This window comes from Haliotis rubra, unplaced genomic scaffold, assembly GCF_003918875.1.
Source record: "Haliotis rubra isolate DU_JTF1 unplaced genomic scaffold, ASM391887v1 Scf119, whole genome shotgun sequence".
Lineage (NCBI taxonomy): Eukaryota > Metazoa > Mollusca > Gastropoda > Lepetellida > Haliotidae > Haliotis > Haliotis rubra.
Window position 1 is genome coordinate 1,198,926 of NW_025765103.1, and position 288,358 is coordinate 1,487,283.

A 288,358-nucleotide genomic window follows, 5' to 3' on the forward strand; every position below is an offset into this window, starting at 1 on the left:
AAATTGCAATTACCAACTAACCCCAAGAGTTCACTCAAGAAACTTTCACAGTTTCGGGAACAGACTGGATGAACTACAGACTTACGCCTCAAAGTAGAAGGAAAGCTACAGTTCTGTGTTCCAAGGGACATAGGAAGCTACAGTTCCATGCTCCAAGGGAGATAGGAAGCTACAGTTCTGTGCTCCAAGGGACATAGGAAGATACAGTTCTATACTCCAAGGGAGATAGGAAGCTACTGTTCCATGCTCCAAGTTCCATGCTCCAATAGGAAGCTACAGTTCTATGCTCCAAGGGAGATAGGAAGCTACAGTTCCATGCTCCAAGGGACATAGGAAGCTACAGTTCTATGCTCCAAGGGACATAGGAAGCTACAGTTCCATGCTCCAAGGGAGATAGGAAGCTACAGTTCTATACTCCAAGGGAGATAGGAAGCTACAGCTTTATGCTCCAAGGGAGATAGGAAGCTACAGTTCTATGCTCCAAATGAGATAGGAAGCTACAGTTCTATACTCCAAAGGAGATAGGAAGCTAAAGTCTGATGTTCAAAGGTAGATTGGAAGCTACAGTCCTATGCTCCAAATGGGACATTCTATGCTCCAAATGAGAAGGGACAGTTCTAGGAGATAGGAAGCTAAAGTCTGATGTTCAAAGGTAGATTGGAAGCTACAGTTCTATGCTCCAAATGAGATAGGGAAGCTACATTCTATACTCCAAAGGAGATAGGAAGCTACAGTTGTTCCAAAGGTAGATTGAAGCTACAGTTCTATGCTCCAAATGAGATAGGAAGCTACAGTTCTATACTCCAAAGGAGATAGGAAGCTTAAGTCTGATGTTCAAAGGTAGATAGGAAGCTACAGTTCTATGCTCCAAATGAGATAGGAAGCTACACTTCTATACTCCAAAGGAGATAGGAAGCTAAAGTCTGATGTTCAAAGGTAGATTGGAAGCTACAGTTCTATGCTCCAAATGAGATAGGAAGCTACACTTCTACACTCCAAAGGAGATAGGAAGCTAAAGTCTGATGTTCAAAGGTAGATTGGAAGCTACAGTTCTATGGAAGGGAGATAAAATTGTACATTAGGAAGCTAAAGTCTGATGTTCAAAGGTAGATTAAGCTTTCTTAAAATTGTAGAAGGTATTAGTTCTTTTTTGAAGACCAAGTTTATATTCCAAAGGAATACAAATTCGTAATAGAATCCAATGGTATGATGAAGGGGAGAAACCTACTAATTCCTTTTGCCATCTGGAGAATAGAAACTACACAAACAAACTTATTAATTCTCTTATTACTGATAATGGTCACGAAATAACAGATGGATAAGCAATAATAAATATACAGAAGATTTTTTATGTAAATTTGTAATAATCAATTAATGTAATCGATGACGAGAGTAAAGCTGTATTCCAAACTATTGCCACTCCTTCCTTAAACAACAACCAGTCAGATGAATAAGAACGTGAAATAAGTCTCGAGGAACTTTCGCTTGCTGTTAAATCAATGAAAAACAATAAAATCCCTGGCCTAGATGGTTTCCTATAGAATTCTTTTAGTTTTGTTTTTTTTAAAGACCTTAAAATATGGGTTCAGCAGTATGTTAAGGACACTTTTAACCGGAACTCTCTGACCATGACGATGAATAGAGGAGTGATCACATGTATCCCTAAACCAGGCAAAGATAGGAGATTCCTAAACCATTGGCGCCCCTATCCCCCTCCTTTATGTTTTGTGTCAGATTATAAGTACTTGTATCAGTAACAGGATTAAGAAGACACTTGATTATCTCATTAACGAAATTCAAACGGGTTTCATCCCAGGAAGATGCATAACAGAAAATATCTGCTTCCTCTACGACATCAGTAAGACTTTATCCCATGATCTAAAGCAAGATTGGCATAGTGAAAATTTTGATGTTCTGGGAATAAAACTAAATGCAGACTTACAAAACCTTTTGGTGATCAGAACTAAAAAGAGGCTTGAAAATATTAAAAGAATTCTTTTTTGAACTGGAAGAAACGAAATTTAACCCTGATAGGAAAAATAACTGTTATAAAAAACTTTGGCTTTATCTACTCTTGTTCATATCCTCTCTTCTCTCCCAAATCCACCAAACGAGTTATTAACAAACTTGAATAAGCTATTTTCTTACTTCATATGGAATGTTAAGAGACAAGATGAAACAAATCAATTAAATGCGAAAGTACAAGGAAGGTGGTCTCAAGATGGTTGATGTTAAAACTTTATTGATTCATTGAAATTTCTTGTTTAAAGAGATATGTTTTAAAATCAAACTGCTATAGACTAGACAGTTTTCCAATAGAACACATCCTTCGGTTAGGAATGAATATTAATATTAAAAAAATATACAAATCCACACTGGAAAGATGCACGTGATGCCTGGCATAGATATATAAAGGGATATGTAGTGAATGATATCAACATAAACGAAATTCTTATGCAACATCTCTGGTTAAATCACCAGTTTCGCAACCCATATTTGATAATCAATCACTGGTTCAAACAAAGAATTGTTCATATTTAAGACATATTTAAGACAAAATTTGATATTAAAGGCACAGTACTTGACCTAAATCGTGTCATCCTCAGTATTCTGAAAAATGGAAAGAAGTCATTCAAACAGCTAAACACCCAAGTATAACAAAAGTACTGATATGTTCCCCTTGGAATGATCTTATTAAACCAACGGAAGGATCAAGATCATTTTACGACAGTCTCATATCTAAATGCAATTTTCCTAACATATGCAATAAATGGGAAAGTGAATTAAACGATTGGAAGACCATATTTTTGCAATATAGACAAACCATTAAAGACACAAAGCTTTTGTATTTTCAATACAAATTTATACATAGAGTTATTTATACAAAACGAGAGCTATTGAAAATGAAAGTAGCTGATAATGACTTATGTACATAATGTGGTTCTGTAAGTGAGATTATTTATCATGTATACATGTCCAACCATTAGATTAGATTCTGGAAAGAATTCACCAATTTTGTTTACGGTGTTTGCACAGAACATTCATACTCTCAGCTCAAGATATACTATTTTATGCCAATAGCGACCCCTTGCTCAACCACATGATCATACTAGTCAAGCGCCACATTTTTGTCATGAATATGAAGGGTGTGAAACCAAGTTTCACCACATATAAAGGGTCATTAAAAGATGTATATGACATTGAGAAATACATGGCTAAAAAAAATTTCAATGTGAATTTATTTGAGAGAAAATGGATTATTCTCCAAATGTTCTGTGATTGTGACATTGAATTATTTCTACTCGTGTGTATCTGCGTTTATACCAGTTTTACATACCATTTTTCCCCAGTGGAAATTGTAACAAAGTGCCATGTTATTTCTTATGTTATATCATTACAAAACAATGTCTACGGATTGTTTCAAACAAAGTGTATCCAAGTGAAGTGATTAAAAAGAATTTGAAATAAGAAAATATTTTGTCCAGGGACACGGATGGAAGAGTTCCCTACACTGAGTGTGCTCTGGTGATTAATTTCTACTAAATAAATATCATGGTTGATTATAAAATAAATATATCCAAAGTGTCTATAAAAGACATAGGTAAGCTAAATGAGTTTTGTGCAGTGGTTTTTGAGGAGAAGTTGATTAAGTACACCTCCTGTTGTATGGGACAAACAGGATGAATAGAACCAAATTCAACTAAGTTCAAACATCTGTAGAAGTGACAAAATTAAGAAATTGGATGAACAAGGTATGAGATGCATGCCTTTAGAGTCCCAATGAAACACATGTAGAAGCTAAATCAATTCTGTTGAGCAGCTTTTGTGGAGAAGTGGATAGACTTCATCCCCTATAACACTATATTCAGAGAGAAATTCAACAAAATGTATGCAAGTTCAAACGGCAATTTAAATTGGAAACATAAATAAAATACAAAATCAAAATATGAGATGCACGCCTTTAGAGTCCCTATAAAGAACATGTGTAATCTAAATGAATTCCATAAAGTAGTTTTTGAGGAGAAGTGGATAACGTACACCCCCCTGTTGGATGGAACGAACAGGCTGAATAGAACAAAATTCAACTAAGTTCAAACATCTGTAAAAGTGACAAAATTCAGTAATTGCATAAAAAATTATGAAATGCACACCTTTAGAGTCTATACGAAAGACATGTAGAAGTTCATTAAATTCTGTTGAGTAGTTTTTGTGAAGAAGTGGATAGACTTCATCCCCTATTACACTATCATCATAGAGAAATTCAGCGAAATGTACCCAAGTTCAAATGTCTCTAAACTTACAAAAAAAACAATAAAATACAAAAACAAAATATGATTTGCACACCATTAGAGTCCCAAGAAAGCCCATGTATAAGTTCACTGAATTCCACAGAGTGGATAGAGTACATTCCCTGTTTCGTACAGACTGATGGACACGGAGGGTAACCCTATTTGCCCCCAACCATATATGGCGGGGGCATAAAAAGAGAAGTTTATATTCCAAAGTGTCAAATCCTGGCAGCCATTTGCTGGTCCGGTGGGCAGGATGCCTCAGTCTACAAGGAGTATGCCTCAGTCTACAAACTGTCCTATGACAAGATAAGATTATGAAATGACCATCCCCACTTCTATACCAGTCTTGACCTCGTTCTCTCTGACTTAGTTCAGAGATAGACTGATATCTTCATCACAAAACTTGAGGCAGCAAATTCACAGATGTGACTCAACCCCCAAATGAACTAGAATCTGTACTTCACTGAGAAACGTAATCCCAAATATAACATGTTACACCCCATTTGTTCTTTAACCTTATATCAAGAACAAGCTGTCACTGTACTGTTATAATACCCAGGAAAGCATGGCCCTGGAGTTGCATACCTTCGTATGCCAGGATCCAGTGACCCTATTCTATTCTTCACTTTTTAGCAAAGTTTTGATTGAGGGAGAGGGAGTGACGGTGTGTTGGTTTGTGGGGGTAACAAAAAGATATGATAAATAAATGTTCTCATGTTCAGAAGTGTAAAATATGTCACTGATTGGCATCTCTTGAGAGAATGTGTAGCATTCATAAGAGTGAGTTGGGTTTTACACAGATTTTAGCGATATTCCAGCAATATCACGGCTGGGGATCACCAGAAATGGCCTTCACATATTGCACCCATGTGGGGAATCGAACCTGGACCTTTAGTGTGACAAGTAAATGCTTTAACCACTGGGCTACCCCACTGCTGGTATCATTCATGAAGAATGACTAGAGAACATTTCAGTCAGTGAGTACCCCATCTATACAGAATGACTAACAGCGGTGTCAGTAATCTGCCAATGGAATGTTGCAGTTGTCCTCACTCACCGTCCAATCTGTGTTATTGCCAGGAATGTGGTCACGCTCGCTGTGCACTGCTTGCACGTGCAGCATACTCAAAACGTCACAAGTAAGTTGATTGGAATGTGTTAATTCAACAACCACTTTGCACTCGGGTAATTACATACCTACCTTGCTTCATACATCGGCGTAAACGATTCTGACTGTTTAGCTGCCGACTTCTTGAAGGCGTATTTTACGTTTCTTCTCAGCTACTCTGCCTGACATGTTCATTGCCCACTTCCAGACAAACACGGTCGAACAGTTTCCGCGTCCAAGGCATGCTTGTCATCAAGCTAACGAAGGCAGACCGAACTCTCCACATAAAAAACGCATGAAACACGTTTGTATGCGAAAAGGTATTCCATGCAACTATTTCTTAGTGAATTCCTCACCACACCTTCCGCGACATGGCTGGTACATTGCCGACTTGACTTGACTTGTTTAACTCACTCATTCACTACAATGGGAATCACTCTGTCAATGAATGCACTTTCAAGTTGGCCTTTCCTCCATGAATATAAGAGGGTAAAATTGATAATGGAATAAAGTCCATTCTAACCTTATCCAATTTTATTCCCAAAATCGAAGTTTGCGATCTTTTACGAATGTAGTTAAAAAATTCAGCAAACCGGATGACACTGCAGATTACTTTTTAAATATGAAATATATTTACAAGGGTGTTTTTCATCAAAGTTCTAGCATGGGTTAGATTGACCGTGGTTGGTGGGTTGGTTGGTTGTTTAACGCATCGTTTTACGCAATCGACTTTGATTTTCAAAACTTCCTGGGCCTGTGTTGAATGTATTGGACACACGTGTGAATGTCCGATGATTACAAAGCAGAGAGGACTACAAAAGGTTGTGTCCGCGAGTTCCTAAATACCACAGTCAAAGGAGGACCAGATGACATCAATTCATCCGAAAAGAGGGGTCAGGTTATCGTTTCCCAACCACCTTGGTTGTGCGTCTGTTCGGAGAGCGCGAGGTCGGCTGTGGTTTGATCCACGGTCTAGTCATACCGAGATGTTATACTTAGTGTTACTTCGTCTGTACCCAGACCCTCTAAAATAGGTTAGGAAAGGAACCATTCCGTGCTCCCTGTTTTATGGCACGGACTTGATAATGATCAAATCCTAACAATTACTATCTCTACCATGAAGCGACATCATGTCTGACCATGGTCTGTGACTTAAATCAAATCACATTCACAGGTAGGTTAACACATGTCCGGTAAATAACGTATCACAGACACAGGTTGGTTAACACATGTCCGGTAAATAACGTATCACAGACACAGGTTGGTTAACACATGTCCGGTAAATAACGTATCACAGACACAGGTTGGTTAACACATGCCAGGTAAATAACGTGTCATCACAGGTAAATAACGTATCACAGACACAGGTTGGTTAACACATGCCAGGTAAATAACGTGTCACAGTCCCAGGTTGGTTAACACATGTCCGGTAAATAACGTATCACAGACACAGGTAGGTTAACACATGCCCTGTAAATAACGTGTCACAGACACAGGTTGGTTAACACATGCCAGGTAAATAACGTATCACAGAGACAGGTTGGTTAACACATGCCAGGTAAATAACGTGTCACAGTCCCAGGTTGGTTAACACATGCCAGGTAAATAACGTGTCACAGTCCCAGGTTGGTTAACACATGTCCGGTAAATAACGTACCACAGACACAGGTTGGTTAACACATGCCAGGTAAATAACGTGTCACAGTCCCAGGTTGGTTAACACATGTCAGGTAAATAACGTGTCACAGTCCCAGGTTGGTTAACACATGTCCGGTAAATAACGTATCACATTCACAGGTAGGTTAACACATGTCAGGTAAATAACGTATCACAGACACAGGTTGGTTAACACATGCCAGGTAAATAACGTGTCACAGTCCCAGGTTGGTTAACACATGTCCGGTAAATAACGTATCACAGACACAGGTAGGTTAACACATGCCCTGTAAATAACGTGTCACAGACACAGGTTGGTTAACACATGCCAGGTAAATAACGTATCACAGACACAGGTTGGTTAACACATGTCAGGTAAATAACGTGTCACAGTCCCAGGTTGGTTAACACATGCCCTGTAAATAACGTGTCACAGTCCCAGGTTGGTTAACACATGTCCGGTAAATAACGTGTCACAGACACAGGTAGGTTAACACATGCCCTGTAAATAACGTATCACAGACACAGGTTGGTTAACACATGCCCAGTAAATAACGTATCACAGACACAGGTTGCTTAACACATGCCCAGTAAATAACGTATCACAGTCACAGGTAGGTTAACACATGCCCGGTAAATAACGTATCACAGTCACAGGTTGGTTAAGACATGCCCAGTAAATAACGTATCACAGTCACAGGTAGGTTAACACATGCCCAGTAAATAACGTATCACAGTCACAGGTAGGTTAAGACATGCCCAGTAAATAACGTATCACAGTCACAGGTAGGTTAACACATGCCCAGTATATAACGTATCACAGTCACAGGTTGGTTAACACATGCCAGGTAAATAACGTACCACAGACACAGGTTGGTTAACACATGCCCAGTAAATAACGTATCACAGACACAGGTTGGTTAACACATGCCAAGTAAATAACGTATCACAGTCACAGGTAGGTTAACACATGCCCGGTATATAACGTATCACAGTCACAGGTTGGTTAACACATGCCAGGTAAATAACGTATCACAGTCACAGGTAGGTTAACACATGCCCGGTATATAACGTATCACAGTCACAAGTAGGTTAATACATGCCCGGTAAATAACATATCACAGTCACAGTTTGGTTAACACATGCCTAGTAAATAACGTACCACAGTCACAAGTAGGTTAAGACATGCCCAGTAAATAACGTATCACAGTCACAAGTAGGTTAACACATGCCCGGTAAATAACGTATCACAGTCACAAGTAGGTTAACACATGCCCAGTAAACAACGTATCACAGTTTCAGGTAGGTTAACACATGCCCGGTATATGACGTATCATAATTTGTAGTTTAGCAATGCAATTCTGGATAACTGACCTGGACCCGAAAATCTAGTGGGTGATATTATGAGCAATTACCCACACCACTGGTGCACGTTGACATGTCATTGACTAAATCACCCAGTCTACCCACCACAACCACAAAGTAGCCTCTTCCAACCAGAGAGGTTGTAGTATGGTAGTTTTAAACCCACCCCTTCAGACCAGGAGTGATTGCAGTGTGGAAGTTCTAATTCCATCCCTTACGACCAGAAGTTGCAGTATGGTGTTTCTAGTCCCACCCCTTCCAATAAGGAGAGGTTGTAGAGTGGTAGTTCTAATCCCATCCCTTCCGACCAGAAGTTGCAGTGTGGTAGTTCTAATCCCACCCCTTCCAACCAGGAGAGGTTGTAGAGTAGTAGTTCTAATCCAACCCCTTCCAACCAGGAGTGGTTGCAGTAGGGTAGTTCTAATCCTGCCCCTTCCAACCAGGAGCGGTTGCAGTGTGGAAGTTCTAATCCTGTCCCTTCCGAGATCCAGAGGTTGCAGTGTGGAAGTTCTAATCCTGCCCCTTCCAACCAGGAGTGGTTGCAGTTTGGAAGTTCTAATCCTGTCCCTTCCAACCAGGAGTGGTTGCAGTGTGGAAGTTCTAATCCCACCCCTTCCGACCAGAGTGGTTGCAGTTTGGAAGTTCTAATCCCGTCCCTTCCGACCAGGAGTGGTTGGAGTGTGGAAGTTCTAATCCCGTCCCTTCCGACCAGGGAAGGTTGCAGTGTGGAAGTTCTAATCCTGTCCCTTCCAACCAGGAGTGGTTGCAGTGTGGAAGTTCTAATCCCGCCCTTCCGACCAGGGAAGGTTGCAGTGTGGAAGTTCTAATCCCGTCCCTTCCGACCAGGAGTTGCAGTGTGGAAGTTCTAATCCCGTCCCTTCCGACCAGGAGAGTGGTTGCAGTGTGGAAGTTCTAATCCCCCTTCCAACCAGGGAAGGTTGCCTAATCCCTTCCAACCAGGAGTGGTTGCAGTGTGGTAAGTTCTAATCCTGTCCCTTCCAACCAGGGGAAGTGGTTGCAGAGTAGTAGTTCTAATCCCGTCCCTTCCAACCAGGGAGGTTGTAGTGGGTTGCAGTGTGGTAGTTCTAATCCTGCCCTTCCAACCAGGAGTGGTTGCAGTGTGGAAGTTCTAATCCCAACCCTTCCGACCAGAAGTTTGCAGTATGGAAGTTCTAATCCTGCTCCTTCCGACCAGGAGTCGTTGCAGTTTGGAAGTTCTAATCCCCCCTTCCGACCAGGAAGTTGCAGTATGGTGGTTCTAATCCTGTCCCTTCCAACCAGGAGAGGTTGCAGTGTGGTAGTTCTAATCCCGTCCCTTCCAACCAGGAGTGGGTTGCAGTAGGGTAGTTCTAATCCACCCCTTCCGACCGAAGTGGTTGCAGTTTGGAAGTTCTAATTCCACCCTTCCGACCAGAGAGTTGCAGTATGGTGGTTCTCCCGTCCCTTCCGAATCCTGCCCCTTCCGACTAGAAGTGGTTGCAGTGTGGAAGTTCTTATCCTGTCTCTTCCGACCAGGAGTGGTTGCAGTGGTTGCAGTGTGGAAGTTCTAATCCTGTGGAAGTTCCCTTCCAACCAGGAGTGGTTGCAGTGTGGAAGTTCTAATCCTGCCCCTTCCAACCAGGGGGTGGGAAGTTGTAGTGTGTAGTAGTTCTAATCCCGTCCCTTCCGACCAGGAGTGGTTGCAGTGTGGATGTTCTAGTCCTGCCCTTCCGATCGGGAGTGGTTGCAGTGTGGAAGTTCTAATCCCATCCCTTACGACCAGAAGTTGCAGTATGTGTTCTAGTCCTGTCCCTTCCAATAAGGAGAGGTTGTAGAGTGGTAGTTCTAATCCCGTCCCTTCCGACCAGAGGTTGCAGTGTGGAAGTTCTAATCCCACCCCTTCCGACCAGGAGTGGTTGCAGTTTGGAAGTTCTAATCCCGTCCCTTCTGACCAGGAGTGGTTGCAGTGTGGAAGTTCTAATCCTGTCTCTTCCGACCAGGAGTGGTTGCAGTGTGGAAGTTCTAATCCTGCCCCTTCCAACCAGGGGAGGTTGTAGTGTGGTAGTTCTAATCCCGTCCCTTCCGACCAGGAGTGGTTGCAGTGTGGTAGTTCTAATCCTGCCCCTTCCAACCAGGGGGAGGTTGTAGAGTAGTAGTTCTAATCCCGTCCCTTCCGACCAGGAGTGGTTGCAGTGTGGATGTTCTAGTCCTGCCCTTCCGACCAGGAGTGGTTGCAGTGTGGAAGTTCTAATCCCATCCCTTCCGACCAGAAGTGTAGAGTGCAGTATGGTGTTTCTAGTCCCACCCTTCTTCTAATCCAACCCCTTCCAACCAGGAGTGGAGCAGTAGCCCCTTCCAACCAGGAGTGGTTGCAGTGTGGAAGTTTTAATCCTGTTCCGACCAGAGTGGTAGTTCTAATTCCATCCTGTCCCTTCCGACCAGAAGTTGCAGTGTGGAAGTTCTAGTCCCACCCCTTCCGACCAGGAGTGGTTGCAGTTTGGAAGTTTTAATTCCGTCCCTTCCGACCAGGAGTGGTTGCAGTGTGGAAGTTCTAATCCTGTCTCTTCCGACCAGGAGTGGTTGCAGTTTGGAAGTTCTAATCCTGCCCCTTCCAACCAGGGGAGGTTGTAGAGTAGTAGTTCTAATCCCACCCCTTCCAACCAGGAGTGGTTGCAGTATGGTGGTTCTAATCCTGCCCCTTCCAACCAGGAGTGGTTGCAGTGTGGAAGTTCTAATCCCACCCCTTCCGACCAGAAGTTGCAGTATGGTGGTTCTAATCCTGCCCCTTCCGACCAGGAGTGGTTGGAGTGTGGAAGTTCTAATCCCGTCCCTTCTGACCAGGAGTGGTTGCAGTAGGGTAGTTCTAATCAAGCCCCTTCCAACCACAAATGGTTGCAGTGTGGTGGTTCAAATCCCACCCCTTCCGAAGAGAATTTGCAGTAGGGCAGTACTATTCCTTTCCCTTCCGACCAGAAGTTGCAGTAGGGTAGTCCTAATCCGGTTAGTAGGGTAGTTCTAATCCCATCCCCTTCCGACGAGAAGTTGCAGTAGGGGAGTTCTAATCCTGCCCCTTCCAACCAGCAGAGGTTGCAGTGGGTTAGTTCTAATCCACAATTGACACTTGGTCAGGGAACAACAGCCAGATAAGCAGCAATCCTAAAAATAGTAAAACAATTCACACATATAAATTTTCTACTGTATTACACTGTCAAATGCTTTTTCATGAATAAACTTGGCGTTATTTCACACAATTACTGCCTTTACATCATGGATAGTTGTTCATGCATTCAGTTCTGTTGTCGGGATCCCAGAGTTAACATGGTCTCCTGCAAAGTATGCTTGTGGAGAGAATGTGTGTCACTGGGAACGAATTCGTGGTTGGTTGTTCATGCTTTTCTTGTCCTTTTGGTCACTGACCCGTGAACATCCGGGGTAGAATAGGTATTCAGCAACCAATGCTTTCCACAAAAGGCGACTATGCTTGTCGTAAGAGGCGACTAACCGGATCAGGTGGTCAGGCTCGCTGACTTGGTAGACACGTCATCGGTTCCCAATTGCGCAGGTCGATGCTCATGTTGATCACTGGATTGTCTGGTCCAGACTCGATTATTTACAGACTGCTGCCATATAACTGGAATATTGCTGAGTGCGTTGCAAAACTAAACTCACTCACTCACTCCTTTTGGTCACTAAGCAGAGGCGTAGCTACCATAATAAAACAAAGCCTGGGCTTACACGATTGTTGCTAATAAGGCTGGACAAGCCCTCAATTCTCAATTCTAAATATGAAGCTTTGCAACCTATCGGACTTACACGGAAAGAATGGCTTGCTACGCGCATGCTAGGGGTTGTGGGGTAGGCTAGCGGTTAAAGCATTGGCTTGTCATGCCGAAGGCCTGCGTTCGTTTTCCCACATGGGTACAATATGTGAAGCCCATTTCTGGTGTCCCCAACTCCCCGCCATGATATTGCTGGAATATTGCTGAAAGCGGCGAAACCATACTCACTCACTCACTGGTAAGGTTGGTCCATTGTGACAGCAAGCCACTTGACACGTTGGGTGCTTGGACTCGGACATGGTCAAATCCCCAGCCATCCTTCATTGATTTGACCAGGTTCCAGTATTTTCAGGCTGTGCTGATAAAGATGGTTCACAATCCGATTATACACCAAATGGTTAGTCCAGAGTGATAATTCATAATGGGATTGATATACATGTAGATCAAGTAACCTGCCACACAATATGGTCAAGGGAGATCTTCAAACATGTGTTTCAGTGTTGCTCTGAGGTTAATTGTATGGGGTTTCTCATTAGTTTCTTGTTGAAATGAAGTCGCTAGGTGGTGGTGTGTGGTGATGTCATGTAGTGTGTGGTGATCAGAAACTGGTTGTCTGCTCCTCATATTAACCTGTGAAGTTACCGCTTCTCTCGCATCCTTTCCCTATAACTAGTAAGATATTGTCCTGATAGTAACATGTACATATATATTTGCTTCATCTGTGTGTTTTCACCATATCTGACTATTTATCAGAAGTGGTTTTTCATCAGGCCATTAATAATAATATTTAACACAGTAGATTTGTTATGCGCCAAAACTCCAGGAACTTGGTGTCTGCTCATGGCGCTACACAAAATTATAATACACTGCAGTAGAGGTGCTATGTTTTCACTGGTATATCAATCTTTATAGAACTTTTGGAAGAGATGAGTCTTTATGAAACTTTTAAAGATTGTCAATGCTTTATTCCCAAGGGAAGATCGCTCCACAGAGTTGGGGCCATGTAAGCAAATGAGCTCTGTCCATACTCTTTCAGGCGGGATTTGGGTACTTTAGTGGAGTTTTTCAAGTGGGCCTGATCAATGTGCAATCTTGTGGACATTCTACCCAATGTAAGTCTTTGCTCGTGTTGGGGTGTGTGGTCAAGCTGGATGTCTTACCCAGTTGATTGTCGAAGTACCTGCCTGTGTTGCTCATGCAGTCAGTCAGTGGTTAAACTGGGCTATCTACAGGCATTTGATGGCAACCTGTAAATAATCAAGGGTCAGATAATCCTGTGATTGATATCATGAGCAGTGATCCATGTCATTTGGGTACACTGACACGCCATCATACCAGACACTGACCACCTGATGGATTTAGTCACCATTTACTGCCTTCACCTGTTGCTGCTGATGTTGGGCGTCAAGGTGAGGGGAGGAGAAATGGGGTTTAATGTCGTACTTGAGAATATTTCGCTCATATGACGATGTGTGTGTGTGTATGTGTGGCTGCTTGTACTAGCCCAGACTTAAGCTGTTTATTTAGTGCTAGCTCACTGAGATACCATGCCGCAGTTATAAGCAAGAATACCCCGCTCAGACACATTATACTGACTCCGAGCTGACCAGTCCTTGTACACATTAATGCTGAGCGCCAGGCAGGGACCAACAAGTACCATATTTTAACGCATTTTGGTATGATGCAGCTGGGGATCAAACCTGCAAACTTCCGCTCTCTGGGTGGATGCTCTAACCACTAAACCACGGAGGCTCTCCGTCATAATGCAACACAGCTATCGTAAGTCTGTGTTAAGGTATGGGGGGTATGGTCACCATAGTACTAAGGTCACCTTGTATAACCCACGATACCAGCAGAGGACAACACAATGTGTGTCTGGAGACGATAACTCTTCATCAGCCACTGATGGTCTTGTCAGTCAGAAAGGCAAAAACAGTTGGAACAAATTATTTATTCTCAAATCACTGTCATACAATATTTACACACACCATAATATTATACCACTTTCGTCACTTGGGTTGACAGTGTATTATGCAGACATGGCTTTCAATGAATTCAGACACTGTCCAACGTTCTAATTAGGTGGTACTTCACAAAAGCCCTGGCATAAGTATACTTGAATTGATCATTGCAGATGTGTACAGGTGCAGATGTGTACAGGTGCAGGGTTCGAACAACACATCATGCAGTTTCAGACTTGGGACATCTGTATGGGAAGTGACGATCTGACTCTGATGTGTTGCATGCTGGGATCTGTTCCATGGTAGTGGCCAGCACCATCATCTAAAAACATTAACATTTGCATCAATCCCAGTCTTGTTGCACAATGTCCCACCCTCCCTGTACAATGTTCCACTTTCCTGTACAATGTCCCATCCTTTCTGTACAATGTCCCATCCTTTCTGTACAATGTCTCATCCTTTCTGTACAATGTCCCATCCTTCCTGTACAATGTCCCATCTTCCTGTACAATGTTCCATCCTTCCTGTAGAATATCCCACCTTCATGTACAATGCCCCACCTTCCTGTAGAATATCCCACCTTTATGTACAATGTTCAATCCTTCCTGTAGAATATCCCACCTTTATGTACAATGCCCTACCTTCCTGTAGAATATCCCACCTTTATGTACAATGCCCTATATGTACAATGCCTTCCTGTAGAATATCCCACCTTTATGTACAATGCCCTACCTTCCTGTAGAATATCCCACCTTTATGTACAATGCCCTACCTTCCTGTAGAATATCCCACCTTTATGTACAATGTTCAATCCTTCCTGTAGAATGCCCTTTATGCCTTCCTTCCTGTAGAATATCCCACCTTTATGTACAATGCCCTACCTTCCTGTAGAATATCCCACCTTTATGTACAATGCCCTACCTTCCTGTAGAATATCCCACCTTTATGTACAATGTTCAATCCTTCCTGTAGAATATCCCATCTTTATGTACAATGCCCTACCTTCCTGTAGAATATCCCATCTTTATGTACAATGCCCTGCCTTCCTGCAGAATATCCTACCTTTATGTACAATGCCCTACCTTCTTGTACAATGTTCAATCCTTCCTGCAGAATATCCCACCTTTATGTACAATGCCCTGCCTTCCTGCAGAATATCCCACCTTTATGTACAATGCCCTACCTTCCTGTAGAATATCCCACCTTTATGTACAATGCCCTGCCTTCCTGCAGAATATCCCACCTTTATGTACAATGCCCTGCCTTCCTGCAGAATATCCCACCTTTATATGTCCTGCAATGTTCCCTACCTTCCTGTAGAATATCCCACCTTTATGTACAATGCCCCTTCCGTGCCTATCCTACCTTTATGTACAACAATGCCCTACCTTCCTTCTGTAGAATATCCCACCTTTATGTACAATGCCCTACCTTCCTTCCCGTAGAATATCCCACCTTTATGTACAATGCCCTACCTTCCTGTAGAATATCCCACCTTTATACACAATGCCCTACCTTCTCGTACAATGTTCTACCTTCCTGTAGAACATCCCACCTTTATGTACAATGCCCTACCTTCCTGTAGAATATCCCACCTTTATGTACAATGCCCTACCTTCCTGTAGAATATCCTACCTTTATGTACAATGCCCTGCCTTCCTGTAGAATATCCCACCTTTATGTACAATGCCCTACCTTCCTGTAGAATATTCCACCTTTTTTGTACAATGCCCTACCTTCTTGTAGAATATCCCACCTTGATGTACAATGCCCTACCTTCCTGTATAATATTCCGCCTTTTTTGTACAATGCCCTACCTTCCTGTAGAATATCCCACCTTTATGTACAATGCCCTACCTTCCTGTAGAATGTCCCACCTTTTTGTACAATGCCCTACCTTCCTGTACAATGCCCTACCTTCTTGTACAATGTTCCATCCTTCCTGTAGAATATCCCATCTTTATGTACAATGCCCTGCCTTCCTGCAGAATATCCCACCTTTATGTACAATGCCCTACCTTCCTGTAGAATATTCCACCTTTTTTGTACAATGCCCTACCTTCTTGTAGAATATCCCACCTTGATGTACAATGCCCTACCTTCCTGTATAATATTCCGCCTTTTGTACAATGCCCTACCTTCCTGTAGAATATCCCACCTTTATGTACAATGCCCTGCCCTTCCTGTAGAATGTCCCACCTTTTGTACAATGCCCTACCTTCCTGTACAATGCCCTACCTTCTTGTACAATGTTCCATCCTTCCTGTAGAATATCCCATCTTTATGTACAATGCCCTGCCTTCCTGCAGAATATCCTACCTTTATGTACAATGCCCTACCTTCCTGTAGAATATCCCACCTTTATGTACAATGTTCAATCCTTCCTGTAGAATATCCCACCTTTATGTACAATGCCCTACCTTCCTGTAGAATATCCCACCTTTATGTACAATGCCCTACCTTCTTGTACAATGTTCAATCCTTCCTGCAGAATATCCTTATTTTGTACAATGCCTTCCTTCCTGTAGAATATCCCACCTTTATGTACAATGCCCTACCTTCCTTGTACAATGTTCAATCCTTCCTGCAGAATATCCCACCTCATGCATACAATGCCCTGCCTTTTGTTTATGTACAATGCCCTACCTTCCTGTACAATAGAGAATATCCCACCTTATGTACAATCCCACCTTCCCGTGCAGAATGTACCTTATGTAATGCCCTACCTTCCTGCCAAGAATATCCCACCTTTATGTACAACGCCTTACCTTCCTGTAGAATATTCCACCTTTTTTGTACAATGCCCTACCTTCCTGTAGAATATCCCACCTTTATGTACAATGCCCTCTACCTTCCTGTAGAATGTTCCACCTTTTTGTACAATGCCCTACTGCAGTAGAATGTCCACCTATACCTTCAATGCCCTGCCTTCCTGTAGAATATCCCACCTTTTATGTACAATGCCCTACCTTCCTGTAGAGATATCCCACCTTTATGTACAATGCCCTTTTATGTAGAATATCCCACCTTTATGTACAATGTTCAATCCTTCCTGTAGAATATCCCACCTTTATGTACAATGCCCTACCTTCCTGTAGAATATCCCACCTTTATGTACAATGCCCTACCTTCCTGCAGAATATCCCACCTTTATGTACAATGCCCTACCTTCTTGTACAATGTTCAATCCTTCCTGTAGAATATCCCACCTTTATGTACAATGCCCTGCCTTCCTGTAGAATATCCCACCTTTATGTACAATGCCCTACCTTCCTGTAGAATATCCCACCTTTATGTACAATATCCTACCTTCCTGTAGAATATCCCACCTTTATGTACAATGTTCAATCCTTCCTGTAGAATATCCCACCTTTATGTACAATGCCCTACCTTCCTGTAGAATATCCCACCTTTATGTACAATGCCCTACCTTCCTGTAGAATATCCCACCTTTATGTACAATGCCCTACCTTCCTGTAGAATATCCCACCTTATGTACAGTAATATCCCACCTTTCCTGTAGAATATCCCACCTTTATGTACAATGTTCAATCCTTCCTGTAGAATATCCCACCTTTATGTATGTACAATGCTCCTACCTTCCTGTAGAATATCCCACCTTTATGTACAATGCCCTACCTTCCTGTAGAATATCCCACCTTTATGTACAATGCCCTACCTTCCTGTAGAATATCCCACCTTTATGTACAATGCCCTACCTTCCTGTAGAATATCCCACCTTTATGTACAATGCCCTACCTTCCTGTAGAATATTCCACCTTTTTTGTACAATGCCCTACCTTCCTGTAGAATATCCCACCTTTATGTACAATGCCCTACCTTCCTGTAGAATATTCCACCTTTTTGTACAATGCCCTACCTTCCTGTAGAATATCCCACCTTTATGTACAATGCCCTACCTTCCTGTAGAATATCCCACCTTTTTGTACAATGCCCTACCTTCCTGTAGAATATCCCACCTTTATGTACAAAGTTCCATCCTTCCTGTAGAATATCCCATCTTTATGTACAATGCCCTGCCTTCCTGTAGAATATCCCACCTTTATGTACAATGCCCTGCCTTCCTGCAGAATATCCTACCTTTATGTACAATGCCCTACCTTCTTGTACAATGTTCAATCCTTCCTGTAGAATATCCCACCTTTATGTACAATGCCCTACCTTCCTGTAGAATATCCCACCTTTATGTACAATGCCCTACCTTCTTGTACAATGTTCAATCCTTCCTGCAGAATATCCCACCTTTATGTACAATGCCCTACCTTCCTGTAGAATATCCCACCTTTATGTACAATGCCCTACCTTCCTGTAGAATATCCCACCTTTATGTACAATGCCTTACCTTCCTGTAGAATATTCCACCTTTTTTGTACAATGCCCTACCTTCTTGTAGAATATCCCACCTTTATGTACAATGCCCTACCTTCCTGTAGAATATCCCACCTTTTTGTACAATGCCCTACCTTCCTGTAGAATATCCCACCTTTATGTACAATGCCCTACCTTCCTGTAGAATATCCCACCTTTTTGTACAATGCCCTACCTTCCTGTACAATGCCCTGCTTCTGCACTGTGTAGGTGAAAGATGTGAAAGGTGCAACAGGTGACTTGGCTACCAGCACCTGCAACAAACACACAAGCTTCATTTGAATGGCATTTCTTAATTGTTATTTCTATGGATACATACAAACGTCAGGAAAAGCCTGATGATGACCTATGTAATCAGTCTGTTTACCTGTCTGCGGTCAGCTTCTAGGTACATCTGGGTAAGCCTGATGATGACCTATGTAATCAGTCTGTTTACCTGTCTCCGGTCAGCTTCCAGGTACATCAGGATAAGCCTGATGATGACCGATGTAATCAGTCTGTTTACCTGTCTGCGGTCAGCTTCTAGGTACATCTGGGTAAGCCTGATGATGACCGATGTAATCAGTCTGTTTACCTGTCTCCGGTCAGCTTCTAGGTACATCTGGGTAAGCCTGATGATGACCTATGTAATCAGTCTGTTTACCTGTCTGCGGTCAGCTTCTAGGTACATCTGGATAAGCCTGATGATGACCGATGTAATCAGTCTGTTTACCTGTCTCCGGTCAGCTTCTAGGTACATCTGGGTAAGCCTGATGATGACCGATGTAATCAGTCTGTTTACCTGTCTCCGGTCAGCTTCTAGGTACATCTGGGTAAGCCTGATGATGACCGATGTAATCAGTCTGTTTACCTGTCTCCGGTCAGCTTCTAGGTACATCTGGATAAGCCTGATGATGACCGATGTAATCAGTCTGTTTACCTGTCTCTCGTCAGCTTCTAGGTACATCTGGGTAAGCCTGATGATGACCTATGTAATCAGTCTGTTTACCTGTTCTCGGTCAGCTTCTGGTACATCTGGGTAAGCCTGATGATGACCTATGTAATCAGTCTGTTTACCTGTCTCCGGTCAGCTTCTAGGTACATCTGGGTAAGCCTGATGATGACCGATGTAATCAGTCTGTTTACCTGTCTCCGGTCAGCTTCTAGGTACATCTGGGTAAGCCTGATGATGACCTATGTAATCAGTCTGTTTACCTGTCTCCGGTCAGCTTCTAGGTACATCTGGGTAAGCCTGATGATGACCTATGTAATCAGTCTGTTTACCTGTCTGCGGTCAGCTTCCAGGTACTGCAGGATAAGCCTTGTGTTCACACTGTGACTCCACGTGTTGCCTAGTGCTGCCGTCACGAAGCCTGCGTCTCCCTCGGCTGTCACACTGCTGCTGCCATCTACAGGGGTTTAATTTATATAACACCATTATATTTTAATTTTTAGTCATTACAAACTTTACTAGATTGCTGATACAATTTGGTTATTTCAGCAACTAAATTAGTCGTGTTAAGCACAAAGGCCACTTTACGATAGAAGGGTGAGCATTGGGTGCAGGGGGAGAATTCTACCATGGAACCCTGCAAGGAGAGGCATGGTGTACGGGGGATCTATTATCCCCTATTCTGCTTGGGCCCTTGTTTAGAAACAATATTATTACATTACAGCTGAAATACATACCATGCTCACTGTCAAGCACTGCACCTGGTCTGCCATACCGTGTTGTAATTTGATTAGTGACCACCACCTGAAAGCAACGTCAGTTTACTTCATCGTGTTACGTGCCCCTGTATATTGCTTTACAGAACATCTGTGTTTAGTTTAACCTCACTTCTCCACAACCTGAAAACAGATTCAGAGGAACCTCCCTTGTACAGACCCTGTCAAACTGGCATGAACCACAATGCTAAAACATTTCTCTTCGGTATGACACTTCTTTCCTTTTGCATGAAACTGCTAAATGATGGGCACATGATTACCTAGACTAAGGCTTAGTCTCTGAATATATATAATTTGGATAGTAGCAAACAAGCCCATTTATATTGAAAAGGAGCCCTAGGGAGACCAGAGATTCAGAGGAAATCTAGACTTGCTTTATTTAGAGCTTTAGCACTGCAGAGAGGGCTTAGCAGTAGGGAAATTAATGTGGTTCAGGGACTGTGAGACAGTCCGATTACCGTTTGCCCCTACAAGAGTTTAATAGGGAATCCATTATGGCTGCCAAATAACATTCAAAGCAAATTCAAAGCAGTTACTATAAATATAATTAATCAAATATTAAGCTCTTGCTTCCTAATTCAAGGTATATATACTACTCAATACAAAGAACATCTCATATTGGAAGGTTACGAATGCAGTACCCAACAACCGGCACAGATAAACTCTAGTCTTCACTTGTATGTTCAGAAGCAGAGGATTTTGTCTGACTAAACAGAACCTGGCCAGATCTGTAACTTTCTCTTGACTGGATCATGACAAGAGACTCTAACATCACAAATTTCAAGCAAATGAGTTTGAATTTTAGGCAAGTATTTTGCACTTGTGTCCAGTAAACCATTTCAGAAGTCTGAAATCAGTTTCCAGAAATGATGATGGAAACATTCAAAATATGTAGAGGTTTTATCTGATTATGAAACAAGTGTTCCAAATGAGTTCCTTCACAGACGGACATATGTACCACATGAAAAATGGTACCACAAAAATAAATATATGTAAAACATTGCAAAACCTCCAGGAAGCTGTTGATGAAGCTGATGTGAAAACAATAAACATAGATCTTCACACAGCTCTAGCTATCTTGAAACAAACACCAGCCATAATTTTATCTCTGGCAATCCAAGATAATACATCCTTCAAGAGTTTCCGATTCCATCATGATTCCCACATAAACCATGCAATCACTATGAGATAATGTCCTTCAACAAACACACCAGAGAAAGTCCTAATGGGGGATTCTCTCAAGCCCTGACAAAATCTCCTGAGACTGTGAGTTCAATTAAAGATGCAATATGATGCTGGAAAAACTAACAAACGTCCTCCCCAGAGAGGTGATAAACATGGGATATAGTCATTGCAGAATCTTTTGTTTCTAATAAAAGAAGGAAAACTCCTAACCGAAATGCCAGTGATTGCCTTAACCAGAGATGACATAAATATTTATCTTACAGCTTTGAATTTCAGTGCTTTTATTTGAAGCAGATGGGGAGCTCAAATGCGACACAGACAAACATTCTTAATAAGTTTGAAATGTTTCTTTTATCTTTCTGTAGGCAATCGTCCAGACTTTTAGGTTTTTCTTATTTTTGTGTTTTTTCCTTTTAAAGAACTGTGTTTATCTAGATGGCCTTGAAGAATGTTTGTCACTCCTCTAATGCTGACCAACTCCATGGTGTAGTGGTTAGAGCGTCCACCTGGAGCGGAAGGTCGCGGGTTTGATCCCCGACCATGTCATACCAAAAGATGTTAAAATATGGTACTTGTTGGTCCCTGCCTGGGCTGGGCATTAATGGGTACAACAAGGACTGGTCGGTTCAGAGTCAGTATAATGTGTCTGAGTGGGGTATTCATGCTTCACTGCAGCATGGTATCTCAGTGAGCTAGCACTAGAAAACCAGCTTAAGTCTGGGCTAGTACAAGCAGCCGCACATACACATACACACATGCATGTAGTCATATGAGCGAAATATTCTCAAGCATGATGTTAAACCCAATTTCACCTCACCTCCTCCTCTAATGCCACCAATATTCCAGCTGTAATTATGACAGTCTGTGAACATTCGAGTCATGACCGCACAATCCAGTGATTGATGTCATGAGCATCAATATACTCGTAATGACAAGGATCAGCCGTCAGCGTGTCGGACCACCTGATACTCACGTAAGTCTCCTTGTATTCAATGATGCCGAACACTAGCCTGGAACTTCACAGGATTTGATAAATAGAACACCCACCGTATACTTAGAGTTATCAGTGGAATATATCCCAAACATAACACCACAGTGCCCATGCTGGCTTATACTTTATCTACCAGTTTACAGACATTTAGTATTTCTTCACTATTACAGCTTGCATGATTGACACAGACTGGAACAACTTCCTATTTCTAGATAATATATAAATAATTTATCAAATGACTGTAAACATAACAAATGTTACATTGCAACAAAACAACATTTTTGTTATAAATTGTTACTGGAGGCTTTCATGATTTTATAACACATGGGGAAAGAAAAATACATTGGGTTTTTAAAACAATTCTTTTAATTCATATGGGACATATGGGAAATAGAGACTGTTTCCTGCCAAGATTGTACTCAGATCACAACTGGTGGTTTAGATGGAGGTGTTGCAGAGTAAGGGGATGTAGACGGAGGCAACAACGATAATAATCAAATGATCATTGTCACTGGCATAACCTTTTCCTTTATTTTCAAAAGCAAATTTTGAAGCCCACTTGAACCTCCTGTTACAGGCTTGCAACAGTACTGGCAGTGACATGGTCCTCGAGCACCCTCCTCTCTGCAGCTTCCCACTTACAGTAACCGTGGATACACTACAAAGACAGCTCTGATGCTGAACATGTGGTTCTGTCTCCCACGCTATAAATGTGTTCACAAGCTACCACAGGTTCCTACTTGAAACCATTTGAAACTGAAGTCGTCTTCACAGAGCCAAGCCAAAGACTTCCAAAACACGGGAAATATGGACATACTTAATGTTTATTTAAAACCAACCTTTGAGATTGTATGTAACTATCTGTAAACAGAAGTATCCCATTCCGGAATCGGTAAGAGGTGTCAGGAAAAGGAGTTTAATGAAGGTGATGTTGACAGGCAATCTACAATACCACGCCCTTGTTTCCTTTGGATCTAAACATTTAACTGTTGGTTCTTTCATCATATGTAACAAGTGCCTTTGAGAAAAACACTATTGAATTTTGTTGGGTTTTATCTCCAAATTGCATGTCCTCACAAAAATGTGAAGAGGTCTTCCAATGATAAGAGGACCTTTGAAAGTATTAAATCTTACAATATCTTGTTTCTCGTATGTTATGATACAAGTAGTTTTCAAGAACATACTTTACATTTCAAGTCACCTCATAGGCATATAGATCAAACATAAAACCCCAACAGTTTCATTCAACTAAGAAAGCAATAATAGTTGTGCTTGTTTATGAAAAAAACAACACATTCACACAACTATAAGTAATAATAAGAAAATTATGCCCTTTTCACTACTGTGACCTAAAAACCCAGCTTCACCCATCAAGTACTGCCACCAATTACCTAGACTAAGGCTTAGTCTCTGAATATATATAATTTTGATAGTAACAAACAAGCCCATTTATATTGAAAAGGAGCCCTAGGGAGACCAGAGATTCAGGAAATCTAGACTTGCTTTATTTAGGGCTTTAGCACTGCAAAGAGGGCTTGGCAGTAGGGGAATTAATGTGGTTCAGGGACTGTGAGACAGACTACCAAATACCAAACACGTACTGCTACAAACATCTACCACCAAATATTTCAAACACGTACTGCCACAAACATCTACCACTAAATATTCCAAACACATACTGCCACAAAGGTCAACCATCAAATATACCAAACATGTACTGCCACAAACATCTACCACCAAATATTCCAAACACATACTGCCACAAAGGTCAACCATAAAATATACCAAACATGTACTGCCACAAACATCTACCACCAAATTCTCCAAACATCTACCACCAAATATACCAAACATCTACTGCTACAAACGTCTACCACCAAATATTCCAAACACGTACTGCTACAAACATCTACTACTACAAATGTCTACCACCAAATATTCCAAACACGTACTGCTACAAACATCTACTACTACAAATGTCTACCACCAAATATTCCAAACACGTACTGCTACAAACATCTACCACCAAATATTCCAAACATGTACTGCTACAAACATCTACTACTACAAATGTCTACCACCAAATATTCCAAACACATACTGCCACAAAGGTCAACCATAAAATATACCAAACATGTACTGCCACAAACATCTACCACCAAATTCTCCAAACATCTACTGCTACAAACGTCTACCACCAAATATACCAAACATGTACTGCCACAAACATCTACCACCAAATTTTCCAAACATCTACTGCTACAAGCATCCACCACCAAATATACCAAACATGTACTGCCATAAACATCCACCACCAAATATTCCAAACACGTACTGCTACAAACATCCACCACCAAATTCTCCAAACATGTACTGCTACAAGCATCTACCACCACATATTCCAAACATGTACTGCCACCAATGTGTAACACCAAATTCTCCAAACATGCAACTAACTTCCACCACCAAGAGCTGAGACCAATTTTTACCACCTGGTACTGCCACCAAATTCTCCAAATAAATATTGCCATCCACTAACACCATTCAGTACTGCCACCAACTTCAACCACCAAGAACACATCCATCACCATGGACAAACCAGGTACAAGTCAATAAAACATGTTTATTGCTAGTACTCCCTAGTCTGCAACTAGTTTTCCCCTACCTCTCACACATACAGTCACACTGTCCCCTGCTCCCCCTTCTGCCACTACAACACCATCCCACCCCACCCTCTGATACTGCAACACTACAACTGAAAGCTATCTCTCACAAGCTTGCCTTTGACACTGGATATGTTAAACATTCAGGTGTTGGCATTCAACATCAGTGGCTGGTGTGTGTCATGCCTTCCACCTTAGGGGAGTGTGATAGTTTGTTAGTAAACACACAGTCCTGGTCCCTTGTCCCACTCTAACACAACCTGTTTGGGCTCCCCAGGACTGAGACACATACTTATGGGAAGTCATTTGTGTGATGGTGGACAGCTGGCCTCAAATTAATCCACAGGCTAAACATATGTGTTGCCCACTTGAAGAATCTAAACATTCCTTCCACATTGTCAAATAGAAAAATGGACTTGAGATTAGATAATTAGTGTAGCACATCTTTCTCAAGCATTGAGAAACATTTTGAAGTAATTGTGTTTTGCTGGTATAATTATAACTGTTAAACTTTCAGTCAAATTTGACTAACAGGACAAAAATAACAGTTTGAAATAACTATATTAGTGAGTGGTTGATTCATTCGTGGAAAATATTTAGCTGTAACATACTCTAATTAAAAAGTAACAATATAAAACTAACAATAACACTTTGAACCTATCTTTCCACGTATGTACAATGTCAGTGTATGTATATTTGGCCAGATCCACAAGAATATATTTGACACCAGGACATGCTCAGGCATATATGAGGACTTTGTCTTAAACTTCTTCTGCATTTTGTACACATGTTGACCCTAGGCATAGGACACGCTATCTTTGAGGACCCTACATCTTTGACCCAGGACTGCTACTAAACTTCTTTGACCAGGACACGCTACATCTTTGACCCAGGACACCATCTTTGACCCAGGACATACATCTCTTGACCCAGGACACACATCTTTGACTACATCTTTGACCCAGGACACACTACATCTTTGACCCAGGACATGCTACATCTTTGACCCAGGACACGCTACATCTTTGACCCAGGACACGCTACATCTTTGACCCAGGACATGCTACATCTTTGACCCAGGACATGCTACATCTTTGACCCAGGACACGCTACATCTTTGACCCAGGACATCTTTGACCCAGGACACACTACATCTTTGACCCAGGACACATACATCTTTGACAGGACACTTCTTTGACCCAGGACATGCTACATCTTTGACCCAGGACATGCTACATCTTTGACCCAGGACATGCTACATCTTTGACCCAGGACATGCTACATCTTTGACCCAGGACATGCTACATCTTTGACCCAGGACACGCTACATCTTTGACCCAGGACACGCTGCTACATCTTTTGACCCAGGACATGCTATCTTTGACCCAGGACACATCTTTTGACCCAGGACACGCTACATCTTTGACCCAGGACATGCTACATCTTTGACCCAGGACACGCTCTTTGACCCAGGACACATCTTTGACATCTTTGACTCAGGACATGGACCCAGGACATGCTACATCTTTGACCCAGGACATGCTACATCTTTGACCCAGGACATGCTACATCTTTGACCCAGGACATGCTACATCTTTGACCCAGGACACGCTTTTGACATCTTTGACCCAGGTCACCCAGGACACATCTTTGACCCAGGACATGCTAAGCATCTTTGACCCAGGACATGCTACATCTTTGACCCAGGACATGCTACATCTTTGACCCAGGACACGCATCTTTGACCCAGGACACGCTACATCTTTGACCCAGGTCACACTACATCTTTGACCCAGGACATGCTGCATCTTTGACCCAGGACATGCTGCATCTTTGACCCAGGACATGCTACATCTTTGACCCAGGACATGCTGCATCTTTGACCCAGGACATGCTACATCTCTGACCCAGGACATGCTGCATCTTTGACCCAGGACCATGACCCAGGTCACATCATCTTTGACCCAGGACACGCCACATCTTTGACCCGCAGGACATGCTACATCTTTGACCCAGGACATGCTACATCTTCTTTGACCCAGGACATGCTGCTACATCTTTGACCCAGGACATGCTGCATCTTTGACCCAGGACATGCTGCATCTTTGACCCAGGACATGCTACATCTTTGACCCAGGACACTACATCTCTGACCCAGGACATGCTACATCTTTGACCCAGGACACGCTGCATCTTTGACCCAGGACATGCTACATCTTTGACCCAGGACATGCTACATCTTTGACCATTAGACCCAGGTCAACCATGCTACATCTTTGACCCAGGACATGCTGCTACATCTTTGACCCAGGACATGCTCTGCATCTTTGACCCAGGACATGCTGCATCTTTGACCACCCATCTTTGGACATCTTTGACCCAGGACATAGCTACATCTTTTGACCCAGGACATGCACTACATCTCTGACTCAGGACATGCTACATCTTTGACCCAGGATACACTACATCTCTGACTCAGGACATGCATCTTTGACCCAGGACATGCTCCATCTTTGACCCAGGACATGCTGCATCTTTGACCCAGGACATGCTGCATCTCTGACTCAGGACATGCTGCATCTTTGACCCAGGACATGCTGCATCTTTTGACCCAGGACATGCTACCATCTTTGACCCAGGACATGCTCCATCTCATGACTTTTGACCAGGACATGCTGCATCTTTGACTCAGGACATGCAACATTACATCTTTGACCCAGGACATACATCTTTGACCCAGGACATCTTTGACTAGGACATGCTTTGACATCTTTTGACCCAGGACATGCACTGCATCTTTGACCCAGGACACAGGACATGCTTACATCTTTGACCCATCTTTTTTGACCCAGGACATGCTGCATCTTTGACCCAGGACATGCTACATCTTTGACCCATGCCATCTTTGACATGGCCAGGACATGCTACCAGGACACGCTACATCTTTGACCCAGGACATGCTACATCTTTGACCCAGGACATGCTACATCTCTGACTCAGGACATGCTACATCTTTGACCCAGGACATGCTACATCTTTGACCCAGACATGCTACAGGACATGCTGCATCTTTGACCCAGGACATGACCCAGGACATGCTACATCTTTGACCCAGGACATGCTGCAGTATCTTGACTGGACATGCTGCATCTTTGACCCAGGACACACTACATCTTTGACCAGGGACACTACATCTCTTTGACCCAGGACATGCTACATCTTTGACCCAGGACATGCTGCATCTTTGACCCAGGACATGCTACATCTTTGACCCAGGTCACACTACATCTTTGACCCAGGACATGCTGCATCTTTGACCCAGGACATGCTGCATCTCTGACCCAGGACATGCTCTTTGATCTTTGACCCAGGACATGCTGCATCTTTGACCCAGGACACGCTACATCTTTGACTCAGGACATGCTTACATCTTTGACCCAGGACATGCTTCTTTGACCCAGGACATGCTGCATCTTTGACCCAGGACATGCTACATCTTTGACCCAGGACATACATCTTTGACCCAGGTCACACTACATCTTTGACCCAGGACATGCTACATCTTTGACCACTACATCTCATGGACATGCTACATCTTTGACCCAGGACATGCTGCATCTTTGACTTTGACCAGGACATCTTTGACCCAGGACATGCTACATCTTTGACCCAGGACATGCTACATCTTTTGACCCAGGGACATGCTGCATCTTTTGACCCAGGACATGCTGCATCTTTTGACCCAGGGACATCATCTTTGACCCAGGACATGCTGCATCTTTGACCCAGGACACGATCTTTGACTCCAGGACACGCTACATCTTTGACCCAGGACATGCTGCATCTTTGACATCTCTTGACCCAGGACATGCTGCATCTTTGACCCAGGACATCTTGGGCCAAGGTCTTCTCTTTGACCCAGGACATGCTCTTTGCATCTTTGACCCAGGACATGCTGCATCTTTGACCCAGGACATCTCTGCTGCATCTTTGACCCAGGACATGCTACATCTTTGACCCAGGACATGCTACATCTTTGACCCAGGACACGCTACATCTTTGACCCAGGACATGCTACATCTTTGACCCAGGACACGACCCAGGACACCCAGGACATGCTTACATCTTTGACCCAGGACACGCTACATCTTTTGACCCAGGACACGCTACATCTTTGACCCAGGACATAGGACATGCTTCTTTGACATCTTTCTTTGACCCAGGACATGCTACATCTTTGACCCAGGACATGCTGCATCTTTGACCCAGGACATCTTTTTTGACCCAGGACATGCTACATCTTTGACCCAGGACACTACATCTTTGACCCAGGACACGCTACATCTTTGACCCAGGTCACATCTACATCTTTGACCCAGGACATACATCTTTGACCCAGGACATGCTACATCTTTGACCCAGGACATGCTGCATCTTTTTGACCCAGGACATGCTCTTTGACATCTTTCTGACCCAGGACATGCTGCATCTTTGACCAGGTCAGGACATCTTTGACTACATCTTTGACTCCAGGACATGCTGCATCTTTGACCCAGGACATCTTTGCTGCCATCTTTGACCCAGGACACGCTGCATCTTTGACCCAGGACATGCTGCATCTTTGACCCAGGACATGCTGCATCTTTGACCCAGGACATGCTGCATCTTTGACCCAGGACATGCTGCATCTTTGACCCAGGACATGCTGCATCTTTGACCCAGGACATGCTGCATCTTTGACCCAGGACATGCTGCATCTTTGACCCAGGACATGCTGCATCTTTGACCCAGGACATGCTGCATCTTTGACCCAGGACACACTACATCTTCTGACCCAGGACACGCTACATCTTTGACCCAGGACACGCTACATCTTTGACTGAGGACACGCTACATCTTTGACTGAGGACACGCTACATCTTTGACCCAGGACACGCTACATCTTTGACCCAGGATACACTACATCTTTGACCCAGGACATGCTACATCTTTGACCCAGGACATGCTACATCTTTGACCCAGGACACGCTACATCTTTGACTGAGGACACGCTACATCTTTGACCCAGGACATGCTGCATGTTTGACCCAGGACATGCTACATGTTTGACCCAGGACATGCTACATCTTTGACCCAGGACACGCTACATCTTTGACCCAGGACATGCTACATCTTTGACCCAGGACATGCTACATCTTTGACCCAGGACATGCTACATCTTTGACCCAGGACACGCTACATCTTTGACCCAGGACATGCTACATCTCTGACTCAGGACATGCTGCATCTCTGACCCAGGACATGCTACGTCTTTGACCCAGGACATGCTGCATGTTTGACCCAGGTCACACTACATCTTTGACCCAGGACACGCTACATCTTTGACCCAGGACATGCTGCATGTTTGACCCAGGTCACACTACATCTTTGACCCAGGACACGCTACATCTTTGACCCAGGACATGCTACATCTTTGACCCGAACATGCTGCATGTTTGACCCAGGTCACACTACATCTTTGACCCAGGACATGCTGCATGTTTGACCCAGGACTTGCTACATCTTTGACCCAGGACACGCTACATCTTTATATCAGGTGAATTTGAGAATGGGGCAGTCCGTGTTGAAAATAACCCGTCCCGAGGGTCGGGCAGGCAGCTATTTTGAACGGTGATGTGTGATGCAGTTGGGTTGAACAGAACAGAATTCAGTTGTATCACATCATCTTTACACAAGCCACTAACTATTCACACTTCATTATTTTGTGACAGTTGGGCTCACTGAAAATAACTTATTGCAATGATGTAAATAGCCGTAATAATATTAAAAAGCACATGCATGTCAAACGTATATTCAAAGAAAACAAACATTTGACAAAAACAGCCTTCCTCACACAGCAGAATGATTAAAGATGTTTAATACTCAAGAACAGCAAAATGAGTTACAAAATTATCATGAGGCAAATATTTTCAGGACGAAAAGATAAAGAACACTCATCACTGACAAAAAGCTTAAAATCTTTCAAAAGCTCTTCAGCAAGACTTGTAATTAAGCGTGAATGATTATAAGATTGATGTATGTGCATCTGTAACGGGGTTCTACACAGGTGCTGAGGGTAATGATCCTATGTTTACATACAAGTCATAATTTATTTAGCATAAAATAAAGCTGCTTTTTCTATCTTCAAATAATCAACTACAGTCTGAATCTTTTTACACATTTTAAATTGTTAAAGAGCATATGTTGTGATGCTAATTGGTAATGCAACATACAGATCTTCCCTCAAGTAATTTATCATCTTGAAAACATTTTCTTCTGGTAACCAAACCCTTTGAATTACAAACCTTTTTTTTTCGTTAGTCATATCCAAAAAAACCCTCAAGATCCTAAGCTGGAATTGGTTTCCAGAAAAACCATGTGTTTTGTGAGAAATAGGTGGTCAGACACCATTACTTGGTTGAATGCATAGATTGTGACAATCACTGGAATTGCTCATATATATCAAGTACATATCGTCCAATAGCTAGAATACTGATAACTGCAGTGTCAAACAAAAATACCCAACAAAACAACAACAAAACCAAAAAGTTTTGTAAAGTGTATTTTGTGTCAAGACTAACTTCAATATCAAACAAAATGATGCATGAAGCAGGTCCAGACAGTGACCGCCACCCATTCCTAGTTTATGACTAGTTTCAGTCACTCAGGGCACAGGGCATGTGTGTACCGATTGCCAACAAGAAACTATTCAAGTTAGCTAATGGCAAATTAAGTAATGAAATAAACCCAAATATTCAAAACAGGTTAAGTATGGAAAAAGACGTAAGATCCTCAAATGGTCAATAAGAAAAATACGCTTTTCATTCGAGGTGTGATGATACAGAAATTTCACAATACGATATGTATCGCGATATCATGGAACGATATGATTCGATACGATGCATATCACGATATGCTATCGTTCGTTATTTTCTTTAAAAAAGTGTATTTTGATAACAAGAAAATTCACAATTTTAAGGTCAACGTTACATATCACGATATGGAAAAAAGTATCGATATATTTGTCAGAAAAAGTATCACGACTATCGATACTACGATATATATCGTCACAGCTCTACTTTTCATGTTCTTCCTTTAGTTCAACTACTTTACACTTCACCATTTTAAAACATGTTTTAAAATCGCCTTTTTACCAAGGATGGTTTGTATACGAAATACTTGGTAATTTAACCAAATGACCTAAATGTGATTGAATGTTGAATGAAAATCATGTCTTCCAAGTCCAACCTGCTTCCTATCACTAAATAATTCCATTTGTCAGCAAACAAATTTTGACAAACGTTTTACAGAAAAACATTTTGCTTGACTAATTTGTCAATATAACAAAGCGACTGGTGCCAGAACTCAAATAACTTCAAGATGGCAAAAACAGCTGTCACTCTCAATCTTCGCAGTATATCAGAGCAAGGAAATGATTGCTCACCAGCCCAATGACACATTGTAGCTCATTCAAGTGAATCTTTAATGCACTGATAGGCATCTTTGGCTAATCTTCCTTGCTAACAGTTGTCTTCGGGGATCATGTGACTTGTGAAAAAACTGCAATAACAAGCACGAACCGAGTCAACATCTGCTGACGTTACATTTAACATGTGACTTTGTTTTTCACTTCTACATTTAAAGATTGGTTGATAACATCAAAAACAAAGAGAAGACTTTGTTAAAAAAAATTAACTGTTAAAGTGACAAAATAGATTTGTTGAATTGGGACCCAACGGCTACAGACTAATGTTTTTTGAGGGAAACATGATTAATAGGGAGATCCAATGGCAGAAACTCTAGCATTCCACAATAATGAGAAGGATTGGAAATTTTCCTTCAAAAGCATATGAGGACAAAAGTTTAAGCATTCTTGATTGTAGGAAAAATATGTTAATTATTTGAGATTATGATCACAGTTTTTGAAAAATAAGAATCATTGATAATCATCAGGGGATACATCTCAGGTGTCATGTGGGAGGTTTCACCGGATTTATGATCGATTGTGGACCTTGAAATCGTGTCTTTTATGACAAGTTAGTTTTCTGTACCAGTGATAGTCATGACATTGACCATCAGTGGGAAATTATGTTTGATTAACCCTCATTCTGCACTATAAAACTTGTTCCATTGTCTTCACTGTCTGTCAAGTTCTGTTTACATCATACGAACTCATTGTGAAAACACAATGTCATTTAGAGAGGAATCCAAAATATAACATAAGTCACATACGAACCCATTAATACTATAAAATGACACCCTTCATTGCACATGGACTCAAGAAAGACAATTACATGTTAATGTCGTCATTCAACCAAAACATACTTATTTCAAGTTTCTGTCTGAGATCACAACATTTGCAATTTTCTCCATAAAGAAAAAACAAGCCAAAAAATAAAAAATATATACTTAACAGAATATATTTAATAGTCATAGTTTAGAAATAACAGAATTAATACACTCCAGACAGCTGATCTGAAATTACTTATAATTTCCTTCAAATACATTTAAAGTAATCAGATCTAATTGCAAAACAATTAATCCCCAAATTCATGACTGATTCCTTGGGTTGAAGCTTTAAGCAGCCCAACAACTGGAACGGTAGAAGTGTCAACACAAAGGTGGAGTTATTCCTGATTCCTGTCTGTCAAGAACCTTGTGTTCCGAAATCAGAAATGAAAGGCACTCGTAAGACTTCTTATTCCCAGTATGTGTCACAGATAACTGCATCACTCCACGGCCCCTTTCCCCACCCAGAAGTGCTGTTAACATATGGAAAGTGGCATAGATAATGTTCATGAACTTAATAAAATGCTGAAAGTTAATCAATTTTGTGCAAGGCAAGTGTTGGTGAAATGAGAGATTTAATTGGCACATCAAGTTCTTCATCAATGGTTACAATCAATATGTGTAAATCAGCTGTAATTTCTCCGGTAACACACTGGTGATTTGATACTTCTGGTTGACAAATTAGAATCAATAAGGCACATCTTGGGCGGTGGGGCAGTCTAGTGGTTAAAGCGTTCGCTCATCCCGCTGAAGACCCAGTTTCGATTCCCCACAAGGGTACAATGTGTGAAGCCCATTTCTGGTGTCCCCGTCGTGATATTGCTGGAATATAGCTAAAAGCGGCATAAAACTAAACTCACTCACTCACTAAGAGCACATCTCTTTTGGTAATAATTATTCCTTTCACACATTATGGCCATAACATTTTATTTCAGTTATTTTTGACACATTTGATTTTGTTTTTTATTTGTTTTTCATCTAAACAACCCAGTTATCCTCACAGAGGAAAGAAAAACATCCTCTAAAAACATAACCCTCGCACCAAATGCTGTCATTCTGGCTGTTGTTTGATACCTTCACATAGGTAGTAAGCTAACCTCAGCCATCCGGCTAATTGTGACTCTTGTTGCTAAACGTACACAGATACAAGTCACATATCTTCAGGAAGTTAAGTTTTCAAAGCAGCATGCTGTCTTGAAGCTGATAGCCCAGACCCACACCGGCCAATTCCACCATGGAACCTTCTCTTGAAACAATCCCTGGAATAACTAAGCTAATTACACTCCACTTACCACAATGTTTTTATCAGATAATGCAAAATGTAATTCTGTACCCTTGACATTTACAAAGCAAGGTGTTACACTCAACAATATCTAAGGTTACATCATATAAAATAAGAGTGTTTCTGATAAGAGCAAAGTAAACATTCAAATGGACAATTCCACAGAAAAGTGCTCGGAACATGAATGATGTCGGCTCTGATAGAAGCATCAGTACAGCATCGTTCCTTTTTCCTCATTTTATCTGCTGTTTATCTATTTACATTTTATTCGACTATATACAACAACACCCTCTAAGAAAATATAAATTGGAGAGCTGAAAAAATGAGGAATAGGATCCAAGGCCTACACCCTAGCACTTGATTTAAGATTGATAAGAACAGATTGAAGCTCTTATCACCAAAGAAGCGTTGGAATCGCATGGAAATAATAAACACTGCCATTATCCACTGTCCTGGGGTTATTTCCACAGAGATTGTTAACACACAGAAGACAATACATCAGCTCCTCATCCTCCTCAGAGCTATCTCACGTTAGATGGCTGTAGATTCGGACCCTACCCGCATATTTTGAACAATATTTGGCTAGATTAGCTCCTAGGTGGAGTGCCAAATTTCAACTTGTTGAGTGATTAACAGATATCTCCTTGAATGTTGGATGGGAAGGAATTATGCCCCGGTTTACAGTTACTCGACAGCACATTTGTGAAGATTGATTATGTTCCTCAGTAAACAAACACAGGCCATCTTATTACTTGATGATCCCGCTCATAATCAAGATCATTTGAGCTACTGACTCAACACAACGTCCTCTTGAAGGATTCCTGGAAATGTATACCACATTTGTCAACTTTCAATTCAAATTATTGACTATTTTCCTATAACAATGCCTACAGGTTAACTTTTCGCAGTTTTGTTTAAAACTGCTTTTACTTTTCAAGCAGGAAACAGTGAAGCATCATGATGATGTAGGATGTGACAGCCCTCCCCAAACAATGTGTATTCTATTTCCCTGGAGTGTGCCACAGCGTACATATGGGGTTTCTGGGACTGAACCCAATGACTACATCATGTTAACAAAGGCGCGCTAACAGCATCTAAAACATGTCACATTCTGTACCGGCAAACCATACACTGTTCCCTCTTCAGGATCAAAACCTGCACGCATGCTAAAATCCTCAACAAAACGCCTCATTTAGTCTAAATATCCCTCCTCTTTCAAGCAAGCCCTTGCCAAGTTCTTCCTTTCCTATCACCATCAGCACTAATTATCTCGTTAGCAGGCTGAGCTGGCCGAAGATGCTCCGACTGGTGTAGTCGGTAGACCTCTTGCCCTCAGAGGTGCTGGCATTTTTTCCCACACTTTGATGTGTTCGGCAAGAAAGATATTCACACTGTTGGTTCAAGGTAGTTTGCAAAGAAGCAGTAGAGTGGGAAGGGTGAGGAATAGCAGGAGGGCAAGGAGGAAGAGGAGAGAAGGGAGGAAAGAGTGAGAGATTGAGTGAGGAAAGCAGGATAAAGGACGGAGTGAGAAAAGATATACCTCTGGAAAGGGAGAAGAAGAAATGGACACAACAGGTCTTGTTTGTGTTGTACTACCACACTCAGCATTCCAGCTACATGGGAGTGGTTTGAAAATAATAGAGTAGGACTAGACAGTCTAGGGATCAACAGCATGAGCATCTATCAACACAATTGGGATACAATGACATGTGTCAACCAAGTCCGTAAGACTGACCACCTGATCCCGTTAGTCACTTCTTATGACAAGCATGGGTTGCTGAAGACCAATTCTACCTAAGGAGAGAATGGGAAGAAGAGAATGAAACAAACAAACCCACATCAGTCTTGGAGTAAAGACTCTAAACTATCAACCACAGCCTCTGGGCCTGACCACATTTAACTGTCAGCTGATGGTTTCAGTTTCAGAGCATCAAAAACCTTTTAGTTAAAAATATGCTCTTGACATTTATTAGGTTGAAACCTGCGATCGTTATCTCTGACGTTCATATTTGTGAAAAAAACGGAACATATTTTGATAAATTGGAAAGAGACAAAGAAACGTTTTTCTGATTAAACTCAATATAGGTGTCCTCCTGAATCTTGTGTTATGTCAACAAACATCTCCACACTTCTCTGCATAAGCCAGTTGGTGTCATAAAGAGGACCAAAAAACCCAACCCTATCCAACATCCAGCATATTTAAAGAATTTTGTTCGCCAATGCCAGATGACAAAGCAAGTGATACTGGCTAATTAAAGAGTCAAACCACCAATGCATCACGGTCAAATAATTGAAGTAAACAGTAATTTTTTCATTATGCTTGTTTCAAATATTTAGGAAGAATGTTGATGGAATGTAACGAACAAAGATTTGGGACAAAATGACATAAAATGATATTTCCCCAGCTTTTCAGACATGTTTTTGCCCTAATATCTCAAATTCATCAGCATTTTTTATTTCTCTTTCAAATTCTTTAACTCCCTAAATGAAAATTTCTTTATGCTATTGCTAACATTTTTTGGGTATCACCCACGGCAATAAATAATTTTTTAGTTTCTCTCAAATTCCTCTAATTTGAAGAGGAACATTTGACAGGCTGCACAGCTGCTACAGTAGTTGTATGGCAAGAAAGAAATAGGTAAGGGTTGGGGAGGGGGAGACGGTGGAATAAAGGTGGGTATTCTCACAACCTCCACAACTGTGGAATTCACCAGAAGGTTCCACCCTTTGATAGCAATTAACTACGCTCAATTTGTCTTCATATCAAAAGAAATATGCTGAAAATTTGTTTTTTACATCACATGTACATTTGACATTTTAACTTGACAATCACGACTGTGTTTGGGTAAACAAAGAACAAAGCTATCTTCATCAGGGACAAACTAGAACAATGACACCCAATGGTCCACGGACCTATAGAATTATCCTCCATCGTTTACCTAAAAGCCTGATACAGGACTTACAAAAATTGAGAATACTACTTGATAAATAATCTGCAATCATATATATACAACTTTAAACAAATCTAGATTTCTAGATAGTCCTAGGTCACACATTTGTATCAGTATATGCATTGTTACTCTGACGTATTATATTTCTCGTTTATGTAGTTTATAGAATATTGTCACTGTTTCTACATGGAACGTTTGCACAATAAAATGACAAAATAATGAACTGAAAAGATAATGTTCTCCAGAACAGATGACATTCTAGTGGAAACATGTCCTAAAGTCCACAGTTAACATTTCAGAGTGGGTGAGTGAGTGAGTGTAACTGTCAATGATGTTCACTCTCTAAATGATCAAGTCTGGGACAAGAGGACAAAAGCAGAGCAAGGATCCACTGTGATAGGATGACACACACCGCGACAGGCCTTAAAGTACTACAAGCATGGGTTACTTGTGAGGGACAGATATATACAAGGAACAGAAATTCTAAAGATGAACATTCACTTAATAATTGCCTTCATTTTCTAACATTCATGGAAGTATAAATGTAGAAAGTAGTGTGTACACTGTGTGGCCATGTGGCAGATTTACACAATTGTGAATAGCGTTTCATAAATTCATAACTTCCCAATGGCCAAAACATACTGAATCCAATTTTTATGAATAATTACATCAATAATAACTTATTTAATCAACACAAAACACACAATACACATCCACACAATATCATGTCAGGTCAATAATGACCCAACCATTACCCTATTTGTCAGTCAGGAACTGGGTACTAGTCTGTGAGTGGGTGTGAATCAAATTTTTTTTTAGTTAATGGGACTTTAAATGCTCAATCAACTTCTTGGTTAACCAAATAAATGCCATGGAATCACTTGCGATCCAGTCATATTCATGGGTCTCAAAATATATAAGAAATATATTCAAAATTACCCTCACCAAATGGAGCAACTAAAGTACAAGGAAGGGAGTAGCATTGAGCAAAGTGAATTCAGTCCGGAACACACAAATGAAATGTTCAATGTTTTAGCATGAAATATGAAACAATGACATTTACCTACACCAGTTTTCAGTTTGGAACTCACTGGAATCCAAATCGGCTGAGAAGTAAACACATAAATCTATCAAACACTGAGTAAAGTTTCCTATAAATCTAACGTCTGAAACAGCCATGTACACAATACATGTGGCAACATTTAGCTAATGTGGCCCTTCAACTATTGCCAATAAAAGATCCCTGTTTTCTACTCTCAGTAACCAACACCCCACCACTAGTAACACACCACTGGCAACAGCAGCGACAACAACACCCCACACCTACATGTGGGAGTACCGGCTCTGTTTTATGTCATACAGCAAGTGCACCAGACAGGAGTCTGGGGGTCCTCCTGGGGTAAACCCAACACCGGGAGGCACTCACATACACAAGAACTTTGGAAACCTAATCAGCAAGAGTGAAGAGCCTCCTGAGAATGAGAAAAGGGAATTATGAAAGATCAGATACAGTATCAGTCATGTTCTTTGTGGTGGGCTGGGGTGGGATGATGGAGGGTTGGACTGTTGGGGTGGGATGATGGAGGGTTGGACTGTTGGGGTGGGGTGATGGAGGGTTGGACTGTTGGGGGTGGGGTGATGGAGGGTTGGACTGTCGGGGTGGGGTGATGGAGGGTTGGACTGTCGGGGGTGGGGTGATGGAGGGTTGGACTGTTGGGGTGGGGTGATGGAGGGTTGGACTGTTGGGGGTGGGGTGATGGAGGGTTGGACTGTTGGGGGTGGGGTGATGGAGGGTTGGACTGTTGGGGGTGGGGTGATGGAGGGTTGGACTGTTGGGGGTGGGGTGATGGAGGGCTGGACTGTTATGGGTGGGGTGATAGAGGGTTGGACTGTTGGGATGGGTGATGGAGGGTTGGACTGTTGGGGTGGGGTGATGGAGGGTTGGACTGTCGGGGGTGGGAGTGATAGAGGGTTGGACTGTTGGGATGGGTGATGAAGGGTTGGACTGTCGGGGTGGGGTGATGGAGGGTTGGACTGGCCGGGGGTGGGGTGATGGAGGGTTGGACTGTTGGGGTGGGGTGATGGAGGGTTGGACTGTTGGGGGTGGGGTGATGGAGGGTTGGACTGTTGGGGTGGGGTGATGGAGGGTTGGACTGTTGGGGGTGGGGTGATGGAGGGTTCGACTGTCGGGAGTTGGGTGATGGAGGGTTGGACTGTTGGGGTGGGTGATAGAGGGTTGGACTGTTGGTGTGGGGCTGATGTAGGGCTTGGACTGTAGGGGTGGGGTGATGAAGGGTTGGACTGTTGGTGTGGGGTGATCGAGGGTTGGACTGTCGGGATGGGGTGATGGAGGGCTGGACTGTTGGGGTGGGGTGATGAATGGTTGGACTGTCGGGGTGGGGTGATGGAGGGTTGGACTGTTGGGGTGGGGTGATAAAAAGGGGTGGACAGCTCCGGGTGGGGTGATGGAGGGTTGGACTGTTGGGGCGGGGTGATGGAGGGCTGGACTGTTGGGGTGGGGTGATGAAGGGTTGGAGTGTTTGGGGTGGGGTGATGGAGGGTTGGACTGTTGGGGTGGGGTGATGGAGGCTTGGACTGTTGGGGTGGGGTGATGGAGGGTTGTACTGTTGGGGGTGTGATGGAGGGTTGGACTGTTGGGGATGGGGTGATGAAGGGTTTGACTGTTGGGGGTGGGTTGATGAAGGGTTTGACTGTTGGGGGTGTGATGGAGGGTTGCACTTTTAGGATGGGGTGATGGAGGGTTGGACTGTTGGGGTGGGGTGATGAAGGGTTTGACTGTTGGGGATGGGGTGATGGACGGTTGGACTGTTGGGGGTGGGGTGATGGAGGGTTGGACTGTTGGGGTGGGTGATGGAAGGTTGGAGGGTTGGGGTGGGGTGATGGAGGGTTGGGGTTGGATGATGGAGGGTGATGGGGTGATGGGGTTGGGGTGGGATGATGGAGGGTTGGGGTGGGGTGGTGGAGGGTTGGAGGGATATAAATCTATAGTTAACTTCAGAATAATTTCAATTTAACTTCAAGTTTGAAATGAAAATGTTATGAAAATAGTTGTGATTTTTAGAAACATACACACCAGCATTTTCTAAATGTACTGTGATACATGTTCACTGGTGTTTTAAAAGGTGGCATGCCAGAAATACTACATACCTCCAACAGATACACAGTATCCAAGTGTTAGAACATTCTCAAACAATGGTTCACAGATATATTTGGAACAGATTGTCTGTTTCATCTCAACAATTACTTTCAGCACTATCAGCCCCGAAAACAAACCCAACCATTACAATCAATACAAATTTACCTAATCCAAGCTTGAGAAATGTCACGCGTAAAACAATACAGGGAAATGGTGACCTTATCACTGAGAGATGTTATTACAGGGGAATAATGTCTTCCTGATAACAATACATATGTTAAACATGATGAGAACTGCTCTTAATTAGCAATCAAGAAAACTGTCTTTGTTGTAACACAGTAAATTTGTTTTCACATATCTTGTAGTCAACAGACACAGGTGGAGGGGTGGTGTCAACAATGGTTTGGTGTTATTTTGCTTGTGAATAAAGTTTCATTTACATTCAATTCAAATCCCATTGGCTTCCAGTTTCAGTTACAAGAGAGGGTTTGCTGTCGGTATTCTTTTAAAACTGTACTTGAAAAATATATATTAAACTTTCAATATTTATTGTTCAGTGATGTCTGATTATTGAGCCAACCTAAAAAATAATTATTTGAGTGAGATACTTATACATAACACAATCAGCAGTAGTACATCATGCAGTCTCACTGTACCTCCACAATCAACACAGCCATGCAGGTTTTTACACTTTACCTGTCCAATCTATTCAACCTTACAAATTGGGCTACTCTTGCCATTTAATGGAGTCATACACAAAACACACTCTTGCAAAATACAAGGAACCAAAATTACCTAAGATACAAAATGTTAGAATATTTTATTTTTCACAAATACTCTGTTCACAATTACACTGGAAACTTCCAGTCTATAGTTTACATTTACCAAACGAGATAAAGTTGCTGAGGAAATAACATTCAATTTATGACACATTCCCCTCACATATAAAATCAGTTTTTCTCCAAATATCAGCAGCTTGTGTCACCTTTATTTTCCACCGGTTTCTAATTAGAAGTCCTTATCATTTCCATGTTCACCTATCTGCAGCAGAAGGCTAGAGGGGAGATAACTCTGTACTGTCAATGCTTTGAAATCCACACCATCCCTGCTAAGCAGTCACAACTTCCACGTAATTGCCTTTCTCTCGCAGACAAACCAGTGATAACTGATTGTTAATGACTACAAGATCTGGAAGTAATCTTTTGTAAACCACTTGACTTTCACAAAAAAGATGGCGACAATTACTAAACCCGAAACTTGGATCTTCTTAATGATTGTGCCCCCAATTACAGGCTGTAAGAACATTCATTTGTGAGATTGATATATTTCAAATTGGCCATGAGATTTCATTTATCATTTTCTGATGACAGCCATATTGACTTACAGTTCCTATTAGATCTTTTTTACGGAGTATGTTTTCTTCTGCTTGAGTCTCATTTATGTTCTATTTTGTAAAATGTTTAGTGTGTCGACACTGAGAAATGTACGGCCGTGTTTCTGCCTCATAATATGTTAACGAGTTCCAACCAGTATCAGAAGCTGCTCTTTATTGAGTGACAAATACGCGGAAAGATAGACCTGATATAATCTTACAAAATCACAGAACAAATGGAGGATGCAGAACCTAATAACTGAAGTCAGCTTCCTACAAACCTTCACCGAGGCAAAATACATATGGCAGTACTTTGGACTCGAAATATAAAGAAGTATTTATGATTTTACACTGATTAAAGAATGCCACCAGTTTAAAGACAATAGTAGTTCAATAAATTTGTTGCTGGCTGTTTAGCATCAATAATTGGTCATAAACCATGTTATCAGTGTGTACAAAGTGAGCCATTATTGATGACGAATGTTCCTCTCTGACAAGAAATTACAAGAATCCTAGTCCAGTAACCAAAATAACTGGTTGCTTTGGGATTGATTATGAATATTTATATTTTTGAGTGCTGTTATGAGATTGTATCATTTGAGTGAGTGAGTGAGTTTAGCTTTACGCCGCACTCAGCAATATTCCAGCTATATGGCGGTGGTCTGTAAATAATCGAGTCTGGACCAGACAATCCAGTGATCAACAGCAGGAACATCGATCTGCGCAATTGGGAACCGATGACATGTGTCAACCAAGTCAGCGAGCCTGACCACCCGATCCCGTTAGTCGCCTCTTACGACAAGCATGGGTTACTGAAGATCAATATTCTAACCCGGACCTTCACGGGTTGTATCATTTGAGGGTTATCGGTCATTTACTGCATCAGTAGAAGACAGCATGTCAATCATAGCATCAGGTGGAGGAAACTGTCAAACACAGCATTAATGAGGGTTAACTTGCCAAGCAATAGAGAAAACTTGTCAAACAAAGCATCAATTGAGCTTAAGGGGTCGTTGTCAGCACAGGTCCCACAGATGTGTACCCCAGGTACGATTCTGAATACTGGGTACATTTCTGTATTTTGCCTTGTATAGGGTACATTTCTGTATACAAAAACGTACCTGGGGTACTTACCTGTAGTACCTGTGCTGACGACCCCTTTAGCATCAGTTGAGGGTAACTGGTCAAAGACTGCAAATTTTATTCTTGGGACTCTTGTTTGTGTTTATCATAACAAAAGGCCCTTTATTTCTAATGTCCATCACAGACATTCATGCAACAATCCTAACTTCACCTGGTCAACTGGTAGCGGCACTAATGATGGCCGACTACAAGCTCCCTGGTCTGATAACGGTCAGGAAACCAGCATCCATTGTGTGGTCAAAGGGACACAACTCTGTCTCAGACGAGCAGCTGAAGCTGATTCATTCACAAGCAGTAATAGACTGTAGACAATGTGAATGTCTTCAGGAACAATGTGATAGTGACACAAGAAGAAATATAGGCACATAGAGCTTAAGTTTAGATTATTTCACAAATATGACTACAAACATATAGATACTGTCCCTGATCAGGAGGATATATATCAAACTGCAGTTCAATTCTGCTTTGCTTTGGAGATGTGCTGTGATGATAATAGTATCATGACTCTTGTTTGTAATATCATTGTATTGTGAACATTTTGACTAACATACAATCAAGTATTATAAAAAACATAGGCAGATCCAGAAATTTTCAAGGGGGTGGTGGGGTGGGGTGGGGTTGTTCCATGGGGTTTGAACCCCCTGAACCCCACCTTGGCTATGCCATTGCAAAACATTAACTTCAATGTGGTTTTTAGTCATTTTCAAGGTGTGTGTGTGTGTGTGTGTAACTAGTAGTACTACACTGGGGTGTGTCCGTCAATAACATGTGAAGGTGTTCAGCCAGTCAGTGATCCCACCCCACCAAAACGGTTTGTCTAACATTAATGGCGTGAAAATACTTTCATTCTGTCTATGTTACACTCTGTTGCGCCTGTCAAGGAAGTCCTAAATATACACATAAAGTTTGCCCAATTTGGTGCTGCGCTGCCATTCTTGACACCAACAACGTTATGCAGTATCATCTATCATGGGATAACAGTAGACATTGCAAATGCAGTTTATATCTGATTATGAACCATCCACGCTCTCTAACACCTGTGGCTTTGTAAAGCTCATCTCAGATTTGAAAGGCACTTTGATGTTAAGAGCTTGTGCCGCAATGCTCTGTCTTGCTCCAACTTCGACCACGTACAATACCTGACACGACAGATGACACATGTAAGAAAACATCATGTTTAATTTTGAATTTTACCCCAACCACCTTCACGTGCACATTGAGCACAAAATTCATAATCCATGGTGAATATAATAATCATTTTCTAAATCAATATGTATAATCATACAACTTGGTTCCCAAATAATATCAGCCCAAAATGGAACATCCATGATTTTGTACAGTACTATATGTAATGCTGTAGGATTCTTTTACTTTAACACATATTATAATGAAAGTCTTTAACCCTTGTCCTTGCCCCAAGAATCTCATTACTGTTTCTTATCTCTTCTACGTCAATGATTATCAGCTTGGGCCGAGGACTTGTTCATGTTCATATTTCAGAAAAACAGCTAAAACACTTTTGGACATTTTTCATCCTTCCCTAGGGGTTTATATATATATAATATATATAATTAGTCACACACATGCAGTCACTCAGACACATCCGATAAGTTCCATTACGGTATCCAGTTTGCTCAATTACTACATGTATTGATGTATATTTCATTGTTACAGGAATTACTATGAGCTGAGCTGGGCGAAACAGAATGTTCCAAGGTGGATCTTTTGTACTCGTGGTAAAGTAGCACAGTGTGTAATGTACATCCTGTTCCCTGTAAGGGGCCTAAATCTGCGTCATCCTACGCCACTTTCATGACATCACCAAATGGCAAAACTTTAAAGACGAATATACTGCCCTATTTACAGTCCCCTCCACTATCACCATTATCTGTGTTATCTACCGGCTGGTTGATTATCTACCATTGTCTCGTCATGACGTGGTGAGATAACGGCTGATACTTCAACCACTTTGATAGGTCAGCCAGCAGACACTCTAGAATGTGGACATCACACCACACAATCACCCACCAACTGTTGGGAAATATACTCCGCCATCTCTCAGTCATATACAATGGATGAGACATAGGTCAGTGCAGGTGCGTTGCGTTGATGAACCAACTGGACACAGTTATTAAACATTCACTTCCATCATAATTAATCAATAACACCAGCCGTACAGATACAAAGCCATACAAAATTCACCACTTTAAACAGAATTTGTCATAGTAATGTTTTTCTAATTTTTAAATTTTCATATTGACAGTGTCAAAACAAACGGTTGTCTTTCGGGTCCTGAAGGTTTGTAGTTCTGAATCTTGGAACTACCAAAATAGAAGTGTTCTGAAGACCTACCTCTTCTATCAGCTTCCGACTGAACCTTTCTCCCCAGTCTTCGTTTTTATACTGTTCATGGAAAAGGGCAATAGAAAATTACTATTATTGTTCTTTTCACTTAATATTAACCAAGCGTCATCTAAGCTTTTTTCCATCAAATACATATTCTCCTCAGAGCCCACAGAAACAATGATGATATTTCTCCAGCTGTAACAAGACAAACAATACTTGGTCATTTTACATACAGTGGAATACAACTGAGTAAGTTAGTCAAGGGGTTCAACATATATATGTTTCACGTTTCAGGTGTATTTAAAATTTTCGATATTGTTTTCCTTATTTGATTTTCGATTATGGTAAAAATAAACCCCAAAAGTAATCGCAACAGGAACAACTCCAATATCAAGGGAACTTCACATGATCATTCTCACAAATCACATGACTGCAGCCAAATCCGTTAATGGCTATTACTCAGCAATGTTTGTCCAGAATGTAATGAAATTTGACATTTTATTTGTAAATTGTACAGATTGTAGTTTTTAGAAAATGTTAATTTTTTACCTTGTTGTACCATGTTCTTGTATTCTCTCAAAATTCATATTATGCTTTGCAAAACTTCTGAAACTGGGGAGTTGAACTTTGGCACGTATGTTTCTTCTTCTCATATCATTGGTAAATTTCATTAGATCTTAGCATCAAGTTATTACTTGTGTGTTTTTAACATCAATGCTGATTGCAACTGATCAAGTGGCTATCTCGCTGGCAGGTCGACCTGTTGACTCACATCCAGGAAAACTAACATCCATGCCATGTAACTATTGTTAACATCAGGCGTCACTGCAAGCACTGATTGACACTGTCATGAAACAGGCTGTCTGCATACACCTGAAGTACTCGGGTACTATTGGTAGTAATGGTACTAGTCTGGCAATGTAGATTTACTCCAGTTTGGTATGTGGTAATACTGGTAATTTACTATCACCAGGCAACATGTTTACATGCTCAAGACACCCATCCCTTTACAAAACATATATATTCATGGCATTAACTGCATTTTATTGTTATTCCCTGACAGTCTCTTCTATCATGTCATCCCTTATATCTGTATTATGAATTCAGGCATGAAACAGTACATGAGTTAGTGAGTGAGTTGGTTTTACACTGCTTTGAACAATATTTTGATTCAACATCACCTTCAATTGGGAAGAACATAAAGGGTCATACAGGAAATATTGATCTACAGCTCTCACCCTATCTGACGACCTGAATCATAATACCGGCAAATACTGGATAAAGCCCTGTCATCAGGAGTGAGTGAGTGAGTTTAGTTTTACGTTGCACTCAGCAATATTACAGCTATATGGCGGCGATCTGTAAATAATGGAGCCTGGACCAGGCATTCCAGTGATCAACAGCATGAGCATCGACCTGTGCAACTGGGAACCAACGACATGTGTCAACCAAGCCAGCAAGCCTGACCACCCGATCCCGTTAGTCGCCTCTTACGACAAGCATGGATTACTGAAGGTTCATTCTAACCCGGACCTTCACGGGTCTGTGATCAGGACTGGCTGACTGAGTTTGGTTTTACGCCGCTTTTAGCAATATTCCAGCAATACCACAGCGAGGGACACCAGAAATGGGCTTCGGTCATTGTACCCATGTGGGGATTCGAACCCGGGTCTTCGGCGTGACGAGCCAACGCTTTAACCACTAGACTACCCCACCGGCCCCTGTGATCAGGAGATCCTGGTACATATGACAACATGAATCATAATACTGGCAGACCGCCTCCATGGTGTAGTGGTTAGAGTGTCCGCCCGGAGAGCGGAAGGTCGCAGGTTCGATCCCCGCCGACCGCGTCATACCAAAAGACGTTAAAATATGGTACTTGTTGGTCCCTGCCTGGCGCTCGGCATTAATGGGTACAACAAGGACTGGTCGGCTCGGAGTCAGTATAATGTGTCTGAGTGGGGTATTCATGCTTCACTGTGGCATGGTATCTCAGTGGGCTAGCACTATAAAACCAGCTTCAGTCTGGGCTAGTACAAGCAGTCGCACATACACATACACACAGGCATGCACGTCGTCATATGAGCGAAATATTCTCAAACACGACGTTAAACCCAATTTCACCTCACCTCACCTAATACTGGCAAATGCTGGATAAAAAATGTGATCAGGAGATCCTGGTACATCTGACATGAATCATAATACAGGCAAATGCTGGATAAAACCCTGTGATCAGGACATCCTGGTACATCTGACAACATGAATCATAATACAGGCAAATGCTGGATAAAACCCTGTGATCAGGACATCCTGGTACATCTGACAACACGAATCATAATACAGGCAAATGCTGGATAAAACCCTGTGATCAGGACATCCTGGTACATCTGACAACACGAATCATAATACAGGCAAATACTGGATAAAACCCAGTGATCAGGAGATCCTGGTACAGCCAAGGGAAGCTACTCTGCACAGCATATAGACACACTTTTGACTGTTGGGCTCTCCAGGCCCAGAACAACATATGTTATAGACGTCGAGCATGCTTCTGGGAACACTACTGGACTATTTGAACCATATCAGTTCTAATAAAAAGGAAGGATGTCAATAAAATCTTCTAAATATTGCCCAAAAAAAGGTTTGTTTTATAAAGAATTTGGCACGGCAATGTAATTTTGATTATGATCATTTTGAAATACAGTAAAAATGAAATTCTCCTTGGTTTACCGAATAACATACAGAACATGGTCAGCGAATATCACATCCGCATGTTGGATACTTTGGAAGAGTTCCTTACACAGAGGACACAGGGGACACAGAGATCAACATCAAGACAAACGGAGGAGATACAACAAATACTCCAGAATATATTCACAAAAACTGCAAATATGTTTTGAGACAGCCCCTACGACGATGAATGGAGTACAATGGTTGCAAGTATTCGGTCACGTATCAGATACGCTGTGCACTTGAAACAGAATGGCCAGACGGACTGTATGAGGTGATTTCCTCTACTCAGACAGCATGTAAACATCGTATGTTGATTGCGGCCTGGAAGCAGGCCTGATTACTGTGGTATATAGATATATATGTAGGTAGGTCTGGGGCCGAGAGGTGCAGCACAGATAACACAACCATGTCTGTCACACCAGAATGCCGACATAATAATTATGTCTGCAGTACAAACATTATCGCTATGATTACACAATGCCATTTAGAAAGTGGTCAAATGCAACATATGTCATATTTGGGATTACACTTTCTTAGTAAAGTACAAATTCTAGTACTTTTGGGGTTAATTCCCATCCGGGATTCGAACCCACACCCTCAGAGTCAGGCACCTAATTGCCAGCACACAAAGTCAGCCGCCTAACCCGCTCAGCCACTGCAAATTCCGGCGAAGTAACATATGTTACAAACATTATTCTATAGAAGTAGAGATGTATTTTATGCCTCTCTTTAGGTGAATGAAGTTGTCTTCCGAAACTGGACTAAAACATTCCCAATACTTTAGCTTGTAAACTTGTAGTGATAACAGCACCAAAAAATGCCTTTATATAGTACTGCATTGCATGAAATGTTAAAATACCTCTGAATTATAGAATTATAAAATACAAAAACCCTGCTAGTTCAAACTCCAAGACTTCGGCCTCCTCATCATCATCATGAGATTCGATACATCCTGACATCCCACACTGTAGTCTACTTTGTGGTTACAGATACCAATGACCGATCCCAACATGTTGATCATACCCATCAACTTGAAGAATGTGTGTTTCCAATGTGAGGCCGAGCTGTGTACCATGATATCAAGCATAGCTGCCCATCAAGCACTACAGTGCTGCAGACAATGGTTTCAGCTAGAATATGTTGAATCACATAAACTCATCTTCACTTGGCATTTGTATTTTTGGGGGGGGTTTCAATATGTTTAACTGCCACTGGTCTATTTGGTATTTTAAACCAGTGTTAAACAAATAGTCAAAACTTCATGGCACACATGTATTTGAAGGTGATTTCAAATTTGCCTTGTTTTGTGATAGCAGGGTCACTGTGGTCTTGACATCAGTGACACACACATATCAGTATTTATCAACACCATGCAGACATACGTGTCAATAACACCCATGTAGATATACAATAATATCGCCCATGACAACTTGGTATCTCACAGACATTAGCATAAATGATAAAATCTTGATGGACATTGCCACTCATTTCTATGGGTGGAGTTAAGCTTGTGAATGACAGACTGTTATTACAGATATTCATGCAACATTTTAGATAGATTCTGTTGAAGGAAAATCTAATGGTGAGTTTTCGATTGTTCTTTATCAATATAAAGAATCATGTTTCCATGTTGCAATGCGAGTCGATTACACATGTGAGCATGTCAACTGTCAGGAGGATACACTTGAAACTCATCAAGCTGTAAACTACTGCAACACTGGCACTGAAGGTCCAGATGACAACAGTGATAACCACAGCATATCACCATCGAACAACACTTTCTGGGTTGATCTTTTATGCAACAGTAAGACCTGACAGTATACTTTCAAATGTATTCCTATTACAAGCCAGGAGATCGCAGGTTAAAAGATTTTAATATATTTTTTTTGTTTCTAAACATACCCTATATACCACCTATGACCTTGCCATTTGTACCACATATATAAGTACATGCAATTTCAGATTAACCTACCAGTTTGTTTCAAGTTTGACTTGTAGAACTATGCTTACTTTGATTTGGGATTGAAATATTCTAAACTACAAAACCCTTTTTATTTGTCAGATCCTTTGCTCCTCAAGCATGTGTGACAACAACTTCAACAGATTGAGATGACTCCTTCTACTCACTGGGATGGAGAAAACCTCTGCCACATATTTCAAGATGGCTGCCTCCTGTGACAGGAAGTTGGTGCGGTCTGTCAGATTCCGTCCAATGGATGTACTGAATTCCTTCCGCACAAGGGAGGCTATTGAGTCCACCACGATCAGTTTAACTTTCTTAGTGATAATGTCTTCCTCCAAACTTTTCAACCTGCAATAAGTTTGAACTTATTAATCATGGCAAAAATACAAATATCACAAATTGATATTAAATAAATATATCTGTATAAGTACATTCCCACGTCCTGGTCATATCACCGGGCTTGGATCAATCTTCTGGTTGGTGAGTGAGTGAGTGAGTGAGTGAGTGAGACAGAGTGAGAGTGAGTGAGTGAGTTAGTGAGTGAGGTAGTGAGGTAGGTAGGTAGGTAGGTAGGTAGGTTTGCTGTTTCTAGCAATATTCAAAGCTGGAAACACACAGATGGATTATGCAGTGAATCCAAGATGGTCGCTTTAAATCATTTCCTCAGCCACTGTGCATCACATGTTATCACCAGTAAGGTATTTACATTTTTCCATGTATATATATATTTACTCCCTTCACGAACAACCAGTTCTTCAGTTTCTTTCTTGTTTTGAATTAAATGCTGCTTCAGGTGACAATAAGGGCATTATTTACTACTTCCTGTTGTTGTTATACAACATCTAACAATCATTATACAGGGATACCACTTTCTCTGTATAGATTCCACTACTTTATATATCTGCCTCCCACTACCTGACCAGTGGCCTATTTGTTGATGCCGGGATAGAAATACATTTTTTTCTAAGTGTGCCTTAGGGCACCAGGACAGGATCTTAAATGTGCCTTTCAGAAATCAAGTGTTCCCACATTTTTCAGAATAAATGACTGTAGCAATGATGATGATCATTTGAACCTGTTTTCTGTTATCACTGATATGTCTTCTTCTGTTTAAGATGGCTTTCTTAAGCTTCATTTGTTCTACTTTCCCAACACCTTTAATGGCTAAGAATTTGGTGACAGGTTCACTTGTTCAATATATCAATCATACTCAATTACCTCTTTAATAACCAAACTATCAGTACTCCCATCACTCTAAATGGAAAAACAATTTTTTTTTACATCATCCATCATAATTCCAGTGATTTTCTGGGAGATAAAGTCAATAAATGTTTTTGCCTGTTTGTCATTTGTGTAAGTGTTTTGTTTTGGGGATTAAATGACTAGAAGTGTCTCTAAAACTTTAGGCGTGCCTTAAGAACCTTTTTTATCCATGCCATTTCAATATTTACTGTGCCATGGCATGCTAATATATGAGGTATTTCGAACCCTGTGATATCAGTCATGGTCTTCATCAGCTGCACACAATCGTGAAGACAAAATACAGCAAACATGCTGTAGTCATGACAACCAGTTGTTTATATTTTGTCTACTTAATAAAAACAACAAGACCAGCACCAACGTACACCAACAGGGTGGAAGGGGTTGCACACTTCTCTACATCTTCATTTACATTAAACCACATGGAGTATCTCATGGGGAAAGTTTATAAATCAGATTCAAACATGGCACAAATAAGGTAAATAGAGATATGAATGCTGTCTCAAGATGAGGGATCAGAGAACAGGTAATCAAAGTAGTCAGGGAAATCAGGTTCATAAGATCGGTTTTGCAAAGCTTCACTCATCATTCCATGGTGGTGGTCCGCCAGAAGCCGTTGGTGATACCTGTCTGATACAGATACCTGTGGAATACCACTCCTCTTCCACACTGGCCCCCTTGTGGTAGGGGCCAAAATAGCAGCTTATCAGGGGGCAGGTACACGCTAGGGCGTGGAGTGTAAACATAGGTAGGTAAGTGGTGGAGAGATGCTACTGTGGTGAGTCTTGGGTTATCATCCTGCAGATTGGAGAGACGGGGAATATAGACATTTATACACCTTCCTGATTAGGGGTGCTGTCAAAGAATAATCCTTTTTTCTCTGTGAGAAATTGGTATTTCATGAGTGGTTTATATTTGAAGTTGAACTTTTTGTACATTATGCTGGCTCACTTACTTTTCGGGATTATTTTCTAAAAATAAAATAATCAGCTGTAATGAACACAATTAGAAAACACATAATTAACTTTAATTCAAAAGTTTCACATAAACTGAGATTGTAAACACACTTATCATATGTAATAACAATAAATAATCTGTTCTAGAGAGTGAGCGAGTGAGTGAGCAATGAAGGCACACTAACCTGAGGGCAAGAATTAAAAAGCAATACGATGCTTAATCACTAAACCAACTCATAGCAACATATTTTCCGCAGTTTAGATTTTTCTTTAATTCAACGGCTACTTTACCCAGCAGTTTCACAAGCCAAATTTACTTGAAGCTCTATGGTAAAAATGTGGGTTAGATTGAGCTTATGATAAGAAAGCAAATCGGAGAATAAAATGCCTCATTTCAGAAATCTCATAACAAACCAAGTCCTGAGCTCATCGTGGAAGTTGAGAGTCAATCTTTCACATCAGGACACATAGCTTCAAGGATTCATCGAGTCTGACCATGTGTAGAAAGCGTCAACTCCTCTCTTAAAATTAATATGTATGAGTTTAACACATATTCATCACCGCTTATCAGTGAGAGGTGAGGTGGAAAATTAACAGTTTGTTCCGGATCGGTGGCGAGCGATTGCACCGTTATGGCAACTGTATCACCCCTCGTCAGAGACGGGCAATAATGCTGATGATTGTTTACACAACGTACATTTCTCTCAACCCACTGTTTGTACAACTGTCACAGAAAGTTGATATACATGTACTTTTCTTTAAAAGCATTTTTATATCTCACACGTCACATAATCCAGTTTTCCTAACAAACAACGTTTCCTCGTGAAATCATACAGAGCTTGTTGCCATAAGTTCTGATAAGTTGCTGAAGCCCAAACGTGCAACATGTTTACTTCTGGTCTGATTTAGAGAAGTAAGAAGTAAGTACATCAAATGATCCTGTCATAATGTTTAATTGACTTTCAGAACTTGCCTGGCCGCCCTGGTGGCCATATTGAATATCAGAACAAATTGGGGTCAAAGAAAGGTTACAATTACATTTATGTCCACTGCAAAATCACATACCAAATTTCAGTCAGGCAACCAAAAATCGATATATGCCAATAAGTTTTCTAAATGATTCAATGGCAGCTGACTGGAGTGATTATTAATACAGATCATAATTAATACAGATTGATCTATAAAGCCCTAATGGTATTTTAATACAGCTAGGACAATGGCCCGTGTGACTGAAGACATAATGTTTGTGGATAAGTCAACTCTGTGATGAAGCGCCTCTGAGCAGCACTGGTTTGACATTAGGCACTCTATATGTGCATTATTATTATTAATAATATTATTTGCTATCAAAGACACAACGGCAACATCCTCATCCCCAAATTATCAACCCAGTAATCATTATCTTTACAATAAGAAACTGGTGTCCAATAAGCTCTGAGCAACTTTATAAAACTGAATGAGATAGTTTGTGAGAACCAAGGGGGAAACAATCCCCCTCTTGTGCAGAGTAACACAGATGTGACCCAACTCTAACAGGGAGTTCCAAGACAGATATAAACAGGCAATTATCCAGTAAAACAAGTCCATAAATATCCAAACTGTGGTGGAAATGTGTCTGGTGTGGCAGTGTGTTTAACACTGTAAGCAGGAGGGGCACCTGCACAACACCTGCCACCGATGTATGATCTCTGATTCTCCTCCTCTGATGCTTCCATGGTCATACATATTCTTCCATACAATAATCAGAGGCTTTCAAGCACACAACATAACAACATTAAAACAATGCTTAATATTTTCTTGGAGAAAAAACAAGCAACAAAATTACCAAAGAATGTGTATGATATCATTGTCAAACATTCTGTGTTTGTTGGTGAAGTATATTGGAGTGCCGGACAGCATGGAGGAACAATGGTGTAAATACAGTGTTGTAGGGTGGAGCCAGAGTGACTGGGGTAGAACACAGGGAATCAGATAACAATACAGTGTTGTAGGGTGGAGCCAGAGTGACTGGGGTAGAACACAGGGAATCAGATAACAATACAGTGTTGTAGGGGGCAGCCAGAGTGACTGGGGTAGAAGACAGGGAATCAGATAACAATACAGTGTTGTAGGGTGGAGCCAGAGTGACTGGGGTAGAAGACAGGGAATCAGATAACAATACAGTGTTGTAGGGGGCAGCCAGAGTGACTGGGGTAGGAGACAGGGACACTGGGTACAGTGGGGCAGAGCAGGAGAGAGCAGAACACTGGGTACAGTTGGGCAGAGCAGGAGGAAGCAGAACACAGGATACAGTTGGGCAGAGCAGGAGAGAGAACACTGGGTACAGTTGGGCAGAGCAGGAGAGAGCAGAACACAGGGTACAGTGAGGCAGAGCAGGAGAGAGAACACTGGGTACAGTTGGGCAGAGCAGGAGAGAAAACACTGGGTACAGTTGGGCAGAGCAGGAGAGAGCAGAACACTGGGCACATCGGGGCAGAGCAGGAGAGAGAACACTGGGTACAGTTGGGCAGAGCAGGAGAGAGAGAACACTGGGTACAGTTGGGCAGAGCAGGAGAAAGCAGAACACTGGGTACAGTTGGGCAGAGCAGGAGGAAGCAGATCACTGGGTACGGTGGGGCAGAGCAGGAGAGAGAACACTGGGTACAGTTGGGCAGAGCAGGAGAGAGAACACTGGGTACAGTTGGGCAGAGCAGGAGAGAGCAGAACACTGGGTACAGTGGGGCAGAGCAGGAGGAAGCAGAACACTGGGTACAGTGGGGCAGAGCAGGAGAGAGAACACTGGGTACAGTTGGGCAGAGCAGGAGAAAGCAGAACACTGGGTACAGTTGGGCAGAGCAGGAGAGAGCAGAACACTGGGCACAGTGGGGCAGAGCAGGAGAGAGGGTACAGTTGGGCAGAGCAGGAGAGAGCAGAACACTGGGCACAGTGGGGCAGAGCAGGAGAGAGAACACTGGGTACAGTGGGGCAGAGCAGGAGAGAACACACTGGGTACAGTTGGGCAGAGCAGGAGGGAAGCAGAACACTGGTTACAGTGGGGCAGAGCAGGAGAACACACTGTGTACAGTTGGGCAGAGCAGGAGGAGCAGAGGCAGAGCAGGAGAGCAGAACACTGGGTACAGTTGGGCAGGAGAAGCAGGGTTAGTGGGGCAGAGCAGAACACACTGGTTACAGTGTGGGGGCAGAGCAGGAGAGTTGGGCAGGAACACTGAAGCAGTACACTGGGTACAGTTGGGCAGAGCAGGAGAGAGCAGAACACTGGGTACAGTGGGGCAGAGCAGGAGAGAGCAGAACACTGGGTACAGTAGAGCAGGAGTGGGGCAGTGGCAGAGCAGGAGAGAGCAGAACACTGGGTACAGTTGGGGCAGAGCAGGAGAGAGAGCAGAACACTGGGTACAGTGGGAAGCAGAGCAGAACACATTGGGTACAGTGGGGCAGGGCAGGAGAGAGAGCTGAACACTGGGTACAGTGGGGGCAGAAGGAGAGAGAACACTGGGTAGTTGGGCAGAGCAGAGAGAGAGCAGAACACAGGGTACAGTTGGGCAGAGCAGGAGGAAGCAGAACACTGGGTACAGTTCGGCAGAGCAGGAGGAAGCCGAACACAGGGTTCAGTGAGGCAGAGCAGGAAAGAGCAGAACACAGGGTACAGTGAGGCAGAGCAGGAGAGAGCACAACACTGGGTACAGTTCGGCAGAGCAGGAGAGAGCACTGGGTACAGTTGGGCAGAGGGGAGAAAGCAGAACACTGGGTACAGTGGGGCAGAGCAGGAGAGAGCAGAACACTGGGTACAGTGGGGCAGGCAGGAGGAGAGCAGAACACTGGGTACAGTGGGGCAGAGCAGGACAACACTGGGTACAGTTGGGCAGAGCAGGAGAGAGCAGAACACTGGGTACAGTGGGGCAGAGCAGGAGGAAGCAGAACACTGGGTACAGTTGGGCAGAGCAGGAGAGAGCAGAACACTGGGTACAGTTGGGCAGAGCAGGAGAGAGCAGAACACTGGGTACAGTGGGGCAGAGCAGGAGAGAGCAGAACACTGGGTACAGTTGGGCAGAGCAGGAGAGAGCAGAACACTGGGTACAGTGGGGCAGAGCAGGAGAAGCAGAACACTGGGTACAGTTGGGCAGAGCAGGAGAAAGCAGAACACTGGGTACAGTTGGGCAGAGCAGGAGGAAGCAGAACACTGGGTACAGTGGGGCAGAGCAGGAGAAAGCAGGACACTGGGTACACTTGGGCAGAGCAGGAGAGAGCACAACACTGGGTACAGTGGGGCAGAGCAGGAGAGAGAACACTGGGTACAGTTGGGCAGAGCAGGAGAAAGCAGAACACTGGGTACAGTTGGGCAGAGCAGGAGAGAGCAGAACACTGGGTACAGTGGGGCAGAGCAGGAGAGAGCAGAACACAGGGTACAGTGAGGCAGAGCAGGAGAGAGCAGAACACTGGGTACAGTTGGGCAGAGCAGGAGAGAGAACATTGGGTACAGTGGGGCAGAGCAGGAGAGAGCAGAACACTGGGTACAGTTGGGCAGAGCAGGAGAGAGAACACTGGGTACAGTTGGGCAGAGCAGGAGAGAGCAGAACACAGGGTACAGTTGGGCAGAGCAGGAGAGAGCAGAACACTGTGGCATATTCTTAAATCTTTACCCACCACAGAGCCTATCCAAATAGCCTTTGTTTTTTCAATATTCACTTTAAGGCCAGGTACGGTTTGTTTAATGCTGCTGTTTGCTTAACGTTTGTTTTATTCCAGCTATATCTGTAAATAATTGAGTCTGGACCAGACAATCCAGTGATCAACATCATGAGCATGGATATACATAATTGGCTTATGATGACATGTGTCAACCAAGTCAGTGAGCCTGGTCACCTGATCCCGTTAGTTGCCTCTTACGACAAGCATGAGTTACTGAAGACCAATTCTGTAGCTAACCTGGATCTTCAAGGGTCTTTTAAGACAAGACAAGTCATAAACTGTGCCTGCAGACTAGCATCAGAGCCATCAAGGAATATTTTGTTCATTCTGTGCAAATGCACAGCTTGTAGAGTTGACATATGTAATTCATATATTTTGTCATTTACATTTCAGTACAGTTGCCGGATAAAGGTACTTGGATTTATATCCAAATGTTGCTTTGAATGATTAAAAAACAATGTGAAATACATAAGTCAACTGGCTGTTCCAAACTTTAACGGTTTAGCATCCAGAACCCTCTTCATCAGTTTGTTCATTCCCGAAATACAGCATAATTTCAATACCTTTGGTAAAACATGGCAGCCATAAAACTGCCTGTTAAAATGTAAAATTTGTTTGCAAATGGAATAAGTGAACCAACCTTTTCATCAGGCTGGTGCATGACTGAATTGAGTCAACATGCACCCGACTTGCAACATCCACAATGTCATGCTCGCTTTGAAAATGTGAGGGAAATTTCGATCTTGCTACTTCTACCAGTCTGAAATGTCAACTATAGTTTGGCATGAAAGCGATATACTAAATTACCTTTCAATTTTTCTGCCTTACCTCTTATATGCAGAAATGTCAACTATAGTTTGGCATGAAATGCATGGGACCAATGACCTGTAACAGCGGTTCTTTGCTGCTGTTACAGGTCATTGGCTCCCTCCCTCTGCCAGCAGTCTTTGCGTTCTGCTGTTTATTTTGTTGGTTTATTTTTCACAATTTTTAGACAGTTACATAGACAGATTCTTTAATACAAATGCATAAAATCGGTGATTTACAATGTGATTAGGTTGTCTGACAAAACATCCACTTGCACAGTTTGAGATCGATTGGGTCATTGGATGAAGAGATATTTACAAAAAAGCGGGTCCACATGCATTTCATGCCAAACTATAGTTGTGCCTTGTGTTTGCAGACACCATGTTCTCTGGGAACTGGTTTACCTTCAGAGCTACGAACGAGCTACAGACTGTCATGACTTCAGTTCAATAACCACTGAAACATGTAAGTTAGACTGGGGGCATTCTGAACAATATGATTTCCAACACATTTGCAATCAGTTTCCCCGTCCTTAAATCAATTTGACTGCATACATCATGAACTATGGATCGTCGCAGTACACTAAACAGGTGTTCTTGACAGGACTGGATGGAGGTCTTGTGTAGACTTGTAAATCTTTGTGAACTGACATGACAAGAAACAAACCTCTCAGCGCTAAAAGCCCCTTCAGTGTCAATGTAGATGACTGATGTGTCTGTATCCCCTGACATGGCTGACAGAACGCTCAACATGATGCTGAACTGGGTCTTCCCACAGCCTGAAGGTCCAGCAATCTGAAAAACAGGAATCAGTCAGTAGATTGAGCCGACCTTCCACTTGACATGATGCTGAACTGGGTCTTCCCACAGCCTGAAGGTCCTGCGATCTGGAAAACAGGAATCAGTCAGTAGATTGAGCCGACCTTCCGCTCGACATGATGTTGAACTGGGTCTTCCCACAGCCTGAAGGTCCAGCAATCTCGAAAACAGGAATCAGTCAGTAGATTGAGCCGACCTTCCACTTGAAAAACAGGAATCAGTCAGTCAGAGATTGAGCCGACCTTCCACTTGACATGATGATGTTGAACTGGGTCTTCCCACATGAAGGAATCCAGTTCGAACTGGGTCTCAGTCCCACCTTCCACCTTGACATGATGCTGAACTGGGTCTTCCCACAGCCTGAAGGTCCAGCAATCTGAAAAACAGGAATCAGTCAGTAGATTGACATGATGCTGAACTGGAGGTCTTCCCACAGCCTGAAGGTCCAGCAACATGATGTTGAACTGGGCCTTCATACAGCCAGAAGCAGGGGTGGAAATAACTTTAATATTGCTAGTGTACTCCGGCACAGTGGCACATGTAAAATCACTTGCCCTGATAATTTTTCCACAATACCGTCCGATTTTGTTGTTGATTTTTTAAATAAGCAACTTAATTAACGTTGGAAAGTCAACTGGACACGGATACAGCTTCATACACAAATTTGCCAGCCCGACAGAAAAACACAGTGGACTAAACATCGGGCAATGGGTTATTTCCACACCTGCAGAAGGCCAAATGAATTGGAGTCACATGATATTCCATGTTTTTATCATGCCTGCAGAAATTGTGACATGGTGTCTAAGTGGGCTGGGACTAAAAACATCTACGTCAGGACAAGAATGACTAAACTGTCGATACCTACCGGGGTACTTACCCAGTTTCGATGACTAACGACAAATTTTATGATTAATGAACTTCATTACTATAATCTTTCAGATTTCAGTGTAGATTCTCATAAAATTTGAAAATTGTTGGTAATTCATACTATCTTGTCATCATACAAACATATCCAAACACTTTATGACACAAAAAGATCACGTTTTCAACTTGTTAACACTTTGCGGAATCTGTCATAATTCGGACTTCCATTTTCAAAGGTGTTCTTTAGTTTTAAATTGAATCTAATCAAATTCACACAACAAAACAAAATACTATTATCTCCAATAAAAACAACTGACCTCTGGAAAAGAGTTACCTCCCCTTGATCACCTCACCTCTGTGATAGTTCCTGCTGGCAGCCCCCCATGTAGAACCTTGTCCAGGTCGGCTAAAGTTGTGGGAAGAAAGGCAGATTTGCTCTCACTGCGGCCATGCAATAGTTGAAGCCCCTGTTAAACATCATCTAAAAAGTGTGATTAACATCATTTTGCTGTTTTTCAATGTTAAGTCCAGTAAAGCTATTTATGACACCTGACACAAAAATCAGGAGATGATATTTCCCCTTGGACTGTTGTACATAAAAATATGCTTAAAATTATGCATAGAAATTATGGGTAGGGAAGGGGGGGTAATTGATTTTGTACATGACATGCAGGGGGTCACTTATTTTGTACATAAATTTTAGGGGGGGTGTCGTTCACATTGTACAACCTTCTCCATAAAAATCATCAGCACCCCCATAGCCATATATTATGAACTGTCCCTAAAGTCCAACTTGTCATAATAACAAAATATTTTTTCCAAAAAACATAAATTGGAAACAGACAGCAGATTTTGAAATAGACCGATGGACTATCGATCACCATATCCCGCCATTACACAAATCTGTGGGATAAAAATTATTAAAACCCAAACGAAGTGACTTGTGTTTGAGGAGCCCTGTGTTTGAGGTGACTTGTGTTTGAGGAGCCCTGTTTGAGGTGACTTGTGTTTGAGGAGCCTTGTGTTTATGAAGCCCTGTTTGAGGAGCACTGTTTGGGGTGACATGTTTGAGATGACTTGTGTTTGAAGAGCCCTGTGTTTGAAGAGCCTTGTGTTTGAGGAGCCCTGTGTTTGAGGAGCCCTGTGTTTGAGGAGCCTTGTGTTTCAGGAGCCCTGTGTTTGAGGAGCTCTGTGTTTGAGGAGCTCTGTGTTTGAGGAGCTCTGTGTGAGGAGAGGTTTGAGCTCTGTGTTTGAGGAGCTGTGTGAGGAGCTTTGAGAGAGCTCTGTGTTTGAGATGACTTGTGTTTGAAGAGCCCTGTGTTTGAGGAGCCTTGTGTTTGAGGAGCCCTGTTTTGAGGAGCTCTGTGTTTGAAGAGCCCTGTGTTTGAGGAGCCTTGTGTTTGAAGAGCCTTGTGTTTGAGGAGCTCTGTGTTTGAGGAGCTGTGTGTTTGATGTGCCCTGTGTTTGAGATGACTTGTGTTTGAAGAGCCCTGTGTTTGAGGTGCATTGTGTTTGAGGAGCTCAGTGCTTGATGGACTGACCGTGACAGGTGGGGGTATGCAAGCCTGGCAGCACTGGTCGATGATGTCTGTAACTGTGAGGTAGCCACATCCCGTCAGTTTCAACAACTCCAGTGTCGATCGTGACAAGACGTCCTGAAAGATTTTAAAATCCTGAAAACTGTACAACCTTTACCAGCATCATTACTTCTAAAGCTTGCTCTGGTGGAAACTACCACAACTCTAATGTGGGTCTTGATTATCTGCTTCAGAACCAAGTTAACTGAGGTTCCTGAAAGGAAACCTGTTATGATTCACTTAAAATGATGGAAAGACTTCCGCCCGTATCCCCCCTTAAATTTCATTCTAGTCAAATAATATCACCTGAAAATATATTCCTCATCTGATAAGGATGAGTTTTAACATGTTTCTTTAATTGTATCTGAACATACTGAAAGACATAACTTCTGAAAATGCCACTCAAAAAAATCTTTCCTCATCGTTAAAATTTAGGGCGGATAAGGGCGGAAGTCTTACCAAAATGACACAATGAAATTACAATATGTGGTCAAAGGGACTTTTGTTATTTATGTTAAAGAAAATCAAAGAGTTTATCTTAAATATAGTTAAAGCACCATAAAATCCTTACGCCCCCTTTATTAATAATCTGCTCTCATTTTCTTTACGTGATACTGAACGCGTACTGACAGGTGCTTCACCTACACGACACGATCCAATATTATGCTGTGTAAGTTTTTCAAGTGCTTCCTTTGGTAGATTAAGTCGCTTCAATCGTTTAGAAGACATCGCTATCACAACATCTTCGAATCCATCCTGGTTCCCGGGCCTCTCATTGGTTTGTATAGACCAATGAGAGGCCCGGGAACCAGGATGCTTCAAATCTAGCGGGAAACTCTCCAAGGGAAGTAACTCAAATGCTCGTTTGTCATGACCTCTCACAGAAATAGCTTTAGTTCAGAGATGCTGAAATATGTTCGAACCCAACGTCCATCATATTATGAATGTTGATTGCCTTGTTGTTGTTTTTTATATTACATCTACTTTTCATAACAATTGGAAAGAATAAAATAATATAGATATACAAATTGTACAGGAAACAATTCAAATCCAACACTGTCAAGACATTGTGAGGCCAACAGTGTGAAACGACCCCAAATTTTGTTTTATCATCTCAAGTTGTTATATTTCGATTAGTTGTTGCATTAGTTGTGTGTGCTTAGGTTAATTACCCAAGCAGCTGGAACAGAGCCCACGCAAGTCTAGAAAATGTGACAAGTCTAGAGCTTCTGAAAATGAAGAAAGTCTCAGGGCTCCTTTTTATTATATTTTATTCTTTTTACTATGAGCTTTTTTTGTAAAATATGTTCATTTCAGAGACTAGTTGTTAGTCTAAGGAATGTGATAATCCCGAACTTTTCTGTGGGTTTCTAGACACGCTGCTGTGTCACCCACATTCTCTCTCCACATCATTTATCACTTCTTTCTGTATGTAATTATCTCCGTGTGATTCAGGTATCACACCTATGATCATATAAACTTTATGTATGTAATTATCTCCGTGTGATTCAGGTATCACACCTATGATCATATAAACTTTCTGTATGTAATTATCTCCGTGTGATTCAGGTATCACACCTATGATCATATAAACTTTCTGTATGTAATTATCTCCGTGTGATTCAGGTGTCACACCTATGATCATTTAGGTTGATCTTTATCATCCATATGATCAGTTGTACAAATAGGTATTAATAATAATAATAATAATAATAATAATAAGTAATAATTAAGGAACTAGTTATGTGTAGCTGTACGTGTTGCATGTATAGATTAATGTACATTATATTTACATATATTATGTTGTGTTATCAGTTTTATGACATGGTGATTGACTGATTTATTGAGTGATTGATACTGTGGACTAAATGTCACCTCTACACACACCAGCAGCCTGTCATTTGTTGACTCACCCATGAAACAATGCTATTGTAATATGCAGCAAGAGGAATATGGGAAATACACAATAATTTTCATTTTACTATGCTTGTCGTAAGAGGCGACTAACGGGATCGGGTGGTCAGGCTCGCTGACTTGGTTGACACATGTCATCGGTTCCCAATTGCGCAGATCGATGCTCATGCTGTTGATCCCCGGATTGTCTGGTCCAGACTCGATTATTTACAGACCGCCGCCATATAGCTGGAATATTGCTGAGTGCGGCGTAAAACTAAACACACTCACTCACTCACTAGTACACGACACAGACAATTTTTCCCAGATATTCTCACCACAAAGCATGCACTATTCCTCAATGTACGCATATATAACTGTTAATCCCTCAAAATACGAAAATGATTTGACATGAAACAGGAGAATGTTTGTGCTTGTTAACAATGATCATTTTGGGTTGAAGGAGTGACCGAGGCATGCAACTGTTATAAAATATTCAGTATTTGAGAATCAACAACAATGGATATGAATGTGAAGGTGCACAGAGGCGATGTGACAAGAGAGACGAGCGTCAGATGCTGCAGCTACAACACCCATACATTTAGTTCAAGGTGTCTGTATTTCTTTTACAAACTGTGTCAATTTCCCTATTTTAATAAAACACTCAGTATTTAAGGACACATCGAGACAATATTACATAAATGCTACATCCTCCTGACACTTATATATTTGAGGCAAGTTCTGAATGAGTGAGTTCAATTTTACGCCGCATTTAGCAATATTGCAGCAGTATAGCCTAGAAATGGGCTTCACACAATGTACCCATGTGGGTAAATTGAACCCAGGTCTTCAGCGTGACAAGCGAACGCTTCAACCCCTAGGTTACCCCACCGCCCCGCAAGTTATGACACAAGGACATACTGACAGGTAATGATACTCGTCAGCAATTTTGTTTTCATTATGGGGCGGTGGGGTAGCCTAGTGGTTCAAGCGTTCGCTCGTCACGCCGAAGACCCGGGCCTCAATTCCCCACATGGGCACAATGTGTGAAGTCTCCCGCCGTGATATTGCTGGAATATTGCTAAAAGCGGCGTAAAACTAAATAAACTCACTCACTACTTTCAGTGACATATTACAGCGACAATTAATTATGTGGCCTTTTTTGGTAACGTAAGGTTAGTTGATAATCAATATTGGAATGCAAAGTCTTAAAGGCAGTGAAAGCAGACGGCTTTCTAACTTCCATTTTCACCAGAACATTGCCTTGGGAGAGTTTGTCTGTTAACCTGTCAATATCTGGCTAATCTGATCAAAGAAAGGTTCATAAACAACGCATTATACAGTACAACCAGAAATTATTGAGAATTTAAAGATTGTAATTTTGTATATCTTTTTCACTTTTACTCACGTATTAATGTGAATATTAGCAGAACATAACTCCAGATTGAAAGACAGGTGAACAGTTAGTATTTTTGTCAAGTCACCATGGGCAGCAATGCGAGGCTTCAATGCGGCGGGGCATACTACTGCTCAAAGAAGTTAGAAAGTCGTGGTCCATGCTGTCCCAGTATCGGACCACCTCTTCTTTCATTTCAGCAATATTTGTCAGATTTTTCTTATTGACACTTTCCTTCATAAGTCCCCAAACATTTTCTATTGGATTTAGTTCAGGGCTATAGCTTGGCCAATCTAATAATGTCATATTTTGGGTCCGAAACCAGGCCTGTGAATGCTTTGAACGATGTTTTGGGTCGTTGTCCTGCTGGAAAATCAAAAATTTCCATAGAACACGTGAGCAGATAGAAGTAAATGTCCCTCGAGAATATCTGTGTACCGCTCACTGTTCATATTCCCTTCAAATACACAGAGGAGCGTTGCCCCCAACACAGATATGCCACCCAAGCGTTAAATTTCGGACTGTACTTTGGGCGCTGATACAAAGGGTTTTCAGTTTGTTTGGTCCAGAATTTCAGTGTATTAGGAAACAGCCACACAGAACTTTCATCTGAGAAAATCACATTGTCCCAGTTCAAATTTCTATGCTGTAAGCACCACTTCAACCTTCGCTCCTTTTGTTCAGGTTTCATGATCGGTGATGGAATTCCTCGACTTTTCTGCCGACCCACTGCATGCAGCTCAGGTCTAATTGTGTCCTTACATAAGCCACAGTTCCCCTATCAATCATATCCAGCCTTAAGTTTTCTAAACTCCTTTTTTTGTTTTTAGAAACAAGAATACCAAGCCGCCTCCTGTCACCGACAGTCAATTTTCTGGGCCTACCTGCGCCTCCCTGGTGCTCAATGCCATATCCATTTGCAATATTTTTCAAAACACGATAAACAGTGGACAAAGGGATGCCTGTTCTACTTGAAATCACTTTAGCTGATCTGATGTCCTTGTTATAATACTCTAAAATCAACTTCCTCTTCTCTAAATCATCCATACTGAGGATCACTGAAAATGTCGTCTGCTAGCAATTAAAAAAGGGGGATAACTCTTCACTAACTAATGAAAAAGGATTAACGGAGTTGTCTCTCTTGAATGAAACCAAGCACTTGATAGCTGGTCAAGGTTTGTTATACTAGAAATCCAATTAAACATATTCCTAAAATTCTCAATAATTTCTGGCCATACTTTACAAGGTTTTAGAATGGTGACAGCACAGGTTTAGCGATACTGTTCAACAGTGGCCAAGGAGAAAATGGAGCAGTTTCCATGCATGTTCTATGGGTTTAAGATCAGGGGAGCAGGGGTGGGTCTACTACAGGGGAGCAGGGGTGGTCACTACAATGGAACAGGGGTGGTCACTACATGGGAACGGGGTGGTCACTACATGGGAATGGGGTGGTCACTACAGGGGAACAGGGTGGTCACTACATTGGAACAGGGTGGTCACTACATGGGAGCAGGGTGGTCACTACAGGGGAGCGGGTTGTCACTACAGGGGGCAGGGTTGTCACTACAGGGGAACGGGGTTGTCACTACAGGGGAACGGGTGGTCACTACATGGGAGCAGGTGGTCACTACAGGGGAACAGGGTGGTCACTACAGGGGGAACAGGTGGTCACTACAGGGGAACAGGGTGGTCACTACAGGGGAACAGGGTGGTCACTACATGGGAACAGGGTGGTCACTACATGGAACGGGGTGGTCACTACAGGGGAACGGGGTGGTCACTACAGGGGAACAGGGTGGTCACTACAGGGGACAGGTTGGTCACTACATGGAACGTGGTGGTCACTACATGGGAACGGGTGGTCACTACAGGGGAACAGGTGGTCACTACATGGGAACAGGTGGTCACTACATGGAACAGGGTGGTCACTACAGGGGAATGGGGTGGTCACTACAGGGGAACAGGGTGGTCACTACAGGGGGACGGGGTGGTCACTACAGGGGAATGGGGTGGTCACTACAGGGAACGGGGTGGTCACTACAGGGGAATGGGGTGGTCACTACAGGGGAATGGGGTGGTCACTACATTGGAACGGGGTGGTCACTACAGGGGAATGGGGTGGTCACTACAGGGGAATGGGGTGGTCACTACATGGAACGGGGTGTCACTACAGGGGGATCGGGGTGGTCACTACATGTGCTCATTTGTTTGTGTTTGCGGATAGTGTTCCACGACCCTTGCACGATGTGGATGTGCCAAGTCGTCCATAAGGATGAAATCATCCCCGATAGTTCCTGCGTAAGGTCTGACATGAACGTCCAGGATCTCATCTCTGTTGCGAATCCCGGTCATAGTCCCATTTGCAAGAACATGCAGATCGGTTCTACCGTCCCAGCGGATTCCACCCCATGCCATGATGGCGCCACCTCCATATCTGTCACGTTTAACATGGTTAACATCTCCGAATGTTGACCCTGTCTTCTCCATGTTCTTTCATGCCCATGTCATGTCCAGGCAGTATCTGGACTCTCTTCGGGCTGTTTGTGTTGCCATGGTAACACTGCGGTTAATGGGGAGCCCAGATCTTAACCGTAACACTTTCCTGTCATTATGTTTGAGAGCTTGAATGTAAAGACACGTGGTCACCCGTGGCGTCATTGACCTTTCTCGACCTCCACTTTATCTGTTACGGAACCAGAAATGACAAAGGACAGTTTGAGCGGAGTTGCGAGCTCAGACACACACGAGGTGACTACAGCGCCAGGTGAACATCAGGGCGCTTTCTACATCCCGCTCATGGTCTTCCTTATGTTATAACAGGATTGGTGGAAGCAGCTCGCTTGGTAGAGGCAACAATTACACAACCAATCCACACAACAACACAAGACTTGAATGAATAAACAAAATAGGTTTATTAGACTGCCACAGCATGATCATACATAATTAGACTTCTATAGAATATATACAATCAGGTGTGATAGCAGTACACACATACCAGGAACAGTTATGGTATCAACGACTTACACAAGATACATTAGTTACGAAAAATACCAAAAAGGTACGTAGAGGAATTCGGCCGTTTACATATGATTGAACATAGCACATCCGTCACACTCTAGTTAATACATTACCCGAGTGGGCAGTCACAAAATATATGCAGTATACATAGCCATAATACATATTCATACGGAAGCGTAGTAGGGCCACGGTGAAATTGTCACTATCTCCTACGTAGAAGCTATTAAGTCCAACGTAGGACATATTATCTCCTACATAGGACATACTATCTCCTACGTAGTACTTAATATCTCCTACGTAGGACTTAGTATTTCCTACGTAGTACATACTATGAAATATGGTTATTAAGTTGAGAAATTTTTGGCTATGCAGGACGTTAGATAGTAGAAATGTGAGTCAGTGAATATTCATGACACTAACGCAGTGTTACTATACAGTGTTATTGTGTGTGTATTACGTTAGGGTGACGTGGACCCTGTTCTAATTGCAGTTATGGAGGTTTGGGTATGGTTATGTTTAATCTATCATACATACATCTATTCACACACACACAGAGAGAGAGAGAGAGAGAGAGAGAGAGAGAGAGAGAGAGAGGTGGATGGGATGGTTAGGGTGTGGTTCTGATATGAAACTCGGGTTATAACACGACCTCCCGCAAGGTGTTGCTTGTCTTCAGATGGAACCTAGGTGGATCGGATGCAACGCTCGTTTGCGGCTCGTTTTTAGTAATTGTTTACAGGTTGACTTGACTGGGGTGGAAAAGTGTTGAGTGTGGCGTAAAACAATACTAAATTCAAAATGGCAAAGAATTGTCATTATAGTTATTTGTATAATTATAAGGGGATACGTACACATAGATGAAACACATAACTGTAGACTCTAATAGTGACTGAAACGAATGACCGTGACAGGTGATTGTGTGCGTGTCTGGGGATTTAAGTCGACCATTTCGGATTAATGTATATAAACGTATATGGATCATCTCCTACAGGAGATACTAAGTCCTACGTAGGAGATAAAATCCTACGTAGGAGATATTAAGTCCTACGTAGGAGATATTAAGTACTACATAGGAAAGAGTGTGACCAAATTTTTTTTTACCGTGGCCCTACTACGCTTCCGTATATTCAAAAGTAAAGACTTTTTCAAAGTCTAGTTTAGAACAGTTGACTGAAGTAAGTGGCTAGATTTACACTAGTGAGTCTAAACTTTTGATGGGTAGTATATATGACTCTGTGTTTTACAAAAGTGAAATATATATAATATACATATGATGAATACAAAATGCATATCGAATACATACGAGCTCTTCAACAATATACATGTGAAAGATGAAGTAAACATTGTGACTCTACTTGGGATTAGTAGACACACCATAGAATAGATGGACCTTACAAGACGGACCACCTTCACTAACATCGTCTCCCGGGAACTCAGTTCCTGGAACCTACTACCTATGCTGTACCTGTAGAATATACTCTTCAGTTTGAAAGTAATCTCCCTGCAAAACCCTGGGCTGACTGAACCTTGCACAACAAATGTATTAAAGTATATTGTGTCTAATTTCAGATATGGGTCTGGTTTCTGTGAAATGTCTAAATATTAGTAATATTCATATCTGTGTACTCCCCATAACAGTAGAGGAAATAACGATCATTCATACATTCATCATATGTCAATTCTGTTTTTGTCATTTGATCTGAAGCATGATTTTAAATTCTCTAGAAAAGTGTTCCCGAATACGTAATAGAATATGAAGTTGGTTGAAGAATTGATAACAATCAAAAGCAGTACGATCATTGTGAAAATTTGACCTCTTCTCTGACGGAGGTCCACAGCTATTAATAGCAGACTTACTGCAGAGACGACATGGGTGAGCACAGACATGCTTGTAATGGCCATGACCAACACGGTCAACTGAACACTTCCTCTGTTACATGACTGTGGATTTCCACTGTTCATTCTTCGTCTTGAGATCATCAGAATTATGTTACACGTTACCAGTATTATCAAAGGAATTACACACCGAAACACCAACATCACAGGACCAATGTACACAGTATAACCATCTTCCGAGAGGGAAGTCAGCTAGATTTGTATAAAGCAGATGCATATTAAATTCCGTATTCCAGTACAGTTGCGGCCAATGCGCAAGCCACAGAGGAACATTGAATGCGACAGTGAGAACGGCGATGCACCCAAGGATCGTGTTGATGACTGACGCACGAAGAACTCAGACTTGAATGGTAAAGCTATCGCTATGCATCGTTGGATCGCTATATGAGTACCGTGAGGGTAAATTTCAAATGTATGAACGGCCATTGCAAGTAGGTATGCAAAGGGGTGAAAGATGAAGGAAATTAGTTCTGTAAAATACATGTTCACTCGTAATGATATTGGTCCCAAGAAGAGAAGAATAAGCAGGACGATATCAACAAGTGACAGATACTTCAGTAGCCGGACCCTGCTGTTTGTCTTCTGCATACGATGTAGAACAGCCGCTCCAAGAATATTCCCAAACACACCACAACCGGCTATAACTGTCGACATCCATGCGATAATTTCAGGTCCGATTTGCTGACTTAGATTTACGTCATGGTTGGCGATGTTGCTGATTTCTGTCAATGTAATGTTTGCTGTGGCTGTCTCGGGAGCGTCAGTAACATCACTGTTTGTGACAGTTGGTAATACGTCATAAACATTCATGACGACAGAGACCCTCCCTTCATCCGGTCTGTCAACTGACACAGATGGTGTAATATGATCTTATTCACAGTAGTTCACTATTTCAGGTCTTAGTCCTTGCAACGGTCAAACATCCAATTACACGTCAGACCAGAACCACCCGGCGTGGAAAGTCGGCAGGGCCATGTTGTATCAAGGCTTGCATTCATTTTGCAGGTCAAAATCACTACTGGTTGAACATTCAGCTCACCCCACATGGTGTATATACTCCAGTGATACATAGACACATGCCCAGCTTCAACCCCAGACATAGACAGCAACAACACGTTGTTCTCCGTTAGCTCTGTGAATACACATAACGTTTTGTGTCGAGGAATACAACTCCAAGGGCATAGCTTGTCCAGAAGACACATCTGTGCGCGCCAGCGGACTTGTGACCACTGAAAGCATCCACTGAAACTATACAATCAACATTATTAATGAAGATAATTAATTGTTTCTACATGATGATATTTCACATTGATCAATACTGTCACGTGTTGACAGACTGTCGTTCCCTGTGGACAAGGCATTACTTCATTTCAGGAGAGGTATTTACCAAGGGTATGCGCAACTTTGTAACTCTGAATCTGCCATTTCCATTCCCCGTTAAAGTTATTAACATTGTGCTGCCTCGGCGTCACCGTTCTGTCTATAAATATTTGTGGATTCGGTTGTCTGTTGTTATAAATAACCAAATATGTATCTTAAATTCAGTAAAATTCAGTAAAAAGCATTAAACTTAATGTAATATTAATCATTTGGAAAAGAGTAGTAGAACTCGTTTATGACATAAAAGGTAAGACTAAACAACATGTGATGAATGAACAGCTACATTTATATTTATATGTACAGTAAAAGTATTAGTCCTGAGCTCTGTATTTAGTCTTGATAAGCATGTCTTCACACACTGTATATGTATATTTATTTTCTCTGCAGACGAGTTCTAACATTTGGTACAGCACCGTCCCCAGGTCTGGAATAAACCCAGCCTTACACGCCTGGAAGGTTGATATGTCGTTTATACGTCACGCATTGTCTTTGTACTGCATGTGTTGATCATACCTAACAACAGAAAGACGTTTCTCAAGTATTTGCTAACTACTATTATATCGTAATAGTATGAGTTGTATATTTGTGCTTTTGTGTGGCATTTGTTATATAAAAGCCCTGATAGTTTCCCCGCTATCTCTAAATAAACCATTGGCCCTGGACGAACACAGCAGCGTCTCTTGTGTAGGGGCAGAGAACATCAAGATCTGAACTGCCAACATTTGTACAAGAAATAATTCGCATCAAAGAAAATCATGAATAATTTTTAAACGAGTTGGTTCAACACCCTTGAAACCTCTGAAACCTGTATCACGTCATGGTAGAACTTGAATACTGTTCAAAACGGAGTCAAAACCAGCTCACTCACTCACTCGAATAAGATTTAAAAGGGATGTTTGTTTGAAAATTGATTTCTTGAGTATGTGAATATGTAGCGAATTTCTATATCCGACACACCTCTATCATATTCCCTGGTATTATCAATTATATACTAGGGCCGGATATTGCCCTGATTTTCATATTGCGATATATTGCAATAATTTAAGATATATTGGAATACATATTGTGATATATTGACTGGAAGGTTTCTGTCCAAGTGCGTACATCATACATTCATAATAGCTCTCTGTGTGCGACATCATCCTCTTGTTGCTGTTACATCATACTTTCAGGCTTTCCGTCTCCATTGTGTATGGATGTATGCCATTGGTTTACAGATACATAAAATGATATAGAGACGTAATGTAGAATGTTTAATTGAAGTACTGTATTGCAACAAAGTTTTGCGAACATAATGATAAAGGTAATAGTATAACATGATTTTCATGGTCAGTGTTGTTTGCTTCAACAGAATGCACTTCAATGCAGTGTGAAATTATTGTTGCTGTATGTCAGTCATCCAGATTCAATTCCAATATAAACATGTGTTAAAATGAACTATTGCAAAATAAAACAAAAACATGATTTAGATGAACTACTTGAGCATAAAATATGTGACCTCCAATAACTGACATTCATGATAAGTTGATAACATATGTTCCATTATGAAGCAAACAAAAATAACAAAATAATGTGAATTGTGAAATCGCTACTCAGAGCAAGAGGCTCTACTAATAAGTCCACTTAATTAATTCCTCCAAAACGTCACATATGAAACCATTAAAACCCCCAAACTTAAAGCATTTGGTAGAATATTTGGCACTTTTGGAGCTACTTATAAAGACACTTCCACTTGTAAAATGTTATATGAAACCAACAGAAATAAAATTATATTTGGCAGTTTTAGAGGAAACGCGAGATACGGTACCGGTATTTACCCGTAAACCGGTACCGTATCTCGCGTAAACCGGTAAATACCGGTACCGTATCTCGCGATATGGCTCAGATTCTGCAATATATTGGGTCATATAAATTAGTTGCCTTTGATTTCCAAAGCAACAAAATGTCCTCTAAAAGTGCCAAGTATACTTTTATTTCTGTTGGTTTCATATGACATTTTTACAATATTAATAAGTCTACAGCATGCCATGTTAGTGTGGCTCATATGTAACACCTGGGGAATTACGACTGTTATGCAAGAATTAAAGGGGTGGAGTGCATGTGTAACACATGGGAATTACGACTGTTATGCAAGAATTAAAGGGTGGAGTGCATGTGTAACACCTGGGGAATTACGACGGTTATGCAAGAATTAAAGGGGTGGAGTGCATGTATAACACCTGGGGAATTACGACTGTTATGCAAGAATTAAAGGGTGGAGTGCATGTGTAACACCTGGGAATTACGACTGTTATGCAAGAATTAAAGGGTGGAGTGCATGTGTAACACCTGGGGAATTACGACTGTTATGCAAGAATTAAAGGGGTGGAGTGCATGTGTAACACCTGGGGAATTACGACTGTTATGCAAGAATTAAAGGGGTGGGGTGCATGTGTAACACCTGGGGAATTACGACTGTTATGCAAGAATTAAAGAGGTGGGAGTGCATATGTGTAACACCTGGAATTACGACTGTTATGCAAGAATTAAAGAGGTGGAGTGCATGTGTAACACCTGGGGAATTACGACTGTTATGCAAGAATTAAAGGGGTGGAGTGCATGTGTAACACCTGGGGAATTACGACTGTTATGCAAGAATTAAAGGGGTGGGGTGTATGTGTAGCACCTGGGGAATTACGACTGTTATGCAAGAATTAAAGGGGTGGAGTGCATGTGTAACACCTGGGGAATTACGACTGTTATGCAAGAATTAAAGAGGTGGAGTGCATGTGTAACACCTGGGGAATTACGACTGTTATGCAAGAATTAAATGGCTGACTGGAATTAAAGGGGTGGGGCATGTGTAACACCTGGGGAATTACGACTGTTATGCAAGAATTAAAGGGTGGAGTGCATGTGTAACACTTGGGGAATTACGACTGTTATGCAAGAATTAAATCTCACGGAAAAAGGATGAACAAGAGTGCCAACTGCACAAAGTCTTCCAGTCAAAGATGACACAACACAAAAAGACAGTTATAATTTATTGATATGAAAGTCTAGTTACAGGTTTGCTAGTCCCGACTGCACAGTCCAGATGACACCTAAACTACAATCCACACAGTTGAGATGGCTTGTTGTCAATTTGACGGTGCAAATGTAGCAGGGCGTGGAGTCATCCCACAGATGACAACCTTATCTTGTCAGCTTGCTGAAGGGGTTAACCTCTTTGGTCATGGCGTCCGACTTCGGATCAGAAGGTCCGTGTTTCGAATCCCAGCATGGGACTCGGACATTGTATGGCAAAAAGAGACCATTGTAAAATACAATCATGAAAATTATTGATAATCCGATTGATACACAGGAGGTGATGGTAATACGTATTGGAGAAAATGATGCAATTAAAGAATATGTCAACACAGTAATGGTGCTAAAAGGATAGCAGAGATGCCAACCCCAAAGTGTTGCAAATAGTAGTTTCAATGATCAAAATTAGTATTTTTACCATAAAATTAGTTGTCAACTAAATATTTATAATCATGATGGATTCTGAGAAAGATAATATGACACTTATCAAGAGTAAAGCTTTAATTTCACATACCGGTTTCGTATAATCGAAGAAAAGGAAGGGTCACGTGGTTAAATCATTCTGATAGGATCGTCATATTCCACCGGTACACAATAAGTGGGTCAAATCGCAAAGGTATTGAAATCAGCTTCAGATTTCTGATAGACAATTTCGCTAAAATTACGTTTGTTGCTTGCAATGATTCCAGTTCAAATACTAGTATGTCATTAAATTTGATGAATGGAAGGTAAGTGAAGTCCGAAAATGTATTTAATCGACGAAAATATTATGTTTTGGTCTATATATCCGAATGTTAATGAACTTTCTTTCAATTTCGAAGAATTTCTAGTGCAGTCGTATTAGCGTAGTTTGAGGCTAAATTCGTAGCGACTACGATAACATCGTAGAGGTAGGCATCTCTGGGATAGGTGTATACATAACCACACAATCCTAAGGAGTATATCCATAAAAAAATTTCACATAATCACCAAAACGAATCGTCACATCACTTCAATCAGAGGATACATATAGAATCCCACCTGAGGTGAGGTGAGCAGAAGAAGCCAATGGGGCCAATGGAAAAGATAAATTTACATATATAAACCCTAAGTAGGACAATATTTATACCAGTCCATATGGGGGTTGGCTCAAACAGTATGTCAATACACCCAGTAGGTAAACCACTTCGGGCTATCAGAATGAACATCTAATTATAGAAAATAAATTGATAAGATGTAATAAATGGATATTGTATCATTTATACTACTATAATATGTAAGTAAATTATTGGCTATATAGTATAATGCATCATTATTATTGAATAAACGGTGACTTCACTTTTACATCAAACATGCCTGAAAACATGCTAAACTATGATTTATATCACAACATGTAGAAATACTACATATTTGGCAAGGAATAACTGTGATTAATATTTCACAGAATTAATTAATACGCTTGCATGGTAGTCAATGGTAAGCCTGTTGTCAACGTTTGATTGTGTAACGCCAGGCGCGAAGAGAGCGCGAAAGTTATCTTTTTCGGAAAATAATCAAAAGTTTTAGATTGCAAAAACATTGAAATACCGAAATCTTATGCTATAAATATGCAGTGGTATCCAGGCATATGGGATAATTTGGCACCAGTTTACAGTAGCCTTTGCTATGTTAAGATAAACATAAAGCCTAGTCTTGCAGCCATTTCGTCATGCAACCGGAAGGGAGCCGAAGAATTGCCAGGATAGCCGAAGACAGCCAAAAGTTGTGTGCCACTGGGTGGAGAGGTCAGTAGTGGTCAGTGAGCGTGACTACCACTATTTGCTTCCAGATGACATCATAGTGCCCTGGCTGAGAAAAAGGATTAGAAACAGAGACAATGATAGAGCCACTTTTAAAATGGCAAGAGAGTTTTGTTATTTTGAAAGTTAGCAAAGAGGTAGAGACATGTTGACTTGCAGATCAAAATAGGAAATTATTTCTAAACACAAAGTACTTTACTAAAATTAATTTCCAGTAGGATATACATTACGATGAATATGTGTCATTTATTCTTGTCATTGAGGGTACTTTTGGTCAGTTGCAAATGAGTGACATTTCTCCAACAAGAATAATTGATGAAAGTGACCAAACATTCTTTTGAATGTTGACTTGTCTAATTAACAAAAACATTATAAAGCATAATACTATTACTTATCATGTTAATGAAATAACTATGCATTTGAAATGCATACAGAGAACCTAGCTGTCATCTGGACAAACTGGTGTTCTTAACTAAAAATGCAATCCATTGACTGAGACTGAGAAAGATTTTGGGAGATTTTGAGAGAGATTTTGAGGGAGAGAGAGAGAGAGAATAGAGAGAGAGAGAGAGAGAGAGAGAGAGAGAGAGAGAGAGAGAGAGAGAGAGAGAGAGAGAGAGAGAGAGAGAGAGAGAGAGAGAGAGAGAGAGAGAGAGAGAGAGAGAGAGAGAGAGAGAGGTGGATGGGATGGTTGGGGTGTGGTTCTGATATGAAACTCGGGTTTATAACACGACCTCCGCAAGATGTTGCTTGTCTTCAGATGGAGCTAGATTGGATCGGATGCAACGCTCGTTTGCGGCTCGTTTCTTTCGTAATTGTTTACAGGTTGACTTGACTGGGGTGGAAAAGTGTTGAGTGTGGCGCAAAACAATACGAAATTCAAAAGGCAAAGAATTGTCATTATAGTTATTTGTATAATATTTGGGATACATGCGCATAGACTGCATAGATTGTCTAAGACACGTCTGTACACGCAGATTATGATTCAGGTGCAACGACCTCTGAAATATCCAACGCATAATAGTAAAGTGCAACATATAACAGTGAACAGTCGGTCCAACACAGTAATGTGCAACAATTAGTTGAACACATGACTCTAACAGTGAAGGAAACAGTAGAATCTAATAGTAAATGAAACACATGATAGCAGACTCTAACAGTAAATGAAACACATAACTGTAGACTCTAATAGTGACTGAAACGAAGACTGTAGACACTAACAGTGACTGAAACAGTGAAACAGGTGGTTGTGTGCGTGTCTGGGGATTCAAGTCGACCATTTCAGATTAATGTATATAAACGTATATCGATCATCTCCTACAGGAGATGTTAAGTACTACGTAGGAGATACTATGTCCTACGTAGGAGATGTCCACTTACGAGATATTAAGTCCTACGTAGGAGATGATACTAAGTCCTACGTAGGAGATACTATGTCTTACGTAGGAGATGATACTAAGTCCTACGTAGGAGATACTATGCCCTACGTAGGAGATACCCACTTACGAGATATTAAGTCCTACGTAGGAGATACTAAGTCCTACGTAGGAGATATTAAGTACTACATAGGAGATAGTAAGACCAAATGTTTTTTCCCCGTGGCCCTACTACGCTTCCGTATATTCAAAAGTCTAGTTTAGAACAGTTGACTGAAGTAAGTGGCTACATTTACACTAGTGAGTCTAAACTTTTGATGGGTAGTATATATGACTCTGTGTTTTACGAAAGTGAAATATATATATACTCTCCCAAAACAGAAACGCATATAGGAATTTCAACTGTATTTTTATGTTTATTTTGAAACATCTTGTAGGCTTTATGAGTCAATGAAATATAGCGAAATTGCACACTAGGAATGCAGACTTATCCGTCTTTGGCACCAACTCGAGGAAAGTAAGTTTGAGTGTCACATGGAGCCGCTGAAGTCAATACCTCGTGTGACCACTGTGGGCATCCAGAACTGCACGGCATCGCCTCGGCATCGAACGAATAAGTCTCAGAATCTCGTGTTGCCCAATCGCAGCCCACTCTGCCTGTAGTCCCTGTGCGAGTTGCTGACGTGTCTGGGGCTGAGGGTTACGGCGTCGCACCCGTCTGTCCAGGGCATCCCACAGATGTTCGATCGGGTTTAAGTCCGGTGATCTTGAGGGCCAGGGGAGCACATTGATGTTGTGGTTCTGGAGGAAGTCTCTAGTGTGACGTACTGTGTGGCGCCTGGCATTGTCCTGTTCAAACAACTCCCTCTGGCGATCAATGATTGGAAGGAGGTGTGGGCGTAGGATTTCGTCACAGTACCGTTGAGCTGTCAGGTTGCCCTGGATCATCACCAAATCACTTTTCCTACGGCAGGTGATCGCTCCCCACATCATAACACTGTCCCGGCCGAATCTGTCAACCTGGGGAACGCAAGCGTCGGCGAAACGTTCACGTCGACGTCTGTACACCCGCATTCTTCCATCGCGTCATTCCAATAGAAATCACTGAACCAGATTCTACGATAATTCGGTAGGTTCCAGGCCTGAACGTGCACCATTGAACTCGATGTCGACGATGTTGTTGTCGAAGCACAGGGCCAAAATAAGGTCTTCTGGCACGTAAACCAGCCTCTCTCAACCTGTTCCTGACGGTCTGTGCAGAAAGCCTCCTCAATCCGGGTATTTGTCGAGCGGTACTTGTCGCCGTAGCTGTTCGATGACGCAGGTGATGTACCCGGATGTAGCGATCCTGCGCCGCAGTGGTCGCTCGAGGTCGCCCACTACGAGGGGCATCTGCTACCGAATTCTGCCGGCGATATCTCTCCCAGAGCCGTGAAATGGTGCTTTGGTGAACATTCATGCGTCGGGCAACTGCACGTTGAGACTGGCAAGCTTCAAGCAAACCAATGGCGATATGACGGTTGGCTTCACTTAGACGTTTTTTTGCGTTCGTCAACAATATTCCAAATACAGTGAATAATCGACAGACAGCGATCAACCTTTTATACCCATCATTGAGACTATCTGATCCCCAACTTTCACGTGCATTGCATGTGAATTGTGTATTCAGTGACACTACACGCCGAAATTGAAAATCATACTGTTAAATACGGGTATTTTACGGATGGTGCGTTTTGTTGTGATGTTTCAAAACATAAACACCATAGGACTCATAAACAGAGCAAAACCTTTTTGTAAAATGAATCACGTTTTAATTCATTGCTACATGAAATTGCTATTTCATGATGCGTTTCTTTTTTGGGAGAGTATACATATGATGAATACATAATGCATACTGAATACATACGAGCTCTTCAACTATATAGAACTATATAGAAGCTTCTGTAAATGGACCCCTATCCCTTAAAAACAACATCATGGAGGCAACTAGTTCTCCAGTCAGTGTCAAAATTTGAGCCAGCAAGGTGTTCTTACAATATGCGACTCAGTAGAGACTTAGCACGGCCTGTGGGCTTTGGAATGTGTGCAACTGATCTAACAAGCAGCAATCGATCTATGATGTTGTCAAGTTAATAATAGTAATAGTCTGCGTATATGGCGCTCACGGCGCTGCGTACATTACTATCCCTGGTCATTGGACACCATCGTAATTTCCGATACTTTTTCAACTCCCTGGGGACCATACATCCATGCTGCCTGTTGAACTGAACTAAACACTCACATTGCCAGCACATCCTCACGGGTACCCATTTTACAGCTGGGTGAACTGAGACAATGTGAATGTAAGTATCTTGTCCAAGGATACTACGCAAATGTACCCACCTCAGGACCCGAACCTAGGTGCCTCCACCGGGGATCGAACCCGGGCCTTCAGCGTGATAGGCACAGGCCTTACCACTCCACTATTGCGCTCCACTACTATTGCACTATTGCGCACTATTGGGCAGTTTACCATTAACATCGGGTTTGTGTCTACTGTGTCGCGATGGTGGCGGTTGTTTTTTTGTCAAGTCACAACACGATGGAAATACACTGCATGAACAATTATTGGATAAGTTCACACTTCGTCAAGATTATGTGAAAGATGAAGTAAAAATTGTGACTCTACTTGGGATTAGTAGACACACCATAGAATGGATGGACCTTACAAGACGGACCACCTTGACTAACATCGTCTCCCGGGAACTCAGTTCCTGGAACATACTACCTATGCTGTACCTGTAGAATATACTCTTCAGTTTGAAAGTAATCTCCCTGCAAAACCCTGGGCTGACTGAACCTTGCACAACAAATGTATTAAAGTATACTGTGTCTAATTTCAGATGTGTGTCTGGCTTCTGTGAAATGACATAATGTCTAAATATTAATAATATTCATATTTGTGTACTCCCCATAACAGTAGAGGAAATAACGATCATTCATACATTCATCATATGTCAATTCTGTTTTTGTCATTTGATCTGAAGCATGATTTTAAATTCTCTAGAAAAGTGTTCCCGAATACGTAATAGAATATGAAGTTGGTTGAAGAATTGATAACAACCAAAAGTAGTGAGATCATTGCGGTAATTTGAGAAATTGTCTCACCGACGTCCACAGCAAATAATAGCAGATCTACTGCAGAGAAAACATGGGTGAGCACAGACATGCTTGTAATGGCCATGACCAACACGGTCAACTGAACACTTCCTCTGTCAGATGACTGGGGATTTCCACTGTTCATTCTTCGTCTTGAGATCACCAGAATTATGTTACACGTTACCAGTATTATCAAAGGAATTACACACCGAAACACCAACATCACAGGACCAATGTACACAGTATAACCATCTTCTCCGAGAGGGGAAGTCGCTATAGGTGTATCAAACAGATGCATATTAAATTCCGTATACCAGTACAGTTGCGGCCACCATGCAAGCCACAGAGGAACATTGAATGCGACAGTGAACACGGCGATGCACCCAAGGATGGTGTTGATGACTGACGCACGCATGAAGGACTCAGACTTGAATGGTAAAGCTATCGCTATGCATCGTTGGATCGCTATGAGTACCGTGAGGTAAATTTCAAATGTATAGACGACCATTGCAAGTAGGTATGCAAAGGGGTAAAAGATGAGGTCTATTATGATTGGAAAATACCTTTTCAAGTGTGTTGATATTGTTCCCAAGAAGAGAAGAATAAGCAGGGTGATATCGACGAGTGACAGATACTTCAGAAGCCGTACATTGCTGTTTGTCTTCTGCATACGATGTAGAACAGCCTCTCCAAGAATATTCCCAAACACACCACATATGGCTATAACTATCGACATCCATGCGATAATTTCATGTCCGATTTGCTGACTTAGATTTACGTCATGGTTGGTGATGTTGCTGATTTCTGTCATGTTTGCTGTGGTTGTCTCGGGAGCGTCAGTAACATCACTGTTTGTGACAGTTGGTAATACGTCATAAACATTCATGACGTCAGAGACCTTCCCTTCATCCGGTCTGTTAACTGACACAGATGATGGAACATGATCCTATTCACAGTAGTTCACTATTTCAGGTCTTAGTCCTTGCAACGGTCAAACATCCAATTACACGTCAGACCAGAACCACCCGGCGTGGAAAGTCGGCAGGGCCATGTTGTATCAAGGCTTGCATTCATTTTGCAGGTCAAAATCACTACTGGTTGAACATTCAGCTCACCCCACATGGTGTATATACTCCAGTGATACATAGACACATGCCCAGCTTCAACCCCAGACACAGACAGCAACAACACGTTGTTCTCCGTTAACTCTGTGAATACACATAACGTTTTGTGTCGAGGAATACAACTCCAAGGGCATAGCTTGTCCAGAAGACACATCTGTGCGCACCAGCAGAGTAAGGACCACTGGGAGGATTGGCTGAAAATATATGGTCATCATTATTCATGAAGATAATTAATTGTTTCTAAATGATGATATTCCAAATTGATCAATACTACCACGTGTTGACAGTCTGTCGTTCCCGGTGGACAGGTCCCATTACATGTTTGGAGACGTATTCAACAAGGGTATTCAGAACTTTGTAACTCTTAGTCTGGCATTGCCAATCCCCGTTAAATGTAGTAACTTCCTGCTGCCCCGTTTATACATTTCAATCTCTATATGACCAGCTGCCTCAACCCAGCATACTCATATGGGATTTGAATCGACATAATCCTTTATGGGGAAAGAGTGGTATTAATGCCAAAGGTAAAATATTAGAGGATTTCATTTCTGACAATAGTCTATGTACTTTTAATGATGGTAGCAACCCATATTTAAACCGCATGAATTCTCGTGGTCACTTCATGATGATTTATGTGGACGTGACCACTTTCCTACATTTCTAACAGTCACTAACCCATCTGACCTTCCACCCTCATCAAAGTGAATCTTTCAAAGGCTTACTGTTCTCAATTCACACCACTGTGTACTGAGAAATAAAACTATGAAAAGTCCCAGAATATCGCTGATCCCATTCAGTTGTTTTCAGATGAACTATATGCTATAGCTACTGAAACCTTTCCTAAGTCCTCTGCAAGTCAACACATTTCCATTCGTAAGTCATGGTTTGATGGCAATTGCAAACAGGCTACAAAAAGAAGGAAGAAAGTGCAAGGAAAATATTTTCGCAAACATCCAACATAATGTGAATGGCATTGAGGTAACCTGAGCGAAAGCTCAACGTAACTACAAACAAAATAAACGTCAGTCATGAAGAACCTACGTCACCAAGATTAATTCCGGTACAACTATACTAGGCACATAAAGAAACTGTGCATACAAAAATTTAAAATCTAAATTTATCAAACCTGTGTAGACACATAAGGATTCAAACTCAGAGATTAGTGACATATATCCAACATGCATGCACGTGCCACGTTCCGTGACGTCAGTGGGTTCGTCCTTGAGACGTGCAATACGTTGTTGCATGTGCATTCCGGGAAAGAGAAACAGAGCAAATGAATGCCACACAATACTGTCACTTTGGAAAGCTCAACCCCTGCCCTTGCGATCGTTCAAAAAATTAAACGGCTATTGAAACGCATAGCATGCCAAGGCTCACGTCTGCACAACGTCATGAGGCCATTGGGATGGTCCGTGGGGGAATGTCTCAACGACAAGTGGCTGCACATTTCCACTGCCACCGGAACACCATTCCTGCACTGGTGAGACGCTACCAGAACACAAATGACGTCATCGATCGGTCACGTTCTGGACGTCCACGTGTAACAACGCCAAGACAGGACATATGAATAAGGGTGACTCATCTTCGCCACAGGTTTCAGACTGCAGTGATGACTGCCCGAACCATCCCAGGTCTTCGCCGTATCCAGCCCAACACAGTTCGACAACGTTTACGTCATCACGGGATCAGACCACGACGTCCCGCCATACGGCCTATCCTAACACAACGTCATCGACAAGCTCGCCGAATGTGGTGCCGAATGTGAGTCCAGGTTTAACATTTCCCATAGTGATGGACGTCAACGTGCATATAGACGCGTGGGAGAACGTTATGCACAGGCCTGTGGTGGTGGTGGTTCCTTGATGATTTGGGGTGGAATAACAGCACGCCAAAGAACTCCTTTGGTGATTGTTCAGGGCAACTTAACTGGTGTGGGCTACTGGGATCAGATTCTTCGACCTGTGGCAATTCCTTTTCTGCAACGTCATGGCCCTGGGTTAACATTCCAACAGGACAATGCCCGCCCTCATACGGCAAGCGTTGCTATGGATTTCTTGCAACACCACAACGTTGACTTACTGCCTTGGCCTGCGAATTCACCGGATCTCTCCTTGATAGAGCATGTTTGGGACGAGATGGATCGACGTCTACGCCGTCTTCCTCATCCGCCAGATAACGTCCTTGACCTTGCAGCAGAACTTGAGAGAATCTGGCGTGACATCCCACAAGCCTTCCTTGCACGTTTGATAGGCTCTATGCGTCGTCGATGCACTGCTGTTCTCAATGCCGATGGTGGACATACCCGTTATTGAGCTTGTGACATGGTCGTTTGACCCCTGCCCCGCCTGTGCACTCGTGACGTCATTGGGATTGACTTTTCAATTGAAATTCTCCCGACTTGTTATGGTCTCATGATCCCTCCATTAAAGTTTATATGTACCTTAGACATTGCTATCGTACTTATCAACTGGGATAATATTTTGACAATGCACAGTTTCTTTATGTGACTAGTATATATCAAAGGTGTGGAATAGGATCAAGGGCAACTCTTCAAAAGTGAGTATTAAACACCTTAAGGAAGGAGATCACTTTCTGGAAGATGCTTCAGATATTGCAATTAAACTTGGTGAAACATTGGCTTAACACTCATCTTCATCAAACTATCTTCCCGAATTTCAGAAATATCAGAATCTCGAGGAAAAGAAAAACATTAATTTCCACTCTGAAAAACGGCGAAGACTACAATGAAGTATTTTCACTATATGAGCTACAAACTGCCCTAGGGCAAGCTCATGAGACACTGTCAGGGGCTGATAATATTCACTATCAGTTCCTGAAACATCTACCTGAATCATGCCTTGAAGTACATTTAGACTCCTTTGATGAAATTTCGGACTTTAGGAAAATTCCCTCCTTCATGCAATTGTTGTTCCTATACCTAAGCCTGGCAAAGATCATTAAGATGCATGTAATTATCGACCTATATCTTTCAGTAGCACTGTTTGCAAAACTATGGAATGAATGGTTTATTTGGAAATCAATCATCTGATTCCTAACATGTAATGCAGTTTCCGTAAAAACAGAAGTACTATTTACCATTTGGTTCGATTGGAATCATTCATTAAAAATTCCACTGTAAATAACCAGCTATATCCATTTTCTCAACATAAAAAAGTTTTCGATAAAACATTGAAACATGGTATTTTAGAGATTTACATGAATTTGGTTTGAGAGGTCGTTTGCCTCATTATATATTACAGTTTTTAGCAGACAGACAGTTTCAAGTCCGAGTGGGATCCATCCTGTCTGATCATTACAATCAGGATCAGGGTGTTCAACAAGGGAAGTATTTTGTCTGTCACATTGTTCAGTATCAAGATCAACAGTTTATCAAAGGTTTTAAATGATTCAATCGATGGTTCACTTTTTGTTGATGATTTCAATATTTTTTGTCGTTGTAAAAATATGCATACTATTGAACGGCAACTGCAGTTGTGTTTAAACAAAATAGATAAATGGTGCCTCGAAAACGGCTTTCAATTTTCGAAATAAAAAACTAATTGTATACATTTTTGCCGAAATACAAACCGCATAAAGACCCTGAAATATTTCTAAATGGCACACCCATCAAAGTTGTAAGGAGGTCAAGTTCTTAGGCCTTATTTTCGACTCCCATTTAACGTTCTTGCCGTATATTAAATACCTTAAAACCAAATGCCTGAAGGCACTCGATTTGTTAAAAGTTGTTTCCAATTCAAAATTGGGAGGGAATCAAACTACCCTCCTTCACTTATGTAGATCAAAACTTGATTATGGCTTCATCATATATGGTGGAGCCTGTAAAATCAACCTAAAACTTCATGATTCTATTCATCACCAAGGTCTAAGACTTTGTCTTGAGTCCTTTAGAACTTCTCCTGTTGATAGCCTCTACGTCAAGGCCGAAGAGCCATCACTTAAACAACGCCGTATAAATTCATCTCTACAGTATCTCACTAAACTATATTCTAACCAGTGTAACCATTCATTTAACTGTGTCTTTAAACCCCTCTATGAGGATCTGTACAACAAAAAGTCTTCTCTTGTTCCGCCTCTAGGAATGAGAGTTAAACCTGTCCTTTTTGTTGCTGGCATTGAGCTGGATAATATATCTCCCTCCCGCATGTTCTCTTCTCCTCCTTGGCAGTTGGTGACCTAACACTGACAACATTTAACAAATTTGAAACTAATGAATATACAAGAATTTAATCAATTAAAAAAGTAAATATGATACATACAAAACCTTATTTACAGATGGATCCAAGGAAGGTGGCGCAGTTGCATGTGCCACTGTCATTGGGTCCAGAACAATATCTTTTAGATTACCAGATGATAGTTCAATGATCACAGCAGAAGCGAATGCCCTTTAAATAGCCCTAGAATATATTAATAAACACCCTAAATATAAACAATATATAATCTCAATATATGGAATCTCTGGTAACACAACGGACGATTTTGCTGCAAAGGCAGCCCTCAACAAATCTGTGACACCACTTCTTCTACTATGTTCAGATTATAAAGCGGCGATTAGATCTTAGATCCGTGATGTAATGCAGAAGACGTGGGACACCCAAGTAAGTAGTAATAAATTACATGCAATAAAATAATAAATAAGGTTGCTGATACAGCGCTTAATTCCAAACACATGTATGCTCATAGCACGACATTGGAAAGTACATGTCAAAGCAGCACAGGTGGAACACAAAGTGCTAGTTGAATAAGAACGTCTTGAGCTGACGTTTGAACTGGGTCACTGATGGTAAAGTCTTTAATTCTATTGGAAGAGCGTTCCAGAGTTAGAGAATGATCGACATCAGTTTTCAAATTTGTCAGCGGAATGACAAGGCTGTGTTGCGAACATGATCTGAGTCTTCTGGTTGGATGATACTCGCTGACCAATTCCCATAGATAGCTTGGCGCTGCTGGGTGGACACATTGGTAAGTGAGTACCAAGACTTTGAACTGGTATATGACCAGATGGTGGCCACATGAATACGTGCAAACACCTAGTTGCGGTTAAAGCAACGTGCAGTAAACTTGGACAAAATACTGTGACTATGTGTCCCAGTCCACCCAGCTGTGAATTGGTACCTCGTACGGATTGGAAAGACGCAATAACTCGGTGCGCCTAGTGGCTGCAAGAGTTGTATGCTCCCCAGGGAGTTGAGATTGATAATAAGATGTGCCGTTGAGATTGACATCCAATGATCGAGGGAAAAACTACCAGCGCCTTGAGCATGCACTAGTGCGTGGATATGTGCTCTATATAAATATCCAATAATAAAAATAATAATAATAATTGGAATGCAAGTTCGAGACAAGCTTCTGAATTCCCAGATTCAAGACAAACTTCGGGCCGAGTACAAATCTCGCTTAAAGAAAATTTGGAGCTCAGAGCTAAATGCTCGAAACAAGGTCAAAGCCACCAATACTTTTGCTGTGCCAGTCCTTTCCTAATCCTTTGGAGTAGTTGATTGGACAAAACAAGACATCCAGAGTCTTGACCGTCTGACCAGAAGGATCATGTCTGATAACAGAGCCCACCACCCTCGTTCCTCTCTTAACCGTTTATACATGACAATCAATTCTGGAGGTTGGGGTTTGATTAATGTGGAAGCTCTTCATGATAGAATTTTATTGTGTACTTTTGCACATATTTATTTATCGGATGATCCTCTAGTGATGCATGTGAAGACTCATGATGAAAGCAAGGAATTCCACAGCTATTTTAAGCGTGCCAAGGTTGTTAGACAGAATCTGAGATTTGAGGTTGATTTTGTTGATGGCGATGTACTGCTGGACGGTACAGTGATGGGAGTAAACCAGGTGAAGTCCTTCACCAAGTCTGCCCAGAGTCGGTCTTTTGTGGAGAAGCTTTCTGAGAAGCCATTGCATCGTGTGTACATGCAGTGTGTTGAACAGAATAGCAATCCCACCGACTCCTTCGCTTGGATGAAGTCGGCTGGTCTTAAATGTGAAACTGAGGGCTTCCTTTTTGCTGCTCAAGACCAATCACTTCCCACTTGTAATCGCCAAAATGTGATTCTTAAAGAAAATATCAATATGAAATGTCGACTATGTAATGAATTTACAGAGACTGTCCAACGCCTTGTCAGTGGATGCCCTTCCTTGGCACAAACATCATATCTTAAACGATATGACGGCATGGCTCGTTGCTTTTACTACCGTCTCCGACATGCCTGTGGCTTTGACTCCGAGGTCCATCCATGGTACGACCCTGAACATGTCCAGGGCGTCATGGAAAATGATACTTTCAAACTTCTGTGGAACAGGCCCATATACAGCCTCAGAAGAATTCCTACCAACAAACCTGATATTGTCCTTTTTGATAAAGCCAATGAATTTATTTATATCATTGAATTTTCTGTCCCTTTTGACAGGAATGTGATTGACAAGATCAAGGAAAAGCATGATAAATATGCGGACCTCGCCTTTGAAATGTCTCGCTTGCATCCCAAGTACACTGTCGTCAGGCTCCCCGTTGATCTCGCTGCCCTTGGTTTCGTACCTCCTGATCTCTTGGCGCAGATCAGGAGAGTGCCCGGGTTCTCCACCGGGAGCACAGCCCTTCTGACACTCTGGGTAATGCAGAAGGCTGCAGTGTTGGGGAGCCTGATAGGTGATAGGGGACTTTTAAAGATGAGATGGCATTACGGATTGGTCTTGTGTACATAATAAACAAAAGGGGTCCAAGTACAGAACCTTGGGGAACACCAAAGTTAAGTCCTTTTGAGTCTGAGTTGGAACCATTGATTGAAACGTATTGGAAACGATCGGTGAGGTAGGAGCGTTACTAGTTGCAAACCACAGTCACATTATAGGCGTGTGGTTAAAGTGTCATGGTCAATGGTGTCTAATATGCCGAGGACAGATCGAGAAGTACCAGCATTGCCAAGTCACCATTATCCACGGTGACCCGTAGATCGTTGACAACTCGAGGCCGATTCGGTACTGTGTGCTTCTCTATAAACCGACTGGAACTTGTCAAAGTGGCGGTGTGCATTGAGATAATCCAGGACCCTAGTTTTGACAGCCTGTTCGAACATTTTTGAAAGGAAAGGCAGGTTGGAGACCGGTCGGTAGTTTTTCAAAGTTTGAGGATCGAGAGAGATATTTTGATATGGGGTTTGACAATGGCAGTTTTAAATCTTTTAGGCACAATACCAGTTTCAAGACTCAAATTGATCCTCGTGATGACTGGCAGCAGACAATCAATCATTTCTAGAAGTAGTTTGGTGGGTACTGGATCTAGAGAACATGACGTTGGTTTTGAGATCTGGATAAATTTGAACCCTATGTTGATTATACCTACTTAGGTTGTCAGTCCAGATTTGAAGAAGTCATCAAGCGACGATGTCGTATTGGCCATACAAGACATACTCATAAATACCTATTGAAAGGTGAGGATCCTCCGTTTTGCATCCCTTGTGATGAAAGAATCACGGTCAAGCATGTCCTGCTTGACTGCATTGACTTTTCCATCGCAAGGGATAAATATTTCAATGTAAAAACAGTGAAGGGCCTTTTCAACGTTAATCATCATTTAATTATTGCTTTTTTTAAAAGAAACAGAATTGTTAGATAAATTTTGATAGATCATTTGTTAATAGATAAATATTTTACAATTGGAAGTTTAAATTAGTATCTCAGATTGTTATTGGCTGTATCCTCAAAGGGAGTTAAAGTACTGTAAAATTATTGTCCTCCCGAGAGGGTACGTAAGTCCCCAAACATGCAAAGTTTGCACTCTCCACTTTTTTTAATCGTAGGGTATGTTCACTTTTAAAGTATTGTAGATTTGTCTTAATTGCTAACAACTGACGGGATGGTGAAAGTCCATCTAGGATCCAAGAAGGCAGCACATGTACTGTTGGCAATGTGTGGCTTGTTTTTATATTGTCTGGTCATTTATAGTTAAAATGTTTTATATTTAATTCCTAGCTTTAAATTTATATCTGTGATAAACTAGTTGTTTTAATGTCCTTTGTTGACAGTTTTTTTTCTATAATTTACCTTTGATTAATATATTTCTATAACTTGATTTAGTCACAATATGGTTGGAATACTGCCGATATGACTTAAAATCGTAACTCACTCATTCTGTTTATAAATATTTGTTGATTCGGTCGTGTTATTGTTATAAATAACCAAATAAGTACCTTAAATTCATTAAAATGCGAACGGGCATTAAACTTGAAATGCAATATGTATCATTTAGATAAGAGTAGTAGAACTCTTTTATGAAGTAAGAGGTAAGACTAAGCAGCTTGTAATGAATGAAGTATGGATGAAATGAATGATGGTAAGCGTAAATGGGTGAATGAACACTAGTATCTCTGTAGACGAGATATAACACTTGGTGCAGCACCGTCACCAGGTATGGAATAAACCCAGCCTTACACGCCTGGAAGGTTGATATGTCGTTGATATGTCATGCATTGCTTTTGTACTGCATGTGTTGCTCATACATAACAACAGAAAGACATTCCTCAAGTATATGCTTAGTACTATCATCGTATCGTATTAGTATGAGTATGTTTGTGTTTTAATACGTTGTTTTGTATCTGTAATGTTGTAACTCTGATTGTTCGAGGGTTGTTTCACTGCCCCCACAATCTCTAAATAAGTCACTGGCCCTTTACGAATAACTAGCGTCTTTTCTGTAGGGGCAGCGAGCACTAAGATCTGAACTAATGAAAATTGTTAAAGAAATAATTCGAATCAAATAATATCACGTATAATCTCCGTCGTTTCAACTTTTCTACGCGAGTTGGTTCAACACCCTTGAAACGCTTGAGACCTGCATCACTTCGGGACTTCCTCCCACATTAAGCAGACACGCCGTGGTGTAACTGAAAACTGTTCAAGGCGGAGGTAAAATCAGCTCACTCACTCACTCAAATAAAATTCATATCTTCAATATGTGAATATGTAGCTTATTTCTATACCCGACAGTACCTCCATCATATTCACTGGTAGAACCCATTATCTACTGTCTGTTTCTACCGTGACTTCCTATTTTACATTTGTGATTTGTGTATTACTGGGGCGGTATTCATAAAAGTCGCAAAGCTTTTTTACCAATCCAGTCCGTGTACAAGTGACTGAAATAAAAATGTATACACATGAAATCTACTTTTTGTTTTGTTTTCTTCCATAGTGATATGCGATGATATACCCTGGTCGGATGTCTCGAAGTTTGGATAACTCTTCTTGGTGACATGAATATCGAGACAACGGTGCTCGGCTGTATGTCTAAACCACATGTCATACAGAGAACTGTCCGGCGTCTCGGAACAGATCGTATGTTTCCTGTTGCACTTGCATACAGGATGTATATTACCAATGTTGAATTCACTACCAAGGATGTTTGCCTTAAGTGTGTTACACGATCTAGCAGTTTCTCACATGCATCCGATATAATGTACATATTCCTTGTCTTGGAAGATGTCTTTCCGCTTTTTCTGGGCGTGCGATCCTACTTAATGATATTATACGGAAGATATTTTGAACATATATATCACAAGGAAATCTTGAAACCTTGAACCAGGAAGTACACCTACAAGAAAACCTTTTGCAACTTCACTGGTGAGAATTTCGAGGATGAAATAGGCATCAGTGATTAAAGACTTTCAGTTCGAACTGGAAATTGCTAAAACACGTGTTCAGTTGGTTGAATTCTGCCATGCTCAGAAGGCATGTACAACACACCTAACCAGTCTCTACGAATATACCGGAATATCATGGTGTCCAACGACGTTTAATGTTCTGACAAGCAGCAGTATGAAATACTAGAACCTCTAGGTTGAATAGTCTCACTCTTTAGTATTTAAACAACAGTTGAACACTGTTTTACTTTTTTTCTGAGGATAGTTGCGACAACTTTGAAAAGGGTTATGTGACCATTTCCCCCAAAGATGTTTTGCAACTGAATTTGACCAACATGGTCAACTGGGTTCTTCCATCAGTATTATGTGACACCTTACTAGAGAGACTAGAGACATTACTCATCGCATCGAAAAATCAACACGACAAGGCCAATATACCACCTGAACCCATCCGTTCAAGAGCTCAGCCTGTGTGCCAGTGTGAAGTTTCTGCATATCCACACGCATACCCAGAAGGGTAGCGGCCACATGCCAGCCACAGTGGAACACTGAATGCAACAGTGGACACGGGTGATGCACCTACGAGCCTTGCTGATGACAGACGCGTCCATGATGAACCCATACTTTAACGGTCAAGCTATTGTCATGCACTATTGGTTTGTGTGAAGAGTGTGAAACAATATCAAAAGGACGGGTTACATTACAGTGATAGAAGCACATTTCAGAAGAGCGAGTGACCATATTGTATTCTGACATTTGTAATCCTTGGTTTGGCTGACGTCAGGACACGTGTCTGTAGGCGCACAGGTAAACGTTACATCAGACCGTATGGTTAGGATGGGACAGTTTTGGGGGTAGGAGCGTTATGATCTGGGGTGGGATGGCAACTGCAGCAAGGATGTCAATGATTGAAACATGAATGGTCTGAGGTACCCAGACCAGATTATGCAAATGGCGGCTTCACTGTTTGTGCAGAAAACGCTCCTGGAGTAACGTTTGAACAAGTCACAGCCAGACCACACTTTGCTAGAGTTGTACAGCAGTATCTTACTCACAACAATGTTAATGTGTTTTACCGTGTTACTGTAGCCCACAGGATACCTTAGTTGTCATCCATTTAACTCGCCTCGGGTTTGCTGTTCCTATGGAGTCTTGATCGTTATCATATCTTGAAAAAATGGCCTTTCTACGAAGGAACATTTCATTCATTTAATTTTAACAATTTGTTTGTTGATTGTGTGTCACAATGACAGTCGGAATAACCAGACTATTTATATATCTACATGAAGCTGCATGTTTGACAATAATTTACAAAGTTACTTGTAGAAATTAGGAAGTATGGAAATACATCTTACATGTGCATATTGGTCATTGATGTCCCAATTATTTACACCCTTGATGAGACTATTGTCCGACCCCATTTCCGACAAAAGGACACTAGACCAAGCCCGCCCCTGGGGTAAAAAGTTGTTGAAAGCAACTCAGTCACGATGATCTTAGTTCACATTGAGTCACGTATGATGTACGGAAATTGCCTAGCTCTGGCACTCCTTACTGTGAGTCGATACCCGTGCATGAAACAGTTCAAAATTAACATTGAGGTGTTCGGTAAGATAAATACGTTGTCCACTGGTGCTTCGAGGTCCATGGGTTGGTGTACCCTCGATGTTTGAGCCCGAAGTACATCAACCCATGTCCCCCTCATGACCTGTGAACAAACTTGTATTGTTGCACACCGTTAAAATGTCAACTTGGTTGTCCCTATCATCTAAACTATAGTTAACGACTAGATCCTCGCATCATATAAATTTCACAACACAGTACATTAAAATCTGTGCTTGTTATCAACATGGATATGGGCACAATAACATTTAGCTTCCGATTCACAGATGCAGGAAAGCGACAAAGGGGCAAACTGTATGTCATGGCGTCATTTCTTGACCATGATCGGTATGACGAGGCAGTGTCCTGGGCTGTATCACCACAGCATTAATAAGTCTACAGCATGCCGTCTTAGTGTGGCTCATGTGTAACACTTGGGGAATTACGACTGTTATACAAGAATTAAAGGGGTGGAGTGCATGTGTAACATCTGGGGAATTACGACTGTTATGCAAAAATTAAAGGGGTGGAGTGCATGTGTAACACTTGGGGAATTACGACTGTTATGCAAGAATTAAAGGGGTGGAGTGCATGTGTAACACTTGGGGAATTACGACTGTTATACAAGAATTAAAGGGGTGGAGTGCATGTGTAACACTTGGGGAATTACAACTGTTATACAAGAATTAAAGGGATGGAGTGCATGTGTAACATCTGGGGAATTACGACTGTTATACAAGAATTAAAGGGGTGGAGTGCATGTGTAACATCTGGGGAATTACGACTGTTATACAAGAATTAAAGGGGTGGAGTGCATGTGTAACACCTGGGGAATTACGACTGTTATACAAGAATTAAAGGGGTGGAGTGCATGTGTAACACCTGGGGAATTACGACTGTTATACAAGAATTAAAGGGGTGGAGTGCATGTGTAACATCTGGGGAATTACGACTGTTATGCAAGAATTAAAGGGGTGGAGTGCATGTGTAACACCTGGGGAATTACGACTGTTATACAAGAATTAAAGGGGTGGAGTGCATGTGTAACATCTGGGGAATTACGACTGTTATACAAAAATTAAAGGGGTGGAGTGCATGTGTAACACCTGGGGAATTACGACTGTTATGCAAGAATTAAAGGGGTGGAGTGCATGTGTAACACCTGGGGAATTACGACTGTTATGCAAGAATTAAAGGGGTGGAGTGCATGTGTAACACATGGGGAATTACGACTGTTATGCAAAAATTAAAGGGGTGGAGTGCATGTGTAACATCTTGGGGAATTACGACTGTTATGCAAGAATTAAAGGGGTGGAGTGCATGTGTAACACTTGGGGAATTACGACTGTTATGCAAGAATTAAAGGGGTGGAGTGCATGTGTAACACTTGGGGAATTACAACTGTTATACAAGAATTAAAGGGGTGGAGGTGCATGTGTAACACCTGGGGAATTACGACTGTTATGCAAGAATTAAAGGGATGGAGTGCATGTGTAACACCTGGGGAATTACGACTGTTATGCAAGAATTAAAGGGGTGGAGTGCATGTGTAACACCTGGGGAATTACGACTGTTATGCAAGAATTAAAGGGGTGGAGTGCATGTGTAACACCTGGGGAATTACGACTGTTATGCAAGAATTAAAGGGGTGGAGTGCATGTGTAACACCTGGGGAATTACGACTGTTATGCAAGAATTAAAGGGGTGGAGTGCATGTGTAACACCTGGGGAATTACGACTGTTATGCAAGAATTAAAGGGGTGGAGTGCATGTGTAACACCTGGGGAATTACGACTGTTATGCAAGAATTAAAGGGGTGGAGTGCATGTGTAACACCTGGGGAATTACGACTGTTATGCAAGAATTAAATCTCACGGAAAAGGATGAACAAGAGTGCCAACTGCACAAAGTATTCCAGTCAAAGATGACACAACACAAAAAGACAGTAATAATTTATTGAAATGAAAGTCTAGTTACAGGTTTGCTAGTCCCGACTGCACAGTCCAGATGACACCTAAACTACAATCCACAGTTGAGATGGCTTGTTGTCAACTTGACCGTGCAAATGTAGCAGGGCGTGGAGTCATCCCACAGATGACATCCTTATCTTGTCAGCTTGCTGAAGGGGTTAACCTCTTTGGTCATGGCGTCCGACTTCGGATCAGAAGGTCCGTGTTCGAATCCCAGCACGGGACTCGGACATTTTATGGCAAAAAGAGCCATTGTAAAATACAATCATGAAAATTATTTATAATCCGATTGATACACAGGAGGTGATGGTAATATGTATTGGAGAAAATAATGTCATTAAAGAATATGTCAACACATTAATGGTGCTAAAAGGATAGCAGAGATGCCAACCCCAAAGTGTTGCAAATAGTAGTTTCAAGGATCAAAATTAGTATTTTTACCATAAAATTAGTAACTAACATTTCATGATGGATTCTGAGAAAGATAATATGACACTTTCAAGAGTATAATTTCACATACCGGTTTCGTATAATCGAACAAAGGAACGGTCACGTGGTTAAATCATTCTGATAGGATCGTCATATTCCACCGGTACACAATAAGTGGGTCAAATCGCAAAGGTATTGAAATCAGCTTCAGATTTCTGATAGACAATTTCGCTAAAATTACGTTTGTTACTTGCAATGATTCCAGTTCAAATATGTCATTAAATTTGATGAATGGAAGGTAAGTGAAGTCCGAAAATGTATTTAATCGACGAAAATATTATGTTTTGGTCTATATATCCGAATTTTATCGAATTTTCTTCAATTTTGTAGAATTTCTAGTGCAGTCGTATTAGCGTAGTTTGAGGATAAAATTCGTAGCGACTACGATAACATCGTAGAGGTTGATATCTTTGGGATAGGTGTATACATAACCACACAATCCTAGGGAGTATTTCCATAAATTATTTTCACATAATCACCAAAACGAATCGTCACATCACTTCAATCAGAGGATACATATAGAAACCCACCTGAGGTGAATAAATGTAGGTAGATTATTGTCCATATAAACAGTATAATGCACCCAGTAGGTAAATTATTATACCAGAATGAACATCTTGATAGTAAATAAATTGATAAGATGTAATAAATGGATATTGTATCATTTATACTTTTATATCGTAGGTAAATTATTGGCTATATAGGCATCATATTATTATTGAATAATCGGTGTACTTCAACCTATGCCCCCCTCGAGACATGCGTGAACAACTTATAATATGATTCATATCACAACATGTAGAAATACTACATATTTGGCAAGGAATAACTGTGATTAATAGTTCACAGAAGTAATTAACACGGTTGCATGGTAGTCAGTGATAAGCCTGTTGTCAACGTTTGATTGTGTAACGCCAGACGCGAAGAGAGCATGAAAGTTATCTTTTTTCGGAAAATAATCAAAGTTTGGAAATTGCAAAAACATTGAAATGCCGAAATCTTATGGTATAAATATGCAGTGGAATCCAGGCATATGGGATAAGTTGGCATCAGCTTACAGTAGGATTTGCTATGTTAAGATAAACATAAAGCCTAGTCTTGCAGCCATTTCGTCATGCAACCGGAAGAGTGCCGAAGAGATGACAAGGATAGCCGAAGACAGACAAAAGTTGTGTGCTACTGGGTGGAGAGGTTAGTAGTGGTCAGTGAGCGTGACTGTCACTATTTGCTTCTAGATGACACCATAGTGCCCTGACTGAGAAAAAGGTTTGGAAACAGAGACAATGATAGAGCCACTTGTAAAATGGCAACAGAGTTTTGTTATTTTGAAAGTTAGCAAAGAGGTAGAGACCAGTTTGACTTGCAAATCAATAGGAAGTTATTTCTAAAGACACAAAGTACTTTACTAAAATTAATTTCCAGTAGGATACACATTATGGTTAATATATGTCATTTATTCATTGAGTGTACTTTTGGTGAGTTGCAAATGAGTGACATTTCGCCACTTTGGCCAAGCAAGAATAATTGATGAAAGTGACAAAACATTCTTTTGAATGTTGACTTGTCTAATTAACCAAAACATTATAAAGCATGATTATTACTTATCGTGTTAATGATATAACTATGCATTTGAATTTCATACAGGGAACCTAGTTGCCATCTAGACAAACTGGTGCTCTTAACTAAATATGCAATCCATTGACTGAGACTCGGAACGAGGAAGATTTTAGGTTTGAGGATCCCAGGCTCACTCTTGTCCTTGTCATGTGACAACAAAGCCCCAGGGGATTGGCTGAAAGCTGTTGCTATGCCACCATGGTACCAGTGCCTTAAGTCCCAAACCGCTATTAGTATATTATAATATGATCAGTCCCGATTATCTGGTGTAAGAGATTCCACTGTCAAGTCTCTGTCGTGCCAGGTGCCTGCAACACCATTACCGTATCCTTTCCCACCGGTAGTTGAGTATCGATAAATTTGAAGATGAACCTCTTTGCCAAACTCCATATTGTCTATTTTGGCAACACGAGCAGACATTCTGAAATGGTTCATATGTAAAAAGAAACAAACAGGGACACATAAGGATATGTGTTTTGTCTAAATGCCATACCCACAAATTTAACACGTATGCGATAATCATTGGGAAAGAAAACAATATGTGAGATGTTGACCTCATCCAACCTCAGACAATGTTTGCTCTCATTTACTGACAAATTGTTCAGAAACTGTCACGGTAGAGAGCCGTATCCGCAGTCACCACCTACTGAAACAGGTGCCCCTTTGATCAAGGAATGATTTTTCATTAAGTTTGTCCTTTTGCATATTCGCCTACACAGGTTAACATATGTTGAAAAACATGGCTGGACTTGGTACTTTGTACGAATACAAGCAAAACCATTGAGTCTATGCCAATCCACTTGGTATTAATTTACCTTGTCTCAAATATAGATATAGTTCTTCCCATTTGATAATACTTTTGTTAATGTTTGAGCCAGAGTTTTGTTGGAACATTTAGCGAAGATCTTTGAAGGTGAATCTACGCCCATAGAGCAAAGTCATGTTTCTTCCCAATATTCCCCTGACCCAAAGCCACACAACATGCACTTGTACTCACTTCCTTCAACAGCGTGGACGCTGTTCTTAATTGTTTTGTCGGAAACATGATTTGAAATTCTGTCGAAAACCCTTCCCAAAAGAGTAATAAAATATGAAATTTGTCGAGCAGTTGATAACGATCAAAAGTATTGTGACGTCGCTCAAGAAATACAGGGTTGTTTTGGAGACTGTGTTTGTTAAGGACAGACTTACTGCAGAGACGACATGGGTGAGCACAGACATGCTTGTAATGGCCATGACCAACATGGTCAACTGGACACTTCCTCTGTTAGATGACTGGGGATTTCCACTGTTCATTCTTCGTCTTGAGATCATCAGGATTATGTTACACGTTACCAGTATTATCAAAGGAATTACACACCGAAACACCAACATCACAGGGCCAATGTACACTTTGTAACCATCTGCACCAAGAAGTCCAGCCCCTGGATCCTTCATAAACAGCTGCATGTTTAATTCCGTATTCCAGTAGGGTTGCGGCCACCATGCAAGCCACAGAGGAACATTGAATGCGACAGTGAACAGGGCGATGCACCCGAGTGCCGTGTTGATGACTGACGCACGCATGAAGGACTCAGACTTGAATGGTAAAGCTATCGCTATGCATCGTTGGATCGCTATGAGTACCGTGAGGTAAATTTCAAATGTATAGACGGCCATTGCAAGTAGGTATGCAAAAGGGTAAAAAATGAAGTATATTGTCCTTGCAGCACGATTGTATAGGTGATTTGATACTGACAAGACGACAAGAACAAGCAGGACGATATCGACGAGTGACAGATACTTGAGAAGCCGTACACTGCTGTTTGTCTTCTGCATACGATGTAGAACAGCCGCTCCAAGAATATTCCCAAACACACCACAAGTGGCTGTAACTGTCGACACCCATGGGGTGATTTTATATCCGATTTGTTGTATTAGATTAACGTCATGGTTGGCGATGTTTCTGATTTCTGTCAATGTCATGTTTGCTGTGGCTGTCTCGGGGTCGTCAGTAACATCACTGTTTGTGACAGTTAGTAATACGTCATACACATTCATGACGACAAAGGCCTTCACTTCATCCGGTCTATCAACCACGACTGACGCAGATGACACTATTCACGATAAGAATATTCACTTTCAGGTCTCTGCAACAGCCAAACATCCGATTACAGGTCAAACCAGAACGCCACGGTGTGGAAGGTCTGCAGGGCCATCTTGGCATACATTCATTCTGCAGGTCAAAATCACTACTGGTTGAACATTCAACTCAGAGCAGCAGGTATTCTGTATATACTCCAGCGATACATAGACACATGCCCAGCTTCAACCCCAGACACAGACAGCAACAACACGTTGTTCTCCGTTAACTCTGTGAATACACATAACGTTTTGTGTCGAGGAATACAACGCTAGTTTGTCCAGAAGACACATCTGTGCGCGCCAGAGGACTTGTGACTATTGAGAAGATCAGCTGAAAGTATATAGCCAGTTTTATCAATTAAGATGATTAATTGTTTCTAAATGATGGTATGTCACATTGATTAATGCTGCCACGTGTTGACAATCGTTCCCGGTGGACAGATCTCATTACATTTTAGGAGAGGTTTTCACCAAGGGTATTCAGAACTTTGTAACTCTTAGTCTGGCATTGCCAATCCCCATTAAAGGTATTAACTTCCTGCTGCATCGGCGTCACTGTTCTGGCAAACCTGGCCAGATACATAGGCAATGACATTGACTTATTGGTGTGATGACACACACGGACGAGGGAATAACCAGTGAAGGTTATACATGCCATGATATAAATAAAAGTAATAACAGGGAGAAAAGTGGCGCGGGTTGGCTGACAGTCAATATACAATGTAATGGTGGTGAGGAAAATGGAGATCAGTATCAAATATATAATTACAATGACGTTATACGTGTCCTGGCTACATGGCAACATAGTAGTTGGCCTTTGGAACTAACTTTGTATCCGCATTTGGCTGTCCTGAATAGGTCGCTGTGATTCTGATTCAGACCGGGAGACCCGGAAGCAGCTTCTAAACGTGACAGGATGCTCTGGGGGTACGTTGAAATGACGTGCCGCTATACCCCGAGATTCTCAAGCTTCACGATGTCCCATGGCGATGTTGCGAATGGCAGCATTCAATCTTGGCTTTTTCCTGCTTCTAATAAGTCGGCAAACGTGCTTATTCCTTTCCCATGACAGTATCGTGCAGTCTGAAACACTGCTGTATATAATATAACACGGTACGTTTATGCACTACGGCAGCTGGAAACGTGGTTCAATATCACTGAGTAAAACATACTGTATTATGGCCTATACCTTTGTTTATTTGATCAGTGTATCACTATACACGATTTAGTCATTCCTGTCAGCATCGCCATTTTGTCAACTGTTTCCACAAAACTTCCTCAACAAACACCGTTTTTTCCATACCTAAAGCCCTTTTTACATGCACGCATATACTTACGTAAGTATATTTGCTTACATAAGTAAATATACTTAGGGTAATTAAATATGTCATGTAAATGATTTTGCTCCCATGAGCATTTTTACTCCTGTAAGTAATTTACTTCTCCCCAAGAGGTGTGGTAAAAGTATATTACTCCTGGAGTATTTTACTCCACAAGTATATATTGTCATGTAAACGATCTCAAGGTTTACTCTCATAAGCAAACCTATTGCATCATGTCTACAAAAATCTTAGTACATCACCTAAAATGGCTAGACACTGGCAGACAGTCACATGACCTTTCTGGATTCAATGAAAGTGTGCTTGTCACATGACCTGTCTGGATTCAATGAAAGGGTGCTTGTCACATGACCTGTCTGAATTCAATGAAAGTGTGCTTGTCACATGACCTGTCTGAATTCAATGAAAGTGTGCTTGTCACATGACCTGTCTGAATTCAATGAAAGGGTGCTTGTCACATGACCTGTCTGGTTTAAATGAAAGGGTGCTTGGCTTGAGTCAGTTGCATTTAGTTTTTGTAACAATATGGCTGGAAAAGGGACAACTAAACGTGGCATATCGTGGACTGATGAGGAAACTGAGTACCTGGTGTCAAAGAAGAATGATGAAATGGTGGATGTCTCCAGCATCGCTGTCGACAGCACATTTGGCCCTCTAGATGACAGTGGAAATGATGAGCCAACCCAGACTATGGTACAACAGGACAAATGGAGACCTGTAACTTTGCTATTTTGGAGACAGACGTTATGAAACTTTTTCTCAGAGTTGATCTGATGTTTCCATTACATTCTGCGTTGAAATGAATGTTTGACCATGAAACCATTTGGGGTTAGATTGCGATTCATCGGTATCATTTTGACCCAAACAGACTGTAAATAATATCTGAGCTAGCTGTGGGGGTACCATTGTAAGGTTTCATTAGCCAGGTCTTCGAAGGCTGTGCGGCATCTCCCAGGAGAATGATGGGCATAATTATCACTTTATCCTGGCAGCAGAGTGTCTTTGGTTGAGAGGGAAAGAGATCGTTGGTTTCTCTTTCAAAGAATATAGACCTGGTCAACAACCGCTGATATCTGTGATTATGTATTTGTAGTCACCATGAGTGCAACGATTGGGATGTGGGTACCATCTATTGCTCCTCCACAATTTTGGAAGCCCCAAACTTGTTCAAATCGCTTAATTACATTTTCAAGTTCATCATCTTTTGGGAAAGTCACATATCTTGGTAGGAGGTTGTCTGTACACACCACATGCACACATTTCCACGCAGTAGTTGTTCCAACACCAAACACATTGCCAGCAGTACGTAGGGTACTCGGCATTGGACGCTAGCCAATATATGGCAATAGCAACTCTGTGGTGATGATCCGGAGGCTGTCTCACAGGTGCTACAGTGATAGGAAAATACGGACGAAGTTCATCACACAGGAAATTGAATTTTTCTTCTGTCATGCGAAGACCCGTGAAGGTCCGGGTTAGAGTGAGCCTTCAGTAGCCCATGCTTGTCGTAAGAGGCGACTAACGGAATTGGGTGGTCAGGCTCGCTGGCTTGGTTGATACATGTCATCGGTCCCCAATTGCGCAGATCGATGTTGATCACTGGATTGTCTGGTCCAGACTCCATTATTTACAGACCGATGCCATATAGCTGGAATATTGCTGAGTGCGGCGTAAAACCCAACTCACTCACTTACTCTGTCATGCGAAAATCTTCAATCCACTGTTCTTCCGTAAAATTGTCATCCCACCAAATACGTGAACGTTTCTTTGGTCCAGACTGACTTATCCTTCGTTAATCTGATAATGAGTCCAGTAGACATCCAATATTGATAATCTTGCCGCCTTTTCAGAATAAGGAGCCTACTCATTTTGATTTCTCCAAAGATAATGATCTTCTTGTGACCAGAACTGTCCTAGAAAGGTGTTGTCTTGATTGTATGCAAAACAAAATTTGCATGAAACATATTCCTATATCATAAATTAAATGTGAATGCAAAGTAAATATACTTTAACTCCTCTAAGCAAATTTACTCCACAAGTAAAATTACTCACATAAGTAAATCTGTGCATGTAAAATGGGCTTAAGACAACTGCCCAGAATTCAATATGCCTAACACAACACAGACAACGTTTTAGTCCAATATATTCACATAGACAACTGTCCATTTGATATTTTTAGCATGGTTATTGTCCGAGATTACAAATACACTGCTCGTCCCACTGTCTCGAATACTTTCTGTGAATATAAAAGAATACTTCCGATAAATTTGTTTGAGTGAGGATTTATTGTGGTCATTTACTGATGACAGCATTTTAACTCTCTTGAGCCCATCTCTCCCTACCAATTCCCTGACTAAACATGTGAGGTGAGGTGAGGTGAGGTGAACGTGGGTTTAACGTCGTGCTTGATAATATTTCGCCCATATGACGACGTGCATGCATGTGTATGTGTAAGTGTGGCTGCTTGTACTAACCCAGACTTAAGCTGGTTTTATAGTGCTAACCCACTGAGATACCATGCCGCAGAGAAGCATGAAAAACCCACTCAGACAAATTATACTGACTCCGAGCCGATCAGTCCTTGTTGTACCCATTAATGCCGAGCGCCAGGCAGGGACCAACAAGTACCATATTTTAACGTCTTTTGGTATGATGCGGTCGGGGATCGAACCCGCGACCTTCCGCTCTCCTTGCGGACGCTCTAACCACTACACCACGGAGGCGGTCACTAAACATGTACATTAAAGTAGTAACACGTGACATTGATCAATATCACTGCCATGTGTTGGCAGACAGTCATAGAAACACGCGTTGTAGATGTCATTCTCTGGCGCTTTCCGGTAGATTTTGAATTCACGTGACATTTGAATTTGACATTCATGGGATACATGATTGTGTGTGTACGTGCTGGGCATGTTGGGTGTCGAGAAAGAAAATGTGTTGTGCAATTAGATTAATTGGTTCTTTTTTTCGCGAAGCAAATGCGTTTTGAAGCATTGACCGAAAACAGACTATCCAGTTCAGAGAATAATTACACACCACACACAGTCGAATATTAAACCTGGGCCATTGATAGGGAGGGGACATCGGTTTACCTGGGCCATTAGAGGGACATCGGTTTACTTGGGCCATTGATAGGGAGGGGACATCGGTTTACCTGGGCCTTTGATAGGGAGGGGACATCGGTTTACGTGGGCCATTGATAGGGAGGGGACATCGGTTTACCTGGGCCTTTGATAGGGAGGGGACATCGGTTTATCGATTTCGATCACTTCGATAATGCGATACCGCGAGACGAGCAAGCGATAACACAAGAAGAGGAAGCGATATTCGCTGGGGAAAGACGAGGGTATCCTGTTTGAAACACCTAATCACACACCCAACTCACATGCGAATATTTAAAGGTGTGTCATTGTGTTAGAAACGAGTGAGTATATTTTTACGCCGCGTGCACTCAACAATATTCAAGCTATATGGCGACATTGTGTCATAACATGGAGCGGGTCAAACGTATGGCTCTTATCACTCGTCACAAGCAGCGAATGTTTATCTGACAGCGGACTGAAGATATTCGCGGTCTTGGTAAGTTGGTTGACTGTTCGTCATCGTGCCGCAACGTGTCGTTGCTCATGCTTTCAATCCCCGGTCTTCTGGCCCGGATCCTGCCAATACAGGTCATCGTGTGCTGTCAATACAGGTCACCGTGTGCTGTCAATGGCAGTAAATAATATTCACCCGCTCAGTAGATTTGTGTTTGGCCCCATTCCATGCCACCAGCATGTCATACACACGCATTGTGTGAAAGTGCGTAAAAGTTATAACAGGCCCAATGACGTTAAATTCACTCACTCATTTGAGTTGTGTCAACCTCAGTTCGAGTCAACCTGGATGTTTTCTAGTCATGTTCAGGCATTTTTATCGACTTGACAAGCGAACGTAAAATAAAGACATGAAACATATGAAACGTGTTTTCACTCGTCGTTACTTTATTTGCTTCATATATATTCATAATCGTACAACTACGATAATTACACCTAAACAGCATCTTTCTCACAAAGATGAATAAACTTGGAATGACCCTGTTCCATTACAGTCGCCCAGGAGAGGAACGGCGCCATTTTGTCCTGAGAATATCTGTATCGGTTGGCAAATCTTGAGGCAAGTTTCTCTCTTCTTTTCCTCATACAAGCTTCGCTGATCTTGGGGCGAGGAGGGGAGGTTTCCTCACACTCCTTATTGGAGTCTTCCTCGGGAACTAGGCTATAAGCCCCATATCCAACTACTTTACCATCCCTCATAATCGGACAATCAAGTCGTGTGTCAAATGGCTTCGATTCCCGCACCGAGGCTAGAATATCGTCTGCTGTCACTCCGAAAGGAAGTAGAAAAGGCAGTTTGTTGCGATCACCAATTTGGCAGCTGTCTTGGGGATCTCGGAGTTTATAGAGAGTTATCCATCTTGAAATTTGATCGAGCAGTGGCTGCTGGTTCTCAGAACCCCCGTGCTTCTCAAACTGTTTGAGCAGGAGCATCACGTCTCGCCTTACATCAGACCAGTATTCTCGGGACGAGAGTGGCAGCAGCTTTCCCGTGAGGCATGCTGGTAGTACCTCCTCAACCTGCTCGTCAGTAAGCAGAAACCAGCACTTCCGTTTAGTTGGTCGGTCGTGTGGATTATGAAGCTGTCGGATGATCAGTTTTGACGGCGAACCGCGACCTTCCTTTGCCCATTGTTTGCGTATGGTATCTATCGGAGGTAACGAACGCATCTTACGCCAATCGTATATCTTTCCGTTGCGAACGAAATATCTGGTTTTGCGCTTCATCACGTTGTACCTGTACAACAGTGGCAAAGTGAAGTTGATGGCTTCTTGCTTCGAATGGATCTCTGAAGCAGACGACTCTTTGGGGCCACTCTCTGGTTCCTCTTGTTGATCGCCTGACTGGGATGGATGGTCCTTCTCCTTTAGACGCAGATTGTTGCGAATGGCTGTGATTTTTAAAAGGTTGGCAGGATTCTGGATGTGAGTTGCGAACTTGAGCGGCTGCTCGGGAAAGCTCTGAGCCATTTTGGGAGTTATGCAACCCATACTGGAAACAGTGGAAAGATGTAGTCAGAAGAGTATCGGAGTGAATGTTATACACTTATTTCCCTTTGCTTTTTAGAAAACAGACAAAATTCGAAAGAGTTACCAATTTAAATTTTAATATCGAGCAAACATTCTAATGCGTTGGACGAAAAATTAACGCATTGAAACAATACAGAAAAAAATGCGGCGCGTGAACCTATAATATAAGGGAAAAATACTAATAAGCAGACACAAACTTTGCTTGGTGTCTGTGTTTGTCTGGTTGAATTCGATTAACTAACTACCTGGGGGCCAGAGCGCTATATATGTCCTTAGTCTTCAACCCTCACTTGAAGTCGAATATAACTTACAATGCATTACGCACACAAAAAAAATCTGTTTCTTGATACCACGCTGGCTTACAGGGGTTTAACACGAAAGTGAATATCAGAGTATAACTCAAATATCGAAAAATCGCTCGAAAATTAAAATGTCCCTAATGCTGCAACCTCATCAGTTACATGCTTTGGAGCCACATTTCAGCAAACGTATTTTTGATTAAGGTCTCTATACGTCACAGATTTGTGAGGACAACATTCTGTTTATTTAGCGACACGACTAACATTTGCGACAGAACAACAACTTAGAGTTGGAACTGAAGAAGGAATTGGCGCATTTCCCTTAAAACCCCCTCGATGCCATTTGGACAAATATCACAGTGCATATGTCCCTACACATGTCCCTATGTCCTGTACCAGGGGGACGTATATGTCCTTTTGTAACAATTTGAAAATATAGTAAATTTCCAACAACACCTTTGCCGACCTATTTCTTTCGCATAGTCAAGATAATGATATAAAATATTTACAGTCATTGAGGGAAATGAAAGAACTTTCACAGTGTGGATTTTGAACATTGTGAGTAACATCGTTGCTATTTGACGTACTTTTTAGACGAATGTATGCAGTTTTCACAACGTCTCCCTCAAATTAACTCGGCATGCACAGCGACAAGTTATTTCTATACGGTTGCCAGGGGGTTAACCAAAAAATATGGCGAAATGTATCCAGTTTTCTGCAATGTTGTCATCTACTTTGATAAAAATAGACATACACAATGTATATACCTATGTTATGTCAAGCCCACTAGTCACAAATAGAAACAAACAGTTTATCTAAAATGATTTACCATATAGGATGTGTTGTAGCGCTGTGTGGAAATAACGGACCTAGACTGCAAAAGCCCGATGAAATCCGCTGGAGACCAACTTTTCTAAAATGTGGACAACTGCAACATAGCAAACGAAAGGTACAGAGTCGGAAGTCTGCTATTACAAATATGGGGGGCTGAGTAGGATTTCGCTTTTTCTTCCTTGACATGTACCAATTGCGGGAAGCATATACCTTTTCGATGTGATAGTTTAGATGGTGAATTAGAAGAAAAGCATGTTTTTAATAAAGTGACAGTAGGGTGAAAACAGACAAAATTACCTTTTGTGAGATGTCCAACACAAAACGACGTTGAATGATGACGTCAAGACAAATACTTCTACATCGACGTCATAGTGGATATGACGTCATACACTGGTCATTTTAGCCGTGAAGAAACAGACAAGCTATGGTCACGAAATAAGTACAGAGTAACGCAGTTACAACACTGCAGTATACTTCGCATTACCACTGAAATATCCGTTCGGGTACACTTACAGAATACCGGATACCTAATTATATACATTCTATTGTGCGCGTGAGGCTCCTATATATAGAAGAAACAGAGAGCGCGAGCCTGCGAGCAATCCAATAAAAATACGAATTTAAGGTAAAAAATAAGGTTAAAATCGAATTCCTCACCTTACTTCCGGTTTAGGAAACCTAAACTGGGGATTTTAACAGCATTCACTGACGTAAACAGAGTAAAAAGTAATCGTGTGTTGAAATATTATTCAAATGCATGCTGGGAAAAGGAACTCTACAGTGTGGGAACACTCTGATGGTAAGTGATTTTTGATTGGTAAGGTAAGGTAGGTAAGGCTTTTAAATAAAGGGGGGTACCCCCTTTACCTTACCTTTTTTTAGCTTTAATATTGTTTAATATTTAATATTTAATATTTAATATTGAACGCTGCTTCAACACAGCCTTCATTCATCGCGTGCCGTTGCTAAGGAAACAAAATGGAAGTGCGCAAAAATAAATGCGCAATCAAAATAAAAATGGCGGATAGGTATCCGGTATTCTGTAATCTTGCCTCCGTTCGTATTAGAAAAAACAAAACACATGGTTTTCTTGGGTTTTAACCACTTATAATTGAAATTTACTCGAAATAGCTCACCAGCATATGTAGGATGAACGGCCGGTAGTATGAGGTAGTTATAGACATTACAAAGGGGGGTGGGAGAGAGAGAGGGAGGAAGTATAAGTGAGTGAGTGAGTTTAGTTACACGCTGCACTCAGCAATACTCAAGCTATATGGCCGCGGTCTGTAAATAATCGAGTCTGGACCAGACAATACAGTGATCAACAGCATGAACATCGATCTACGCATTTGGGATTCAATGATCAATTCTAACCCGGATCTACACAGGTTTTATCTAAAGGAGGTATGAACGTGACAGTAAACACCTTCTGGGGAAAATATATCAAAGGATAAATACAAACGCTTTAAAATATTCGGATGTGTCGTTCAATAAAGTGTGCAACCTACCTACAGTGTATATTACCAGCACGAACTGAACTAAACAAATACGAATATAGTATTAAATTATTTTAGTATGGACCAAGTTCGACACAAACATATGAACACTCTTGGTCTCCCGACTGTCGAGTTTTACTCTGATTGTAAATACCCGATAAAACACGCTCAGAGCTAAATACTTTCTCGACTTGTCACTTTTTGAAAGAAAAGAAAGGACAGAAAGTACATTTCAACACTGAACTATTGGCATCCACGCACTGCACGTTGGCATCTAAGATATCACATATCAGGGCTTGGCATCCCATGGACCAAATGGGGTGTGGCACCCTCAGTAATTTGGAGCTGTAGGGCAGCGGTCTGTAGATATTCTGAACCCGACAATCCAGTGATAGATTTGAGTACAGCAATACTGTTTGTCAAACACTATCTGCACAAAAATGTGTCCTATCATTTGTTGTTGGCGAGTGGCTAAGGCGAGATACGATGACGTTCCTGGGCCCCGTTTCACAAAGCTCTCGTAAGCCTAAGATCTCGTAACTTTTCTCGTAGCATTCGTACCTCCTATGTTACAGTATAGGAGGTACGAATATTACGAGAAAAGTTACGAGATCTTAGGCTTACGAGAGCTTTGTGAAACGGGCCCCTGGCCTGAGTTGACGTTAGGGGATTGTGTCCACACATGGCAACAATTTATAAGGAACACCTGGCTTTTTGAAGACCTCGCCCAAGAAATGGAAGCATGCATACATGACAGACATGACTCATCCACATTTAGTACTGACCACTGAATATTCTGGGTGTTGTTTTCAGAGACATGTTTCTTGTTTCAATGAAGGTCAAACAGTGAAAGGGTGAGCTGAACACAGCAGTGTACTATCTTTTCACATAGCATCATAAATTACGTTTTTTCTTTAGTTCTACTCACTTCAGTATTCCAAATTCACTGCTCTCAACTGATTTATCAGGTCAGTTGACATTTATTAAGAACATACACATAAAACCTGTCCTTTATTTCCTTAGCAGCCACCAGTCTTAATCACCAGTGATACCACCATCCTGGGATGCAGCCATAGTGTAGGTTAATCATCAATACAGTTCCTGATTTTGAATTTTCCTGCATTTCAGTGGGGAAAAAACAGTACCAGTGCATGTGCTGAAGCATGTTTGAGTATCCCTCTGAAACAAATATTGCCAGTTAAGAGCAAGGATAACCTTCCACTTCAAAAGAGAGAGAGAGAGAGAGTTATGCAATTCCGAAAGACAATTTCGGAAATAAGCATGAAAATCACAACCCTAATGTTAAACCTTGAAAATATTTGGGGTCCCTAGATTCAAACACAACATCTGAAGAGCCAACAGTGCTAAGTGACCAGGACTGGCAGGCACTAACAAGACACATAGCTGGAAAAACTCACAGAAGCAAACCATAATCAACTCAACAAGGCAATCTACTTCATCATGTACTGATATGTATTGTTTCAACGATTGTAATTATCATTTTCATTATGTTCAAATCAGCTGCATCATCAACTAATACGTCTCTGACCGATACCGAGAATAACGATAACCGAGATTCAAACTGATACGCCCTAACCTATACCAGTGTTTCCGCTGACTTCATTATTTATCGGACACCGAGTCTGGTGACCTAAAATTTTACCGGTCATTAATGAAATTTGCCAGTCATATCCTATTACAATACTGTAAGTACTCATTTTAAAGGTATTTTTAGCCTGGGTATTTCCAAAGCATAACAGTTTTTGTGAACATGAAAGCACAGCCAAGACTGTCATTTCGCTTACCCATGATGTTTTTATTTCAATACATGATTATTTACCGGACACGGTGTTTTGCTGGCTTTCAATTTACCGGCCCCGAACAAATTTTACCGGCGATTTTCAGGTATATACCGGAGAACGGAAACACTGCTATACTGAGAATAACAATAACCGAGATTCAAACTGATACGCCCTAACCGATACCGAGAATAACGATAACCGAGATTCAAACTGATACGCCCTAACCGATACTGAGAATAACGATAACCGAGATTCAAACTGATACGCCCTAACCTATACTGAGCATAACGATAACCGAGATTCAAACTGATACGCCCTAACCGATACTGAGAATAACGATAACCGAGATTCAAACTGATACGCCCTAACCGATACCGAGAATAACGATAAGCGCCCTAACCGATACCGAGAATAACGATAACCGAGATTCAAACTGATAACGCCCTTCAAACTGATACGCGAGAATACCGAATAACGATAACCGAGATTCAAACTGATATAACCGATACCGAATAACGATAACCGAGATTCAAACTGATACGCCCTAACCGATACCGAGAATAACGATAACCGAGATTCAAACTGATACGCCCTAACCGATACTGAGAATAACGATAACCGAGATTCAAACTGATACGCCCTAACCGATACTGAGAATAACAATAACCGAGATTCAAACTGATACGCCCTAACCAATACTGAGAATAACGATAAATGGTTGCCTAATGTGTCAAGCTAAGGTTGCTGGGACACTTATTCGTGCTGAAATCCCCACAGGGACATGTTGTATTGTGAGTTAAGAACAGCAATACACCTATAATCACAAAATAGAGGTTCAGGTGTATAGTGTTCAGTAAACCTTTCATACAGTTCAAAAGATCTATAGTTTCTCACAATATTAAATTTATTGAACATATATTACAAAAAGAGGAGCATTTTCCAGGCAACCAACTGATTCTCTGACACTAGTGGAAGTCTAACATGGCATGTCCAGGAGACTTATGTATTTATATACATGCCTTAGAGTGAGTTAATACTTAATGTCACTACAGCAATATATCAGCCATATTGTGACTACATGCCTTAGAACAAGCATAGGATGATACACATTGCCTATAATATATTCACATTACATAATTCAATACAACTTCCTGGTCTGACCAGGGGCAGGTTACCCCACACCACTTGCACATTACAGCTACTACACAGTACAAATATAGTCTTAGCATAACATGATACATGCGACTCCATAGACATGGGAGAACTCATAAATAGAAAACGACCTTGTGTTCTTACGGACTGACTGACTGAGTTTAGTTTTACACCTCTTTTAGCAATATTCCAGCTACATCACGGCGGGAGACACCAGAAATGGGCTTCACACATTGTACCCATGTGGGGATTCGAACCCGGGTCTTCGGCGTGACAAGCCAACGCTTTAACCACTAGACTACCCCACCGCCCTTGTTCTTATGGAATAAGCATGAAAACCAAATGAATATAATCTTGACCCCAGTACTTTCTGGATTTATCCAAACCTATTAGAGCAAGCATGTGGAGATACTTTATCCTGCCACCAACAATATTGCAGCCATATCATGGCAAGTATCACATGTGGGGTTCATCTTTGTACCCATATGGGGAATGGAGCCTGGGCCTTGGCACGACCAATGACTCAACCACTGTAAGGGAGCATCCACCTTATTTCTATTGGGCCAAATATTGTTTTAAACGAATGGTTTGTTCAGAAATAAACCAAAACATGAAGAGTTTACCAAATGTCAATTAATGTTTGGTTAGAAAGCAATTTTCCAACTGACTAAAAAACATTTTTTATTTATAAAATAGGAACACCTCGAAATGGGGCAAACCAGGTTGTTGACAATCCCCAATGTATCTGAAAGCCAGAAAGGGGGGGGGGAAGAAGAAGAAGAAGGGAAAGATGAAAATGGGCTTAATGTCACATGTAAATGTACAGCACTTATACATCAATGTAAGTGTTCACATGTGTGCATGCTCCCCCCCCCAGAGTTTAGCCAGGATATGTCGTTGTCTCAGTGAACCGATTCAAAACCAACAGGTCCTTGTTGTATCCCCATATTTCAGATTGCCAGGTAAAGTAACATCCAGTACCATCTCTTGGTGCTACAGGACCAGGGATCAAGCGTTGTCTCTCCCACAGATGCTCTATCCAATACGCCACAACGGTGGTGATCAGTAGAAAACTAATGCCTGGGCATCATCTTTTGATCATAACGTCATAAATGAAAAGGAACAAGCTTGATTCTTTGGTCATCCTCAGGATGTCGAAGCACTATCTGACATCGCAACAAAAGTTCAATGTATGGTGGCCAGAATCTGTTTGTAATTATCACATATGGATCGTGTGGTTCATCAATGCACTTATTCATCAGTTCTTGAAGCACGACTTTAAATGGGACAAGATTTTCCATGGAGATCTTCTTGTCACTTGACCGTAGTTTCTTCTTCCCAGCCTTAACCTCTTCAACACTAGGCAATGGGAAATGTTCGTTGACAAAATGCACCAATCTCTTCGTCAAACTTCTATTCATTGTCTCCCCTTTCCGAATCTTTATGTCAAGTTCAGTCATCACAGATGACATGGTAACCTCTTCCTCATCATTGTTGGCAATGCCCTCCAACTTAATCTCCAGGCAATTATGAACTGATTGCAGCTGTCTCTGTATTTCTTCCTCACGGGATATTTGCTGGGTCAGCTCCTTTTTCTGACTCTTTACCAAGGTAAACACTTCCTGCAGTTGTGATATACTCTTAGCAAGGTCTTTTCTCAACACTTCCCTGAGGATGTCAGGATTTTCAGGTAAAACACTAGGTTTTGACTTTTTGATGGTCTCAATCTCACCCTTCACTCGTTTCTCCTTTTCTTGCAAAATTGCTAATAGGGGAGAATGATCACCTACAGCTTTTGGATCACCGTTTTTTGTTATTAATTGATGGTTTGTCTTAACAACCTCCCACTTCTCTTGACAGACTTGCTTCAGTTCTGCTACAGCTTCATCTGTCCCAGGTGTGCTATCTTTATCAGGTGGAGTTTCCTCCTCTTGCAAACTTGCCATTTCCAGTGTCTCTGTAGGTCACATTCTGTTAAAAATGAGAAAAAAAACTGTTTTCAGAAAAAGAAGCAAAATCCCAACAAACAGAAGCTTGGAGCGCCTATTCGCTAAAGCAGTGTTAGAATTTGAAACCAGGTCGTCCCTGAAACAAGCAAATGCTTAACCACATGGCTACCCTGCTTTGCTCTACACATAACAATTAGATATACATTCATACCTATAAGATTTCCTACTTCCTATTTCCATAAGGACTTAGTGACCATGTTGAGTGAAATCTGCATTGTTGCCAAATACAATTGTACTGGTATACACTAAAATACTGAATTCCATTAGAAACACATCACCTGGATAAAACGTTTTAGCTCCCTGAAAATGAAGGAAACAACTTGTCCCTACTGACATTATAATTGTTAATCCAGATGGAAACATAAGGAAAAGCATATACAGTCATTCAACATCTAGTGCAAACATAAATTAACGATAACAATGATGGGGGTCAAACTGAAACTTGACACACACTCAAAGATTTTACACAGTCTATGTCAGTAACGGGTATTGCCCCCATTTGCTTTGAGCACAGCTACACATCTTTGACACATTGATAAGATGACCATCCTCATGAAAACTTGCGATATCTGAAGCCATATTCGCTGCAAAGCAAGTAATTTGGTTGTACATTATTCGGTTTAGCCCCAGCAATAGTTCTCTCCCCATCTCGTCCCACACATTTTCTATCAGCTCTAGATCTGGAGTTGCCATCAGGCCAGGAATGTTATTTTGGTGAAGAAAGTTCATGCTGTGTCTAGCAGCATATCTGGTTGTGCATTATTGCAAAATGTGAAGACGTTGAAATGTTGTCAGGTGGGGAACAACTATTGTTCTCAGTATTTCCGCTGTGTACATTTGAGCTGTAAATCATCCACGACAGATGAGGGGGGTGTGTGTGTGTGTGTGTTAGCAATTTTGTACATAAAAGTATGCTTAAAATTACGTTTAGAAATTATGATTCACATTGTGCATGCTTCTCAATAAAAATCATCATCACTCCCCCCTAGCTATAAATTATGAATGGTCCCTAATCCCTCCAAAAATCATAACTATTGTCTCCACGCCAGCGGTTCACCTGCTGAAGGCAACAATCAGCATTACTTTCTCCACGTTGTCACACATGGTTGCCCTGGGTGTGGTTGATAATGTGTTCTGCCAGTTTGGTGTAGGCGCTGTGGTAACCTGACGATTTTTTAATTGTGACGATTAGACCTTCTGGCCACTTGATCCGCAGACAAATCAGGCCCAAGATACCAATCTCTTTATCTCTCAACAGATGATAAAAGTGGGACTATGAAAAGGCAACAGCTTAATGCTCTTCAAAATTTAGGTGTGATTTTGGTACACTGTTGAATGATCTGTCAATGTGTTGAGGAACCATCACGTTTTCTGCATTTTCACACGATTACCAGGTGAAAACATGATTTTCAGCAAATGGTGGATCATGTGATCACAGGGATGGTTGTGCTTCTCGGTGTGTGCATCACATTTATCTGTCATAGTCATATTTTAAGCACAAATGGGGTTCAAAATTCCTTTTGCATATTCCAAGTTATAATACTAATACCCAGATAGCATTCGGACATTGGCCCAACGTTGTTGGCAAAACCATTGCCAACATTGGGCCAATGTCTGAATGCTATCTGGGTAGGGTGATGCGTTTCTAGTGGATTTCAGTATATATTAAAACATACCAAACATGAAGATACGATGAGCAGATATGGCTGAAGGGGTTGTTGTCGGCACGGGGTACTACAGGGGTGGGGTGGAGGTGCAGGGGTGCGCACTAACTCTTTTGTCCTGAAAGTTTATTAAAAGATCCGTGAAACGGGTGAAAATAAGTGTGCACCCCCACTTTCTCAAAAAGCTGTATCCGCCAGTGACACTGAGAGTGGGGAAAAAGTTCCTTCCGTTCCCCCCAACCCTAAACCTAACTGAAATTTGGGACTTTTAGTCATTTTGTGAGTTCTCTAGTAATTGTTGTGTTAATAATTTGGCTAGAATGCACTTTACCGTGTGCAGCCCTCGCTGCTCCCTTTACGATCCTTATGGTTAGGGTTTAGGGTAAGGGTATGCTACCCTTTACGATCCTGAGGGTTAGGGTTTAGGGTAAGGGTATGCCGCCCTTTACGATCCTTAGGGTTAGGGAACCCCAGCAGCGCTAATTAATCTGAAAAAGTGCGCCCGGTAAAGTGCAGTACTCCCTGTCAATCTGACACGAAGCATTTTATGTTAAAATTCTTCCAATATCTAGACACTATTCTAACTTAGCTTATTGAATCAATAAGAACATCATATTAAGCACGATTAAATATCGCCTTATTTGCAATATCAGGTATAATTACGGAATGAATGGTACCTTTATAAATTTTGGTGTAGAAGTACCCGAGCAAGCGACAAAACAGCTAACACCCAGACATAGTCAATGATTATCATCGTTCCCGCCACCGGAAACGACAACAATTTAACTACATTGCGGATTAATCGGACGTGAACTCCATTCATCGCTGTGTTGCGCCCTTTACATCTCCAGTTGAAAAGGTTTTACTACAAAAGCAATGTTCCGAGTTTACATCTTCTACTAAAACGAATCCGGAATATAATTGTACTCCCTGTGACCGGAGGCCTAAATGTGTTTGGATAACCTATTTAGAAAATAATGTTTATTTTAAAACGAAATAAGGGAAATCAGAAATACTGATAATTAGATCTAAATCTATGTCCAGAGGTGATTTTGTTTTTGGGGGTGTACTAATGTAAAATAATAACTTTTGTCAGGTAATTCAAGCGGATGAAAACGTTACTTCATCTTAAAGTACAAATTTTCATTAATATACCACGGAATCTGTTTCAAACGTCATTAGTTAAAAAAACAAAAATTGGTATAAACACTAAAGTTCTCATGAGAGTTATCTCCCTTCTACCGTATGCTAAAGTCCAACTCCGTGTCAAGTCAATTACATGTTGGTTCAATGCCTGGGGAGATGAATAAGAGGGTATATCTGAAGTCACGACCTGGTAATATATCACAAGTTGACGAATAATGTAAATGATATGTCACCAATCTCACCACAAATTTTGAACAGACAAAATACTCTTAAATCGTGAATCCAATGTATGTGTGTCAGGCTGGAATGAGAGAGACTTTCTTTCGAGATTGCAGTGGTGTGTCTGTGATGGTAAATTAGTGTAACTATGTAAATAACATGTTAAACCAAACACAAAAGACGTTTGTAAAGTTTTATGTTATGTTTTTAATGTGGCAGTGAGCTTATATCCCTTGATCTTTGGTCACATGTTCAAACTCATTCAGTTTGCAAACTTCCCTATAATTTGCAGATTAAACCAGAAACTAATACTATCTGGTCTGTTTCAGGGGTGAATGGGGAACCTACCGAAGATAATTTTTGTGTAGAAGACTGTGAAACACCTTCACCAGACCAGCTCCATGACGGAGAGGCACTGGTCCAAACCCTCTACCTCTCTGTCGACCCAGCATTTGTATGCATGTCATGTACACTACAAACTTTCAAAAAACCCATGCTGTCTCCATCAGGATATAATGGAGTGTACTGTCATTCACAAACAGTAACATCCAATTTCTATAATCATCACAGTATACAGATGATAAAATAGCTATGTTGAAAGTTTGGTGGTGACACTTGCAGAACTTCTTTTATTACTAGATAGTGTAACAACAGGATTTACCTGCATAATTCAGTATGAATTTGTTGCCACTCAATATCCACTGACTGATCACGATGAGAAGATGAACGAGGGTTGATGGGTCAGCTTATGTATGGAGCATACCATTTTGATAATGATTATGAGGGTCAAGCAGGGACCTCGGCTTATCTATGAGATTGGCTTAACTACAGTGTTTTACGGTAATTTCATGACACATTTTAAGCTACTGGGGCAACATCTGCATTAATTTTATGACACATTTTAAGCCACTGGGATGACACTTGCAGTCATATTTTTATGCATACATTTTACAATTTACAGTGATGTGTATAATTCCTGCCATGGGACATAAGTCGTAAGCCCATGTTTAACTCCCCTTCGCACTTGGCATCATCAGTGTGAACATATATAATGCATCTGTCTCTGTTGTCTCTTTTTAAAACTGATGAATATATCAATATCATTTTACCCACATGAAGAAAGCGTTTGTTTTTAAGCCGATTAAATGTCATATTTCTAAAATGATTCAGATTATCCACAACAACATTATGGCTTGGCTATATTTTTGGCCTGTCTGAATTTGCCAATTATATTTGTTTGCAAGGTAACAGAAAACACATATGCTTGTCTGAATGCTTCACTGACTGTTACTGAGAATTTAGAAGCTGTGGTGCTGATTTGCTGATGAGAAAAATCACCTGACAAAGATTATAATGCAATTGACGCCACACCCTCTTGACTTTTCAGAGATGTTGTTTAAATGAGGACTCTGGGGCGGAGTATTTGACTCCCCTGCAGATCGGTGACACTGTGCACTGGTTAGGTATTGGTGTTGTCACGGCAAGCAAGGACAAGGGACTCGACCATGGGGACTTTGTCACATCAAACTTTGACTGGCCATGGACAAAGGTCTTTGTCAAGGCGGCTAACCGGCTGAAAAAGGTACCTATGTTTAAATTCATTATCATATCATAATGAATGAATGAGATTTTGACATTTAATAAATGGCCTAATTTCTGTAATATTGTACACATTGACTGCAACACAACATATGATAAGCAGCACGCAGGTGAAACAGTTGTTTGTGTTCTAGTCACAAAAGTGAAAATCGCAGAAAACCAAACTAGTGCCCTATCAAAATTTTGTCACCATTACACAGCCCGTAGCCTTTTCGAATTCCAAGATAAAACATACTTCAATTTCATTCATCAATGTAATGATTCACACTTATGCTATCAATAAAAGCGACAAAGTGGAGATTTCAGGGACGTTGTCCAGTAACCCTACCCGTTGGGAAACAAAATACAAAAAAAGAAACAGGCTGTCCCAGTGAATTGTTGGAGATCAGTGCCCTTTTTAACAGTGCAAAACCCAATTCAAAATACACTGGTTCAAACATTCAAGAATCTCGGTCATAACCACAAATGCAATAAGTATCCTATCCTCACCATAACTGACCCACTTCGTTCCCCTTACATATCATCAGCTCTGTTTGATAAGACTGCCAGGGTAACACCCTTGCTTGACATTGATATAATATTTATACACAATTTTCAAGTTGCACTTTTTGTATTCATGTAAAATTGTAATGTTTATTGTGATGAAAATTGTTAAAATTGCTCATAAATTCAACAGCCAGCTGTTCAGATTGAAATGCAGAAATTGGAAGGCTTTCATTTGGAATGTAGTTACATGCTAATGCTATGCTGATTTCACAAGCAGCTGGGAGGGAGGTAGGGCGAGAATAGAGGTATTTTGGAAATTGGTCTTAGGAGTGTCATTTATTTAACCCTGTTTGGGTGATTATGTACTGAATTGTTATAAATGAGAAGAGAAGCATGTCACTTCCTTATCAAAGGTGGCACATTGGTCCAAGGTATATATCACACCTGAATGGGTGGGATACAATACCATGTGTCACATGATTCTTCAGGTCTTCCAGTTTTGTGATTTCTTAATGTATGACTTTCTTATTTCAAGCTGCCAAAAGAAAGTGTTCAAGAACGTCCATCTCTAGCTCTCAGTGCTCTTGGTGTGACTGGTCTCACAGCTTATCTTGGAATCAAGGTGAAAGGTCATGTGTCCCCGGCAGCCAATCAGACGATGGTTATCAGTGCTGCAGCAGGATCAACAGGGTCACTTGCTGGACAGGTTAGTATGGTCGATTGTGCAGGCCTGTATCCCCTTTGAAAGAGGTCACCAATAAATGGCGAGAGGGACTTTTCAGTGAAGACAAGGATAGGGAAGATGTTCTAGTGGGGGGTTATAGAGAGCTGTCACAGGTATTGAAGTTGGGTTACTGCTAGGATAGGGATAAGGGTTATGCAATCAGGGGACAGGGGGTGATTGGGCCAGAGCGTTGGATTCTAGGGACAGGGATCAGCAGTCCTGCAATGGTCTGGACAGGGGCTTGAGTACTGCAGTCAGGTGGCTGTCTGGTATAGGGGCTGGGGTACTGGAGTCAGGTGGTGGTCTGGGATAGGGGCTAGGGTACTGCAATCAGGTGGTGGTCTGGGATAGGGGCTGGGGTACTGCAGTCAGGTGGTGGTCTGGTATAGGGGTTGGGATACTGCAATCAGGTGGTGGTCTGGTATAGGGGCTGGGGTACTGCAATCAGGGGGTGGTCTGGGATAGGGGGTAGGGGTACTGCAATCAGGGGTGGTCTGGGATAGGGGCTGGGGTACTGCAATCAGGGGTGGTCTGGGATAGGGGCTGTGGTACTGCAATCAGGGGTGGTCTGGGATAGGGGCTGGGGTACTACTGCAATCAGGGGTGGTCTGGGATAGGGGCTGGGGTACTGCAGTCAGGTGGTGGTCTGTGATAGGGGCTGGGGTACTGCAGTCAGGGGTGGTCTGGGATAGGGGCTGGGGTACTGCAATCAGGGGTGGTCTGGGATAGGGGCTGGGGTACTGCAATCAGCTAGTGGTCTGGGATAGGGGTAGGGGTACTGCAATCAGGGGTGGTCTGGGATAGGGGCTGGGGTACTGCAGTCAGGGGTGGTCTGGGATAGGGGCTGTGGTACTGCAATCAGGGGTGGTCTGGGATAGGGGCTGGGGTACTGCAATCAGGGGTGGTCTGGGATAGGGGCTGGGGTACTGCAGTCAGGTGGTGGTCTGTGATAGGGACTGGGGTACTGCAGTCAGGGGTGGTCTGGGATAGGGGCTGGGGTACTGCAATCAGGGGTGGTCTGGGATAGGGCTGGGGTACTGCAATCAGCTAGTGGTCTAGGATAGGGGTAGGGGTACTGCAGTCAGGGAGTGGTCTGGGATAGGGGCTGGGGTACTGCAATCAGCTAGTGGTCTGGGATAGGGGTAGGGGTACTGCAATCAGGGGGTGGTCTTGGATAGGGGCTGGAGAACTGCAGTCCGGAGGTGTCCTGGGATAGGGGCTGGGGTACTGCAGTCAGGGGGTGGTCTGGGATAGGGGCTGGGGTACTGCAATCAGGGGGTGGTCTGGGATAGGGGCTGGGTTACTGCAATCAGGGGGTGGTCTGGGATAGGGTCTGGGTTACTGCAATCAGTGGATGGTCTGGGATAGGGGTAGGGTACTGGTCAGGCGGTGGCCTGGGATAGGGGCTGGGGTACTGCAATCAGGGGGTGGTCTGTGATAGGGGCTGTGGAACTGCAATCAGAGGGTGGTCTGGGATAGGGGTTGAGCTACTGCAATCAGGGATTTGTATGTATTTATGGTCCAGTCCAGTAGTGTAGATGTTCGTGTGTGCTGCAGATAGCCCGGGCCGAGGGCTGCAAGTGTGTGGTGGGCATCTGTGGCAGTGAGGAGAAGTGTGCATATCTCACATCCCAGCTGGGTTTTGATGCTGCCATTAATTACAAGGCAGAGGATGTCAGTAGTAGACTGAAGGAAACGTGTCCAGATGGAATAGACGTGTACTTTGACAACGTTGGTGGTGACATCAGCGACAAGGTCATACAACAGGTGAGCCAGAGACTTGGTTACTTCTTGAATATGGTGTACACGCCAACATACTCACTAGTGTTCAGATACCAGTACTTCAAGAGATGATGAGATGTTCAGTATTGCCCCACTGTGGTGTCCACTTCCAGATGAACCAGGACTCACATGTGATTCTGTGTGGTCAGATCGCAGTCTACAACAAGGATGTCCCCTATCCTCCTCCCATTCCAACATCCACTCAGCAAACTCTGGCGGAGAGGAACATCACCAGGTGGGTGTTAGAAGTAATGGCTGTGGTGAGGGAAGTCATGTCTGTGGTGAGGGAAGTCATGTCTGTGGCGTCAACAGCAATGTCTGTGGTGAGGGAAGTAATGTCTGTGGTGAGGGAAGTCATGTCTGTGGTGAGGGAAGTAATACCCATGTTGGAACACATGTCTGTGGTGTCAAAAGCAATGTTTGTGGCGTCTGAAGTTATGTCTGTGGCGTCTGAAGTTATGTCTGTGGTGTCAAAAGCAATGTTTGTGGCGTCGGGAGTTATGTCTGTGGCGTCGGAAGTTATGTCTGTGGTGTCAAAAGCAATGTTTGTGGCGTCGGAAGTTATGTCTGTGGCGTCGGAAGTTATGTCTGTGGTGTCAAAAGCAATGTTTGTAGCGTCGGAAGTTATGTCTGTGGCATCGGAAGTTATGTCTGTGGCGTCGGAAGTTATGTCTGTGGTGTCAAAAGCAATGTTTGTGGCGTCGGGAGTTATGTCTGTGGCGTCGGAAGTTATGTCTGTGGCGTCGGAAGTTATGTCTGTGGTGTCAACAGCAATGTTTGTAGCGTCGGAAATTATGTCTGTAGTGTCAACAGCAATGTTTGTGGCGTCGGAAATTATGTCTGTATTGTCAGATGTATGTTCCTAATGTTGAAGTGTCTGAAATATTGACAATCCTTCTAGTTGGGCATTCTCTTTGTGCAGTGGTGGGGTCTGGGGGGACAGTACTCAGTGACCTATCTGCGCTACACCCCAAGCACACACAGGACAGTGATTGGTAACTACCTTCCTCCTTTAGTCAACATCTCCAGTAGTCCGACAGGCATAGCAATCTCTGGTATTTGCATGAAGGGTTAAATCATGACATAGAGTTACCAGTGACAACTTATCCGTATCTGTGCTGAAATAAGTACAGGATAACTAGCAGTGAACAGCTGCTGAAAATCTAGACACTTTATAGTGATGACAGCCTAAATACATGACTGTGATAGTATTAGTGAGGACTTATTCTTGTCTTGAGGGATAAGCTGCAATATTGTTCTGAAGATTCAAACAGAGTTCAAACACAAACTATAAAAATATTGCAGCACAAGTTGTTTGTTTTGTATGGCAGAGATCGCTTCCTTGTGTTGAACTATGCAGACCAGTTTGATGAGGCTCTGCAGACTCTCGCTGGCATGTTGCACCAAGGCAAGCTGCAGGTGATGTAGCTTTAGTTTTTGTGTGAGAGATACTGACCTCATCCACCTGAAGAAGGGGCAAGAACTAGCCCAGAAACATTGTGAAAAATACATCAAGAAGTTGTCATCCATAAGATTTGTCTTGAATTACTCATGTATACTTTGCTATCAAAATTCTTAAGAAAACATAACTGTTTCCTGCAGAATTTTTCTGTCTCAGTCCTTAATAGTTTCCCTTTGGCAAAACGCTGCCTGTATTGCAAAGGCTCAGTGGGCTATTTTTCCATTAATTGGAGCTATTTGCTTCTCTCTGATTTATATATTTTCAGAGACTAAGTCTTAGTCTACTGTGGACCGTAATATAAAGGAAGGTCACCTTTATTATGAGAGAAAGAGACCCAGAGCTATATCTTACAGAGTATATGGCAGTAGTCTCAGGAAAGCAGACATGATGATCTTGTATGGAAGTGATTTATTGTTAAATATGATGATATTCGGTTTGACATACATTTGTGAGGTGACTTTGTAGGAGAGATTGAAACTTAGAACTTTCAGCTTACTCGGTCATGCTCTAATGTTTCAGGTTCGAGAAACTGTAATGGAGGGTGTTGAGAATGCAGGGAAAGCCTTCGTGTCTATGATGAAGGGTGGAAACATAGGGAAACAAGTGGTGAAAGTGGCAGACATGTGAACCGGCCAGCTTCCCCAGAATGACAGACGTGGGAAGAGGGCAGACATGAGAAGAGGACAGACATGAGAAGAGGGCAAACGTGAAGGGTCATATGTGTGAGAGAGCCAGACATCAGACAGGTGTGAAGGGGGTAAACATAAGAAGATGATCTTTGTGTGGACTGAGGAGACGTTGACACTCTGTACATCCCATACATGCAGGATGAAGAACCACATTCATTATAATCATCAACATCAACAATAAACCATATTTCCATTGACGTCAGCGATCTTGACCCGAGTTTGTTTTCTTTCATTTTCAAGTGTTTTTGTTTCTAATTAAAATGTACGTAACCTTTGCTTACACTCATGGTGTAAATTCGTCTTGGTAACAATCCATTACGTGACTGAAAACCACCATTTGATGAAGACTGAGCAAGACACCAGCTATCACCTCTCAGTTCTTTCCAGGCTCTTACTAACCTAATGCCTGTATGTTGGAAATGTCGGTTATTATTGAAATGATGATGCGACTCATTTTGGATAACTATTTTAAAAGTTTTTGCCAGTTGTTTTCAAATCAATTATTTGCATTTATCTAGCATCTGTTTGCTGTTAGAGTGCACCCTATATTTTGAAACCCCCTGTGAAAGAGTGAGTTGTAAGGCATCAGGACTCCTGCAGCTGTATTGTTTCACTATTGGTAACTGAATGATTGAACACAAATAACACAACACTAATAATCATAAAATGTTTTTACTGCATAGAACATTGTCAGCTGTATTTACATAAGCCAGTGACTACTAGTATATGTACACTTTGTACATGGAAATATAAGCTGTGAGATCGAGCTCATAACACAATACAGCGGACATCTCAAAAACATACATATCAAATATTTCATGCACCAAGTTGCAATTTTCTGAACATACATACTCTCATCCATTGTATTTTTGTGTTTAAATTATCTCCAACACCTGACTAGCTAAATAGAAAAATATTTGTATATGTATTCTCATTGAAATAAATTAATCCGTAATTATTCTTTTTTCATCTGGTATGATGATGAACATTTAACATTACTACTGTTTACATTTCAACCCTCACTCGAAGAAAAAATGGAAATACTATGTAAATAACTGCAGATTTACTTTTGAAATCCAGCCCTGTGGAACACCTGTCTGCATGTCAGTACCCTAAAGGACTCCTTCCCAAGAATGTTACTCACAGTACAGTTTGCATACAACCTAAATTCTACATTCGAAATGTCCAGCTACCAATGTTTAGTGACTTATTTCAGTTTGGTTTTTACTGTTTGAAAGAAGCTAGTACATCATTGAAATTAAGTTTTTGAAGGAAGTCTTCCCTCAATTTTACTCAAAATATTCACCTGTATGAGTGTGGATTACATCACATTCAACCATATCTCAGTTAAATCAAGATGGGTCATCAAACTAGAGTGGGAAAAACTCAAAGTGAGTTTGTAGATGATTTTTACTTTGGTAAAACCATTAGCTGTGTACGTTGTGGACAGTCCAAGCATTGGGATTTGAACCGGGACAGCATTACAGAAAATTGTAACTGTTCATGTTCATTCAAGCCTCACTTGTCCAGTTTATAGTTGATTTTTTCGATGTTGATGGCACACAGGAGATAAAAAAAAACTGAGTTCAATAGCTTTTTTCACCTTATTAGCCGATTGTGTCTTGATACTGTAAATAAATATTTGGAATAAATACTTTAATATGCAAGCCTATGGGCACTGGCTACGTATGTTTTTACTCATATTTACAATATGGAAACACAAAGGTGATAACCTGTACTGAAGTCATTCCAAAACTGTTTATGACATAATTTCACCGTGAATGAGAAATGTGAGAACTGGCCCATTATCAAACAGTGCCAACTGAACATGATTTGAAACTTGTATGAAACAACAGTTGATGGTGTATTGAGCAAGCAGACAATGCATTGATGTTTGGAGCTTAAAAATAGGTCCTCATGGTGATCTCTTTACAGTATTTATTGGCTCAAGCGCCAGGTTTCTGGCATTGGTTCATTGTTCTGATAACACTCTACATTCTGTGGTAATGACCTGGCTCTCAATAGGCAATGACTTTCAAACATTGTAGTGTGGACCTATGTAAATACTGTGATTTATCTGAGGTCGACTAAATGCAGAATGATAAGTACAATGTTCTTCCCTCAACACCACTAACATGAAGGACATTTGTGAATGAACGAGAGAGTGAGTGAGTGACAAGGGAACTAGCAACAACAATACCGCCATCTTGACTGACTGACTGACTGAGTTTGGTTTTACGCCGCTTTTAGCAATATTCCAGCAACATCACGGCGGGGGACACCAGAAATGGGCTTCACACATTGTACCCATGTGGGGATTCGAACCCGGGTCTTCAGTGTGACGAGCCAACGCTTTAACCACTAGGCTACCCCACCGTCTCTGGGCTACCCCACCGTCATCTCTGGATTTGGACACAGATCATTGCAATATTTCAACTCCTTTGCTGAAAACATTAAACAGTAGAGTGTTCCCTCTTCTGACGATAAGTTTTCAAACATTGAAACAAATAAATATTTGTCAAAACAAAATTCAAAGAGTACTTAATTATAATTGCTCAAGACCATTGATGCAATTCCAAATAAATGCAATTAAGCCTGAAAACACATATTTTGTAAATGAAAGTTCAAATTAAATTGTATTTCTAAAAACTTGTGCACAAATGCATTGCGAGGGCAGATAAAAACGATTTTGTGGAAGCAGGTGATTATTTCATTCATGTTATACTTGTGTCCGTGAGGCTGTTTGTATTATGATGAAGGTGTCCCTATTTCTGAAAGTTCAATATTTACGTGGTCCATGATTCTCTATTATGGAAGAAAATATCAAGAACCAGAGGATTCTGTAAGTTTTAATACTGAATAGATGCCAGGGTGAAGACTATTGCAATCTCCAGACAGTTTTGTGCTGCTTTGTGTTACGTCTTTAAGTGACATTTAGAAGCTGGCATGATGAAGAGGAACACTTCTTAATAGATAGACAACTTCTTTACTCCATCTGGTACAATCATTATGTGTAATCACAACAAGCGTCGGTAATATCAACATACCGTACATCAACCTCTTCAATTGTATAAACTCAAATACCCTTTATGTATATATTCTCCTTGTGCATAATGCTGTGTACTGTGCGAAGAATGCATTAAGTCGGAAAGCGCATGTTACATCTCCAAATCATCATCATCAATGTTGTGTATCACTTGATAACAGTGTCAGGATCTACACTGAAATGTCGCATCTATTGCAATAGAGAAGCTGTCTTCCATAAAACGTGCTCCTCTGCATTGTGATGTATTAGTCTTACTGTCTGATGCATGCTGTCAATCTTTGCACACGACAGCTTGAGAGAAAACATGTTGTCTTGATCATCTGAATATGCCGTAAAGGCATTTAACAATTCTCTTGTTGCTGAAGAATAAGGCAACAGACATATCACAATATCAAATCACAAAAACAGAAGTGTTGAAGACAAAATTGTTTGCCCCAAGACAACATTACTTCAGTGAAAGGGACCTGTATTTAACTATCTTAATTTCATATATCTCTAAGCAACAACAACTACCTGCATTAATGTGATATGTTGATGGAACAAAAAACATCAAATATTACAAAATAAGGCCTATAACTCCACGATCCTGTTTAACTATGCCGACACATACATGAAGTGGAAGAGTGGGAACTAATGCGTCTACAACACCATTTCAACTTGTCATGGCTTGCCAGCGTGGGGACTGTACTGGCACACCAAGGGTCATACTGCCTGTGAATCGGGGATCTGCACCTACGATAATAGCTTCCTGACATACAACTCTGAACAGACAGGTATACCTCAATATGGGTGTGATGTGGTTTTTAATAATGGCTTTTAGTTGTAAATTAAATTAAATTAATTCAGTTAGAAGCCAATTTCCTATCTGGACCTCTGCATAAACATTAGATATAAAGATCTATGTATTACCTCCTGGAGAAACTCAACAATGCAATTTAATTCCAGATTGTTGCATTTGTGAAACAGCTGTAACTTTATTGTTTTTAACATAAGACACCTTTTTCCCAAACAACTTAAAATTATCATGTCTCAATACTCCTCAGTATTCCATTATCATCTGCCTTGTCCAATAATGAACAGAAAATGGGAGACTCAATCTGAAAAATACAAAAACACATGGGCACTGAAGGAAGTGATCTGATGCATCATGGCATTGGTCAAAATTGTATACAATAACATTCACTCATAGTCACTCACACTTATATATGAATATACTAATGGTCACTCACACTTGAATGTAAATATACAAATGGTCACTCACACTTGAATGTAAATATACTAATGGTCACTCACACTTGAATGTAAATATACTAATGGTCACTCACACTTGAACGTAAATATACTAATGGTCACTCGCACTTGAACGTAAATATACTAATGGTCACTCGCACTTGAATGTAAACATACTAATGGTCACTCACACTTGAATGTAAATATACTAATGGTCACTCACACTTATATATGCATATACTAATGGTCACTCGCACTTGAATGTAAACATACTAATGGTCACTCACACTTGAATGTAAATATACTAATGGTCACTCACACTTATATATGCATATACTAATGGTCACTCACACTTGAATGTAAATATACTAATGGTCACTCACACTTGAATGTAAACATACTAATGGTCACTCACACTTGAATGTAAATATACTAATGGTCACTCACACTTATATATGCATATACTAATGGTCACTCACACTTGAATGTAAATATATTCATGGTCACTCACACTTGTATATAACAACACTCATGGTCACTCACACTTGTATATAACAACATTCATGGTCACTCACACTTGTATATAACAACACTCATGGAAACCAGAATAAAAGGCATTAGATGTTTATCACTTTAGTGAAACATACAAGCAGGATCCAGACAAACCGAGAAACAATAATGGAACTATGAGCATGGGTTTCTGGCAAATGTAAGGGAGATAACTGTGCAAAGCAAACAGGCACCTCAGACAACAGGGCCACTCATGTCTCCCAACAGCCACACTGTTCACACATAAACACAAAACGGGAATTATCAGACAAGACCTTCACATGGTCTGCATGTCATGACCAATCTCACACTGCACACATACAAATACAGAGCTGTGACAAGCTAGAGAGTTATTGTTCCCGAAGAATGTGTGAGAAGCAGTGTAAACCTACCCCCAGGATGTATGAACATGTGGAGGGCTCCATGAGATAGATGCCCACCGAGTGGGGGTGGTTGGTGTTCACCACACATCTGAAACACAACACATACACTAACACACAGCTACCTTCTGATTGGTACTAAGGCCATGATTCATCCTAGAATAGTGTACTAGCCAATATCTCCACTTAAAATGGAATCTACTCCCTAAGCTGGAATGTCACATGCCTATAGTCCGTTTGGCTCAAAAGCGGACCGATGAATTGCAATCTAACTCGAAAACTAATAAACATAAAATACCGGTACTCAATGAAACGCTGATCATAATCAAAACATCATACCCACTCTGTGAGGTTTTTGCAGAATTTTTGTCCTAAAAATAAAAAAGTTGTTTAACAATCTATCATTAAAATATTGACACAGTTCACTATTTGTTACGAGGGGGGAGTGCAGAGAAAGGGACAGCCAGGTGTTCGAGAACAGATGGAGATGGCACAGCACAGGTTAATGAATAAATAACTTTGTCTGTGAACGTGCTTCTCGAACACCTGGCTGTCCCTTTCTCTGCACTCCTCCCTCGTAACAAACAGTGAACTGTGTCAATATTTTAATGATAGTTTGTTAAACAACTTTTTTAAGGGACTATTAGTGATATGTAAGGGGTATGTAGCATGACAGTGACAAGGGGCATGCATCACCTAATTTCACTGGTGCCATATTGTTGCACAGCTTCAAAAGCATCTGTCTATGATAGATAGGAATTTCATTGACTTCTTTGACTGGCATTCTAGAAGTTGGGTAGATGGATAGATACAACTTCTTTATTCTGTATAGGCGACGTTTCGACATAGATTCTAATGTCTTGACACTTGCTTGCCAATGACATTAGAATCTATGTCTAGGCCTATACAGAATAAAGAAGTTGTATATCCATAAAAATAGTCGTCATTCTTCAGGAATGTCAATGTTTAACTAGAGAAAAACAACAATGGATACTCTGAACTTTACATGTACATCTTTCCTGAAGACGACATCTACACGATGTACACAGATAGTTCTTACACAGTAGCATCACTTCATTGTAAGATTGCTGCATAATATCACTGTATCATGACATCTATACAGTGTCACTACATTTTAGAAACTCAGGGAAACAAATGTGTTTTATCCCAAAACTAGACATCTTAAAACTGGGTTCAGGAACCTAAATATTGACAAACGACTGATTATCAAATATATTCATCAACACAACTGTCACATGTGCCAATAAAGTGAATACTTGAATAGACAGAACAAAGGGGTGATTGATATTATGAACAATTGGAGGGCTCTGGTCTGAGAACTGACCTCAGCTAGCATGTACTGCCCCTACTGACTAGTGGCCATGTTTTCAATAGTACTCACTTCAATTTGACTTCTACTGTCCTTGGTTTGCCTGTAATATCACATATATCTCCATCACTGTAGAACAGGGATATAAATCTGAAAAACATACAATGTGATATCAGGCATTATCTCTATCACTGCAGAACTGGAACATCTGGAAGAGAGACAACAGTGATATAACCCATATCTCTGTACAAGACGGAAATAAGTCTGAAACAGTGAACAAAGATATCACATACTCTCCACTACACAGTGTCGTAATGACACTAAGTGGCATAATGAAAATTGTAAAAATAGTAAAATACTGTTTCTAATCTGCAGACAAATCAATAATTTCAGCTGTAAAACCTCCGAATAATCTGACTATGCTATTAAAGCACACATCCAAAGCAGCTTAGAGACAACTGGATCTACTTACTTTCTCTTTCCTATTTCTCGTGGTCTTTTTTGAGTATTTTGCTGCAACCACTGTAAATGGGCTGCTTCCTTCCAGACACCTAAATTGATAACCGTTCTTCCCTGGGAATCCTGCATCAAAACACACAGGTATTAGAAATGATTTACTTAAACAACACAATGAGAACGTGATGACTTTCACATTTTGGGGGAAATCTCTACTGTGAACAATCTCTCACATTCCTGTTATTTCAGAAGTATTACAATCATCAAAAATACTTGAATAGTTCTTGTACTTACATCATGAAATTGTCTTGCATATATGCCATAACAAAACTCGTATTTCCACCATCCCTGTCCCTAGAACAAAAGTGTCAGTAATTAAATAATGACAACAAATATATACATTTGAACAATAACAGAGAGAGTGTCAAAGAAACATTCATTTTAGGCGTATAAACAAGTACTCAAAGATTTCAGGTTTATAAATGTGTTCTTCAAGATTTCAGGTTGTTATATATTTTCTCCAAGAATATTTATACTCACAATGGGTTCTTCAAGATTTTACACTTTTAGATGAGTTCCTCAAGATTATTAGGTATATCAGTGGGATGTTCAAGATTTCAGGGTTAAAACTGGGTTCTTCAAGATGTCATAACTTAATGATACTGTCATCATGACTGTTACATTTGTAGTTTACAAGACTTTAAAGTAGTACGGTTCTGGAGATAATGAGAATGTCATAATTCTACCACCTACATGCAATTCTACTTGCTACAGTATTCTTTACTTGCGTCAGTAACCCAGCTGTGGAGACAAACGTAACCACCCACTGAGATGATCTGATGTCACTGCCTTCTAACCATATGCTATCGACATACACTATTCTGGGGTAAATCAACCATCTATAACCCTAGGGAAACACCAAAACTTGACAACATGTAGGTGGTAGTCACTACCTGACTCTATTCAAGTGCCATTCCCCAAGTCATGACTGCCAAGGTATCCTCAAGACAATGGTTATCACCTTGCTCAAAGTAGACTTACCCCTTTAAGACAATAGTCTCCATTTGATAACATCCAAGGATGACCTTCCCCTTTAAGACAATAGTCTCCATTTGATAACCTCCAAGGTAAACCTACCCCTTTAAGACAGTAGTCTCGATTTGATAACCTCCAAGGATGACCTTCCCCTTTAAGACAATAGTCTCCATTTGATAACCTCCAAGGTAAACCTACCCCTTTAAGACAGTAGTCTCGATTTGATAACCTCCAAGGTAAACCTACCCCTTTAAGACAGTAGTCTCCATTTGATAACCTCCAAGGATGACCTTCCCCTTTAAGACAATAGTCTCCATTTGATAACCTCCAAGGTAAACCTACCCCTTTAAGACAGTAGTCTCGATTTGATAACCTCCAAGGATGACCTTCCCCTTTAAGACAATAGTCTCCATTTGATAACCTCCAAGGTAAACCTACCCCTTTAAGACAGTAGTCTCGATTTGATAACCTCCAAGGTAAACCTACCCCTTTAAGACAGTAGTCTCCATTTGATAACCTCCAAGGATGACCTTCCCCTTTAAGACAATAGTCTCCATTTGATAACCTCCAAGGTAAACCTACCCCTTTAAGACAGTAGTCTCGATTTGATAACCTCCAAGGATGACCTTCCCCTTTAAGACAATAGTCTCCATTTGATAACATCCAAGGATGACCTTCCCCTTTAAGACAGTAGTCTCCATTTGATAACATCCAAGGTAGACCTACCCCTTTAAGACAATAGTCTCCATTTGATAACATCCAAGGATGACCTTGTCTCCATTTGATAACCTCCAAGGTAAACCTACCCCTTTAAGACAGTAGTCTCCATTTGATAACATCCAAGGATGACCTTGTCTCCATTTGATAACCTCCAAGGTAAACCTACCCCTTTAAGACAGTAGTCTCCATTTGATAACCTCCAAGGATGACCTTGTCTCCATTTGATAACCTCCAAGGTAAACCTACCCCTTTAAGACAGTAGTCTCCATTTGATAACCTCCAAGGATGACCTTGTCTCCATTTGATAACCTCCAAGGTAAACCTACCCCTTTAAGACAGTAGTCTCCATTTGATAACCTCCAAGGATGACCTTGTCTCCATTTGATAACCTCCAAGGTAAACCTACCCCTTTAAGACAGTAGTCTCCATTTGATAACCTCCAAGGATGACCTTGTCTCCATTTGATAACCTCCAAGGTAAACCTACCTCTTTAAGACAGTAGTCTCCATTTGATAACCTCCAAGGATGACCTTGTCTCCATTTGATAACCTCCAAGGTAGACCTACCCCTTTAAGACAATATTCTCCAGTCAGGAACTCTCGCAGAAGCTGTTTGTCGGTGGTGGAGCCCAGGTTGTGCTGCTCTACATACTGTGGGGGTACCTTGGTGGCGACGTTGTCCGGCACTGCCTGTGGAGTTGGCTGAGGAGTGGGCTCCTGTCAAAACAGCATTCATTCAGCTCACACATTTGGCTTGGTTTTTTTTCTATTTATCGCGATAATCAGCAATTTCACAAACACAACTGGACTGACAAATTTATTCAATGAACAGATTGACCACAGCTGCTTACTGGAGAGGGTGTCCTGGTGTGGACTACAGTTTTCTCCATTCTCTTTAACTGTGTTGGCTTGGCAGGGGATCCATCAAGGGCATGGCACTGTATTTCCCCAACAGGCGCATTCTTGGGTCTGAAAATATGCAATCACATAAACACCAGTCAGATTAGAAATACAGTTGCACCATACAAGGGGTCAAGTCACCTGATGATACACACAAACAAGGAGGGGAACAGGTGGCCAAGTGGTCTCGTACCAGTTACTACTCTCTGACCTGCCAAGCTCAGCTGGTCATTGGTTCAAGTCGCAGCTCTGCCCTGATCCTACTCTAGGTCAGACACCACCATACTTCTGCCCTGATCCTACTCTAGGTTGGACACCACCATACCTCTGCCCTGATCCTACTCTAGGTCGGACACCACCATACCTCTGCCCTGATCCTACTCTAGGTTGGACACCACCATACCTCTACCCTGATCCTACTCTAGGTTGGACACCACCATACCTCTGCCCTGATCCTACTCTAGGTTGGACACCACCATACCTCTGCCCTAATCCTACTCTAGGTTGGACACCACCATACCTCTACCCTGATCCTACTCTAGGTTGGACACCACCATACCTCTGCCCTGATCCTTCTCTAGGTTGGACACCACCATACCTCTGCCCTGATCCTACTCTAGGTTGGACACCACCATACCTCTGCCCTGATCCTACTCTAGGCTGGACACCACCATACCTCTGCCCTGATCCTACTCTAGGTTGGACACTATCATACCTATGTTCATTAAGTACAAAAACAGTGGTACATATCTACAACTTACATCACCTTATGCTTTCATCCCACACCACTTCAAAAATATGCAAAAAGGCACAAGGCAAGGAGAAGAATATTACCATCTGTAAATGAATGGACTATCTGTATTCTGTGGGGCACCTGTGACACTCTTAATGCTGACCAAACATACTGCAATCTGACTATAAGTATAGTGAAGTGATTACCCAGCCAAGTGATCCCTACCTGAAGTCTGGGTGTCCACACAGGACGGATGTCAACACCATCATCTCATATTCACATGTTGACGTCTCCTTGAACTCGTAGATTTCCCCGTGGCCGTCTGGTTGACACACATACAAGATGCGTGTCCTCCGAGGCTCTTGTGTCAGATCACAAGCCGTTCCATCCGTCATGTTTACTTCATAATAGGGGAGAGAAATACCTTCTACTTTCCGGATTTTTATCTGGAAACAATTACTATTACACATACACATATTGTTAGCAGACTGTTATATGGGAATAGTTTACTACAAGCTCTAAAAATATCTGAAAACTTTCCTATAATTTTCTGTGATTTGAAATTTGGTCTGTGCTAGTCACAAGTCCAATGAACATGTAAACCTGAGTGAAATGTTTATGGTGAACTTACAATGCGATGATTCTACCATGACAAACTTCACTGAATAATCTGGAACTCACACATTAATCTTTAAGACTTTATTTTCTACAATTTGATCTTAATTATGAAAGAAAAAACCCATGAATTAGCTCCCGTCGATTGTGAAGCAACTTGTGGAAGCTATGTGCAAAAACTACCTGTTAATCACTGTGTCAATCTTGTGAAATAACAGAAGCTATAAAAACATACTACAACATATATATTCAGCGACATGTGTTACTGTCTCCAGTAATCACCAATAACGTCTGTCAGCAGCCCGTGGTGTAAGCATGATTATGGGACATCACTTTTACATTACTTCAGATTGGAATGAAATTACAGCCAACTGAGCCATTGGAGTGGTCTGTGCCTTTGTCTTTGCTTATTTTGAAATAATGTTTCCTCTTTAACCACATACTGAAGGCCATCTGAGGGATGTGTAATTAATACCCAGGAGAAAACATGTTCACCACTTTGATTTCATAACCTCATATTGAAAACCTGTTTACAGGACAACCTTGCTAATCTGGACACTGTCCATCCATTCCTAATGGATAATTTCACCCTGCTTGTAGCTACTGAACAAGAACACTTCATGACATTCTGATACTCACATTTGATGATTCTGAAACATGAGAAACAGACAATGATTTATATTTGTTTTCAAAACACACAGATTTTATTCATTTTTTCTACACTTTCGTGCTTTCTTGGACATATTTGTTTCAGGGTCTGTATGACAGACTAAAATCATTGTAGTACTTCAATTACTGTTTGCTGCTGGGCCTTGGACCCAATACCTTCTTCAACCATGCACCAGCTACTGTGTGCCTGCTACTGGGCCTTTTACCCAGTACATTATTCAACCACTCAGGGGTTCAAAAATCCCATTGCCCGACGCCCGGGACAAGTCAGTTTTCATTTCGGGCAATCAAATAATGGTATCTTATTTGTCCGTGGGCTACTAGATAATTTCCACTTATGGTTTCAAACTGCAAATAAACTTGGATTTAATTTCATATCTGCTCAAAATGTAGCTTTCAAACTTCGCAATGATGATAAAGTAGAGTTATCTTTCTTTGCTATTTATCACTTTTCAATAAATAGTCCAGTAAACATTAACATCAAATACCATGTTGATTTATTCTTTCATAATTACATCAACATGATTATGTCATAAAATCAGGGCAAGTGGAAAATTTGTCAGGACAAGTTACTTTCTTAAAGTCACTTGCACGGTGGCAAGTGGCTTTTTAAAATAATTTTGAACTCCTGCCACTCATAGTTACTGTGTGCTGCTGGGCCTTGGACCCAAATACAGTAATCAACCACTCACCTGAATCTTCATTTTTGTCTTGTTTTCCATAACCAAGAAAGTATTCTTGAACCTTTGGTTTCTGAAACATTGTTGACCAAAATGTAATTTTTCAAGTAAAATTGATATTTTTATACTTATCCTGACTCATGATCTTTTGCTTATCTTCCTTTCCTTTTCGAATGGTAGTGGAACACTTGAATCCCTTGAAGTTCCCGAAGCGGACATAAGAGTTACCTCCCTTTTGCCCTTATCCCGCGCAAACAGTCATGTGACCAGCCTTACTTGTCACTCTCTCCTGATTTTCTGCCCATGCACTTGGATCTGCTGTGAAATCCAAAGTGTCTTCAGCGGGGAGGTTGGGAGGGCTTCTCGTCATGAGTCAGGATAAGTATAAAAATATCAATTTTACTTGAAAATTACATTTTTTTTCTTATCCTGACTCATGATCTTTTGCTTATATAATCCGACGGATTGGTGGTGGGTCAAGCCACTTCGTGGATTCATCAGCTGTCCTTAGATACGTCCTGTATCCCCCCCATGGGAACTGCGAAACGGCATTTCCGTGATCCTATTCTTCCAACTTCCGTTATAACTCGGGGAGACCACTTTCTTGTCTTACTGCAGTCTCAGACAAGTTGAATCATGTTGATTCATGTGGCTACAGATAAACTAGTATCTTCTTATTACTAGATATCTTATAACAACCCATAGATTATGATAAGATCTTTATCATAAATGAGTTGCGATCCCTTCATGTGCAGGTAAGATCTTTACCCGTACAGGATCTTTAATCACTCATGCTAGCCTATACTAGACTGTGCGCATGGACTTTCAAACTAATACTTTTCCTAGTAAAAGTCATCTACAAGTCAGCGTGATAAAGGGTGAGATTTCCAACTCAGTGCCTTTGAGGAACCGTTAGTAGCTGTGCTACAACGAGAGGCCCAAATTGGTGAATGCCTGAGTTGTCTTCAGTGGCTATGTCTCGGAGGTAGTGGTTGGCAAACACCGTGTCCGACTTCCAAAAGCAGCCCTCCATAATTGCTGGTATAGAGCAATTTCTGTGCAGAGCCAGTGTTGACGCCAGTGCTCTGACTTCGTGTGGGTTGGAAGCTCTAGGAGGTTCTAGTCCTGCTGCTTTATAGGCTCTCAATATGACGGCTCTCATCCAGAACGATATCGTCGTTCTTGAGACTTCTGCTGATGTCTCTGTTGATAATGGGATGAACAGGTGCTTGAATTTTCGTCTCCTTGTCTCAGTCTTTTGAAGATATATCTTTAGGGCTCTGACTGGACACAAGGATAGGTCTTCTATATCCTCTGGGCCGAGAATTGCAGATAGCGCTTTTACGTTGAACTGTCTATCTGGCTGACCAGGTAGTTGGTTCTTGGCAATGAAGTCCCATCTAAGTCCTAGATGAACTGCAGCATGTTGCCCCTTGTTGAATCTGGTTTGACCAAAGTCCAGGGCATGTATCTCTGACATTCGAGCTGCCGTGGCTAGAGCAGGCAGGAACAGAGTCTTCTGTGTCAGCAGGTCGAAGGTAGTCTGGTCTAGAGGTTCGTAGGCATCACTCATAAGATGACGAAGAATTACATTCAGATCCCAGGCCGGAGCTCTGAACTTCTTTTGCTGGTCCTCCACTTTAAAAGATCTCAGCAGAGCAAGTAATTCTGGTACTTTCGTCAACTTGATGCCTGTTTTCAAAGTAATCACTGTACTGATGGCGGAGAGGTATGTAGATAATGTCGAACCTTCCAGATGTCTGGTCTGTCTAAGATGACACAGGTATTCCGCCACTTGAGGATGAGTAGCTTTCATCGCAGTGAAGCCTTTCCGCCTTGCATAAGTCTCAAACTTCAGCCACTTGTCATCATACAGGTTACAAGTAGATCTGCGTAGCGCTAGCGTTACTACCTTGGCTGACAACTTAAAAAGATTCATAACTTGGGCAAACTGGCTGTCCTATTGAGTGTTAATCAGTCAAGTTTGGCTGTCGACTAACTCAAATATTATGATGTATCTTAATCTAACAGGTAAGGATTCCCAAGTCACAAAGACCAAATATGGTCAACAGATCATGTAGCATCATGTTGAAATTGTTCAAACCTATATAATGGTAAATTTGTGTGGTAAATAAGGCTGCACAAATCATTGTAGACTAACAGTATCCTCTTTTCTTCAAACATGTTTTGATACGGTCCACACGTGTAGCTGGAACGCTGTCTGGTTCCCGTGGACTTGCTTGGTGTGCGGATGTATGAGTAGGTACGGCCAATCTGGGAACTTGATTGTTGGACTTCCGACATCTTCTATTAGGTCTAGGAACCATACTCTCGCTGGCTAGTATGGCGCGACCAAAGTCAGCTGTAGCGCCTGTGTCTGTTTGATCTTCAACAGTACTTCCGGTAGTAATATCAGGGGTGGAAACGCGTGAGCGTTTACCCGGTAGCGCTAGCGTTACTACCTTGGCTGACAACTTAAAAAGATTCATAACTTGGGCAAACTGGCTGTCCTATTGAGTGTTAATCAGTCAAGTTTGGCTGTCGACTAACTCAAATATTATGATGTATCTTAATCTAACAGGTAAGGATTCCCAAGTCACAAAGACCAAATATGGTCAACAGATCATGTAGCATCATGTTGAAATTGTTCAAACCTATATAATGGTAAATTTGTGTGGTAAATAAGGCTGCACAAATCATTGTAGACTAACAGTATCCTCTTTTCTTCAAACATGTTTTGATACGGTCCACACGTGTAGCTGGAACGCTGTCTGGTTCCCGTGGACTTGCTTGGTGTGCGGATGTATGAGTAGGTACGGCCAATCTGGGAACTTGATTGTTGGACTTCCGACATCTTCTATTAGGTCTAGGAACCATACTCTCGCTGGCTAGTATGGCGCGACCAAAGTCAGCTGTAGCGCCTGTGTCTGTTTGATCTTCAACAGTACTTCCGGTAGTAATATCAGGGGTGGAAACGCGTAAGCGTCTACCCGGTAGTCCTTCCCAAGATATGCTCAGTGCATCTGTTGCCCAGGCTTGAGGATCTGGAACTGGTGAGACAAAAGTCTGTAGTTGTTTGTTGAACCTCGTGGCAAACAGGTCTATGCAAGGGGATCCTATTTCCCGTATGATGGCCGGAACGCTTCTGGACGGAGCATCCATTCCGTAGGTGACGGGTGCAGTGGTCGGGATAGAGCGTCTGCAAGTACGTTCTTGGCTCTGGGTATGTGACACGCCTATATCCAGATGTTTGCTTCCTCCGTGATGTGGAACAACTGGAATGTGAGCTGTAGCAGGCTTGGAGACCTTGTGGATCCTTGCTGATTTATGGAGAATGCCACTGTAGAGTTGTCCGTGTGGACCATCAGTATTTTGTTGTTCAGCGAGCTCGACCATAGTTGTAAGGCGTTGATCACGGCTTTTATCACCAGCAGATTGATGTGAAGATGCTCCTCTATTTTGGACCATCTTCCTGATGCAACTTGATTGTTGAGATGCACACCCCAGCCTTGTATCGAAGCGTCTACGTAGTAGAGATGTGAGTCGGCTCTTGTAAACAGGTCCCTCCACAAACGTTCGACCTGTGCGTCCACCATAGTAGATACCTTTTGAGGTTGTCTGGCAGCAAGATAGGGTCGACGCTGTCTAGATGTTTTGTCTGGAACCGTTGCAGCGGTCTTAGTTGTAACCTTCCTGTGCGAGTCAAGTCCTGCACCGAGGTTAGTAGACCAAGTAGAACTTGCCATGATCGTAGTGTTAACGGAGAGATGACTGCTGGTGGAATCATGGCTTGTATCTTGACCCAACGATCTTCTGGGACGACAATACGATTCTGTGTTGTGAAAAAACCTTATCCCCAGAAATTGCAGATCTTGTTTTGGTTCCAACTCTGACTTCATAAGGTTCACCAGCCATCCTAGTTGAGTGAGCAACTTGATCGTGAAGTTCAGCTGTAGTCTGAGTTGACTGGCATCTTGGTGAACCTGAATTCCGTCGTCCAAGTAGAAGGCATTGCGTAGACCTCGATGATGTAGACATGCGACTATAGGCTTGGTTATTCGTGTGAATAGCCACGGAGCTGAAGATATTCCAAACGGTAGGACGTTCCATTGGAAGTGCTGCCCTCTGGATAGGAATCGTAGATACTTTCTTGATTCTGGATGTATGGGGATGTGTAGATACGCATCCTGTAGGTCTATGCTGGCCATGTAATCTGCTGGACGGACGAGTAGTCTGAGTTGAGGTAGGTGGATCATTCTGAACCTCTCTGGTTTCAGTAGATAGTCTTTATTGAATTTGCGCATGTTGTAAATCAGTCTGAACTTCTCCTTGGAGTTCTTCTTGGGTACTATAAAAACTGGGGGGTAGAAGCCAGGAGTGAGATGATGCTGATCTATTATCTCTACCGCCTCCTTCATAAGTAGTGAGTCGATGGCTTCTTGTAGTCTGTCTGCCTGTTCCTCTGCATAGTCGAAGACCATCGGGCTTAGGGTTAGCGGAGGTATGGCCTTGAGTTGTACTCTGTATCCTTCTCTTAGTACTTGGGAGACGTAGTCGTCCTCTAGTATTCCCCAATTTTTCCAGTACCTTTGTAGACGTCCACCCACTGTCAATGGTTTTACAGGAACGGCTGGGGGTGGAAGACTCCAGCCGTTCCGAACCTTGATATCAACATCTAGTTCCTCTGGATCCTCTGGGAGTGCGGCCTCTCCCTGAGTTTCCTCTGTAATTTCTGTATGGGCAACGAAAAGATCCTTTGCCGCCTCTGAAGCTGGAGTACTTCTTCTCCTTTGCCTTCTGTATGCTGGAATATTTGGACTTGCTGTTATACCTTTGCAAAGTATGTCGGATGACATTGGCCTAAGTATCTATGGATTTTATCATCATAACTTCTCTAGAGTCGTGCATAGCTTCCTTAGCTGCATCGTCTATTTGTCCTCCAAAGATAGTAGGCGCTTCCCATGGAGCTCTTAGTAGCGGTTGGGTGAATCTATCACTCCAAGAACAGGATGCAAATAGCCCTTGTCTGCGTAGTAAAGTGAGACCTGCAGATATAGATGCCAGATGGTCCGATAAAAAGTACTGGTCCTTCTTCTGTGTTATGAGGGCCGAATATATCATTCTATCCTCTTCCGAACTTGCATTCTGGAATTTATTGATCAATGCTTCATTGATGGCTCTGGACCTGGCCAACCCAAAGAAGGACCTCCTTGTAGCAGTATCCAGTTGAGATAAATATTTATCTTCCACTTTATACATCTTGTTTCGGGAGTTGTTGACTAGTTTATGTTGTCATCCCATTCAGGCGCCTTTGTAAATGGATCCATATGATGTAAGGGGAATCTCTTCACATTAAATGATGCGAGATGCTGACTCTGGTACTTGGATGCTTTCGCGAAAGCTGTGCGTAGGTTAGAGGGTACCTTGGATATAGGTTCAATCGGCGGGATAGTGATGGACTCGTTACGCATCATATAAGTGTAGATTTCATCTTTATCCTTAGAAGGAGACTCCAAGTTCAACCCATTGGCAATCCACGCTGTAACCTCTGAGTCTGGAAAGACGAAGTCTGCTTGCTGATCCAGAGTCTCCTGATTATTAGAGCTAGGCCTCTGCGACTCATCCATCTGCAAACCTGTATCCCTTTTCGAACCTTCATCATCCTTTCGCGAACCTCTATCTGAAGATTCCTCCTTATGCGAACGTCTATCTTGAGAGTGCTCTCTTCGCGAACCTCTATCTGTAGATTCATCTCTTCGCGAACCTCTGTGATGTGAGCTATCTCTTTGTGAACATCTGTTGCTAGATGTATCCCTTCGCGAACTTCTGTGATGTGAGCCTTCTCTCCGCGAACCTCTGTCTCGTGATGAGTGACTTCGCGAACGTCTGTGAGAGATATGAGATCTCGATCTAGAGCGGGCTAGGTGTAGGAGATGGGTCCTTCAATGTTCTCGAACATTGAGGGTTCGCGGATGTAGAGCTGTGAGCAGGCATCTCATCTCTTCTATCCTCCTATAAGATGACAGAGTTGTCCGATTGTGGAGACCTTCACAAAGGTGTACGTTCGCCAATGTAGTCTTGTGATGTAGTTCTATGAGGAGTAGGTTCGTGCAGGTCCGTAGGTCCGTAGGTCCGTATGTTGGCGCACGGTGTCGGTAGATGAAAGGCTTCGACGAGCCTTCGCTTCTTCCTCGAACCTACGTTCCATCATTGCCATCATCTGGTTGGTGAATTGTCTCATAAATTTGCCCGGGTCGAAGTTCTGTGTTGGTTGCAGCTGCTGCGGTGTAGATGAAGCGTTCGCGAACGCTGATGAGTTCTGCGCCTCAACTTCACTCCGTTGAGAAGTAGGTGGTAGTTCGTCAAACAGCTGGCCTGCTGTGACCGTTGCAGGGGACGATCTAGTAGTTGTAGAAGTCGATTGAGTCGCTGATCTCGTAGGTACTTCGGGTAGAAGGAACGGGGGGTCATCAAAAACGTCTACTTCATGTGGAGGTAATATCTCTTCGTTGAAGGATTTCTGCAGTGTTGACATACTAGCACGCATAGATTTACCCTCCGATCTGGTAACAGATGCTTTCTTCTGTGGTGTAGAAAAAGATGACGTATATTTCTTAGCATGAGTCGGAGTCAACTGCGTTGTAGCCGATCTCTTCTTGGCCCCCGTACCAGCAGACTGCCCCTGCCACGTACTAAACATAGCACCAGTATTATGAACTTCAGCAGTACCGTAGCAAGCAACATACGGTTTGTAGGCTGATCTCCTGTTTTATCAGCCGTGACGTGAGATGACTTCCTCACCCGATCCATGGCACATCTATAGATATAAGACAAATATTGATTAAATTGAAGATTTGATAAATCAACACAATAAGTACAGCGCAAGCTGGAAGAACATGGTTTTGTGCACGAAGGGCACTGGGGGTGAGGATCAGCCACAGATAACCTGTGCCTGCAAACACTGCGAGATTTCATGAAATGAAACAAGGTTACATTACGATGAATTTATGACATAAATACAAATACTTTTTACAAATAATACATAGTAGTTATTGCCAAATCCATATACAGCATAATTTTGAAGAATAGGACCTAAATAAAAAGGATATAAAGCCGTATAAGGGACTCCAGTGCTCGCCCAACAATCCGCTTGGTCGAAAAGGGAGAGAGTGACAAGTAAGGCTGGTCACATGACTGTTTGCGCGGGAAAAGGGCAAAAGGGAGGTAACTCGTGGGTGAGTGTATTTATACGTCCGCTTCGGGAACTTCAAGGGATTCAAGTGTTCCACTACCATTCGAAAAGAAAAGGGAGATAAGCGAAAGATCATGAGTCAGGATAAGAAAAAATTATTTCTTATCTACAGGAAATCAAGTTTCTTAAATCTCTCTCACATACACCACTGGATCATTTTTCTCACTAATAGCAATTTGAACATCATCTTGGAGATATCTCTTATAGGTCATATGTCCACATGTGATTGGACAAAGCCAGCGTGTCTTGTAAACATGTTGTATTACCCCCATCTTATTCTAGCTACATGATGTTACTGAAGCATCATGTATGTCAACAAGGATGAACTAGTCCTTAGGTAATTAAGTAAAGTGCATGGAAACCTTTAAGTTGGACTAAGCTCACCATATGTTCTAAGAGTTATCATAGTTTCTGTTTGCATATATTCATGTAGCTAACATGTGAAAGTGGAGAGAAGGATAGAGGAAGGGAGGGGGAAAGGAGGAGGGGGTTGATGGTGATTTGTAATGGGGGATCACGTATCATAATCGAGCTAGATTATACTTCAAGTCAGATTCCAATGACACTCTGCTATTCTTATCGGAACTAGCCTCCAACCCCCAACCACATCACCACCGATCTTCTTCCATGGCTACTTAACCACGTTACCATTTACAGTATATTCCTCGTTTACAATCAACCATCCTCGATAATCTCCAGGGTATACGTTACGATCACTCTCCACTATACCTTGGATGCAGTCGCAGTTGCAAAGGTTTGTTTGCAGTGCCACTCAGATTTTGGGGGAAATAATAAAGACAAATTCACAGATCTGAAACTTTAAAAAGAATATATAAAAGACTGACTGACTGAGTTTGGTTTTACCCCGCTTTTAGCAATATTCCAGCAATATCACGGCGGGGGACACCAGAAATGGGCTTCACTCATTGTACCCATGTGGGGATTCGAACCCGGGTCTTCGACGCGACGAGTCAACGCTTTAACCACTAGACTACCCCACCGCCCCCATATATAAAAGAACTCCTTCTACTTCTTTCAGAGTACCTCTGCATCAATTGTGTTGCCAAGTTTAAACGGTTAGATAATTTAAGACGTGAAAGTGAGTAGTGATTGGTACGCTCAACTTCCCAGCGTAGGCACCTGACTGGATAAAAAGCCAGCAAAGGGAGGTAATAAAATCATCGCCCCCAAGCCGTGGATGCATCCAGGGTATAGTGGAGAGTGATCGTAACGCATACCCTGGAGATTATCGAGGATGACATTCAACATGCTGTACTTCTCATTCCTATTTAGTCTCAGTTTTCACATTTGCAGTTGCATGTATATATAGTTTCCTGTGCCAATGTTTTCTTGTGTTCTATACCACCATGCAATGCTTGTCATGGTTTCTCATTGAGTTTGGCTTGTGACTGGGCAGGGGTACACCTTAAGGTAAAGGTCATAAGCTACACTGTTATCTGTAGATAGTTCATACCCGTTGGGGTATTGGTTGTCAGCTACATTGTGATCTGTAGCTTCTGACTTTCCAGTTGACTGAAGGCATAACAACAATTATTGAGAAGCACACCCTCAGCTATCGCGTATCACACTCTTAGCTTGCTTACCAGTTGGAGTAAGTTTATCTACTCTACACAACACATTCAGAAATACAAAACAATCAACTAACCTGCCCAACGTCTTTTGTTTCATGATATTGCCGCAGGTGTTTGCCATGGCACAGTTCGTATGTCCAGTAACTCTCAATCTGGAAACAAACAATAATGACTAGCAACTACTGAAAACTGGTGAGGAAAGTGTTGTGGAAGTGTGTAAGTACCATGACCTCATAATGTTTAAGTAATGTTACATCTGATTTTTCACATTTTGAGCAATATCAAGTACCGATGCTGAAAGTTTGGTACCAGCAAGGATCATACAATTATAGTCTGACACATTTCCATGTCTTTTCAGGTTATGCTGCTATTTTTCTATGATATCCTATCAAAGTGAGAAACTTAACTCATTTGCACGCACGTATGCGCGCACGCACGCACGCACGCACGCTTATATTTACGCACGCACACACACACGCACACACGTATAGCGCCGATATCCAGTCGCAACATAACCCACCACTAACATATGAACTCAACAAAAAGGACTGACATGAAAATAGCATTTTTCCATGACTTTATAAATCTTTTCTATTTTCCAAAACTATTCTCATCGTGGGAAACTGAGACCAATAAAGTTGTTTGATCATGTGATACTCATACCAAGGCTGTCTCCTTTTAAAGTGACATGTTTGTTTGAGAACATATTTTACCATTTCATATTTTTACTTCTGACCAAATCTCACCCTGTATGAACATGTGGTTTGAGTAAAAAGAATGTTCATCAGTTCATCTGCTGTCTGCCCTCCATAGTCTGCTTTGGAGCTCTGCAGAGAGAAGGAGCGAACATTGATGATCAGTTATTGTGACCTACACAGAAGTACACCCCACATCAGATGTAATTATTTAGGAGTCACTTGTTGATAAGAGATAAAACAACATTGTCAACTTCCAGGAGAGCAGTGCAGGTGCATTTTGAATGTTCCATTGACCGTTACTTGTCATGTATTAAACAACTGCAGATATCTACATAGGTACTGCCTGTAGTCTAATGCAATCTATCCCTCTTAAAAAGGCAAAAGTAAATCAGTTTATTTGCAGCAAATGTGTATCAGGTTCTTGTCCTGATAGTTCCCATGACTCACAAATACATAAACCTAGGTAATTCACCACTGTTATCAAGATTTCAATCATTCCCCAGAGCCAACCCAAATCGAAGGTTACCCACATCTCTCTTGTCATGTGACTCCGGCAGGATGCACTGATACCTCTCCTTGTTCGTGGTCATCACAACCACCCGGCTTTCATCAACTGTCTAAACACAAAACAAATGGAACTTGTATTATAAATATCTATATACTATTGTAGAAATAACTCACTCTTTCATGTGTTTTGATGTTTAGCAATAAGCATGATCACGAAAATATTATACTGGAGTACTTTGTTTTCACTTTCAAATTGTTGAATTTTTCTGTCTGGATCAAACATGTTTGCATTATGTGAGTAGACCTGCACCTGACGGTTAACATTGCGCCCTCATGTGAAACTTGATAGCACTTTGGACATTACAGAATTCATAATATAGTTAAATCTAACAACCTAATTCTCTCACAACTAATCCTTTCTCTTACAACTAATCTTAAGGATGGAAAGGAAATACACAGTCCTATAGAAATTAAAGGGTTGTTTGATAGTCTATCTGTGGACAGCCGTCACATGATGAAGACAAGTTTCATCAGAAATGGGATCCAAGGGCTAAGGACAGATGGATAGAAGTACATGAAGTATACTAATTGAGAACAACATCATCTTCAGTCATTGTTCCCTGCAATGTGAATTGCTCAACATCGAAACAACCAGAGATATACCTGGCCTCAAGTCAATTATTTAATTGCCACAATAATAGAGATGGAATATGTAGCCATGTGGCATAAAATAACATTTACAGACACTGGTTAGGGCAAAGGTTATATAAGTCCCGCAACACATCCTGCTGAGTTGCTGAAATAGGTAGGCAATTAGTAACAGCTTTGAATCACTTTGATGACAACTCGGTTTCTTGCCATCAAATTATTCAGAAAATGATGATCAGAGAAAACACCAATTTCCACTGGACAACTGGAGAAATATGTGCAGTGCACCTATCCCCTAAGATATCTACATTGTAAATAACCAGCTGGGCACCATGGCTGCTCTGTAGACCAAGTCCAATCTATAGCAGATTGGAATTCAGGTGAAATGTTTTTAATGCTAATTTGAGATATCCCCTACAGGCTTTGCATCAATGGTTTACATGTAGCATATATATATAATATAAGATAATCTGCACAAGTCTGAAAGCGAAGTGAAACCATAAAACGAGAAAGAAGGGCATGAGCATATTCAATATTTAACCATTATTACCTTTTCTATATCAATTTCCGATGAGCCTGGCCAGATAATCTTGAACAACTCGGCATCCATGAACGGGTCAAAATCACCTCCGACAGTGGTCGATATCGAAAAAAGAAACACAAAGGCATAGCGCGTATACAGATTCATATTGCACTTCAAACTGATTCATTTACAACAATAAGAAAATGGTTGCAATTTACTGATGACGCGTACTGTTATCATTTGAGTTTCGTGCAGACGCCATACTGTAGGGCAGCAGTTAATGATCGGCACGGGCTAAAGAAGATTATATACACTTCCGTAAAGATAACTTGAAGTACGATTATTGATACTGGGCCCTTAGTATTCTTAACAATGTTTTGTCGATAGGCTATGTACATACGTTTCTACATATAACATGAATCTTAATTATTGGTCAAACAAGTCACGTTCAACTTACAGGGGTCGTGTCATAACCAAATAGGCGTTAAAAGCCTTTAGCGCTGTACATTCTACCACTTGATTTGATTGTATCTCTGAACAGTTGCCTATTTTATTACAATTGATTCTTTATCTGACAACCAATAAATAATTTCGATGGCTAAACATTTCTTCGTTAAGACTATAACGACATCATTGATACATCACTCCTAAATAACAGCAGAAGGACATTAATTGTCTATAAAAAAAGTTGTCTCAAACTGTCTCAGTGCTAGAATATCGTATTACATTCCCACTTCTTACATATTGCATGTAGGTGAGGTTTTTCCTTCCTCGCACATTTGAATAAATATATTACCATATTACGTTATATTTGTGCAGAGACCGCGCACTGATTTGTGACGTGTGCAATGCATTTTACAGAAATGACTTACTTCTTCAACGTACTGGCCGCACGGCGTCTCTTAACCAGGCTGCCAGATTGTGGGTTCGAACCACGGTTCTCCCCGATTATGTTTCTCTCGCTTTGTCAGCACCAGACCCATGCAGGTTCCTTTGACGTCAACCTGCTGTAGTGTAAATGAAATGCCATTTAAATCCGCGTTGAAGCAAACTCACTCACTCAAGATATAGCATAAGCTCCAGAATCAATGACTGGTCCATTGTAAATATGAGCCACAATGTTTTCGATAACATATCTTTCGCGAAACACAAGTAAACGGCTTTCAACTAGATTTAACAACATTTAATCTCTTACACACATCAGAAACCATATCTATTGCATGGTCTCTGCACACATAAAACCAACATTTTTTAGATAATCCTCATAAATTATTAATAGATGCCAAATTGCAATAATTTAGCCTTGAGAACTATCAATGACTAAACTTGCATAGGCTGAATCGGTTATATTTGTTTCATGGTTTGTATTTTAGACCAGCTATCAGCAATCAACACATTGAATTTTCGTCGTTTGTTAAATAGTATTTAACTTTACGAGACGGTCCCTAAAAATAGACCCTGCATAGCTATCCGATGAAATGAAGTGTTAAGAGAATCTGTTGGTTGTTAGAACTTTTGACGCTTTTAGCTAACCAAAACTTTAATTTGAACTAAATACAAAAATTCATGATCATTTTCGACGTCAATATATTCACTGCGGTAATGAAAAATACAAGTTGTCCAAGCAAGATGGCGACTTGTCTTCACCTATGTTATTTGTTGGGACTATTTACAACTGTGGTCGGACTACCAGAGCTTGGTGTTTGGACGGTTCAGTATGACCAGGTTAATCTGAATTTCCAACTTTCTTTAAGACTGCCAAAAAATAACTCGTTCTGCCTGGTTTGGTTGAGATGTTTATGTCAACACGACCTTACATTTCTGCATTTTCATTTTACCAATGAGTTTCATTGACCGGTAATACTTCCTCGTGTTTGTGTGTTAATGATGCATCTGCATCGTTATTATAGTCGTATCCATCACAGCTAATTCATCGTTATCAACTGGATATCAGTGTGAGACATGTTAAGATATAACTGTCTCGGATAATGATTGCAGTCATATGTTTTTCAGAATGTGTGAGTCAAGGCCTTATGATCAATGATAATCGACACACACGTGGAGTAGATCTGCAGGCTTTCACTTGTTTCTCGGGGTGTCAAAATATGCAATTTACTTGGGAGATTTGCATCTCATGAACATGATGAAACCATTCAATATGGTCATGTAAACATGAGAAAGGGGGACACAAGATCTGTTGTCTTTTACTCATTTGCAGTCGGTCTATACTGGCCATGAACACTTGAGCATATTTGTCTTTAGTGTCATTTCTCAAGTATTGGGGAAGTAAAGTTTTAACTCTGGTTTTAACTGCTAAGTTTATGGACATTTCTTGATTATGTTCTTAATGAGACATTCTTGATTGATAGGGAGTACTGTATACTACCTTGTCAAGGCATATCACTGAGTGGACCTTATCATGCCTAGTATGTGCACTAAATAACGCCTCTGTTGATAGGCTGATGTCACTGACCATAGGTGTCCAAATTACATCTTGGTATTGTGTCATGTGTAAACATTCTGGTACTCAATGGTCAACCTGTTCTAGTCTTTCTACATACATCTACTCATGTTTTTTGAGTGGAAGGGTTTTTGACCATTCCGACTGTGTCATTAACATTTAGGTAGAAAATATTCAAGACAAATCAGTCAGTATCCTTGATGTCTAAACTTCTTGAATGTGCAAGTGACTGTGATGGATAAATATTGAAATACTAGGTGCAGTCAAATTATCATTATGATTATGGTCAAACAAATTTGAACTGTCAAACTGATAACAACATAATGTATTCCTTGCACTTCTATGACTGATGCATTAGACTTGAACACAAGTCCATTGATCATGAGATAGTGTTAAGCTGTAAGTTTTCTCCCCAAACTGGTTTATGTACTTAAAATTGATTCTTAGAATAATGACGTAAGGAGTCTCGGATACAATTTATCCCCGGGTGTGCTCTCCATATGTAAGATATATGATAAACTAGTTGTGTGTCAGTGTACCCTGACTGTGTGGATTGTTGTTTACTTATCAGTGGATTGTCCTTCTCAATAGTTTAAGGCTGTACGTAGCTGGAAGAGTAAAGAAAGATTTTTTGATTGAGTAAATTCTGTTTTAATACCATTGATGTCAGACTACTGCTACTTCTTATCTATATTGACTGGTAGGTTGCATATTGCTGACTGTGGCATAAAACAATATACACTCACTCACTCACTTTATCGCAGCAAGTGCTGGTCTTTGCTTTTATTGGCCATGATTGTGATAGCCATTGATTCTGAGGTAATTTAAGTCAGGTTTTGCTGTCAAGTGAAATTGAATATATTATGATCATTTTATTAGTAGTTTAGATCAGTTAATGAGATTGTTAGTGGCTGTACCCTCAATGGGGTTTGAAGTATTGTAAAATTATTGTGCTCCTGAGAGGGTACGTAAGTCAAAGTTAAATTTAAGCTTACAAAATTTTAAAACATATATTTGTTCTTTTAATATTCGGCTAGATTTTCCTGCCAACGGCTAAGGGGATGGTGTAAATCCAACTAGGGTCCATTCAGGTAGCAAAGGCACTGTAAGTCCCACGGTCCCTGGTATGGTGATCTACCTTCAGTTGTTGGCGATCTATAGCCCGAGTTTTATATTGTATTGTCTTCTTGGATTAAAATGTTTTAGTTTTACATACTAGTTTTAAATTAAGAGCTGTGATACTCTGGTATTTTAACTGCCATTTGATGACAGGTTCTTACGTTCTAGATTTTATTGTTTTAAAATGGACATAAATGAAATTGTTCTCGTCACAATATGGCTGAATTATTGCCGATGTGACGCTTAGAGAATAACCAACAAGGTACGAGTGATTATGGGAAATATGCCCAAGTTGAAATAATGTTCTCAGTGCTGAGCCTTGGCGAGGCACTGAACATTATTTTAATGAGGGCATATTTCCAGTATTCACTCGCACCGAGTTGGTTATTCTATTTATTACCCATAATGTAATTTAAAAAGAAAAACCACGAAGTAAAAACCACCAGGAGACACGACTTGTGACCTCAAACAGCTGATTCATATTCATGCGCATATTAAACCTAACTTCTCCAGATGTAATAACATAACTATGCTATGGAAAATAGTACCTCGTAAAATCGCTTTAAACTACAACCAAAATATTTTGTCTGGAATAATTAATTAACATTTGTTAATATGATAAAAATGATCTTTTAAATATATCATTAAACTTAATAACAGCTAAACTGTTATTTGATCAAGTCAGTGCGACGGAACATCGTTCATTCACGACTGACGTGTTTCTAGTGACGGGTGACGGTGTAGTGTTGAAACACACTTTGGCAAAAACCTGCCAATTTTTGGGAAAGCCAACAGTTAAAAGTTGGGAAATCTTAAAGACAACCATCCCACGAATACATCTAGAAAGGTTTTCTGTCAAGAAACTCAATGTTTGAAGATTAAACAACATTTTGTTCTGTGGAAGGCTTGTTACAGTCACGTCATATGGTCCCAGTATAGTACAGCAGTTCCAAGAAGGATAACTCTAGTCGGAATCCGAGTCAATGGGAAGAATACGCCTCTTTGGAGCAGATGGTCGACTGACAGAGGAGTCATTCGGAGATGTTGAAGTGGAATACACCACCATAAATTGGGCCTAAGAATAGTGTATGTACAGAATGAAGAATTACGGCATGCGACAAAGACTGTGACGTCATGGTGGCAGCCTGAGGCTGAGGATGAGTGGACAGAGCGGTGGAGTTACAAGGGTTTGACAACAATTTATTAATGGGCTGATGTTGTTTCTCATTAATTGAAGAGTAATTGTTTATTAATTGAATATTTTTGTGCCCCCGGAAATTTGTATGATTTGATGTGCTGGTACAACATTGTCAGAGAGGGACTGGATGAGACGTTTTCAGGCCTTGATCGAGGCTAGCCTAATGGTGGCCATGTTTGTTGTTTGGTGGTTTTTTTTAAGGTTATTTATTTTAAAAAGACTACTATTTATAACGCAATTTTATTGCAAAATAATAATATCTAATAAAAAGAGTATTCGTATTCTTTAACCTTTATGTTTTCTTTTTTTAATCTCGGAATACAGCACATTCTTATTATCAATGAAACGGTAAAAGTTGTCAATGAACTTTGATCATGAAAAGTAGTTCTGACAACCAATCATATTTCTTCTCTGTTTAGCTGACCAATCAACGTTGAGAATCCCTGAAAAGCACATGTGAGATTATCACAAAATAAATCACCTGTATATCCTAGCCCATATGGGTAATATAAATGTTAACTCACTCACTCACTCACTCACTCATTGTTTCCATAAAGGTCTATGTTGAGATACAGTCTCAAAGGATCATTTTCAGTGTTATCACTTTAGTACATTTCATCAACTGATCTTACAACACTGTACAGATTGTTGGGTGAAGTCACAGACTGATATCATGCATTGTTGAATATTTTGTGGCAGTTATGTTGGCACATGATTCATAATGTATCGATACAGCATTACAGTATTGTATCCATATACGAGACCCACCCATCAAGTGTAAACATGAATAATAACACACATTTTTCAATTAGTTTACATAGATTCTCCAGCATTTTCCACTTGGCAGTAAATATGGTGACACAGCTCCTCTTGCCTATATGTATTGGATTGAAAGGTCTGAAATGATTCAGGCTTGTGAGTCATCAAGTATTCCAGTTTCCAAATTAGACATGGGGAATGAAATGTATATGGATGCTTGATATGCTTTCGATGACGTCATCCACTAAGATCCTCAGTATATGAAAGTTAAATGTTTATGACAGTGACAAGCATGATGGTTCATGTAGGTGGAAGAGGAGCTTGATTTTCATGCCCCTCTGGAAAAGCTTTCATTTTTACCTCCAGTTTTGAAAAGCCTTAAAAAATCACCAAAATGGTTTATAAAACCATGAAATTTGTACTCTTATAGTGGTTATTGGTGGGAACTAACATGTTTAGTTCATTACATGTAGTCCTTATGATAATACATAGCAAAAAACCTTAGAAACGGCAAGTTTCAACTTGTCTTTGTGATACCTTACTACCTGAACTATCAGGCAGTTAGCTAAGGTCTCTTCAACCTACAATCTTACTAATAGTATATTGTATGCTAAAAAGATATTCTTAAACTGTGGCTAATAAACTAACTGAAAGAGCATTGAAAATAACAGTCAAAAGGCTTGAAAAGCCCATAAATTTTGGTGTTCCATGTCTGTGTGAACCGTGAGTTACATTTATGGCAAAAGAAACAGATCTTGATATTGCCATTTACCATAGTGCTTTTCTCAAACTTTAAGCAGTGTTAAACTGAGATGCAACATAAATACTGTGGAACCTTTCAGTTGTTCAGTCATTTTGAGGTTGTTAGAAGAGAAAAATTGTCTAATTCAATTTTTGAGGCTCTTCAAGAAAGGATACCTAATCTGGCAGGAAAGCTTGATTTCTTTCTATCTAGTTATGTTTACATGAACCACTAGACTGATCTTTCTTTTGTCTCAACTTAAAGAATAGGTACAAGTCCATGATATTAGCAGGTCCTAGGGTCCTTGATCATTTTGAAGTTTGCCCCTATGTTAAATTAATGCAGGGTCCCCTTAAATCTTTTAACTGTCCATAGTAGAGTTATGCCAAGGTACTTTACTGTTTAATTTCCACCCTGCAAACATTTTATCATGGTTACTATGGTTGATATTGAACAGGAAAGTTACAGGAAAACTGTAATGTTTTAGGGGGGTCCAAGATTTCCATATGTTGGGGAAACAAACTGTGATGACCTGTGGACACTGTGTTATGCTTTCATGACCTCTGTATGTATTTATCATGTACCTAGCAATTGTTCAAGGGTAGGAACAGCCACAAGTCTGTTGTCAGAGATACCGTAACTACAAATCACGTAGACTAGTAGCTTTATCCCTATATCTGGTTACATCATGCTTATTTTGCATAAGCAGGTCGCCCAACATGAGCTGTGACAAGTGTGATGTGACCAGTGGTCTGCTACCTGGTATTCACATGTGTTCACCTTGTGTTCACCTTGTGTTGATGTGTTCACCGGGTCGGTGGGGTAGCCTTGTGGTTAAAGCGTTGGCTTGTCACGCCAAAGACCTGGGTTCGATTCCCCACATGGGTACAATGTGTAAAGCCCACTTCTGGTGTCCCCCGCCCTGATATTGCTGGAATATTGCTAAAAGCGGTGTAAAACCATACTCACTCACTCATGTGTTCACCACAATGTTATTTTAACTTCAACTTATTTAGCAGTGCTACCAACACACTGTGTTCCCACTGCCATGGTGATACTGATGATGTGGACATCAACTGCTCCAGCCAACACAGTTTCCAGTTGGCATTTCCTGCAGACACTGACACTACTGTACGTCAGTCTTGTCAATACCTGCTGACAGAAACCAGTACTATATTGATGTATGTGAGTGGTGAGCCAGCTGTTGCCTCACAGATAAAACAGGGAAATACTGATTGTCACTTGTTGAACACATGAGTGATTTCATGTTGTGAACTGGACTGAAAGTATTAATAACTATGGTAATTCATGATATATTTAAGAACCCTGGATGATCAGTTATCAATCACAGACTGTTTCCCTCAGTCATACATGATCATCTAGATTTGAGCGAGATGGTCAGATCCACAGTTTTTCTGCAGAACTGACATGCAGCACTTGTCATGTGAGGCAGACAGACCACCGTCATACAGCAGGAATATTGGGTTCACTTGCTGATCATTAGACAGACCAGTCAGCTGTGACCAGTCAGCTGTGACCAGTGTAACTGTCTGGTCTTACCTACTTATTAATGAGCTGCTCCCAACTGTGGGAGGAGTCAGCTACCCAAACTTGTTAAGTGACAGATTAACCTGATTAGTATTGTGTGTATAAGCTGCATTTGTTTGATTAGCAAAGGAAGATCCCCATAGCTGGTTATGAAGAGCATCTGGGACTTTCCGCTCTTCCTGTTCTTTAGGTGCAAGAAGCCTGACTTGAGATGATGGATGTGACACCAGTAGTATTTGGAATCGGAAACCAAATCCACTATCGATTATCAGATAACTTTTGGTGAACGATTATTGATTATAATAAAAATATATACATTTTTAATGTAATCACCAATATTAAGGGTTTTTCCCCAGGTTTTTGGTAATTAGCAAGATATTTTCATGTCTAACTTTTAAAGTGCAGTAATATTACTTTCTACATACAAATTATTCTGTTTATTTATACAACAAATATTTATCAGTATATCTCATTACGTTCACGATAGATGTAAATGTATTCATAGACAGGCTACAGTACTATTACCGCAGTGATGAATACTAAATTATGAATACAATGCACATAGCTTTACGTTGTTGAGTGCATGTTTCTTCGTGAATATTCATCAATTCTATTGGTTAATTTATCTTATTCAAGTGTGTTGCACTAACTAAAACAACAAAATTGTGTTTAATCGAAAATATGTTTTTACAATCGATTATTTTCGATCATCGGAACACCATTAGACACCGGAAGTGGCAAAGTCCAAAGATATCAAAGATTACATGGTGATGACATCGGAACATGATGGGGACATTTCTGATTCCCTTTTGGAATCATTACCATACAGTGGGCCTGGGACTATCAACAACCTGGAAGGTTTTCATGTCGCATCAACTGCTGTCTTCCACATCAGCAACCCATCCTGCAGGGATGCGTTAAGGCCACAGGATTGCAGGATGTCCCCAAACTGAAAAGTCAGTGTGGCAAATTTCACACAAATAAAGCAGAGTTGGCTCACTTTGTTGACCTAGTGTAAGATATGATTCAAACAAAACTAATAATATGAACATCACTTCAGTAATATATCATGCCAATCATTTTCTGTGACTTGTATCTTGAGCAAAAACAATAAACAGCACTAATCATTTTAATTATGTCAAAGGTTGGGCTTGCTTTCTTGGAATTCGTAAGTGTGATCATGATGACTGCCTTCTGCAGATAGTGAGGTCATAAACTTGTTAAAAATCATAAAACATGTTGGCCCATGTTCAGTTTTGTGACAAGCTTAATGCATTCCTGAACCTGGTTTGTACACATGCTTCAAGGATTTGAGAAGTCTGACAGTACCAAGCTGACACAGCTAGACTGGTGCTGCTTCCCCACCCAGGAAGAAGGCCTACAGAGAGCCGCATGGAAGGGTGGTATGTCTGAGAGGGAGGACAGAAGACACCTGTTGAATTCTTGGATGCTGTTGGTCATTTGATAAAGCTTGACTGACAACTGACATTGTATTGTGTGATCAGTGTATTTAGCATCTTTTGCCCTGATGTAAAGAACAATTTCCTGTAAATAATTCAATATATGGCATATTCTGGTGATTTGATGATTAAATTAGCGTAATAAACCTCTCCTGTAAATGCCTTGCAACATGTGTTTTCTGGTCTGTTCCACTTCAGTGAAAGGTCAACAGGTAACTTTTGCTTGACCACCGAACCTTGACTACCCCTTGCTTGAACTGTCTGACAACTGGGTGTCTGACAATTTGTATATTTATCGAAAATTGTTCTGTGTGTGTTAAACAACAAACTGACCTTTAAATATGCTAATAGATTATAGAACTTGTAAAACATTTGGTTTACTTGTTAGTTTTTAAGTAATGTTTTTCTTTCTTTTTTTCAGGATAACATCATTCATGGATTTACCAAGAGTGCCTTTACGAAAACAAAGATATCACTTTCAAGTAAGTGCGGATGTGTTTTTAGCCTGACAGTGTTTTCTTCAGCCCATCATCAGCCCGTATGGCCATACAACATTGGCCATCTAATTGACATTCCATGTTCCTAATCAGACCAGTTTTACATTTCAGTGTTATGTTATTGATGTATTTACTTTCAGGACGTCAGGAAGATTTAATGTTAAGGTTAAAGTTGAAGATCATTAGCTTTGGAAGGCCAATTTTAAAAAAACGTCGAATGCATGGACAGTGATGAATCATTCATGGATTGTGTCATCTGTTAATGTTGACTTTGATCATTTTCTTCTCAACATGCTGAATGATTGCTTCTGTTTTTATGTTTCCAGTATCTTGCAGTAATGCCGAAGATGTTGAAGTAAGATGGCTGATACGATACTCTCCATGTGCCCAAGAGTATGATGGGGTTGAAGCTGATAAGGTCTGTCTTTGTGTAGTCTATTACTTATTGTGAAATTTGTAATATCAGTGTCTTCAGAGAAAGTTTTATGACTATGGAGTTCTTTTATCTTCCATGCTTTCATACAATATAAATTCCATTGTTTTATTGTACATGATATTACTTCTCAAGATGTAGAATCCTGATGGAGTCTGATGATGATTAGCTGCTATAGTATGACCAGAAATTATTGAGAATTTCAGGAATATGTTTAATTGGATTTCTAGTATAACAAACCTTGACCAGCTATCAAGTGCTTGGTTTCATTCAAGAGAGACAACTCCATTAATCCTTTTTCATTAGTTTTCGAAGAGTTATCCCCCTTTGTTTACTTGCTAGCACACAACATTTTCAGTGATCCTCAGTATGGATGATTAGAGAAGAGGAAGTTCATTGTATTATAGCAAGGACATCAGATCAGCTAAAGTGATTTCAAGTAGAACAGGCATCCCTTTGTCCACTGTTTATTGTGTTTTGAAAAATATTGCAAATGGATATGGCATTGAGCACCAGGGAGGCGCAGGTAGGTCCAGAAAATTGACTGTTGGTGACAGGAGGCGGCTTGGTATTCTTGTTTCTAAAAACAAACGAAAGAGTTTAGAAAAATTAAGGCTGGATATGATTGATAGAGGAACTCTGGCTGTCTGTAAGGAGACAATTAGAAGTGAGCTGCATGCAATGGGTTGGCAGAAAAGTCGAGGAATTCCATCACCGATCATGAAACCTGAACAAAAGGAGCTAAAGTTGAACTGGTGCTTACAGCATAGAAATTTTAACTGGTACAATGTGATTTTCTCAGATGAAAGTTTTGTGTGGCTGTTTCCTAATACACTGAAATTCTGGACCAAACAAACTGAAAAACCGTTGTATCAGCGCCCAAAGTTTACAATTTAACGTGTAGGGTGGCATATCTGTGTTGGGGGCAACGCCCCTCTGTCTATTTGAAGGGAATATGAACAGTGAGCGGTACACAGATATTCTCGAGGGACATTAACTTCCATCTGCTCACGTGTTCTATGGAAATTATTTGATTTTCCCGGAGGACAACGACCCAAAACATTGTTCAAAGCATTCACAGGCCTGGTTTGCGGACCCAAAATATGACATTATTAGATTGGCCAAGATATAGCCCTGACCTAAATCCAATAGAAAATATTTGGGGACTTATGATGGAAAGTGTCAATAAGAAAAATCTGACAAATATTGCTGAAATGAAAGAAGAGGTGGTCCGATATTGGGACAGCTTGGACTACGACTTTCTAACTTCTTTGATCAGTAGTATGCCCTGCCGCATTGAAGCCTGCATTGCTGCCCATGGTGACTTGACAAAATACTAACTGTTCACCTGTCTTTGAAACTGGAGTTTTGTTCTGCTAATATTCACATTTAATATGTGAGTAATGAGGGGAAAAAATAAAACTTACAATCTTTAAAATCTCAATAATTTCTGGTTGCACTGTATAAAGTTGATAACATGTCACCACACAAGGTTTAGGCTGGAGAAATTGTACTTCACTGTAATGAGTGCCCTAGGTGCTTTGAAATTTGAAAGGGGGGGACTTGTTGAGACCATTCACCATGAGTTAAGTTTGTTGTCAATGATTAAAGGATAGTGAACATAGTTTACTCAAATATAGGTGACACTGAACATTTTTGATAATACTTACCATGCACTTATATCCTGTTCTCTGAATAATCTGTGATACATGCCAACTATCATGTACCGGTACATTTCAGTATTAGTAGGTTCGTTGATAGAGGTGACTTACAGATTGGTTAGATGTTGGTCAGAGAGGTCTTGTATAACGAATACACTATTTGTTGAATAGGATATATATGTGATTATTTCGTAGTGAATGTGAATATTGGGTAATGAATACAATACCAACTCACCTGTTGATGTATTCATCTTCTTATTCAGTAAAACAATACCAACTCACCAGTTGATGTATTAATCTTCATATTCAGTAAAACAATACCAACTCACCTGTTGATGTATTCATCTTCTTATTCAGTAAAACAATACCAACTCACCAGTTGATGTATTCATCTTCATATTCAGTAAACAATACCAACTCACCTGTTGATGTATTCATCTTCATATTCAGTAAAACAATACCAACTCACCTGTTGATGTATTCATCTTCATATTCAGTAAAACAATACCAACTCACCAGTTGATGTATTAATCTTCATATTCAGTAAAACAATACCAACTCACCTGTTGATGTATTAATCTTCATATTCAGTAAAACAATACCAACTCACCTGTTGATGTATTAATCTTCATATTCAGTAAAACAATACCAACTCACCAGTTGATGTATTAATTTTAATATTTAGTGAAACCATAACAAAATAAATTCTTTGACATGTTTTAACCATGTTGACACAAATTTATTACCACAATGACCTGTGACCACAAAGTAAATATATATGAGTGTTAACTATTATCTAGCCAGGCTTACTTTTGTTTCATTTTGCATGTCTCTCTTTGATGAATATTACCCAAATTCAAGTAAAAGTACTCCTTTCTGAAAACTTGAAGGTCACATGCAACCAAAAAATCAAACATAATTAAAACACAATTATCACTTATTCATGACATATAATATACATTGCTCGTAATGAAAAAACATGAAAACAAAATTATAAGCGTACAATCGCAAATCAAAAGTGCAATATTTCGTACTTGGGTTTACTTCCCAAGAAACGAAGCAGCCGGGATACCGAACCCAGTCAGAGCGGGTGGGTGTGCACTCAAGTGTAACGGCAGGTTCGTTTTGCAGATGCCCTCACGGCTCATTGTGTGTGTATATATAGAGATGTTGGGTTTTGTAAATACATGCTCATTATTTGTGTATAAAATTTGCAATCAACAGACACCATAACATGTCATGTGTACAAGTATCACACCTGCCTGTCTGTGTAATTACATAATGTGACTGAGACCGAGCTCGGGCCATAAATCAATGCGTTTTGTTTATGGTGTATAGCCTGATAGGTGTTACATTGAAATTGCATGTGGTCAGTGATCGAAATTGTGTATTGAATATTGTCATTAGCAGACGGGCAGGCAGACACATACCGTAGGTGTCAATAAAACAGACATTGAGTTTTGTCTGTGAAAACAACATATCTATATCACAGTTAGAAATTCTGTCGACGCTAAATAGTGACATTGCTTTTAAGTATCGAACTGAGCAAGTGACTCGGTAAAAAGAACGTGTGGTGAAATAGACAAATGAAATTATATAAACAGTTAAATCGGTAATCTACTGTAATAACATATAAAAAGCTCGCGCCTGTGAAATATCAACAAAATATTAGAAAAATAGCTCACACCAAAGCCTTCACCGAATATTTACCGGACACCCCGCTTTCAAGCTCCGCAAACCTGTTTCACTGCGCATGTGCTATGAGCGCAGCCCAGCCGTTGAAACCACTTCAATTCTCCCAAGCTCTGGGGGAAAGTTGGTGAATCGTTTGAACTACGATTTCGCATGGGTTTTTTTCATCGCTTTATTTTTCAACTTTATAAGATGAATTTGCATTTTTGATGATTTGTTTCGGAAAGTCCATACCGAAAGGTATCAGAATCTGCAAAGTTGTGTTTTTCGTTGCATGTGACTTTTAATGAATATTTGATTCCAGTGAACGTGAATTGTGCTTGTTTTCATCAAGGGGTACAGTTTGATTCACCGTATATGAGAGTGAATCGTAACAACCTTAGTGTTTGGATGTTTGATGGGCATTTAGAAGTTGGGAGGTAACACAACAACGTATTGTATGGATTTACAACTTCTTTAATATTTACAACACGACATTTAGTGTTGTTAGAGGAGGGAGCTGAATGCCCTAAAAATGGCACTTTGTATTGCTAGATGTGTTGAGTAAACGTTGAATGAAGTAACCTATGCTTCCTTTCAGGATCGCCTATCGAGCTACTTGTTTGCCCCGTATATCCAGTATGTCGTGGAATTTGACTATGCTTCCATTGAAATGTTGGCCAACAGCACCCGGATCGACTGTAGCGACGGTCAAGTCAATCTACCGGTTTGTATCCTCCCTTTGCTTAATTGTTTCACCTTTTTGCAGATATAATGAAAAGACGTAGCGTCAGTTTTCTGTTGGTGGTCCAACATTGCTCCTGTAATTTGAAAGTTATCACCCCTTATGTATAACAGTGTGCAACTTTAGCCAAAAGTTGAAACTCTGTGTCTAATAATATTCTGTGTATTCTGTAGTCTGTAGGCTTGAGATGTGTACTGTGGGATCAACATTCGTGCGGGAGGGTTCAGTGGTCTGTAGGCTTGAGATGTGTACTGTGGGATCAACATTCGTGCGGGAGGGTACCGTGGTCTGTAGGCTTTAGATGTGTACTGTGGGATCAACATTCGTGCAGGAGGGTACCGTGGTCTGTAGGCCTGAGATGTGTACTGTGGGATTAACCATCATGCGGGAGGGTACCGTGGTCTGTAGGCTTGAGATGTGTACTGTGGGATCAACATTCATGCGGGAGGGTACGGTGGTCTGTAGGCTTGAGATGTGTACTGAGGGATCAACGATCATGCAGGAGGGTACCGTGGTCTGTAGGCTTGAGATGTGTACTGTGGGATTAACGATCATGCAGGAGGGTACCATGGTCTGTAGGCTTGAGATGTGTACTGTGGGATCAACATTCATGCAGGAGGGTACGGTGGTCTGTAGGCTTGAGATGTGTACTGTGGGATTAACGATCATGCAGGAGGGTACCATGGTCTGTAGGCTTGAGATGTGTACTGTTGGATCAACATTCATGCCGGAGGAGAATAATGGTGGTCTGTGGTCTGTGGAGGCTTGAGATGTGTACTGTGGGATTAACCATCATGCAGGAGGGTACCGTGGTCTGTAGGCTTGAGATGTGTACTGTGGGATTAACGATCATGCAGGAGGGTACCATGGTCTGTAGGCTGGAGATGTGTACTGTGGGATTAACGATCATGCAGGAGGGTACCATGGTCTGTAGGCTTGAGATATGTACAGTGGGATTAACATTCATGCAGGAGGGTACGGTGGTCTGTAGGCTTGAGATGTGTACTATGGGATCAACATTCATGCGGGAGGGTACGGTGGTCTGTAGGCTTGAGATGTGTACTGTGGGATTAACCATCATGCAGGAGGGTACGGTGGTCTGTAGGCTTGAGATATGTACAGTGGGATTAACCATCATGCAGGAGGGTACCGTGGTCTGTAGGCTTGAGATGTGTACTGTTGGATCAACATTCATGCCGGAGGGTACGGTGGTCTGTAGGCTTGAGATGTGTACTGTGGGATTAACCATCATGCAGGAGGGTACGGTGGTCTGTAGGCTTGAGATATGTACAGTGGGATTAACCATCATGCAGGAGGGTACGGTGGTCTGTAGGCTTGAGATGTGTACTGTGGGATTAACCATCATGCAGGAGGGTACGGTGGTCTGTAGGCTTGAGATGTGTACTATGGGATTAACGATCATGCAGGAGGGTACCATGGTCTGTAGGCTTGAGATATGTACAGTGGGATTAACCATCATGCAGGAGGGTACGGTGGTCTGTAGGCTTGAGATGTGTACTGTGGGATTAACCATCATGCAGGAGGGTACGGTGGTCTGTAGGCTTGAGATGTGTACTGAGGGATCAACGATCATGCCGGAGGGTACGGTGGTCTGTAGGTTTGAGATGTGTACTGTTGGATCAATAATCATGCAGTGATGTGAAATACACGGTTATAGTTTTGAGTGTTTGGCGTTGCTGCAAAGAGCAACTGTTCTGATATTTATATATATTTGATCAATGTTTTCTTACCAATTGTCAATCTTTATGGTCTTTATAGATAGCCAGCCCTGTAACGGGAAATACAGATATCATGCTAACTGCTACAGCCTTGTAAAATCCATGATTTTGTCAAAGGAAATGTGTTTATTTTGCAGGATTACTCTCATCTCGAGCCAAAGATAGTCCCAACTATTAAAGTGGTAAGTGTTGTGATATGTCATTGTACGAGTGTTTCAATCAGTTGCTGCCACTACTACCAGGGATAAACTCACAACTCAGTAATCATAGCTAATGGAGGAATAGTGTTTAATACCCATGTGGAATTGATGGGAAAACATTTTCTCTCTGTTCAAACGTTGGCTGCTTGCAGTCAAAGTGTCTGCACACAGTGGAAGGGGGAACAATCTGTTGTTGGTCTTCATGTGCTTACTACTCACTCTGACACGGCAACACTGACACGGCAACACTGACACAGTGTTGGCCCAGAATGGGGTTGAATGGTACTTTAGTAATATTGGTCTATAGTTTATTTAGTATTTTGCCATAGCAAAAGCACTGCATACTATATGATTTTATTGTAGATAAGAAAACGCTCTCTGATTTATGGGGGTGGTGGGGTAGCCTAGTGGTTAAGGCATTTGCTCATCACACCAAAGACCCGGGTTCAATTCCTTACATGGGTACAATGTGTGAAGCCCAATTCTGGAGTCCCCCCACCGTGATATTGCTGGAATATTGCTAAAAGAGGCGTAAAACCATATTCATTCACTCACTCACTCTGATTTATGTGTGTGTCTGTACAGATGTTAAACCTTAGTTCCCCAATCACTGACTAATGAATTAACTGTTGCAACCCTTATTTGTAACATTGCAGTCACAGCCTGGGTCGACCAAAGAAGCAACTACAGCAGCATCAGCAACGGCAGCACCTGCAGCAACAGCAGCACCAACAGCAGCACCACCAAACCCAGCAACAAGACGGCGTCGAGCTGCTGTCACAGACACGGTAAACTCTTGAATGTGCTGTACTTTTCTACTCAAACATCCAAAACTGGTTCAGTTTGCCTGATTTGGCCCTCCTACTACATACATTGTACACTGTAAGCAATCCAAATATAACTCGTACATTACCTTGATGGCCATTCTGATATTACTCTGACATTACACTGTTGGCCATTCAGATATAACTGTCATATTGCACTGTTGGCTGCTCTGACATTACTGTCATATTACGCTGTTGGCCAATATGATATAACTGTCACATTGCACTGTTTACCATTCTGATATAACTGTCATATTTCCTTGTTGGCCACCCTGATATAACTGTCATATTGCACTGTTGGCCATTCAGATATAACTGTCATATTGCACTGTTGGCTGCTCTGACATTACTGTCATATTTCACTGTTGGCGAATCTGATATAACTGTCACATTGCACTGTTTACCATTCTGATATAACTGTCATGTTACACTGTTGTCCAATCTGATATAACTCATATTTGCACTGTTGGCCAATCTGATATAACAGTCACATTGCACTGTTTACCATTCTGATATAACTGTCATATTACATTGTTGGCGAATCTGATATAACTGTCATATTACACTGTTGGCGAATCTGATATAACTGTCATATTACACTGTTGGCGAATCTGATATAACTGTCATATTGCACTGTTGGCCAATCTGATATAACTGTCATATTGCACTGTTGGCCAATCTGATATAACTGTCACATTGCACTGTTTACCATTCTGATATAACTGTCATATTTCACTGTTGGCCATTCTGATACAACTGTCATATTGCACTGTTGGCCATTCTCATATAACTGTCATATTACACTGTTGGCCATTCTGATATAACTGTCATGTTGCACTGTTGGCCATTCTGATGTAACCGTCATATTGCACTGTTGGCCATTCTGATATAACTGTCATATTGCACTGTTGGCCATTCTGATATAACTGTCATATTGCACTGTTGGCCATTCTCATATAACTGTCATATTACACTGTTTACCATTCTCATATAACTGTCATATTTCACTGTTGACCACCCTGTTGTAACTGTCATACTGCACTGTTGGCCATACTCATATAACTGTCATATTACACTGTTTACCATTCTGATATAACTGTCATATTTCACTGTTGGCCACCCTGTTGTAACTGTCGTATTGCACTGTTGGCCATTCTCATATAACTGTCATATTACACTGTTTACCATTCTGATATAACTGTCATATTACACTGTTTACCATTCTGATATAACTGTCATATTACACTGTTTACCATTCTGATATAACTGTCATATTGCACTGTTGGCCATTCTGTTGTAACTGTCATATTTCACTGTTGACCACCCTGTTGTAACTGTCATATTGCACTGTTGGCCATTCTCATATAACTGTCATATTACACTGTTTACCATTCTGATATAACTTTCATATTGCACTGTTTACCATTCTGATATAACTGTCATATTGCACTGTTTACCATTCTGATATAACTGTCATATTACACTGTTTACCATTCTGATATAACTGTCATATTGCACTGTTGGCCATTCTCATATAACTGTCATATTGCACTGTTGGCCATTCTCATATAACTGTCATATTGCACTGTTGGCCATTCTGTTGTAACTGTCATATTGCACTGTTGGCCATTCCGATATAACTGTCATATTACACTGTTGGCCATTCACATATAACTGTCATATTGTACTGTTGGCCATTCTCATATAACTGTCATATTGCACTGTTGGCCATTCTGATATAACTGTCATATTGCACTGTTGGCCATTCTCTTGTAACTGTCATATACTCAAAGCCATTAGAAACACATCACCCATTCTAATGATATAAGTTTTTCTGACGTGAAGTGTTCGAACCCAAACTGTTGTGTGAATCAACTAACCATGTCACCTGAAAAGCATGCAAAGTGAGAGCAGCACGCATGCAGGTGCAGTCACGTGACACATGATGATCACATAACCTTGATTATTGGCTGTTGATAGAGAGCGAGCAGTGGGTTTCCTTAATGCTTGATTATCCACAGTGGCAGTGGCCGGACAGTTCAACTGTCACGTCGACAATTGTTAAGACTCTTCCAGCGTCTTCAACAAATAGGCAGCACACGTGACCATCAATGTCCAGGACAACCACGCGTCACAACCCTATATCAAGACCACTACATTCAGGTCACCCATTTGAGGAACCGGTTCCAGCCAGCATCAAGGACAGCTTCAGCAATCCGTGGGAGAAGGGGGCGAATCAGTCCTCAAACTGTGAGATGTTGTTTACGTGAGAGAGGGCTTTGTGCACGTCGACCTCATGTTGGTCTAATTCTGACATGTAGACATCGTCAGGCACGTCTCACTAGGTGTAGACATCATCGCAGTTGGACACACAGAGAGTGGGCATGAGTCCTGTTTACCGACGAATCCAGATTCCACCTCAGTCACGCTGTTGGACGTTTGCGTGTGTGGCATAGACGCGGTGAGCATTACGTCAATTGCTGTGTTTTGGAGGCTAATCGTTGAGGTGGAGGAAGTTTGATGATTTGGGGCGGGATCAGTGTGTTTGACAGGACCCCCTTGCATGTCTTTCGAGGCCGTGTTACCGCTCTAACGTACACACAGGACGTTTTAAGGCCTATCGTTGTCCCTCACATGATGACCCATCAATGTCTGCACACTCTGCAACAAGATAACGCCAGACCCCATAGCGCAAGGCATACCATGGACTTCCTGCGACAGAACAACATCAATGTCTGCACACTCTGCAACAAGATAACGTCAGACCCCATATCGCAAGGCATACCATGGACTTCCTGCGACAGAACAACATCAATGTCTGCACACTCTGCAACAAGATAACGTCAGACCCCATAGCGCAAGGCACACCATGGACTTCCTTCGACAGAACAACGTCAATGTCTGCACACTCTGCAACAAGATAACGCCAGACCCCATATCGCAAGGCATACCATGGACTTCCTGCGACAGAACAACATCAATGTCTGCACACTCTGCAACAAGATAACGCCAGACCCCATATCGCAAGGCATACCATGGACTTCCTGCGACAGGACAACATCAATGTCTGCACACTCTGCAACAAGATAACGTCAGACCCCATATCGCAAGGCATATCATGGACTTCCTGCGACAGAACAACATCAATGTCTGCACACTCTGCAACAAGATAACGCCAGACCCCATATCGCAAGGCATACCATGGACTTCCTGCGACAGAACAACATCAATGTCATGCAATGGCCATCGCTGTCCCCTGATCATGTCTGGGATGAGATGGGGAGGAGAATTGCCAATATGGCGCTGCCTCTCAACTTGCAGCAGCTGGAAGCGTCTCTCTGCAGGATAAAGCAACAGATCCCTCAGGATTTCTTCAGGAGGGTCATCTTTTCTCTCAGGAGGAGTTTTGTGGCTGTTATTGATGCTGATGGTAGACACACGTGATACTGACGTTGTCTTCTTTCTTGTTTACCAGTGTGAACTTCAACCCCGTCTCTGTTTAACCCACGTTGCCTTGGTCAATAAATGCAGTGCAACTGCATAACACATTTCATTCTCTTCTTAAATGGTTACTTATCACATCGTTCTCTAAAAAATTATTGGATGCCAAAACGCACCTAAGAAATATGCTAATCTATCAGCGATGTGTTTCTAGTGGCTTTCAGTTCACTGTTGGCCATTCTTCTATATCTTTCACTTTACACTGTTGGCCATTCTTCTATATCTTTCACTTTACACTGTTGGCCATTTTTCTATATCTTAAACTTTACACTGTTGGCCATCCTGTTTTAATGGTCATATTTCATTGTTGACCATACTGATTTGTATTGTCTACCGGAGTAGCTTGGCCTACACTCTGTGTGAGTTCTGGACACCAACAGTTATAGCTGCTATTGCAAGAAATAACATTTGCTCTTTATATTTCTTGCTAATAGTAAGCAAAACATAAGAAAACTTTCGATACTTTTTTTGCCTTGAGTAATGTAGAATTTGTGTTCCTTTGATTTTCTCAAGTTTGTTGTTTCAGAATACAACAGCCCCTGTCGCCCCAGTAACTCAACACCCATCGGATGAGGTAAGTAGCCTGTCCTCTGTGTTGTTAAGCCTGTTATGTTTGTTCTTACAAAAATATGTTTTGCTGTGGAAAAGATAGTGGCTTGTTTCTTAAGGTCTTCTGATGAAAAGTAATATCTTGTGGTAATACAAGTTATATAATAGTTAATTTTTCCTTATCCTGACTCATGCTAAATGCTGGCTAAATGCTTGTCTCCTTCTTCTTGTGAATGATAGTGGAACACTTGAAATCCCTTGAAGTACCCTTCTAAAAAGCAGATGTAAAATCATCACTCACTCACGAGTAGTCTCCCTTGCCTCCTTTGGGGCCCTTATTGGTCACATGACCAGCTATGTTTGTCACTCTCTCCTTCTTCGCCCTTGAGGACGGTTGTGAGAGCACCTGGGTCTCTATACGGCACATATCCTTTTCTATTTTGGACCTTTTACATCTAAATGGCAGCTGTATACGTTTTTTGGATTGTATATTATCATATGTTTTGATATTATGTCTAAATTATACGTTGTTTGCCATCTTTTTCATCTGGTTTACAATTGATGAAAACTTGTATTCGTTGTAGGTACAGGCTGACCCGCATATAATATGTCCTGATTGCACCACTGCATGTTCTTCCAGCTCTCGCTGTAAACATTGTCAGAAACTAACTACTTTTCAATTTAATAGCTACCATTTTTCCTTATCCTGACTCATGTTCTCTCCTGCTTATCTCCCTTTCCTATTTGAATGGTAGTTAAACACTTGAATCCCTTGAAGTTCCCGAAGCGGACTTATAAATACACTCACCCATGAGTTACCTCCCTTTGCCCTTTCCCCTTTCCCCGCGCAAACCAGTCATGTGACGTGCCTAACTGGTCACTGTCTCCCTTTTTGCCCAAGCGGATGGTTGGGCGAGCACTGGAGTCCCGTATACGGCATCACATACTTTTTATTTAGACCTATTCTTCAAAATTACGCTGTATATGGATTTGGCTATAACTACTATGTAGTATTTGTAAAAGTTTGTAAAATATTTATTGACTTTGAGTCGTAAATTCATCGTCATGTAACGTTGTTTACATTTCATGAAATCCTGCATTGCTTGCAGGCACAGGTTATCCGTGGCGGATCCTCACCCCCAATGTCCTTCATGAAAAAATCCATGTTCCTCCAGCTTGCGCTGTAGTTATTGTATTGATTTTTCAAATCTTCAATTAATCAATATTTGTCTTATATATATAGACGTGCATGGATCGGGTGAGAAAGTCCCGATTGATAAAATCTGCAGATCAGCCTTCAAACTGTATATTGCATACAGGGGCAGTCTGCTGGTAAGGGGGTCAGGAAGAGATCGTCTACATCTCAGTCGACTCCGTCTGAGACTAAGAAAAAGACGTCATCCTCTTCTACAACGCAGAAGAAGTCAGCTGTTACCAGACGGAGGGCAAATCTACGTGTGCTAGTTCATCTACGCACCAGGAATCCTTCAATGAAGAGATTGTACCTCCTCACGTACTAGACGTTTTTGACGGACCCCCTTTACTTCTACCTGAAGTATCTATGAGATCAGCGACTCAGTCGACCTCTACTACTACGAGATCGTCCCCTACTACAGTCACAGCAGGAAGCTGTTGACGTACTACCTCTTACTTCTCGGAGTGAAGTTGAGGCACATAACTTATCAGCGTTCGCGAACACTTCATCTACACCATAGCAGCGTCAACCTATGCAGAACTTCGATGATGTCCATGATGGAACGTAGATTCCAGAAGGAATCGAAGGCTAAGAAAAACCTCATCTACTGAATCCGTGCGCAAACCTAAGGATAGGTGCGAACCCACGGGTCTGCGCGAATCTACTCTTGGATCTACACCTCAAGGCTGCGTTGGAAAACGTACACCTTTACGAAGGTCTCCACAGTGGGACGACTCTGTCATCTTGGAGGATGATAGAGATGACTTACCTACTCTATCTACATCTGCAAACCCTCAATGTTCGAGAACATTGAAGGATCCCGCTCCTACACCTAGCCTCTCTAGATCGCGGAGCTACTCACCTCAAGCCAGAGGTTCGCAAAACGTTTGCGAAGAGATAGCTCACCTCACAAGCTTCGCGAAGCGATGTATCCACAGATAGAGGTTCGCGGACGGAACACTCTCAAGACAGACGTTCGCATAGGGAGGAATCTTCAGATAGAGGTTCGCGAATCGAGGATGAAGGTTCGAGAAGGGAAACAGGTTCGCAGATGGATGAACTGTGAGACCTAGCTCTAATAATCAGGAGACTTCGGTCTTGCAAACGGACCTCGTCTTCCCAGACTCATAAGTTACAGCATGGATTGCTAACGCACAGCTTTGAGAAAGCTACAGGCATCTACAAGGTTCGAGAACTCTCAGATCTACAGGCAGATAACAGCAACGTAGACATCTACAAGTATACTTGAATGGACGTACATATGATCATATTAACACTCGTCACTCAGTGTGGGGATTAGGAATTATATCCTATCAACTAGATCCATACAGACATACGTCTCGACAGCCTCCTTCGTCATGCTCGGAATAAGTGATTCATATCACCAAAGATTTACACTTGGAGCAACCCTTAGTCAGGAGGCTTATATGAGCGGCGTAGGATTACTTGCGCTTTTACTCACAGATTTTATGGAGGCCAACTGGCTACAACACTGGTGACATCATGCTTGAAGCTGATTGGTCCACGTCAGACAATGCCTCCCACTGACAGAGCAGGCTCCAGCATGTTTTCTCATTGTAAACAAACCCGTGGTACGGGGAAATACTTCATCGGCAGCCTTGGAAACAGTATACAACTATGGCCTGTTATCATCATGGAAGTCTGATAGATGTCTAGCCTTGACAGCAGGATAAACGATGTTTATTTTGGAAGTTGTCACTGATAGAAGTCGGTATGAGTACCTGTCCCCTGCGATGCTACATGGGAGCCAGCCTTGCTATAAACAGACAATGCTTCGATGTCAACACAGATCGCCTGCTTATATAAGGGGAAGAATGATGTATCATCACTGCAATCAGAGGTTAGCACTTCCAATGGAACGTCCTATTGTTTGGAATATCGTAGGCTCTATGATTATTCATACGAATAACCAAGCCTATCGGCACCTATTTACAACATCGAAATGTACGCAGTGCCGGTTAACCGGAGGATGGCATACAGGTTCTTCAAAGTGCCAATCAACTCAGAGAGCAGATGAACTTCTCAATTAAGTTGCTCACGTAACTAGGATGGATAGTGAACCTGATGGAAATTGGATCTTCAATTGCTGTGAATAAGAATTATCACAATACAGGATTGAATTGTGATCCCAGAAGATCATTGGGTCAAGATATAAGCCATGATTCAACAAGCAGTCATCTCTCCGTTAACACTACGAACATGGCAAGTGCTACTCTGTCTGCTAACCTCGGCGCAGGACTTGACACGCACAGGAAGGTTACAACTAAGACTGCTGCAATGGTTCCTGATAAAACATTTAGACAGCGTCGACCCTATCTTGCTGCCGGAGAACCTCAGGAGATATGTACTGTGGTGGACACACAGGTCGTACGTTTGCGAAGGGACCTATTTACAAGAGCCGGCCTTCGACACGCATCTCTACGCAGATGCCTCGAAGTGGCCTAGGGGAAGTGGTCCAAAATAGAACAGAAACTGCACATCAATCTGCTAGAGCTGAAAGCAGTGATCAACGCCTTACAACTATGGTCGAGCTTGCTGAACAACAAAATGTTGATGATACAAACGGACAACTCTACAGTAGCGTTCTCCATAAACCGACAAGGAACCACAAGGTCTCCAAGCCTATTGCAGCTCACATTCCAGTTGTTCCAGATAACACAGGAAGCAAACGTCTGGATAAAGGCGTGTCACATACCTGGAGCCAAGAACGTACTGGCAGACGTTCTCTCAAGACCACTACACCTGTCACCTACGGAATGGATCCAGAAGCATTTCGGAACGTAAGGGAGATAGCATCCTCTTGCATAGACCTGTTTGCCACGAGGTTCAACAAACAACTAGAGACGTTTGTCTCGCCAGTTCCAGATCCTCAAGCTTGGGCAACAGATGCACTGAGCATGTCGTGGGAAGGAGTAAATCGCTTTTCCATCCCCGATACTACTGCCAAAAGTACTGTTCAAGACTCAGACGCTACAACTGACTTTGGTCACGCCCTATTGGCCAGTGAGAGCATGGTTCCCAGACCTAATAGAAGATCTCGGAAACCCAGTAATAGAATTACCAGATTGGCCGAACCTACTAATACTTCCGCACACCAAGCAAGTCCACGGAAACCCAACAGTGTTCCAGTTACACGAGTGGACCGTATCTAAACATGCTTGAAGAAAAGAGGATACTCCGCTAGTGCAGCCAAAGCAGTAACACTAGCGTTACGCAGATTGACTCGTAACCTATATGACGACAAATGGCTGAAGTTTGAGACTTATGCAAGGCGGAAAGGCTTCACAGCGATGATAGCCACTCATCCTCAAGTGGCGGAATATCTGTGTTATCTTAGACAGACCAGACATCTGAAGGGTTCGACACTATGTACATACCTCTCTGCAATCAGTACAGTGATTACTATGTAAATAGGCATCAAGTTGACGAAAGTACCAGAATTACTTGCTCTGCTGAGATCTTTTAAGCTGGAGGACCAGCAAAAGAAATTCAGAGCTTCAGCCTGGGATCTGAATGTAATTCTTGCGTCATCTTACCAGTGATGTCTACGAACCACTAGATCAGATTACACGCGAGCTGCTAACACAGAAGACGCTGTTCCTGCTTGCGTTAGCCACAGCAGCTCGCATATAGGAGATACATGCGCTGGACGTTGGTCGAACCACATTCGATAGAGGGCAACATAATGCAGTTCATCTAGGACTTAGACGGAACTTTATTGCCAAGAACCAGCTACCTGGTCAACCAGATAGCAGTTCCACGTACCAGCGCTGTCTACAGTCCTTGGTCCACAGGCTATAGAGGACTTATCCTTGTGTCCAGTCAGAGCCCTGAAGATATATCTTCAAAAGACTGAGACGAGGAGACAAAAATTCAAGCGCCTGTTCATCCCATTATCAACAGAGACTTCTGCTGAAACGACCATATCGTTTTGGATGAGAGCCGTTATATTGAGAGCCTATAAAGCAGCAGGACTAGAACCTCCCAGAGCTTCCAACCTTCACAAAGTCAGAGCACAAGCGTCAACACTAGCTCTGCATGGAAATTGCTCTATACCAACAATAAATGGAGGGCTGCTTTTGGAAGTCGGACACAGTGTTTGTCAACCACTACCTCCGAGACATAGCCACTGAAGACGTCTCAGGCATTCACCAATTTGGGCATCTCATTGTAGCACAGCAACTAACGGTACCGCAAAGGCGCTAAGTTGGAAAATCTCACCCTTTATCACGTTCACTTGTAGATAAGGTATTAGTTTGAAAGTCAATGCTACCTTATCTCAACCTTAGACGTCCCTGAAGGAGCCTCTAAGATTCTCCACACAGAAGCAGATTGAAGTGTTCTCCAGAACCCTACAGACGCCACAGATATGGATCGTCATCACCGTCGGACTTAAACTCACATCGGGAACCTGCGTGCAGGCACTCCACATCTCACAGAGGGGAGATTATGTCAATCAGCCTTCGTGAGAGATATCTCAAGACTCCAGGAGGAAAACATGGTCACACCGGGACCGTTCACCTGCATCCAGCTCTACATACAGATCTACATACAGAGACTCACGTCATTATGGATCTTCAGATAGGGAAATGTCCAACTTCTCCGTCTGAAGTTAGAAGTCTGGAGCTTCTTAGAACTCTACTAACGTCAGCTCAGCATAGCAGACCCCTCCGATGACAGTCACCCTGCGCGAAGGAATATTAGCTATGCAAGGTCTCTCGGATGAAGGCCTGCACGAACCGTTCCGTTTGTGAAGATCTTTACCGTCAGAAGTATCAGCAGTTCAGGGTTCGAAATCTCCCGGAGGACTACCAAAACATCCAACAGTACTAGTCCGCCGGGCTACCAGGCAGTAGTCGCATCAAAATGATATGTAACTTTAGGAACCTAACTAACATATGATTCATTAATTAAATCTATCACTTTTCACAATGTCTGAAAACACTTATTACATTTCAAATGACCATATATTATCGACAAACTTAAAATTAAAAGCTATTTTTCGCAATGTTATTGCACAATTCTCGGACACATGCTTCGGCAACGGGTCCACATCAAAGTTGTCAAAGAGCAAAGTAACGATGTTTCGAGATGATAATTAAACAAATTGAATAAATTGAAGAATATATTCAATAACGGTACTCATAAAAGTTGTCAAACCTACATTATAACTTACTATTCCCATCTTTATTGTGCGATCGTGTAATGTAATTCAAGTGACATCTCGGCTTTAAATTAAGCCTCGAACTTCGTTAACAGGACCACGATGTTTAATGCTAAAATATATGCAGGAAGCATTTTTGTCACAGGTCATAACCTAGCACGATACGTCCACTAAGGTCCAGACTATATGTATAGGTAGTGATCTTGTGCGTAACACGTTCAGAATAGCATGAATTTACCCAAAACTTTCGTCTGAATCTAAAACTTTTCGTTTACGAGGGTGGTATCCATTGATGTAATATGATTGGCTGCCTTAGGTCACGTGTGTGATTTTTAACCAATCACGATACTCTTAGCAGACTGTGACAGAAAAGCGTCATTAGAAACCAATCTTTAACCAATCAAATCGCTTCTTACAACTGTGAAAATACTCTTGGCAAGGGTATAGTGATATAGTTGATGTTCAGAGCTTTCGAACGATACCCGCCATCAAACGAATCGCCACATGTTTTTATCTGAAGCTTCAAAACGGAGGTATTTCTCACTGTTGTATCAATGCTAACGGAAAGCCAATTTTATCGGGAAATAGACGACCATACATATTATTTGAGAAATATCTTTATAATAGTTTTCCGATTGCGTAAACATGAAAAATAGAAAAGAAAAACGTAAGGGGATAATTATGACATGTTACAAATGGAAAACATTGCTGCATTGTTTGCTTCCTTCGTGGTTTATCTGGACATTATAAATGTATAAGCTTGCATTTTCATTAAATATTAACTTATTTACGTTGTAGTTGTGTTATTTGAATAATATGATCATATCCATCTGTCATGACTGAATTATACCATGCCTAAACATATTGTGTGTTTGTTTGTTATGATACCATACCTCTGCCAATACTGCTTGACTAAGTCAAATTAATTATTGGGTTTATTAAAGATTGAAATTTGAGGACTACCAAAATTGTGTGAGGACTAGTAGTTTGGTGAGAGTCACTAGTCCTCATGGCTAGTAGACTTTTCAAAGAGATTTCTAACCCTGCAGTTAGAAGCCTGGAGGATTCAACGAATGCCAGCTTAGCGTTAGCAGTCCACGATGGAGCCTCCACGCAGTTTCAGCGTCTCAGCAGGAAGGATTCTAACACAGAAGTAGATCCAGTCGTTCTCCAGGATTCTACAGACTGCGCAGATACGGATCTTCCAACTTGGACCTTCATCAACCTGCGCGCAGGCACTCACGGGGAGGATTACAATCAGAGTCGGCATGTCCCGCCGTTCAATGATAGCAGAGTTCCCCCTTCATCATATGGAACCCATCATGATACATCAGGTGTTGAGATTACAAGATCATCAGTGAATCCCGTAATAGATTTTCAAGATGAAAGATCAGAAGATAACGCAACTGGACACTATAACTAGATGTTGGCTATGTTTGATCAACGCATGGCTGAAGGAAGAGACGCACACCTGAACTAACGATGTCCGATAACATCCGATGAAACACTGAAGATGAATTTTCATCACATTGGCGTACAAGATATCAAGGGGACAGTTAACAGCATTTTCGCAGTTCCTCAGCGAGACATCGGTTACGGTCAACTTTACAGAACACCTGTATAAGATGATGACTGCAGTAAAGATTATAAAGTTGAGGAATATAGTCACAACAGACAGGGAACAGTCTGCTAACATCGGTACTACGCGGTGAGGTTTTTGCGCGCATCCACTCAGCCATCTATACACATGTTCACTCGTGTAACTCTGGCACAAGCCGGGCAGAGAGGTTACGGTCAAGGCCGAGTGTTGACGAAGAAATCAACGACTTCTGCACAAGATTCTATGAGGATCATTTACCTGCAACACCGGTGACGTCACATCTGAAATCTGATTGGTCCATGAGAGACAACGCCCTGCGCAGAACCGGTCATAGTCACGTGCCAGGAAGTCGTCTACAGTTGTAAACAACTCTTTCAACGTGGAAAAGGCTCCATTTACAGTCCAATTAGCAGGGTACAGCATGGTTCAACTATCGTCACGGGTCATCCTGTCAGCAGATTTAATAATGGTTATCTGGGGACTTGCAGCGACAAGCGTTAGACGGTTTCTGCTCGTGGCAGCCAGTCGACTGTAAATAGACTTCACATTGATGGCAGTCCCAGTACATCATAGATTTTTGCTGATCTAGAGACGACGTATTATGCATCATCGCTGCACATTGTTCGGATTCTGGTGACAGCATCTTCATTACATATTACCGGAAGATTGATGAGACAAGCTTCAAGCCATGATTCCAGAATCGATCATCTCTCCGCTTCCATGACGGACATGGCAAGGGTTCCTAAATCCACTTACCGTAGGACATGATCGCAGTAGATGGCTGGTAATCTCCAAATCGGAGTTGGAACCAAAACAGGATCTTGAATTTCTGGGAATATGGCTCATCACACCACAGAATCACACGGTCTTCCCAGAGGATCGTTGGGTCAAGATACAACATATGATATCTCAAGCAATGCTCTTTCCATTGACACTACGTGCTTGGCAAAGCATGCTCGGTCTACTCACCTCAGCTCAAGACATGACTCGCAGAGGGAGATTACAGCTGCGCCCACTACAAATATTTGTGAACGCCCATCTCGACAGTCTGGATCCGCTGATACTACCGGACAGCCTGAAACCATACCTCCTATGGTGGACTCAGAAGCCGAATGTTTGCGGAGGAACTTTTTTGTCAGAGCCGGTTTGCAACACTCATCTCTACGTGGATGCATCACAACAAGGATGGGGTGCTCACCTCGACAATGAAGTGGCAGCAGGGAAGTGGTCGAGTCAGGATCAGAGTCTGCTCATCAACCTGTTGGAGATGAAAGCAGTGATCAACGCTTTACAACACTGGTCCAGCATACTAAGGGACACAAGGCTCACGGTCCACACGGACAACTCCACAGTAGCGTTCTACATCAACAAAAAAGGATCAACATGTCTGCTAAAACTCAGCTTTCTCCTGGTCATCGTTGACGACCTGAACATCGAAGGGGGCGGGGGTAGCCTTAATGGTTAAAGCGACCTGAACATCTACATGAAGGCATGCCACATTCCAGGAGCAAAGAATGTCATAGCAGAGGCCCTATCTCGTCCACTACAACCATCCCCTACAACCATTCCGGTGGAGTGGATGTTACATCCAGAAGTGTTCCGGTTCGTCATACAGACAATAGGATCTCCACTGATAGACCTGTTTGCAGCAAAGTTCAACAACAACTACCAACATTCGTCTCACCGATTCCGGATCCTCAGGCATGGGTAACAGATACTTTAAGCATCTCATGGGAAGGACTAAACGCTTACAACGTTGCAACTGATTTTGGTTGCGCCCTATTGGCCAGCAAGGGTATGGTTTCCAGTCCTCATACAAGAACTTGGAAGTCCAACCCTGAAACTGCCAGAGTGGTCGAACCTGCTCGTCCATCCACACACCAAGCAAGCTCACAGGTATCCAGCATTGTTCCAGCTACACGCGTGCAGCGTATCAAAGCTTGCCTGAAGACAAGAGGGTAGAGCAGCGAAAGCAGTAACACTAGCTCTACACAGATCAACTCGCGACAAGTGGCAGAGATTTGAACAGTATGCAACGAGGAAAGGCTTTACGGCGGTGAAAGCAACCCATCCTCAAGTGGCGGAATACTTGTGTCGTTTGCAACAGACGGGACACTTAAAAGGTTCAACACTCTCAATGTACCTGGCTGCTCTCAGCACAGTTATCACCATGAAGACGGGTGTCAAGTTGACCAAAGAACCAGAGATACTGGCACTACTACGCTCGTTCAAGTTGGAAGACCAACAAAAGAAATTCAAGGCTCCTGCCTGGGATCTCAACGTAGTTCTACAACATCTCACCAGTGATACCTACGAGCCTCTAGAACGAACATTCTTTGAACTACTGACACAGAAAACGCTGTTTATGATCGCCCTAGCAACAGCAGCATGGATGTCAGAAATACATGCTGGGATGGGACTTTATTGCCAGGAACCAACTGCCCGGGCCAGCCTGACAGACAGTTCCACATCCCATCACTTTCTACAGTCCTTGGGCCACAGGATACACAGGATTTATCCTTATGCCCTGTCAGAGCATTGAAAGTCTACCTACAAAGGACAAAAATAAGGAGACGAAAATTCAAGCGCCTATTCATCCCCTTATCTACTGAGACGCCCACGGAAGTCTCAAGGAAAACTATATCAGTTTGGATGAGAGCTGTCATACTAAGGGCCTACAAAGCAGCAGGACTTGAGCCTCCACGAGCCTCCAATCCCCACGAAGTCAGAGCCTTGGCGTCTACACTTGCTCTGCATGGAAACTGCTTGATTACAACAATAATGGAGGGCTGCTTTTGGAAATCGGACACAGTGTTTGCCAACCACTACCTCAGAGACATTGCCACCGAAGACGTCTCAGGCATTCACCAGTTGGGCCACTTGTAGCACAACAACTAACGGTTCCACAAAGGAGCTGAGAAAAATCTCACTCTTTTATCATGTGACTTGTGAAAACGCTCTGGAGAGCAAATGGTTAAAGTCCATGCACACAGTCTAGGACAGACTAGCATGAGTGATAGACCCTGTACTTGTATAGGACTTACTCGCACATGAAGAAGGGTCGCATCTGCACTTGATGCACACATCAAGAGATGGAGTTGCAATAGATAACTAATGGAACATTAGTATATGTAAAATCCACACGAAAATGTCAGAAGTTTCGGAAGAAATCTGACAAGTTGTGGTTCCCGACTCATCAGATGGAAGTTGGAAGAACAGAATCATCAGCAGTGCCGTCATAAGTTCCCATGGGGGGTAATACAGGACGTAAAATAGCAGCCAGTGAATCCAGGAAGTGGCCTGACCCACCACCGATTCTGACGGATTCTACAAGCATTTAGCATGAGTCAGGATAAGGAATAATATGTTATTTTCTGACTAAAATTGATATTTTATACTTATCCTGACTCATGAGGTCAGCCCTCCCAACCTCCCCTCTCAGGGCACTCTGGATTTCCCTGTAAATCCGGGTGTCGGGTGTACAAACGGCGATAGTGACACACATAGCTGGTCATGTGACCAAAAAAGGGCGCCAAAGGAGGCAAGGGAGACTACTCGTGGGTGAGTGATGATTTTACGTCCGCTTATTAGAAGGGAACTTCAAGGGATTTCAAGTGTTCCACTATCATTCGCAAGAAGAAGGAGACAAGTATTTAGCAAGCATTTAGCATGAGTCAGGATAAGTATAAAATATAAATTTTAGTCAGAAAATTACATTTTGTGATATTTCAGGATTTGTTGTCTCAAGTGTTTAGTGTTTGTAATTATGAAAATGATGAGGTTATCTTTGTATATGTGGGGGAACCATAAATCCTTCAGCATGTTTATGTTTTTTGTGTTATAGATTGACCACCATGTGTTTACGCAGTTGTGGAAAGATGGCTACTATGTCTTTGTGCTGCAGCTGCGACCCCTTCCCATTAATGCTTCCAAGGATTTCAAAGCTGAAGGTAGATATTTGGGCTCTCCCTTAACCACTGTATCATTATATGTGTGCATTGCTTGTAATTAAGCATGGAAGTCAAGGGATCCTTGTCAAAACCTGTGTTAAAAGTTTAGGGATTCCACAGATGAAATTCATTCAAGTAGAACTCAATGACCCTTGGACCCACTTAATTTTGTTTTTTATGATTATAGTTTTCGAAATGAATGAAAATTTGATAGTATTTCTGAAGCACTGCTTTTATTCACTGACAGTGACTGTACGAATGCCTGGTCCTCATGGCTACATCTCGGCAGTCGAGTACCCGCTGGAAATTGTAAGTATATATATGTGTATTCTGATGAGGCTAAAATGTTACTCTACTCAGGATACTGTCATTGGATGAAAGATAAATCTGTTTAAAGCTTTTCAACTTGATAGATTTGCTCATAACTTAGAGATTAGGGATAAACCGTTACTTTTAGCAAAACATTCTTATATGCTTCTGTCATCAAATGACCCGTGAAGATTTGGGTTAGAATTGATTTTCAGTAATCCATGCTTGTCGTAAGAGGCGACTAACGGGATCGGGTTGTCAGGACTGCTGACTTGGTTGACACATGTCATTGTATCCCAATTGCGTAGATTGATGTTCATGCTGTTGATCCCTGGATTGTCTGCCCCAGACTTGATTATTTACAGACTGCCGCCATATAGCTGGGAAATTGCTGAGTGCGGCGTAAAACTAAACTCATACTCATCATATGGAATATATAAAGAACATGTTTCACTCACTCACTCACTCACTTCAGTTGTTGACAGAAGAAGCAGTAGCTTCTGGCAGATGGATCGGGACAGTCATGCAATGTCTGTCGATCCGGCACTGATGGTATTTCACGCTGATTGTGTCAATATTTGCCTCTAACTACTACTCTAAGATTGATCACACTTTCCATGTAAGGACTCCTATTGAGCATTATATAATTATCAACACATCTTATATTCTTACTTCTTGTTTTTTGTTCTTATACGTTTACAGAATTTCACTCATCCTCAGACCTTGTGTCTTTGGGTGTCTGTATTAATGCATCTATACCCCAAGGAAGACCTTCAGAAAAACAATTAGCCAAACCTGAAGGGGTTCACACTCCTTCGAAGGGAATCTCTGATTTTAATTGTCAAAAGAAGGAATGGTGATTTGTGAAAGTACTCCTGGCTACTCGGTTGGGGATGTGTAAAACAGATGAAAATGAGTTTTTATATTGTACAATATTTTCATTTAAACATTGTTTCAACTGTCACAGGACATTTATTTAAGAAAATGTGCATATGTACCCTAAGGAAGACTGAATTAATATTGAATGCTATTTAAGGCAGTTACTTTGAAGAAATTGTGAAAGCTGCCTTCATGGCAGGACACATTGAGATGTGTTAACCAATCCCTGTTGTGTTGTAGTTCTACGGCATCATGGGCCTTGTGTACATTGTGTATGGCCTTGTCTGGCTGGGGCTGCTCGCCTGCAATTGGCTCGATCTGCTTCGGGTACAGTTCTGGATCGAGGGTGTCATTGTTTTAGGTAGGTACTTGAGAATGCCTGACATAGAGCATGGAAATATTAGGCGGATGAAAGGTTTAGCATTTACAGGTCACAGGGGTGTAATTCCCAGATGGGACAAATGTATGGACGTTAGTGCTCTAAGGACACTTTGTCTGCAAGTTGTGTCATCTTGCTGCCAGGGTCTACTGATCCATTGGATAGTTAGTCAGGACCATTTATTTGTTTGTAGTTTTACAACCTGCAATATGTTGCTTGTAGTAAGAGGCAATTCAGTTGGATTGCCTGATCTGGCTTGATGACCAGCTTGTCCCTCATTGTACTCCATAGGGGATGCTATCATAGTATCAGCAGTTATCTGGTGCACTATGATACAGCTGTATTGCTGACTGTGTCGTTAGATCGCAGTCACTCGTGTGACACTTCCTGACTTTTACCTCTCGGTGGAACCGTTAATGGTGACCTTCTATGTCTGTGTTGTTTTGGGTACTGTTATCTGGGTGTTCTCTTGCTTGCAGGCATGTTGGAGAAAGCTGTCTTCTTCGCAGAGTATGAGAGCATAGCCAAGAGTGGGCTGTCAGGTGGGTAGGGCTTTGTCAGGGGGAATGTCATCCATGGCATACATCTCGACCTGCTTCAATGTAAATACTCATTCCCAAGTCTACAGCAAATAAATGGAATGGAATATACATTTCCCACTTCAGGTTGTAATTTAAAGCTTGGACTGTTGTTATGACTTTGTATTTCTCTGACAACAGGACCAAAATAGTGGACGTGGCATTCTGGTTTAATAATATTGCATTGAATGCATGGTATACTATCTACGCTCATACGCAGAGACTTTCTCCACAAAGTATGTTGGCTGTTTTCCCTCACAAGACACGCAACCCCCCATACATGGTAAACCACAAAGCCAGGCTGTCTCCATGTCTCCCCACTACACACAATCCAGACTGTCTCCCCATCACACATAATCCAGACTGTCCCCCCACCACTCACAATCCAGACGGTCTCCCCATCACACACAAGCCAGACTGTCTCCCCATCACACACAATCCAGACTGTCTCCCCACCACACTCAAGCCAGAATGTCTCCCCACCACACATAAGCCAGGCTGTCTCCCCACCACACACAAGCCAGGCTGTCTCCCCACCACACTCACACACACCAGACAAGCCAGACTGTCTCCCCACCACACCACTGTCTCCCCACACACTAAGCCAGACTGTCTCCCCACCACACAAGCAGCCAGTGTCTCCCCACCACACACAAGCCAGGCTGTCTCCCCACCACACACAAGACTCCCCAGGCTGTCAAGCCAGGCTGTCTCCCAAGCCAGGCTGTCTCCCCACCCACACAAGCCAGGCTGTCTCCCCACCACACACAAGCCAGGCTGTCTCCCCACCACACACACAAGCCAGACAAGCCAGACTGATTCCCCACAATCCACTGTTTCCCCATCACACACAATCCAGACTGTCTCCCCACAACACACAAGCCACTGTCTCCCCACCACACACAAGACAGGCTGTTTCCCCACCACACTCAAGCCAGGCTGTCTCCCCAACCCCCACAAGCCAGGCTGTCTCCCAACCACACACAAGCCAGAATGTCTTCCCATTACACTCAAGCCAGACTGTCTGCCTCCACCCCCCACAAGCCAGGCTGTCTCCCCAACCCCCACAAGCCAGGCTGTCTCCCCACCACACACAAGCCAGGATGTCTCCCCACCACACACAAGCCAGACTGTCTCCACATCACACTCAAGCCAGACTGTCTCCCCACCACACTCAAGCCAGACTGTCTCCCTTTCTTCCCACCACACATAAGCCAGACTGTCTTCCTGTCTCCCCACCACACACAAGCCAGAGTGTTTCCCATACCCCCACAAGCCAGGCAGTTTCCCTGTCTCCCCACCACACATAAGCCAGACTGCCTCCCTGTCTCTCCACCACACATAAGCAAGACTGTCTCCCTGTCTCCCCACCACACATAAGCCCGAGTGTCTCCCCACCACACATAAGCCTAAGTGTCTCCCCACCACACATAAGCCAGAGTATTTCCCCACCACACATAAGCCAGAGTATTTCCCCACCACACATAAGCCAGACTGTCTCCCTGTCTCCCCACCACACATAAGCCCGAGCGTCTCCCCACCACACACAAGCCAGAGTATTTCCCCACCACACACAAGCCAGAGAGTCTCCCCACCACACATAAGCCAGAGTGTCTCCCCTTGCAAATAATTCATGTTCAAGTTGTGTTTCTTTCACTTGTTCAGTTACTGGAGCTGTCATTGTTGCTGAGCTTGTGTCGTCCATGAAGAGAGCACTGGCCAGGATGTTGGTTATCGTCGTCAGCCTTGGTTTTGGCATTGTCAAGTGAGTCAGAGAGTTCACATAAATCTTATCAGGGCTTATTGTTATCATTCTATAACAGATTTGGATGTTTGTATCTTCAGTACAAGTTAGTTTGACCCATGAAAATCTGGGTTAGAATTGGTCTTCAATAACCCATTGTCGTAAGAGACGACTAACGGGATCGGTTGGTCAGGCTCGCTGACTTGGTTGACACATGTCATCATATTCCAATCGTGTAGAATGATGCTCATGATGTTGATCACTGGATTGTCTGGTGCAGACTTGATTATTTACAGACCCCCGCCATATAGCTGGAATATTGCTGAGTGTAGCATTAAACAACAAACTAATATATTAAACAATTTAGTTTTGTGACTCATCCATTATAAAACCTATCTGACTAATGTTTTTCCTCCCTGATCCTGACATCCACCAGTTTGCTCACTTAATAGGTTGTCAACCCACTCATCCCTAACTCACCAACACACTCAACCACCCCTGTCATTCAGTAGGAGTTACTTGGATACATTTAAAGAAGTAAAGATTAATTGTATCAAAAAAGAACTATGTGTCTATATTTGTTGCTGCTGCAGACCACGCCTGGGGGAGACTTTCCACAAGGTATTGTGTGTGGGCGTCATGTACTTCACCCTGGGCTCCATCGAAGGATGCATGAGAGCTCTGAAGGTAGGCCTCCCTTGTTGATGTATGCTAGTATCAGGGTTTGCGGAACTGCTCATGGTATATTGACGATGGGTTGATGGAAGGCTCATGATATGTTAATTGTAAGTCGATGACATACCAATCTGGGGTATGAAATGAAACATTACAGTACAGGGGGAAGCTGAAGTTATGCTAATTGTAAGCTGATGTTATGCTAATTGTAAGCTGATGTTATGCTAATTGTAAGCTGAAGTTATGCTAATTGTAAGCTGATGTTATGCTAATTGTAAGCTGATGTTATGCTAATTGTAAGCTGATGTTATGCTAATTGTAAGCTGATGTTATGCTAATTGTAAGCTGATGTTATGCTAATTGTAAGCTGATGTTATGCTAATTGTAAGCTGATGTTATGCTGATTGTAACCTGATGCTATGCTGATTGTACTTGCAGGCTAAGAGCGACCAGTCCAATGAGTTGATGCTGGCAGCTGTACCACTAGCTGTGTTAGATGCGGTCATCTGTTGGTGGATATCCTTTACCAGCTGAATTAAACTAATTCCATGTGCTCAGAATTGAATGCAGACAAGAAAGAATGGTGTTAATGGAACCCTGTTATCACATACTGACAGCCTGTTGTCTCACATGCCTGGGAGTTTCATTAGTTGTCCAAGGTCCACAGTATTGTTGCTTATCATGGTTTCACTATGTGTGTTGTGAAGGATGGTTTGTTCTCAAACTGCCAAGCTAGTAGTAGGTTATGATTACAGCATACACACGACTGTTTTACAACTGATCAGTTGGTTTCTAACCTGAGATTATCGTACAGTTCTATTGTGATGGTGTGGATGACTGTGTGGTGGTAAGATTTATTTCAGCACGGTTATAAACTTTGTGATGTGTGGAAGCTCGTTTCTCGTGCAGGACACCCCTGGGGTATGTTTGTTATTTCTGACATGTACAGGACTGAGCATTGTACCCTGCATCTGCAGCTTTCCCAGAACTTTGGTTCACTCTTGTCATGTCTTCTCAGCTATCTTGGTTTCCTTGACGACACATACATTTTCTCCAGTCTTGTCCAGACAACTAGGACGCTGAGACTGAGGCGGAACATTGTGAAACTCTCTCTCTACAGACACTTCACAAACACCCTCATATTCGCTGTGCTAGGTAAGAGTTCCTATTGTACGCACTCTATAGCCACTTCACAAACAATATCATACATGCTGTATTAGGTACAGATACACAAAGATGAAAAGCTGGCTGAAATCTTTACTCCAGTAAAGTGGACAGAATATCTTGTTTCCCTGGTTACCTATAGAGACATTATTTTTGTGTTTGCAGCCTCTATTGCCTACATGATCTGGTCCATCACACAGCACAAGATGAAGGCTTGCATCACGGTGAGTCCAGGTCTCTTGTTACTATGGCAACTGTGGTCTGGAGCAGTGGTGATCGATGCAAATGTGTTAACATTAATTGTTTCTGTTTGATGATCACATTAATGACAAATGATGTTAGTATGACCAGTTAGGATTGACAAATGATAATCCGTTATCACAATGAGGAAGAATATACCAGAGATCAAAGTTAGGACTGAGAATGATAATCGATGCTCACAACTGTGAAGAATGATGATCATGGTTGTCTTAAGAGGCGACTGTACAGGTTCGCATGGTCAGGCTGGTCGACTTGGTTGATGCAATGTTTCATCGTTTTCCTAATTGCGATGCTGATGCTGTCAACCACTAGATTGTATGGTCAAGACTTTCAGACTATTTTCAGACCACCTCATATAGCTCAAATATTGCTGATTGTGCCATTAGATAACAAACAAATGTAAATACTTAGAGAACTGAGCTCTTAATATAGAATTCATACCATTTGAAATTATCCCACATGTGTTTTTATGAGTTAAGTTGATTCATGTTATCACCCACAAGCTGGGAAGAAGAGGTGAACGGGGTGATGATTATCTGACAATGTTGTAGGACTGGCGTGAGCTGTGGGTGGACGAGGCATTCTGGCACCTGCTCTTTTCTGTGCTGCTTCTGATCATTATGATCCTGTGGAGGCCCACAGCCAACAACCAGAGGTACGTGGCTCATGTAGCTCTATTGTTTCTTCTTAACAGTTACTTGAAGTGATTGGTTCAGTTTTCTTCTGTGCTTGTTTTCAAATGAGTAGGAACTCTATTGTCATACACTTTTGTATGCATAGTTTTCTCCCTTCTACAAGCCAGGATGCTATGATTGTGGGGTCACCTGGTTGGTCTGAGTAATGTGTTTTATTATTCAACCAGGTATGCCTTCTCCCCACTGTTGGACGCTGCTGAGGATGAAGTAGACGATGACACTGTTATGAATGATGCTTTCGGTGAGTCATCTTACATTTTCCAATCACAGACTGTCATGACTGACTAGTATACATGTAGTACATACAGAAATAGAAACCATCAGTCACATTGCAGTATACCAATGGATGAAGAGCTTATGTCCATCTTGTGAACATATGGCGTTTGATGTGTACATAACTGTTTGTTTTAGACGGAATGAAGATGAGGTCCAAGACCTATTCGAATGGATCCCCCAAGCAGAAGGACACCAGGTCCAAATCAGTGGTCAGTATCCATTATGTCTATCACAGATGACTGTGCTTTGACTGAAATATTGCTGAAGATGACGTAATCTGTGTCACTCACTCACTCAAAGAGCACTATCATGCTATGAGTGGAATATAGTGTGGAAAGTTGCATTAAATTGTTTCAGCCTCTCACTCTTGTGTACTAACATGCTGTGGCTGAAATATTGCTGAAAGGTGTAACACTCACTCATTCATAAACGCCAGTGTTTCTGTTCTGGCATACTGTCCACATGGCCCCTGGGTGTGAAGCGACCCAATGACAACACACACGACACTCAAATCCTCATGTTAATTGAGTTGATATAAATCATTATTATAAACTGCCACTGTCTATAGCCCAGCCATGCACACCGATAAATGTCTATACACACAACGCTATGGCGTGCACAGGCTATTAACACCACTTCCAAGTGTCAGTAGGTTTTCAAGAAATGCAAGATGCCATAAACGAATCTGATAAAAGTTGATCGTTGATAAAGTACTTATTTCTTGTAAAGGTGCATAAAATTTGACAAACAATCCGAATCCTCACAACCATATATAGGCACTCACTCACTCACTCTGTGGCTACTGTTGCAGGATGATGACCTAAGATGGGTTGAGGAAAACATCCCATCATCACTGTCTGACAAGTAAGTACCTGTCCTCAAATATCAGCAATGGTAGACAAATTCACTTAAACCCAACAGTGTCCTCAGCCGTAATACAATGTTGCCTTTCTCCTGTAAAACACCAGTAAAAGACGCATGACAGAGTTGTTTTCTTTCTTCTCTGAAATGACCAGTGTACTGCATGAATTATTCTTTCTATCTGTCATTCAGCTGTTTGTGGTATGTGCTGTTGGTTTTCGACCATCACATTCCCTGTAAATTTAGTTAACTTTACCATTTCCTGACCCATACTATTTGCTTGTTTCTCCTTTAGCCCTGAGATACACATCCTCGATAATCTCCAGGGTATACGTTCCGATAAATCTCCACTATACCCTGTATGCATTCACGGCTCTGACCCATGATTTTATTACCTCCCTTGGCTGGCTTTTTATCCAATCAGGTGTCTACGTTGAGCGTACCAATCACAACTCACTTTTGCTTTTTGCTTTTCTAACAGATTGAACTTGGCAACACAATTGTTGCAGAGGTACTCTGAAAGGGGTAGAAAGCGTTCATGCATATATATTATAAGGTTTCAGACCTGTCAATTTGTCTGTATGATTTTGCCCCCAAATCTGAGTTGCACTGCGAACAAACCTTCCAAAGCTCAGTTGTAACGGCAGCTTAGCTGATTGGCTACTGTGAGAATGCGGAGCCAGCAAAGGGAGGTAATATAATTATCGGGCCGAGCCATAGATGCATCCAGGGTACTAGTGGAGATTTATCGGAATGTATACCCTGGAGATTACGAGGATGTGAGATACAGTGAAAAAAGTAAACACATCTCACCAAAACGGACCTGTCTACCGCGCATGTGCATCAGCCTCCCACTTGACCAGCTGGGTACTCATCACTCTCTCTATTTTAGCCCTACGAGATGGTTAGGGAAAACTTCAGTGTTTTCTAATCCAAGCCTTCATATCAAAATTATGAAGTTTCTGTGCCCCTCCGTAACGATTTTGCAGATTACCTGTTTGTTGTCGTCATTCAATGGAAATTCTTGATCTTTCCATTTATGAAGACCCTGTACTACTGTTGATGGTTTGCCAATATCTTTCTGATATCCATCTTTCAACCCAAAGACCTGAACTTGAAGGCTTTTTAGCAAAGCATCAGAGATTGATTAAGACTAAGAATCCTCAATTGGACCATGAAAGAATGTTTCTTTCGGCGTTGCCCAGAAGAGGAACCAAGACTTCATATCAGATCACAACTTCTGCAGGGCTTCTGTTGCTACGAAGACAAGAATTAATTTCTAATTCTCTGTGGTCAGGCCTCTACACAAAGCCTTTACTACATAAATCGTGGTGGGGATGGCAGGTTTTGATGGTTGCATTTGTCTTGTGAAGAAAGAAGTAGTTCAAGATTCCAAGGATCAAACACTGACTCTGAACAGGGCAATAATGCATGACGTCACTAGTTATGTGACATAGACAATAAACAGTAGTACTGCTTCACATGACTACTAGTACAAACGATGTACATATAGTCGAGTTCAGGAGTCGCTTCTTTGGTATCTCGAAACCTGAGGAAGGTGATTCTTACCGACCTAGTTGTCCAATTTTCGCATACCTCAGGAAAAGTCAAGCGAAGAGCCAAAGGTTGTCTTTTTTTGCTGCTGAAGGTCTGATTTTGAATGACATTCTGTCCCCAGCCATTCAAGTACAACCATCAACGATGGGTGGAAGACAGATGACTTAACAGGAAAACAGAGAGATTCTAGGAGAGCCATTCATTTTAAAGCTTCTCAAGAAGGGCTATCGACCAAAGAAGGACTAAAGACCAGATTTCCCTACAGAAGATGTTGCTGGTATTCATCAATTTGCTCATTTGGTTGTTGCATAACAATTGACATCTCCTTCAAGAAGAACATTCTAACCCAGAATCATGAGATTGATGCAAGTCAGTTCACTCACTGTCTCTTAACCAACAACTGAGTGTCCCTGCCCCCTGTAATTCAGAGTATGAGTGATTATTCATTTAGTTCAGTTTATGACCTATTCTTAACATATGGATCATCTTGACACAAGCAAGAATCATTTTCTATGCAAATCTTTCAAATCCAAGAAAGGATTTATGATTTACTCCTTTTGTTCCAAGATTCAAGAAGGTTGGAAGTTCCCAAGGGGTTATATGAACAGAACATGAATTCAAAATTAGATGGCTCCCCACCACCTACTAACAGATTTCAATTAAATAGTATGAGTCAGGATAAGGAAAAATATGAATTTGTTTAGAGTACAAATTATTATTTTATAATTATCCTGACTCAGAAGTTAAAGTATTCCACCCCCCACCAACCCACTGTTATCCACTGCTATATTTTATTTCGATTTGGAAATTATGAAACTGGTAAGATTGATGAGTCTCTGGCTGGTCACGTGGAAGAGATGTGCCCCACGTGGTGCGCATTTGGTTGAGATGTTTTCACTTTTCTTGGGGAACATAACACAGAATGTTTCCACTGTATCTTAGGGTAAGGGAGAGAGAACAAACTAGTATGAGTACAACAGTATTCAATAATATACATTTACTTTTATCTGTCCAGTCTGAAGCCACTGGTGTCTTAAAAGCTGCTCTTCTCTTATTGATGACTGTCATGTCTGACATACATACAAGTCCATATTACACATAACTTAGTTTTGCATGGACTGCTTCAGAAAGAAGTTTCAGGACTCTGTTATACTGATTTAAGGGGAAAGCCCATAGACTACATATACCACATTTTACCAACAATGCCACGTTTTCAGCTAGACAAGCAGTTATGATGCATAGTACTCACTCTATTTCTCCTATATGCAGAGCCTTACCAAGCCTTCTGGACTCGGATGAAGAGCTGCAGAACACCCACTTTGAGATTTCCAAGATGGAGTAGAGGGTTATCTAACCTTTTAAGTGTGAATTACACCAATCCTTGCAAGACATCAACTGTACATACTATAACACTTCCAGTTTGTCAATCATCTTCTTCAGGGGTTTGGGACGTGGCTGAAGTGAGGATTTATGCAGCAAGTTTGCAATAGGGCTTTAAGCATTACATTACACCATACTGAATGTCGGTAATCTTGGCCAGGGTAAGAATGATAGGCTAGTTTGAGCTGCAGATCTATTACCATGTGTTAAGTTGTACATGACAATAGGGCATTACAGCCACATCCTTAGATGCTTACGTTCACACTTCTGAAGTAGATCTTTGGCAAAACTTCAGTCAGTGATGGAAGACAAATAACAGCATTCAGTCACTACAACTTAATATTTATTGAGTGTCTGTTATTGTTTACACGGCATATACACTGTGTTATAAAACTTGCCCTGATCATCTGCACTGTCAGCAGTTTTGACCATGCTTGTCAGTTTCATCAGAATGGCCTGTGGTACAGTTGGTGTCTCCCCAGACTACCCTGTAACCTCATATACTGTCATCTCTCTATGGTAACATGCTCATAGGAATAGCTTTTTAAGATGACACAAGTATTTCAAAGTGTTGAAGATATTGTTTTTCAGTGAGATCAGCAAACCTGCCCAGTACAATGGTTAACATCCAGATGTCCAGGGTCCGTACAGGTGTACCATCTAATAGTTTAAGTACCATCTTGTATTGATTGTACCATCTAATAGTTGATGTACCATCTTGTATTGATTGTACCATCTAATAGTTGATGTACCATCTTGTATTGGATGTACCATCTAATTGTTGATGTACCATCTTGTATTGATTGTACCATCTAATAGTTGATGTACCATCTTGTATTGATTGTACCATCTAATAGTTCATGTACCAATCTTGTATTGGATGCACTGTCATAATAATGGATATCTGTAAACACAAATAGGTTATGGTGTTGTAGTATTTATGATGGGAATAAAGGGTACCTGATACAACAGTGCTCTCTGAACATGTGCAGGTACCTGATACAACAGTGCTCTCTGAACATGTGATATATACATGTTAGATTTTAAGAGCCCTCGTAGAATTTTATGCGCTCAAAATACAATCACCAGGGACCAAAGGTAATGCCGAATTACTGAACAGCTGTTCTGTACTGTAGCCATTATGGTCTATATATTGATTGCGTTGCATGTTTGTCTGAATCAGATTGGCTAAACTGTGGGTGAATGTACTCGATCTTGGTCTAATGTGGAGCCATTCATTGAATGGGTCTCCTTGATGGGAGTGAGTTTTTGTTGCCTCCAAATTTCAGCGGGACAAATACTCTTGGTATGCAGTTAATTAATTGGTCTGTGAAATATAACTGATTTGGTTACAGGGGAATGTATGTAATTCTAATCCAAATGCCATTAATGATGTATAATTGCTTGAAGTAATCCGTACAATCGATATCCATGTTGAAACAGATGAATGGTGCTTGGTGTAAGAGGTTGTAGTCCACTTGCTCTGTTGTCAGCTGTGTAACGTGTGGGATATGTAGTGGTTGTATGTCTGTGTGGGAGTCCTGTCAGTGTAAAGTAGCTCAAAGATGTAAAGCAGTACTTCAACCTGTCCATTATGTCAGCATACCTGTTCCAGTTTCCCCACAGCAGGTGCTTTCAGGCATTTGACACAGAGATGTAAACAATATTTAAATGCTCACTTTGTATTGGGATGTTTTCCATGTTCTAAATCTGTTCAAATTCTTGAGTCAGTTGCCTAGGTTTCTTTTTGAAGGTTGTTCGTAATATATAACATATATATGTTTAAATTGTTTTATATCTGTCGTTTAATTCACATTAGCATATATATTTTATAATGGTGTGTCCTACCATTTATATTGCCATGTTTGAGGCAGTTTTCTGGTGATAAGGTTTCCCACAAGGAGGAACAGGATTTAAAAGTATAGTCAACTTATTTTTGACAAAAGACTTATCCATAACCTGTTAATTATTTGATTTCCATCCCTGCCCATGTTACTACTATTTTTTTCCCAAGTGTCTACAGGCAAAGAAAATATATTTATTTCAAACACAATGTTCAAGCCATGTACATGGTGTAGATTAAATATCGCATGAATGTTTTGTCAATTGAAATAAGATCAGATCTTATTTAGTCTCGAAGTAGTGAGAACTGCGATCTTGTTTTAATGACAGTGATGTTTGGTAGGACTAGCGTGTATTTCATCTAAGTAGCAAACATAAACAATAAGATGTCACCTGTTTCACAGATTTCACAACAGTGAAAGAGGATATATTAATGAATCTCTTGTGGCCAGACTTGTCATCTGCTAAAACTTTCGTGAAAATCACATTCAACATAAAACCTATAACATGATTTTCCTTGTAAGAAGAACCAAAGAGGCCAAACATTTTGAAATCTGATTATCGAGTTCATCAGTGCGACTCCGAATGAAGCAGCATTATCATGTGGCTTGTGTAGTTGGTGAATATGATATACTATTGAAAATATATTGGACAATAAATCCTACCAAATATTATTCCTGTCCTGTTAAACTTGTGCCCAATTTTAGAAGTCTGTTCCATAATGTTTATGTTGTACATAACTTCTTATTTTGCCTTCTTCATTATTTCTCTTTGTTTGATGTGTGTATATATGTTTATTATGCTGCGGAAACTAGAAACAGCTGATCCAGCAGGATGACACGCCCCTGCTGATGTGGGGCAGGATGACACGCCCCTGCTGATGTGGTGCAGGATGACACGCCCCTGCTGATGTGGGGCAGGGTGACACGCCCCTGCTGATGTGGGGCAGGGTGACACGCCCCTACTGATGTGGGGCAGGAAATGCTTTTACACCTGCTTTACCAACATTAGAAGGGCATGGCAAGCCCACTGGTCTTTTGATTGTAATTGTGTTGTTGTCTTTGAATTATGATGTTTTGTACAATATTTGTGAAACTACTGGTACTCATACCACTGGCTTTCATATATCCTTCTTCCACCTGATGTATTTGTCATGGAGATGGCCTCTACACGTCATATGGTTTGGGTACTTGCGTACTATTTTTTCAATTGAATATCACCTGGGAATTAATATTCAGTTATATCATGAAGCAGAATTATATATTTGATGTACACTGCAGTAAGTCTCAGTGTCTGGATCTGTCAGTTTGACATTGCAAATACTTGAACCTTGACCTACATGGTTTTTTTCCAAAACACTTTGTTTTTAGTTTGTTCATTCATTTCAAATTGTACAATGCATTGGTAACTGGAGAAGTGTGACATGACATTAAGTGTTACACTGGTGCGTTGAGGACTGTATATATATACATGTACCAGTATATATAGGAGGCCGTCGGAGAGATTCCCTCTAGTCCTATGTGTCTTGTCTTTGTTGGGTTGTGTAAATATGTACAGTGTGCACCACACCTCCAGCTGATTGGATTGTCTGTATCATAATGTTGTGTTCAGTAAGCAGCGGTGACCATGTGGTCATCGTGTGATGGGATGATCTGCCAACATAGGTAGTGGGTGGAGCCCGGCATATGGCCGGAAGAATGCCGTGCTTGGCTGCTCTCAATCACTCACTCGTGCTCACGCTCTGCTTTCAGCTTCATGTGTAACCAAATAAGTTAAAGCCATGCTTTGCAATCATTCCTTGGTTTTGGTTGTTAAAATATGAGTACACTTTGCTTTGCAATTATTGCCTTCAATATATTGAACACTTCATTGATAAATCAACCCAGTAAACCATGCTTACTGCGGGGGTTTGACAACAGCAGTATATATGAGCAAGGGCATGGTGTGTTACAGTATATACAACTTGCCAAACTTTGTATGCTTTGGGATTATGTGATTTGTGAACGGATATTGTTTAAGTGATAATTATCACTGCTAAATTTTGTTGGTCAGCTCGACATATCAGAATTTGAACCCAATACTCCATTTTGGTGTCTGTATATTTGTTTCATTGTGTGACCATGCATAATATATTGTATACCTGATCTGTGGGATGTATGTATGTGACGAAGGGCTGCAGTACAACACGTGCAGCCAGGAGACCAGTTACTCCATCTACAACTATCTGTATAATATTGTGTGAGCCAGGTGTGTATGTAATTCTGGTTCTTATAATCAAATTGCTGCTCTCTGTTGCTGTGAATGTTGAATAACAGGCGTATCCACACAGGTTCCACAAAATGTAACTGAATTTGTTCATTTGTGGGGTACGTCAGCATGTAATTTGCTGTTTGTTGAACATCCACAAATGTAGTGTGCTGTTTGTTGAAAATCCACAGATTCTTTTACAGCGGGATGATATATCTAATACAGATGTGTTTATTTAATGTTTGATAAAAGATATGTAAGATTTGCAATGGACAATATGTGTTTCTTTCTTCTATTAGGTCATGTCACTTAATATTTAACTTTAAGATGACATTCTGGAAGGCAGAACTATATTTTGCTTTGGTGGTGTATTGATGTTACTAACTTTTGAAGGTTAAAATATGTTTACGTTTTCTGCATCTGAAAGTTTGTGACATTAGTCAGAATCAGTTTCTCTCTAAAACAGTGAAAGTAGATCAGAATGTAAAGGGGTATTCTGACTTTCACAGTCACAAATAGGTTTTCACTTCTTGTAGATACTTCCAGTTTCTTCTCGGCTTTGTTTTATCAGTAAATTGACAGTTGTAGCTTATTTTTTTAATTATAATTTTAAAGAAAGGTTTAAATCCTTTCTTGAAGAATTTGTGTGATTTTAATGATTATTTTTTTTTGCTTGTTAACCTGAAAAATATATAGTGGCACTGTCTGTAATTTTTTCAGTAGGAATGTCACTTTGTTTTACTGGGTTCATTGTATGTATATTCTCCTATACTGTCCCGACAGGTCTCATGACTGGCTGCTCAGGGTTGTTCCCAGCAGCTGGTGAGGGGGTGTCGGTCTGGGTGGATAGCATCTCTGTACATACTAGATGGTGCATGACAGCTTTCATATGTACATACTGTCACTGTGGGAACATGATGAAACTCTCATTAAATATTTCCGCTGAGACATGTTGTGTTGTTATTTTCTCAAGTAGTACCATTTACCATGTTCACATGCATTACATTTACTGGTGCTCAGCATAAATGAAAACAAAACAGTCCAGTGATCGATATTACTGGCACTGTTTAATGCTATCCTTACATTATCCAGGCTATGAAATCATAGAGCTTGGGAATAGGTTGTCCTGGACCAATTCTAACCCAATGACCAGAAATGTTGCCAGCTACTGCTGGTGCTAAACCAGAACAGAACTTAACAGAGCTGTATGTTCAGTATATGTTCAGTATATGTTCAGCTTTTGATGAAGTAAAATACTCAAAATAATGATAATGCCTGAGATTGTCATGTCCTTGAACATTTTGCTTGTGAACTTTCCCGAAAAGAAATGCAAAAGAACTACATTTAAGGTTTTGAATGTACATTTATTCTATTCACCCCCACTCACGCCCCTAATACATGGTAAATATGCCTCCCCTTGAGCGTGTTCATGACCATCCCTGCTTCCCTTGTTCCACAAAACCACAGAAATCCATTGTTAAATACACTGAAATTTAGAGGAAACCCTCCCACCATAGGCACTTCCTTTTGTGACAATGGGAAACATTCTTGTGAGAAGATACCACTCAAGAAATACCTCTCAAGATGGATACAGTGTTGCAAACGTCAGAAAGCCTGTGTGGCCCTGGGTGTTGACTGGGGGGTGCTCCTGTCTGGAAAACAAAGTCTTTCTCGGTAATTTTTCCTATCAAGTCACATTTGGGTACTTTCTTCCAAGGTCCAGCTACTTGTCCCTTGACATCAGATTCTTTGTCCATAGAGTTATCCACCTTTGAGATCTTGACCTTCGTTGGTACACATTCAGCAGGGTCTGGTGTCTCAAGCCCAGATTGGCCAAGATCAGCCAATGGGAGTTTGACAGTCCTGACATTGAAATTCCGCAAGAGGCACTCCAACGTTGTTAGATCCTTAAATCCATGTTGTGACAGAGCCTCACAGGCTTTCTGGACTTGTTCAATACATGGAGAAAAATTACACAGTCGTCCCCCTGGAAAATACAGAAAAAGTGGGACAGCTTCTAAAAAAGCACAATCTAATATTTTTTTATTTTCCTATACCGATCCTGAAACTTAAAACCTTTTGAAATGCAAGTCAAATCAGTTCCTTTTCCTGTGTTTGTCAACTTAACATAGCTGTCACAAGGCAAACTTAAGGCTGCCAATTTAAGTTAACAACCATCTTTGTGTCTCTGATGTTGTTGGTTTGTTGTTTAACGCCGCACTCAGAATCTGGACCAGACAATCCAGTGATCAACAGAATGAGCATCGACCTACGCAATTGGGATACGATGATGTGTCAACCAAGTCAGCGAACCTGACCACCTGAAACTGTTGGTCGCCTTTTACGACAAACATGGGTTACTGAAGATCAATTCTAACTCGGGGGTCTTCAGATTTGAACTCCATATTTGCAGGTAAATGACTACTCAGGGTTCTTGCAGTGTTAGTCAAACGATCTGTTAATGATACACAAAGTAAACATTACTAAATATGAGTGTTACATATCACGACAGGGTTAGTTGTGAACATGGTTAGTCACCTATTACGACAAGCATAGGTTGCTGAAGACCAATTTGAACCTGGATCTTCATGGGTCGTTTGTGTCCCTGAATCTTGGAGACTAATCACCTATTGGTGAGAAATAGTATCACTCGGTATTCTCAAACTATTTTGCCAACATCTTAGGGTTTTCAGATTACTGACTTGTCAGATATTTGTTGGCTGCTTTCAAGCAATTGGTTACTTAATACTTTTCACATGAGTTTACATGATCTGCAGCAAAATGCCATCCATCTGTTTGCAAACTTCTATTTTTGTGTGGTGCTTGGTAAATAATACAGACACACTAGCCACCAGAAGCACATTTCAGGTACTAGCATCTGGCTGTACTAACTCATGTCTGATAATATTATTAGAACCATATGCCCATAACATAACCAATTTATCCAAACAATACTTCAAGTGAATAAGTTTATCCCCTGTTTACTTTGATCTTTACAATACGCTCTTCTGTCTGTGGATTACCTTCTTTCTTCAAAGCCTGCTTTGCACTGGCAATACATTCCCAAGGTGAAGGAAGATCAAGAAAAAACCGCATCAGCCACCTGATCCAACTGAAAGCCGTCCCCACACACATCTCGGTGATTGGCTGTCACATAATCTGCGAGTCCATGGGACTTAAACTCTTCTGCAGCCTGCTCAGCTCTTTCCTTGTGGAACTCAAATGTGTGTAGGTGGCCGGTCGGCATCACTGCCTTGATCAGTGAGTGGGATAGTGACCCACTACCAGTGCCTGCAGAGTGGGAGGAACCGTCTTTGGTTAGGATTGCCACGGACATAACAATTAGAACCCTTCTGACAACACATCTACTGAGTGAGTGAGTTTAGTTTTACGCCGAGCTCAGCAATATTCCAGCTATATAGGGGCAGTCTGTAAAAAATCGAGCCTGGACCAGACAATCCAGTGATCAACAGCATGAGCATTGATCTGTGCAATTGGGAACCGATGACGTGTCAACCAAGCCAGTGACCCTGACCACTCAATCCCGTTGGTTGCCTCTTACGACAAGCATGGGTTACTGAAGGTACATTCTAACCCATACCTTCAAGGGTCATACATCTGTCAAAATTGTTCTTTTATCAAATTGAGGTTTAATCAAACATTATCATAGTTTCAAAAACTAGACTTATTTTCCCCAGCACTCACCCAAATGTGAAACTGTGTTTGGTGCCTTACACAAACATACCATTCTCAACTAATGTTGATTTTTGATTTTGGTTTTATGGAGCTGCAGCGACTCATCACAATGCAACTTTTAACTGTCAATAATTATGGTTATATTTTTTATCTCTACTAAATTATAAGTCCTCGTTGTATGTATGTTTTTAATATTCTGATGACACAAATCTAACCATCCTCATCTACGTAAAGGCAACAATGAATCAATACATTCCTTACCAGACTCCACAACAATACTGCCAGGTCGAAGATCAAGCTGTGTCAAGATCATACTGATGTCAGTGGTGTATAGGATTTGGGTGCGGTGTGGAACAGTCTGCGTCCATAGCTCCGAGGTTGGGTGCAGAACATACACATAGCCCTTCTTCAGGTTAATCTACAAACAACATTCGTGTACGATGTAGGTTTTGTGGAAGATTTTCAAATTTCCCTTCTTCATGTTGTTAACCTACACATTATTTATACACCGGATTCTACACCGTATGGAATTCTACACAGACGATACTAATTACAACACGAGTGAAATAAACAACCTGAAGTTAGGTTATGAATTTCTATGAAAAGCTAGGCTTCTGTGACCAGCATTTGTGAAACTGATCAAAGACAGACAATACGACAAGTTAGTGTAACCTGTCTTGTACCGTACTCTCGGTGTAGAGTTAAATTCCGGTAAATCCAAAACTGAAAACATTCGTTGTTTGTTTTTCAATTTTACCTTACTTCCGTAAGCAACACCGATCATGTCCGAATGCTTCAGAGCTCCATACTTGTTCTGGTGGGTTTGTCCGCTCGTGACCGTGATTGGGATCAAGTTATTGAAACTTAGGTATAGTATAACCGTGTCTCCCTCCTCAATCAGTTTCTTGTATTTCGCAAAACTCATGTTCACAGAGACTGTTCCCTTTTCACTGAAATTCGATGTATGGTGAAACTTGACGAAATAGTCAGGCAACGTGGTAAAGGGAGATAACTCTAACTTACTAGGCTGTTTGGAAGACCACTAAGACTATTTTTCACCCGATATTTTGGTTGAGGGTATTTTCCCAAAATCAAGTCCATCTTATTCATAAGGATGTAAACTGATAAAATTATATATACTAGCCACATAAAAAACTGTGCATTGTCAAAATATTATCCCAGTTGATAAGTACGATAACATTGTCAAAGGTACATATACACTTTAATGGAGGGATCATGAGAGAGACCATAACAAGAAGTGAGAATTTCAATTGAAAAGTCAATCACAATGACGTCACGAGTCCAAGAGAATGCAGGGGTCAAACGACCATGTCACAAGCTCAATAACGGGTATGTCCACCATCGGCATTGAGAACTGCAGTGCATCGACGACGCATAGAGCCTATCAAACGTGCAAGGAAGGCTTGTGGGATGTCATGCCAGATTCTCTCAAGTTCTGTTGCAAGGTCAAGGACGTTATCTGGCGGATGAGGAAGACGGCGTAGACGTCGATCCATCTCGTCCCAAACATGCTCTATCGGGGAGAGATCCGGTGAATTTGCAGGCCAAAGCAGTAAGTCAACGTTGTGGTGTTGCAAGAAATCCATAGCAACCCTTGCCGTGTGAGGGCGGGCATTGTCCTGTTGGAATGTTAACCCAGGGCCATGACGTTGCAGAAAAGGAATTGCCACAGGTCGAAGAATCTGATCCCTGTAGCCCACACCAGTTAAGTTGCCCTGAACAATCACCAAAGGAGTTTTCTGGCGTGCTGTTATTCCACCCCAAATCATCACGGAACCACCACCAAAGCGATTCCTCTCCAAGACACAGGCCTGTGCATAATGTTCTCCCACGCGTCTATAGGCACGTTGACGTCCATCACTATGGGAAATGTTAAACCTGGACTCATCTGTAAAAACAACATTTCTCCACCAAAACAAGGGTCTGCGGACATGATTTCGGCACCACATTCGGCGAGCTTGTCGATGACGTTGTGTCAGGATAGGCCGTATGGCGGGACGTCATGGTCTGATCCCGTGATGACGTAAACATTGTCATTTGCTCTGTTTCTCTTTCCCGGAATGCACGTGCAACAACGTATTGCACGTCTCAAGGACGAACCCACTGACGTCACGGAACGTGGCACGTGCATGCATGTTGGATACATGTCACTAATCTCTGAGTTTAAATCCTTATGTGTCTACACAGGTTTGATAAATTTAGATTTTAAATTTTTGTATGCACAGTTTCTTTATGTGCCTAGTATATCTTAAAAAGGATAATGACACAAAATGAACAAACAACAACACGACGACTAGAAGACATTTTATTCAAAGATTTGAAAAAACAGCACAATAAGCCTTTCAAGCCCGAATGCATATAAACGTTCTCATGAACTCTCCAAAAAAGGACATCTTGTAGTGAAAAAAGCCCAACAAGCACAGCATATACACACATATTGCATTTCCCTAGAATACTGCTTATTAACATAGCTAACAGGGCATATATTTTTCCCTTTTATGAAAAACAAATATATGGAAGCAATCATTAAAAATATTCCAACATGCCTGTTTTTCAAGAATCGTAATAGTTTCACTTTAACAATTTTTATTTATTCAACAAACACGTTTTAGGAATATGATTGCCTTTATAGCATTGCTATTTAAACAGAAATATTGACAAAGAAACCACACAGAGAAACAATTGAAAAACACGCAAACGAAAGTGGAATGAAATACTGATAGCACTTGAAATATCTTTAAAATGTAAGCAAAATAACAAAGACATTGACATGTAAATTTATACCTGCTCATTTGCATATGATGACTCACAACACTGACTTGTAATATATATGACATCTGCTTCTTCATGAATATGTGCCTAACTTAAGATGACAATCAGAAGCTTTCTAGGTATTTTCCTTGTAGCCTAAATTCTTCATAGCTGTAAGTCTTAACATTATAACACCATATTTGTCCACAATTTAGTACTATGATTTTTTAAATAGTATATTAAAGTTCTCATTTTAAAAAAACATGCGCAGTACTTTGAAGATGGTACAGTCTCAGATAATAAGCAAGCACTTGCGTAGTACATGTGGCATCTGTTTGGGATTTCAATACATTTTCTATCCATGTCATACTGGAAATGACATTCCTCATCAGGGCTGTTTACTGAAGCATTGCCCCAAATCTTGTAAAGTTTGGCACGATCATAAAGCAATGGATATACTGATGCCTCACAGAAATGACATAGAAAACCTGGGAATGTTATGGCTGCTTGAACAACTTTGGGTACATGCATGTAACATCTGTTCTGTAGGATATAGGCAAACCTCTTCTTGTGTCCTTTCTAAAACAATTATGGATTATTCTAATTTGAGCAAATTCAAACATTATATGGAAGGAACATGAAATGATATGATTAATTGATACAGATAATTTATTGACAAAAGTCATAGGCTTAAAGAGCAAGAATCATTCAGACTGGCTACTGAATCCACAGAAACTTTCTTCATCAGGAATCTTACTTTGTCTCCTTCAGGATGATCAGAAATAATACTGATAAAAGTCTTTGTCACGGTCACTTCAGGAGAATCAATTATTTTTATCCATCTAACATAGACGGGGCAGATTTGAGTGAGTGAGTTTAGTTTTACGCCACACTCAGCAATATTCCAGCTACTAGTATATGGCAGTGGTCTGTAAATAATTGAGTCTGGACCAGGCAATCCAGTGATCGACAGCATGAGCATTGATCTACGTAATTGGGATACGATGACATGTGTCAACCAAGTCAGCAAGCCTGACCACCCAATCCTGTTAGTTGCCTCTTACGAAAAGCATGGGTTACTGAAGATCAATTCTAACTCGGGGGGTCTTCAGATTTGAACTCCATATTTGCAGGTAAATTACTACTCAGGGTTCTTGCAGTGTTAGTCAAACGATCTGTTAATGATACACAAAGTAAACATTACTAAATATGAGTGTTACATATCACGACAGGGTTAGTTGTGAACATGGGTTTGATTGTACCCAATTCTGCACCACCCTAACATCACTCATCTCTCGAGAATATTATTTCAGTTGGAACATTTCATGATAGTATCTACAATTCAAAAGGAATCAAATGTTAATCGTGACTAGATTCAATAATGCTGCATTATCAAATACACATACATGTACAAACCTAAACAGTCTTCTTCCTGATACATTACACCATGCCTCAGTGAAAAACTCTTCTAGTTCTGCAGATCTGAAACCTACTGAAGTACATCGTTCATTATCAAGGGTATTTTATCTCCGTTATTTTGTCATACCCTGGCCCCTGATGACATCAGTCACATCACCATTACCATTTTTTATTTCAGTCCAAAATTTCTCTCCCTCATACCCTGGAAATCAACATTCAATCAGCTGATTGATTAGTATACATCTACATTCCAGACTGTAACATAAGCAAGCCCCTAATATGCATATAGTTGAATCCGAAGATTCATTACCTTCATATAGACAGGATATTTGCCTGAGTGTCAAGAAAGGGAGACAAATCCTTCTGCCACCATGAGTCTGTGACGCCACAACAAGGCGAGTCAAGCCCTGGTGACATTGCCTCTTGTTGGGATCACTGATGTAAAGAACAGCTTACCAAGCTGGTAATGTGACTGGAATTTGGTGCCAAATGAGACCCAGATATATATTCGGGTTTTGTGCTACGCACAAATGTCCGTCCAGTACACACTAATGTAGAGAATGGGGGCTGAAAACCCCAAACACCACATCCAGAGAGACGCACAAAGATACTAAGATTATACCTACAGCGCATCAAGAGAAGTTATCTGTGTCTGTTATATCAACCATCAGTCACGACCATTGTCCACATGATCACTGATTCATTCCAGTCTCTGAAGTAATTATCTGAACCATATCAATACTTTACTGGACCCTCATATTACCTACAAGACCCTGTCAAATTTATTGATGGGGATCGCCTGGACCTGCAGTTTTTTACCTCCAGGTAAAACCCTGATATATCTCATAACATGGAGGTTTGATACACTATAAATAAGGACATATGGAGACGTGTATTTCAGGCTCAATCTATAAACCATGAAGCAAGTGAGAAAATCACTTCCATACACTAACTCTGTGTTATTAATGTCATCACAAATGTCATCCCTCTTGAGAAAATCTTTTTACAATTCAGGGAAATAATGAGTATCATTTTCCATTTCTTTAGAAGATGATGCTGATGGACAGATGGGTTGGAATAATCCGAAGACTGAATTACAAGGGGATGTAATTCTAAAACTACACATAAACGTGTGTAGAGAAATCACAGAAATTATGACAGTTGTATATGGAATTCATATAAATATAGAATTACAAATCATCACAGGATAAAATGCTGAATGACTAAATATACACCCGATACTGATATGACAATTGTCCACACAAAGATCAAACACCGTCCCAGTTTTTAAGTCATTAAGAGTTAATGTCGTTAAGTCATTAAGAGTTAATGTCGTCAAGTCAGGAACTTATCGTCTCTAATATAGTGACTAATCTCTGCCACTGAAGTTGATTTGCTGCAATGTTTACACAAATTGTAGTTTTGTATGGAAGGGTTTAGGTTCATAGCTGAGAGGCAGCATGAGTGTATGGACTGTACTTGGGATAAACAATTTGGACATTTTAACTTGTATATATATTGTGCTTTACACAATGCCACTCCAGACAGCTCGCAGGTACCTCCAGAGACACTCCAATCTAACGACCCTTGACTTAGCTGCCTGGTCACAGAGAGCTGTTCAGTGTGTAGTGCCACAAGTTTCAAGTACTACACCATCCTGATCCATTTTCTTTTCTTACTGATTTTCAAGAAGTATAAAAAAACACCCCAAAAACATAAAAAAATTGAATCTGTAAAAGTTTAAACAAAAATGCAGAAAATGTTTTTCTTTCTCAAACAGCATTTTTACAGTAACATGTTTTCACTTTTAAAAGATTTAGGGTTGGTTTGTCTATAAGACATGTAAATACCTTGTTCTAGCCCAATATGAAAGGAAAATAGATAAAAGCCAACAGGCAATTTTATCCTCCATAAACTATTTCAATTACAGAAGAAGACATCTGAAGTATTTGTCAGTTTTGGTCTGCAACATGCACAGTACATGACATGTAACACAGATGGAATGTTGGGAGCCATCTTCAGAGCCATCATTGTTCACTGACTGGTCAACCCTGACTGTGGCCCTGTCTTCCTGTAACAGCTATTGGACCCTAGAGACATGACCCTCAATGTGGGGGAGATCAGACATCTACCAGTTTAGATCCACCTGTTGTGATGCTCTGATCTAGTTCTTTGTGAGGTTTTCTCATGTATGTTATTCACTATTCATAGTGAAATGAAATTCCTTATTTATATCACGGTGTATCAGCATGATGTTGGAGGGAATCCCTAATTAGGTCTCAGATATTTACCACTTTGGTAAAATTCACAAGAACAGGTACGATGTTGATAAACCCATAAACAGAATCAAACTGAATCTTGCACCATGTTTCTGGATCAATCAAGGGAGGCAACTCTGCACAGCAGATTGCAGCACCTTAGACGACTATTAAAGCACTCCCCTTTTCTCCAGTCAAGCACATTCTTTCACACCTTTTACAAAAATACAGACATAATTTTCATAACTTCATGGAATTGTAGCAAGTTTTTTCACAAAACTGGACATTTGTTGGCCAGATGGGGAGCACACAGAGTTTCTTTGAGAGGCACCTTGATGCGGTATGTTCCGATGATTCCATGGCGGATTGTTGTGTGGTGATAGTGGAAAACAGGTTGTTTACAATGGCTGCACTGCTTCCTGGTGTGCAGGAAATCTACAACAACAAACAAACAAGGCTCTGTAGCTCACCTCCATCTGGATTACTTGATGAATGACGTTCAGTTCAAATGGACAAATAAACCCATTCATCTCCTTTAAACATGCTATTCCCTTGACATTATGCCGGTTCTGCTTCATAGTTTATGATGTGTGGAGCCTATTTCTGGTGTCACCAGACGCAATATTGCAGGAATATTGCTAAAAGCAGCGTAAAACCATACTCACTCACTCAGAGTTTATGTATACCATATTGGATAACATGCTACAGGCATTCATAGAAATTAGTGATTTTCAAGACGCAAGCTAAGAATGTCCACATGAATTAACTTATTTGATTTCAGATCATCTGTCTTGGTACCATTGTTATACCATCATACAAAATAAGCCAGAGAAACACTTGTAACCTATGTCAGCAATCACCACACTGGCTGAGTGGGTTAGATGACTGTGTGCTGGTGATTGGCTGTCTAACTCTGAGAGTGAGGGGTTCTAATCCTGGATGGGACGAACCCAACAAAAGTACTAGAATCTGCACTTTACTGAAAAAGTGTCATCCCAAATATAACATATGGTTCATTTAACCACTTTCTGAAAAGGACCGTCTCCGTGGTGTAGCGGTTAGAGCGTCCGCCCGGAGAGCGGAAGGTCACGGGTTCGATCCCCGACCACATCATACCAAAAGACGTTAAAATATGGTACTTGTTGGTCCCTGCCTGGCGCTCGGCATTAATGGGTACAACAAGGACTGGTCGGCTTGGAGTCAGTACAATGTGTCTGAGTGGGGTATTCATGCTCAACTGCGGTATGGTATCTCAGTGGGTTAGCACTGTAAAACCAGCTTAAGTCTGGGCTAGTACAAGCAGCCGCACATACACATACACACGCATGCATGTCGTCATATGAGCGAAATATTCTCAAGCACGACGTTAAATCCAATTTCACCTCACCTCACCTTTCTGAAAAGTCTTTGAGAGGCATTTTAGAAGTTGTATAGTCATCACCTGCTTGATAAGAGTGTTAATATCTACACCGAAACGTTGCACTCATTGCTATGAAGAAGTTGACTATCCATACAACTTGGTTTTCCTTCACTTTCTGAAAGACATTGTGTGTATTCTGAGAAACACTTATTTACTTTCTTACATACTAATTTTCCACCAGGATTCTACCCTACCTACCGAAACACCAGCACACACCTGTCATGATGATGCCACTTTGTGGAAACAAACAGGTCAGTGTGGATTTGGTTTATTCTCAAAGAAATAATTCCAAGAAATCAATTGGTAATTAAGGATGGCCACTGACTATCTGCTTACCTTGCAAGAATTCAGGAAGAAGATGGCGGCGTCCTATTTTCTTTAATACTATTTGCCGGGCAACTATTTCAACGAGAGGAGGGAATGTTAAGACCCCTGTTGGTGTCGTTTCATTGGATGAAATAACAGCAGTATCCCCTGTGATTAGAGGGTTGCCTGAAACTGAGACACAATCCAGCCAATGTTAACAGAAACTGTCAATGAGCTCTTCATCAATATTCATTAACATGAACAAAATGAATGATTAATGTGACAAAGTTCCTTTTACCTTCAAACATTTTGATTGCCATGTTTTCCATGGCAGCTGGGAATGATGAAAGACGGTTGTCCGTCACATACAACTCTTGCAGCTGCTGCAGCTGAGCCAGCTGGTAGGGGAGGTAACTCAGTCTGAAATATCACTGCCATTATTAAACCATAACCCATAGCACATGACTAAGGAAGCTCAAACACAGTGAGTGCTTTAGTGTATGTAAGATAAAGTTTAATGTCATCAAAATGGTGCAAGATTTGATTTCCAGTTTTAAGTTATTTTCTTTTATAGATAATATCACTTCATCAGACAGACAGACAGACAGCCTGATTAACAAACTGGAGCAGATTGTTGTGAGGCTGTGTACCTGTTGTGACACAGCTTGAGTGTGTGCAGTGACATGCATCTCCCTAAGGTGGACGGCAGGCACGACAAATCACAGTCCTCTACGTCCAGCTGCTGGAGACAGATCAGCTGACCAATACTTTTGGGTAGACTGGTGGCCATCTTGTTATGGCGGACAGACAGCACCTGTTATATTATAAATGTGGCATAAGTTTTTCATTACAATTTCATATATTTATATATTTCTACAAGTAAGTAAATTTAAACACAAACAGCACACCTAAACACCTCTCCCTGTTCTTTTTCTAAGGCAAAACATGAAAACACACCTGGGCATTACTGGTAATGTCAGCAGAAATCACCTGACATGCAACATGTCAGCTAGTTTTCTGTATAAACAAAACACTAGAAAAGACTAAACTATACCATTCTTCACATCAGGTGAATTCTCTTCAACTGCAATTTGATGACGGAGTGAACATAGTTTAATGAAATAGTTTTCATACCTGTATATTAAATATAAAACATCCTTTAAAGATGAAAGCAGCAAGATATAGCACATTTAAGAACCAAACGCTAACAAAATGTTTGCATGTGACATATTAACAGTAATTCTAAGATGCCAAGCTCTTAGAACAATCGAAAAAACCAAACATTATCAGACAATAAAGGTATAGTTTTTTGATGACATAACAATTGATGTGCCCCATCGTAATCGAACCATTTAACATTACGTCACAATGTAAGCGACGTCACGATGCATGTCAGTTGTCATCGCCTCGTACAGCCTCCTACAGTAAACTACTGCGCTGCATCACGTTTTTTGGTTTGCAGTTGCTTCACGCAGCTAACATCACTGGTGGAAACATTACGTTTATGTTTTACGACGGTTAAAATGTGTCAATTCGACTCACAAGTTTTCAGCGACACGGTAACGTTCGCAATGTTTACATTCCCACAATGCAATCGTGGAATGTCGCTTGACTACACAGCTTCGTCTGGATGTACTGATCTAAACATATGTTGGTAGTAGAAATGCGACGTTCACATGGTTTACGTTAATCACAGATGTAATGAAAATAATTTAATGAAGATATTTAATCCGAACGTAAACCGTCATCAAACCGTCATCATTTGTTTTTCTAGTAACGTTCGTCTTAACGTAGGGGGGCAGACACATCAATAGAACAGCCAGTTAGCCCTGTGCAAGGATTCTTAATTTAGGTCACCGACAATCGTCCGCTTTGTTTTCTGCATTAAATTAATCGTGAGTTATCCTTAGAAAGTATTAAATTTGGCATCTTAGAAAGAAATACAGTTCGCTTACCACCATGTATAGTGTAATAAAACACACTTTAAGCCCTGAACTATTATAGTTAAAGCACGAGGACTTAAAAGTGTGTTTTATTACACTATACATGGTGGTAGAGCGAACTGTATTTCTTAATTTTTTAATTGAACATTTCTTACCTTTAAATTAAAAAGTTTTCCTATTGCACTTGGTAAAGATGTGAGACAGTTATATCTGTAACAAGATCCATCACATTCACATGATCAAAAAATAAAAACTATTAACTTAAAATCATAATAATTGCAGGAAAATGCTTACATAAGAATAAACACCTCCTTTTTTAGGGTTCATGTCTGAGGGTAGGGATGGGGTGACAAAATGTTTTCCATTTGCTTCAAGTTGAATCTTGATTGTAGAAGTAGAATAAAATTTTGCATTTAGTGTTAGCATACATTTTGATGTAAAAGGTTATTTGACATGATTATTCATAATTTTATTACAGGTGTGACAGGTGTCTCACCCTATGTAGAGCTCCTCCAGGAGCAAGAGATGACTGATCCCTGGGGACAGATTGGTCAGCTGGTTGTGCTCCACATTCAGGTGTTTCAGACTAGGCAGGTGTAGAAGAGAATCTGACAATATACAGGTAACAGGTGTGAGGGAAGGGGAAACAATAAGTGTGAAACTATAAATGTGACTACTGCAACAATACGACTACCTTTACTTACAGATTTCATGGGTGACTTTCACTTTCATGGCAACAATTTACTAAATAAGACAAAACTATTAATTCAGACTATCAATACCATCATGCTGCCCCATCAACAGTTAACAGTGGATAAGGTGAGCTAGTGTATACCTGGAATGTCAGTCAGCTGGTTGTGTCGTAGATTCAGCTCTGTCAGCTGATGTAGACTCCCTAATGAGGACTGCAATACAATCAGCTATGTTAATGTCTGTGGCAGAACTATGTACCATAAACTGATATGATCTTATACTTTGGCATAATTGGTTGAGTCATCACAGTAATCTATACACTGGAAACATCAATTAATGATTCTGAAGTAAACTTGAGATTTTGAGACACACAAGATAATATAAGACAATAAGCAAAAGAGAAGAAAGAATTCATGACGAACTGGAATGTGGGTGAGCTGATTGCCATTGAGCTGTAGTTCTCGCAGCCCCTGGAGACAGCCGATATCTGGTGGGAGTTGGGTGAGACTGTTGCAGGACAGGTTGAGGTAGGTCAGCTGGGCACCGACAAATCCTAGACGCTCAGGGACACTGCCCATACAGCTGTTGCTGAAACAAGGCATGGTATGATTTGACTACACGACCAGGCATGTCGTGATGAAAGTTGAATTCAAAAGACACGTCTGACATTTAACTTCTATCATCTAAAACACCTCACAATATCCTTTTTCTAATATTTTGTCTCCTGCACTAACCCAAGAAGGAAGAAAACAAAACCAGGCCTCATCAAAACTCAATCAGGTAAGGGAATTGACATTTTCCATAAATTATCTCCCCTTTGACCAATAGGCTGAGGGAATGGTCTTGTAACAGTCATCCCGCTGAGATGTGGCATGGGGGATCTCTTTCCCAACATCAGGCTTTTAGAAGTCTGCTCAAGGCTATTGTGACGTGTTTAAGGTCCCAAAGGGAAATGACTGAATTGAAAAGATTCAATGTGATAATGTTTCATGTGTCAAATGTCTGCAGTGTACAAGCAGACATCCAAGGATGGACAGTCAGTGTTTCTCTGTGTGTCTGTCTGTGAAGTGTCAGTTTCAGTAACCACTGGGCACATTCATGCTTTAGATTATATCAACTATTGCAAGATGTGCAGAGACAAAATATACATAACACTGGTTGCCAAAAGTAAGATAGCTTTCTACCAGTCTATAATTCTATTTAATTTCAAAATATTAATTATACTGTCTTCAGACAATCCTTGGGGCTAATTCAAATGTTTATAGACAAATAAATGTACAATGATACCTGAGATCGATTCCTTTAGGGCCAGAGATTCGGAGCCCCATACTGACTGAGTCTGACATGACCTGAGGCTGATGCACACGACACTGCTGTCGCCCCAGGCAACATCCGGAGCACATCCCATACCGACACTTCTGGTTCGACATCAGGCGACCACATCTGACAAAACCAAAACAATCCCGGTGAGCATGGTGAGTTAGTAGCCTACTTCATACAAACAGTATGACACTCAACATTTGATCAGAGCTTGACTTATATATTAGGGCCAGCTAAACATGCACAAGTGCAGCCTATTATATAAACATTCATATTTATGTCTACATGCACCAAGTACATGTCAAAATATTTATATTTGTGTCTGACTACACCCAACGTGTCCACTTAGAATTAATTTGTATGCTCACTACATACCTGTGAAGTGTTTTTACCTTGGTACATCACTGTTACATCACCAATGTTACATACCCCGGTAGGTGTAACGTCACCACACCACACTACTTCAATACCATGTGCATGTTTTTCTATTATGTTTACCAGTAATGCCCCATCTATTCATGTGATACTGGCAACTGACTGGGCTATGTTTCGACTTTGATAAATTTATGGGACCAAGGTACAACATGTTCTTGTTTGGGGACATACCATGAGTACCATACCCAGTTTGAGTTTAGCATAAGCAGACATTGATTATAGAACAATACTGGCAGTACATGCCAAGATTCTGCTGTGTTACCTGATACACACAACATCTAGGCAGGTGCTCATCAGTGATCTCTGGGTCATCTGAAACAGGATGTAAGGCGGTAATTACCATGCACAAGGGAAGCCTGGATGTTCAACTGAAAACTAGAAACTAAACATTCAGTTCATCAAGTCACCCTCATAACATGAATGGTTGCTGTGACCAAGTCAACCCCCCGCTCCCCCTACAGGGTTGACACTAGAATGATGCTCCTCAATTCTGGACACTATGGTGAGGTATGGTGATGGTGTGGCAAGGTATGGCAAAGGTAAGGTGAGGTATAGTGATGGTGTGGCAAGGTATGGCAAAGGTAAGGTGAGATATAGTGATGGTGTGGCAAGGTATGGCAAAGGTAAGGTGAGATATGGTGATGGTGTGGCAAGGTATGGCAAAGGAAAGGTGAGATATGGTGATGGTGTGGCAAGGTATGGCAAAGGTAAGGTGAGATATGGTGATGGTGTGGCAAGGTATGGCAAAGGTAAGGTGAGATATGGTATGGTGATGGTGAGATATGGTGATGGTGTGGCAAGGTACAGTAAAGGTAAGGTGAGATATGGTGATGGTGTGGCAAGGTACAGCAAAGGTAAGGTGAGATATGGTGATGGTGTGGCAAGGTACAGCAAAGGTAAGGTGAGATATAGTGATGGTGTGGCAAGGTATGGCAAAAGGATATGGGTGAGATATGGTGATGGTGTGGCAAGGTACAGCGAAAATGGTAAGGTGAGGTATGGTGATGGTGTGGCAAGGTACAGCAATGGTAAGGTGAGATATGGTGATGGTGTGGCAAGGTAGAAGGTGAGATATGGTGATGGTGTGTATGGTGATGGTGGCAAAGGTACAGTGATGGTATGGTGATGGTGGTGCAGGTATGGCAAAAGGAAAGGTGAGATATGGTGATGGTGTGTGGCAAGATATGGTGATGGTGAGGTATGGCAAAGGTAAGGTGAGATATGGTGATGGTGTGGCAAGGTGATGGTGAGGTGAGATATGGTGTGGTGTGGCAAGGTACAGCAAAGGTGAGATATAGGTGGTGTGCAAGGTACAGCAAAGGTAAGGTGAGATATAGTGATGGTGTGGCAAGGTATGGCAAAGGAAAGGTGAGCATGTAAGGTGAGATATAGTGATGGTGTGGCAAGTTACAGTGACAAGGTGAATGGTGTGGCAAGGTATGGCAAAGGTAAGGTGATGGTAAGTTACAGTGACAGTAAGGTATAGGAAGGTATGGCAAATGGTAAGGTAAAGAGTAGTGAAGGTATGGCAAGGTATAGCAAAGGTAAGGTATGGTATAGTCAAGTTATGGTGAGCTACAGAAATGGCATGGCAAGGTAAAGGAAGGTGGAGGTAACAGTATGGCGCGGCATAATGAGGTTAAGGTGCTGTATAGTGATAGTATGGCTAGGTTGGGCCTTAGGGAGGTTTAAACAGGTACCTTCCAGCTGCTGCATTACAATGATCGCTATGCGTGCACTATCAAACTTCACACATATGTTGGTATTGGATACTGAACCAGACAATACTTGGTACCTGGGTCAAGCCATGCAGGGGAGCTAACTCAGTGGGTGTGGTGGCGGCAGACTTTGGGTCACTGTTTACAGAAGGGTTATGGATGAGTGTGACGACATGGATGATGGCCCACAGGATGGAACAACACAGGGAACCTGTGATTGCCATGGCGATGGTGGTTGTTTGGACGTCATTGCTAAAGAAGATAAGGTCATAGGTGAACCTGGCCAGATATTGTCCCCACCCGGACATTTCGGCCTTCACCTACAGGGAATCTGAAACAAATCAGTTCATGTTTATCACACTGAAAATAAAATTCACCAAATATTCATAAAATTTGAACGACCATATGTCATTTATACGCTTTTTGCAAGCTTTCAAAAAAAAATGTTTTGCTATTTCTCAGATTTATTGTGATGATCAACATGATCATGATACAAGAACAAAGCTTATCTCTAAACACATTGAGTAAGTGAGTATGTTTATTAGATTCTCTTCCACAATACCCCAGCACTATCATGGTAGGGGATCTAAGCTTCACACTTTGTACCAAGATGGGATCACACATGTTGAATGAGCTGATTACAATATATGACTCTCTCTCATTTGAAATTTTCCCATGACTATCTCACCTGAGAGATTATTGTGCCTACAACTACAAAGGATCACAATGTCCATTCCAAGCTCTCCCAGTAGACACAAGGATCGAGAGATGCCTAGCACATTGTAGTGTAGTCTAGCTACATCTGCAGACAATCTGAAACATGGGTCATAAATATCATGAACAAGCTTTTAAAAAAGGGCTTGGGCAATGAAGATCTGCAATGGCGGTTTATGTTACAAACTACTCATTTGCTCACTGTGATACAGTGATACACTGTGATACATGTTTGCTATGTTCTCCAATTACCTCAAATTACGGTCATGATTCAGTATTTGAAATTCCTTGTTTAAGTGTTGAAATCAACAGGGCTGAAACAAGACACCAGTGACAACAGGTAACTCTATGAAATCAATTAGTACTTTATAATATTTTGGACAGGGTTCATAAATCCTGACCTACCTAATGGAAATTGTGTTTGCTAACGTTTCGTTCTTGTAACTATGTGAACTCCTCTGACAATGTCATGTGAGAGACATAATATTGTATATTTCATGAGGAAAGTGCACAGATTTTTCAATATAATCTTCAGCATTTATTGTAATTTCATGGTTATTGAGTCCAGTCAACTTATACTTGAAGCATATTGGAACTGTGTGTGCATACACTTTACAGTGGTTTATTAGATCTTAACATGCCGAAGCATGAAATGACAACATATGTAGATGAAAAAAGTCCTCTGGGTGTGTATCAGCAAGGATCGAGTGAGTTCATCAAAATGCTGAGCCAACCTGCAAATGGACTCAGTGAAAGTGCAGTTAACACGGTTACTTGGTGCTAATGCTGATGTTTTTCATTTCCGTCTGCCCTCCAGTGATACCATCTAAAGATGTCGTTGTACATTGCAGTATTGTGGTACTGATACATATTTTATGACTACTGTGTTAATAATTCACAGGAAAAACATACATTGATAAGATTACCATGCCAGAGAACACTGGACAGTGACAAGAGTGCAACTCAATTCGTAAGATATTCATGGATCAGGTAACCGTTTGAACAATTTATTTATTCACTGACAAACATATCCTGACACTTTAACTTTGAGTCGATATATCAATCCTAAATGTCCTATTAATGTCTTCCCTTGTCTAAACTGCCCATACTATAGATCCGTTAGTGCAACCACATCATCCCAGTGTCAGTTTAGAACTGTTTCTTTCTTGTTTAATTGTTAGTTCTAGTGGACTGTTGTTTGACATTTACCTTTGACGATTGTTTGTGAGAGCAGTTATTGAACAGGTGTTGACATAACCCCCATCTGTTGACATTTGACACAATGGTCACCTGGCTCTTGAGTTGAGTGAGGACCCAGTGACAACTGATTGAGCCTTGACCCATTGGTGTCGCAGGAAACATTAGCATGATTAAAAATTATTTTCCTGACCTCGTAAATTAACGCATGTTAAACTTGTTGCACTCTCAAGAAAAGCTAAACAGAGACGTATAAACAACATATGTGACGAAATAGTCTTATCTCTGCAGTTAATATTACCAGATCGTGGAGTATCCTGTATACAGCTGCACCTACTGTAACTCGTTCACTTCCGTGATTATCGACCCTCAGCTAGTGTCCGTTTGTTTATGGTTGTCGCGAATGTCAACAAATATTTTGTACTATAATATTTTGTGTAATGAACACTGCGACTGATTTCTATGAATTTGAATGTACAGAACACACCTAAAAGTCTCTAAACACTGAACGTTACACTATTACTATTACTATCCTATTACTTTTACGACATACTTTTCAACTGAGATCGGTGAAATCCGGCTATTTACGCCAATGATCGGCACTGTTGTGGCAAATCGTCCAGCACGCCCAGAGAATGTTTATGAGCACTGGTCAGTTCAAGGAATGCTATATAATGTTATACAGGAAAAACAAAAAAACATTGCCTTGTATAAGTGTCTCCCTCCGAAAATAATAACATTAAAACATAAATGATTATCATAAAAATAAATCAGTTAATTTCAAACAATAAATTTGTTCGGGTGTAAATGCATTGTCCGTATTCGAAAAGTATTTCCTCAGCGGTTTTAAATTGAATCAAGATAAGATTTTTACGTTCCATTTTGGACAGAAAAAGGCAAAGACATACAATGAAAATTGTTTGGGTAGCCGAGTTTGTAGGGGTATGATCCGATTGAGTGTTTCAAGGGTGCACATGCACTGTCCGCACTCGGACCCACACTAAACTCTAGTTCACCTCTTCCATTGCAACGACGTCTGAGTATCAAGTTTGCCACTAAACTGGTAAATGTAAGGCATAGAATATATGAATTACCTGGACTACTGTTTTTGAGACACGGAATACCTCACATTGTGAGGAGCGTACCCACTATGTAAATGGAACAGTTGGTGTGGAGATGGTATAGTGTGGTTGATGTTTAACTATAATATACATACACATGAATTCAGCGTCGCCTGAAAACCAGAGTGTTCTAGGTCCTTAAAACCTATTTTCGAGAAAATCGATCTTGAAGTTTAGAACAACAGTATTTTCAAAAGCATTCAATTAAATTCTTTGGAATTGTGCACATACATGTGTTTTTTGTAAAATAACCAAAAGTATGTTAAAGCTCTTGAAATATATAAGAAATTAACGAAAACCGCTTGGAGATTGAACACTCGGCCAAATAGATTTGTAATTTTGTTCAGAACCAGAGTTCCCTGTATTAGAAATGCAGCTGAATCATTATTGCACGATTATTGTATGATTATTTCTCCCGTACCAGGTTGTATTTTTGTTGTTTTAACTTGTTTTAGGTCCATAGCTTACGAATTACATTATAAAAATCATAAATAAGGGCAATGTTCCATTTGTATGTCAATAATGATGATAATAACTGTCAGATTATTCCATCTCCATGTCACGTGATCCAACTTGACTTGCTGATTGGTCCAATAACCACTTAGAATTCTCTGGAACTAACAATTTGTGTTAGTTTATGAAGATAAAACAATGTAAAAGCAATTGTAATGCTATATATCACGGTGACATTTTGCATGGAGACAGACTATACTGTAAAACATACCCTGAGCTTCACCACAAGCGGACATAGAACACTCTAGTTTTCAGGTGACGTCATTCTATATGCTATCAAAATTTTCGTATATCCCCAGATTTCAGCACGGCATACAATTGTCTCCAATTGCCCCGACTGACAAGAGGCATGCAAGCTTGCCATTGCGGAGAAGTCCATTATTGTGCTTTATCCCGTTTGACTTGGTGTTTGATCTGTGCGCGAGTGTGAACAATATACTCCAACTGGACTCCTCAACTGTGTATGGCGTTTGATCCTCCGATGGCCGCAAGCTATAAGCAGAGACTCCGGGAATAAACTACAGTTGAATCTTCTTTGAAGATATTATTGCAGCAGGGACTCGGTGTCATCCCAAAGATGATATCCTTACCTTGTCAGCTTGCTGATGAGGATAACCTCTTTGGTCATGTGGACAAGGCGTCCGACTTTGAATCAGAAGGCCCGTTGTTCGAATCCTAACACGTTTGTCGTGTGTTGGAAATCAACTCACATAATAGGTACGCTTGATTGACTTGAGGGCGCTGTATATCTTGACCCTATAGTCTGTTTGCAGTGAAAACGTACCGATGAATTTCACTTTAAACAAGAAAGTAAATCAAATAAAGTAAAATTAAGCGCAGTAGTTGGAACACTGAAACAAATGCACGTGCGGTACGTGATGAGCGTTAACTTAGACCAGCCCTACTTGTTCTCGGTGTTTCATTTAATGTGCATACACCCTTGTAATACAAACCAATAATCACGATTTGAAACTATGATCGTTTGTTAAACAACTTTTATCCTAAGTTTAATAAAATTCTGATATTTAAAAGTTCAGTTGGCAAGGTAAAAATATGAGGATTCGCAATCTTAATGTCACTTTATTCGATTGACTTTCTTGTTTAAAGTGAAATTCGTCGGTACGTTTTCACTGCAAACAGACTATAGGGCCTTACCACGGGGCGTGTTGTTCATCAGGCAATACGAGGTTCTGACCCAGCACCCCGTGCTCTGGAATATATTATAACCGCTCACTATCCTGGTTATAAAATGGATCCATCAGTTAAACTACAGTTGGAATCTTTTTTTGAAGATATTATTATTCCTAGAGTCTGTCTCGTAGTTTTCGGAAATCGCCATGTGTATGTCCCTACACTCAATATTTAAAGAATCAAACCATTGATAAAGGTAGTTAAATACCTGAACACAATTAAACTATGGTTGTTCATGGTTCAAGTATAACATGAGCGTGTATATTCAGTGGTCGCATATAATTTGTGAAATCGCATATGGTCATGTTTCACATGGCTACAACGAATGATCCTTTTTTACATTATGACATATACGTCATGTTTGGTAGTTTACATGTATCACGTCATTAGACAATGGTAACTCGTTGTGTGTTTTGCCCGTTCACATGTATGATATTTTGCTATATGTGGTCGAGATTACATGTATGATATTGCTATATGTGGTCGAGATTACATGTATGATATTGCTATATGTGGTCGAGATTACATGTATGATATATTGCTATATGTGGTCGAGATTACATGTATGATATTACTATATGTGGTCGAGATTACATGTATGATATATTGCTATATGTGGTCGAGATTACATGTATGATATTACTATATGTGGTCGAGATTACATGTATGATATATTGCTATATGTGGTCGAGATATGATATTGCTATGTGGTCGAGATTATGTATGATATTATATATGTGGTCGAGATTACATGTATGATATTGCTATATGTGGTCGAGATTACATGTATGATATTGCTATATGTGGTCGAGATTACATGTATGATATATTGCTATATGTGGTCGAGATTACATGTATGATATATTGCTATATGTGGTCGAGATTACATGTATGATATTGCTATATGTGGTCGAGATTACATGTATGATATATTGCTATATGTGGTCGAGATTACATGTATGATATATTGCTATATGTGGTCGAGATTACATGTATGATATATTGCTATATGTGGTCGAGATTACATGTATGATATATTGCTATATGTGGTCGAGATTACATGTATGATATTGCTATATGTGGTCGAGATTACATGTATGATATATTGCTATATGTGGTCGAGATTACATGTATGATATTGCTATATGTGGTCGAGGACATGTATGATATATGCTATATGTGGTCGAGATTACATGCTATATGTGAGTCGAGATTACATGGTCGAGATATGTGGTCGAGATTACATGTATGCTATATGTGGTCGAGATTACATGTATGATATATTGCTATATGTGGTCGAGATTACATGTATGATATATTGCTATATGTGGTCGAGATTACATGTATGATATTGCTATATGTGGTCGAGATTACATGTATGATATTGCTATATGTGGTCGAGATTACATGTATGATATATTGCTATATGTGGTCGAGATTACATGTATGATATTGCTATATGTGGTAGAGATTACATGTATGATATTTTGCTAAATGTGGTCGAGATTACATGTATTCTGTGGGTATACATAATAGTCGTTTTACAGTATGGTATATGTATAGCTTGGTAGTGTCGTACCTGGCGTTGGGGCGTTAGTAAACCCTACCACAGTTACTTACTACTTGTGGCCGTCCCCATTGTCGGGATTGTAGCTCTGGCGCTTCACTCGCTTGGTCCGTTGCAGGATGCTAAGTCCAGGAGTGAGGGGTCGGGCGACCACGACTCCTAACTAACCACATTGCATTCATGTACTGGCACACATCCATTCAGAGAGAAATGCAACACCAAGTTTAATGCTCACATAGTTTTTACTGTCCCAGTCCACCGTCACTTAAAAGCCCATTCCAAAGTTATATGGTTCCCTGGCTTGATCCGCCCTAGCACTCATGAATATTACGATTGGAGAATTATCGGTAAGTACCGTTTGGTAACTCTCCCCTTTTTATTGATCTGTTATTGTGATATGTCTCTCACGGCGGATATATTTCTAACTTACAGCTGAACGCCATTCTCTTTAGACTTTCTGTCTCCAAACAGTGCCTAACCGTTATCACTCATGAGCCAAACTGCAACTCAATTTACGGAATCTGATGTAATTCTCTTACTGATTTAGGGATGCATTTTTACCATATAACAGTAGTTTACATGTATTACGTTAGTATGCAATGGATAATGTATTATGTGGGTATATGGTTTATATAGCCATATAAACAGGATATATATATATATATATATATATGTTACAGTCAATCTGTCAAATCAGTCATTTGGTCAAATTACTAAAACGATCTGTCATTTGGTCAAAAGACTAAAAGTTTCAGTCATTTGGTCAAATGACTAAAACATATAGTTCTAGTCAGACTGATTGCCTGAACAGTTTTAGTCAATCCATCAAATGCAAGGTATTTGTTTTGAATGTTGTCTCAACAAGGGGTTTTCACAGAAAACACGTGGTGCACATGCAACATTTACTTTCGCAATCTGAGTTTATGGATCGTCAATTTAAACAGGACAAGACGAATTTCACAAAAGGCACGGAGTTCACGTGTCACGATAATACATATATACCATTGCAGTCTCCTACCTATACATGTCATGTAACAATTGTACATATATACCATTGCAGTCTCCTACCTATACATGTCACGTAACAATTGTACATACATACCATTGCAGTCTCCTACCTATACATGTCATGTAACAATTGTACATACATACCATTGCAGTCTCCTACCTATACATGTCATGTAACAATTGTACATATATACCATTGCAGTCTCCTACCTATACATGTCATGTAACAATTGTACATACATACCATTGCAGTCTCCTACCTATACATGTCATGTAACAATTGTACATACATACCATTGCAGTCTCCTACCTATACATGTCACAATTGTACATACCATTGCAGTCTCCTACCTATACATGTCATGTAACAATTGTACATACATACCATTGCAGTCTCCTACCTATACATGTCATGTAACAATTGTACATACATACCATTGCAGTCTCCTACCTATACATGTCATGTAACAATTGTACATATATACCATTGCAGTCTCCTACCTACATGTCATGACAATATACATGTCATGTAACAATTGTACATATATACCATTGCAGTCTCCTACCTATACATGTCATGTAACAATTGTACATATATACCATTGCAGTCTCCTACCTATACATGTCATGTAACAATTGTACATACATACCATTGCAGTCTCCTACCTATACATGTCATGTAACAATTGTACATACATACCATTGCAGTCTCCTACCTATACATGTCATGTAACAATTGTACATACATACCATTGCAGTCTCCTACCTATACATGTCACGTGACAATTGTACATATATACCATTGCAGTCTCCTACCTATACATGTCACGTGACAATTGTACATACATACCATTGCAGTCTCCTACCTATACATGTCACGTGACAATTGTACATACATACCATTGCAGTCTCCTACCTATACCTGTCACGTAACAATTGTACATACATACCATTGCAGTCTCCTACCTATACATGTCACGTGACAATTGTACATATATACCATTGCAGTCTCCTACCTATACATGTCACGTGACAATTGTACATATATACCATTGCAGTCTCCTACCTATACATGTCACGTGACAATTGTACATATATACCATTGCAGTCTCCTACCTATACATGTCACGTGACAATTGTACATACATACCATTGCAGTCTCCTACCTATACATGTCATGTAACAATTGTACATACATACCATTGCAGTCTCCTACCTATACATGTCATGTAACAATTGTACATACATACCATTGCAGTCTCCTACCTATACATGTCATGTAACAATTGTACATACATACCATTTCAGTCTGCGACCAGACGTCACGTGACATTCATACAGATACATCCGACTCACAGACATCACGTGACAGTCGTACAGATAAATTACGCTATTTCAACACCTGACCACCAGACGTCACGTGGCGGTCATACAGCTTTACAACATATCTTTAACCAGCACACGTCATAAAACAATCATGCAGAATGTTAATACCCCAACTCAGTTTTAGAATTATTATTTCTTATAGGTATAACAAACAGGCGATACGTAGTCACAATTTAATCACAGACTTTACAGTTTGTTTTCTACGCTGCCACCACAATGCCCTGCTGTGGTAGACAAGTATGGTATCTGAGGTACACAGACAAATCCACAGTGCCACATTAGAATGCACCGTCATTATCAGAGATTATCGAGGCTTCTCAGAATGTACCAACATCCGAGTCTGTCCGCCAGTCATGCATCTGTCGCAGACAAACCTGGATGGGAAAATATACACTGACTGACTGAGTTTGGTTTTACGCCGCTTTTAGCAATATTCCAGCAACATCACGGCGGGGGACACCAGAAATGGGCTTCACACATTGTACCCACGTGGGGATTCGAACCCGGGTCTTCGGCGTGACGAGCCAACACGTTAACCACTAGGTTACCCCACCGCCCCTGGAAAATATACAAACGGTGTGACGAGACTGCTCATCATCAAACGCAGCTGCAGCTTTTAAGCACACTTGCTTTGTTAAACAGTTTCCCTGCAGCACGACCATCCTTACCGATCCATGTATATGCCACTCGCGATATCTCAGTCAGATATGTTCCTTTACACATTGCACCGGCGACCTAGCGTCCGTCTCCACAATGGTGCTGTAACCTCACACGTTAGCAGTGTGACCACCCTGGGCGCCTCAATGATTCCGTGTAGCCATCTAGCCTGTTTGTCATGGATAATCTAGTCAGGTTACCATACAAATTTAGGGCATACATCCTGACACTTTGTCATAGCAACAGTGTTGTTACATAAATCATTTGTTCGTGACTATTTATATCCAGCCAATTTGTCATGACGTAGTCCATCTAGACAACTCATCACAAACCAATGTCTAGTAATGCACTACATACACATGTCAACCACGAACGTCATTAAACAAACGTCCGAACCACCAGACAACGACTGTCCCTGACAGCGACGACGAAGTCACTGCCCCCCAAAACGCCACTCCGCTCTTCCAGCGGCAGCAGAGCCTGGTGTACAGGTCTGGATTACGACCACGGGCAATGCAGGGCTAGGTTCAGTACTTGTCAACATATGGCATATTCAATATGGAACCAATGAGAGATGGTGACTCAGTAGGATCTAGCCAGGTCGATCTGCCTCTGTGTCTCCCCCACACACGGATTGGCCATGCACTGGCGGTGGTTGTTGGGCTGCACCACCCTGTTGTACCTGGAACATAAATTATACATCAAACGTAGATATTGTCAGGATGTACAAATCTCCAGGTAAACGAATCCAGGGTGTGTATAGTTCGTTTTCTTTAGTTGTCTCTTGGATTACATACAGACATTTGTCAAAGGCAACGGTCGGAAGTCAGGAAGTCCCAACTAACAGGGTTGAAAGTAAAGGAGTATCTCCATGTCATCATTGGATCCCAGCAACAATAGTTATACACCTACTTTACGAAAATTGTTTCTGTGAAGAATATATAAGTATAGACAAAATAACGAAATACGATATACAGTTGGATTAATATTTTGATATGAATATTAAAAAGTACATAAATTGTTATGTAAACCCTCAGATGCAACACTTAGACGACTATTAATAAAATACACTCGCGTGCAAAAGAAACGTCCCCAAGAATTTTTCAACTACCAAACAACACAAGCACAAACACGAATAGATATGAACGGTTAAAATGCATAACGAAGGTGTATGTAAAGCATGTCTGACATAAAGAAAGAGAACGTGGTAAACCTAACAGTGGTACAGGGAATGTTATCACATGGGGGTCGATTGTCCAGTATTCGAGCGCAAGCCAAAACCACAAATGACAAAACAGAGGTTGAATTGGGAAGGCAGATCGTCAATACCGTGCATGTCCACCCCTTGCATCGGTGCACGTCAGAACACGTCGACGGGCCGAGTGTGTAAGCCTCCTGATCACGTGACTGGGGATCCGACGCAATTCTGTCTGTAATGCCTGAGCCAGTGCATTTCTCGGCAATGGAGGGTGTAGAAGCTGTAGAATCCGACGTCCAAGATGGCCCCACAAGTGCTCTGTCGGAGACATGTCAGGGGTTCTTCTGGGCTGTACGGGCACGTTGTTGACGTTGAGAAAGGCCGTTGTGACAAAAGCGGTGTGAGGTGTTCCATTGCCTGCTTCAAACAAGGTTCCTGGATATTGCTGGAGGAAAGGCAGCATATGGGGCCGCAGAACTTCATCAATATACCGACGGGCTGCCAGGCTGCCATTGATGATAACAAGGTCGGTCTTGGTGTTCCCACATGCCACCCCAAACCGTCACACTCTCTCTACCATATGGTTCCGTTTCCTGAACGCAACAACGTGCCGTCCGTTCCCCACGCCTTCGGTCGTCAGTTCTGTTCAAATGGAACCTACTCTCGATGCTGAAAAGGACCCGTTGCCGGTTCCGTTGCTGCCACTGACGAACATTCCTGGCCAAAACCAATCTTCGACGTCGAGATTCCGGCGGTAACGTCATGCCCCTCAATGGTCTATAGGCTCCGATTTCCATGTTGACGTTGTCGTCTCATCCACCTGCTGACGCGATGACCGAGGCTAAGCACTGATGATGACGTCACGGCGAGGAATCTGTTGCTAAATGAAGCGTCTGTATATAACGGTCCTCTTGTGGGTAGTGACTTCCGGTCTACCGCTCCTCGACCTGTGTGCTGTCCGGCCAGCTTGTCTGTAACGTGTGACCAATGTCCCAATCGTTCTTTTAGCACATCCCAGGATCCTTCCAACATGGTCGTGCGTTGCCCCCAGCTGCAGCATGCCAATCGGTCTTTCTCTCTTTTCTGCTGTTAATCGAGGCATGTTCTGCTGGTTTTTCACATGATTGTGATTGCAAAGAACAGTTTCCAACGTGTTTTATAACCGATCTCCATACGGGTGATTTCCTGCACGCGCAGGGAATTTCACTGAATAGAAGCATTTTTCCCGCTTCTGGCATGCAACACGTGCATTTTCTTGGGGTGTCATACATTTATCTGTTTGGGCAATGTGTTCCGAACTGTTTTTAATGTTTTTGGCCATATCCAGCAACTATAATATAATTTAAATTTTGGGGAAGTTTCTTTTGCACGTGAGTCTATATTAATATGTGCTTAGAGAATTAGGAATTATGAACTGGGTGCGTTTTCGTTTAGAATTGAATTTATGGACACAGCCACAGTTGTTGCGATTCTGTATCCCATTTATGAGATGTTAAGATGGAAAATCTGTACATTTTGTATTTGTACTAAACGACCTTACGATCTGTTTGATTGGCATTTTATTCTTATTAAAAGACTTACCTTGTCCAATCGCCTTTGCAGAGGATCCAAGGAAGGAGATCAACTTTTTTATGCAGTTCACGCGATAGCTGAGGACTGACGAGATTTGGTGTCCCCGCATCTCTGCCACGAGTTATCAGTCTTAGCTGGCCGTCATAGCAACAGTGTTGTGCAGCCAGGGTGACGGAATGCGCCGGAAGTGTTGATCGAATACAGAACTTGGCCCCGGGTCTGTACACCTCATTCCTCTCAACAGGCCCGCTTGCGTCCTTCCAGGCGAAGTTTTTTTGCTGGTCGCTGTCGAAGATGTTGTTGTCTATGGCGATGCTGAGTGGGTAGAAACAGGGGCAGCTTGGCAGCTTGGCGATGTTGGCCAGGTAATGCTGGATTGACTTGTTGCTACATTTCATCCAGCGTTCGCAGGCATCGCCGGACTCTGAATAAATGAAACCAAAAATATACAGGTGGTCGGCCATGGAGGGGGTCAAAAGTCCTTTTACACCACAGGAAGTAATATTCCGAATATATCATTATTTCAGGTAATTAATACATAATCGAGTCTGGGTGTCACAGTTTAACCAACGCACCAACATTTCAGTCCTTTGAGCAGCTCTGTCTCTCATCACAGTTAATCGCTAGGCTTTTCTATCAACCGTGATGCTAATCGAAAATGCGAAATCATTCATGGCAAAAGAGATATAACTCTGAGGAACAAATCGCAATATACTGGTCTACTGGCCCACCAACGTGTTCAGTTATTGACCAGTGCTCTTGTAAATGACAGACCGTAGTCGCCCACTATAGATTCCTCATTTAAGGTCAATACCCGTGGAAATTCCGGGTTAGAATTGGTCTTCAGCAACCCATGCTTGTCGTAAGCGGGTGGTCAGTCTCGCTGACTTGGTTGACACATGTCATCGTATCCGTATTGCGTAGATCGATACTCAAGGATAGTCTGGTCCAGACTAGATTATTTACAGACTGAGAATTGCTGATATGAGTCCAGCGGTAAACAACAAACAAACAAAACATAAACAAAACCTGTGGTCAGGAAAACCTGAAATTTGTACATGCATATAGCCTATATTTCATGCTATGACATATTAACTGAGAGTCATATGAAATAATCATATGTTCTTTAGCTTATGTTGTGTTTCATTCCTTGAGATAGCACTGGGACCCTCTTTCTCCCCCTTTCCGTGTTACAAATCATAATGTCCCGTCAGTTCTGTTGTCACAAGAGTGATGGGTCGCCCTTCTTACCTGACGTGACCTCCGTCTCCGTAAGGTCAAACATCTCGAAGTAGGCCCACTTGTCTGTCATCTCTGAGCCTGGAGATAAACATCGTTATTAATAACATATGTGGCGGAATATGTCTCCGAGGGACGGCATGCTTTAGGGAAGTAGAGGACCGTTGTTGATAGTCCTCATAAAACTCTTCCAAACTGAATTTGGTAGTGTAACCGCCTTGCTTGTTTAAGATTCTGTTTGATTTTTTAATACAATTTTATAATAATATTAGTATTTTATAAACATGAATCAGAAAATATTATGTATAGGTAAAATAACCCACTTTCAGAGGTATTTGTGAAAGAAATATGAAAGATGAACTATAGCAGAATCGTGCTTCCGAAAGTTTAATTTAATGACAAATCAGAGATACGCTACCTTTCCATAATGATCCAGCCTTGTATTACCAAAAACCAGTCAACAGATCTGGTTGGACCAATACAGGTTAAAGAAAATAGCCGACCTATGTTCTCTTCAACCTCCAATTATCAAGAGTCACATACCAGACATTGAATGAACCCAACAGTCGTAATTAATACATTTACGAGCATCTCCTGTTCTGTTCGTTCATCCATTGGACTTAATGGGATACACAGAAACATTCATCCCCCGGGAGTATACTAGAAAGATTTCGTACCCTCACATGGCTGTGTGAGACAGGGCTTGGATTCGATCTCCTGACAGTTGTCACCACAGCTGCGCACCCTTTCCTGCTGCCCCAACCCACAGTCCGTGCTGCAGGAGTTCCACTTGCTCCAGGGCGAACGGCTGCCTGGAACATATAATCAGGAGTGAGTGATTTGCATTTTGTTATATCTTTAGGAGATGAATATTTTTAAATAAGCCTCAGATAGTTGCACGTAATCGGCAGCACCCATAGTCTGCAATCAAACACACCCCGCCACCACGGCCTCCACATTAATGAAAGTCTGACAACTTCAGGTGAGGTGAGGTGAAATTTGGTTTAACGTGCTTGAGAATATTTCGCTCATATGACGACGTGCATGCGGGTGTACGTGTATGTGCGACTGCTTGTACTAGCCCAGACTTAAGCTGGTTTTATAGTGCTAGCTCACTGAGATACCATGCCGCAGTGAAGCATGAATACCCCACTCAGACACATTATACTGACTCCGAGCCAACCAGTCCTTGTTGTACCCATTAATGCCGAGCGCCAGGCAGGGACCAACAAGTACCATATTTTAACGTCTTTCGGTATGACGCGATCGGGGATCGAACCCGCGACCTTCCACTCTCCGGGCAGACGCTTTAACCACTACACCACGGAGGCGGTCCTGGCAACTTCAGTCGAAATCACGTTCTTCGTGTACCTCTCTGATACGTGGATCTGATTAAGTACGTACGTACTTACCCCTTTTGGATGGTTCTCTGTTCCCATTGTAACTGAATCCAAGTCGAAACTTGTTCCCTTCGCTAAGAACATCTCCACCACTTTCATTTATTGATATAGTCTCAACCTCAGTTTCTTTTCCGTTAATTGTTTTTGTTTTCCTTTTGCGAAGTCCAAAAATATTTCTTTTCTTATTTTTGGAAATAAAATTGTCCTTATTGTTTGACAACACTGTTTCAGTATTGCTGGCTGGTCTTCTGGTGGCAACCTTCCTGGACCTTCTCCTGTTTGGGCCTTTAATGTAATTCCGATTCCGTATTTTATTTGGACGTCTTTTGTTCGTATGTTTGACCTTGTTGTTATGAACTTCATTCAAACCCTTTTCTTCGACAATGTCTGCATCATTCAGCATATGTACAGTTTCTTTTTCCTGTGGCTGGACCGCCTGGGCCTGCAATAATATAGGGTAGAGTCAGACGAAGAAGAGGCCTGGACAAGTTCAGATGGAGTGGACTGACGTAATGATGTAAAATTTGAAATTCAAAATCTGCCCATGTGACTTAAAGTCAGAAGTGTTTATGCCGTGGCCTGATTGTCCGTAAACGTCTTCTCAGACACCACTCTAAAGTTTCACATACCTGCTCCCAACAATAATGAGCCCATGATATGTTCAAGAGGTTCGAATCTGGGGTTGGGGGGTTGGGTTTTGTCAGCCACATTGAAAAACAAGCTATTTATGGTCATTACTCAGTCATTGTCACAATGAGATGAAATTTAGTGTTTGTTTTACATTGTATACTGTTGTCTACATATCCAGGTAATTTGAGGAATCCACAAGTTAGTCTGGGCATTTCCATCATCCACTGAAGATGATTGTGTTACACAACTACACTAAAAGTATACATTTCATATCACCATAGGTCTTGTTATGTTATTTACATTAACACGAGCATAGTAAGTTTTGTCTTTGAGTATATCATAGCGCTTTCACATCGATGGAGCAGGACTACAGGAAAGTGTGAAAGGCCAGGAAGGGTCATGAAAGAACTGGGAAAGTACTCTGGAAGGGCAATGAAAGACATGGGCAACAACCCAGAAAGGGTCTTCGAAGACATGGACAAGTGCTTGGGAAGATCGTGCAATAAAATGGACAAGTGCTTGGGAAGATCGTGCAATAAAATGGACAAGTGCTTGGGAAGATCGTGCAATAAAATGGACAAGTGCTTGGGAAGATCGTGCAATATATGGACAAATGCTTGGGAAGAGCATGCAATAAATGGACAAGTGCTTGGGAAGGTCCTGCAATAAATGGACAAGTGCTTGGGAAGGTCCTGCAATAAATGGACAAGTGCTTGGGAAAATCGTGCATTAAATGGAAATGTTCGTGGGAAGATAGTGAAAGAAATGGACAGGTAGTTCGAAAGGTCGCGAACTAAATGGTTTAGTGCATGGGAAGGTCATGCAGGAAATGGATACACAAGTCTGGAACACAACACATAACTTTAACACTGTTCAAAGTGGCGATAAACGCACTGATAAAAAAATGCTTTTCCCACCTATAAATTCTTGTATTTAAACCTGGGGAAACGGTTCTGTCTGTGGGGCACTGTTGCGCCTCTTACCGATGTTACCGTATCAATGACGTTATGGCATTAAGTACATCAGCACACCTATACTCGATCTCCCAAACCCCGCATACCGCACATACTCTTTCAATCAGAACCAAAGAGCATGGAGATTTGTTTCACATGATAAATAAGTCGAATTGCGTATGTTAGCCAATAACGCTTTTTTGCCTTCAGACACGGTTATCAGATCAGCCCTGCCGACATTTGTTTTCAAGACATACAAAATTGTTTACAAGCGGTTGGACCCCACATTAGGCCCAGACGGGGTCAAGAAGTACAGCCCCGTCTTTGTGCGACCCTACATTAGGAACTTCAAGAGGCGCTAATGTGTTTCCAGCAAGGCCGATAAGCCGGTCAGTTCAAAACAGAGAATACCTCTAGTAAATTCTCTTTTGATCCCGTAGCTTATCGCGTGATCACAGGGACACTGATAACGCACACATTTGTCTGAAATCGACAACACATTATCCCAAAGACCTTACGGTACTTTGTTATTGAAATAATGCACTGAGCGAGATAGAACAACTGCTTATATTAAAGACTTGGTTTGAAAGTGATTGACGCATGTTTCTCAAGCGTCTACAATATGACAGACGTTGAGTTCAAAACACGAGTTCAAGGCTATAGCGTAACTTGGTGCGTTGTGTCCAGAACAATCATCTGTCACCAACGACACAACATGCCACAGAATCATGATCACCTTCACCATCACTACCTATATGCTAGGGGCAATTATGTGGATCGGGCGGCCAGGGTCAGTGACCTCACAATCTATCTTGGTTGCTCATAATCCCCATGATCTGTCTAGACCCAGTCTGGGAGCTTAGAGATAGTCGAAATATTGTTGAGTACGGCGTGAAATAACAAACACAAGAGTACGACACCAACTTTGTGATATAAAGGATGTAACATCTGGGTATAACTCCATATATACCATTGGTATGACTCCGGCGGGGTAGCATACGCCATGGTAAAACCGGAATATAACACCTGAGGTAAAAGGATATATCACCACAGGTAAGGGATGTACTGGAAGTAAAGTAGGTAATATATAGATATAACACCAAGGGGTGAAGAATATAACATCAGAGGTAAATTATATATCATTAGACGTCACTGGAGGACCTGGGCCCTTATTCTCGAAACATCCGTGGCCTTAAGAATTGTTAACTTTGATCGTAGCCAATGTGTTAAGAATGGGCTTAAGAAGTTCGTAGGGCTACGAACGTTTCGAGAATAGCTAGCTTGATCAAGCCACGACCAGATAGCTGGAGTACTGCTGTGTGAAACAGCAATCAAGGATATGTGGTAACGAGAATAAAGGATATACATATATATCCTGTTACACCAGGAATAAAGGAGGTATATATACGTATTTCCTGTCTACTTAACAAGTTTATTTCACCTCGGTGAGGTTCATATTGGCGCACAAACTATGCATGTCTAACTATGTATTTTAAGCTATCGTTGTTATCCTGGAAAAAAAGCATGAGGCAGGCGGGACGAAGTTCCGGCATAATGAAAACACATGCTTAGCAATTCCAGAGTTTTTTTGTAATTCTTTTCGAATTCACTCTTCAGTAACTTAATCCATAATCAGAGGTAAATGGTATGAGAACAGAAGAGGAAAGATATGACATCGGTAAAACACATAAGTGTACGAAACAATTTGCATCATTTATTTCCGTGAAACAGTTTGTTGGCTTATTTCCAGCAATTGTAAGGCCTCGTTGCCTTACTCTAAATTCTTATGTATATACATTTTTCTTTCTTGCAGAGGAAGACGGTGTCTAGCCATGAACTCCCTCCGCTTGAAACTACCTATCGTTTATTCTTTATATATAGTTTGTCAACACATGGTCTACACGGCCTGGGTGTAGCAGCCTGATGGTCATGCAAGGTAGTGTGTATGCCCCGGTAATTACCCAGGAGATAGCCTTCTTTCATGTGGATTATTTTTACTTCCTTGTCAGATCAGAGTGTTTGATGAGCTGGTTCCGATGAGAGATGAGACACGCTGTACGTGCAAAACACACAACAGATGGACACTAGAGTGGAGACGGACTTGAAGACACGTGGAGACTGGTGTGGAGACTGGTAGGAGACTGAGGGGAGATCGGTAGGTGACTGGTCGGGAGACTGGTAGGGGAGACTGAGGGGAGACTGGTAGGGAGACTGGTGGGGAGACTGAGGGGAGATCGGTAGGTGACTGGTGGGGAGACTGGTAGGAGACTGAGGGGAGATTGGTAGGTGACTGGTGGGGAGACTGAGGGGATATCGGTAGGTGACTGGTGGGGAGACTGAGGGGAGATCGGTAGGTGACTGGTGGGGAGACTGAGGGGATATCGGTAGGTGACTGGTGGGGAGACTGAGGGGGATATCGGTAGGTGACTGGTGGGGAGACTGAGGGGATATCGGTAGGTGACTGGTGGGGAGACTGAGGGGGATATCGGTAGGTGACTGGTGGGGAGACTGAGGGGATATCGGTAGGTGACTGGTGGGGAGACTGAGGGGGATATCGGTAGGTGACTGGTGGGGAGACTGGTAGGAAACTGAGGGGAGATCGGTAGGTGACTGGTGGGGAGACTGAGGGGAGATCGGTAGGTGACTGGTGGAGAGACTGAGGGGAGATCGGTAGGTGACTGGTGGGGAGACTGAGGGGGATATCGGTAGGTGACTGTGGGGAGACTGGTAGGAAACTGAGGGGAGATCGGTAGGTGACTGGTGGGGAGACTGAGGGGAGATCGGTAGGTGACTGGTGGAGAGACTGAGGGGAGATCGGTAGGTGACTGGTGGGGACACTAGGGGTAGCGGGAGGTGAATGGTGAGGAGACTGAGGGGAGATCGGTAGGTGACTGTGGGGAGACTGGTAGGAAACTGAGGGGAGATCGGTAGGTGACTGGTGGGGAGACTGAGGGGATATCGGTAGGTGACTGGTGGGGAAACTGAGGGGAGATCGGTAGGTGACTGGTGGAGAGACTGAGGGGATATCGGTAGGTGACTGGTGGGGAGACTGTGGGGGATATCGGTAGGTGACTGGTGGGGAGACTGAGGGGATATCGGTAGGTGACTGGTGGGGAGACTGGGGGATATCGGTAGGTGACTGGTTGGGAGACTGAGGGGATATCGGTAGGTGACTGGTGGGAGACTGGTAGGAGGAGACTGAGGGAGATCGGTAGGTGACTGGTGGGGAGACTGAGGGAGATCGGTAGGTGACTGGTGGGGAGACTGGTAGGGTAGACTGAGGAGATCGGTAGGTGACTGGTGGGGGAGACTGAGGGGAGATCGGTAGGTGACTGGTGGGGAGACTGAGGAGACTGATCGGTAGGTGACTGGTGGGAGACTGAGGGGAGATCGGTAGGTGACTGGGGGTGGGGAGACTGAGGGGGATATCGGTAGGTGACTGGTGGGGAGACTGAGGGGTGAATATCGGTAGGTGACTGGTGGGGAGACTGAGGGGATATCGGTAGGTGACTGGTGGGGGAGACTGAGGGGATATCGGTAGGTGACTGGTTGGAGGACTGAGGACAGACTGAGGGGATATCCTGGTAGGTGAGGGAAAACAAAAGGATCAAATAAAATTACGTCCGAAGACAAAAGGATAAATCGAGACAAAGCCAGAAAAGTGTCGAAGACAAAGATCGAAATTAATCGTCGAAAGACAAAATCAAACCGTGTATCGTCAAAGTTTCAAGGAATAAATAAAAGAACAAAGATCGAAATCGTCTTTCTCGAAGTCATCCGAAAACAAAAGATCAAATCGTCGAACAAAGAGATAAACCGATAAAGTGAACAAAATAAAGAAGACAAAAGATCAATAAATAAATTAAAGAACAAAAGATCAATCAAAGATAAAGGATATTCGTCAAAGATAAAGGATAAATTAATCATCGAACAAAAGATCAATAAATGCGTCGAAGATAAAGATCGTCGAACAAAATCAGAAGATAAAGATCGTCGATCGTCAAAGATAAAAGATCATTAATAAATGCATCAGGAACAAACCAGAACAAAACCGTCAATCAAATGTCGAAGACAAAGTCAATCGATCGTCGATAAAGATAAGTCGTCGTCGAATCGTCAATCAGTGTCGTCGAACAAAGACGTCGAACAAAGATCAAATCAAGGTCGAAAACAAAGATCAATGGAAGTAAAGAACAAAGGATCAATCAAATTAATCAACAAAGGATAAATTAACCGAACAGATCGTAAAACAAAGTGTCGATATCGTCCGAACAAAGATCAAATTGTCGTCGAGACAAAGTCGTCGATGAACAAAGATCAAATCCAGAAACAAAGATCAGTGAACAAAGACAAAGATCAAATTGTGGGGAGACTGAGGGGATGTTTGAGCTGGTGGGGAGACTGAGGGGATATCAGTAGGTGACTGAGTGGGGAGACTGAGGGAAATCGGTAGAGTGACTGGGTGGGGAAGACTGGTAGGAAGTGAGGGAGAATCAGTAGGTGACTGGTGGGGAGACTGAGGGATATCGGTAGGTGACTGAGGTAGAAACTGAGGGAGATCAGGTAAGGTGACTGGTGGAGAAGACTGAGGGGCATATCGGTAGGTGACTGAGGGGGAGACTGTGGGGATATCGGTGGGTGACTGGTTTGGGGAGACTGAGGGGATATCATTGGGTGACTGGTGGAAGGACTGAGGGGGATATCGGTAGGTGACTGGTTGGGAGACTGAGGGGATATCCGGTGGGTGACTGGTGGGGAGACTGGTAGGAGACTGAGGGAGATCGGTAGGTGACTGGTTAAGGGGAGACTGAGGGGGATATCGGTGAGGCGACTGGTGGGGAGACTGAGTAGGAGACTGAGGGATATCGGTAGGTGACTGGTGAGGGGAGACTGGGTGATATCGGTAGGTGACCTGGTGGGGAGACTGAGGGGATATCGGTAGGTGACTGGTGGGGAGACTGAGGGGATATCGGTAGGTGACTGGTGGAGAGACTGAGGGATATCGGTAGGTGACTGGTGGAGACTGAGGATATCGGTAGGTGACTGGTGGGGAGACTGGTGGAAGGAGGGAGATCGGTAGGTGACTGGTGGGAGAGACTGAGGGAGATCGGTAGGTGACTGGTGGAGGAGACTGAGGGGATATCGGTAGGTGACCTGGTGGGGCAGGGGATATCAGTAGGAGACCGGTGGAGGGGAGATATCGGTAGGTGACTGTGGGGGGGAGACTGAGGGAGATCGGTAGGTGACTGGTGGGGAGACTGAGGGGAGATCGGTAGGTGACTGGTGGAGAGACTGAGGGAGATCGGTAGGTGACTGGTGGGGACACTGAGGATATGGTGGAGGAGTGGTGGAGACTGGCAGGAAACTGGGGGAGATCGGTAGGTGACTGAGTGGGTAGACCGAGGGAGATCGGTAGGTGACTGGTGGAGAGACCGAGGGAGATCGGTGGTGACTGGTGGGGAGACTGAGGGATATGGGGAGGTGAATGGACAGGTAGGAAACTGAGGGGATCGGTAGGTGACTGGTGGGAGACTGGAGGGAATAGGTGACTGGTGGAGGAGGATATCGGTAGGTGACTGACCGGTGGGGAGACTGAGGGGGATATCCGGAGGTGAGATGGTGGGGAGACTCAGGGAGATCGGTAGGAGTGGGGAACTGGTAGGAAACCGTGGGAGACTCTAGGTGACCAGAGGGGAGACTGAGGGATATCGGTAGGTGACTGGTGGGGAGACTGAGGGAGATCGGTAGGTGACTGGTGGGAGTGGGACGTGAGGTGAGGTGATAGACGGTGATCCGTGACTGGTGGGGAGACTGAGGATATCCCGGTAGGTGACTGGTGGGGAGATTGAGGGGAGATCGGTAGGTGACTGGTGGGGAGACTGAGGGATATCGGTAGGTGACTGGTGGGGGAGACTGAGGGGAGATCGGTAGGTGACTGGTGGAGAGACTGAGGGGAGATCGGTAGGTGACTGGTGGGGAGACTGAGGGGATATCGGTAGGTGACTGGTGGGGAGGGGATATGTAGGGGGGAGACGGTGGGGATATCGGTAGGTGACTGGTGGGAGACTGAGGGGATATCGGTAGGTGACTGAGGGGACAGACTGGTAGGAAACTGAGGGAGATCGGTAGGTGACTGGTCGGGGAGACTGAGGGGAGATCGGTAGGTGACTGGTGGAGAGACTGAGGGGAGATCGGTAGGTGACTGGTGGGGACACTAGGGGTAGCGGGAGGTGAATGGTGAGGAGACTGAGGGGAGATCGGTAGGTGACTGTGGGGAGACTGGTAGGAAACTGAGGGGAGATCGGTAGGTGACTGGTGGGGAGACTGAGGGGGATATCGGTAGGAGACTGGTGGGGACATTAAGGGGAGATCGGTAGGTGACTGGTGGGGAGACTGAGGGGATATCGGTAGGTGACTGGTGGGGAAACTGAGGGGAGATCGGTAGGTGACTGGTGGGGACACTAGGGGTAGCGGGAGGTGAATGGTGGGGAGACTGAGGGGAGATCGGTAGGTGGCTGGTGGGATATTTGAAGGGAGGCCGATGGGAGATCGGTTGGGGCTGGTGGGGAGATCAGTAGGTGACTGGTGGGGAGATTGGGGGTAGCGGGAGGTGAATGGTGAGGAGACTGAGGGGCGATCGGTAGGTGACTGGTGGGATACTTGAAGGGAGGCCGAGGGGAGATCGGTTTGGGGATGGTGGGGAGATCAGTAGGTGACTGGTGAGGAGATTGGGGGGAGATCAGTAGGAGACTGGGGTGGGGGGACTTGGAACATCGGTTGGTGGCTGATGGGGTGTTTAGATACACCACCCGATGTTTAGCTACACCATCTGATGGTCTACTTGACTGATGTGCCAACTAGCAGCAAGTAGCTCCGGGTGGGAGATCCTGGTGTAGGAGACAGAAAATACTTTCACTTTCACTTTTGGGCGATTTGCGGACGTCCGATGGTTCGAGCCCCGGTTGCGTCCTACCTCAAGACATATAAGATGATGGTGCTTGTTGTTACCCTGCATGCGTTAGATATTAAGTGAGTGAGTTGGGTTTTACGCCGCTTTTAGCAATATTCCAGCAATATCACGGCTGGGGAACGCTAGAAATAGGCTTCACGCATTATACCCATGTGGGGAATCGAACCCCGACATCAGTCGGGCCTTCGGCGTGACGAGCAAACGGTTTCATCACTAGGCTACCCCACCGCCCCCGTTAAGGGGACAACACAAGCACCTGTCTGCTCAGTACACTGTCAGTCCCCATGTGCTGCCTGGTACCACAGTGGGCTGCACTGTAACACTGACATCAGTCTGGACTACCACAAGCACCTGTCTGCTCTGTACACTGTCAGTCCCCATGTGCTGCCTGGTACCACAGTGGGCTGCACTGTAACACTGACATCAGTCCCGACTACCACAAGCACCTGTCTGCTCAGTACACTGTCAGTCCCCATGTGCTGCCTGGTACCACAGTGGGCTGCACTATAACACTGACATCAGTCCCGACTACCACAAGCACCTGTCTGCTCAGTACACTGTCAGTCCCCATGTGCTGCCTGGTACCACAGTGGGCTGCACTGTAACACTGACATGTTTGAACTACCACAAGCATCTGTCTGCTCAGTACACTGTCAGTCCCCATGTGCTGCCTGGTACCACAGTGGGCTGCACTGTAACACTGACATCAGTCTGGTCTACCACAAGCACCTGTCTGCTCTGTACACTGTCAGTCCCCATGTGCTGCCTGGTACCACAGTGGGCTGCACTGTAACACTGACATCAGTCCCGACTACCACAAGCGCCTGTCTGCTCAGTACACTGTCAGTCCCCATGTGCTGCCTGGTCTCCATGTTAAATGTGCGTCATAGTACCTCAGTGGTCTGCCATATATCATATGTACTTATAAGCATAAGGCTAATTCCGCCAGGTACAGCGGATCATCTCTTATAATCCGACATGTCCAGGTGGATTACAAGGGTATTCATCCATGCTCCATGTTGATATCTTTGAAGTAGTATTGATCTTGATAGCTAAGGTAGACCCAAGGGGTATGAATTATTGTACGTCACATTCCGAATCTAACCTCCATATTGCCATTATGCAGGTATTTCGTGCACCAGAGTGGCCCAGCCGCCGAAGACGCCACATTTCACCATGCAGAGTTGCGCCCCTTTAGTGAAACATAATCCGATTATTGTAAGTTCGAATCTCAGATCTGTCCTAAATGCGATTCTAGGTGTGTCAGGATTTCACAACAGTGGTTAATGTCTTTGAACAGCATCACTTTAAACCATTTAATTGACACAAAGTGATATAACTGAAATACTGTTCTGCACTGAACAAACTGGCCCGGGTGTTGGGGTAGCCTAGTGGTTAAAGCGTTCGCTTGTAACGCCGAAGACTCGGGTTCGATTCCCCACATGGGTACAATGTATGAAGCCCATTTCTAGTGTACCCCGCCGTGATATTGCTGGAATATTGCTAAAAGCGGCGTAAAACCAAACTCACTCACTTACAAATGGCCAAACCCAAAACTCACTCTCTCAGCCACCCACTCGCTGTACTTCAGTCGTAATACCACCATGGCCGATGCTAACTGAAAACTTCCAACAAACTTGATCTGGTTTATTACCGGTGTTGGTGTACCTATTCACCAACCTCTATAAAGATAGCGTTATCTGAGCACAGATATACCAAATCTACGTGTTTCTATATAGGACGCAGAGCTAGCTCCTCAATAAGAACCGGTTAGTGTTCATGAAATGTATCAGTGTCGATGTCAGCCTGATCAAAGGTAACACTCTCAAAGTGTCGGCGTGTCAAAAGGTTACCGGTGTTTACTCGCAGACAAAATGTGTTTATTTTCACCTGTGCTTGGAACTCTCACTGTTTGATGAGTTTTCTTGAATCAAAGATATATACCACTGAAGAAACCTTTAAAGTATAGACGTGAGTCGTAGTGCGCATGTGCGTGCGTGCTTATGTGCGCGTCTGAGCTTATTAAATGCGGTGGGGGATGAGAGGTGGTCTGTCTCGTTTTGGAGTGTACGTGAGTGTGAGCGTATGTTACGATGCTTGTGGGTGTGCGAGCGTTTTTAGATCTGTTTCGATTAAGTGCAGTTAGTTAATTGTAGAAAATGCCTTTTGTCTGCCTCACAGATAGATGTTGATTCTCGGAAGTCTTTAGGATTGCTTTGATGTTTTTCTCTGAGTGCTCCGTGCGTTTATTCGAATATCTGATATACACTTAACGGAAAGGTTGGTTAATATGACTATTTGATTAACCTCTCCGACTAGAAGCCAGGCCGGGTGCTGTCACACTCCATTGGGTAGCACTGAATTGTTCAGATAAAGGATGAAATATATATTTTGGAATATACTTTTTTCACCAGAGGATGAAAGACCCTCTCAACAAACCAAATAAGCAAAGACAGCCATCAGTATATGATCTGGTTAATCTGCTCTGTCCACGATGGGACCACAGTATTTGCAAGTCTGGCTCTTCCCTCAGAAATATAACATGTGGCAATGCTGCAAGTATATATATACTCCAGATGGGTAATAATGTAATAATCTACATCGAACTTCGCTTAATGCAATTAACAAGAGGTTGTTATTCATGAAGCCGCACCTTTTATTATGCAAAAATTCCTGACGTCTCGTCAGTGAAAATGCGACACTTTTCACTGATATATTATGTCATATACATATTAAATAGGCACCTGTTATATACTCATGCCAATAATGGTTGTCACCCCCTTCAACCTTTTTTAAATGGAGAGGGGGTGTAGGGTTGGGGTGGGAGGGGGTGACAACCATTATTGGCATGAGTATATATAGAAATAAACCAAGAAACGTTGTTAATTGGACACGACTTTGACCCGTATGCATCAGGGTGGGGGGGTGCGAAATTATTGTCCCTGGGGAGTATTTCCCCCTAATCTTTGCACTTCATGATATATGTGTGTGTGCGCGCGCGCGCACGCACGCACGCATACACATACACACACACACACTCCTCCTAAATACTGGATCCTCCCCTGGGGATAGATGAATCACATTGACTAATCTACTACATACCTCATCATCGAACCGGACATCACAGCCATATACCGGCTTGGACAAACCCTACATTAACTCACCCAAACATTTTGAATCCATAGAAATATATCATTGGGTATATATATTTGGATTGACTGTTGACGATGTAAGCTGTCATTAAGCTAGTATCTTTCTGCCTTATCAATGCTCGTTGTGGGCTTAAGGATTAGTCTTTGGGCCCATTACGAGAATATGTAGAATTAATCATGTTGTACATCATTCGATAATTGTTGACTGTTGGGTTGGTATGTTTTGGTTAAAATGGTTTCAGGATACATATATGTACTGAACAGATAAATCAATTCTTACCCCACGAGTGATGTTCCCTTTTTGTTCATCAGCTGTGACGTCAGAACCATTGAATTCAGTCACGTGACTTGGAACAGTGAACGTCCACGTTAAAGAAAACACAAGCGCTACAAACGCGATCATGAGGGCAATGTTGACGATAAGCAAGGCGACTTTACAAAGACGAACTCGCTTTTTCTTCTCAATCATGGGCTTTTGGTGGATAAGTGTCACATTTAGGAAAATATCCGTAGTCTATCAGTCATCGTTAATCAGTTTACAGACCACTGCTCCGTTGTCAGTCACATCTCCGACAACAACTCTGCCGCGGAGTGGTGGTCATCACGTAGATTCGACCAAATTTCGCCTCTGATCCGTCCCTGCCGACCGTTACCCCGTACTGGAGTACGCCGGGCGGCGTTTTTCGTTTGAAGTTTCTTAAGAGCGGCGCCTTTGATGTTTCTCCGCTCCAATGGAATTGTTCCAACGTGCCCGAGGTGTTCTCGTGTTGTTTCGTGTTTCAAACCCCGCACTAATAAGTGAGATCGTCTTTCTCTTACTGTTGAAGATAAAAGAGCGTGGTCCGGCCGGGTATACCTAATAGTATAGTCAGCGAGAAGAGGGCGGACGGAATTGTTGGCACGATTCTTCAAATACGGCCCAGCAAACGGTTCCCGTGTGGGTTCGTGGCTTTCTACCTAGTTATGATGAGGATGGATTTCTATTGATATAAAGGATGTCCAGGTGACCAGTCACAAGGTGGCAGATATTGCTCTTTGCATCTGTTTTCTTCAGGCAATCAAAATTATTGGGACATCATGTATATGAATCATTAGATAACAAACATGACCACACAGTTACAAAATGATGTTAATAACAACGCTGATGATAATGACGACATAACGAGCAATACATGAATGGTAACATGACATCACCCACGACAATAAGAATATTGATAACAACAGAAACGATAACGATAATTACAATATCCTCAACTCATATGAATAAACAGGCAATGCTGATTACACTACGCCTACACCCATACCTCCTCCTACTACTACTGCGACTGCTACTACTACTACTGCAGAGAAGGCTACTAGGGACTGTTACTGTTACTACTACTGTTACTACTATTTCTACTACTACTACTACTACTACTACTACTACTACTACTGCGACTGCTACTACTACTACTACTACTCGTGAAGATCCGGGTTAGTCTTCAGCAACCTATGCTTGTAAAAGGCGCCAGGTCGCTGACCTGGTTAACACATGTCATCGTACTCCAATTGCGTAGTTCGATGCTCATGCTGTTGATCACTGGATTGTCTGGTCCAGACTCGATCATTTAAAAACTCAAATATTGCTGAGTGCAATGTTTAACAACAAACAAAACAAATTACCATTAATATTACTATTACTGCTACTACTAGAACTACTATTTCTATTGGGACTACTACTACTACTACTACTACCACCACTACTACTACTACTACTACTACTACTACTACTACCACCACTACTACTACCACCACTACTACTACTACTACCACTACTACTATTACCACTACTACTGCTGCTGCTACTACTACTACTACTACTACTGCTGCTGCTGCTGCTACTACTACTAATTAAAAATAATAATGGTCCGATCCGTAAAATGTTCGTGGCGCAACGACGTCCAAATCCACCTTCAGGGAGACCGAGCACAAATCCCTCGCAGGCAGACTGCCTGATGGAAAGACAGACAGACTAACTGAAAGAGTGAAATATCGTCATTTTGTCGAGTACTCAGGGTACCACACCTCCATTCTATATGATATAGTTCATGATATAAGTATTTATCACGCCAGAATCGAAATTCATGACCCGCTAGGTAATTCAGGATGACCGAGCAATGTATCTATGTGGAGACGAACTCAAGGAACTAAAGAAGCGCTCTTAAAATATTGCGAGCTCTATTTATTTGAGACATCTCACCTACAGAAAGCTGATTTCTGAATAGCTTCACATTTGACCTTGTCAGCAATCAGCATAAATATTTCTGTTGATAGCAAACAAACTTGTCATAACGAGTTGACTTTAAGCATGTGGGGAAAAACGATATACTTCAATAGAACATCTCTATTACGAATCGGCGAAGGAAGAAACACATGTTAGCTATGCTAACGCCGAACCATGTGATGCCGGGCACCTTGGGGTATAATATTAATTACAATCATCAGAATTATTAGTTTATCTTTTCATAACCGATGTGTGAAGAGTATTCGTTCATGTAACACGCCCTGTCGTCAAGGCAGAGTAACAACATCCGCCTACAGAGTTGAATCTCGGAGTCTTATTTGCTTGATTCTCAAAAATCTTCTACCCGTCTTCCTCACGCTGAACCAGCAACTACAAACCATCCTTACTTAACGTAGGTAATCATTAAGTTTATTTCATTTCTACCATGGCTAAATCTACCACTGGTATTGCCAACTCGTGGAGAAGATGAATGAAAGAGTTGGCGAGTGGATGAATCGTGAATGAATGGATGTCTGAGCGGGTGAGTGAATGAAAGGTGATTAGTATGACTATGTTTGTGTCTGTATATTCCGAGTGACCAATGAATGTGTGAGTAGATGAATGGGTCAGGTTAAAAAGGTAACTACGTCGATGAAAGTAGTCGCTCTGCATCGTATGTAAAGTCAAAATCTACGTCAAGGTAGATCCCGCTGCAGTATATACAACCGGAAACCAAATATAGATATCCATCGTCCGTATACCAATCACTGTTGACTTGTCAACACTCACGGTTACCTAGGGAACCGATTGTAGAAAAGTAAAGGTAATGTAACAAAGATACAGCCGAGGTCTAACTTTTTCATATGTTTATATAAATCGAATGTACTGAGTGTGAAGACGTTGTGTATATCTGTTGTCCATTCCTGCACCTCTGAACCATGACTCGTGTACGGTTCCTTTATATTATCTGTCTATCATTATAATATTTGAGTGAGTGAGTGAATGATTGAGTGGGTATGGTTGCACCTCTATTCCAACGGCATCAGCTTAGTAGGAATGGGCTTCACAGAAACACTTGAACCACTCGGCTACCTACCGCCTAGGTACTTGATGTATCACGGTAGTTTCCATTCGTAACTACTCGCCTCTTTCCGTGACCTACAAGAAGCTTGCCGGAATGACACGAGTAGTTACGAATGGGTAGTTTCTCGACGAGTCCGCAGTTCTATGGTGCTGTTAAAATAGCGGGATATACACAGTGTGGTTTAAGACTAGTAGTTCAGACAGTATAGTTACTTTGCAGGGATTCAAACAGCATAGAAGTGCACCATCTATTTGGTTTAGTATTCCCCTGGTGTTACAGTGACAAGCAATCCTCAATGCCAGCCCATTAAGTGGTCTCGATTGACTAACATCGCTTGCTGGAGACCATTTAAAGCCCGGAATTCGGATCGATTCAAAGTGTACTGAACACGTAGTGTTAGGGGTTGTTGTTTTCTCATGCTGACATGTAGTGGGTCACTCTCCAGACGTGATGAAGCTTCGGCTTGATGCCTGTGAGCATCTGAAGGGGTCTGATGCAAAACTCACATTGTTGAAAGACAGATCGTGTATTTGGATTCGGCACATTTCCAATAGACAGCCACATTGCGATATTGGTGTAGAGGCGCCCACAAGGAACTTTGCCCACAAGAAACCTTGCCCACATAAACTTTGCCCACAAGGAACTCTGTCCACATAAACTTTGCCCACAAGGAACTCTGCTCACAAGGACCTCTTTTCACAAGGAGCTCTGCCCACAAGGAACTCTGACTACAACAATTATTAAGGGGATGACCGTTGCCCACAACATAATTTTTGCCTACCTTAATATTCACCTTAATACTCAAGATATATTGTTATAAAAGAGATCAAACATTAATACTTACCTTTCTACTCACCCACCTTAATACTCTGCCCAGGGTATATTGTTATAAAGGAGATCAAACATTAATACTTACCTTTCTACTCACCCACTTTAATACTCTGCTCAAGATATAATGTTTTAAAAGAGATCAAACATTAATTATTATTGCTTTTCACCAAAGTTTCTCTGCTGCTTTGTATTTCATTTTCTAATTTTAATTAATACTTAATACTAATACTTGATACACCTCAATACTAAAAGCTATTCATGTTTTACTCTATCAATGTGCCTGATATTATATACCGTTTCTGTGTAGTTCAATAAAATAATACATATTTATTTTATATAATGTATCATTATGGTGGACAAAGCTCCTCCCATTGTACAAATTGTGATGGGCAAAGTTCCTTGTGGGCAAAGTTTCTGTGGGCAAAGTTCCGTGATCCTCTGAGACACATTAAACGCAGCTATCGGCTGGCCTGACATTTTGCTAGTCATCAGTGATTACGTCTTCTCATATGGAACTTGGTAGGTATTCTCTTCGTGTTCATCAGTACGTTAAAAATATTTAATATTGGGTAATGTTGCTGTTCCAAGAAGATAATGTTATTGTACACAAAGCTTATAAGTTTCAATATAGTTTGGCATTAAATGTTAAAAACTTGTTGTTAAGTTACGGATTTGGCTATGTATGGGTTAATCAAGATGTAGGTTGTATTAACAGTTTTATTTCAAGTTTTAAGGAAAGGTGTATTGCCATTGATAACTAGTGTTTGTTTGAAAGCATATCAAGTTACTCCAAACTTCGGTTATATAAATCTGTTAAAAGTGAAATTAAATGTGAGGATTATTTATTGCTAATTACTGTACCAGTTTACCGTATGCACTCAGTAAGCTCCGATGCTTTACTCATCAACTGCTAATCGAGGAAGGACGAAAGATCGGCCGAGCATGGAGCGAAAGATTATGCCCTTTTTGTAGTGTACCCATTATTGGGTCTGAATATGACTTCTGCTTAGAATGTAATTTGTATAATAATCTTCGTCAGGACCTTCTCCCTAGATATTATTACTCTTCTCCATCTCTCCATACATTTGTACAATTGTTGTCATCTTATAATGCTTCTCTTATTAATAACTTAGCTAAATATGTATTTCTAGCTTTTAAGTAACTTTCAAAAAAATTCAACTAAATTGATGCAATGTGGAATCTAACGGCGCTTAATCATCTCTTATACATCATTTTGTGTACTAGGCACAAAAGAAACTGTGCATACAAAAATTTAAATCTAAATTTATCAAACCTGTGTAAACACATAAGGATTTAAACTCAGAGATTAGTTACATGTATCCAACATGCATGCACGTGCCACGTTCCGTGACGTCAGTGGGTTCGTCCTTGAGACGTGCAATACGTATTGCACGTGCATTCCGGGAAAGAGAAACAGAGCAAATGAATGCCACACAATACTGCCACTTTGGAAAGCTCAACCCCTGCCCTTGCGATCGTTCAAAAAATCAAACGGCTATTGAAATGCATAGCATGCCAAGGGTCACGTCTGCACAACGTCATGAGGCCATTGGGATGGTCCGTGGGGGAATGTCTCAACGACAAGTGGCTGCACATTTCCACTGCCACCGGAACACCATTTCTGCACTGGTGAGACGCTACCAGAACACAAATGACGTCATCGATCGGCCACGTTTTGGACGTCCACGTGTAACAACGCCAAGACAGGACAGATGGATAAGGGTGACCCATCTCTGACACAGGTTTCAGACTGCAGTGATGACTGCCCGAATCATTCCAGGACTTCGCCGTATCCACCGCAACACAGTTCGACAACGTCTATGTCATCACGGGATCAGACCACGACGTCCCGCCATACGGCCTATCCTGACACAACGTGGTGCCGAAATCATGTCCGCAGACCCTTGTTTTGGTGGAGAAATGTTGTTTTTACAGATGAGGCCAGGTTTAACATTTCCGATAGTGATGGACGTCAACGTGCCTATAGACGGGTGGGAGAACGTTATGCACAGGCCTGTGACTTGAAGAGGAATCGCTTTGGTGGTGGTTCCGTGATGATTTGGGGTGGAATAACAGCACGCCAAAGAACTCCTTTGGTGATTGTTCAGGGCAACTTAACTGGTGTGGGCTACAGGGATCAGATTCTTCGACCTGGGCAATTCCTTTTGTGTAACGTCATGGCCCTGGGTTAACATTCCAACAGGACAATGCCCGCCCTCACACGGCAAGGGTTGCTATTGATTTCTTGCAACACCACAACGTTGACTTACTGCCTTGGCCTGCAAATTCACCGGATCTCTCCCCGATAGAGCATGTTTGGGACGAGATGGATCGACGTCTACGCCGTCTTCCTCATCCGCCAGATAACGTCCTTGACCTTGCAACAGAACTTGAGAGAATCTGGCGTCGTCGATGCACTGCTGTTCTCAATGCCGATGGTGGACATACCCGTTATTGAGCTTGTGACATGGCCGTTTGACCCCTGTCCCACTTGTGGACTCGTGACGTCATTGTGATTGACTTTTCAATTGTAATTCTCCCAACTTGTTATGGTCTCATGATCCCTCCATTAAAGTATATGTACCTTTGACATTGTTATCGTACTTATCAACTGGGATAATATTTTGACAATGCACAGTTTCTTTATGTGGCTAGTATATGTACCTGTATAATGGGCCGGTGGCCCCTTTACTTAAATAAACACAGTTTCACTCATATGCACAGATGAAATACTATAAGGAAACTCTTGACTTCTCTGTAACTTTATGGGAAAAGGTCATAGCTTCAATTCTTCATAGATGTTGTTATATAATTAAACGACCGTCTCCCTGTAGCGGAACGTGCCGAGTCTACCCGAATAGGAGCCCCGATTAATCTCTGTGAGAATATCTTCGATCCAGAGACTGAGCATAATCTGCGCTAGTTTGTTTGAAGGACCAAATCAATCACAGACAAACAGCCTTTCCACAGTATTGGTACCACAAAGGAGTGGATGCATTGTTACCGCGAGGGATTTGGTTATAAGAGAAATACACAGATCTGTAGAGGCCGCGCGACAACAGACGCTGGAGTTTGAATAATTCACACACATATCGACGTGTATATTAACTCTATGGAAATATGGAACATGTGACTCAGGCGTATGTTATTCTGATGCATTGTCCATTATAGAATTGTTTGTATTAATATGTTGCCTGTATGATCCTATCGCTACACTGCTATTGTCCAGCACAAGTTCCATATCGACTGACATGGATTATTTTGGTTTTATGAAATAGAAACTTATGAAAAAGTACAGTTTTTCTAGATTTCGCCAAACGTATCAAAATGCAACTTCGGGCACATCTTCTCAACTCAGAAGTGTTTTGCTCCTTATTAGCGACATCATACCTCATGTAACGTAATGGCGCATCTAGGAGAAAATATATGTTAGCCAAGTACTGTTGCCTGCATATCATTTCGTCCACCCTACGCGGACGTTGGCGCTCAAGCATACCAAGGGCGGGCCCCACAGTTGCTACACATGGAGATTCAACATAAACTCATGCTGGTACTTGACGATACTGATGGCGGATAGCAATACTTCTCAGTATCTATAGGCAATACTTCCCAGTATCTATAGGCAATACTTCCCAGTATCTATAGTCAATACGTCCCAGTATCTATAGGCAATACTTCCCAGTATCTATAGTATCTATCTATAGGCAATACTTCCCAGTATCTATAGGCAATACTTCTCAGTATCTATAGGCAATGCTTCCCAGTATCTATAGGCAATACTTCCCAGTATCTATAGGCAATGCTTCCCAGTATCTATAAGGCAATACTTCCCAGTATCTATAGGCAATACTTCCCAGTATCTATAGGCAATACTTCCCAGTATCTATAGGCAATACTTCCCAGTATCTATAGGCAATACTTCTTCCTATAGGCAATGCTTCCCAGTATCTATAGGCAATACTTCCCAGTATCTATAGGCAATACTTCCCCAGTATCTATAGGCAATATCCCAGTATCAATACTTCCCAGTATCTATAGGCAATACTTCCCAGTATCTATAGGTAATACTTCTCAGTATCTATAGGCAATACTTCCCAGTATCTATAGGCAATACTTCCCAGTATCTATAGGTAATACTTCCCAGTATCTATAGGCAATACTTCCCAGTATCTATAGGCAATACTTCCCAGTATCTATAGGCAATACTTCCCAGTATCTATAAGTACTTCCCAGTATCTATAGGCAATACTTCCCAGTATCTATAGGCAATACTTCCCAGTATCTATAGGTAATACTTCCCAGTATCTATAAGTAATACTTCCCAGTATCTATAGGCAATACTTCCCAGTATCTATAAGTAATACTTCCCAGTATCTATAGGCAATGCTTCCCAGTATCTATAAGTAATACTTCCCAGTATCTATAGGCAATACTTCCCAGTATCTATAGGCAATAGTTCCCAGTATCTATAAGTAATACTTCCCAGTATCTATAGGCAATACTTCCCAGTATCTAAAGGCAATACTTCCCAGTATCTATAGTTAATACGTACGATTATCTACAGGCAATAGTATTCAGTATACACAGGCAATTTCCTTTGTATTGACTACGGACACTGTGTACACCAGTTCTCAGATTCGATCTTTAGTAATGGGATGAAAAAAAAGAAATATGATTCAGGGATATTTATCGTTTTATTCTCCTGCCTTGGCCGGCGATAAATCTTTGTCTCGAAGCTGTGGAGTATGACATGCAGCCGGCCTATGCTTATTGATAGCGGTGAGTTCTCGGTTGATAAGGTAGTCAATTTACCCATAACCAGCTGATAGCCATTTGTCCCGTACAATGGAATTAATCTCATTTCGTGTGATGGATATATCTGTACACAATCAGTTGTACTTGTCGTTGCTGAGTTAGATCGATCACGCTCACAAACGGACTGTAATTATTACGCCGCTTCGTCTTAATCATTATGAATGTTATCGATATTTCTTTAAGATTCTGTTTTTGGAGATTGTCAAACAAACTATTTTAAGAATTTCGAAAGAAAGGTAGTTGTTTTTGAAAGTTATTTTGAAAACACCAAGAGTTCATTACTTCCTTTTGCGCGTCATGTTCGTGAGGCAGTCTTACAGGCTGGCCGAGGATCTTCAATCATCACTGTCCCCTGACATTTGACCCCCGTGATGACATCCAGTCATCCAGTCTGACATTTACCCCGTCATGACATACACTGTCTGACATTTACCCTGTAATGACATCCATTGTCTCATTTACATCACCCAGTCTGACATTTACCCGTCTCACATGACTGTGATGACATCCATTGTCTGACATTTACCCTGTGATGACATTTACCCTGTGATGACATCCACTGTCTGATATTTACCGTGTGATGACATCCATTGTCTCACATTTACCCTGTAATGATATCCACAGTCCGACATTTACCCTGTGATGACATCCACTGTCTCACATTTACCCTGTGATGACATCCACTGTCTGACATTAACACTGTGATGACATCCATTGTCTCACATTTACCCTCCAATGACATCCACTGTCTGATATTTACCCTGTGATGACATCCACTGTCTGACATTTACACTGTAATGACATCCACTGTCTGACATTTTCCCATGATGACATCCACTGTCTCACATTTACCCTGTGATGACATCCATTGTCTGACATTTACCCTGTGATGACATTCACTGTCTGACATTTACCCTGTGATGACATCCACTGTCTCACATTTACCCTGTGATGACATCCATTGTCTGACATTTACCTTGGATGACATTCACTGTCTGTCATTTACCCTGTGATGACATCCATTGTCTCACATTTACCCTTTGATGATATCCACTGTCGGTTCGACATGTGATGACATCCACTGTCTCATCCCTGTGATGACATCCATTGTCTCACATTTACCCTGATGATATCATTTCACATTTACCCTGTGATGACATCCACTGTCTGACATTAACCTGTGATGACATCCATTGTCTCACATTTACCCTGTGATGACATCCACTGTCTGACATTTACCCTGTGATGACATCCACTGTCTGACATTTACCCTGTGATGACATCCACTGTCTGACATTTACCCCATGATGACATCCACTGTCTGACATTTACCCATGATGACATCCACTGTCTGACATTTACCCTGTGATGACATCCATTGTCTCACATTTACCCCGTGATGACATACACTGTCTCACATTTACCCTGTGATGACATCCATTGTCTCACATTTACCCTGTGATGACATCCACTGTCTGTCATTTACCCTGTGATGACATCAACTGTCTTACATTCACCCTGTATCACATCCACTGTCTGAATTTACCCTGTGATGACATCCACTGTCCGACATTTACCCTCGTTGATATCCACTGTCTGACATTTACCCTGTAATGACATCCACTGTCTGATATTTACCTGTGATGACATCCAGTCTGACATTTACCCTTTATGACATTGTCTGACATGTGTATGAACCCAGTCTAACTTTACCCTGTGATGACACCCACTGACATTTACCCTGTAATGACATCTACTGTCCGGCATTTACCCATGGTCAGGGTTCATTTATCTCTAAGTCTTCGATCTCCTCGTTATAACTGATTTTTCCTGACAGATGTGCCAGGCCGTCGGTTTCCATGTTAGAACCAGGTAACTTGACAGAAGTGTCTGTCGGGTCAGGCAACAGGTTGTCATGTCGTCCATTTCGTCACATATTTCGACGTTACACGTGGGTTTACTTGTGAAAATGTCATCGCCACATTACAATGAGGTTTTCCTGACTGGTCAGCGTTTCAGGTTTGTGACATGTGTCGGGTCATATATATTGTGGCGACGTATTTAGTCTTCAGCAACACCCAGGGTATTGAGGTTTAACATGAACAATAACAATCGAAGGTATAAAAATGTAGTGCCCAATAAATCTGTGGTTTTGTGAGCAATTAACATTCTCACATGACACTTAGTAGGTACTGTAAGCCTTCGACATACCAACCAACATGAATACATTGAGAAACATAAACACTGGTGTTCCTGCTCTGGCCTACTGTCCACGTGGCCCCTGGGTGTGAAGCGACCCAATGACAACACACACGACACTTGAGTCCTCGTGTTAATTGAGTAGATATAGATCATTATTATAAACTGCCGCTGTCTATAGCCCAGCCATGCACACCGATAAATGTCTATACACACAACGCTATGGCGTGCACAGGCTATTAACACCACTTCCAAGTGTCGGTAGGTTTTCAAGAAATGCAAGATGCCGTAAACGAATCTGATAAAAGTTGATCGTTGATAAGTTACGTATTTCTTGTAAAGGTACACCAACTTTGACATACAATCCGAATCCTCACAACCATATATACTCACTCACTCACTCACTCACTCACTCACTCACGCACTCACTCACTCACTCACTCACTCACCCAATGCGTGATGTTTTATATGTTTCAACATAACACCTCCTCTGAAGCCAATACAGAACCCGTTGTTGCTTTACCTCCCTTTCAGCGTGGAGAGGGAGAGATATTGTATGGACAACAGCCTGTCCGCCACATCACGCTGTTCCAGGGTCTGCGCCATGGAGAAGAACCTTCAGCGTTGTCTTACGTTGATGGCACAACAAGAGAAGGAACAGACCACGGGTAATAAGCCCAGCTGGATTGGTGAAGATCATGGCAGCCGACGGTTGGCGGGATCAATGGATCTCCCTGGACAACTATTGTCTGCAAGCTGGTAAGGTGCCACAGGCTGCACCTCTGCAAGGGTAATAATCGGCTGACGCTGGAAAAGGTCAATCTCAGAGCAAGACAGTGCTTCTGAAATCTGCAACAAGCAAAACGATCAATGACAGTAAAGAAGATGGAGAGACTCGTGGAACACTCTCTGACACAGAGAGTCAACCGTTGACAATGACGGTGCAGGAGCTGAGCAAAGTCACCTTGTAGGAGTCAGCCATAGGCGTCATCCACGTGCGGAATGCGGGTTAATGCTGAACCATCTGCATGACCTTCTGTGTCAGTGCTTGAAAGAGGAAGCGGTGCTCCAGGACATGAACATGAAACTGCAACATCTTTAATTTGTCCAAACATTTGAGTGATTCTTAAGAGATTTATTGTCAGAGTGCATTTTGTAACAGCGCAGAAAAAACAATCTACAACCAACATCATCTCACTCTTACAACTTGGGGAAAATTGGAGCGATCAGGATTTGACATTTTGATTGTAAGATTGCGAGGACTTTAAACATCTTCAGTGGTTTCACAACAGGGCTGTGTACTTGTCCAACCACTCTTCCCTGTCATGCTGAAGCACGGCTTCGGACCCTCTACACAACATCGGATGGGAAACCGTTCGGTCTGGTACACAGGGAACCAAAGTATATAGGGACAACGTGGCTCTGGCCACCAATCTGGAGAAAGAGCTGTGAAACCTCATGAGCCGCATGTCAGCTTGTAGAAGACTTTGCCCATGACTTTGAACAACATCCAACGATCCTCGTCCTGCTGCAACAGCCCGACTTTATATCGCTGCCTAGAGGTGGGAGGAACTCATCGCCGACCGGGTCCCATGGAAACCAGGAGCTCAGGATAGTACTAAGTTGCCGAAGAACTCAGCGGAAGAACAGACAGACACCAGCAAACTCCATCAACAAGTACAGCCGCTATATGACCTTCTCGAGAAGTAATGTCCAGTCACAAACAGCGCTCTCTTGTGAGTGGCAATACTTCCCAGTATCTATAGGCAATAGTTCCCAGTATCTATAGTAATACTTCCCAGTATCTATAGGCAATACTTCCCAGTATCTAAAGGCAATACTTCCCAGTATCTATAGTTAATACGTACGATTATCTACAGGCAATAGTATTCAGTATACACAGGCAATTTCCTTTGTATTGACTACGGACACTGTGTACACCAGTTCTCAGATTCGATCTTTAGTAATGGGATGAAAAAAAAGAAATATGATTCAGGGATATTTATCGTTTTATTCTCCTGCCTTGGCCGGCGATAAATCTTTGTCTCGAAGCTGTGGAGTATGACATGCAGCCGGCCTATGCTTATTGATAGCGGTGAGTTCTCGGTTGATAAGGTAGTCAATTTACCCATAACCAGCTGATAGCCATTTGTTCCCGTACAATGGAATTAATCTCATTTCGTGTGATGGATATATCTGTACACAATCAGTTGTACTTGTCGTTGCTGAGTTAGATCGATCACGCTCACAAACGGACTGTAATTATTACGCCGCTTCGTCTTAATCATTATGAATGTTATCGATATTTCTTTAAGATTCTGTTTTTGGAGATTGTCAAACAAACTATTTTAAGAATTTCGAAAGAAAGGTAGTTGTTTTTGAAAGTTATTTTGAAAACACCAAGAGTTCATTACTTCCTTTTGCGCGTCATGTTCGTGAGGCAGTCTTACAGGCTGGCCGAGGATCTTCAATCATCACTGTCCGACATTTACCCTGTGATGACATCCAGTCTGACATTTACCCCGTGATGACATACACTGTCTGACATTTACCGTGTGATGACATCCAGTCTGACATTTACCCCGTGATGACATCCATTGTCTGACATTTACCCCGTGATGACATCCACTGTCTGACATTTACCCTGTGATGACATCCACTGTTTACCGATATTTTACCCTGTGTGATCCATTGTCTCACATTTACATCACTGACATTTTCCCACTGTGGTCAAATGTCAGACATTTACCCTGTGAGACATCCACTGTCTCTCATTTACCCTGTGATGACATTGTCTGACATTAACACTGTGATGACAGTCTCCACATACCCTCAATGACATCCACTGTAACCCCTGTGATGACATCCACTGTCACGATCCACATTTTATGACATCTGTAATGACATGTCAGACATCCACTGTGGATGTCATCACGTCATTCACTGACATAAATGTGATGGACAGTGGATGACATCACTGTCTGATAATGTCATCCACTTTTGGATGTTACCACAGGGTGAACGTCGATGACATTTCATTATTGGTATTTAATGACATCAGACAGTGTCTCACAGGCTGGCCGAGGATCTTCCAATCATCACTGTCCGACATTTACCCTGTGATGACATCCACTCCAGTCATCCATTTGACATTTACCCCGTGATGATATCCACTGTCTGATATTTACCGTGTGATGACATCCACTGTCTGGATTAACATTTGATGACATCCTGACTTTATGACATCTTGTCTGGACATTTACCACTGTGACATTTCTGACCCCTGTGATGACATCCACTGTCTGACATTTACCCTGTGAATGACATCTACTGTCTGACATTTACCCTGTGATGACATCCGCTGTCCGACATTTACCCTGTGATGACATCCACTGTCTGACATTTACCCCGTGATGACATCCAGTCTGACATTTACCCTTTAATGACATCCACTGTCTGACATTTACCCCTGTGATGACACCCACTGTCTGACATTTACCCTGTGATGACACCCACTGTCTGACATTTACCCTGTGATGACACCCACTGTCTGACATTTACCCTGTGATGACACCCACTGTCTGACATTTACCCTGTAATGACATCTACTGTCCGGCATTTACCCTGTGATGACATCACGTATTTTCATTTATCACACGTGAATGTGTCGAGTCTTCGATCTCCTCGTTATAACTGATTTTTCCTGACAGATGTGCCAGGCCGTCGGTTTCCATGTTAGAACCAGGTAACTTGACAGAAGTGTCTGTCGGGTCAGGGTCTCTAATCTCCCTGCTACAACAGGTTGTCATGGTCGTCCATTTCGTCACATATTTCGACGTTACACGTGGGTTTACTTGTGAAAATGTCATCGCCACGTTACAATGAGGTTTTCCTGACTGGTCAGCGTTTCAGGTTTGTGACATGTGTCGGGTCATATATATTGTGGCGACGTATTTAGTCTTCAGTAACACCCAGGGTATTGAGGTTTAACATGAACAATAACAATCGAAGGTATAAAAATGTAGTGCCCAATAAATCTGTGGTTTTGCGAGCAATTAACATTCTCACATGACACTTAGTAGGTACTGTAAGCCTTCGACATACCAACCAACATGAATACATTGAGAAACATAAACACTGGTGTTCCTGCTCTGTCCTACTGTCCACGTGGCCCCTGGGTGTGAAGCGACCCAATGAAAACACACACGACACTCAAGTCCGCATGTTAATTGAGTAGATATAGATCATTATTATAAACTGCCGCTGTCTATAGCCCAGCCATGCACACCGATAAATGTCTATACACACAACTCTATGGCGTGCACAGGCTATTAACACCACTTCCAAGTGTCAGTAGGTTTTCAAGAAATGCAAGACGCCGTAAACAAATCTGATAAAAGTTGATCGATGATAAGGTACGTTTTTCTTGTAAAGGTACACCAAATTTGACATGCAATCCGAATCCTCACAACCATATATAGTCACTCACTCACTCACTCACTCACTCACTCACCCAATGCGTGATGTATTATATGTTTCAACATAACACCTCCTCTGAAGCCAATACAGAACCCGTTGTTGCTTTTCCTCCCTTTCAGCAAAGTGGAGAGGGAGAGATATTGTATGGACAACAGCCTGCCCGCCACATCACGTTGTTCCAGGGTCTGTGTCATGGAGAAGAACCTTCAGCGTTGTCTTACGTTGATGGCACAACAAGAGAAGGAATAGACCACGGGTAATAAACCCAGCTGGATTGGTGAAGATCATGGCAGCCGACGGTTGGCGGGATCAATGGATCTCCCTGGACAACTATTGCCTGCAAGCTGGTAAGGTGCCACAGGCTGCACCTCTGCAAGGGTAATCATCGGCTGACGCTGGAAAAGGTCAATCTCAGAGCAAGACAGTGTTTCTGAAATCTGCAACAAGCAAAACGATCAATGACAGTAAAGAAGATTGAGGGACTCGTGGAACACTCTCTGACACAGAGAGTCAACCGTTGACAATGACGGTGCAGGAGCTGAGCAAAGTCACCTTGTAGGAGTCAGCCATAGGCGTCATCCACGTGCGGAATGCGGGTTAATGCTGAACCATCTGCATGACCTTCTGTGTCAGTGCTTGAAAGAGGAAGCGGTGCTCCAGGACATGAACATGAAACTGCAACATCTTTAATTTGTCCAGACATTTGAGTGATTCTTAAGAGATTTATTGTCAGAGTGCATTTTGCAACAGCGCAGAAAAAACAATCTACAACCAACATCATCTCACTCTTACAACTTAGGGAAAATTGGAGCGATCAGGATTTGACATTTTGATTGTAAGATTTAAACATCTTCAGTGGTTTCAAAACAGGGCTGTGTACTTGTCCAACCACTCTTCCCTGTCATGCTGAAGCACGGCTTCGGACCCTCCACACAACATCGGATGGGAAACCGTTCGGTCTGGTACACAGGGAACCAAAGTATATAGGGACAACGTGGCTCTGGCCACCAATCTGGAGAAAGAGCTGTGAAACCTCATGAGCCGCATGTCAGCTTGTAGAAGACTTTGCCCATGACTTTGAACAACATCCAACGATCCTCGTCCTGCTGCAACAGCCCGACTTTATATCGCTGCCTAGAGGTGGGAGGAACTCATCGCCGACCGGGTCCCATGGAAACCAGGAGCTGAGGATAGTACTAAGTTGCCGAAGAACTCAGCGGAAGAACAGACAGACTCCAGCAAACTCCATCAACAAGTACAGCCGCTATATGACCTTCTCGAGAAGTAATGTCCAGTCACAAACAGCGCTCTCTTGGAGTGTAAGTGGTAGCATGCTGACCGAGTCGCTCGTGCACTGTTGTTTAGGTAGTGACCTCTCTTTATAGTTCTATCTCCGTCTTAACACCTTCGTTACTCTCACTGTATAGAGAGCTTTGCAGTGAAAAGCTTGTTTACACGCTTGTTATCAACTACCTGGTTCGAGACGGTTCGTGAGTTTCAAGAAGGATGACTTCATATGTATATAAGAAAGTGACGAGGGCAAAACAAGGCCCCTTTCTATGACCTGACTTGCTTTCACTTGCCGAGTGCTGGCGGAAAACACCGACTTTTCTGTCTGCTTCCAACACAAAGTGACAAATTCTGGCATTTCGTGAGTGCACTGACTCATGTAACAGGGCATTATTTACTGCTGCCGCCATATATTTGATCCAGTGTATTGCCGTTTGTAGTTGTAAACCAATCCCGTTTGTTGCATTGTCATTATTCATCGATCTTGAGTGGATATTTATTGATTTCACAATTTACCTCTGTACATACCCATTACAGGGTTAACCTTCTCGTTACAAAATGGGAATCATCACGTAACGTGTATCAGTAGGCTGGGCGTGTAGTAAAAACGTCTCTGGGGGTAAACCGTGCTATCTCCCAGCAACATCAAGACGAAGACATGCCAACAGTAGCCATGGACAATGAAACCATCGGGATTCGAACCTCGTCACAGGTACACGCTCCCTCTCAAACTGTGTTTCTAAAACTTACAAGATATATGTTTTGTCAAACAATGTCGAGAGATAGTAAATCAAAGCTTTCCAAAATATATTGTCGTGTTTAAACTTGGTGGGATTGTCCTAGTGTATGTAACACAAGGAAAGTCAGCACCGGCTCCACAACAGCGTGCTGAGCAGTATCTCGTGACGGAATACCCCGACTGTTTATCGTCCTTCCACAAAGCGTGTGACAGGTAGTTATTTATTGCCTATATGTCCTGCGAGCCACCGATACCCCATGTTCATTTGTTGTGTGAGCCGAGATGGTTGAAGATTAGCCAACACAGGCGCAACTGATTTAATAGGGCTGCAAAACGTTCTTTGGTCCTGTCTAAGTCCTTCAATGGGTTATATTAACTCAGACCTGCAATTAAAGTCGCTGAGTCTTGCACACAGTATTTATGTGGAGTGTTTGGCATTGTACGGAAATGCGCATACGAGAGCTTGTAATTCCACATTAAAGGAAGGCACCACATTTCAGGTTGAGATGAGATTGTCGGTCTGACTGGGTGGTAGCATAACACTGTGGCTTGGTCGGGGTAGTAAGGTCGGATAATTCATTATGTTTAACAGTTCGTTTAGATCTTATCTGGAGATCTAACAGCCCAAGTCTAGATTTAATGAATGGACGTTATAGAATTTTTGATGTTACTATAGATAAGTATTTTTCAGGTTGAATATAGCTCGATACAAGTCATACCTTGAACTGTTTTTTGTGGAGTGGAATCCGTTCTTGGTAGAACATAATTTTGGATTGTTCACGAAATTGTTTCATAAAGAGTTTAACTTCACCAACAGCTTAGTCTAACCATACAAAGCCGTAGCCATGACAACAGTTTCTTTGTGCATATGTGATGCCCACGTTACTTTTGCCCATATCACCGAAATATACATGCATATCGAGAACGAGTTTGATAATTTGGTATTTAACCATTCCGGGAATATTAAATTAGTTTTTCAAAAGTATAATTTTGCATGATTACACAATGCCATTTAGAAAAGGTCAAATGTAACATATGTTATATTTGGGATTACACTTTTTGAGTAAAGTACAGATTCTCGTAATTTTGTTGGGTTGAGTCCCATCCGGGAATCGAACCCACACCCTCAGAGTCTAGATTTTCGAAGCTCTCTTAGCGCTAAGATGGTCGTAAGTTAATGTTAATGTATGGCACGTACGACTATCTTAGCGCTAAGACAGCTTCGAAAATCTAGGCCCAGCACACAAAGTCAGCCGCCTAACCGCTCAGACACCCGCTCAGCCACTTCACTTTTCTTGAAGTTAAGTTCATGGTGTGAGTAAACATTACACCAAGATATGTATCACATGACTCAGAACATTACCATTAAGAAACAACATGTTAATAAAATACTACTTGACCCATCCCCTCTTCCGAAAATGACACACACACGCTCGCACATACACACACGCACACGCGCACGCGCGCACACACACACACACGCACGCACGCACGCACACACTTCTTCTAATATATTAAGTTGTTCTTATAGTCCAGAAACAGGATATGATGCTAAACTAATATTTGATACTTGAGTTTAATATCGTGTTCATTTCCTGCTGTATTTATCAAACATTGCCATGGTTTAAAACCATCAACTGCCAAATGGATAAAGGCAACATAACCCTTGTGTGATACATTTTGGATTATTTCATATTAGGTGATTTGAGGTTGAATATAACTTTAAAAGGCAGTGTGTGTTTGGGGAATTTTGTCCCGCATATTAGCTTGGTCGTAATCCTTGAATCTGGAAACATCAGCCGTCATCGCCAGTTTGGAACAACTATTTCAACCACACACTGGTAAGATTCAGCGGCTTACATACCACTTTCATAACATAAAAAAATACATCTCCCAAGTATCTTTTGAATGAACTAATGAAACATTCGTATCACCAAAATAAATCTGTTTGTTTCCCAAACATTTTCGGCCTACATTGACATATGTATGGTGTACAGCAGTGGCAATACGTACGTCTACACTCTCAGTGCTTTACGGGCGTCTCGTCTTGCAAAAAATAATATATTCGTCATTTAATGGTGCCTTATCATGCATAATGCATGGTGTAGTTCTTTTCATCATACAATCTGCATAATCTAAACTAATCTGTAGCCCCCATCACTCTTGAATCAGGTGATTACATGACAATGCCACGTTCACAACACAACCGCTACCGCTGCACAAAGGGATTCCACACAGCCAGTCGTTCTCAACACTTTTTCTTCGAAACACACAAATGTCGTCTTATCAATTGGGCTATTCATGTTTGCGATAGAAATGCAAAAACTGCTGGTACATGGTCAGAATTTATACGATTTCAGTGCGTAACCTGTCAATGTTTTCGACGAATCTACATATACAGTAAACACTGAATGGTGGTGTTTACATGGATCATTATCAACAGGTATATCTTACTCTTGTAGTATCATCAACAGGTAGATTTACCTCTTCATTGGACTGAATTGTGTGTTTACCTGTAGCATCATCAACAGGTATATCTTCCTCTTCACTGAATGGAATGTTATGTTTACCAATATCATCAAAGTTAGAAAGTTAATTGCTTTGTTGACATGTTCTAATTACTGGGATGCTTTCTAATGAGAACCGAGTAAGCCGTTCAGTGTTGCTTTGTGAGTTACTATTGTTATGTAATACTGAACAAAAATTCCCACGAGTTACTTTATGTCCCAGTATTACTTTATGTCCCAAACCTAACCACGTAGACCTATGTGTGTTGCATGCGGATAAATCTGGTAATGAGCGTACACTAAATGAGACATCGGGTGTGCTTGGTGCCCATGTGAACACTCCCAGTTGTCCGATGTTGGACACAACCGCAAAATGATGACAAAGGAAGGTTTATTCAGGGACCAGGTTTTCACTTCCAGACAACCGCGCGTTTGACACCTCGACGTTCGACACACAGCGGTGATTGGCTGTAATGTGAAACATTGTTCTTAACGATGTCACTTCCGGGTCCAAACAGAACATATAGCACTGTAGTATGTAGCAAACTGACGCATTCGTTCTGCACAGAAATCTAAGAAAAATAAATTTCATCAAGTGTCATAATGTCAACCGTTGGTATAAAACGGCGGTGAGATACAGATGTGGCATTGTTGTTGGCGTATAGCAACAAACAAAACAAGTAAGAAACTTGTGTCATGTCTACATTGTACTTTGAATAGATCAAGTGGGCGGTCATGTATAAACCATGTGTGTGGACAATGCAGCGTAGTGCGCTAGTTTACAGACTAAAACCACTTCAGCAGTAATTCTATCAGAAACAAGCACGCCGTCAGATGTAAATGTATTTTAAAGAAGTTTTGTCAATAAAATCATTCGGTTGAAAGCATGCTTTCATGTTTTTTGTGATGTTTAAAATAATCAATCACAAGTGCCACCGGGATCAGGTTTCCTGTCACCTGCGCCTCACAGCCACCATCAATAACATATTCATACGTCTTCTAGGTAAGCCGTGTATATGTAAGTCAAATAACATCAAATCGGATAAAAATAGCACTGCTCTATTGACAAAACAAATATCATGGCATATCCGATATCACACACTGTAAGCACGCCGTGAAGCAGTAAAGGCAGCCATTGTGATGGCTCAAATATAGCTCGATGTCCTAATTAGAATGCTGTCAACTGTGGTCGACCACGCACCTTGTGTTACACATTCTGTGGGCGAATATAATAACCCGAGGTGAACACTGTCTAGATAACATTAGGATTTCTTGTGAAATAACGTCATTATCTCGTGAAGTTATATGCGAATATTATGTTTTTTTAAAAGTAAGTGAGTGAGTGAGTGAGTCATTGGATGTGTGAGTGAGTGAGTTTCTGTGGTATTACACGACCTTGGGCATGAGTAGTGAACGCTTTCAGCATCTGGCTTCCCTATATTTTCAAGAGTCGCATAGCAATGAGGAGTAATGAAATAAATATCTAGTCAAATGTTCTATTGTTTTTTTTTTAACCGACCTCAGTCTAGAAAACTCCAAAAGTTGTATAGAAACGATGTTGTGTTCATTACACTACAATAATAACGAACCGAAAAGGACCATTAATTTTAATACGTTATAACAGTAATTCATTATATACTAGTAAGTTTCGCCTAGTGGTCCTGACAAATTCTAGTTCTCTATATCCAGCAGCTCTTACAATCGTAGTTTATATATCTCTATCTGCATAAATTAGGATAAATTCTGGTTTTCGTTGAAATACTGTAATCCCAATAAAAGAAATCCGATTGAGTCAATCACATACAACGCTTCTGTACGTACACATACATGATATTTAGAGAGGTGCCTTTATAAACCGATTTTCAGCATGGCAAGTTGCGATTGAGACACGATCTAGATTAATCTATAGGTGTTAATGGATGCATTCAAGTTATCAAACTTGTGACCTTGTTCTGGTTGATGTATATCAAACCCTCATACCAACTATTGTCACCATTGTTCACGTTGTGACGCACCTCCCACCACACTGTCCGCCATCTCTAAATTCGCTGACGACATACAATGACAACGTATATGGCAACGGGGTCAGTAGAACGCATCGTTTCTGACAACACAACCACTTTTCATAGTTTTGCCCCGCGAATCTGTCACTGAGTTTGAACATAGATCATCATGATAAAACTGACGGACAACAGAGTAGACATTCACACGGAACACATTGCTGTGTACTGTGACCCTATGTTCCTTGAGACCCGATGTTCCTTGAGACCCGATGTTCCTTGAGACGCCATATTCCTTGAGACGCCACATGTTCCTTGAGACCCGATGTTCCTTGAGACCCCATGTTCGTTGAGACGCCACATGTTCCTTGAGACGCCATGTTCCTTGAGACCCGATGTTCCTTGAGACGCCATATTCCTTGAGACGCCACATGTTCCTTGAAACGCCATGTTCCTTGAGACCCGATGTTCCTTGAGACGCCACATGTTCCTTGACACGCCATGTTCCTAGAGACGGCACATGTTCCTTGAGACGCCATGTTCCTAGAGACGTCACATGTTCCTTGAGACGCCATGTTCCTAGAGACGCCACATGTTCCTTGAGACGCCATGTTCCTTGAGATCCCATGTTCCCCCTGTTCCTTGAGACCCCATGTTCCTTGAGACCCCATGTTCCTTGAGACGCCATGTTCCTTGAGATCCCATGTTCCCCCTGTTCCTTGAGACCCCATGTTCCTTGAGACCCCTTGTTTCTTGAGACGCCATGCTCCTTGAGACCCTGTTGTGGGATTAATATGATGCATGTAAGATCGTCCATGGTCGAATAAACCGTGTCTTGTTGGTTTCATTTTAGCCACCACCCAATGTGTGTACACTTCCCGTTGCTCGGCAGTTCATAAAGAACACCTTCACCTCTGTAATCAAGATGTATTAGATCCACCAGTGAGCCATATTCGAGTGGCTGCGTCTGCTATTATCTTACACGTATGCCTACAGTGCGTTTGCGCAAACCAGTTTAAAATCTGGTTACAATGCGCCATGACTCGAAGAGCTTGTACCTTATCTCAAGTGACGCTCTCACGAGAGACTAGGTATTGTTGACGAGTACCCGGGCGCCCTCAGAACACTCACGTGCCTATTATAAAACTCTCATTGTGGAGACAGGGAAACAAAAAAACTACCCGTATTTCTGACAGCCATGATGCATTGGAAACACTTGAGATCGTGACGAAGCGTTATTATTTTCTGGCGAAATCCGTCAAGCATTGTTACCTTGTGGAGGGGATTGTGAACAGACTACCTGCCGATCTTGTATTTGTCTGTGTGTGATGTTTGGTAAGACATGGGTTAGATGGTATTGACTTATACCACACTTCATGACAGAGTGAACCTCCCTCAATACAGGGAATATGTTCCACGCTTTAATAGACTGCTTTTGAAGAACGGCTGTGAAATCATGATAAGAGTTTATTACCAAATGGTACATGTTACAGCATAATGGTACAAAAATACAATTATACAGGAACCTCCATAAACCGGTTTACAGCCTGGGTTGTCACGTTTGTCGTACGTCTGTGTTACCGTATGGGAGCGATTGTGTTTTGTAGCGGGATCCTCGAATGATCAAAATTCCGCTTGTCTCGAAGAACGGATATCTCATTGGTCGAAAGGTTTTGAATAAATCAGCATAAATTGATTGAAATGAAGCGGTCACCTCTAACATTTACTACAATCCATGGTTAACAAATAACGAGAGAAGATACTGTATCAGTACATCCTGCATGTAGTTTTACGCCGCAGTCAGCAATATTCCAGCTATATAACGGCGGCTTATTAATATTCAGGTCCAGCGGTCAGGGTACGGTCAAACACAATGAACAGCGTCACAAGGTCTGAGAAGCCGAACCAATTTAGTGGCGTTGTACGGCATTCAGTATATTGCACTGCACCGTTCCTGGAAAGGTAAGTTGGCGCTCAGGAGATGGTAACTCCCATACTAAAACACAGACACACAGTCAGTGGCAGCGCTACGAACGCTTTGTATGAACGAGAACTGGAGACCTATTCTAACCCACAGGGTTTAGCATATATTGAAAATCCTGGTCCAAAATCATCACATGACATTTCATTAGCGGACTACACTTTCTATTGAATCATTGTTTTTGATTGAATCATGAACGAATTCTCATTTTGGTCGTGGGTCCTATATGTATAATTAAACATGAAACCAAACAGTCATTGAACATAGTGTGTACATTTAAGATGCATATTGCAACAATGGTACGAAGGTCAGCCGATTCTGGCTCAACCAAGGGGCACAAATATACACAGGAGAATTGAAGCGCCTTGACCATTCGGCCCTCACAGCTTCCTGTGAAATAGTCACACAGACCAGTCACTGTTACACGCACCTGCTACACTACCGATTAGCCAGTGTGTCGTCTCCCTTCTATTATAATACAGATGCTTATCATGAGAGAATGAAAATGTAATGCACTGGATATTCTAAACTAGCAGCAAGGCCTCCCTCTAATCATGTATATACAGTCTCATCGAGGCAGCTGTATTTCCACTTAAGCTAAATACACCTACCCACAAACGACAACCAACGGGACCCTGTCCACAGTATGGTCTCCTCGTTGCCCCTTGAATACTTAACACTTTACTCTGCAGTGCCGTCCACGGTAGGGTGATCGAGTATATGGTATTGCGCACGAGTTAGCACTATTCCACCCAAGTTACCACGGACAGCGGATTTCAACATTGAAGTCATGTGGGTTACCATGTGTCTTTGGAGTGACAAGTCCACACTTTAACGGGTGGCTATCCAAACGGCCAAACAAGAGTATTGCGGTTCATGGCTACAGAACAATGTTATGCTTGGCGAGTGAGGTGAAAAATAACTGACTCATTAGTGACTTGAACGCTTACAACAGTGGCAAAGATGGCGTAGAATGTCGCCGCCGATGCAAATTGTTGTCATTCATGTACGACACTTGTTCATCGAAAGTAACTCTCTTATCACTGGCTGAGGGTGGAGGGTTAAAGTTTAGTCTGTACCGGAAGTTACTTCGAGATGGTTTCCGTTTAGGATCACGTGACCGCAAACAAGATGGCTGCCTTGCTACTTCCCCTTCGTCATCGCTTCTTGTAAAAAGGACGGGATTTCTGTACGACGCTGCCGTGAAGTTTTTGAGAATTGATTTTGGACTGAGTTGAAGAGGATTAGTGTCCGGTTTGTGTTTGGTGAACTTGGGACTGTCGTCCACATCGTCCTGGCCATGTAATGTTGTCTCCCGTCTGGGCATCACTGGCTGGGGGTAATGAACCTTCTCCAGGCCCTTGTGAAGGACGGGCCTTGGATGAAGAACATAAAACTGAGTAGTCTCCTCGTTGATACTGAGTCTCCTTGCGCGTGAGCCGTCAGGAAATATGTCTGTCCTCCCACCTTCAGAGGAACTGAGTTTGGGCCTCAATGACAGACTCTGAGATCGCCGCAATGACGTCTTGTGACCAGGATACGTCATTTTCGTCGATACCGGGACGGATACTTTACAAGGCATTGAGAATGTTATCTACGAGAACCTTGCCCCCTACACATGCGATTCATAAACAGTTCCTCATATCAGAGTTTGTGTCGAGTGTGTGTCTGTCACTGCATGTTGCCGACTTCATTAAGGATATCCTCGGAATAAATAATGGCTTTAATACTTCTCTGTTCTGAACGGACGTTTCCCAACAGCAATCACATCTTTATTCCAATCGGCCAGCTTTTCTTAATCCAGTCGACAGACATCTGGGAACAAGATAATGCACACATTAATCAACGGTTTCCATGCCCGTGTTCAATAGTCCCCTTTACAACTCTGACCTGCCGTTTCTTGTGTCACTGTAAACAATAATGTTAATCACAAAATCAATAAAACAATGATAGCAAGACTAAGTCAATCATGGCAACTCAATCGGCGATCTTTTCGCGGACAATAGCTGCTCAGATATCGCTGTTACCGCATCCAGTATCTGTCCTGCCGACAGCCATCAATCACCCTGTACAATGGCGGGCAGTCACGGCAATGGGGAATGTCACGGGGCTTCAGGTTTTATCATTGACTTTCACAGAGGGAGAACTTCACACATCAATATGTATTTTTCTAATCATTGATATTTTTTGTAGGAAATAATTATTTTGTGGCGTGAGATGATAATCTTAGAGTCGTAGTGAAATGCGTGATAGGAATAAACATTATATAGTGGTTTTGGTGCTACTCTCCGTTTGAACCTCGTCGTAGTGGTACTGTCCACCTCTGTGGTAGAGTGAAGAAAACATCTGTCCGGAGTGCGCTCCAAGACTCTGGGTTGGATGCCCGCTGCGTCATTCAACAAGACTTGAAATACTTTTAGTGTCGAAAAGTTGCAAATGCAAATGTATTTCCCGATATCCATCACCTGGTAGAACACGGACCCGGCAATGGGAACTCTTCGAGAGGTCCTGCTTTATTGCAACTACCCACAACGGCCACTCTTGTTCTATTCTAAAACACAAGCACTCCCACTGCCTCTCCACATCTTTAGTTAGATTGTTTGTACAAATCTCGACCGACTTTTGTTTCTCTCTCATCGATCATTATTCTGTAACGGTAAAGCGACGTTCAAATCATATCGGCCCGATCCGACACAGGGAGCTATGTTAACACTGCACTTAATGCCGACAGCTCTTGTTTCTGTTGGATCTCGGGCGATTGTGTGCTGAATGATTGAAGTGTGACTACACACATGGGATACACGATACGACATGCGGTGTATGTGGAGTATGTAGTGTGGGTGTAAACAACACGACGGCTTATTGCAAGGGAAACGATCTGTCAAATTCACTGTGTCAAAGGTACTCTGCAATGTCGACACAATTTCACCTCCAAGTTTGTAGTTGGTCAGTGGTGTGAGTCGGGTTTTACACCATAAGGCTCAACAGTTTCACAAATGAATGGTGAGTTATTGTGCTATTTAGATAACCTACACTTATAAATGGAAGACCTGGATCGGATGAGAACCGGTCTTCTGCAGCCCAGTCGTCAGAGGCGCTAACGTGATGGTGGAGCTCGCTAACGAGGTTGATGTCAACGTATCCCAGTTTCTCATGATTTCAATCAGTGCATTGTCAGACCAACTCTCGGTTTACAGACATATATGGAATATTGCTGTGTTGTCATGGTACAGGTGCAACAGTGGCACCTCTCGAGTCCGGACACACCTCCTTTGAGAAGCGTACAGGCGATGACCATCACTCAATACCCATGGAACTCATTAATCTGGACATTTCTTAATCAGAACTATAGACTACGTTAGCTGGAAAAACAAGGTTTCACTGTATAATGTTATAAACAGGCAACACAATCCACACGGACGTGCCGATTGAGACACTGTGTATATCAAGGTGTGTTAGGGTGTGTTTAAGGGCTGTGTGAGTGTTAGGGTGGGTGGCTGTGTGAGTGTTAGGGTGTGTGGCTGTGTGAGTGTTAGGGTGTGTGGCTGTGTGAGTGTTGGGGTGGGTGGCTGTGTGAGTGTTGGGGTGGGTGGCTGTGTGAGTGTTGGGGTGGGTGGCTGTGTGAGCGTTAGGGTGCGTGGCTGTGTGAGCGTTAGGGTGGGTGGCTGTGTGAGTGTTAGGGTGGGTGGCTGTGTGAGTGTTAGGGTGGGTGGCTGTGTGAGTGTTAGGGTGGGTGGCTGTGTGAGTGTTAGGGTGGGTGGCTCACGTGTACAAGTAGGTATAGGTATGTCTGTAATGCTGTCAGCAGGTATTTGAGTAATGTTTGGAAAACTGGTATATTTTAATGTTTGTACATTTACTAATATCACATATTTATATCAGATGGAATTAAAAATGGTGTCTTTACTTCATAGTAAATGTGCTGATATCACAAAGACAAATATTATTACTACCATTTATTATTAATTCAGTGTCTGAAACGAGTGATTAGCCCCTTATAGATTTATTATCTTCCCCAATATATCCAATGTACTCAAAGTACCCAAATACCCAATATATGCTATATATCGTAAATATGATCAACAGCTACCAAACAATACTCACATGGAACCAGCGTCCTGCATCCAGCACTGGGATGCTGGCCTCATTTAGTCAATGCACGTCTCTGCGCTGCCAGGAGCCTCACGTCATCACTGTACCCGCAACAGCCTCTCTGATCTTAGCTATCACAACACATCCAAGACTACCCCAGTATCCCTACACCAATTTGCCCGATCGAGTGTAGCCACATGTATGTGGTCAGCGACAGGTGGACCGGACCACGACCTGGAGTTTACAGGAGAAGGTATTGCGTCAACGGCATCGTCTCCATCAGGAGGTTGTCTCAAAGATCTCACATACTACCTCTGACCCGGACTGTTCACTGAGTCACTGACATTTGTCTCTTAATTAAATGGCAACAGAAGTCGGTCAAATGGTGATCAAAATCAAATCAGGGGTGTGACGTTTCACATCAGTACCCACACTTGTAAATTGAAACACCCAAGAAAATCTCCAGCTTAAAACATTTATCACTCAACTCAAAACAAAGAGCAGTTCTTTAGGATTTCACGTGGCCTTGCGAACAGACGACAAGTCGGTTATTGCTGCCCAAACCAAGAGGTAAGAGTGTATATTGAATGGCGCCGTTGAGTACAAGGCTGTTGATTCGCCGAGCCCATATAAAGCCCGTCCTACCCGTGCTTGTGTGGGTATTTATTACAGACGGAGCTCTAGTGCCGGAGTTAGCCCTATTCACGGCAAGCTATGAAAAACGATCGATGTGACAAGCAGGTAGAATGAGTAACGGAGATTTGGAGAGTTTAATACACTGGCGCAGCCAATTATAGACATGTACCCTTACCCAAGTTGTCAACGGCAGGTGAAACACTTCGAGTTGGTTCACTGACATTTGAAAAATAACTGACGAAACTCGGACAAAAGACAACAGCATGTTGGTGTTTATATATTAACAAACGACTGTTTGAAGCAAATGCTGAATGAAACTTGTTTTCACGTCGCATGTTATGTAAACATGGACAGTTTGACCTGATGATGACCACATGAGGGGGTCTGTGGGTAGTTGTACCTGACCTTGTGACATCCCTGGGGAACGGTCGCCTGTAGGTCGGGTGTGCCGGTGTTCGGCATGTGATGAATCTCACTCATCCATGTCGAGGTCTGGCTTACCGATGGCATTGATGCTCACACTGTCAACCACTGGTTTGTCAGATCTGGTACGATATGTGACGCGTATTGTCTTTTATGAAAATGACGCCCACTTTCCCGCTCACGCACTAATGACACGGCCACTCACTCACTCACTCACTCAGTCCATGGTGTCCATTGTTGAATCTGCAGGTCTGAATCTCCTGGAGTGTACAGACACACTTAACTATTTACATACTTACGTAAATATCTTTTAAATTATACATGCACTTACACGCTTACTTACATACTTAGAAACATGCTTACACACGTACTATACCTACTTACACACAATCCTACATACTTACATTCTTACGTGATTACATACTTACGAGTTTTAGCACTGAGGTAGTTGCATTTTTAGGCATTTACGCACTTTTTTAATTACAAACGTACTTACTTAATTACACGCTTACTTGTGTAACCATTCTTTGACACACTTACATACCTACACACATAGACACACACAAACAAACATACATACTTACACACATACCTGCACACTTTGACAAGTGCATACTTACTTTCATACCCACTGTTTTACATACTTCCACACTTCCATACCTACATACTTGAACACTTGCATGCTTTCACACATACCTACACACATAGACATACATACCTACACACTTGAACACTTGCATGCTTTCACACATACCTACACACATAGACATACATACCTACACACTTGAACACTTGCATGCTTTCACACATACCTACACACATAGACATACATACCTACACACTTGAACACTTGCATGCTTTCACACTTGTACACATACATACCTAAAATGTAATAGTAGGTATATATGATAGGTTTACTGTTTCCTATTTATCACAACATACATTGCTAAGATACATGGGAATGTGCGGGAAGTTCTGACTGTAGGTTCACTAAGATCACATTCAGGATATGTTCGATGGTGCACTTAACCCTTCGAACTGACAGGGGTTAGGCCATAAGATTACATGGTTAATTCAATATCACCAACCGCTCTCTTCAACGTGGAACTCTGGACAAAAACTCAATGCCTAAGGTAAACACGGTCATGTAATTGGTGAAAGGATATTGAAGTATTCACTGCCAGTGATGCCAGTGTGACAGCGTTCCTTGTATCAACTGCAGCCTGTTTATGTAATAACTGATGTTGAGAGATACACATTCCACATGCTAACAAGGTACAACTGCAGCCTGTTTACGTAATAACTGATGTTGAGAGATAGACATCCCACATGCTAACAAGGTACAACTGCAGCCTGTTTATGTAAGAACTGATGTTGAGAGATAGACATCCCACATGCTAACAAGGTACAACTGCAGCCTGTTTATGTAATAACTGATGTTGAGAGATAGACATCCCACATGCTAACAAGGTACAACTGCAGCCTGTTTATGTAATAACTGATGTTGAGAGATAGACATCCCACATGCTAACAAGGTACAACTGCAGCCTGTTTATGTAATAACTGATGTTGAGAGATAGACATCCCACATGCTAACAAGGTACATGTTGAGAGATAGACATTCCACGTGCTAACAAGGTACAACTGCAGCCTGTTTATGTAATAACTGATGTTGAGAGATACACATCTGCTAACAAGGTACAACTGCAGCCTGTTTATGTAAGAACTGATGTTGAGAGATAGACATCCCACATGCTAACAAGGTACAACTGCAGCCTGTTTATGTAATAACTGATGTTTTATGTAATAACTGATGTTGAGAGATAGACATCCTGCACCTTTTATGCTAACACACATCCCACATGCTAACAAGGTACAACTGCAGCCTGCTGATGTTGAGATATAGACATCCCACATGCTAACAAGGTTGCATGTTTATGTAATAACAGATGTTGAGAGATAGACATGATGTTGAGAGAGATAGACATCCCACATGCCACATGCTAATAAGGTACAACTGCAGCCTGTTTATGTAATAACTGATGTTGAGAGATAGACATCCCACATGCTAACAAGGTACAACTGCAGCCTGTTTATGTAATAACTGATGTTGAGAGATACACATCCCACACGCTAACAAGGTACAACTGCAGGTGAAGTCCAAAACGTTCACAGGACAGTAACTGAAATACTACAGGGGGGATGATTAAAATTAAGAAACTGCACGTGAAATAACTGATAACCTGTAACAAATCTGTATGGGTGAATAACTGACATACTACATAGAACTTATACACAACAGAGTGAATAACTGATACACTACGGGAAGATTTACTTATATACTACATGCAAATATCTCAAAGAGGGTGGATAACGGATATACTACAGGATAATAAATGATATTCTACAGGGGACTAGATGATACACTACAGGATCAACAACAAGTAGCATGCTATAGGGGGATAACTGATACACTACGGGGAATAACTGATATAGAGATACCGGATACACCATATGGTGAATAACTGATAAAGAGATACCGTACGCACTGTATGGTGAAATAACTGATATAGAGATACCATACACACTATATGGTGAATAACTGATATAGAGATACCATACACACTATATATAGAGATACCGGAGACACTATATGTGAATAACTGATATAGAGATACCAGAGACACTATATGGTGAATAACTGATATAGAGATACCGGAGACACTATATGGTGAATAACTGATATAGAGATACCGGAGACACTATACGGTGAATAACTGATATAGAGATACCATACACACTATATGGTGAATAACTGATATAGTGATACCATACATATGGTGAATAACTATATAGAGATACTGGAGACTATACGGTGAATAACTGATATAGAGATACCATACACACTATATGGTGAATAACTGATATAGAGATACCATACACACTATATGGTGAATAACTGATATAGAGATACCATACACACTATATGGTGAATAACTGATATAGAGATACCGGATACACTATATGGTGAATAACTGATATAGAGATACCGTACACACTATATGGTGAATAACTGATATAGAGATACCATACACACTATATGGTGAATAACTGATATAGAGATACCATACACACTATATGGTAAATAACTGATATAGAGATACCATACACACTATATAGTGAATAACTGATATAGTGATACCGTACGCACTATATAGTGAATAACTGATATAGAGATACCGTACACACTATATAGTGAATAACTGATATAGAGATGCCATACACACTATATGGTGAATAACTGATATAGAGATACCGTACACACTATATGGTGAATAACTGATATAGAGATACCATACACACTATATGGTGAATAACTGATATAGAGATACCGGATACACCATATGGTGAATAACTGATATAGAGATACCGTACACACTATATGGTGAATAACTGATATAGAGATACCATACACACTATATGGTGAATAACTGATATAGAGATACCATACACACTATATGGTGAATAACTGATATAGAGATACCATACACACTATATGGTAAATAACTGATATAGAGATACCATACACACTATATGGTAAATAACTGATATAGAGATGCCATACACACTATATAGTGAATAACTGATATAGAGATGCCATACACAATATATGGTGAATAACTGATATAGAGATACCGTACACACTATATGGTAAATAACTGATATAGAGATACCATACACACTATATGGTAAATAACTGATATAGAGATGCCATACACACTATATAGTGAATAACTGATATAGAGATACCGTACACACTATATGGTAAATAACTGATATAGAGATACCGAACACACTATATAGGTGAATAACTGATATAGAGATACTGATATAGATGCCATACACTATATAGTGAATAACTGATATAGAGATACCAGAGACACTATATGGTGAATAACTGATATAGAGATACCGAAGACACTATATGGTGAATAACTGATATAGAGATACCATACACACTATATGGTGAATAACTAATATAGAGATACCGGACACACTATATGGTGAATAACTGATATAGAGATACCATACACACTATATGGTGAATAACTGATATAGACATACCGTACACACTATATGGTGAATAACTGATATAGACATACCGTACACACTATATGGTGAATAACTGATATAGAGATACCGGAGACACTATACGGTGAATAACTGATATAGAATAAAACACTAAAACTTCTTTGGTGGTCCAATTCATGGAGCCGAAGTTTATGTTGACGTTTTGCCATCGTCAAACCAATTCCGATTGTTATCACGTCGAATGGAAACTTTATTTTGACACATTGCACAATTACAGTTTTCAGGTTGCATGCGGTCATTCTTGTGCAAATGTGATTGTTGTTACCATGGCTGTATGAGGGAGTTTATGTGGCCTGTCAATAGATAATACTGTCCTACTGGGTTATCTACAAGACATAAAACTCAAATAGCAAATACGACAAAAGTAGTAAAACACAATTGGCAACAGACATCACTGACGTAGAATTCAAATTACTTATAACTAAACACATTCATGAATTCTCATTTCTACTTTCAGCTATTTTTGTAATTCATGTTTGCACATGTAGGTGCACGTTTAGCCCTTCAACTGTAATTCCAGCCTGACACGCCATCCAGTTTACTCTGAACTGGGCCGATGTGTGTACAGCACAGGCTAATCCGGCTGTTGGGGAAGAGATCGGGTGCGTGGCAGGCTTGTCCTATCAGTCTCACGCCTTGCAACTGGAGTGATATACATAGAGATAAGAATGGATTTCTTTCTTGTCCATTCAACCGTGAGGTTGGATTTCAAAACGGTTCACAACCGACGATTTCCGACTGTGATAAACTTCAATCGGTTGTGTTAAGAGAAATTTAGAACAATTTGGAGCAGTCACGAAAATGTATTGGTTGTTTCGCACTTGATGAAACCTGAAGGTTTGATAAAGAACACTATTTCTCGGCATCTTTTATTGCAATGGCACGTGCGAAAACGTGATCTATCGTTTCAGGTTTTTCACATTGGTGTATAGTCCCATTGGTCACCCAAGATAGCACACCTGGCAACTAATTGCATGATGTCCGCCATTCTTTAAAAAAGTACTTTAGTTAGCCAATGATGAGCAATCAATCAATGTATTGGCGGTTAATCCTTTGAAGGAAGGACGTTGTTTTTACAAAGACACTTTACGACAGGGTGTATTTAGTATAGATTAGTAAATCTACATACATAAAGACTACCTTTTGACAGCGTGTTATCGGTTAATCCTTTGATCGATGTTTGTTTTGTAACTCAGCTGATAATTCCTCTTACTGCACTTCCATGCGCATATTACAGAAGATGTAATACATTTGCCACATCAGACCTCAATTTATAATGATGAGTATTTACTCCAGACACAAGAAATGCCAAATGGGAACCTTTGTCGGGTAATCTGAGTGGTGTTATCACTAATTATACCTGTTATAAATTCATTAACTGACTATCAAGTGAATGATGACAAACATCATGTGTAGGTTTACCACCAAACAAGGGTTACAGCAAGAAAGTAGTAATCGCTGTATTGCATGCAAGTTTGAGTGCCTGAAAAAAAAACCTTATGGGCAGACACTGTTTTGAGGATACGAACGGAACTTCATTGTTACATAAGAAATATATATAGCATTTACTGTGTACTTAGTTAAAAACTGTATATACCTATGTACCTAAGTAAAATTTCAGATTTATTTTGCAATGGCAAAGTGGGGTTGTTTAGTTTATGGATTCAAATATATCAAATGTGTGTTTTTGATATCATAGCATACGTAATAGACATCATATTTTTACATGATTAAATATTGAGGTAAAAAACACACAGAAATTGGGTCAAATTGGATCAGTCACTATACCATCCAAACATTTGAAAATGTGAAAAAGCCTACACTGCTGGGATAATTTATTACACCCAGTCCCCGTGTCCGTCACGGTCGAGAGAGCAGAGGCTGACCAGTTTGCAGCTAGGTTAGAATGTATGCTGGAAACAATAATCGCTCTGGATCAGTGGCCCTTTAAATTCACTTTGTTGCTAAACAAACACTGTTTCTGCTTTTTATGACATTTGTTGAAGCATTAGGTGTTTCCAGGTCAGAGTTGTTAAAAATAATCAATTATACTTTAGGATTGCTTAGTACAGCTGACCCAACCAAAGTATAAGGAACGCTTCTGTTGTGGGTACAAAATACTCTTCACGACACAAGATGTTTCCGATCATAGTCTGCATGAAATGACACAGAGTCACCGGGAGGGGCACCCAAGGGGTGGGGGTGGAGGGGGCAGTGTGTGCTTAGGTCACTGGGTGAGGTGGTCGCTGTAGGATCTGGTTTGGTTCCCCTGATAAATGAGACATTTTAGAATGTTGCTGAAAATCGCTAAAATCCACATATTGAACTTGAAACAAACATTGTGCTACGAATTATTTGGTCACTTTTACATGATGAAGCCATAGTCATACAAATGAAATCTCTGAAGAAATATCACTGAATCGCCAACATTGGATATACAAAACAACGTTGGCGCACAAGTCGAATGAGACTTTGAAACTTGAAAGCAAGCCTTTTGTCGTACAGTCTTTCGCCACTCCATTGTCGCTCTAAATAACTCACCACAGGTCTACGTAACATGGGGTTGAACTGACCATCAAGTGAATGATGACAAATAACATGTGTAGGTTTGCCACCAAACAAGGGTTACAGCAAGAAAGTAGTAATCGCTGTATTGCATGTAAGTTTGCCTGAAAAAAAAACAACTTATGGGCAGACACTGTTTTGAGGATACGAACGGAACTTCAATGTTACATAAGAAATATATATAGCATTTACTTAGTAAAAAACTGTATATACCTATGTACCTAATTCGAATGAGACTTTGAAACTTGAAAGCAAGCCTTTTGTCGTACAGTAGAACACGGATATAATGAACTCCAAGGGACCAAGAAATTTAGTTCGCTATATCCGGTGTTCGTTATTCACATTTGACCGAGTGAGTTCGCTAATCACGTCGTTAATTGGGCTTGGGGGTAGTAAATCAGTTCGCTATAGTCGTTAATTCGCTACTCACGAGTTCGTTATTCGCGTATAATTCTAATGATATCATAAAGGATTGTTGACGGGACTTTTAAATTTGTTCGCTATATCCGTTTGTACGCTATATCCGTGTTCTACTGTACATGGTTACATTGTCGAACATGGCTTCTTATATTTCTAGGTCCGGTTGGTAAGTCAGTGGCGAGGTGTTGGATATTTGCCCAGTATTCAACGATATTATAACTTCTTGGACAAATTCCTCATGGATCAAGTATATAGCTATTCTTTTGGTTTGAGATGGTGGCGGACATATATGAAATAGACAAAGACTGATGAGCACCAGGTCTGTGGTGCGGAGGTAGAAATTGGTCGTGTCAGGATTCGATGAGGTGAAATCCCATATTTGACCTTACGATTATGCACTCACGCTTCAAAGGACACAGAGTGGATATCAAAGATGTTCCAGGTTTGATGTCTCTGAAATAGCATCAGTCAGGGTCAGAGTTACGTTTCCACATAAAACAAATGCCATTGGCATTATGTGGTTTCAAATACTTTCTGTCAATGTTTACCTCACTCACATCACTAGTGGCTTGGTTTAGTTGCACCAAAATACCAAATAAATGTCGAAATTTCGATAATTGAATAATTAAAATCTTGTAAAGCTACAGATATATGCGAATGTTACACATAAATGAAACAATAAATTATAAATAATGATAAGCGTTGATACAAAATAACGTTGTACACAGAGAATTGTCCAGATCAATGCAGTTCCAGATTTTATTGGCCTTATATATAGGCATTCCCAAGTGGACGTGAATGGGGGTTCCTGACCACCTGCGGCCCAATAACAGGATTTAGCTGTATGTATAATTTTATTGCAGCACAAACGCAAACAAATGCAATAATTTGATCATTTTCTATCTATGTACTTGGAATCATACCCAATGATCTTGCGGTATGATTAAATTATAGTTAAATGATAAAGAAAGACGTCTTTCGGTTTAAGTTTCCAGAAGGATGTGGATGCATTGAAAAACTCATTGTTCCTTTGTAGATATCACGACTACAGTTTTAAACAATTTGTATTCTATTTCTAGTCATGAAATATGCTTACGATGCCTATTGCCACTATTGTGCTCAATTCAGACTTACAGCAATGGGCGATACCTCCTTGCATGGTAAAAGATAACGATCATTAAAGATTATAGATACCTGAAACGAGACACCAGAAGGTACGGACTACATCATTGTGTAAATCCGATACTGAGTTGACGCCAGTTTCCACAAACTCCGTAATATTAATAACCATCATATTCGAAGACATTTACTCATCTGCCCAACAAATACTGCTAAAAATGTATTTTGTCAGTAGATCAGGAAAACACGGCCAAATCGAGTTTACTGGCGCAGCTAGCCACAGCAAAAACCCGACTCAGTGTCGACGTTTAGAATCGGATGGTAAAAGCGGAACAATAGATATTTACGATAGCTACTGAAGATGTATACACCCACCAATTGTCAACACTGTCCAGGGGGTAGCTGTTTGAAGGTGTAACGGGGTCAAATGTCCCACATCAAATTATCTCCTTTGAAACTGATATACATCGATAACGGTAGCTGTTACATAAAGGGTTATTTCGCAGTTTCAAGAACATACAAGTTGCCGGCTAGCCCACTAGAGCCGGGACAAGATATCTAGATGGTGACAACGGTAGTGAAGCGCACGTAAAACACGTATAGCTTTGTTGGGTTTGTCTGCACCAATGATGACGTTCTTAGTTTCCGACACGTTACGTAATATTTCAGTCATTTAAGAGCCGAGGTAGCATGTGTGTTTACACTTGTTATCCATTTGGGTATTTAATCCCAGGTTTTCAGGGTCAAGAACAGAGCTAGATGTCCCACTGCATGGTGATCTCTCAGGTCGCTATTCCACATGCGTCTCGTCACCTCCCTTGATGTCACACAGTGTAGATCCAATCTCGGGGCCAGCGTGATCCTGGCTGTAGAACACAAGGCCGGTGTTGTACAGATGCTGCTGATGCCGAGGGTCGATCCTCAGGTACCTACAGTTGTACCTCAGTTCCTCCATGTCCTCTTCGCTTGGAATAGTCAAGGAGTTCGCTCTTGGAACATACCCAAACTTAATCTTCTCATTCTTCACCTGAATCTTCTCCCGCCGTTCCTTCTTCCTCTGGGCAACAGTCCTGGCTGTTCTTGTTCTAGCTGGGGGACTCACAACGTCCCCGCGGTCCCAGAACGTCGTGCATTTCGATGGATCAGCTCTTTTAGTGTACAGGCGTCGTTCAAGGCTATATACTTCTTCCCCTACTATTGCATTTTTCTTGTGTGCAGACTGCAGCAAGTCTGCGAAGATGACTCTGTCGTTGTAGGTGGTGTTGATGCCGGTGTAGTGCAGCTGAAGATTCCGCAGTCCAGGTCGAGCTGGCGTCAGATATTGGTTCGTTTTACTAAACATATCATTTCTCTTATGGAGAAAGGTTTTCGATTTTTCGAATGCTGGATCGTAACATGATTTCTTCTTTTCGGGATTCGAGTCGTTCGTATCAACACACAAAGGATTTGATTTCCATGTCACTCCACTGACCTTTCTATTCTTTCCTGATTTTGAAGACGCATTGTCTTTACTTTGATTGCCATTCGCAGAGCTAAATCCCAGAGATGTCTTTGGTCGTGGCATCGTTGAAATTGATGCATATTTCTTATTCACTTTATGAACTATTTTTATTGCGCCTGTTGTTGATGGTCTAGGGTGCACAGAATTGTTGAACTTTGAACCATCACTCCCTGTTCCCGTGTTCGACGATGATCGGACACCAGAATCAGAAGACACGATATTGACTGAATATGGCCGTCTTGCATACACTGACACATCAATAGACACACGGGAATACTCTCCGTGCACACCGCTCTTGAGGAACTGAAACTCTGGTTGTTGTTTAATATATTCAGCGGGAAAACGTCTAGTTGACAGAACCGTATCCATTTTGGTATCCACCGAATATCTAATACTGATCCTAAGTACAGTGGATACCCAAAAGCACGTCAAATGCCCAAGTGTATCATATAAATATTCAAAATGGCGAGTTTTACATGTCGGTACTGGGCCACACTATCTTTTCCGGCAGTCAACAGTTACTGACAATCTGTCGCCTTGTGTCTCTTCATAGTATACCTGTATACGGCGTCCATCAACTTCTTATTGTATATGAATTGAGGAAATCACATTTTCATAAACAATTCCGACTTTCTGAAACTATATTTATCCCCAGGTGCCTCTTCTCAATGATCATCCACTCGGCACAACCTTCCTTTCCTATGCGAAGACATGTAGACGCCAAACTTCTCTTGCTTCACTCAGAAGGAAACGTATTCATACTTGGTGTTGATGTCCAAACTTTCAAGTAAATGAAACAATAAATCGCGTTTTCTAATCATCCATGTACATGAACGTCCGAGAATATAAACATCCGAGAATATCGTTGGAAAGTGTATTTTGTTGGAAAGTGGAACTGTGCATTCAGAAGCTCACGAAAGGTATCCTTCGCCACACACTGTGTATCTGTGATCCACACCCTGTGTAGGACCCACGGGTAGTGTGGCAAGTATTATTTCATATTTAATGGCCGTTATAAATCATATCGCGACATTGTCATACCATCATTAGATGTGGTTGTATTTGTACACTGAGTTGAGAGTCATTTACCGGCTGTAAACATGTCAGGTTTCCAGCCTGGCGTTGTTATCAAAGCATTTGCCCGACACCTCGCTACTCCGTGACGATTTACAACGTTGATCACAACGACACACGTCGCCCATCACGTCCATAGTGAGGAGTTTGGATGATGTTGAAATTCTGAATCAATTTCACTATTTTATGTTCACTTCAAACTGATAACAAACAAAGTTTGTTTTTAAGAACCGCGTTGACACAATACATTTCCTGACGTTTGAGCGACGTAAAACCCAATTTCACCTCACCTGTCGTTTGAATAAAGCAACGAAAAACACATAATTACCGACACCTCGTTCATCTTATAATCTGAATCAGCTCCGACATTCTAAGGAACTACAGTATTATTGGATGAGCCCACATCTCGGGAGACTAAATCACGTGGTCTCTTCTACTGCAGGTGCGCCTATCTTGATCACGCAACCGACAAATACTTTAGTCTTGCTGTTGATGAGCTGTAACCAGACCTGGTATCGCCACAACCTAATCAGCCAATAAATCGATAAAATGCGGTGTAGATCTTCTTCATAGCGCGACTGTAAATACAATTATAGATAATTATAGATTATAATAATTATAGCTATAGGAAGATGCTGTTGGCACGCTGAGGTGAAAAATGTTTATTAATTTTACATGTTGACGCCCCTGATAATGTTTTGTCCTGTCATACAGACAGAATCCGTCCTGTCATACAGACAGAATCCATTGAGCTTGAGGCGTGGCCTACTTTCCCATGTCTACCTGTCATCTGCTAACTATGTGAGCATTGTGTGAGGTCCTCGTTATGGAAATATTCCATGCCAAATAGATAAGAATAGAAGGAATCATCAAAACATGACACCTCATCTGTTTGGAAATGATACAATCATCCTACTTGTAAGCAGGCGATCAGATTTGATGGATTATAATGGTTGGCGTGATGCGATAATGGCGCACGTGGTCGTTAAAAAGGTCGAAGGTTGAATTTTGCAGCCACAAATGTTGGCTAGACATGCACGACTTCTTCCGGCACGCTTCTGATGAGACGACCAATGTCATCTTGACACATGGTGTCCAACTCCTCAGTGACGTTGACCTACGTCTGTCAATAGCCTCCATGACGTGTTGGGTGAAACCTCGATTCTTTTGTCATGGACGCCGAGAGTGAATCTCGATTAGCCTGAATGTATGGCATTAGGCGCAATGCCAATCATCACAGTGCTACCGTTCTCTACACATTGACACCACATACAGTAGCGGTAATAATTTTTGCTCGGATTGGTAAACTGAAAATGAAGGAATTTGGCAAAGAAGTTTAACTTAAAGATGATATTGTTAAAAACCGTAAAACATCTAGATCCCTACTGCCGACAATCAAGATCCCTACTGCCGACAATCAAGATCCCTACTGCCGACAATCAAGATCCCTACTGCCGACAATCAAGATCCCTACTGCCGACAATCAAGATCCCTACTGCCGACAATCAAGATCCCTACTGCCGACAATCTAGATCCCTACTGCCGACAATCAAGATCCCTACTGCCGACAATCAAGATCCCTACTGCCGACAATCAAGATCCCTACTGCCGACAATCAAGATCCCTACTGCCGACAATCAAGATCCCTACTGCCGACAATCAAGATCCCTACTGCCGACAATCAAGATCCCTACTGCCGACAATACTGCCGACAATCAAGATCCCTACTGCCGACAATCAAGATCCCTACTGCCGACAATCAAGATCCCTACTGCCGACAATCAAGATCCCTACTGCCGACAATCAAGATCCCTACTGCCGACAATCAAGATCCCTACTGCCGACAATCCCTACTGCCGACAATCAAGATCCCTACTGCCGACAATCAAGATCCCTACTGCCGACTATCAAGATCCCTACTGCCGACAATCAAGATCCCTACTGCCGACAATCAAGATCCCTACTGCCGACAATCAAGGCCCTCGTAAAGCTTTCAAAAGTTTTGGGTATCGCATCTGTGGGCTAATAGTACAATAGTACTATACCATCCCGTGTTCTTTTAAGGGGAACAGTTCCCTGGCCCTTGGAGGAGCCGTTGGGGCAGGTAAAATCTTCTCGCAAACACCATACTAGCATAGTGATTGATAAACATGTGTTCATGATGCAGTCGCATTTGCACAATGGACCCTGCTTTTAGCATGGACTTGAGAATCTCATGTCTTTGGAAAACACCGAGTATGTATGACGTATGACCCCATTGATAACAACTGTTATCGCCGTTATCGTGTAGAGTCATTGGCCCTCTACACGGATGTGCAACATATCTACAGACATGTTCTCACATGTGATCACACGGACCTCAAATACAAAGTGTAATATTATTTAGATGTTTAAGGATGTATATCTGAAGCAAAACGACAGTGTTCTCAATATGGGATGTTCCTGAAGGTTGTGTAGCTACTTGATTCACTCCGACGGCGCATTCAGGGATTACCACCATCTTAGTCTCTCACCGACCCTCAAGCAAGACGATGGACAAATCAAAAGAAAAATCTAATCAAGCCTGCCTTTGCTCCTCAACTCAAGCTTTAATCGTAGCAGTCGTCTGTTCTCTTTATACTGGTATATTTGTCTGGGTTCAATCCAGCTCCTTCTACACCTCGAACACCGCCATGTTGATTCACGTGACCTCTCACCTTGGGCAGACGACAGATCTGGTCGTCATGACAGACGACACTGTACTGACTTTGAAGGAGAAGATCGCCGAGGAAGAGGGTACACCCGTTCAGCAACAACGTCTCATCTTCCTCCACCAAACACTGGACGACAGCAGGACGTTGAAGGAATACCGTATCAGGAAGGACTCTGTCATCCACCTAGCCCAGAGCATCACCAGGCACAGCGGAATCCGGGTACTTGTCTCCAGGGTAGGGGACACGACATTCAGCCTTGTTCGTGTGTATGGAAATGAGACTCCGCTTGTACTGAAACAGAAGGTGTCCGATATTGTGGGTATTCCGGTGGGCGTAATGTCCGCTGTGTTCAATGAGCGTCATCTCTGTGACTACAGCAGGCTGTCCGAGTTGAACCTTGACCCCAAGTTGGTCTATAGGCTTTCGGTAGTTCCCGTGTATGGTCGAAGGTATCCGGAGATTGCCGACATGAGGTATGAACTGCATCTGGCCGATTTATGAAAACCGAAATGTTATGACGTTACGACGTTACAGACAGCACTACGGATGTATGTTTTAGCGCGGACATCGTGAATGTGAAACAAATAGTACATCAGACATGAAGCATGTGAGAGGCAATGAACGTATCAACAATACTTCACCATCCTGAAAACATATTGTAAGATACAATCTTGATTTAGATTTACCAAGATCAGTAAATGTCTTTCAACGTTTCAGTGAACGTTTAATTCCCCGTTTCAAGCTTATGGTTTAAGGTCTTGTATCTATCATATCCGGTTTCATTAACATCATTTTCAACCAGAACATTTTCATTTAACATCTTCTTTCAACAATAGTTACAGCAGTGAACCATATTGTTTTCATTTTGCTATAAACCAAAGCGACTGCAGTTAAGATCTGGTTTCAACCATATCATGTGTGGTATATCTGTTGTTTCAACCATATCGTGCGTGGTATATCTATTGTTTCAACCATATCATGTGTGGTATATCTGTTGTTTCAACCATATCGTGGATGGTATATCTGTTGTTTCAACCGTATCGTGCGTGGTTTATCTGTTGTTTCAACTATATCGTGCGTGGTATATCTGTTGTTTCAACCGTATCGTGCGTGGTTTATCTGTTGTTTCAACCATATCGTGCGTGGTTTATCTGTTGTTTCAACCAACCATATCGTGCGTGGTATATCATGTGTGGTTTATCTGTTGTTTTTCAACCATATCGTGGTATATCTGTTGTTTCAACCATATCATGTTCCTGTTGTTTCCAACCATGCGTGGTTTATCTGTTGTTTCAACCGTATCGTGCGTGGTTTATCTGTTTCAACTATATCGTGCGTGGTATATCTGTTGTTTCAACCGTATCGTGCGTGGTTTATCTGTTGTTTCAACCGTATCGTGCGTAGTATATCTGTTGTTTCAACCGTATCGTGCGTGGTTTATCTGTTGTTTCAACCGTATCGTGCGTGGTTTATCTGTTGTTTCAACTATATCGTGCGTGGTATATCTGTTGTTTCAACCGTATCGTGCGTGGTATATCTGTTGTTTCAACCATATCGTGCCTGGTTTATCTGTTGTTTCACACATGTCATGCGTGGGTTACCTGTTGTTACAGCTTTGCTGTTTGGCTTTAATTCATTATGTATTAAAAATACAAACTATACAAGTAAAGGCATCTGTTTCTCACGCCAGACAGATGAAACTTGGGATGTCCTAGTTTGTGGTAAGAAGCTACCAAATGACTCGACTTTAGACAAAGGTTAGAAAGTAAATGCCCACAAGAGAATATTTAAGTTTTTCACTTCTCAAGGTGCGTGTATACCCTCACCTATGTGTGAGAGACTGCAAAATGGCGTGCGCTAAGGTAGTGCTCCTGGCTAGAGTCAATAGCGAACGTGAACTATATTTGCCAAGAGTACACAATTTTAATATCTGACATTTGAATGACCCCAGAAATCTGACTTTATTAAAAACCAACACGTTTGATATGCTCTCATACAATTAGGTACCAAATCCATATGCAACCATTCACTCCGCGCCCTGTGGTCCCAATCATACACGCAATCAACATATAATACACGTATTGTTAGTTCGCAGGCTGCCTTCCTGACACCTGAATAGAGGGGCGGGTTAATGGCCACTCTAGGGCGGATTGACCAACGAGTAGTTGTGTGGAAAGTACAAACATAAACAGCGACGGACAATGTTCAATACGACTGCAGACCTAACTGTTTCTTGTCTCTGAAATGAACATGTATATATATACTCATGCCAATAATGGTTGTCACCCCCTCCCCACCCAACCCCCAACACCCACACACCCCTCTCCAATAAAAAAAATTGAAGGGGATGACAACCATTATTAGCATGAGTATATGAGCGAGATAACGGTTACTAAAGTATAATAATAAAATATAGCAAAAGGAGCCCTGAGACTTTCTTCATTTCCAGAAAGGCTGTGCACGTGGTGATCTTGACTTGAATCATATTACAGGAGCGGATACAGCTTTTTGAGAAATGGGGTGTGCACACTATTGAGAAAAGGAGGGGTGCACACTTCATTTTTACCCAAGTTTCAATGGTCATTTAACAAACTTTCAGCACAAAGGGGTGGGGGGTCCGCCTATGTATTCTAGACTTGAACGGGCTTTATTGGGTGTATTTGTTTCAGGGTCTGTACGACAGGCTAACCTGACAGGCGTCAGACCAAATATTGATGATATTGTTGGCCTCTGTGAATCAGGGCAACATTTCCCTGGGTACTGATCGACGGCGGGAGGTAAAATATTTTACGTCCGCTTTGAAGAATCTAAAACGAGCTCAGATTCTGGTATCAAGTGCCATCATGAAACACGCCCTGATGTAAGGAGTTTACTCCAAAATCAGAAATTATATGTTCCTACTTTTTCATCACCAGCTGATAAACAGATGACCGATGTTACAGGAAAAGGTCCGTGTTTCCAGGCTCAGCCCACTTCTAGTTACAATTACAGCAAGTACCCTGGAACCGTCTCACTCTGTGAATGTGGTGGAAGCGGTGTGAAACGACCTGCTCCTTCTGGTCAGTTACGTCTAACAAGCAGAACCGATTTAGTGGCGTCCTGATAGACCTCTTCTTTAGTGGGGTTTCATTAGATATTGACGAAGGGCAAGTGCATCATCTGCAAGTATGAAGTAAGGCATATCCAGATCATCTTTTGGCAATGGTTCAGGTTCGGGCAAGCATATGTTGCCATTTTCTATACACTCCTCCAACTCTGAGGCATTGAAGATTTGTGCATCTGACATATGACCCAGGCCTCCGACGTCCACCCATAAAATCTGTAATTAGCATCTAAAGGGCCAACAGGACAATGGAGAAGAAACCCTTGCATTTGTGGTAGAGGCTTCCACTACCAGGTGGCTTACGAATCGCGATGTGTTTTCCATCGAGGGCACCAACAGCATGAGGGAGATTCCATCTCTGCTCGAATTCCAGACTGATGGTCTTTCAATCCCCTTGAGTGACAGGACATGCAATCACTGTATCCTTATAGTGGTCTACAATGGCTTGGCACACCTCTGGGAGAAAGATGGCTATGGTGTGTCTTGACACTCTAAAGTGGTAGGAGAGGGAAGGGTGCTTGTCTCCAGAGGCTAGGTGCCTTATGGTAACTGCTAACTTCAGACCAGTGTGCAGAGTTTTCCTGAAGTTGGTGTCGGTGACAGGAGGCGGCTTGGTATTCTTGTTTCTAAAAACAAACGAAGGAGTTTAGAAACCTTAAGGCTGGGTATGATTGATAGAGGAACTGTGGCTGTCTGTAAGGAGACAATTAGAACTGAGCTGCATGCAATGGGTTGGCAGAAAAGTCGAGGAATTCCATCACCGATCATGAAACCTGAACAAAAGGAGCGAAGGTTGAACTGGTGCTTACAGCATAGAAATTTTAACTGGGACAATGTGATTTTCTCAGATGCAAGTTCTGTGTGGCTGTTTCCTAATACACTGAAATTCTGGACCAAACAAACTGAAAAACCTTTGTATCAGCGCCCAAAGTACAGTCCGAAATTTAACGTGTGGGGTGGCATATCTGTGTTAGGGGCAACGCCCCTCTGTGTATTTGAAGGGAATATGAACAGTGAGCGGTACACAGATCATATTCTCGAGGGACATTTACTTCCATCTGCTCACGTGTTCTATGGAAATTTTTGGATTTTCCAGCAGGACAACGACCCAAAACATCGTTCAAAGCATTCACAGGCCTGGTTTCGGACCCAAAATATGACATTATCAGATTGGCCAAGCTATAGCCCTGACCTAAATCCAATAGAAAATGTTTGGGGACTTATGAAGGAAAGTGTCAATAAGAAAAATCTGACAAATATTGCTGAAATGAAAGAAGAGGTGGTCCGATATTGGGACAGCATGGACCACGACTTTCTAACTTCTTTGATCAGTAGTATGCCCCGCCGCATTGAAGCCTGCATTGCTGCCCATGGTGACTTGACAAAATACTAACTGTTCACCTGTCTTTGAATCTGGAGTTATGTTCTGCTAATATTCACATTTAATACGTGAGAAATGAGTGAAAAAAATAAAATAATTACAATCTTAAATTCTCAATAATTTCTGGTTGTACTGTATATTGATAGATATCTATCTCCAATCACATATGTTGTTGCAGCAGAGGAAGTAGTTTTCAACTGTGAGCATGTTGCTAGATAATAGGAATCGGCTGTCATCTTCAGCTTTCATGGCCCACAATCGGGACCATTTGTGGTTTGGAGGCCGATTTTACGTGTCTTACTTGGCAATTATACGTACTTTACTCGGCGTCGATCGGTAATCTTCGTGTGTAATCGGCATTTACGGCAATGAGCCTTCGATATCGTAAGCCTTACATCGGTGTGTCGGCGAGCATCGTGAGGAATCGGGAGTGAATCGTAGATATATCGCTGCAGAAACGTGATATAAACGTAGCCAATCGGCCAAATACTTTGTGAAATTGTATCAACAATGGGTGCTCAATCTCAGTGTTACCGGCATTTATACGTAAGTCTGCAGTCACTTCATTGTCCATTACGTACGTTTACCGTAGATACTGCGTAGAAAAGGGAAATATATACAAAAACTGGCCGATTGAGAACGATAACATCGTAGGTGACGAATCGGCACAAGTCGGGGTAGTCTTGATAGGTCGTAGCCCAGTGAAATGGGGGCATATTACAGCGCTACATGAACCACGGTTTTTTGTGTTTTTAAGTATTTTTATTTCCCATCAGTATGTTGTACATCGCATTTCAGAATCAAATGCAATTTTTACATGTTATAGAATACAGTTTTTGCGTTACACACCACTTTCAAGCGATATACACATCACATTTTACAGTATTGATTTCTGCTATTTTCAGTTTTGTAAACACAGTAGTATGTATAGTAATAAATCTGCGTAGTTGCAGTGATCATGAATCGTATTCATTGCTTAGCTGATACATAATAGGGACACTGTTCCATATACATACATAAGTATACTTCATCTATATATACCTTAAGTGCATGTACATATGCGTTCATATATACTTCTACACACATACATATATTCATCTACGGACACATACATACACATGCATATACACATACATACGCATGCATACACATATACATATGTATATATACATACACATACATAAATGCATATACCCGCATGTATATACTGCGATTGTTTATATAGATACATCATGAGTAATGATATTCGAAAATAGTGTATGGAAGGAGGACCAGAAAGTAAAAAATTGTGTTTGCCTCACGTTTGAAAAGGCAATGTATTTGGTGGATTTATAATAGTTTAATATTTCCCGCTGAAAATATTGAAAGTTTGGCTTCATATTTTTCAAACTCATCTTATATAACGTATATTTCACAATAAGAAAGACCACGTTTAGTGGATTATTATTTTTGCCCTTCCAGCCAAATAATATATTTTCATGAGAGAGGTTGATACTTCCTTCGGATAATATATCAAGCCATCCGGACACCTCCTTCCATATTTTTACAATATATGGACATTCACATGAGCCACGTTGGTCGTGGGTCCTATATGTATAATTAAACATGAAACCAAACAGCCAATGAACATAACGGGTACTTTTGAGATGCATCTTGCAACAATGGTACGAAGGTCAGCGGATTCTGGGCGCCGCTATCCACACAAGTATTAAAGCCCCGTAGTGGTCTGAACCCCTTACCTCTAGTCTGACTTGGCGTTGGTAAACGGCCACTATCGATTTTCCAGAGTGAAGGACATGGGAGTTGCCTCCCCTAGTACAGTTGACAGCTGGATATCAGCAGTACGGGTTATTTGTTACCTAAAAGCTTTTTTGAAGCCTTCAATCTTTTAACTGTGGTCAAGCAGCAAGAGTCGTTTCTGAGTCTATTTGAAATCGGCGTAGCAAGAGCATATTTAGTTGTACTTGAAGACTTGTGAAATGTTGGCACCCAAACGGATCTGTTGGCTTATAACTACTCGAAGTCAACTCTCTTTACGAAGCTCCTGAAGGGACATTTTCGTAACCAAAAATAAAAATAATAATCTCGTAATAACGACTTACATTCTCGTAATAACGACTTCAAATCTCGCAATAACGACTTATAATCTCGTAATAACGATTTTTAATCTCGTTATAACGACTTTCAGATCTCGTTATAACGACTTTAAAAAAACTCGTTATGACTTTTGGTGGCCTTCATCTACTTCTGAATTGGGTCTTCTGCATGGACTGCTTGAACATAGAGTTCATGGTTTGGAACGACTTGATGAGCATCTTGTCTTTGGAGTCCTGCGTAGCATCCCTGCTTGCCTTCCTGGGCCCCGTTCCTCAAAGCGATCGTAGCTCTACAACAGTCGTAAGTCT

At 41.6% G+C, this 288,358-nt stretch overlaps 10 protein-coding genes and 3 long non-coding RNA genes across 17 annotated transcripts; 4 read left to right on the forward strand and 9 right to left on the reverse strand.

The window, feature by feature from the left end:
• Positions 1–14,115: 14,115 nt before the first annotated feature.
• On the reverse strand, positions 14,116–62,521 carry LOC124260551 (DNA repair protein RAD51 homolog 2-like). The gene is made up of 11 exons (XM_046694877.1): positions 62,141–62,521; positions 61,964–62,067; positions 61,283–61,396; positions 60,095–60,208; positions 58,726–58,853; positions 57,893–58,012; positions 50,515–50,698; positions 20,198–20,264; positions 19,793–19,917; positions 18,705–18,783; positions 14,116–14,462 (listed from the first exon to the last, which is right to left on the reverse strand). Exons 2-11 carry the CDS (start codon positions 62,045–62,047, stop codon positions 14,371–14,373), a joined length of 1,107 nt encoding a protein of 368 aa, XP_046550833.1. The 5' UTR covers positions 62,048–62,067; positions 62,141–62,521; the 3' UTR covers positions 14,116–14,370.
• A 41,639-nt stretch (positions 62,522–104,160) lies between these two features.
• LOC124260889 lies at positions 104,161–106,823 on the reverse strand. Its single transcript, XM_046695216.1, has 2 exons — positions 106,759–106,823; positions 104,161–105,290 (listed from the first exon to the last, which is right to left on the reverse strand). The coding sequence occupies exon 2, from the start codon at positions 105,287–105,289 to the stop codon at positions 104,234–104,236; it is 1,056 nt and encodes a 351-aa protein (XP_046551172.1). The 5' UTR covers position 105,290; positions 106,759–106,823; the 3' UTR covers positions 104,161–104,233.
• A 3,822-nt stretch (positions 106,824–110,645) lies between these two features.
• Positions 110,646–115,411, reverse strand: LOC124260562 (centromere protein K-like). The gene is made up of 2 exons (XM_046694887.1): positions 115,262–115,411; positions 110,646–112,882 (listed from the first exon to the last, which is right to left on the reverse strand). The coding sequence occupies exon 2, from the start codon at positions 112,855–112,857 to the stop codon at positions 112,018–112,020; it is 840 nt and encodes a 279-aa protein (XP_046550843.1). The 5' UTR covers positions 112,858–112,882; positions 115,262–115,411; the 3' UTR covers positions 110,646–112,017.
• A 113-nt stretch (positions 115,412–115,524) lies between these two features.
• LOC124260601 (prostaglandin reductase 2-like) lies at positions 115,525–122,888 on the forward strand. 5 transcript variants are annotated; one of them, XR_006894138.1, is made up of 9 exons: positions 115,525–115,920; positions 116,279–116,490; positions 117,337–117,531; positions 118,570–118,740; positions 120,316–120,525; positions 120,690–120,775; positions 121,463–121,535; positions 121,872–121,959; positions 122,522–122,564. XR_006894138.1 is itself a non-coding variant. In XM_046694932.1 (8 exons), the coding sequence occupies exons 1-8, from the start codon at positions 115,830–115,832 to the stop codon at positions 122,627–122,629; spliced, it is 1,161 nt and encodes a 386-aa protein (XP_046550888.1). In that variant the 5' UTR covers positions 115,533–115,829; the 3' UTR covers positions 122,630–122,888. The 5 variants fall into 5 exon arrangements, 3 of the variants coding, with proteins under 3 accessions (XP_046550888.1, XP_046550882.1, XP_046550894.1); XR_006894137.1 differs by having other exon boundaries at positions 115,531–115,920; positions 120,654–120,775; positions 122,522–122,556; XM_046694932.1 differs by lacking the exon at positions 121,463–121,535 and having other exon boundaries at positions 115,533–115,920; positions 122,522–122,888.
• A 459-nt stretch (positions 122,889–123,347) lies between these two features.
• On the reverse strand, positions 123,348–146,531 carry LOC124260591 (endoplasmic reticulum lectin 1-like). The gene is made up of 14 exons (XM_046694916.1): positions 146,281–146,531; positions 145,106–145,192; positions 144,624–144,704; positions 143,952–144,029; positions 135,046–135,106; positions 134,324–134,334; positions 133,295–133,515; positions 132,288–132,405; positions 132,004–132,153; positions 129,977–130,036; positions 129,699–129,808; positions 129,299–129,376; positions 127,909–127,987; positions 123,348–126,834 (listed from the first exon to the last, which is right to left on the reverse strand). The coding sequence occupies exons 1-14, from the start codon at positions 146,416–146,418 to the stop codon at positions 126,760–126,762; spliced, it is 1,347 nt and encodes a 448-aa protein (XP_046550872.1). The 5' UTR covers positions 146,419–146,531; the 3' UTR covers positions 123,348–126,759.
• LOC124260651 lies at positions 131,657–131,994 on the forward strand. Its single transcript, XR_006894144.1, has 3 exons — positions 131,657–131,753; positions 131,802–131,913; positions 131,962–131,994. It is a non-coding gene; the product is annotated as an uncharacterized LOC124260651 (long non-coding RNA).
• Positions 146,532–147,848: 1,317 nt separating the features above from the next.
• LOC124260571 (transmembrane protein 87A-like) lies at positions 147,849–194,747 on the forward strand. The gene is made up of 21 exons (XM_046694897.1): positions 147,849–147,978; positions 155,962–156,022; positions 156,364–156,455; positions 160,404–160,529; positions 162,424–162,468; positions 163,143–163,274; positions 167,338–167,385; positions 179,185–179,290; positions 179,538–179,599; positions 180,719–180,839; positions 181,337–181,399; positions 183,101–183,200; positions 183,773–183,866; positions 184,293–184,370; positions 184,901–185,009; positions 185,184–185,242; positions 185,831–185,934; positions 186,142–186,215; positions 186,386–186,459; positions 187,062–187,114; positions 189,938–194,747. The coding sequence occupies exons 1-21, from the start codon at positions 147,856–147,858 to the stop codon at positions 190,008–190,010; spliced, it is 1,797 nt and encodes a 598-aa protein (XP_046550853.1). The 5' UTR covers positions 147,849–147,855; the 3' UTR covers positions 190,011–194,747.
• Positions 194,748–194,843: 96 nt separating this feature from the next.
• LOC124260631 (tRNA (adenine(58)-N(1))-methyltransferase catalytic subunit TRMT61A-like) lies at positions 194,844–198,848 on the reverse strand. Its single transcript, XM_046694956.1, is given in 6 exon segments — positions 194,844–195,761; positions 195,763–196,124; positions 197,161–197,224; positions 197,226–197,428; positions 198,095–198,251; positions 198,591–198,848. Coding segments are annotated over 6 exon segments (999 nt in total). The 5' UTR covers positions 198,759–198,848; the 3' UTR covers positions 194,844–195,716.
• Positions 196,556–201,898, forward strand: LOC124260638. Its single transcript, XR_006894141.1, has 3 exons — positions 196,556–196,650; positions 197,257–197,258; positions 201,838–201,898. It is a non-coding gene; the product is annotated as an uncharacterized LOC124260638 (long non-coding RNA).
• LOC124260643 lies at positions 201,585–216,611 on the reverse strand. Its single transcript, XR_006894142.1, has 3 exons — positions 216,599–216,611; positions 216,113–216,114; positions 201,585–203,615 (listed from the first exon to the last, which is right to left on the reverse strand). It is a non-coding gene; the product is annotated as an uncharacterized LOC124260643 (long non-coding RNA).
• On the reverse strand, positions 203,640–214,409 carry LOC124260581 (leucine-rich repeat protein soc-2-like). The gene is made up of 13 exons (XM_046694908.1): positions 214,330–214,409; positions 212,806–212,930; positions 212,195–212,448; positions 210,662–210,711; positions 209,932–210,087; positions 209,067–209,232; positions 208,787–208,856; positions 208,448–208,559; positions 208,107–208,161; positions 206,659–206,822; positions 206,307–206,428; positions 206,039–206,200; positions 203,640–204,717 (listed from the first exon to the last, which is right to left on the reverse strand). The coding sequence occupies exons 3-13, from the start codon at positions 212,423–212,425 to the stop codon at positions 204,554–204,556; spliced, it is 1,452 nt and encodes a 483-aa protein (XP_046550864.1). The 5' UTR covers positions 212,426–212,448; positions 212,806–212,930; positions 214,330–214,409; the 3' UTR covers positions 203,640–204,553.
• A 4,641-nt stretch (positions 216,612–221,252) lies between the features above and the next one.
• Positions 221,253–239,339, reverse strand: LOC124260900 (isthmin-1-like). Its single transcript, XM_046695226.1, has 6 exons — positions 238,866–239,339; positions 226,893–227,322; positions 226,158–226,292; positions 225,493–225,561; positions 224,251–224,665; positions 221,253–222,153 (listed from the first exon to the last, which is right to left on the reverse strand). Exons 1-6 carry the CDS (start codon positions 239,052–239,054, stop codon positions 222,054–222,056), a joined length of 1,338 nt encoding a protein of 445 aa, XP_046551182.1. The 5' UTR covers positions 239,055–239,339; the 3' UTR covers positions 221,253–222,053.
• Positions 239,340–275,941: 36,602 nt separating this feature from the next.
• Positions 275,942–278,651, reverse strand: LOC124260909. Its single transcript, XM_046695235.1, has one exon. The coding sequence runs from the start codon at positions 278,069–278,071 to the stop codon at positions 276,992–276,994; it is 1,080 nt and encodes a 359-aa protein (XP_046551191.1). The 5' UTR covers positions 278,072–278,651; the 3' UTR covers positions 275,942–276,991.
• Positions 278,652–288,358: the final 9,707 nt, after the last annotated feature.

What these genes read in the sequence shown, in the direction of transcription:
- LOC124260551 (XM_046694877.1), bottom strand. Translation starts at nt 62,047, where the DNA reads ATGTCTTCTAAACGATTGAAGCGACTTAATCTACCAAAGGAAGCACTT. An exon ending in GCATACCCCCACCTGTCACG is followed by an intron (nt 60,209 to 61,282) that starts GTCAGTCCATCA and finishes GATGTTTAACAG; the next exon opens with GGGCTTCAACTATTGCATGG. An exon ending in TGCACCAGCCTGATGAAAAG is followed by an intron (nt 50,699 to 57,892) that starts GTTGGTTCACTT and finishes AACTTATTGCAG; the next exon opens with GTTGAAAAGTTTGGAGGAAG.
- LOC124260909 (XM_046695235.1), bottom strand. Translation starts at nt 278,071, where the DNA reads ATGGATACGGTTCTGTCAACTAGACGTTTTCCCGCTGAATATATTAAA.
- LOC124260591 (XM_046694916.1), bottom strand. Translation starts at nt 146,418, where the DNA reads ATGAATCTGTATACGCGCTATGCCTTTGTGTTTCTTTTTTCGATATCG. An exon ending in TGTGGACACCCAGACTTCAG is followed by an intron (nt 132,406 to 133,294) that starts GTAGGGATCACT and finishes GCATATTTTCAG; the next exon opens with ACCCAAGAATGCGCCTGTTG. An exon ending in ATGCAAGACAATTTCATGAT is followed by an intron (nt 129,809 to 129,976) that starts GTAAGTACAAGA and finishes GTTTTGATGCAG; the next exon opens with GATTCCCAGGGAAGAACGGT.
- LOC124260889 (XM_046695216.1), bottom strand. Translation starts at nt 105,289, where the DNA reads ATGGGTTGCATAACTCCCAAAATGGCTCAGAGCTTTCCCGAGCAGCCG.
- LOC124260581 (XM_046694908.1), bottom strand. Translation starts at nt 212,425, where the DNA reads ATGTCCGGGTGGGGACAATATCTGGCCAGGTTCACCTATGACCTTATC. An exon ending in CCAGCTGACTGACATTCCAG is followed by an intron (nt 208,560 to 208,786) that starts GTATACACTAGC and finishes GTATATTGTCAG; the next exon opens with ATTCTCTTCTACACCTGCCT. An exon ending in CTGGAGGAGCTCTACATAGG is followed by an intron (nt 208,162 to 208,447) that starts GTGAGACACCTG and finishes ATCTTGTTACAG; the next exon opens with ATATAACTGTCTCACATCTT.
- LOC124260900 (XM_046695226.1), bottom strand. Translation starts at nt 239,054, where the DNA reads ATGATTGAGAAGAAAAAGCGAGTTCGTCTTTGTAAAGTCGCCTTGCTT. An exon ending in CAGAGAACCATCCAAAAGGG is followed by an intron (nt 226,293 to 226,892) that starts GTAAGTACGTAC and finishes TATATGTTCCAG; the next exon opens with GCAGCCGTTCGCCCTGGAGC. An exon ending in GGAGACGGAGGTCACGTCAG is followed by an intron (nt 224,666 to 225,492) that starts GTAAGAAGGGCG and finishes TCATTTATTCAG; the next exon opens with AGTCCGGCGATGCCTGCGAA.
- LOC124260601 (XM_046694926.1), top strand. Translation starts at nt 115,830, where the DNA reads ATGCTAAAGTCCAACTCCGTGTCAAGTCAATTACATGTTGGTTCAATG. An exon ending in TGTACTGTCATTCACAAACA is followed by an intron (nt 116,491 to 117,336) that starts GTAACATCCAAT and finishes TTGACTTTTCAG; the next exon opens with AGATGTTGTTTAAATGAGGA. An exon ending in GCGACAAGGTCATACAACAG is followed by an intron (nt 120,526 to 120,653) that starts GTGAGCCAGAGA and finishes GTCCACTTCCAG; the next exon opens with ATGAACCAGGACTCACATGT.
- LOC124260571 (XM_046694897.1), top strand. Translation starts at nt 147,856, where the DNA reads ATGAAAAATACAAGTTGTCCAAGCAAGATGGCGACTTGTCTTCACCTA. An exon ending in CTTGGTTTTGGCATTGTCAA is followed by an intron (nt 183,201 to 183,772) that starts GTGAGTCAGAGA and finishes TTGCTGCTGCAG; the next exon opens with ACCACGCCTGGGGGAGACTT. An exon ending in ACACCAGGTCCAAATCAGTG is followed by an intron (nt 186,460 to 187,061) that starts GTCAGTATCCAT and finishes CTACTGTTGCAG; the next exon opens with GATGATGACCTAAGATGGGT.
- LOC124260562 (XM_046694887.1), bottom strand. Translation starts at nt 112,857, where the DNA reads ATGGCAAGTTTGCAAGAGGAGGAAACTCCACCTGATAAAGATAGCACA.